We start from the raw sequence: 288,358 nt of genomic DNA on the forward strand, positions 1-288,358 counted from the left end.
TCCCTAGATACAAACCTTCACTAATCCTACGAGGAGAAGGATCCAGTCGTTACCTACATCCACACAAAAGCATTCAGTTAGAACTGGCTATGCTTGTGCATATTATAGGTGTCAAAATTGGGTCTCGTTTTTATCCATGTTACACCTGCATGATTAGTTTATAGCCTACCCTACGGACTATAATTTATTTTCAACCATATACCAAAGTCAAATTACGTCGAATGTATCAATAAATCCAACTAGTGCCCCCTTTTTTCAAAATAAATTGGACAACATTTTTTTTGTATTACAAAGAAAATGTCAAAAAAATTCTAGTACTTGCCATCTCTTTGGAGACCCTCATAGGAGGATTAAGGATTTTAAACAAAATTGAGAACATTAAATAGTCATGTACTCATAAGAAGTCTGCATTATTTTTTAACTTATTTAACTTCATTCACCATGCAAGATATATGAGAAAAATTACCCAATCACCCTGTAAGAAATCTAAGTAAAAGCTAAGTGTGTAGCTTTTGATTTAAAATCCATTGATTTAAAGAATTAGTCAAGCAAAACTACAAAAGGTTGGAGAGCATTTGGTGGGCAAATAGAGTAGGTTTCAAAACCTTATGTAGATAGTGTAACCACACATATCGAGTGGTATGAACCCTGATGTCCACAAGCAATTTAATTTGATATAGAGGAAGACCTATACCTTACTGGTAAGTCGAACACATTCTAGAGTCCAAGAGTACACAAAGTTAAACTATATGTGTAAAGTACTAATGCAAACTTTCTACATTAAGTCAAAAACTGCTTAGAGGTATAAATTGGTTCACAATCAATCAAAAAAGGTTCAAATTATGACAATTATACTAACAATTGGTGATAATGTTTCACAAAATGTTTTTGAAAAAAGAGATACATTACTACTAGAATATTTGAGCAGCCTCTTGTTTAATTTATTGATACTGTTTCCACAACAAATTGTAATCAAATCCCACTTGATTATGTTCATCCAAGAGATCAATTATCCTTACCTTCCCTACTCATCTGGTACCCCACATTCAAAGGCGGACAACAATTATTTAGGTTAGACTTTCAAAGTTTCTTGCCATTTCCAGTAGTGATCACACCTCCCATCCAATACCATGTTGGTATGTTGAATCAATTTCAAGAATCCAAGAGTGTACAGAGATGAACTTTATGTGTAAGGTATAAATGAAAAATTCCTACCTTAAGCCACATTGTATACAGGTATAAATTGGCTTGCAATCAATCAAAAAAGTCTTCAATTTGAAAAATATGTTAACAATGAGGAAGATATAGATCCTAATATTGCCTATGGAATGGATGCGCTTGAAGAAAGTCAACAATACTACATGAGGACTATTGGGGACAAGTCAAACATGTCTATCAAGTAGCTGCTCTTACTGCAAGAGGCCAAAACATCAATTACACTGCTAAGAGACCACCTCTTCAATGCTATGAGTGTGGAGGTCCACATCGTGTGGCCGAGTGTCCTATTAGGTGTTAACTGAGCCGACATCATTTAACAGGAGCTGCTAAAGATCAAAGCCTTATGAATGCACATCGAAGATAAATATGAAGAAGCAGTGAATATTGAGCCGACATCAATTAATAGGAGCTGCTAAAGCTCAAAGCCTTATGAATGCACATCGAAGATGAATATGAAGAAGCAGTGAAGATTGGAGTTACACACTTTTCACATTTTTCCAAAATGGCCATGTATTGTAATTTCCTGATTTATTTAGCCATTGTGATAATTGTAACATGTTATGGGTTCAATAAGAGTTCCAAGATGTAGATCATAGGTCACTTAGTGTACCTGGGTTATAGATACAATAAGTGTGGAGCCTCAAAGGTCTTGGGCGTCAGACATTACACATTTTAGACCTTGGCTAAAGTATAAAAGCCAAATTTGTAAAGTTTTACTCAAGTTTTCGATAATGAAGTACACAGTGTGAGCTAATGGCGCTCACTCCTCTCTTTCTCGCGCTTCCTACTCCCTTCCCAATTGTCACATTGCAGTCGCATTTGTTGCATTGCAACCGCAAGTAAGAGCTCTGCGCATTGACGTAAGCAGTTCACAGTATTTCGTAGCTTTTGGCGTAGCCAACCCGCGGCCTAATTTCATCATAACTAGGAATTTAGACTTTCAAATCAAAAAGCAAGGATAGACGAGGTATTGGGGCATCATTGCTAAGCATTTAGATGCATTCTGGGTTGAAAACGACTAGGTCAAAAATCAACTGTTGTTAATAATCGCGATTTTGGAACTTGACCTAAAGTGGGGTTTGAAACCATAAGCATGTGTGCTTAGGTCTTATAAACATGTCCTAGAAGTTTTGTTACGTTTGGATGTCATTTGATACTGTAACGGATGTGATTTGTTTGACGATGAGCGATTGGCTTTTGGTGATTTGAGTCACTTGAGTGTAGCTTGAGTTAGATGTCAGTTGCTAGTTGTTTTCTGAGAGATTAACAACCTCTTGTAGCCTCTATGCACTAGTCAAGTCAGCTTCGTCCCATGGATTGACAATTTAATCGTGGTTCTCGCTAATATTGCAATAAGATAGTATGGTGAGGCTAGACATGCGTCCCACATTTGGCGCCATTGCCGGGAACGAATAAACCTAAAGTAGGGAATACACGAGCGTCTTGTATAGTTGTCCATTAACTTCGTCTAGGTTCACCTAGAGTTAAACTTTCTACTAGAAACCGCATAGCTTCAGATTGTCGTCTTTTGCTGTGTAGAGGTAGCTTATCGTACTTGCTGAGTGCCTTTAGGATTGTAGGATTGTAGATTTAGATTAGGATTTCGAGAATGATTGAAAGGCGAAACAAGTCTTAAGATCAAGGCTCTAAAAACTGTAAAAAAACAAGAAAACAAGTATTTGTGGACTCTTTCCACAACCCCATCGCATGAGAACTTGGGAGTAGGGTAAGTAGGATCCGAGGTGGATTTCAGAACATTGCTCTCTCCGAAAGAATCATTGTGAGTTGTTTATGTGAAGTTGTAGAGTTTCAAGTCTATGGCTAGAAATAGCACGAAAAGACTCCAAACCACTCAGTCCAACTGGAGAGTAAAGCTAAAAGTTGTATGAACCAGTGGGTAAGCTCAAGGACACTTTGAGGTAAAAATTTCAAGAGTTGGCCAACACTCAGATTATTTACTTTTTCTTTACACTTTAGGCCAAATTAAGTTTTGACTTGATTGATAGGCTCAAAATAGATCATGAATAGACTATCCAGTGAAAAAGTTCAAAGAAGTGTCAGTTTTGGGCCAAAAGTTAATAATCGCGATTATTAACTTTCAGTTCAGATTTGACCAAGGTTCTTACCATTGACTCATTGCATGTGTACAAACAAATTTTGTAAAGGCACAAAAGATTTGGATCACCAAACTGGCAAAAAACTGGGTAAAAACTAAAGTTTGTACTGACTTTTTTAAACTTGAGTGTAAATTGGAGAAAACTTTGTCCAAACTTGTTGAAATTTGATTCATAGGCTTATATTGATGTGATAAACATGTGTACATGCTCAATTGACCAAAAAGATGCAAAAATTTGTTAGAAGTAAATAATTGCGATTATTTACATCTGTCCCATTTTTCAACTTTTTTGACCAAGTTCGCATACCATTAGCTTTACCATGTTGTAATAAGCCCACAAACCAAATTTGGTAAGATTTGGATCATTGGATTGAAAATTGTGACCAAATTTGCAAAGTTACTCCGTGGACAGAAAACGGATGACCATTTGACAAAAAATAGTCCAAACTTAATGAAACTTGGCTAGAGACCTAAAGTTGAGGTGCTTAACAGATTTGTGTCAAGATTGGGACAAAAACTTGTAAAAATTTAGCTGGAGTGAATAATCGCGATTATTTATATCTGCGTTAAAGATTGACAATCTTGCACATTTGAGTATACCACAAGGTCAAGCATACCAAGTAGACCACACAAATCACTTTTTATGAGATCCAAAATTTAGACTTAAGTCAGATTTTTTAAAACTGAGTGTGCAGACAAAAAACTGTTGATAACTTGAACAAATCTTGTTCAAATTAAGTGTTAAACTTGACTCAAAGGGTCAAAATAGATCATAAAAAGACTATCCACTAAAAAAGTTGAAAAAACTTTTCATTTTAGGTCAAAAGTAAATAATCTCAATTATTTACTTTTAGCTCAAAAATGACCAAGGTTGATACCATAGACTCTATGCATGATTACAAACACCTTTTGTGAAGGCTCATAGAGTTTGGATCACAAAACAGACCAAAAACTTGACAAAAACTGAAATATGTACTGATTGTTGAGAAATTGTGTCTGACTTGCTGAATCTTGTTCAAATTAAGTTTTGACTTGACTCACGGGCTTAAAACAGGTCATAAAAAGACTGTCTAGTGAAAAAGTTGAAAAAATTGTTCATTTTAGGTCAAAAGTTAATAATCACGATTATTTACTTTTGACTCAAAACTGATCAAGGTTGATACCAAAGACTCTATGCATGATTACAAACATCTTTTGTGAAGGCTCATAGAGTTTGGATCACAAAACAGATCAAAAACTTAACAAAAACTGAAATCTGTACTGATTGTCGAGAAATTCTATCTGACTTGATGAATCTTGTCCAAATTAAGTTTTGACTTGACTCACAGACTTAAAACAGGTCATAAAAAGACTATCTTGTGAAAAAGTTGAAAAAATTGTTCATTTTAGGTCAAAAGTTAATAATCGTGATTATTTGCTTTTGGCTCAAAACTGATCAAGGTTGATACCAGAGTCTCTAAGCATGATTGCAAACATCTTTTGTGAAGGCTCATGAAGTTTGGATCACAATTAAACAGACCAAAACCTTGATAAAAATTGAAATATGTACCGAATGTCAAGAACTTAAGTGTGACTTGGTAAATCTTATTCAAATTCAGTGAAACTTGACTCAAAGATTTATATTGATGTGTTAAACAAGTGTACATGCTCAGTTCACCAAAATCATGTAAAAATTACCAAAAGTAAATAATCAAGATTATTTACTTTTGAAAAAAAGTAAATAAATCCTTTTTTTAATCCTTTTTTTTTTAATCCTTTTTTTAAAAAAATCCCTGTAGTAAATAATTATGATTATTTACATTTGCTCCAGAATTGAGAAATTTTGCACATTTGAGTATACCATAGGGTCAAGCACATCAAGTAGACTCCACAAATCAAATTTGGTGAAATTTGGATCACAAAATTGAGACTTAAGCCACATTCTTTGGAATCAGAGTCTGCGGACACTAAACAGTTGATAACTTGGACAAAAAACTGAACCAAACTTGTCTAAAGACCCCAACAAGGTAATTACTTGGCAAACAAGCCTAAAAAGTGTAGAAACTGGAAAAAGTAAATAATCGGGATTATTTACTTTTGAGCCCCAGAAACAAGATTTTGGACTTTTGAGCTTGTACAGTGCTAGAACAACATAATACAAGGCCACTGGTCAATTTTGGGTTCCATCGGATCCAAATTGGTACCTGTTAACTCAAATTCAAGCTACAAATTAGTCCTTTAGCTCCTTGCACGGATAGAATTTGGAAATCTCATTGCTGACTCACTTAGTTCAGATTGAAGAACCAGGTTGCAGGCAAAGAATTGGGAGCTTGACAAGAGCGGAATTCAAGTCAAGTGGAAAAAATGGATAACAATCTAATCTGCAAGAGACGGTTTTTACAAAACCAGTCGACATGGACTCATCTCGAGATGAGCGTTCAAGTACAGCAGAGCAAGCTAGTAGCAGTGGTAACACAAGTACAAGTGCAACAGAGCAGATTTTACAACTATATGGCTACAATGGAGATAAAGTCTTATATGCAGATTCAGAAGGCCATAGATATCTAATGAGCAACAAAGCAGCACAGGGGCCAAGATCTTATTGATCAAAGTAAAGCCAGATTTAGAGAACTCCCAGATGTTCACAGACTTCAGTGGAGCCAGGTATTGCAAGCTCAAAGATGAAGTGCATATAGAAGTTCAGATAGTCAACCTAAGTGTTTATCCAAAAATCTGCACAAGCTAGCAAAACTTACAGTTAGTGCATATGCAATCAGGGTCATTGTACATGGACTACAGTGGTGAGATCTATAATCGAGGACCAGAAATGAAAGATCCAACAGATCAACCAATTGAAGCCAATCTAATTGGAGAACCGAGCCAAAGACGATACAAAGGTCAAGATGGAGCATTCTACAACTTGATGCTTAGTGTTTTAAAAGAAGATGCCAACAACTGGGCCAACATAGAAGCAAAAACTTCTCAACTAGAGCTTGACATGACAGAACCAAATGAAATACCACCAGTCATGGCCTATTCCCCAGATTGTGGACGAAAAGGTGGACATTTTTTTGAAAATTGTCCAAGAAATCCAGACAATGGGGACATATCAACTGCCAAGCAAGGTACAGAGAAAATTACAAATGTGAATCTCAATGTAAGTGCATTTAACTCGTCACTTTTAATGCAATCAGATGATTTTTCATTACCATTAGAAGCACTAGTAAAAGCAATGCAAATTCAAAATCAGCATAAAGATGCACAGGCACCTGAAAAGCTTAAAATTGATTCTTTGAACAACAAATTCTTGCATGAATTTAGTAAAGGTGTCGAGATATCACCAAAGGGTGAAAAGACTGTTAGGTTTGCAAATGATTCTACATCCACTGCCACAAGTGTGCAATCATTCACGAGTCTAAGGGATACATCAAACAAAATGATGTTAGCTTTGAATGGTACACATAATTCAAATGCACACTATGTAGACCATAAAGGAAAAATGTACAAAAACGATCAACCTGTGTTTGAACGGCCCACATACCAGCTCATAGAAGTGTGTCCAGTGATAGATCAGAAAGGATGGTTCATTTCAGTGGAAATAATATATTATAGCCCATCCTCTCTAGAGCTGAAGGATATTACCCGAGTGAACCCAAAAATCTGTTCAGAGCCAAATTCTCCTTCATCAAAAATCAAACTTCGATGTTGTGACCAAACGAGCACATACTTTGACCAAAACTATCGTAGATATAGACGAGAGTCTAGCATCTACGATGCCTTGGGTCCTGAAACCACATAAGCTCATATCATAGGAGACCCATGGGATAGAAAATATCAGGGCAAAGATAATGCTAGTTACAGTTTGACTTGGGGAATAATTTGTCATGTTTCACTGAGATACATAGGAAACTATGCAAAGGTTTACAGATGCCAAACATCAACAGTGCTACCCAAAGTGTACCTTCACAATCCCAAAAGGTGAGACTCAACCAAAGCCAAACAGTTTTGAGCTCTCACAATGAAGTAGGCTATAGTGATCACCCTAGGAAGGGGGGAGCTACAAATTCATCAAACTCAGCTCTAGTACCAAAACATGCTACACCAGTTAGAAGCCTAAGAACTTCTAGCCAGCAGACCCCGTCAGAGCAAAAACCATTGGAAGATCATATGGTTGTTGGAAGTTTTCCATTGACCTAGAAACCATCAAAATTTACGAAAAAATTCTTCTATGAAGATCATCAGGGACAAAAGTTTCAATTGATCTCCACGAGTCAAAGTCAAAAGCCAAAAAATCCCATAGTGTTCAAACAGCTGCATGAGACCAAGCTCGCATATGCATATCGAGATGCAAATGGCAATGATTCTCAGGAGGTTCATGACCTTGTACAAGCCCCTACGGATGCTAAACCTGAAGTCAAGGACTATCTAAAGATGATGCAAAGCCTCAAGCTGCCAAAACAGGTAACAGAAAAGTCAAAATCAATGAGAGCTAAAGTCCAAAAGGCTACACAAAGATCACCACCAAAATCTCCTCTGAAGAGACAGATTCTTCCAGAAAGTACAGTGGATCTTCTAAGATCAAAAGTTACTCAAATGCAGACGCACAATGCTCAACAATTGCAAGAAAAAGGAGCCAACATCAATTGAAGCAGGTGATCAAAGCAAAGAAGATGCAGATAAAGCTCAACCAAAGGACACTGCCACAACAAAAGCAGTCAATAAAGAAAGAAATCCTAAGACGATCAAGTGCAACATTGTAGGTGAGATTTAAGAAAAGTTGTCAAAAGAAGTAAAGCTAGATTTTCAACTAGATAAGAACCTCATGTCCTTTTGCACTTGGAAAAGATGTGGTCAACCACAACTAGAAGATGCTCCTGAATTTGTGAGCATATCAGGAAACAAATGAGTAGAATGCTGGGAAATCATTTCCACCACCATTGAAGTAAGTTCACACATCATCATAGTTCAATTTCATGTGATCATAGTAAAGGATATGCTAGACGACATCATAATAGGAATACCAATGGCTCAAAAGATGTTAGAGATACAAAATGAAAACATGATGGAGTTATCACAGAAAACAAAGAATAAAGACCAAGACTGGTCACCCATGGACGACATCACAAAGTCCTCAAGCACAATTCAAATAGAAACCGATGCCAAAGCAAATCTTATTGAAGATGATTCATCTCCATCGAGCAAAACATCAGAAGAGCTTAAAGCAAATCAGGCAATAGCAAGTTCAAATCAAATAGAGCAAAGAACAACCACGGAAGCTATTGAGCAAAGAATGCCATCAAAGCTAGAAGTTAAGAAGAGCGAGGTTGCAGACAACCAAGAAGCAACTAGAAGTCCAAAGATCAATAAAATGTTGCCAGCTAAATCAGCTAAAGAAAGTCAGATTGGAAAGTAGAGTCTCAAGCCACCCTCCATAGAGACACGGCAAGATCAAGATGAGACCATGACAAAAGCAGGACAAAAATCTTCAATAGAACCAACAATGAAAATAGTTGTAGTTATCAGTAATACAAAAGGAGCAAGTGTCAGATGCAATGCTCTACTGGATAAAGAAGCAAAGTGCAATATGGTTGTAAAAAAACATCCAGATAATTCTAGAGATTACTCAAGGCAAGCCAAACAACAGAAAAATCATGTGTAAGGCTAGAAGTCAAAAAGAAATGGGTGCTACCCTTAGCATCCAGAATCATGAAGAGTAGGTAAAGTTTCAAGTGAAGCCTTAAAAGGAAATGCTTGCAGATGTCATCATTGGACATCAGTGGTTAGACCAACACAAGGCCTACAAAGAAGATAAAATGCTAATCCTCTCTTTTCCAAGAGGTAGTCAGCAACAATTACAAGTACCATTAATCTACCATTAATGCTAGATTCAGAGTTGCAAAAGTCACAAGAATCAAAGACAAATCTTGCAGACAAAGGTAAAGGTAAAGTGGACCCTCCACCAATAAGCAAAGAAGATGTGACATCATATGCCTCTACATCAAAGAACCCTCATGGATCAGTTTCTTCAAGCAAGGCAGGCTTTCAAAACTTCAATCAATTGCTGACCCAAGTAAAACCTCTAAGGAGACACCCAAAAAAGCAAAGATATACCAGCCAAAGTACTTAAGAAAGCAAAGGAAAGTCAAGCAAGTGTTTGTTCCGAGTAGTTTAGTTAAAGTCAAGGATCCGGTTTGGATTAAACACGGGAAATCAACACAGAAAGACAAACACATGGGATGGATAGCATCACAATGGAGCTTAAAAGAACAAGAGTACTATAGAGGTAACAAACAGATATGGGTACCAAAACCACAGGTTAGAGCATGTGAGGTAACATCAAGTCCCTCTCAAGAAAGAAGGCCCACAAGGTATCAACCTCGACAATATCCTAGGATACTTAAGAAGCGGGTATACAACAAAAGAACAACGCGAGATGCTAAATTCTACCACAACTCTCAAGAGGATATAGAACAAAGACGAATCTCAAAGAATGTTCCTCTTGGATGGACAAGGATTCTACATAGGGTATACAAAGATTTGGCTACCCATCACCCACCAGCCAACTGCAACTACATCATACCTGCATGAAGATCTCAAGAGCTCAACAAGACCTAGAGCTCAACAAAGTCAACAAAGGAGATACAAAGGTCATCAAGAGATTTGGATTCCTAAGTCTTCCAATGCTCCTAGTCAAAAGTCAGATGCCGATAGCCAACAGAGGCCTACAACAACATCAAAGACTCCATCAATAGGCCTACTTGGAGAATCAAATGGATAATGGAGTCTTCACAGTCAAAGAAGGACAACCCAACCAACAAGAATGCAGATTCAAAGATGATAAAACAAATATGGCAAAAGAAACCTTCAATGACAACTTGGTCCTTCACTAAGATTTCCTCTTTTTGAGGATTCAATCTTACTTTTACATGAATAAATGTTTGTAGTAAGCACAAGAATGTAAAAATTCAAGTCGCCAGGGTGCAAAAAACACTCTTTGGCATAGTTAGAGTCGGGTTGTTGAGCCATAAAATGAGCAAAGCATTAGTCCCAAAGCTTTAAGTCATATTAAACTCTATGCTAAGAGTCATAGTTATTAGGCTTACGCTCAAGCTGGAAGGGTTGAGCATATCTAAAGTCATGTTGCTCATGCTGGATGAGATGAGCATAAGAGTCAAAGTCTATTAACTTACAATTGGTGGAGTGTCGTAGAGTCCAACACTCACGCACAATGCACAGTAAGATGAGAGCACATATCCTCGTCAACAAAAATCATTCTTAAAGGGGTGTCAGCTTGCAAAGCTATGTCATATGCTTTTATAGCTACACTATCCTTCTGCAGACCCCTCAAAATCCTTCTGGCATAGCATATTGTTTTCCATGCATTTTTGTGTATGCATAAATAGGATGTCCCACCATTGGACATATGCATTAGACACTCTTTTTTGCTTCCACCTTTGCACCTTGAGTGGACTACAACTGGCAACAAATGTTTCATCATGCTACCCTTTCATATTTGTTGTCTCTTTATTTCCATATCTTTCAGCAAACAATCCTTTGAGTACTTAATTAATATTACCTATGCTAATAAGTACTCCAATAATACGCATATCCCAAAGGTACTTTTTTCCCAATGGGTTTTTTCCCTTTGATCATCCAGGTATTAGACCCTAATTTAGAACCTCATCATTCTATTTCCCTTGTACATACTTTTCATAAATAAATAGAAGCCTCCTCATTATTTTGTTACAATGGAAAAATGCAACATCATCTCTCACATCAAACACATTCGGACCAATGAAGATGCTGCAGCAAAGTGAACCTCATCAACAAATTCAAAGACAAATGCAGACGATCAGCCCATTAACAACCACAAAACCTTCCACAGCCTCTACGGACACTTTTCAATAGTGCCGAGGACAGGCACTAAAATTGGAAGGGGGGAATGTTAACTGAGCCGACGTTAGTTAACAGGAGCTGCTAAAGATTAAAGCCTTATGAATGCACATCGAAGATAAATATGAAGAAGCAGTGAAGATTGAGCCGACGTCAGTTAATAGGAGCTGTTAAATATCAAAGCCTTATGAATGCAGATCGAAGATGAATATGAAGAAGCAGTGAAGATTGGAGTTACACACTTTTCACATTTCCAAAATGGCCATGTATTGTAATTTACCAATTTATTTAGCCATTGTGATAATTGTAACATGTTACGGGCTCAATAAGAGTTTCAAGATGTAGAGCATAGGTCACTTAGTGTACCTGGGTTGTGATACAATAAGTGTGGAGCCTCAAAGGTCTTGGGCGCCGAACATTACACATTTTAGACCTTGGCTAAAGTATAAAACCCAACTTTGTAAAGTTTTAATCAAGTTTTGGATAATGAAATGCACAGCCTGAGCTAACGGCGTTCACGCCTCTCCTTCTCACGCTTCCTACTCCCTCCTCGGTTGTCACATTGCAATCGCGTTTGTTGCATTGCAACCGCTGGTAAGAGCTCTACACATTGACATAAGCAGTTCGCAGTATTTTGTAGCTTTTGGCATCGCCGACCCGTGGCCTAATTTCATCATAACTAGGAATTTACACTTTCAAATCAAAAACTAAGCATAGGCAGGGTATTGGGGCATCATTGCTAAGCATTTAGATGCATTTTGGGTAAAAAACGACTAGGTCAAAAATCCACTGCTGTTAATAATCGCGATTTTGGAACTTGACCTAAAGTGGGGTTTGAAACCATAAGCATGTGTGTTTAGGTCTTACAAATGTGTCCTAAAAGTTTCATTATGTTTGGATGTCATTAGATACTGTAACGGTGTTTGCGGATGAGCGATTGGCTTTTGGTGATTTCAGTCACTTGAGTGTAGCTTGAGTTAGATGCAAGTTGTTAGTTGTTTTTTGAGAGATTGACAACCTCTTGTAGCCTGTATGCACTAGTCGAGTCAGCTTCATTCCATGGATTGACAATTTAATCGTGGTTCTTGCTAATACTGCAATAAGATAGAATGGTGAGGTTAGACATGCGTCCCACATTAGGCTACAAAAGAACGCCACACTAATGCAAACCAATCAAGCAAGCACGTCTACAATGCCGATACTCATGTGTAATCGATGTGGCATAGATCATTCGATTTCCGAATGTCCAAATAATCCAAATGCACCAAAGATCATGCCATTAAACTTGATTGAGGTTACCAAGGAGCCATCACAAAGTACACCTGTGGTACCAGTAAATGTACTTACACGATCGATGCTCCAAAAACAAAATTATATTCTTGAGAAAAGAGACGCGGAATCAATTGCCCAATCTTAGAAAAAGAAGAAAACACGAAGGAAGAGATCGCAAAAAACAGCGAAGTCAGACCCCAGTTCAAAGACCAACATAGGGACTGGTGACGACCCCGTATATATGAACGAGGCTGAAGAGGATTCTGATTCAGGAGAAACCATGGAGACCAAAACAACCACTAAGATAGAAACTAACAAGGAAGATCTTGCCACAATGGCCAGGATCCAAGAAGAAGATAGGAACTTATCCAAACCCTACAGAGGAGATTGAGGAAGTCAAGCAATTAAGGATTTTGGTAGAAAATACCCAAAGGGATCTAGAACCAGCACCTAGGCAAATCCAGATTACACACACGGTGTTCCCTACGCGACAACAACCTCACCAAGTCCATAGACCCTTAGCTATACCTAGTGTCATCCAAGAAGAAAGTGACTTAAAGTCATGGGAAAGTGGGCGTACTCACTTCTTGATGGAAAGAATGTTTACAGAGGAACTACCTGATCCTATTGAAGAAATGGAGATCCCATCTTCCCCACATCAAGGGACGAAAGCCCAAAAGGTGCCGTTAAACATTGCCAAATTGATGGATTTCATGTCTTCAAAAGTTAGAACCATCATCATGTCGAAACTATATAAAGACCCTGAGCTAGTCTCAGCTCTTCGAGCTTTCCTCCATGGAGAACTAAAGGTTGGGCTACCACAATTTGCACAGATGGATGGAGCTGGGGAGATGCCAATAGAGGAGGAACACTTAGATCCACAACCCAACCTAGATGAGAACCTTGTTGTAGAAATACCTGTTAACAAGTTGGGACAATATTTTGAGGGTGATGAATCCAATGACATACCAATCACTACTAAGGGATTAATTGTGAAGGGAATCCTTGATGGTGGCACTGGGTTAGCATTGTGACTAAAAATTGATGGGAAACTATGGGAAGACCTCACCTTGCGACCACAACCATAGTAGTGAACATGGCCAATGGGTCTATTGTTAAACCTATTGGGATGCTAGAAGATCTCACGATCAAGGTCTTTGGACATAAAATAAGAATTACCTTCATTGTTATGGATTTCTCCAAGCACAATATGGAATCGGAGATGATCTTAGGACGTCCTTTCATGAGGGAAGCAAAAATGGTGCATGACTGATCTAAAAACCATGTCTACTTGCAGTTCCAAGATTCTGTCATTCAAGTGGATCTTGTAACTGGTCGAGCACATCCCCTAGGAAACAGGTTTATAATTGATCATAGATCTGACACCACAATTCACTCGGCCCCATTGCAGTATTGTTACACGTGTAAAGCGGACACTAATGTTGGGGAAGATTTTCCTTATATGGATGTACTACCTGGGATGATTGAGTCAGACAATGTGGATTGGGTCCACCTAACAACGACCATAGACACTTGAGGAAACACGGGGATGACCTGGGTAACACCTGAGGGGGATGAAATGCCACCACTCATACCCTTAAATATGCTAGAAGCAATGCATATAGCTTCTGATGACCTACAAGATGAAGGTTTGATTGGCATTGGAACCAGTAGCGTCTCACAAGACTATTGCCCACATGATTTGGAGTCAGAATCATCAATTGAAATTGACTCTGACAACAAAGAATCTGAGATAAATCTTAGTGCAAATGTGGGGACAAACCATTCAGGGCCCAGTGGTACCCTAGATGACAATCTATCCAACGGAGCAGAAGACACAAGTACCGACACAAGTACCGATTCATAAATCATAGTCCATAGAACAACAGGACCCCACAGACTTACACCCTGCACCTGAACATTTCAAATCCTACACCACAGAGGAACGTAAGATTGTGTATACAAAGGCTCAAAGAAAACCTATTGATGGGAGCATTGGAGTTTATGACAGTCTAGTGATAGTTAAGGAAATAGAGTTAGCCCCGGGGCAGTCACTTATCAAAAGACCCCTATATCACGTGCGTTCAAGAGTTAATTAATAATACCCCAATATACATACTATACTTACACTGTGAGCCTATTTAAAAAACCCCCACCCCCCTTTGTATGTATACATTTTTATACATTTTAGTCTTTTAATAATCCTCTTCGGTTAACTCACGTGATATCATACACATTCTAAAAAGTGACCGCCCCGGGGAGTTAGCAGACCCAGGAGAAGAGTCCAACCTGTTTTCATTTCCCAAGATCTGAAAGCGACTGAGGAGTGTGTACTTATAGAACTTCTCAAGGAATTTAGGGATATATTTGCCTAGACATATCATGATATGAAAGGTGTTCCACCTTTTGTGGTGCAACACACAATCCCCATGAATAGCATGGCTAAACCAGATCAGCAACGACCCTACCCAATGAATCCTAAATATGCAAAGATCGTTCAAGAAGATACTGAAAAGCTTGTGAAATGTGGATTCATATACCCTATTGAGCACTCAGAATGGGCGTCTCCAATAGTGATTGTGCCAAAAAAGAATGGGAAACTTAGAGTGTGCGTGGATCTCAAGAAGGTCAATGCCGCCACTAGGAGGGACCAGTACCCGTTGCCATATTCAGAACATGTGCTTGAAAGAGTTGCACGAAAGGAAGCTTATAGCTTTTTAGATGGGTACTCTAGCTACAATCAAATCACAATTGCACTGGAGGACCAAGCTAAAACAGCCTTTATAACCAAATTTGGAGTGTTGACATTTCGTATTATGGATTTTAGCTTAACAAATGCCCCTACTACCTTTCAAAGATTAATAAACACTGCTTTTAGAGAATATTTGCGGGAGTTTTGTGAAGCTTTCTTAGATGACCTTTGTGTTTATTCCTCTTGGAAAGAATATCTATCATGCTTACGAAAAGTGTTTGAGAAGTGCAGATTGTATCGCATCTCCTTAAACCCTTTCAAATGCCAATTTTGGGTTAAACATGGAGTCATTTTAGGGCATATAGTTTCCAAAAATGGGATTTCCACAGATGAGAGCAAAATTAAAGCCATTGCTGAATTTCCACCACCTATAAACTATAAAGGAGTTCAAAGGTTCATGGGAAATGTTGGTTATTAACGACGGTTTATTTTAAACTTTTTAGAGATAGCTCGTCCTTTGTACAAGATTCTTATTGAGTTCCACTGGTGAGTTCCACTGGACCGTGGAGTGTGACCATGCTTATGAGTCATTGAAAAAGACCTTGACTAGCGCTGCTATTCTACGAGTGCCCGATTGGAATGTAATTTTCCATGTACATATTGATGCATCAAACTTTGCTATTGGGTGTGTTCTAGCTCAACCAGGAGAACATAAACGGGACTATCCCATTAGCTTTGCAAGTCGTCAATTGAATGATGCCGAGAGAAACTACACCACTACAGAGAGAAAAGTTTTAGATATGATTTATGCAGTTAAGAAATTTTGCTACTACCTTCTGGCCAACAAATTTGTGTTCTATGTTGATTGTCAAGCCTTGTTGTATCTAGTAAATAAACCTTGTTCCACGGGAAGAATTACACTATGGTTGTTAATTCTCCTTGAGTTTGATTTTACCGTTGTGGTGAGACATGGTAAAAGACATGTCATGGCAGATCATTTGTCTCGCATACCCAATGGTGAAGCCCCTATTGGAGTCGATGATGAGTTGTCCGATACTTCTCTATTCCTAGTCGAAACCATACCTGAATGGAGTGAGAAGATTGTGAAATTTCTAGTTAATGGTTTTCCACCCAAAGAGCTTCGTAGGGACATAGATTGAAAACTGTTAAAAGAATGTGAACCTTACTCTCTCACTGCAGGAACTCTCTACAGGCTAGGGAAGGATGATATTCTTAGACTTTGTGCCGGTGAGGATGAGTATTTATACATACTGCAAGAAGCCCACATGGTATAGCCGAAGGACATTTCTCAGGGAAGCTAACAGCTAGAAAGGTGTTGCAATCATGCTATTGGTGGTATACCTTATTCGAGGATGCATCACTTTTTGCAAAAGGATGTGATGAATGCCAACGTTACAAGATCACGCAACGAAAGGATAGGACGCCCTTACATCCTATTAAATTGACTCAACCATTTGAAAAATGGGGTTTGGACTTTGTAAGCCCAATTAGTCCGGCAACTCGTAGCACTCAATTTTGATATATTATCGTTGCCACTAACTATGTGACAAAGTGGGTGGAAGCCAGGGTGACATGTAAAGCTGATGCGAGGTTAGCTGCCAAGTTTCTCTTTGAGAACATTATTACAAGATTTGGTTGTCCCTTTGAGATTGTGAGTGACAATGGTACTCATTTTATAAATGGAGTAATAAAAGAACTCACTACCAACTTTATGATAGCTCACCATAAGTCCACACCTTATTATCCACAAGCAAATGGCCAAGCTGAGAGCACCAACAAGACCTTAATCTCTATCTTGACCAAAACGGTGGAAGCTAATCGCACAGATGGGATTTAAAGCTGACTTCAGCTTTATGGGCTTATCATACTGCGTACAAAGTTGCCATTAATTGCACACCGTTTAAGATGGTGAATAGCCAAGAAGCGGTTATGCCATGGGGTTTTGTCGTTCCTAGTCTTCGAGTAGCTTCTCAAGAAGGTTGGGATGGTAATCCCTTAGTTGAGCGATTAGATATCCTTGAAAGGCTATAGGAGGAATAAATGGTTTGACCGTCATCTAAACACAAAGATATCAATGTTGGTGATAAAGTCCTTATGTATGGAGTGCGTAACAAAAATAAAAAGTTAAAATATGCGAGAAAAGGACCATATAGAATCTGTGAGATCACCCCACAAGGAACCATTCGTGTGGAGACTCTTGATGGAGTTGAAACCATTGGATTCCTCAATGGGAGCAAATATAAAAGATACTATGATCCTTTAAGCCAAGAGAAGCTACGTGTCATCCATCAAAAAAAGGCAACCAAGGCACAAGTAGAATTGAAGAAGATACAAGCTCAAGTTGAGGCTAAGGAGCGACAACAACGCATAAGATGCCAACGAGAGGCTAACCTTGGAGTTACACATGCATTCCACGTTGAAACCGACGAACCTCTACGATACCCTATTGAGCTAAATAGCGCTTATGGAAAAATGCTATATAACGTCTTATTGGACACGGGTGTTAAATATAATCTGCTATCATATGGGGTGTGGTGTCAGTTAGGGAAGCCACCTCTATCTGAAAGTATTATCCAAGTCAAGGGTGTCAACAAGAAAAAAACTGCGGTTTTTGAAATCTGGCACACTTTTGTCAGTTATGATAATGGGGTTGTAGCTCAAGACTTTTTGGTCATGCCTGTTGGAACTATGGAGGGTAATATAAACCTAGGATGCACGTGGATGATAGCCGCCAAATGCACTATTGATTGGGGGACTGGGGGTGTCACAACGCAGAAATCAACTTTTAGCCGTGCCACTCAAGCCATAGTCCCTGAGATATTGTCTCTTGAGGAAATAAAACCCAAAACATTGCATGTCCAAGAGGTTGAACCATATGTCCCCATAGCAAAACTCTCTAGAGCTTCAACTGATGTAGTTGAAATAAAGCTTGAGACACACAAGACCCATCCCAATATAACAAAGAAAACATACAAGTGGGTCCCTAAAGCTTCTTTAGCGACCATAGCTAGTGCTAAAAGCCACGAGCCTGGTCAGAGACGTCCCACTCGCCCCAAGAAATGTAAAGAAACATTGCATTGTATTTCTAAAAAACTATTAGAAGCCCAAGGCTACTATGAAGGAAATGATCAAATCTAGGTGCTAAAATGTAAATTGTGCTCTTACTTGTCATCTGACCCATGTGAGCCCAATTCTGTGGCTCCAAAACCAAATGAAGATCGCAAAAAGGAAAAAATCACGGAATGCTACACACCCGCTCCAGAGCTAGTTTGGGTACCGATGAAAGAACGATTTGTTCCATTTAGCTTAAGAACAGGGAAGTCAAATAAAGCTTCTTGCTCTTCATGCAGTTCCTATACAAAAATAGAAGCTTTGACACAACCTCCACCCACCATTGTACATATCCATACAAACAAGGAAGAGTTTGCACCTCCCGTTGTAAGTTCACCACCTACAACAACATTGCAAATAAAATCATGAGAGAGTACATTACCACCCTTGCACCTAGATGAAACGCATAGGGCGGTTGAAAACTATTGGTTACAGCCTTCACCCATAACAACTTGGAACAATTGGTTTAAGAACGTGATGACATCATTCCAAAAGGTATGATCTACCCAAGGAAGGGGGGAGTGTTTACTGACATCCATCATTCACTTGCTTCCCTCTCAACCTTCCTCCGTGACCTCTCAATCTCCAATCCTAGGGAATGTATATATAAAGCCTTATACTCACAAAAACAAGATAAAAAAGTAAAAGAGCAAGAGCCACCAAACAATAATATGGAAACTTACAAGTTGTATACATAACACAAAATTATAAAAACACATTATGCACAAGAACATGACCCTTGTAATATTTGCACTCTAACCATCATCTATCTGTGTGTACAGATATGGCTAGTACGCTAGAGTCATCCACTCCTACCTTGGGTGAGAGGTACCCTCGTTACTTCTCACAAGTGTTTCACATGGTCTTTTTGGTACTTGCCTGTGAATGGGATTTGGTAGGTACGCTAGCATGTGAGAGGAATTTTGAGGAGTTAGAATGGCTGATACGTCTCTTGACCACGACTGATCATACTTAGTAGAGAGCGTTTCTCCCATTGCACAAGCCTACCCTTTTGACCAAGATGACTATAGGTGTCTAGTGACCTTCTTGGTAAACATTGGTGCCTCTGATGAAGAAGAAGATTTACATGATTACACGGATGGCACATATGGTCTCACGGATGATGAATTTGTTTTTGTCCACGACGAGGATAGGGGTTTAGCTTTAGAGTTCCCCCCCAATCTCTACAATATCCTATTCCCTTGACTCTCTAGGGGGAGTGCAAATAATTAGGTTAGGGTTCCTTATATTTTTTAGTTGTGTTCAATAAGTGTTGGTACCTTTTTCCACTGATGTGCCTCTGGAAGGTGGATGTTTGGCGGTGACTATTGTGCAGTTTGTGACTACATAAGGATGCTTTTGAAGGACAACGACAATGGATGTTTACATGTTACAATGGATGTTTTCCATTATATCAGATGTACTACTTCCTTTTATCTATGCTTCCACATTTACATGTTTGCATCTTGTCATTTGAATTCTAACAATGCATAAAATTTATGAAGTTGTGACATGGCCAATATAGATGCTATAATTTTTTCAAACTTCTAGTACCTTGTTCTTCTCTTTGAGTTTGGTCTATTAGTTGGCTTTAAGTAGGTATCAGGACCTTAGGCTAAACTAGGCCTCTTAATTGCTGACTTTAATTCCTAAATAGTCTATTAATCGTAGTAACTTTAGTAATGTTTTAGGCTATGAGGATATAGTTATTTCTAGTTTATTCCACCTAAGTGTGACTTTTCTTATGGAACCCCATATGTTAAGCTGGTATTTGAGACCTCGAGTCTCCCGGCTAGTTTATGCTCAAGCTGGTATTTGAGACCTTGAGTCTCCCAGCTGCTGGTATTTGAGACTTCAAGTCCCCCAACTACTTGTAGCAACTATGACAACAACAAAAAAGAAAACAAAGAAAAAGAGAAAAAAAAAAGAGAAAAAGAGAAAGCAAATAGCACAAACTTCCTTATATTTTATGTGGATCACATTTAAGTGGTATAAGTGATAAGACCATTAGTCCTTAGACCCCGACGAGCATTCCTAGGATTAACTACTCTTTAGTCGACATTTTTTAATTGACGTTGGTCAATCTAGTAAGTACTTTAGCCCTAGCTCTTGTGTACTTCTCTTAGAGTTGACCTAATAGACCCTAACTCAATTGCATTTTATTCAGGTACTACGCTTGTTCTAGTTGGCAATGTTACAATTCATGAATTTGTTTTTGCATTTCCTAGAATATCATGTATGCATCTCACTTATTGCACACATGCACATGCTGCCTTTGAGCTTTCACAATGTTGTTTTTCTTCTAACACAGGTACTTCTATCGTGGATCCCGATGCTGCACTGTTATATTCCGAGGACGGAATCTACATCAGGAAGGGGGGCATGTTAGCCACTGGCATCCACTCTAATAGTCATGGGCCGGGCTTGTCAGTCCAATAGGAAAAGGGTGAGAGTGATTGCGATGAGAGGTGCACTCTAACAGGAACATTCAAGGGTTAGTTGGCTAAGTATGGGCGCCCAAGTGTGAATGGGACAAGCTCATATAAAAGTCACCTAAACGTAAAAATCATTCATTCTCTCAATTGTGCAATTGAAGAGTACTCTTGCTCCATCTCCATCTTCTTCTTGTTCATCTCCTTTTGTGTGTGTGTGTGTGTGTGTGTGTGTGTATGCGTGAGTGAGAGAGAGAGTGTGTGTGTGTGTGTGTGTGCGATCGAGCATTGCGACGACGGCACGACGGCGGCGAGGCGGTTCAGCGCGGCACGGCGGTAGCTCCTTCTTCTTCGCGGCAAGGAATCCTCCATGAAGGTGAACGTAGGGCGGTGAGTGACACACCCTTGCTCTCTTGAGCTTGCTAGATTCGTCTAGTTGTGTGCTTGGAGCCATTTGTGGTTCGCACACAGTGTATCGGCAAGTCCCTTGCATTGACACGTGCGACAGACGCGCACACATACAATGGAGTGGATTAGATTTTACATATGGACAAGGGCAATGATATATGTACAAGGACATTGAAAGTATACCCAAAAGATAAGTTACATGTATATAACACCCTATCAAATGTTTATTTTAATAGTTTACATTAACCTAAACCTCTACTAAATGGAGAGATGTTTGATGTAGATCTTTCTTTCTTCAAGTATTACTATTGATATGATCCACTTTGAAGATATCCAGTCCCTAGATACAAACCTCCACTAATCCTACGAGGAGAAGGATCCAGTTGTTACCTACATCCATACAAAAGCATTCAGTTAGAACTGGCTATGCTTGTGTGTATTACAGGTGTCAAAATTGGGTCTTGTTTTTATCCATGTTACACCTGCATAATTAGTTTATAGCCTACCCTACGGACTATAATTTATTTTCAACCATATACCAAAGTCAAATTACGTCGAATGTATCAATAAATCCAACTAGTGCCCCCTTTTTTCAAAATAAATCGTACAACATCTTGTTTGTATTACAAAGAAAATGTCAAAAAATTTGTAGTACTTGCCATCTCTTTGGAGACCCTCATAGGAGGATTAAGGATTTTAAACAAAATTGAGAACATTAAATAGTCATGTACTCATAAGAAGTCTGCATTATTTTTTAACTTATTTAACTTCATTCACCATGCAAGATATATGAGAAAAATTACCCAATCACCCTGCAAGAAATCTAAGTAAAAGCTAAGTGTGTAGCTTTTGATTTAAAACCCATTCATTTAAAGAATTAGTCAAGCAAAACTACAAAAGGTTGGAGAGCATTTGGTGGGAAAGTAGAGTAGGTTTCAAAAAACCTTATGTAGATAGTGTAACCACAAATATCAAGTGGTATGAACCGTGATGTCCACAAGCAAGTTTATTTGATATAGAGGAAGACCTATACCTAACTGGTAACTCAAAACACATTCTAGAGTCCAAGAGCACAAAGTTAAACTATATGTGTAAAGTACTGATGCAAACTTTCTACATTAACTAAACTGCTTAGAGGTATAAACCTGTTCACAATCAATCAAAAAAAGTTCAAATTATGACAATTATACTAACATTTGGTGACAATGTTTCACAATGATTTAATGTTTTGAAAAAAGTCAAATAAATTAGTCCTAGAATATTTGAGCAGCATCTTGTTTGATTTATTGATGCGGTTTCCAAAACAAACTGTAATCAAATCCCACTGGATTATGTTCATCCAAGAGATCAATTATCCTTCCCTTCCCTACTCGTTTGGTACCCCGCATTCAAAGGGAGACAACAACTAATTAGGCTAGACTTTCAATGTTCTTGCCATTTCCAGTAGTGATCACACGTCCCATCCAATACCATGTTGGTATGTCGAACCAATTTCAAGAATCCAATAGTGTATAGAGATGAACTTTATGTGTAAGGTATGAATGCACAATTCCTACCTTAAGCCAAGTTGTCCATACGTATAAACTGGCTTGCAATCAATCCAAAAGGTCCAAGATTTGACAAATATACTAACACATCATCATATTATTTCACAATTTTATAAAGCTTTGGAAAAAAAATGTGAGACATACCAAAAAAAACGCTACATGCCAGCTGTAATCTACCCACATGTCATTGTCACCAATTTTGACTATCAGATTGTACTTAGATCTGTACAGTTTGGGAAACATAGCTTCTAAATTTTGAATAAGTTTTCAAAAAATTATATGCAATCCCCTAAAGAACCCTCTACAGGAGGACTTAATAACCATAGTCACCTTATTCAAAAATTCATTGTGTTTTACTTCAAAAACACCTTAAATTAAGACTAGGTTGGTAATGGGACACTTTTATGTCCTGTTAAGTGACCATTTTCCTTGAATTGTGTCAAGAGTTTCAAAATGGATTTTGAGGCGCTATCTATCTAGAAAGTTGTCTCATGAGCTGAAAAAAACTCGACATTTTTTTGGAATATCAATTCCATCTTTAACATTGTCCTTTTACAACATTTCACAACCTAAACTGTGTGAAAAAACGGGTCCTATTTTTGGTTTTTTTTCAACTTTTTGCAACTATACCACTCTAGAATTCATGTTTGTGAGGTCTATAATGCTAGAGAGCTATCTTTAGTAGTCCTCAACATGTCTTGATGCTTCTAGGGAGAAATAAATATTAAAGTTGTAAGTTATGACCAGATTACAAAAATTGTCAAATCCTGTTTTTTAGCCAATTTTAGCTCTTCTATGATTTTTTTGGTGGATTCATGATATCCAAATGCATTTTTGAGTTTCTATGTCACATATTGTAACATAAAGCTAACATTCCTTGAGTTTTGGGGCACCTAATACCCTATTTTTCATAGTACACAACAATGGTTGATTATTTCAATTATAGAAGAAAAAAAAAACATTCTAGTATATCAAGTATAGCTTTTTCAATATTGTTAGTTTCTTGTGACAACTACATGCATTTTGTAGGTAGTAACCATATCTAGTCATAAGGATCAAATTTGGCTAGATATTGAATAGTTTCTATGGGATTCTACAACTCATAATGTTGAACCCAGTTTTTTCATGTTTGTTGTATTTAACACTTCATCTTTGTCCCCAAGATTCCCCTTGGTAAGAGATGTATTATTCTTTTGACATGCTCCATGGCTCCTTATGAACATAAAGGACAATAGGGAACTAAGAAAACATGCATATATTATTTGTATTGAGCGTGGCTATAGAAACTTTGATGATATGTTTGCAGAATGGTAAAATTCAACTTTTTTGTACCTATTTATTTTGGCCAAAAAAAAAATTAGTGAGTGATAAGCAATCATATGTTCTGATCACCAACCCATTGAAGTTAACTAGGGAATTTATCTCAAGTCCTACAAAAATCTCTAATCTTATTTTTATGCAACAAAACGTAAGAAATGACTGTTTTGATGAAAATGCACTGGTCCATCAACTTTGGAGGCTTGGTGTGAACAAAGGATGAGAAATTTTACAAGTTTCTTATTTTTTCCATGTGTAGTAGGCCTTGAACTATAACCTCATGAAAGGATTTTACAAAATGAGTGGATCTACTATGGTTTTGGAGGTTTTTTTCAAAACCCTGAAAGGACACTTTTATGTCCTGTTAGGTTACCAACCTAGTGTTAAATATCTTGCAAAACCAAAACTGGCCAAATTCTAAGTAGGTGCACAAGTACCTACCTGTTGGTTATCTTAAAATGTCCATAGCCACGGAAGTTGATGGCTTCCATCATATAGCTCACGCCAGCATCCCGCCATCCAAAGGTGTATGTACAAAAGAGGTCGTTTGTAGGCTGCAAGAACCAACCAATGCAAATTGAGAAGTTGCTTCCTCACAGTTCCTTGCGTGAAGGGGGTGTGTTGTCACTACGTCGTGAATCATGTCTGTGTTGTTGATGCAGATAGGTTGACAGCAAGGCGGTATCTTAGTATCGAGGCCATGACAGGTACCATGTTTATTGTACATCATGACCTCCTATCGACATCATCATGTATGTGTGTGTGTGTGTGTGTGCACGTACGCATGTGTGTGTGTGTGTATGTGCACGTGTGTGCGTGTGTACATATGTGTGTGTGTGCGCGCGCATGTGGTGAGACGTATCACTAGTAACGCATCATGAGGGGGCTGCCCAGCAGAACTATTCCTCATAGGGAGGATGTACATGCACCATCGTGCGTGAAGGCGAAGAGATGGGATTGCAGCGAAAGGCCAATAGGGCATTGCAAAATGCTGTAGAGAACTAACATGCATGGTTAATTAAGTGTTTTTAGACTTCCTAAGTTAAGGAGATGATATTGCGCATTCAAGTCCCAAAATGTGAAGCAATCTGTCCTCAGATAACGTCGCTATCCCTTCATCAAGGGAGGGTCGGTTCATGCCAAGTTAGTGTATGGAGTCCATCTTGCCACGAGAGAATCATCTTATAAAGCCCGTTATGCTCATAACTAAGCCACTGTACAACACATTTATGGAGAAAAATGATGCTAAACGTGAAAAACTACAAATTGGTGTGGGAAATAAAGAGATAAGGAGAGGGAAAGGGTGACCAAACCTATAGGTTACCAGTGTATGGCTAGCAAGATAAAGAAAGTGTGTTTGAGAAGCATAGCTTGTGTTTTCGATTTGTTCACAATGTAGAGAAGGATAGACAGTAGAGAGAGATAGAAAGATCCAAACGGAAGAATTTGGTCAAGGGTAAGCCAAGTCATTGTCGTCAAGATATGTGTGTGTGTGTGTGTGTGTGTGTGTGTGTGTGTGTGTGTGTGTGTGTGTGTGTGTGTGTGTGTGTGTTTAAGTATGAAAATCCCCTCATAATTGAACCATACTTAGACAATTGTATTACATAATATATTAAATAACAATATTTTAAAACAAGATGTCATAAACCTCTATTATTATTTCATATACACCAATACAACCTTCTGTATCTAATGGATAATACAATCATTTAGATCAAAATTTGATCTTTGATCACTACAATATAATATCTTAGTGTTGTATCTCTATGTGCCCATCCTTTGGGAGGAGCTTCCACTACATCTACATGGAGAAGGATCCAGTTGGTACATTGGACGATCTTCTCTGATTGCTGCAGTTTTCGTTGTAATCCCAAGGAAAGAATCTCTTACCTGTCACCATCTAAGAAACACAAGCCCGTCAGAACTGGCATTACTTGGGAAGACAGGTGTCAACGACTCCCTCCCCTTGTTATTGGTGTCAAAAATTACAACAAAAACTAACAATATAACATAGATCAAATATTATATTTAAAAGACTGAGCAATTTATTTCCGATATTGTTTACATCTTTTAATTCTAGAAAAAATCGGACAGCGTCTCCTTTGTAAATTGGATCAATTCTCAAAAGTCCAGTCTAATGCCATCTCCTCTGAGACGCCCACTTGAGGATTAAGGCTCTTTAACAATGTTGGATTAATTTCAAAGAAAATTACAAACCTTTGTTTCAAAAATTATGCATGTATCCATCAAGAAAGGATAGCATCAAACAGCTCTGTGAATTCACCACTATATACTTACCTTCATCAAAAGTTAGCTCCTGCATAGAAGTACAATTTAAGAGAATTGGTTTTTTCTAGTATCTATAGTAAGTCGTATTGCATCCTTCTTCTACAATGTTTACAGCTATGCATCTGTTCTTGCTAGCCTTGAACACAAGATAAGTTAATTCCAAGCTAATAAAGCTGGGTAAGGTAGCTTTGAAATGATTCACTGCCTTCCCATCTCATAGTACATTATCCAATCCAAAAACCCCTTTCAGAAGATATATCATAATGTTATTTATCTTCCTATAACTAAGATACCAAAGGATAATACCAGTACCAATTACAAAGCCAGAAACCAATCCTTTCAATCTATGTAATTAATATGAATGTACAGTTGGACATAGGTTTCAGATTTTATTCATGTTTATGTACCATTCCATCATGTAGATTACCCATCTCTAAAAAGTAAAAATTTGGACAGCATCTCCTTTGTACAGCGGATAGATTTTCAAATTTCCTGTCAAAGACATCTCTATTGAGACCCTCACAGGAGGTTAATGGCCGTCACAAAAACAAGTTGAAAATCTATAATGTCCTTGTAGTTCTATTCTTCCAGAGTTAATAATCCTGCATTTGTTTCCATTACCAGTTTAACACTCATCTGAGTACATATTGTACTTTTTCTTGCCAAGAAAAGCCTGCAAACCAAATGTCTAAAATTCTATATTTGAAGTGCAAAAACTATGAAAGCCATCATGTATATGTCTATGGTGTAAAGCTATAGTACTCCAAAACAACCAGAACCAGTCAAAAACTAAGCAATCTTCATATCAAACAAAGTATTGAATAGGTGTCATTCACGGATTAAAGTATTTTTTGCCGTCAATTGGGAAATTGATATGCTTTATCATAAAGCAAGAATGAATATCGTGTCCTAAGTTCCGATTCTCGACATAACTTAGCAACCAAGCTGCTCCATATCAATATTCCCATCACTCGAAGTTACCTCAGTCCAATAGACCAACAACTTTAAACCAAAAAATACTAGTTATAATTACTCAAATGCTAAAAACTCCCAAAAAAGAATTTGGTAGCTTCATGCTTGCGTTTTAGGGGAATTTCCAAAACTCCAGCCAACAGGAAAAGTTTAAAAGACATCATTAGTAAAGAGGCCGACATTAAAGTCCATCTGTAGAGTCAGCATACGAAGCATACGGTTATATAAGAAATCACATAAAACGGAATTGGACAATTGACTAGTGGTCTTAACCATTACCACCTCGAGGGAATACCATACTATTATTATATTAATTAAAGTCAGTAATAAGTGTATGTAAAGAGGTGTTCTATAGTCTTCTACCATGCAACCATATGTGAGAAGGTGTTGCCAGCGGTTTTCAATACCTCATATTTATGTTTAAAGTATCCAACTACTACCATGCCACCAGAAAGTTGAAGCTTGATCTCACAAAAATTGAACAGCATTACGATCAGAGAACACCTTATCGATACAAAAAAGGGGCCAGCCTCTAATCTCAATGCATTGCCTCTAATTGGAAATATGTTACTTTGATAAAAACCAAAACCAGACTGAGTAGGTGCAACTGCACCTACCTGTATAAACATCCATCGGTAAGCATGTGTAAGAAGCCGAAAGTAGACTCCATAGTCCCAAATTGTGCTTTTGTCTATCTCTGCGCTGTAAGGATTATGTCGGGAAGCCCAACACTCTTTGATTGTATGTGTAATCCAAAAACTGAAATTCATGTGTTGTTGCATGTATGGGAGGTCTTCCGCATACGCCATCTCCCTGGTTTCAGGTGGGCTAGAGTAAGCAAAGGTGAAGCCATCACTAGGTATGCATGTGATCTCAACATGTTCAAAACATACCTCACAATTCCACAAGTTCCTGTGCCTGTGTGTGTGTGTGTGTGTGTGGGGGGGGGGGGGGGGGGGGGGGGGGGGTACTTGGCCATATGCATTGTACAATGATGAAAAAATATACTACTAACTATGCGTAAGAGAAAAATCTACGTTCTCTCTTTGCAGCAGGTGTAGGTGTAGGTGTAGGTGTGTGTGTGTGTGTGTGTGTGTGTGTGTGTGTGTGTGTGTGTGTGTGTGTGTGTGTGTGTGTGTGTGTGTGTGTGTGTGTGTGAGTGTGTATGAAAACACTTCACGAGGTATAATGTACTTGGATGTGCAGGTGTACTGTCAGTATGAAGGGTGAAGAACATCAAACGCATATGCAAGCAAAGGATCTTCGAAGGACATCGTATTTGGCCAATTCCGCAAGAGTATGTGTGTGAGTGTGGGCGGTGAAGCACCAGATCCATTAGATCGGGAGAGAGAAAAACTCCTTGATGAAATGCTGAGTAGGTGTGATGTTGTAGACAACCATCATCATAGTGCTACATAGATGGGAATGCGTTTCCTCTACAAGGCTCAGTGCAGACCTCTGTCGTGGGAGAACTTAGAGGAGATTCGTAGCATGCCCGAAGATGTATCAACATGAGTGTGTGTGCATGTGTGTGTGTGTGTGTGTGTGTGTGTGTGTGTGTGTGTGTGTGTGTGTGTGTGTGTGTGTGTGTGTGTGTGTGTGTGTGTGTGTGTGTGTGTGTGTGTGTGTGTGTGTGTGTGTGTGTGTATGTGTGTGTGTGTGTGTGTGTGTGTGTATGTGAACCGATTATGCAAGGCTGTCCAATCTTTTATTATAGGAGGCTCACCACCAAAGGTAGGCATCCCATCTTTAATTCTACCCATGTGCATGACAGGCTTCTCCTTCATTAAGTGATAGTCTGGATGTACCATAAATATCAACCAAAAGTCTCAACGACTGCGGTTTACTATCTTCCGATATCGTTGTACCTGCATCACCATATAGTTGCGTTAAACCCATTATGCTATATTTAATTTGGAAATTAACCGCACATAGTAGGCCAGCCAACATAGGAAAACCGAGCCCACAAGTATGGTAGGCATTAAGCTGGAGATTTCCACAAAGGTAAGATAGTTGAATAGCCACAGACTTTCAAGTAAGATACAAACCAAGTACAGAACCATAATTTAGGGATGTAATAAAAAACCATTTAATTTATTGGATTGGGCATCTACAACACTATTTACCAAGTAGGTGCAGATTTGCAAAGAAGTAACAGCTTCTCATGATATACCGTATCCCCGATCACGGTGATTGTCTGATTATATTTAACTGAGTTGCCTTTTATCAAACACAATTGGGTGTGTTGAAGCAGGTGTGTAGATGACTAATTATGAGTGGCTATATATTAGCTCACATAGATGACATCTAAGATTAGCTTCTGAGTAAATGTGTGTGCAGGTATAAGTCCGAAAGGTGAGGCTCTTTGTCCAAAACCAGACCCATTCTCTAAACCTTGAAGGTTATGTGTATAACAGAGGCCATTCTAAAAGATATAGGCATGAACCCATGTCCAAGACTGACATCGGCCTAAAGCACCAAAAAGGGAAGCTGTCAGCCACAAGGGTTAGCCAATGAATTGTTAGCTAGATAAGTGTGTGTGTGTGTGTGTGTGTGTGTGTGTGTGTGTGTGTGTTGTATTAAACTTAATACTTATACACAAAAGAACATAACTGCTCAAAAGACAGCTTGCTTTAGAAAAAAGGACAAAGATTAATTAAAATTGACTCAATCTTAGATTCATTTTTGTAAATTACGGTAAGAATGAAGCATCATTCTAGTATTTTTATACAATAAATAATTGAGTTCTAAAGGTTCTATAGGTAGAAGTAGCCAGGATTTTCAATATCAGATAGCACTTAAGCCAAAATACTATTAAGTAAAGATAGTATTCTCACATGCACCCTTATAAACAAGACAACACATTTGTTAGCCTTCAATAAGTATTACAAGTGTCAAACGAACCTATCACTTGTTATCCTTGTCCTATTTAAAATTAGTTTAACTTAACCTACTATCCAAAAAAGAAAATTATGTGTGTGGGATTTTTAATCATCAAAAGGCCATCACCCCTTCTGATTCAAGTGGCATAACAATAGGTAATTTACAGATTGTAATTCATTTATAGTCAAGTTTTCAAATTACTCATAAAGATTATCTTTCCTTTTGAAGTGATTGTATTATGTGTCTAGAAAATCTAGTTTATATTTAATTTTTAGGCAATAAAATTTTCTCAGTAGCTTGCCAAATCATCAATATTGAAAAGTATGTAATGATTTAGTAATACCCATGAGTCAGAAGCAAAATGGAAGCATCTTTTAAAGGATTAGTGTAAAGTTGCATGTAAATATGCTCATTTGTCATGAAATCCATAATCATAGAGGGTCACAACTCCCATCATGAAACCATCCAGTTATGATCTAGCACAAAGCATAAATTCGTCTTCTAATAATTCAAATTTTCTTGCTTTTCAAAGCAAAGCCTCATCTTGGAGATTCAAAGATTCTATCAAAAGATCAAGCTAGTCTACGATGTTAAAAAATACCATAATTGTCCCATATATATAGCAATACAATAGAAAAAGTATGATCCAGAGACTAGTATGTACTAAAATCTGTTTTTTGAAAACAAAAAAATGCAAAGAAGTATCACATTAGAGTAGCTTCAATAAGTTGTTCAAATTTTAGTTAATCATCAAAGATATAGCTATATTTGGTGTTCCTAGGCCCGAAAGCAAAGCAGTTTTCACACACTTCAAACCAATAAATAGAAAACCAATATCCTCAAAAAGAGAATTTTTTAAGACCATGATTTCCAGTAAGCATCAAACTAGGTGTACCATCATGGTAGCTATCCCCAAGTTACACGTTAAAGTTAATGTAGGTCGGGCATCACCAATAAATGTAGACCATCACTATTGCCCAAGACTTTAGATTCAATGAGAGCTAGGAGGTACTAGGGATATTCAACAATTTTTAGTAATATGTTCAGAGCTTAGAAAAAACAAGTCAAAGCTTCAGCAATATGATCAGAGGTTAGAAAACAACTTTGGGCTTCCTATGAAAAGTTTCACAAAAAATCCATCAAGGGGTATCAGTGACAAGAATGAGTGAGTGTGTGTGTGTGTGTGTGTGTGTGGGGGGGGGGGGGGGTGCACTATATAATAATGTTAATGTATATCGTGAGTTCGATAGGACGTATTTTAAAATGCAAAAATTTTAAGCAATTTAACAGAGATACATTAAAATAAGGGGTTTTATATTCAATTTTGGGGGGGGAAATCATGAAATAAGGGGTCATTTTATTCATTCAGACATGTTGAAAGAGGGGTCTTTTTAATACCCTATGAATGCATGTTATATAGGGGGTACTGAATGGTGAAGCCCCCAAGGTATGTGTGTGTGTGTGTGTGTGTGTGTGTGTGTGTGTGTGTGTGTGTGTGTGTGTGTGTGTGGCCACCCAATCCCAAGCACCATACTCAATGAGTTAACAGTAGGTCTATTGAGCATGGGCCTACTGCCTCATCAATTTGATGAGATTAGTGCGATTAAGTATTATGTGAAATGGCATGGGTAATGGTGTTTGATAGTTCTTTTCTTTTGAACCCATTTAGACAAAATTTAATAATAAGACAATTGATTTTTTCCCAAGCAATAAAGATGTTAGATAGAGAGTATAGGATCATTAGAGCAAGCTCATACAAGTATTAAAGGCGGCTTTAGCCAGCCTATTACTTTTCTTTTCAACAAACTCGACAGGGATGGTTTTTAACCTGTCTCTTTATCATATGAAATGGAGGTCAAAATTTCCTTTTTATAGGGGCTATGCAAAAAAAAAAAGAATAATTGTATAGAGGTAGAAAAGAAGCCAAAGGGAGTATCAAAACCAGGCCCCAAGTGTAGGTTCTATTTTAAGGAAGTTTGGATAGATGGATAAAGTTTCCTTTTGAAAGGATCTATTGTTGATACTATGAGGATCCTCTGTGTATCAGAAAGTGTGTGAAAAGAGGGTAAGCTTGTGAAGTGAAAAGAGGGTAAGCTTGTGAAGTGCTTGCTTGTCTGTGAAAAGAGGGTAAGCTTGTGAAGTGAAAAGAGGGTAAGCTTGTGAAGTGCTTGCTTGTCTGCCATGGTGTTTAAAAACCATTTGTATCCAAAATAGGTTACATATAGATTACACATTATTGGTGAACATGAAAAACCCATTGGAATTCCAAGACTTTGTTTAAAACATCGCCCACCAAATTGTCCAACACAATTTTCAAGTAACCATGAAATGATATTAGAAAGGTCATGTTCATTAGAGTGTGAAGGAGGTTTTAAAATAGGTTTTTTAATCCATCTGGGTTTATGAGATAATGAAATTTTTTAGAGTCCCCTTAACTTAGCATTATCAAATGTTAATTTGATAATTTCTCTTAAAAGGTTTTTAAGACCAAGGTGTTCATTGATGGGAATATTTTTAGAGCATTGAGTGATGTCAACAAAAAAAAAAAAAGATCTGGGAGATTATGCATGACCTCCATAAAGTTCTTGATGAGCGAAAACAGGCTGTAGTGGATTTTAAGAAAGTCTCTGCAAATTTTTTGTTTTTTAGCACAAACTAATTCAAACTCGATGAGGATGAGATCAAAACACGTGGTAATGTCTTTAGTAATCTTTGTGAAAACCTCATTAGAGGCATCAAAAATCCATTTGAATTAATGTTTTTGACTTTAATAAGTTGAAAACAAAACTAGCAATTTATTTGAATCTAAATAATATCGTATATTATCATAATGGTCTAAGATAATGGTGGTGACAACATTAGGGGATAAGTTGAGTAGAGTAAATTCATCACCAGTGAGTTGAATGTGGGCAACATTGTAGGGCTGTTAGAAGCCTTATCAAGCCCTACAATAAACCACCTTTGTGAAAGCATTTGTAGATATCGACTAATATCTGGGGTAATCTATGAATTAGAAGTGGATAACCATTTAGGTGACAGTAGAGAAATTTTTTGTAAGAACGATCTTTTACCAGATTGGTTAAGTCCTACTGGACTATCCTAGGAAAAAGTTGCTCAAGATGATTAAGAATGTACCAGATAGCATGGTCAAACCACATAATACTAAACTCACAAGCTGCCTTTGGGTCAAGAAATTGGCATACACACTTTAGGTAAGGTAAGTAGACATTCCAAATTGATTCAATGTAAAGTTAGGATTACTTTTGGAAAACTCCATGATCCCTTTTGTGCAAATATAGAGGCTTGCATTTGAATCACACTTAGCTTGATCAATGAAATTGAGGTTGAAGGGGGCCTTAATGACTTCCCCTTTATCCCAAAATTGCCCACCCTTTAGAATTTCAAGGCGTTAATCCTCAACTATGGATATAGGTAGGTTAGGAAGGTAAACCTAGGTTTCATTGAGTATGGGAGCTAAAACAAGCTTTATTGGGAAGAATCCAAAAGTTGATGGTCAAGATTTTACTTCAATTTGCCTTATTGGAAGGAAAGGGAACACTTAAAAGACTTTTGGGACCATTTCTAGCAGACTAGAATCATTGAGAGTACAAAGATTTCTTTGAAATTCTTTGATAGCTTCTAAAGTAGAATTATCTCTACAGAAGAGGCCACCTAGTTGTGGGAGAATGGGCATGGCTAGAGTGCTTATAATAGCTAGATTAAGTCCACAAATTCTTTTGAGAAATTTGGCAAGTTTAGCAACAGAAGAGGAAAAATGGGCCTATTTCTTATTATATTGTTGAGCCAAAATAGGGAGTTAGGAATCATAGCATTACCTCCTTTAAGTTCTCTGTCTAGAGCAGCAAGGATATTGACCTAGTCACTGAAAGAGAGCATGTGCAAAATAGAGGATCTCTTTTCTACTGATAAGGACGAGTGATATATAAGTTGTGAAGCATCCAAATTGCTAATACATCAAAGGACAAGAGAGATAGCAATAGAAAGAGGTTCAAAAGCCAATTCAAGCCCTTGGGAGAGGGTTAAGGCCTGTACCAAAAAAGCGAGGGCTTAGTTGTAAAGAGGTAATTAGTTATAATAAGGCTTAGTTGTAAAGAGGTAATTTGTTATAATAAGTCATGTTTTGGTTTTTGGCTTTTCTATCCAGAAAAGGCCTAGGGGGTTTATGTATAGGGTGATCCTTCAAATATTGTAACATATTTTCCATGATTTTTGTGTGTTTCTCAAGGCCATGGATAACCCTCATAGGAGCAATCCATTTATAAGGAGCATGCTTGTGAATTAAACAAGGTTAATCAAGGGTGAGTGAACTTGGATTAACGTGCAACCCTAAAACCAATAGAGCCAACTGACTACAATAGCCGTGAGAGCAGGAATCCAATTTGTAGTCAAAGAGACCACCTAAAACCTCTCAACCTAAGTTTCCATTAGCAACCCTCAAAATTTGTCTAGCCAGCTACAAATTGAATCCAGATTTTCGATTCAGTTGCTTGTCGATGAGGAATCGACTTGCTGATTGGCATTATGCTGCTTCCTCGATCCTCTCTCTATTTGCAAAAAAGATATAATGCTATTTGCAATCTTCTTGGATAAAGGACCATTATAATATGGTATGGAATATTAATAAAGGTATTGCATGGTGGCGCAACAAAGTCATGAAAGCGTAGCATGCTAAGCTTTCTTTGAAAGAGAGATTGTTTATGTGGAGATGTATCATTGGAGTTCTCCCAACTGTCAAATTTCTCTGATCTAGAGGACTGGTTCCTTCACGATGTGTTCGTTGTGATGCTAACACTGAGAATATTCCACAATTGTTGTGGTTTTGTTCTCAACGATTTGTAGATCACATCTCTACATGTCTTTGCACTTGTTTAGTGATTTGTAGATCACATCTCTACATGTCTTCGCACTTGTTCCCTTCGGATACCTTTTGGTCGATAGTTTTGGCCTTTTGGAATGATTTCGCCATTGTTACGATTGTATGAATACTTTTTGGACTTGGTCAGCTTCTCTGTGCCTTGGAGAGTTTGGAGAGCACGTAATTTTCTCATGTTTGGGCGGATTCAAGTGGATTATGCATGCTTCTTAAAACCTCTCTCTTCGAGAGTCTCTTAAATTTGCCGATGACTTGAATTAGCTCTCCTCGCTTCAGTACGAGCTCTAGTGCTGGACAAGGCGGTTCTAACAAGCTCTCCATTGCCGTATATTGAATCTAGTCGTCTCCAAATGTGGCTCCTCCACCTGTGTGAACTGAGGAGGAGGAGGGTGCCGTTAAGCAGTAGGCACTTCACACTCATACACAGGCACATCATACTACTTGCTCTGAAGCCCTTTGCCTGGCTTTGCCCTTTTCCAGGGTTTCCTTCTGCGAGCAAGAGGGCAATGTCGACTACTGTCATGGTAAGAAACGCTGTTTCTCTTGGGTTTTCTTTGTATGGCACACCGCGCACACACACACACACAGAGACAACTACTTTTTGAGCTTGATGATTAACCTGTAAGGGCCACTGTTTTCCTGTCCACAAGCGGCAAATCGCCTGACAAAAATATGAAAGATGCATTATCTGCTACACGAGTCAATCAAGGACAGGAAGAGCATGATGAAAAGTTGAAAGCAGCAAGTTTTTCTTTTATAACCGCACTAAAAGCCTGTTTGCGGAAGAAGGATTTGCACCACATCAGTAAGATACATGCTGACATTTGCAATAGTGGGCTACTTCCAAAGGACACTTACTTAGGAAACACGTTGATTAGTATGTATGCCAAATGTGGTGCCCTCTCGAAAGCACGAAAAGTTCTTCTTGAGATTCCTGTCCGGGATATCGTCTCTTGGAACGCATTGATTGCAGGATATGCCCAACATGACTGCGGCAAAGAAGCTCTGGGCTGTTTCCAGCAAATGTGAAGTGAAGGCCTTTCTCCAAATTCAATCACCTATACATGCACCTTGAAGGCCTCTGGCATTGCGAAAGACTCCAAGATGGGTGAGAGAATTCACCATGAGATTGCTAGCCAAGGGCTGTTGCAGAAACATGTCTTACTTGGTGGTGCTTTGGTCAACATGTATGCCAAATGTGGCATCCTCACAAAAGCACGAGAAGTTCTCAACGAGCTTCCTGACCGGAATGTTGTGTCTTGGAGCGCATTGATTGCAGGATATGCCAACATGGCTATGGCAAAGAAGCTCTGGGCTGTTTTCGGCAGATGCAACGTGATGGTATTTCACCAGATGCAATCACCTATGCATGCACCTTGAAGGCCTGTGGCATTGCCAAAGACGCCGACCTCGGTGAGAGAATTCACGATGCAATTGCTAGTCTGGGGCTGTGGCAGAAACATGTCTTACTTGGTGGTGCTTTGGTTGACATGTATGCCAAATGCGGCCTTCTCACAAAAGCACGAAAAGTTCTTGATGAGCTTCCTGTCCGGGACGTCATCTCTTGGAGCGCATTAATTGGAGGATATGCCCAACATGGTTATGGCAAGGAAGCTCTGGGCTGTTTTCAGCAGATGCGAAGTGAAGGCCTTTCTCCAGATGCAATCACCTATGCGTGCACCTTGAAGGCCTGTTGCATTGCGCAAGACATTCAGATGGGTGAGAGAATTCACGATGAGATTGGTAGACAAGGGACGTTACAGAAACATGTCTTGCTTGGCAATGCTCTAGTTGACATGTATGCCAAATGTGGCGTCCTCATGAAAGCACAAAATGTTGTGGATGAGCTTCGTGTCCGCGATGTCGTCACTTGGAGTACATTGATTGCAGGATATGCCCAACATGGCTGTGGCAAGGAAGCTCTGGAATGTTTTCAGCAGATGCAAAAGGAAGGCCTTTCTCCGAATGCAATCACCTATGCTTGCACCTTGAATGCTTGTGGCATTGTGGAAGACATTGACATGGGTGAGAGGATTCACGACGAGATTGCTAGGCAGGGGCTGTTGCAGAAAGATGTATTGCTTGGCGGTGCTTTGGTCGACATGTATGCCAAATGCAGTGCCCTTACGAAAGCACAAAAAGTTCTTGATGAGATTCCTGTCCGGGATGTTGTAACTTGGAGCGCGTTGATTGCAGGATATACCCAACATGGCTGTGGCAAGGAAGCTCTGGGCTGTTTTGAGCGGATGCAAAGTGAAGGGCTTTCTCCAAATGCAATCACCTATGCTTGTGCTTTGAACGCCTGTGGCATTGCGCAAGATGTTGACATGGGTGAGAGAATTCACGATGAGATTGCTAGTCAGGGGCTGTTGCAGAAAGATGTCTTGCTTGGCGGTGCTTTGGTCGACATGTATGCCAAATGTGGGGTCCTCATGAAAGCACAAATAGTTCTTGATGAGCTTCCCATCCAAAATGTCGTCCCTTGGAACGCACTGATTGCAGGATGTGCCCAACAAGGGCAATGCCTTCAAGCTCTGGGCTGTTTTCAGCGGATGCGAAGTGAGGGTTTTTCGCCAGACGAAGGCTCTTGGAATGCACTTATAGGAGGTTATGGCCAGCAAGGGCTGGCCAAGCAAGCTTTGGACTGTTTTTGTTGGATGCAACAAGAGGACACATCTCCAACTGCAGTCACATTTGCTAGTGTCCTAAGTGCATGTAGTCACTCAGGTCTAGTGGATGAGGGGCAAATGCTTTTTGATAGCATGAGGGATAAATATGGCATTATACCTGATGAGGAGCACTACACTTGCATGGTTGATCTTTTTGGGCGTGCAAGGCACTTTGGCAAAGCTATGGGAGTGATTAAGATGATGCCATCATCTAATTATCCTCCAGTTTGGCGTGCTCTTCTAGGTGCTTGTCGAAAATGGGGAAATGTGGAGCTTGGAAGATTGGCCTTCGAGTGTGCAGTAGAATTAGATAAATGGGATGCGGCAGCCTATGTTCTTATGGGTAACATCTATGCAGCTACTGGTATGCAGGAGGCTGCAGAAAACATTGAACGCTTGAGAATCAGGAATGGTGCTCTGAAGCAGCCAGGACGCAACTGTTAGACTTGATGCAAGTGGAATATTTGGGGATACTAGGCATCCGCAAAGCTGAGAATCCTGGGTCTCACGAAACATGTGCCTGCGCATTACAAAGAACTTGCGAGTATGCAGGGATTGCCATGCTGATACCTCACTAATACTGGGCAAAGATGCATATCGCCTGAACATTTTGAAGGTGGAAATGCTCTTGTAGTGATTATCAGTGAGGAAACTTTTGCGAAATCTCAATTTTGAGAACATCTCTCTCTCTCTCTCTCTCTCTCTCTCTCTCTCTCTCTCTCTCTCACACACACACACACACACCTATTTCAGATTAGTGTGATTGTTGCAGGCCAACTACACTCATGGATTTTATTTTGACGTAATGGGTCGACTCTCCCCATTGGGAGTAGTACTTCAACATAATTATGAGGGTGCTGTATCATCATCATTATATAATGGTGGGTGGGAGGTACTGAACTTTTAGCTTGCTTAAACCCTACTTTACCTTGCTTAAACCCTTTAATAAAAGGAGTATTTGGAGACTGTATTGTTCGGCTCTAATCATCTCAAAACGTATCAACTATGGCCCTCAACCAGAACCCAAGCATCCATCGTCGTGTCTATACACACATGCTTGCTACTTTTTTCCTTGCAATTCTTGCCCACCGTCATTTTGCTCTATTATGGCACCAACATTCTATCCCCACTTTGCTTCATTCTACATGCACTTAACGACTTCTCGGTGTTCCCTTTTGCAGCCTGATGTCACTACTTGATCAATGCAACAATTTGCAATAGGCCCATTGCTACTGATACAATCCGGGATTCCTATGGTCAACCTTGTGCTCATTCCTTTTTTTGGCTGACACTCGAATTGCACATTATCTCTCACACATTTCTTTTGCCGGGTGATTTTCCAATGTAAGCCTCTACAATGTCACCAGGATACTCTCTTCAGCAACAATGGACTTCCATCGCCGACACCGCGTCTGATCATTTTTCTAAGTTCTTCTACTAGTCTATGCAGGATCCAATTCCTCTTCTAGTATATTGTTTTGTTGCATGGAAGAGATTCTACAGATGATGATCAATGTTCAACAAGGTTTAGTAGATTGTGTACTTGTTTCCTCCTAATTAACCAATGGCCTAACGGATCGTCTAAAATAGTTATGGACCTCCATAATTGCTACACGACATGGATGGAAGTTGCTCAAAAGGGCTAACAACACCCTCGCAATGGGCCCACAAAGTCATCATATCCCAAATAAAACCCATCCTCTTTTGTAATACCTTACCAAAAGAGGCAGCGACCAACATCAAAACACTAATAGACTCATTTTGTGCCAATGGCTTTGAAAGGGCAAAGTTATGGAGAATAGTTCGGAGATCCCTACTAGAGGCTACCACGTCCCCTCATACATGTGACCATCACCTTGTCTTGGACCTTCTGAGAAATGGTGAGCACTAGGACCCCAATTTAGGGGGACCTAGTGCCCCCTAAAAACGGGATACCACATTCCTAGTGTGGGAAGCTCCCCCTCTCTCTCTCTCTCTCTCTCTCTCTCTCTCTCTCCCTTTAAAATAAGTGCCCCTAAGAAAAATCTTTTTGCCTAAAGGAAGACCACAAAATTAAAAGCCTTATGATGGGACCCTCCTAAGGCAAAAAGCGTGACAATTTGGAAGCATGAAAGGGAATCACACCCAACATGGCACCCTCTCATATGTAACTCCCAAAAGAGTAGAGGCACGGGGTACCCCACCACTCCCCACCTCCCATGAACCGGATACTTTCTTGGGCAAGGAAGTGATGAAAAGGGACTACTATAAAAGAAAACCAAAAGAAGACAAGGGATCCACTTTTTGAGATTGCAGGACTACTTGAAGGATACCTCACCAACCTTCTTCCTCTCTAGCATGGAGTCTTCTACTCAGGTAGGAGTTCAATATTTGTTGTAGAAATTAGAATGACATTGATAACAAATAGACAAATCTTATGACACCTGTCTTCCACTTTTCAAAGACTAACATTCTCATGTTGTTTTTGTCGTGATGGTGACAGGTAACAGGACTTGTCTCTTCCTAATTTACACAATCATGTTACCTCCTCTTCCATCTCCCCTTTGTAAAAAGCTCTGGTCAACAACACACATGGTTAATGAGTCTAATTTGATGCTGCTGTTTTGACTGGTCCAATCGGGCTTGGCGCCTCTTACTTTGAACTTGTCCAACTCTGTTATTATTTTTTGGTAGTAATCCTTTTAAGTAGCCTACTCTGTCTCTAGTGGCTACAGTGGTCTCTATTTAATAATAGGGAGCACCTCTAGCCTGTAAAACCATGGATACCTACTACCTCTCTGTTTTTCTAGAGGGACTACCCTCAGGGCTTTAAGACCCTACTTTTAATAATAGGCATCATTTTTGTCATTTTTTCTAAAGATGGGCACCAGGAACGATACAGGCTAGCTATGATGGGGAAAGAAACACCACCCTCGTGGTAGGGCTAGTTTTTAAAAAAAATAATAAGGGGAAGGCTTCTTTTTGTCAAAAGCATGTGTGCATTTTTTAATTTTAGAAAGCACATTCGAGTGGTGCATCTCTGTGCAATTTTTATGAGGCCCAAATGGAAAAGGCTGCAACACATGGGGAGTCGGGACCACATACCAAGTGGAGGAGTGTGTGTTTTTTTCGAAAGGATAAGTATGGGTGAAAGCGCGCCCAGGTCTGAAGGAAAGGGATCACTTTAACCCAGCGGACTTGTGTGTACAGGTTACCTTCGAAGGGTGGGCCAACGAGCTCGTGCAGAAAGGCTATGCAGCGGTAGCGGCAGCACCTCCCTCTGTGGCGCAGGGGCTACTGCTTTGCGTCGCGGACCAGAGCTTCCACCATACCTTGCTGGAACTAGATGGTGCCGCACTGCAGGCCGCGGAGGAGGAGCATGCGCTACTGAATGAGCTGGATATCTCCGCATGGTTCATGTTGTACGCAACCGCCAGAGCAAGCCCAAGCGCTGCCTGTAGTAGGCTCCGAGACCTGGCTGCAAGCATTCATACCATCACAGAAGCAGACAAGCGCGAATCCAAAGAATGGCTGGAAGCGGCACCGGGCATCATGAGAAGGTTCATGGAATCACATGGCAAAAGGCTCCGGAACGACCCCATAATCTGGCAAAGAAAAACGCAGCTGCTAAGCGGTTTTTCAAAGGTAACACTCTCCCTGCCTATGGCCACGGATAGTCTCCTCCTACCAGCTGAATTAGATGATGAAGAGCTTGTCATCACAAGCCAAAACTTCTCTGTCACCAGCCCTTGCAAGAGCCTGTAAAAAAAAAACCGTATGAAACTTATACGGACCCCTTCATCCCGACCCGACTACTCGAGGTGTACCTCAATGATGCGGGGCATAAGCCTTGGGCTTTTGGTAACTTCACTCTCCTTGCTCCCCTTACAGAAAGCTTACTACTAACTCTCCTTAATGATGTAGATAAAGCTGCCACCAAACTTGGTCTACAACAGGTTATGGAAACTAATTCCTCCACCCTCATTGAGAATATCCTAATGGCCACCCCCTTCTCAATGTCCTTTTTTGAGAGCAAAAGATGTAATGCTTCTTTTGGCTGTGTGGTAGGGGTGAAAGGCATCATCTCAACCTCCAACAGGGATACTAACTACACTACACAAGTCTGGAATGTCCACCGACCCTTCTTGAAGTGCGGTTGCGAACACATCGGACAACGGGATCATTGCCGGGACAACAACGTCTTATGGTTTGACCATGCCTTATGGCTTGTCCTTCATCATCTCCCCCTCTTCTTCCCAAGATCCTCCCTCAAGAAGTCAACCATTGCATTCCTCGCTTGGATTGCCAAAGAAGCCTAGGAAGCTCTAAAAGCTACACTCGTTCACCTGCTCTACCGACAAAAGCTCAAGGATGCGGTAACGCATGCCACTCTCTTTAACCAACCCCCTCCCTCTTTCACGGCAAAATCGGAGGTGGAAAACTACATTAGACAAGCTATTGCCCCACTTCGGGAGCCTAATCATGATCCCCGACAACCCAAAAGAGCGCGCAATGAACCCAATTGAGCACCAAAGGGTAGAGGTAGAGCCTACACACCACAACGGGCTGCCACTACCCCCCCTCAACCACCACGTTGGCCCCCTCAATACCCTGCCGACTCGTCAGGCAGCAGCCGCACCCCTCAACCAACCTCCAACTTTCCCCCATACCTCGCTCAACCCTCCCCCCACCCCCCTAGAATCCGCCCCATGTTCTCTCCGGATTGTATGGCTAGTGCTAAATCCCTTTTATATGATTGACAGGTGTGTACGGACCTACATGGAAGATCTCGCCTCGCCCCTAAGCAACCGAAGAGCGGAATTTTTATCCCTCTTCATTTTGTCAACCCCCTTATGGATATCACATGTTGGAAGTCCTTCTTTAACTTATTTTTCTTCAGCTTGAACATCATGGATGAATGCATATTTACTTGGTCTTTTGACCCACCTTTGAAAGTAAAGTTGTGTAACGCTAGGGACATTTTCACCTCAATTGAATCCCTCTTATGTACTTGTCACCTCACACCTCGACTAACTAACCCCACACATGGGCATATAGTGTCTACTAGCCTGGAACACTTCTTACCACCAATGCTCACACTTACATGTAAGCAGGGGCTTGGACATATCCCAACCAAACCACCTAACATAATACATGCCTACAATGAGCTATACCGAGTACTAATGGATTTGGCTCAGAGAGAATACATAACCCTCCCCCACACCCTAAATGAAGGTCAAATTGCATCACTCCTGTTTAACTATTGCCTTGTCAACTTACCAAAGAAAAGGCAACACAAACCTCATACGGTGATCTCAGGGGACATAGATACAACCCGAAGCAGATTTTTTATAACATGCTTAGACAAAGCACCAAATAATGTTGTACTTACATGCAAGCTTACATCTTAAATGAAGCCAGGAAACGCCTTCTAGGAGCTGACTTTATGATATGGGAACAAAACATTAAGGATACAACACAACACATTACCACATTCTTACAACCCTTTATCACCCCAATACATCATAACATACCCTATTTAGCGGCTACTTACAAAAGTCACAAACTCACATTCAGATGGATTACTTGTGGTGCCTCTTGCTGCTATTCGGAGATCTCCTTACTCATGGCATGTATTTTGAAAACATGTATTCCTTCACTTAAGACCCATGCTAGAAAGCTCAACCAGAAGGCATTACTATGTCACAACTTCCACTTACAATCATGGTGGATAATAGACTCCATCTATGACTGTATTCTCAACCTCCCCAATAAGGCCACACACCTTTTTTCAGGGGACATCAAGAGATGCTACGAAAATATCCCACACCTAGGAACACAAGGCCTCATCTTTCATATCAACAACCTCCTAGAATATGCATTCTCCGCTGCAGAAGGCAACTACATTTCTTTCCGAAGCTTCCCTACTAATTGTACGGAAGGAAGATGGTCTTTACACACATACAAATCGGGACTATCTTTTAATCTTGATAAGGTGATTTCACTCAACTCTTGGCTAATCAACAACATGTTCGTCCAATGGCAACAAGTGGTATATAGACAAGTCAATGGAATTCCAATGGGACTATCATGCTCCCCCCTCTGGTGCAATTTATACCTACATTCCCTTGAATTCAACTTCCTTACACAAACTCTCAATAAACCCAACCCCATCCCAATATTGAGAAAGACTGGAGCCCCGTTTAGATACTTTGATGATATTCTGCTCATAGATACACCAGATTATCCACATCTTATGGAAGATCATAGTATCTACCCTAAATGCCTCACAATTGAGACCACATTTGGGGACAAGGTCGAATTCTTGAACCTTAACTTGCACATCCACAATGGGCAGCTAATCAGAACCCTGCGCAAAAAAGAAGAGAATCTCCCATACACACCCATCAAATACCTCAAAAGGGCTAGCAGCAAACCCTCGGAATGGGCCCACAAAGTCATCATATCCCAAATAAAACCCATCCTCTTTTGTAATACCTTACCAAAAGAGGCAACGACCAACATCAAAACACTAATAGACTCATTTTGTGCCAATGGCTTTGAAAGGGCAAAGTTATGGAGAATAGTTCGGAGATCCCTACTAGAGGCTACCACGTCCCCTCATACATGTGACCATCACCTTGTCTTGGACCTTCTGAGAAATGGTGAGCTCTAGGACCCCAATTTAGGGGGACCTAGTGCCCCCTAAAAACGGGATACCACATTCCTAGTGTGGGAAGCTCCCTCTCTCTCTCTCTCTCTCTCTCTCTCTCTCTCTCTCTCTCTCTCTCTCTCCCTTTAAAATAAGTGCCCCTAAGAAAAATCTTTTTGCCTAAAGGAAGACCACAAAATTAAAAGCCTTATGATGGGACCCTCCTAAGGCAAAAAGAGTGACAATTTGGAAGCATGAAAGGGAATCACACCCAACATGGCACCCTCTCATATGTAACTCCCAAAAGAGTAGAGGCATGGGGTACCCCACCACTCCCCCACCTCCCATGAACCGGATACTTTCTTGGGCAAGGAAGTTTTGACTGGTCCAATCAGGCTTGGCGCCTCTTACTTTGAACTTGTCCAACTTTGTTATTATTTTTTGGTAGTAATCTTTTTAAGTAGCCTACTCTCTCTCTCTCTCTCTCTCTCTCTCTCTCTCTCTCTCTCTCTCACACACACACACACACACACACACACACACACACACACACGCACACACACACACAGATATGTTGGTTGCTCTTGCTACTCGACTACTACGCATAGATGGTGCACAAAATCTACATGAAGGGCAAGCGGCCAATAAACATAGATCATGGTTGGATGATTAGAGTTGCAAATAGCTCATCAGGAGATCTGTACACGGCTTGTCCACATGTGCAGGTGATCATTGGGAAAGTCAAGGATGAGCAAAACTTCTTTGTGCAGGAGATCTCTACTTATTCTCTTATCCTTGAGTAGCCATACATCAGAGCCATTCGCATGAAAACAAGGGTCTTGGATGATGGTTCTTCTTATGCAAGGATAAAGAATAGAGATGAAAAGCGAGCTCTACAATTCTTAATTGTGTGTGAGAATCATGAAAGGAACCATGATAGCTTTCGTGGGTATCCTCTACCAAAGGCAAACAAGGCATTCAAAAACTACAAGGAGATAAAGGGTTTTGGCCATGTACCATTGTAAAGTGGGATTGCAGTGGTATAAGAAGAAAAAGATTCTCACTTGACCCAAAGTGAGAAGAAGCTTTTTCTACAAGTTTGCAAGGGTTAACAGAGCATTGGTCAATATGATTTATGAATCTTGATGATACAAAAAGAAGTTCAGGGCAATATGTATATATTGTATAGAAAAACATGAGAAAGAATGGTTTCATAGAGGATAGTGAATGTATTTCATGTTTCTTTGAACAAGTTTCTCATGTAGATACCATGTATGAGCTTGAGACTATAATGGATTCTAACATGCAAGTTGGAATCCAAGTTGTGGAAGTGTGTCCTATGAAAATGTAGAAAGTGATTGAGGCTTTTGAAAATCGGGAGGATTTTAATGTCAACAAAGGACCGAGAAAGTGGGTAGAGACCAAATACAAAACTGTCGCAAAGAAAAACTAGTGGCCTTACCTCTACCACCACATTGTTGAGAGAAGCTAGAACAAGCTTCTTTGCAGCCAAATCTCGGGGATCTAACAAGAACAAGTTCACAATGGATTCTCTAAAAGAACTCAAAGTTGGTTGTGAGACATTTTTAACACAAGAAGAGACGAAGTGTTTTAAATAAATGCTTTCAAAGCATGGTAAGCTTTTGCGTTCAGCCACATGAGAGAAGGTGTGTTGATCCTAGTGTTGTTGCACCTATGGTGCTCTTCACTATCCCTCGTGTACCTTGGAATCCATGTCCAATCCCAATTCCAAAAGCACATTTACCAAAGCTGATAGATCTACTCAATAAGAAGATTAGCGTGGCTATTTTGGAGCTTTTTTGTGCTCCGTATTCAAATAGGTGGTTCATTGTGTTAGGAAATAAGACGTAGCTAAATAGATAATTGAATAGATTACTTAATGGAGAGAGACAGATTTATATACACGAGATTATAGAGTAGAGAGAGAGAGTACACACGATATACGTGGTTCACCCAATGTGGGCTACGTCCACGGGAAAGCAGCCACTCAATGGCTTTAGTACTTCAAAACAAAAAGTAGTTTACAAAGAGATTATACCCTTAATGGAGCTCCCGTCTTGCTTCACTCTCACCACCTCACACTCACCTTGTTGCATCAACTTCACACTATGAAATGTGTGTAGAAATGGCCTCCTTTTATAGGCCAAAAGGGCTGCCCTCTCTTATGAGAGACAGCCATGTGTAGCCGCCCTTGTGCGAATAAGTCCAAATCGGACCCTCCAATCCGCCCATGTGTGGCCGTCCTTGAGAAGACAAGTCCGCTTTTGAATTCGGCCACCGGCCATCGGCCATTGACTACCGGCCACCAGCCAACTAACCGGTTGTTTTCTGACCACTTTCCGGCCGCCGTCCGGCCATAATATTCCGGCGAAAAAAAAGTCTCGGGGGCCTCCGCCCCCGAGGCCTTTAAAGTTGCCCCTGATTCTTGTCCGTGAAAATTTTGGTTTCCGGTGAGTGATTTTCCTTCACGCACGATGGCTTCTCCTCATAATGGGGGCCTTACAAATGTGCGCTTTTACCAGAGAAAATTACAAGGGTAACTTAACAATCTCCCACTTGGAGACTGATCTCCAAACCAAACCTGTGACTGCTTTCCATTCTGGCTTCTTATCCTTGAATGCCGATTGAAGATGAGAAAAAGCTCAACTTCTCCTTGTTAACCACCTTTGTAAACATGTCTGCAGGATTTTCACTTGTATGCACCTTTCCTAGCTTTAGTTGTCCCTCTTCCAAAAGAGTGCGTATGAAGTGATATCTCACCTCAATGTGCTTTGTCCTTGAATGAAAGGCTGAGTTCTTCGCAAGATGGATAGCGCTTTGTCTATCACTGTACAAGACACAATTGTCTTGTTTGAATCCAATCTCTTCTAAGAATCTGTGAATCCACAGAATTTCTTTGCTTGCCTCCGTCATTGCTACATACTCTGCTTCCGTGGTAGAAAGTGAAACCACTTTCTGCAGCTTTGAAGCCCAGTTTACTGTTGTGCCTCCAACCGTGAACACGTAGCCAGTAGTGCTCCTTCGAGTATCTTTGTCACCTGCCATATCTGCATCAGCATACCCTTCTAGAAAAATATCAGTTCCTCCAAAATACAAAGCATTTGTTGTTGTCCCTTTTAGATACCTAAGTATCCACTTCACAACTTGCCAATGCTCTTTACATGGGTTGTCCATGAACCTACTCACAACTCCCACTGCATGTGCAATATCTGGCCTTGTCCAGACCATAGCATACATTAAAGAACCTACCGCTACAGCATATGGAACTTTAGACATATAGGCTATCTCCTCTTGTGTCTTTGGACACATATCCTTCGTTAGTTTAAAATGACCAGCCAAAGGTATAGAAACTGGTTTTGCATTTTGCATTGCAAACCTTTCTAGTACCTTCTTGATGTAATCTTCTTGAGATAGCTTTATTGTCTTCTTCGTCTTGTCCCTTGATATTTTCATACCAAGTATCCTCTTTGCAGCACCTAAATCTTTCATTGAAAAAGATTTGGATAGCTCCTCTTTTAGGTCTTTGATGTCCTGCATGTTAGCACTTGCAATCAACATGTCATCAACATACAACATTAGGATGATGAATTTCCCATCTCCCAAATTCTCCGTGTAGACGCAGTGATCCGAGTTGCATCTTGTGAATCCATGATCCAACATCCATCGATCAAACTTCAAGTACCATTGTCTTGATGCTTGCTTTAAACCATACAAGCTCTTCTTTAATCTGCAAACCATTTTCTCCTTACCTTTTACTTCATACCCCTTTGGTTGAAGCATGTAGATTTCCTCCTCTAAGTCACCATGAGGGAATGCCGTATTTACATCCATTTGCTCGAGATTTAGATCATGAGCAGCCACAAGGCTTAAGACAAGCCTAATTGAGTTCATTTTTACAACAGGAGAAAATATTTCATTGAAGTCAATACCTTTCTTTTGATAAAAACCTTTTACCACAAGCCTAGACTTGTACCTTTTCTTCCCACCTTCTTCTTCCTTTAGCTTGTACACCCATTTGTTTTGAAGTGCCCGCTTACCTTTAGGCAACTCAACCAACTCCCATGTCTGGTTGCGATGTAGTGAGTCCATCTCCACTTGCATGCTCTTCGTCCATTCTTCTTTGGATTCATGTTGCATAGCTTCTTCATATGATTCCGGCTCTCCAGAATCTGAGATCAAGAGATGGTTGAAGGAAGGAACAAACCTTTCTGGAGGTCTACTTGCTCTTGTAGATCTTCGGGGAATAGGTTGAGGCTCCTCATTTGGTTGACCTTGTTGCACATTGTCACCGTTTGCAGTCCTTGAGTCTTCACCGTCCTCAAGCTCCATGTACTCATCACCTTTTTCTTTTGTTTGTTTTCTTTCCAAGTAATCTTTGTACATATTTTGTTCATTAAAAATTACATCCCTACTCCTTAAGATTTTACCATCTTCAGGATTCCATAGGCGATACCCAAAGTCTCCTTCTCCATAGCCAATGAAGAAACACTTTTTGGACTTTGCATCTAACTTTGATCTTCGGCTTCTATCTATGTGCATGAAAGCCTCACACCCAAACACTTTGAGAAATGCATAATTCACCGGTTTACCTGTCCATGCCTCTTCTGGAACTCCCCCATCCAATGCCGTTGAGGGTGACCGATTGATTAAGTACACAGACGTACTTACAACTTCTGCCCAAAGCTCAAGCGGTAGGCCTGCATGTAGCCGCATGCTTCGTGCTCGTTCCATGATTGTCCTGTTCATCCTTTCCGAAATCCCATTTTGTTGAGGTGTCCTTGGGGTTGTCCTTTGCCTCCGAATGCCATTGCTAGCACAAAAGCTTGGCTGCAATATTCGCCTCCATTGTCAGATCTGAGGCATTTAACCTTGGTACCTGTTTCATTCTCCACAAAGGCTTTCCACCTTTGAAATATGGAAAATACATCGGATTTATTCTTCATGACATATACCCATGTTTTTCTAGTCGCATCGTCTATGAATGTTACATAGTACAATGAGCCACCAAGTGATGGTGTACTTGCAGGACCCCAAACATCAGAATGAACCAACTCAAGTTTTTTATTTTTTCTTTCATTTCCTGATTTTTGAAATTTTACCCTCTTTTGTTTACCATAAACACAATCTTCACAGAACTCTAAGTCCACTTCTTTCAAACCTGGTAGAAGCTTCTTTGTTTGAACGATTTGCATTCCTTTGGCACTCATATGCCCAAGTCGGTAGTGCCACACCGCACTGTCAACTTCTGTAGTTGCTGCACAAGCTGAAGGTTGCGTGTTAACAGTACACAAGAAAAGTGTACCGACTTTTTCACCCTTGGCAACCACCAAAGATCCCTTTGAGATCTTCCACCGTTTGTTTCCGAATGCAATGTTGTGACCTTCATCGTCCAATTGTCCTGTAGAGATCAATTTTTTGCGAAGAGAAGGAACATGCCTAACATCTTTAAGCTTCCATTCATTTCCGTTAGCAGTTTTGACAGAAACTGTACCTTTGCCGACAATCTCACAAGCTTCATCATCTCCCAAGTATACATACCCAAAATTACCTTTGGTGTAGTCTTGGAAATGTTGCTTGTGTGGTGTCGCATGGAATGAAGCCCCGGAATCGACTATCCAGGAATTAGACACGTTGTCTAATGAGAGAATTAGAGCATCTTGCTCTACTTTACCTGCCACATTGGCCTCCGATGTTGGCTTGTTGTCTTGAGACTCTGTCTCCTTCTTCTTCTTGGACCAGCAATCCTTCTTGACGTGGCCCTTCTTGCAGCAGTTCCAACATTCAAGAACTGACTTTTTGCGTGACTTGCTCCGCCTTGAGCGATCACGACCCTTTTGGTTTTTGAACCTCTCCTTAGGCCTCCCTCTTGTTTCCACTGATAGTGCAGCACTTGATGATTCTCCTGTGCTTCTCCTTCGCATTTCCTCGCTTAGGAGAACACCCACAACATCATCAAACTTAACAGTACTTGTGCCAGAGATAGAATTACTTACAGCCATCACAAGGCTATCCCAACTATCCGGTAGAGATGATAGTATAAGGAGAGCTCGCACTTCGTCATCGAAATTGATTTTCACTGATCGAAGTTGACTTATGTTTGTGTTAAAGTCATTTAAGTGTTCTGCAACTGAACCATTCTCTGCCATTGAGAGCGGATTTTTTGAGATGGGGCTCAACTCAAGGCTCCCACCAGACAACCACTCCGTGAGACCCTACACACGCATATTTCTTAGGGGCACCACCCTCTTTTATGGACAAAGAAGGAAACCAAAAACAAACCATATACCACACACACACACACACACTCACACCTTCCTTATGTGCTTCAACACAAAATGCCCTTCAACCATTCAACACACACTCCTTAAGCAATCCCTTTGAACACTGCACAAACTCACATGCAAAGATTGACCTTCACCATATTAGTGCTCATATACTTCTAAGAAAAGCAAGCACAAAACCTCAAAGCTCAAAACACCATAATGCACAAATACTTGACAGCTCCTTTCCTTTCCCAAAAGAAGAGACTACTTACACACATAAGGCGGCATGCATAGAGAGCTCTTCTCCATCTATGCAGCCCCAAGACTTACTTACACACAACATAAGGAGAGAAGCCAACCAAATAGACACCATGGTGCACAAAAAAATTTCTCAACAAACAAGCAATCCAATGAGCACAAAATATGAGAAGCTACCAAGATATGCTTACCAATTTTACATGCATTTAGAGCAAAAGTGTGACGACGACACCCCAATTGCAACAATTTGTTGATCAAACCATGAGATAGATCATTGAACTTGATATCCTTGCTCTCATATAGAATCTATAATCCTTATTTAGGGATGAGTATGGTAAGAGAAATGTTTGCAAGAGAATGGTAGCAATAGCATATTGATGCTCTCTCTATGGTGCCGCTTATGATAGCGAGCTTAGGAAATGGATAGGGAGACAAGAGGAGAGAGAGATTAGGGCTTCCCTAACCTTAGAGGAGCTTATTTGCAGCAATGGAGTAGGTGTGTGTATTTTTGTGCTTGCCAAAGGGCCTTTTTATAGCTGTACAAGACCTTGGGTTAGGTTAAACTTGACTAGGGTAGGTAATTAACCATAGTTAGGTTCCCTTTTGACCATTCCTTCAATTATGCAAATAAGGGACTTATTTTTTCATTAAAAATAGCCTTTTAGGTCATGGAGGCTCCATAAGGGTTGATAATGTATGTGGGCCCCACCATGATGTCCCTCCAGTGGCTCCTGCAGAGTGTCCCCATCCTGTTTGTTGTGTCTCTGGAAGCATCTTGAGCCGACCCCTCCACATGCAAGTGGTTTTTAACTCCCCATTGGTATTTTAGAATGTTGGAGAAGTCAAGAAAACTTTTCACCTTTGTGGTTTACCTGATTGTAACTTTGACCTGCAGTAACAGTGTCCGCAGCACCTTGTTTTCACCATAACTTTCAGCCTGTAACTCAGAATTGGGTGCTGTAAAAGGCAAAGTTGACCTTCTCAAAGTGTTTAAGCTGATTTTGGAGTGTTCCTCAAGTATACCCACGAGCTAAGGAGTTCAAGATGCATCCAAAACACCTTTTGAACCAAGTCTCCTTGTAGGGGGCCCTTTAGCATGCATCCAAGGTGTAGCATGCTTTTGTCAAAAGGGAATCCACCTTAAACAAATGAGGTAGGCTCCAATAAAGTTTGATTTATTGGGGATATACATTATATTTAAGATTTGTTGACCAACACAAGTAAATGATCCAAGACTTGGGTCACATAGTGGTGGGGAAGGGAAGGCCTACAAGGTTAACCCTACCCTTGAGAGAAGATGGGTAAGATAAGTGCCCATAAATTATTTATTTACAAATTATGGAATGTAGATAGGTATTTAAATTAGTAAAGGTAATTAGTTAAAAGAATATGCAGTAAAAAAACTAGGAGAGTAGAATTAAGTTTACTATTTACATTCAGCATGAAGAGAGAAATATGATGTAAATGCATAAAGATCTAATAAGGGTAAGGTGTTTGTATGGAAAAAGGCTATTACGGAAAGAGAGAATGAACACTAGGTTAAAACTTTGATAAAAAATATATACATTTGAGTAGAAATGTAGTGCAAATGCAAGGTTACCATTTAACGCTACTCATATTAGCCCTCCCTCTTCATCTAGGATCATTCATGCTCCTATATGAAACAAAAGAGTTTTTTCCTTTTTCTTTTCTTTCTTTTTTTGTCTTCTTTTTTTTTCTTTTTTTCTTCTTTTTCTAAAAAAAGGAGGAGTGATATACACTCTTTTACTCCATTAGATCTGCTTTTCATTACCTCAATCCCATAAATCGGAGATGGGAGGGTTGCCTTGGGTATGTTGAGATTCCAAGGCTGGTTCTTCTTTGCACATCAAAGCTTTAAAAATAGGTGGAGCATTTGCCAAGCCGAAGGGAGCCATGCCAATTTGGAGCTTATACGATGTAGGTAGATGACTTCCTATCAACGGATTGATACGTTGAAAGTAGGGCTTTAATCTCCATCCATTGAGTTTGGTCTTGTGGAGTTTTTCTGATAAATCTGCTAATCTATAACTACCATTCCCAAACTTTTTTTTAATCATGAAAGGTCCCTCCCATCTTTGCAAAAACTTTTTTGTCAAGTCGAGTATCAAGTCGGTTATCATAGCGAAGAACCAACATACCTTCCTTCAATCCTTTCCCCTTGAGCTTCTTGTTGATTTTGTCCCTTTGGCTTGTGGCTTGGGCAATGTAATAGTCGATGGACTCTTCTCTATCAAGTTCAAGTCGTTGAAGATCTAAAATTCTTTCCTGCAAAGCTTCTTTTGGCTTCTTTGCTCCCCGTGAGAGAATGCGTAGGCTTGCAATCTCCACCTCAATAGGAAGGAGTGCCTCCTGTCCATATACCAAATGAAAAGGAGTGAATTGAGTGGATACCTTGAAAGATGTTCTGTATGCCCATAGAGCTGCGGTCAAATGGCAATCCCAGTCGTTTGGTCAATCTGCAACCTGCTTAAAAATGATTTTACATATCATTCCATTCACCTTTTCAACCAACCCATTGCACTGAGGGTAGTAAGGTGTAGAATGCAAATGTTTGACTTTTAACTTTGTCAAAAGATTATCTAGGAGCTCTGCTCTAAACCCTGGACCACGATATGACAAAATCTCTAATGGTGTGCCGAGTCTACTGCATATGTGATCAAAGATAAATTTTGATACCTCCTCGGCTGTAATTCGTGTTGTACTTGCTGCCTCCGCCCATCGTGTCATGTAATCTACTCCCACAATGATGAAGACCTTCCCGGTAGATGTGCGAGGTAAGGGGCCTATTGCATCCACACCCCACTTCTCAAAAGGACTATACGAAATTATTGGAACTCGAGGTTCGTAAGTGAGTCGTCGATTTCCAGCAATCTGACAACCTTTGCATGACTTACACCAATGCTGGACATCACGGTGTAGACTTGGCCAAACAAACCTTGCTTGCAAAATCTTCCTGTTTGTAATATCATGAGAAAAATGACCCCCACAGACATCATCATGGCATGAAAAGAGGATTCTCTCTATTTCTTGAACAGAGGGCACCCTTCTTAGCACCAAATCTTTTCCTTTATGATACAGATCATCTCCTATGAGTTGGTAAGGAGTTGCCTTTTTTACCAACCTATGCCTTTGCACTTTATCCAAGTGTTTAGGGCACTCACCAGTTTGGAGGAAAAATATGATGTCCTTCAATTCCTCTTGGCCTTGGTACTTTGGTTCGTAGAGCTTCACACCTCCCACCATGATCTGAAGTTTCTCATTGGCGAGATAATCTGCTTCCTTGTTGAGGGTTCTCACAACATGTTGTACCTGTGTAGCTTCAAATTTCTTTATCAAAGCCTTCACCTGTCTAAGCCACTCCACTAGAGTAGGGTTCTTGCACTTCCATATCCCTTGGATTTGCCTAATAACTAGTAAGGAATCACCTCTTATTATAAGTCTTTCGATGCCAAGTTTTCTGCATTCTTCAAGCCCCAACTTTAAGGTGACATACTCAGCCTCATTATTAGAATGAACATTTTCCAAGGTGATACCTTTCTTAACAAGAACTTCCCTTTGTGGACTTAGAATAAGAACCCCCCCTGCTGCCTGATCGTGTTGTCGTCGGTAAGCTCCATCAAAGCACAAAATGTGTGCATTGTCCATCTCCTCCTCATTATTTTGTGGTGTAGCTTTGTCTCCTGCCTTTGGTGACTCTTTCCTTTCTCTCACTTTGTATGTGAGAATGTCTGGAAGACCTGCCCTTGTGCTATCTTCCACAAGAAAAGTGTATTCGAACTCTTGAAGTTCTAGAACCCATTTGGCTATCCTAGATGAGAGGCTCATGTGTTGCACAACATATGGTAAATTGTTTTCCATGGTGAGAATGACAAATGGTGCAGGTAAGAGATATGATCGGAACTTCCTTACCGCAAACATAATTGTGAATACCACCTTCTCCATATCGGTGTAGCCCTTCTCTGCAGCGGTCATGACTTTGCTTGCAAAGTATACTAGCCTCATGTAGCATGTTTTTGGGTCTTTTTGCATGAGAACTACACCGATGGCCTCCATTCCTACACTTGGCGTGATGTAATATGTATCCTTTGGATTTGGTGGCATTATTGTTGGAAGAGAGTTGAGAATACCCTTTACTTCATTAAAGCATAATTCGTGTTCCTCTCTCCATTCAAATGTGGGTTTGTTTGCTAGCTTGTGCAAAGGTGCAATAGCTTCCGCTAGAAGATGAATGAAATGAGACATGTACCTTACTTTGTGGTTGAAAGTCATGAGCTCTTTGGTTGTCGTTGGTGGTTGTAGTGACAAGAGAGCATTTACTTTTGATGGATCCACTTGAATCCCTTGCAAAGAAACCACATGACCTAGCAATACCACTTGTGACTCTGCAATGTGACACTTCTCAGGATTAAGCTGTCCCCCAAATTGATGAAGCCTCCTAAGCCCCTCCTCAACTTTTTGGCAATGAAGTCTTTGGCTACTATAGATACAGAAGTCATCCATAAAAACCCTAATTGACTTTCCAAAGAAGGGCTGAAAGACAAGAGTTGTAAACCTTATAAAGGTACTAGGAGCATTTGTGAGCCCAAATGGCATCACTCTATAGGCAAAGCAACCCCAAGGTGTGATGAAAGTGGTTTTTAACTGATCTTCTTCTGCTATTCTGATTTGAAAATACCCTGAATACCCATCACACACTGTGTAACATTCATAGCCGGCTACTTCGTTTAAGATTTCATCTTGGAAAGGAAGAGGAAAATGATCCCTCTTTGTTGCAGCATTGAGCGGTTTGTAGTCAACACAGACCCTCCATTTTCCGTTCTTTTTAGGGGTTACTACAATTGGGGACACCCACTCAGAGTTAGACACAGGGTAAATGAAACCAGCTTTGAGGAGTCGGTTAACCTCTGTCAAAAGTGCCTCTTGTTGTATTTTTCCTAGGCGCCTTAGCTTTTGAGCCACAGGTTTAGTACCTGGTTTTAATTCTATGCCATGCTCTATAACATCCACACCTCTAATTTGTGAGTAATCAGTGATAAACAAATTGGGATACCTCTTGAGAATATCGATGTAGGACCGCTTCTCCTCAGGGGTAAGATCTTTTGCAAGCATCCTCTCAAAGTCTTCAAAGTGCTTGTGGTCACCTTTGTCATCCTTTGTTTGCTCCTTTGTTGGGTCAACCTCTATTGATGGAGTTTTTGATGTGTTGAAGATGATTCCCATTACCTCCAAAGATGATTCTTCTTCGCTATTGGATGTAGTGGTTGAACTTTCCTCGTCGCTTGAGCCAAAACTCTCTTCACTTTCTTCATCAGCTGTGGTCTCATAGTTGATGTCGAGTTGCTTTCCTTCATGCCAATCGTATACTACATGTTGCCCCTTTTTGAGAATCAATTGTCCTCGTCCCCATTTTTGATCTACATTCACAGCAATGAGCCAAGGCCTCCCTAGGATGATGGGATAGCCCTCCCCCTTGGCTGGCATAACATACATGTCCACACGTGCATCTATATTACATACAGAAACTTTTACATTCTCGATGATCCCTAGGCACTTCACACTTGCATTGTTGGCCAGCCTAGCTTGACAATTAGAGGATTTAGTGATTTCAAGCCCTAATTTATTCATGGCTCTTTCCGTGATCACACACATTTGTGCTCCACCATCAACATACACATTGGATACCTTCCTACCCCTTACATAAGCATCTACAATAGGTTCCACATCTTGTTGTGGCTTTGAAGTCAATGCCTTTACTGTCACCTTTTCTTTCTTTCTTGGGAGTCTTGTGCTTACAAGTTTGGACTAGTGCTTTCTCACCTTGGGTGATAGATGTAGGAGTTGAGGCCAAGAAATATTGGGCTTTTGAGTTTGCAAATCTTCTAAGATGTTGTAGGGTTCCATATTCTTTCCTAATGGAAAATCGTTGATGCCGATCTCCCTTCGCCTTGACCTCTGCTTCTTGCCTCCTTCCTCCTTCTTTGACTTTTTCTTCCTCTCCTTCCTTGCAGGTTCTGACTCTTCATTCCTTGTGTCTTCATCCTTGTTGTGTGCTCTTGTGCGCTTGTCTGCTGGCATAACATCAAAATGTATAGGGCTCACCTCTATCTCCTCTTCCAGCTTTATGACATTTACTCCCCTCTCTTCCTCCACTGGTGGGACAGGAGGGATGTTTGCCACTGGAGGTGGTGGTGGTCGACGAAGAATTTGCGGGGCTTGAGCATGCTCTTGCTGCACCATGAGCGGAGGGGGTCTAGGAGGGTATATGTCCCCTGGAAGCCTTCGAGGGTGAGGGCAATTATACATGCCATGACCAACTTCGTTACAATTCCAGCATCTCAACTCTTGTGCTTGACGTCGTTGATTGCGATTCCCTTCTCTTGGTTGTCGTTGTTGGGGTAGGCCCTGCACTAGATTCAAGGTGAGACTCTCTAGTTGTTGAGTTAATCTTTGCAAGATCTCTTGTTGTGATCCTTCCCCTATTTGTGAAGTTTGGGCAAGAGAGCCCCTAACTTGTGCTCCCATGCTTGGTGAAGAATCCCTCTCAATGACTTCATTTAGGTCCCTTGTTCTATGTGCTTGAAAATTTAACTTCTTGAATTTGACCATGGCCACCTCATGTGCTTCCTCAAATGTTGATGGGAATTTTAACTCTACCTTGGTCTTCAAAATTGGATACAAGCCAGCCATGAACCTATCTTTCTTTAGAAAGTTTGGTGCACCACCTTGGTTTTGTAAGGTAGCCTCCCATCTATCCCATAGGTTAAGGAAAACGGCCTCATAAGATGGGTAGTCTTCAAGGAATACCTGTTTATGTTGAAGTAGACACTTCCAAAGACCCTCTGGAGTATCTCCTTGCCCAAATTTGGCAAGAAAAATTGCACGTAGCCTCTCCCAATTGGTTTTGTTTTGAGGTTGCAAGGCCTCGTACCATGCCTTAGCCTCCCCTTTGAGAACGAGTGGAAAAGCACGCAACTTTACCTCTTCTTGATCTCTCCCAGAGATGAGGTGTGCCATCTCCAAATTATCCAGAAATTCTTGTGCATCCTCACCATTTTTAGAATGAAAGGTAGGAAAAGTGCTTGACATTTTTACAATACAAGGAGGCTTGTGTACCACAAAGTTTTGACTACGATGAGTGATCACATCAAAATGAAAATATATACATCAAGTGTTAGTTCATAATTTATCATAGGCAAAATAAAAGGGTTGATTGAGGCATTAATTTCATTAAGGCGAGTGGGTCCAAAAATTCTCCTATTGGTTGCTTGAAATCTAAATTTTGTAGCAATTATGATGTGCACAGATTGACGAGCTATGGGTGTAAAAGGAGAAGCAGCTCCAGGTTGGTTCATGTGACAATGTGTTCTCCTTTTTCTTTCTCTTGAAGAAAGTTTCCTTTGAGTGGATCGCTATCTAAGCGCCTCTTGTCCCTGCCTCAAAACAAAATAAAAACATGGACATCAAATGAATCATCATAATTAATGAATGAAAGAATGATGGGATTTGGAGATGCCAAGATTTCACCAAGTCTTTCTGCTCCAAACATAAAAACAATGCGTTGTTGGTAAAAAAAATTGCGATCTACACAAATGTTAATTCTGATGCGTTGTGAAAAATGAAAAGCATATGGTGCAACTCTATTGTTCATGAGGAGAATAGAAGGCAATTAGGAAAGCTCCTCCGTGGGGGCACCACTTTTATGAGAGCGGATTTTTTGAGATGGGGCTCAACTCAAGGCTCCCACCAGACAACCACTCCGTGAGACCCTACACACGCATATTTCTTAGGGGCACCACCCTCTTTTATGGACAAAGAAGGAAACCAAAAACAAACCATATACAACACACACACACACACACACACACTCACACCTTCCTTATGTGCTTCAACACAAAATGCCCTTCAACCATTCAACACACACTCCTTAAGCAATCCCTTTGAACACTTCACAAACTCACATGCAAAGATTGACCTTCACCATATTAGTGCTCATATACTTCTAAGAAAAGCAAGCACAAAACCTCAAAACTCAAAACACCATAATGCACAAATACTTGACAACTCCTTTTCTTTCCCAAAAGAAGAGACTACTTACACACATAAGGCGGCATGCATAGAGAGCTCTTCTCCATCTATGCAGCCCCAAGACTTACTTACACACAACATAAGGAGAGAAGCCAAGCAAATAGACACCATGGTGCACAAAAAACTTTCTCAACAAACAAGCAACCCAATGAGCACAAAATATGAGAAGCTGCCAAGATATGCTTACCAATTTTACATGCGTTTAGAGCAAAAGTGTGACGACGACACCCCAATTGCAACAATTTGTTGATCAAACCATGAGATAGATCATTGAACTTGATATCTTTGCTCTCATATAGAATCTATAATCCTTATTTAGGGATGAGTATGGTAAGAGAAATGTTTGCAAGAGAATGGTAGCAATAGCATATTGATGCTCTCTCTATGGTGCCGCTTATGATAGCGAGCTTAGGAAATGGATAGGGAGACAAGAGGAGAGAGAGATTAGGGCTTCCCTAACCTTAGAGGAGCTTATTTTCAGCAATGGAGTAGGTGTGTGTATTTTTGTGCTTGCCAAAGGGCCTTTTTATAGTTGTACAAGACCTTGGGTTAGGTTAAACTTGACTAGGGTAGGTAATTAACCATAGTTAGGTTCCCTTTTGACCATTCCTTCAATTATGCAAATAAGGGACTTATTTTTTCATTAAAAATAGCCTTTTAGGTCGTGGAGGCTCCATAAGGGTTGATAATGTATGTGGGCCCCACCATGATGTCCCTCCAGTGGCTCCTGCAGAGTGTTCCCATCCTGTTTGTTGTGTCTCTGGAAGCATCTTGAGCCGACCCCTCCACATGCAAGTAGTTTTTAACTCCCCATTGGTATTTTAGAATGTTGGAGAAGTCAAGAAAACTTTTCACCTTTGTGGTTTACCTGATTGTAACTTTGACCTACAGTAACAGTGTCCGCAGCACCTTGTTTTCACCATAACTTTCAGCCTGTAACTTAGAATTGGGTGATGTAAAAGGCAAAGTTGACCTTCTCAAAGTGTTTAAGCTGATTTTGGAGTGTTCCTCAAGTATACCCACGAGCTAAGGAGTTCAAGATGCATCCAAAACACCTTTTGAACCAAGTCTCCTTGTATGGGGCCCTTTAGCATGCATCCAAGGTGTAGCATGCTTTTTTCAAAAGGGAATCCACCTTAAACAAATGAGGTAGGCTCCAATAAAGTTTGATTTATTGGGGATATACATTATATTTAAGATTTGTTGACCAACACAAGTAAATGATCCAAGACTTGGGTCACATAGTGGTGGGGAAGGGAAGGCCTACAAGGTTAACCCTACCCTTGAGAGAAGATGGGTAAGATAAGTGCCCATAAATTATTTATTTACAAATTATGGGAGGTAGATAGGTATTTAAATTAGTAAAGGTAATTAGTTAAAAGAATATGCAGTAAAAAAACTAGGAGAATAGAATTAAGTTTACTATTTACATTCAGCATGAAGAGAGAAATATGATGTAAATGCATAAAGATCTAATAAGGGTAAGGTGTTTGTATGGAAAAAGGCTATTACGGAAAGAGAGAATGAACACTAGGTTAAAACTTTGATAAAAAATATATACATTTGAGTAGAAATGTAGTGCAAATGCAAGGTTACCATTTAACGCTACTCACCATCTTTAGATTGAACAAGCGCTTCATAAGAAATACCTTATTGGATGCCGATGGTTTCTCGTAGAAGTCGTCAAGTGACTTCATCAAGTCCTCCGTGGTCTTCATCTCTGAAACATTGAAGGCCACCATTGACGCCAAGCTTAACCGGATTGTTCCCAGTGCCTTTCGATCAAGGACAATCCATGCTTCATCTGTCATTGTTGCGGGCTTCTTCGCAAGATCGCCTAGTGGCAAATAGAGGTCCTTCTGGTAGAGATAGTCTTCAATGTGCATCTTCCAATGTTGGTAGTTTTTGCCGTTGAACTTCTCAATCTTGAGCTTCCCTTCCTCCGCTATAACTCCCACTCAATTCAAGGAATCCTTTTCTTGAGATAATTTAGCTACGAGCAAACCTTGCTCTGATACCAGTTGTTAGGAAATAAGACGTAGCTAAATAGGTAATTGAGTAGATTACTTAATGGAGAGAGACAAATTTATATACACAAAATTATAGAGTAGAGAGAGAGAGAGTACACACGATATACGTGGTTCACCCAATGTGGGCTACGTCCATGGGAAGCAGCCACTCAATGGCTTTAGTACTTCAAAACAAGAAGTAGTTTACAGAGGGATTATACCCTTAATGGAGCTCCCGCCTTGCTTCACTCTCACCACCTCACACTCACCTTGTTGCATCAACTTCACACTATGAAATGTGTGTAGAAATGGCCTCCTTTTATAGGCCAAAAGGGCTGCCCTCTCTTATGAGAGACAGCCATGTGTAGCCGCCCTTGTGCGAATAAATCCAAATCGGACCCTCCAATCCGCCCATGTGTGGCCGCCCTTGAGAAGACAAGTCCGCTTTTGAATTCGGCCACCAGCCATTGAATTCGGCCACCGGCCACCGGCCATTGACTTCCGACCACCGGCCATCGGCCATTGACTACCAGCCATCGGCCAACTGACCGGTTGTTTTCCGACCACTTTCCGGCCGCCGTCCGGCCATAATATTCCGGCGAAAAAAGAATATTCCGGTGGAAAAAAAAGTCTCGGGGGCCTCCGCCCGCGAGGCCTTTAAAGTTGCCCCTAATTCTTGTCCGTGAAAATTTTGATTTCCGGTGAGTGATTTTCCTTCACGCACGATGGCTTCTCCTCATAATGGGGGCCTTACAAATGTGCGCTTTTACCAGAGAAAATTACAAGGGTAAATCAGGCTCCATACTTAACACATTGTGCCTAAAAAGAATGGAGTTTTGCGTCTCATAGAAGATATGTAGCCTATAAACAAATTTATTATGAGGAATGTGGGTATAGGACCAATCGTGGATGAATTTACAGAGGCATTTGCAGGATGGTCAATTTACTCAATGGGAGATCTCTATTCAAAGTATGATTAGTCTCAACTAGATATCGAGAGTAAAGATTTGACAACCATGAAAATGTCTTTGGTATTGGTAAGGATGTGTACCTTACTAAGGGGGCAACAAACTCAGTTGCACATATAATGAATAGGATAACAAGGCTCTATGTGACTTCATACCTCAAATCAAAATGTCATTTCTTGATGATGTGCCTATCAAAGGATATGAAGGCAAAGATAAAGATGTAACTATGGATTCGATGGGTTGTCGTAACCATATTGAAGATTGTGAGAAGATTTTGTAAAGGTTATAAGAAGTCAATCTTACCTTGTCAAGGAAAAGTTTGTATTGAGAGTTAGTGAAGTGTTGATTGTGGGACAATGTAATCCTTTACTGTATGGATGCAATAAAAAAACATGAAGCAAACATGTACAACTATAATTGAAGTTCAAAGATTTCTAGGTGCTTGCCTCTTCCATCTTATTTGAAAACCACAGTATGCACATGTGGTAGGTCCCCTTATCAATTGTTGGGAAAGAGTAAAAAGTTGCAATGGAAAAAAGAGCACAAAAAAGGCATGAGAAAGTTAAAAAAGCTACTCCTTTCATCACCAACCTTGAGAAAGGTAGATTATGCAGGTGAAAGACCTATCATTTTGACAATGGATATAAGACCTACAACGATTGGATGGGTAGTACGGCAAGATTACAAAGAAGGAAAAATGTATGTGGTGAGATTTAGGGCTAAGGTTTTGAGCTCTCACCAATGAAATTATGCGTAATAAAGAGAGAATTGTGGAGAGTTGTTATTGTATTGAAGTGTGACAAGGAGAATTTGATAAGGATATCATTGGTTGTGGAAATTGATTGTTTGTCTCTTCTTGGAATGATTACAAATTGTTCCAACACTTTCCATTGCTATATTGCAATGAACAGCCTACATAAATTTCTTGAATCCCAAGTTCAAGCACATTGCAGGGAAGGACAATTTAACGATAGATATGCTATATAGGGCAATGTATGAAGATGAAGAGGACATGAGTGTTGGAGAATATTATATAAGTGCAAAGTTTTACATATTGCTCATGCAAAGAGTATTGTATCTTCACTTGATTCCATTTCAAAGGATTTATATGAGGGTGAATAGCTCCTTATGATAGGTTTCTACCTAAGTATCTTGCAAAAGCAAAATGATTGGACTGAGTAGACATTTAAAATTCTAAGAAGGAAATCATATGGATACTTATTGAGGAATGGCTGCTTATGGAAATATCCTAAAAAAAGAGATGGAACACCATTGGGGATAGTGTATGATAAAGCTACTCGATTGGAGATTATCAAGGAGTTCCATGAAAGTTTATGGACATGACATCAAGGTGTATGGGCAAAATTTTCCAAAGTAAAAGAAAAAGGTATTGGTGGAAAGGGATAAAAAAGGATGTAGCTGAGTTTGTGGAGTCTTGTGTGACATGCCAAATGTATTCAAATGTACATCACCATGATAAATTGTATCATTCTTATCCATTGGCCTACATTCTAAATAAGTTGTGGACATGGTCACAGTGCTTTTTGGACTTTGGAAAATGAGGTATTTGGTGATTGCAAGAGAGGATTTGTCTAATCAAGTTGAATGTCATGAATTAAGGACAAAGAATATGGAACCTGTATATAAATTGCTTCTTGAAGATGTCATTTTTTGCTATGGATGTATTAAGAAGAAGTTGATTGCAGATAGAAGAGAATAGGATGTTGAAGAAGCAAAGGGATTATTTTCTAGGATGGGCATCAAACTAGCCTTAACGTGTGTTTATAACCCAAAAGGCAATGGAAAAAGTGATAAGAGGGCATCCTCCAATGATTAGGTAAGGATCATGAAGGTATACTTGGAGGGTGGGCAAGTTTATTGCCTTTTGCATTATGGGTTGACCATATTTTAGTCAGTACTTATATGCTTGTTGAATTGATATATGGTCAAAACCCTATGATACCAGTTGAAGATGTGGTTCTTACATGGAATGTATTGCCATGGGAAGATGAAATGAGTAGAGAAGACATTCTTGTATTGCATAGAAGGAAATTGGCAAGAAGACTTAAAGACATTAATCTTACAAAAGCTTGATTGAAGGATGTAAAGCTGAAAAACATAGACAGATATTATAAGAGATATTAGTTCATACCAAAATCTATTGAGGAAAGTGATTGGGTGTTGAAGTATCAGTATTAGAAGAGCCTGCTAGCATTTAGGTCACATCCTCTCTTTAGTATTTTTGACTTTGTGTTTGCCCTCTCTTTTGTGTCACACACCAGAGGATGTGTAAGCTTAAAGGGGGTGGATGTTGTGTTGTGCCATGTACACAATGTGCAATAAAAAAATTCACCTCACTTTTTCTTATTTTTGTTGCATGGGAATAAAAGCAAAAATATACCTATTTTGACATATGCAAAAGCGGATAATGCGGTTGCAAGGAGATTTCTATCATGTACATACCTATCTAAGATGTTGTGGCTCTGTGTGTGGCAGTGTTGTGTGTTTTCACACTTTAAAACGTGCCTAACTTGGTTTAAGAATGTACATATATCAAAGTGTTTCATGGTGGCATAGTCATCTCGGCTACAAAGTTTGATCCGAGCAAAAACTATAAAAAACAACTAGCAGGCACAGCTATCACAGATGTTTCAAGAGGTTATGGAAAGTGGAAATTTGATGTATAGCGTGAAATTTATGTTGAGAGGCTGTAAGAAGAAATCTTCTATCTTCTATCTTTTGGTATCATCCTTGAGGAGCTTGCTTCATGCCATAGAGAGCCTTTCGCAACCTGTAAACCTTATTGTATGATCCTAAAATTGTGAATCCTAAAGGTTTCTTGAGAATCAACATACACATCCTCCTCAAAGTCACCATTGAGAAAATCCGACTTGACATCCATCTGAAACAGGGGCTATCAATGATAAGCTACTATAATCAAGTTGTGCATGCATAGTCTTCTTTCACTTAAGTGCCTCCTCAACTATAAGAGGTTCTTTGTCCTTTTCCATTGAGCGTATCACAACATAGTTCACCTACAAAAAAGGATCCATCTATCACAACATAGTTCACCCATAAAAAAAGCTCCATCTCTCTCAACTTATTGCAACCATCAAGACCGCTTCATGGTATCTGCAACACGCAATACAATGAAAAATTGATAGATGTAGCATCTCACATTGACATATCCTACAACCACTTTGGTAACTTGACAAGTTTTCCCGTGCTCTCAAGAGCTACTAGTACCTCCTCCTCCTCATATGCATTGTCATGAGAAACCTCATCCATTACATCATCTTGACACCATGTGTCACTTTTTCGAGCCTAAGGGATAGGACCCGGAGAAGAGGATTCATCACCCGTAGGAGAGAAATCATGATCAAGATCACCAAGAAATCTTGGTAGAACGTGGAAGACTTGGGATTGGAAGACCCCTGTAAAGGAATATGCTCATCAAAAACCACATTTTGACTTGCAACAATCTCCGTCTTGTCTAGATAAAAAAGTTGAGAGCCCTTGGAAAGAGTATTGGAGCATATAATAATCATTCGATTGGAATTGGAACCAAACTTCCCCCATTGCTTCTTCAAAACACAAATGTAGACATCACTCCCAAGAATCCTAGAATAGAAGACATCACGCTTTTATCCAAAGCTTGCCTCAAATGGAGTCTATCAAGAGAACAGAGTCATAGGAGACCACCTAAGGGTATGAACCGTTTTCACAACAACCTCGACCCACAAGGTCTTTGGTAGAGCTTGACGCACAAGCATTGTTTGCACTATCTCCCCCAGAGTCCTATTCTTTCACTCCAATACTCTATTCTCTAAGGGTGGTCTAGTATTTGCAACTTCTTGCTTGATGCCATGGTCTGCACATAATTGTGCACATAATTGCTTGATGCCATGGTCTGCACATAATTGTGCAAAAACATTGGAAGTAAACTCTCCACCCTTGTCTGCACAAATAGTCTTCAATTGCTTGTTGGACTCCTTCTCCATAAGTGTACACTAATTCTTGAAGATTTTTAAATCCTCACCATTGTGCTTGAGCAGTATGTCCAAGGAAAGTGGTTGAAATCATTCACTAGCAACATAAGTATAGAGCTCCGCCTAAGGATGAAGTCTACATAGGTCCACAAATGTCGGTGTGAACCACTTCCAAAACCATTGTAACATGTTGAGTGCTTTGGAATAGCTTCTCTATGCTACTTTCCAAGAATGCACTTTCACCTAATGATGAATGTGCATAGGGCCACAAAGGTTGGTGTGAACCACTTCCAAAATCATTGTAGCATTGTGGAGTGCTTTGGAATAGCCTCTCTATGCTACTTTCCAAGAATGCACAAATTGTATTCTTGGGAAGTAGCCCATAGAGAATGCCATATAAAGTGTATGGGTTGCCTTACTTTTTTTCTGCTAGAGGGTGGAGTATAACGATGGAAATCTGCCCGATGATATAATATATTCTATGGACTACAAGAGAGATGTGCGGTTGAGATAGAACTGACAAGAGGAGAGATACAGAGGGATGGTTCAAAAAATTGTGGCAAAGTAAACATTGGACACTGCCAGGGTTCATAAGGCGTAACAACCAGAAACTAAATTTAACATTGGAGATGGAAACCAAAACTAGTGGAGGAAGAATAAAATAGAGGGTTATGATTCAGGGCATCCTCTAAAAGAATGAACGCCAGGGGGCCAAAGTGGTAATGCAGTTTAAGGATGAGAAAGATTGCATGAAAAGAGTGAAGTAACAAATGGAACAGATCTAGACGTTAGTCGAACTGAAAAAAGATACAGATTCAATTAACACATAGCAGAATGTTTAAAGAAAGAACACGCTTCGTCCGTTGTACAGAACATGAATCAATTGAAGAACTCGTGGACAAAAGATGGACACTGTTTGACATTGACAGTTGGTCAAAGAGGAAGGTGAGGCAAGAAATGTGAGGAAGATAATGGATAAAAGTGAGCTGGATAGGTTGACAGGTTGGTAGGGAGCACAATGCTCTGGCTAAGGCCAGACTGAAATGTGTATGGTATACTTCTTTGTTTTTTTTTTATATCGAGCTTGATAAAGCAGCACTAGTGATCCTTGCATTATTTTAGGCTTATGGAGATGATGGTCATGCCATGATTTGCAACAAAGTTGCTCTGCTTGCAGAGCCTAGGAAGCCAATTTGCGGCTCTTGTCCAATAGGGAGAGGCGAGAGACATAGGTAGATTCCATGCCCCAATCGGCATGCAAACTGCCTACTCGAGGAGATCCTGAGTTGAATTCAAACGGAGCTATGGCTTCCAATCCAAAGGCTAGTTGAAATGGTGTGTGACTGGTTGTGGCTTTGAAAGAAGTGTGGTATGCCCAGAGGGTGTCGGGATAGCTTGAGCCCATGACGCCGGATGGAGATGACATGGTTTCCGTAGAAGGGCAATTAGAACCTTGTTTGTGCTTTTGGCCTTCCCATTGGCTCTAGGGTAATAGGCACAAGATTTGTGATGAAAAATCTTATATTTGGCCAGCAAAGTTGAAATCATCTCATTAACAAAGTGGCTACCTCAATCACTGGTGATCTCCAGGGGACATCCAAACCTACACAATATGTTTTCATAGAAAAACTTGGCTACAGTATTGCCAATGCAATCAGTTGTCACCAATACCTCTATCCACTTGGTGGCATAATCTATAGTCACCAACAGATACTTCCATTTACCTAGTTGAGCCGAGGGAGAAATTGGACCCACAAATTCTAAGCCCCATCTCTCAAAGGGTAACCATGCCATGGAGACCTACAGAGGACGGTTGGACTGCTTACTTGGTTTTGGTCCATAGCACTGACAAACATCACAAACTTTGACATGTGCTATTGCCTTTCAAAAAACATAGGGCCACCAAAGACCACTCTTGTAGAATTTTTTGGGCGATAATGTGACCAGCGTAATGGCCACCCGTTGGACTATTGTGGGAATCCTCAATAATATGCTCAATTTCATGGGGGGAGACGCACCACCTCAGAATGCCATCAGGTCCCGACTTGTAGAGTTGGCCTACAATCATTGAATGGTCTAGACTTCAACAGTAACCTTCTCTTCTGCAGTGGAGATGCAAATTTCTCCGAGTATAGGCTAGAAGATAGCAAATGGAAGACATTGTTGTACCATTCCGGAGTTGTATCCACCTTAAAGAGACTGTTATCTAGAAATTCATCTAAAATCCCCATAGATTCTTCACCTATTTGAATGCGAGAGGTGGTCAACCATGGCATGATGCTTTCCGAGACGGAGGACCATCTCAAAATCAAACTCCTGAAATAGAAGTAGCCATCGCCACACTCGACCTGCAACTTGCGGCTTATTAAGTAGATAGCGCAACGCATGGTGATTAGTAATAATTGTGAAGTGCATCCCTAATAAATAGTGATGAAATTTTTGTAGAGCATAAACAATATCCAAACCTTCCCTTTCTATTGTGCTATAGTTGCGTTCTGCTTTAGAGAGCAGTCGACTTGCATAGTGAATAGGCCGTTCCAAGTTGAACCCCTTGCTAGGTTGAGTTAGCACAACACCCACAGCTAGTTGACTGGCATCCATATGCACATGAAATGGGAGAGACCAATATAGATCAAGTAGAATAAGTGCTTCAATTAGACGTTTTTTGAGGTATGCAAATGCTTCAGCCTCGAGCTTTGACCATTGAAAGGGTACAATAGCATCAGTGAGCCGGGTCAATGGTTGGGCTACCTGTGCATACATCTCGATGAACCTGCGATGATAGCATGTGTGGCCTACAAATCTCTGAACACCTTTGGGATTGATGGGAGTTGGAAACGTCAAGATCGTGAATATCTTCTTTGGATCAAGCAATAAACCTTCAATAGACACCACATGGCCTAACAATGCACCTTCAATGACCAAAAAATGGCCTTTTTTTGGGTTGAGCTTCAGACATGCCTCTCTGCACCTGAGGAAGACGGCCAAGAGCTGAGTGAGGTGCTTCTCTAGATTCTCCACTGGGGTTGAACATTGAGCACCCAAGAAGGTTGAAAATTTGTCCATAAATATGCGAAGATGATCCGTGAGCAAAGGACAAAAGATGAGATATAGTGTGCGATTGAAAGAAGGCGAAGCATTTTTCAGCCCAAAGATGTTCTAGTGTAAATGAAAATACCCCATGGAGTCACAAATGCCATTTTGAGTAGATCACTTGGATGGATGCCCAACTGATTATAGCCACTAAAGCCATCCATAAACCGTAAAGTACGTGCCTTGCCACATCTTCAAGCACACGCTCAGGGAAAGGTGCGGGGAGATCGTCTGGGATAGTTACCTTGTTTAGAGCACGGTAGTCGATGCACACACAGATTTTATTGGATTGCTTCTTAGGTGCTATGACCATAGGTGATATCCATTCAGAGTGCTCCACTAGTACAATAATCCGTGCTTCTTGCATTTTTTGAGCTTTGTCTTGACACCCTCTGCATACTTGGGGTTGAGCTTGTAAGCTTGGCCTCCTCTGACAAGCTTAGCCCCTTCTACCAGAGGGATAGTATGGACACCCAATTCTGGTGCTCTTCTAATGGGATTCCTTCCAAATCTTTGTAAGACCAGGAATAACATCTTTAAAGGAGTGCTTAAAAGAGACTACCTAATTGAGTAGTGCGGGATGATCCCACAACAAAGCGGCTAAGAGGATGTGTTGAGGGTCGTCGATGAGGTTGACTTCTCCAATCAGGTCAGGAGGTGTAGTTGGTGAGGGTGCATCAGAAGATGAAGATTGAGCCGCTTCTTGATGAGACATCATGGGCTGGTGTCTGATTGATGTGAAAATCAACAAACTCTTCTTGTAACCATCCTGGTGGAAGCTCCTCAAAGGGTAAGTCCTCAGACACAGCAGAGTGTTTTTGCATGGGAGGGGAGTCGAACAGAGAGAAGGCTAAGGGGAGAGGTGAAACATTGGTGAACTCATGCAAAGGAGGTTTCTTCCTCCTTCTATGATGTGTTATAGGTTCCCTGAGGCCGATGGCTTCCATCAAGGGGGCAACAGAAGTATGGTCCTCAGTGACTATCACACTTGCTTCAGGATGATGTGGCTCACTGGTCTCAATTGGAGGAGCAGGGAAAGAGGGTGGATCCTTAACACTAGGTTGGTAACCTAACAGGACATAAAAGTGTCCTTTCAGGGTTTTGGAGAAAACCTCCAAAACCATAGTAGATCCACTCATTTTGTAAAATCCTTTCATGAGGTTATAGTTCAAGGCCTACTACACATGTTAAAAATAAGAAACTTGTAAAATTTCTCATCTTTTGGTCACACCAAGCCTCCAAAGTTGATGGACCAGTACATTTTCATCAAAACACGCATTTCTTATGTTTTGTTGCATAAAAATAAGATTAGGGATTTTTGTAGGACTTCAGATAAATTCCCTAGTTAACTTCAATGGGTTGGTGATCAGAACATATGATTGCTTCTCACTCACTATTTTTTGTTTTGCCAAAAGAAATAGCTACAAAAAATTTGAATTTTTACCATTCTGCAAACCTATCATCAAAGTTTCTATAGCCACGCTCAATACAAATAATATATGCATGTTTTTTTAGTTCCCTTTTGTCCTTTAGGTTCATAAGGAGACATGGAGCATGTCAAAAGAATAATACATTTCTTACCAAGGGGAATCTTGGGGACAAAGATGAAGTGCTAAATACAGTAAACATGAAAAAACTGGGTTCAACATTATGAGTTGTAGAATCCCATAGAAACTGTTCAATATCTAGCCAAATTCGATCCTTATGACTAGATATAGTTACTACCTACAAAATGCATATAGTTGTCACAAGAAACTAGCCATATTGAAAAAGCTATACTTGATATACTAGAATGTTTCATTTTCTTCTATAATTGAAAAAATCAACCATCGTTGTGTACTATGCAAAATAGGGTATTAGGTGCCCCAAAACTCAAGGAATATTAGCTTTATGTTACAATATGCGACATAGAAAATCAAAATTGCATTTCGATATCATGAAAGCCACCAAAAAAATAATAGAAGAGCTTAAATTGGCTAAAAAACAGGATTTGACAATTTTTGTAATTTGGTCATAACTTACAACTTTAACATTTATTTTTCCCTACAAGCATTAGGACATGTTGAGGACTACTAAAGATAGTTCTCTAGCATTATAGACCTCACAAACATGAATTCTAGAGTGGTATAGTAGCAAAAAGTTGAAAAAAGCCAAAAACAAGACCCGTTTTTTCACACAGTTTAGGTTGTGAAATGTTGTGCAAGGACAAGGTTAAAGATGGAATTGATATTCCAAAAAAATGTCGAGTTTTTTTCAGCTCATGAGACAAATTTCTAGATAGATAGCACCTCAAAAAAAAAAAATGAAACTCTTGACATAATTCAAGGAAAATGGTCACTTAATAGGACATAAAAGTGTCCCAGGACATAAAAGTGTCCCATTACCAACCTAGTGTTAAGCAAGGGCCCGACAAGGGTTGAATGTTACCATATACATGTGGTAGTGATGTGTGTGAACACACTAGGACCGCCGAGACATTTTTTTCCCTCTTTAGGAGGTTTTTTCCCCCATGCATTGTATATACGCCCATCACTCTAGGGCTATCTATCTTTTCATTGCACACTAAGTAATACACTCTCTATTGTGTTCCTTGAGCTTGCTTTGTCTTGTCCAAGTTGTGTGTGTTTTCTTGCAACCCTAATTCCAACAATTGGTATCAGAGCAGGTTGCGTCCTCTAGGGCTTAGTCGCCAGCAGCTCCAGCACACACCTGCTCACTTCTCCGATTTCAGTGAGGTTTGGTGAGCGTTCGCAGGTCAACAAAAATTTCAGACAAGCTCATAGAGCTTAGTCTGCTTAGATTTTTTATTCGGGCTCATTTCGGCCTCCGTTTCCACTACAGGCAGTACTGCACAGGCTATTTTGTCATTTTGTGCAAAATTTCTATCAGTGTCGTTTTTTGCATAACAGGTGCCTTAAAGTCTTCTATGATTTGTGCTATATAGCACGTATTGTTCCCGCTTCCTTTCTCCTCTTTTTGGGCAAGTTTCACATCAAGTGCAACATTTACCATGGCTGACAACAACACAGATGTGTTCAAGATGTTTGTTGTTGAGGACAGATTGGACGGGGACAATTACCCTATGTGGGCTTACATTATGCAACATGTTCTTGTGTCAAAGAGCGTCTGGAATATTGTGTAGGGCATTGATGTACGTCCTGGTTTTGAGGATGTAGGCGATGTTGAGGATGTTGCAAGTCTTGCTGCAAGGATTGTTGTTGTGAGAGTTGTTTTGCCTATGGTAGAACACGCTTGTTGGGATGTAAAGGATGTGCAGGCTCATGCATTGATTGTGTTGTCTGTGAAGCGCAATAGTATTGCTCACATTCGTTCAACAAAATTTGCAAAACAGGCTTGGGATATTCTGGCTAGTCTTTATGCAAGCCGCAATGAGGCTAAAATTGCTTTGTTGCGTAGAGAGCTGGAATCGAAGATTATGCATGACAAAGATAATATGGATACTTTCCTTGCTGGTGTCAAGGATATCAATGAGCAACTTATTTCTGCAGATGAAGTCATTCCAAACAGTTCCCTTGTGCAGACTGTTCTTGATGCCTTGCCAGACTCTTACCAGACTTTTGCTAGTACTTGGAGACTTATGACCCAAGGAAATCTTGAAGTTGTCAAGTTTGATGCATTGTGCACATTGCTATTGCAAGAGTCACTTTCCAAAAAAAACAGGACTAGACAGCGTGCAGTTGAACAGGCTTTTATCGTTGCTCAAAGAAAGGGTGGTAACAACAATGCAGCCACTTCTTATGGTTCTTCTGCGAGTGGAAAATCATCTGTTCCCAATGCTTCTACTGGCAGCAATTCGTCTAGAAATTTTGGTGATAAGGGCAAAAAGAAGATGTGTTGCCATTATTGTAGAGCTAGTGATCATTTAATCGAGTAGTGTCCTAAGTTGAAGACCAAAGAGGCTAAGAAGAAAGAGGGTGGTTCCACTGCAAATGTTGGTTCCACTACAATTGCAGCCATTGTTGAGTCTCCTGTGAAAGGACTCTGTGATGTTGATGTTGATGCAAAATGGGCTTTTAGTGCAGAGTGCACTTACAATCCTGTTGTCCATGATGCATGCATGTCAGTTGTTGCAAATTCACATGTGTGGTATTTTGACAGTGGTGCTACAAAGCACATTACCTCACATCGTGAATTGTTCACCTCTCTCAAGTCTGTCCCTCATGGGAATTCAGCCACTTGTGCCAACAATGCCTCTTATCTGGTTCAAGGGGTTGGAAAGATTGTGCTTACTACTGCAAATGGCAGTTCTTTCGCACTTGTTGATGCACTTTATGTACCTGGGATCAAGAAGAATCTTTTGTCTGTATCTGCACTTGCTAGACTTGGTCTTGTAGTCAAACTTGTGGATGACAGATGTACTGTACATGATCTCAATTTTGGTGATAAAATTATTGCATTTGGCATTTTATACCGTGGGTTGTATAAGCTCACTTTGTATAACAAGTGTGGGCAGAATTTTGCAAATTTAGTTTTGAATTCAAAGGCTATTTCAGATGCAAAACTTTGGCATGCACGCTTTGGCCATCTGAATTTTGCCACATTGTAGCGTTTGAAGAAATCTGATATGCTTGCTTCTTTGCCGCCTCTTGAAGCCCCTGTCAAACATATTTGTGAAGGCTATATTTTGGGTAAGATGCAGTGTTCAAAGTTTCCAAAGGATGGTTCAGTTAGGGCGACATGCAGGTTGTAGCTTGTGCATAGTGATGTTTGTGGGCCCATGCAAACTCCATCCTTGGGCAATTACCTGAAGCACATAATTCAGAAAATTGGATGGCTGCCATGCAATTGGTACAAGTTGAAACCCAAGCCGTATGGTGAGATTGATCACCATAAGGCTCGACTTGTTGCAAAGGGTTATGCACAACAAAAAGACATAGACTATGAAGAGACTTTTACTCCCACTTGTTGTATGACTACTATGCATTTTCTATGTGCATTGGCAGCTCATTTTGGTTGGGATGTACATCAATCAGACATTGTTACTGCTTTCTTGAATGGTGACATTTTTTAGGAAGTTTATGTAACGCAGCCTCGTGGTTTTGTCAAGAAAGGACAAGAGGACAAAGTGTGCAGATGTAATAAGGCATTGTATGGGTTGAAGCAATCTCCTCATGCATGGGATGAGAAATATAACACTCATTTGGTCAAACGAGGCTTTCGTAATGGTCCAACAGAAAGCACGTTGTATGTAAAGCGTGAGGGTGATGTACTTCTCATTGTAGTTCTTTATGTCAATGATTTGTTGATCACTGGACCAAATGAGAGACATATTGCTGAATTTAAGGTTGATTTGAATGCTACTTTCAAGATGAAAGATTTGGGGCTGTTGCATCATTACTTGGGTTTACAGTTTAAGCAATGTGATGGTGGTTTGCCTTGTGTCAGAAATGTTACATAGAGACATTGCTATGTAAGGTTAGACTTGAGGATTGTAAACCTATTGCCACTCCCATGGAAACAAGTTTGAAATTGAGTCTTCATGATGTTGGTGATCCTGTAGATGTCACTCTTTACCAAAATGTTGTTGGATGCCTCATTTATGTATGCAACACGAGGCCGGATATTCAGTTTGCAGTCTCACAAGTCAGCAGATTTATGCATAGCCCAGGGTCTAAGCATTGGCTAGCTGTCAAGAGGATTTTCTGCTACCTTAGTGGCACTTTACATCTTGGCTTGTTTTATCCCAAGGGGGGATCATTGCTGCTAGACTTACATGCTTTTTCGGACTCACATTGGACTGGTTGTTTTGACATGCGAGTGTCCACAAGTGGTTTTTGTTCATGCTTGGCAGTTCATGTATATCATGGTTGAGCAAGAAGAAACCTATTGTGGCCACTTCTAGTTGTGAGGCTGAGTACAGGGCAGTCTTCACAGCTATATTTGAGTGTGTATGGCTCGGATGCCTTATGGCTGATTTGGGTGTTGGACAGGACACTGCCAATGCTATCTACACTGACAGTCAGAGCGCATTGGCAGTTGCAAGGAACCCAATTTTTCATGCTCGCACAAAGCACATTAAGGTGCATTACCACTATGTCAGGGAGAAGCTCTCAGCTTGGCTTATGTGCCAACACAAGACAACCTTACATATATTTTCACAAAGGCATTGTCTCATGAGAAGCTTGGAGCTTTCCGTAAAGCTTTGGGCTTACTCCCCTTTGTGGACTGATCATGTCCTCAGGGCATGGTACTTCCCTTTACTCATGTGCCAGCTCTCGTTCACCGCATCACTCGAGGGGGAATTTTTAGATTATCAGATTGAGACAAATGTTGATTACAAAAAAACTATGTTTGTGTCTAAGCTTCACCGAACAAGAGATAATCCAAATGTCCCCCATGTTTTGTAATAAATCAATTTTATTCCTAGGGGTTCTAAAAAATGACCTTGAGGCATAGTTCCCATGGGTATTACACAATTATATAATAAACTTGAGAGCTTCTTGTATATTTACAATCTAATTATAATGAGGTTAAAAATGACTAAAAGAGGTATCCATCATTGGCATCTGCAAACAATGCATAGTAGCATTCTTCTTGGATTTCACATTTACTTTTGGACTCTTCTTTTTTGTTGTTGCTTTGATTGAAGATCCTTCGGGTGTTCAAACAAGTGATAAGAGGTATTCCTTTGTTGCTTTTAAGGGAACCCATATGTTTTTATTCTCCTAGAAATATCCTTGTGATTGCAATGATTTTCTTGACATGATTCATCCTATAGGTCTAACTTCAAGCTCTGATTGCTCTATTGGTACCTAAACTAGATTTGCAACTTGAATATCAGGCAAGGAAACCAACACTTTGTTCTTTTTTATCCTTTCCAATCCTTTTGAAAGATGGATACTTTGGTTGATAGATTGACTTTTTGCTTAATACATATGGCCTAAACATAGATTTTGTAGGAGAGGATGATCTTGTAAACATGGTGCTAGCTTCAAAAAATATACTCATCTCCACAAGGATCTCTCTTAGTGTTGAGATTACAAGTGGAGGTATTGATTCAACTTCCTCCCTCACTGGAAAGGTCTCTTCATAGATGTTTCCTTGGTCATCTTCAATGACATCTACTCCACATTCCAAGCCCTTGTCAAATTGACTTATACCTCCATAGCAAGCTACTCTTGCAAAGTAAAAATCATTTGATAGTATGTGTTGTCTTGCCCTAGAAAGATGATTGATATACATAGCCATGATCTTCTCAGATGGATCTAGACCTATTATATCCATATTCACATCAAGTTTATTAAGGCTCCTTGTTTGTTGACATGACCTAAAAGAATCATTCCTTGTATCCATGAGCTCTAATATCGAAGAACTCATAGCCCTGATATCCATGATCTTCTAAGATGGATCTATGCCTATTATAGCCATCTTCACCTCAAGTTGATAAAGGCTCCTTGTTTGTTGATAATACCTAAAATAATCATTCATTGTATTTATGAGCCCTAATATCAAAGAACTCATAGCCCCTTGATAAAAACACTATCCATCAACCTTGACATTAGCTATTTGTACTTTTATTCTCCTTTTTCCTTCAAGTTGCGGGGCATGATTTTGTGGGAATTGATTGTTGGACATGGCTATAGCTCCTCCCTTCCTAGAGGATTATGCACGTTGGGTATGATTGCTTGATTCCTATAGTGTACTTTGGAAGTGTTCCCCCTTCCTAGAGAATGTTGTAGGTTGTATATGATTGCTTGATTCCTCGAGTATACTTTGGAAGTGTCCCGTGTTCCTGCAAGGTTCGTCATGTGAATGCATTTCTAAACCTTTCTCAACCATATCTTAAAATCCATACGGGTCTTGTACTTCTCGAGTGTTGATTGAGCTAAAATTTGAAAATCCTTGTTTCCTCCTTGTTTTGGATATTTTAATGGAGCACTTGTACTAGCCCCAAATGTAACATATTCATCACTTGGAAGCATCTTGTAGATGGATCTATCTTGGTAACCTACCAAAACTTTATCGAGGGCTACCAAGTATCTTGACACCCTATTCATCACTTGGAAGCATCTTGTAGATGGACCTATCTTGGTAACCTACCAAAACTTTATCGAGGGCTACCAAGTATCTTGACACCCTCCTAATCTTCATAAATCTCCAGTCCAAGTTTTGTAAACCAATGACAAAAACATTTTGAACCCTAGCCATGGACATCAATAGAGAGTAGCTCTATTGTCATTGAATAGATTATGCGTGTTGTATTTGGTTGAAGTTGTTTCTCCACCATAAAATGTCTCTTTGGATGATCCTACTTTAGATACCTTCATGCCAAATATCATCCACTTTAATTTTGTGCTGGAATGTTTTAACATTCAATCCTAGCAATTTTTTCGGTGAATGGAATGAATAGAGTTTCACACGCATGCTAGAAGTGAACTTCTTGGTTAGCCAAAATTCACATGTACATTCTGCTTTTTCATGCACGGTCTTCCAAGAAAAACTAGTTTTCTTGCAAGCAACACAATGCAATCACTAACATTGACCTTAAGCATTAGTGATTGAAGAACACAAGTGCTTTCTCCAAAAAAGGTGACATCTAACTTTTTTTTGTTTGACAATTAGTTTTCCTAGTTTAATCCATGTCTCAAAGCTAATGGAATTTAAAGAACTTCCCCCATCAATTTAGAAAGAAAAATGGACTTATCATGTCCCAAGCCTACTTGCATGTAGGGCTCCATGTTTGTTTTGTCATCTTAATCTTAAAAATGCTTGGTTCCTCCTTGTAGTTGGATTTTGTGATGGAGCTCTTGTACCAGCCCCAAATACATCATGTTCATCACTCGGAGGCATCTTGTAGATGCATCTATCTTATAACATACATTATTGATATGGATTATGATGAGGGTTCATCTACGACCACTGCCATTACAGGCATTATGTCATATCCTTCTTCATCATCATAAAATTTAGATGGTGAAAATTGATTAATACACACATTTATTGTTGGAGCCCATTCAAATGGCTCAAATAGGTGCTCTAGAAAAAGCTTTGATATATATGCATCATCATCTACATCCTTATCTAGGATACAATATTCTTTTATAAACTACCATTTCTAATGTTTCACATTTTTAAAGATATGTTTTACATTCAACCAAGATGACAACTTAGTATCTATAGTAGATAATGAGTCAAATTGTTTTATTGGGGTTCATGACACATCCCTCTATGAATGGTCTTCCAAATTAATCCACGTAATTGATCCAACTTGTTTGAGGTATATGTAATTATATCCCCAATCCTAGATCAATATGTTTAGTTGTCTCATGAAAAGATGCCCCACCCAAAGTCTACTAGTGCAAATGTGTGCTAATAATTAATACCACATGATTTGACTACTATTCTCTCCAATGGTCCCAATAGTCACTTTATATGTCCATAAGCAAGCTAAAGTTTCACACTTGTTTCCTTATTGAAGGTTTTTCCCAAGATTTTTTAACTTCTTTTGTGGTAAGAGCTATACCATCCCCACTATCAATCATTACAAGAGATTTTCCATGTTAAGATTGTATATACACCTTCATGGGTGGATGATTCATACACAACTCTGAGAATGGATCAGAATCTAAGGTCTGACTTCCATCATTTGCATCTCTTACCACATCCCAAAATGATGTGGTCACTCCTCCACCATCGACAAAGTCTAGTAAAACCATCCTCCATATCAAGCACAATAACAGTTAGTTCTCTTATCGATTCTTGGTAGTTTTCAACTTGTTACTCCACTTTTTCACTAGTGTTTAGCTTCTCTTCTTGGTTTTAACTAGCAATTTTGGGTCTTTGTTTTCACATCTGTAGAAGCTTTTGCATATCTTCACTAGCTTTTGGTATGCTTCAAGTTTTTTTGTTAGGGGTTGCATAATGTTTCCATTTGTTCTCCATGTTTTCCCTACTTGATATACTTCCAAAGTAGCGTTTATCGGCTCAAACGCTTAATTTACTAAGACAAATCCTCCAAATTTCACAATCAATTTCTCAATATTGATTGAAGTTGATTTGGCTCTCTTTTCTATAAGTTCTTTTGCCCTTTCCTCAATTTATGCTTTCTACTTCCACTTTCTCCATGCGGTTCTATCATTCGGGTTCTCCTCAATTGAGACGACTCCTTGTTTTCATTAGAACTCTTGGCCTCATTTTGTTTCTAGAGCTTTGCTTGAGTAGTGATCACAAATTTCACTAGCACTATTGGTTCTCCTCAAATGAGGTTGATGGAATTGCATCTACCATGTTTACTGTTGTTTTGCTTTTCCTGTTTGGATTTCTTGGGCGATCCTCTGGAAAATGATTCCCTTTTTTAGTGTAATCCTGAAAATATACATTAGGAGGTACCAAGTTTTGATATGGCTTGGAACACTCATTCTTACAACAACAATCATGGGTTTCAAAATTATGAAAATCCTCTAACCTCTGTTTTGGTTGAGGCATATTTTCACCAAAGTAAATTGGATCCACTTTCATTAATTGGCATGAAAGAACTACTTACTCCATAGGACATGATAGGAATCATGGCTTGTTTATCCATTTTCTCCCTTGGTTGAATCCATTCAAGGTACCTTTTTGCCTTTGTACCATGCTTATGTTCTCCTAGAAACCTAGGATATGATGTTTTTTTTGGTCACATTGTCTCTGTGTCCTTGGATTGTATTAATTCATCACACCACTAGCACATGGGAGCTGACCCTAGTGAAGGGTCAATTGTCTCATGTGCACTGAGAACGAGGCCTTATTTTCAAACCCAAAGCCAAACATGTTTTCACAAGTCAACTTGGGTGGCACAAGGTGTTACTCAATGCTATTTGTACGTTTGTCCCATATCTACGTTCTAATGGGTTTGTAACGCATCGATCATCAACATCAAGGCTCATCTCTAAGCTCAATTATACATCATCATGAGAGCAACACAAATGGAACCCACAATACATTTATTAGTTTAACAATGTTTATTCTCTACATGATTAGATGCTTTCTTATGTTTAATGGTTTCGTCTTCAACCTCAACCTCATCTTTCACATTATTAGTTCAACCATGTTTGTCCTCTATATGACTTGGGATGCATTCTTATGTTAAATGTTTTGTCTTCAACCTTGATCAACAACTGGCTTCTACTTGTTAACCGATCACTAAAAATCTTATGCATCCAGGAGAGTAGTAACAAGTGAGCCTTTTTTCGTAAATGGATATCTTAGTGGATGCTTCCCTTCTTTCTTTCTTGCCATGCTTCATGGCTTTTAGTTTTGGTCGTTATAGTGAGCTTTTTTAATCGCGTGCATGAGATAGACATTCATCTCATGCACCTTAAACACTCCCTTTATGTTGCCATTCTCTTTTAACACCCAATGAAGTTTCTTGAATTTTGAACAACTATTCGTGAGACAACTACTAGTAGGGTTAACTGCGTTTGCATGTAAGTGTAATCTATTAAGCATGGAGTTTGATTTACCCTTGTAATTCTCATTCTAAGAAATACACATTTGTAAGGCCCATGTTATGAGAAGTAGACATCGTACATGAGAAAAATCACTCGCTGGAAAACCAAAAATTCATACTTGACTCATTAAAATATTCCCTTTCACTGGAATATATTGGCCAGACAGTGGTGGCAGGCAAATACATGGACGGAGGTTGGTGGTCTATGGACGATGGGAAATGGGCCCTAGTCAATGGCCGATGGCTAGTGGCCAGCAGTGGGCGGCTTTCAACGGCCAATGGCCGATTTTGATTGGATGCATCAACACATGGATGGCTGCCTCTCATGTGAGAGGGCAACCCATAGAGAGTCCTTTGCATCTATAAAAGGAGGCCTCTTTTACACATGAAATCGAAGCAAAAAGTGCAAGGTAGAGAGAGAATCAAGCGGGACCGTTAAGGGTTTCTAAGCCCTCTTGTAAATTACTTCAAGTTTGAAGTGTAAAGCCATTGAATGACTGCTTTTCTCTGGACGTAGCTCGCACTTGGGTGAACCACATATTTTTTGTCTATGCTCTCTCTCTCTCTCTCATGTATTATCTCTTTCGTGTAACCACGTATATCTTGTGTATGCTCTCTCTCTCTCTCTTGTGTATGTTTTATCTCTCTCGTACCACTCTAGTCGCTTCTTAATAACTCATTAATCCTAACATGTTCAGCTCTCACATTGGATTCTTTGACACGGTGAGAGTTTAGAATTGGGTTCAATTTCTCTTTGTGTGTGTGTGTGTGTGTGTGTGTAAGTGTGGTCTTGCCGCCTCGTTTACAACCTCTTTGATCTAAGCTCTTGGAAGACATGAAAAGACTTGGAATTCGATGTTGGCATGGTGACTGGTCGTCTTGGTGGACAAATTAATAAGTCTGGCACACTTTGTATGGACGTGGCATAGGCAAATGTGAGCTAAAATGAGCCAGTTCGCGCGCTAAGGAAAAGAGGCGCGCGTTCTTCATTCAAAACACGTAAGGAAGAGAGCCCTTTCACTTTAATCTCTTGTTCACACAAATACAATCAAAAGCCAACCAGCATGGCCTTCGCATCGCCATCATCATCCTGCGCCTCCCAACACCACATCTGAGCTGAATTAGGTTTTGAAGCGAAGCTTGGACCCCCATCTCAATGTCTGCCTCTCTGTGGATCCGAGATTTCCTGCAGTCTCCAGGCTTTTTTTCGGAAAGTTCAATCATTTGACTCGCGCGCAGGATTCCTTGCCCAGCAAAGGTGTTTTGTGCTTCATCAAGCGTGGTTCTGTGCCGGGTATCCATTCATCAAGCTGGCTCATCCCATCTTGCAGCTCTAGCTTTTCCAAAGTGAGGAACTCTTCTTCAACCCTACATGTCATGTTGGCTAATGTATTTGGTCTAGGGCTCAGTATGATCCGCAAAGACTGGGTTTCGGGTTCTCTTCTGTCAATTCATATGGTTCACATAGCGTAACGGCAGGCATATGCGAATGGTATCTCAGCTTGGTCTCAATTATGGTGGACATTGCCACAGGAGATAACAGCATTGAATTACATTCGTTAGAAGCCAAGTCCATGCCCATAAGAGGGACCATTTCTTCCACCTCTAGTAACAAACAAATTTTACAGCAACAGTTTTCCTCACCAAGGTCTTTCAACCCATTCACATCATCAAGGCCAGCATTTGCCCTTCCTGGTGATTACCACCATTTTGTAGAGCCAGAAGCTTCTTCTGAGGTGATCTGCAGGATCAGCCAGTCTCATATTCACAAGGATGACCGGCGCATTAATAATATCCAAGTAAGCGCAAATTACATGTTTTCCTTTTAGAAGATTTATGAGAACATGAGCTTTAATTCCTCTTTCCCTTTTCCTTTAGCCATCACGAACACCAGGCACAATAGTGATAGATTGCAGATGAGAAGCTACATAAGATATTAAGAGTCGTTTAAGGGCACCCATCATATTATCTTTCTTTAGAGAAAATGAAAGATTAACCATTATAAGAACTTGGGATCAAATTTAAACAAGTAGGAAACGTATAAAAAGAATTGTGCAAGTAGCTTAAATGTTACAGTAATTTCTTATATTGATGAGTAATTTGTTATGATTGTTGTTCAAGCCCTCTCCATAATATTAAAACATGGAGAGAAAGCTCCAGAGCGTCAAGATAAGAAGATATTCCTACCTGATGCAGCAAAACTTCAACTTATTTCATAAGGTATTAGTAAAAAGTGAGAAAAGACAAGGCTTTGTGTGCATGGAGGTATATATTTTATTATGAGGAGTTTCATTTATGGTGCGTAGGTTGCTTTGTTACATTGATGTAACCTACTTGAGTTCAAAGTAGTCTCTAGTCCAGATATCAAGTTAAAAACACTTTGTCCAGATAATCCAGAAATCTTTAATACCTTTTGACAATTGAAGGAGGCAATCATAGACTTTCTATTTACCGGCATTTTCCATGGTAGTATAGCTTCGGAATATATTTATAACAGGAAAGTGACAACCCTTTCTTTAGTAATTCATGGTCTAGACATTTTCACCGAAAAGCTATTTGCCTGGCTTGCCATAATAGTACCCTCAAAACATGGCGAAAATTGTGATGCGATTTTCGGGTGCCATGTCAGCTTGTTTGTACTGTTGTGCCATGTCATCGGTTGGACTCTCTTTCTCTTCCTTTGTCTGGTCGGTGTAGCCACGCCATATGTAGCTATTTATTTTATGTAATCTCAAGCTTGACTTGTCAATCTCTCTCTCTCTCTCTCTCTCACACACACACACACACACACACTCACACACACACACACACACACACACACACACACACACACACACACACTAGTGTCATTGTGCTATTTTAACAAATTCGATTTGCACTTTTGGAATAGTGGTAGCGAAACCAAACCGCTCAATGTAAAGCTCGAGTACCAAGGCCTCCTCCTACATTCACTTCGCATCAATAGCAAGTTAGTTCGTGGACTTGACTTGTTTCGGACCAGCTTACCCTTCACTTTTTCTCTCCTTGTGTGTTAGGATCTGCTCGGGTATAAAAATCTCCTTAGTTTCTTCTACCTGTGGTTGCTCCTCTCACTCCTTGTCCTTTGGTACTTCACCCTTGCAAGGTCTCAATAGACTCACATGAAATGCATTGTGAATCTTCCAAGTACACTGCAACTTCAGTTGGGAGATTACATCGTTGATTTTTTTTGAAATCTGGAAGGTTCCATAGTATCGCATACTTAGCTTTGGGAAAAGCTTCTCCTTACTCTTTTTCTTTCTTAAGCGTGTCTTCTCCTTACTCTTTTTCTCTAATGGGGAATGTGCCGCGGTAACTCTTCAAAATGAAGCACCTCTGGGGCTGATTTGATGCACCTTTGGATGTGTCTTGATGTGGGATTATTGATGGCCACCAAGGGGTAGATTTGGGGCTGATTTGCGCTTCTGATGTGAGAGGAATGAAGGGGTGAAGACGTAAATCTTGATGATGCCGATGATGGACAGCAATGGGAGCACTCGATGCTGCGAGGGAATGGCCGAGAGGCTCAATGGAATGCGGAAGTACCGGACCGCAACGGAAAGCTAGCAAAGGCAAATCCAAGCCGTTTTCGGCGGGGAAGATGGGCTGAAATGTGAAAACGCTGGCTACAGTGCTGAAATTTGCAAGCGCTAGGGCTGATCTAGCGAGTTGGACCAAAAATGCTAAGGCTGATTGTTGTTGTAGAAAACGCTAGGATGAGGGAGCGCTACCTGTGTGAACGAATGAATGAAATCGCTATCTAGGGGTATGCCTTTATAGGATAAAGTGAAACTCAAGCCAGAACAACAATGTTTTTCAGCCATCAAATCAGCGTTTTCAGTCAGCAAACATAGCGTCGTCGTTGGCCTCGTCGCCGTCATCGTCATCGAACTAGATCCTCATTGCATCCTTGCATCAAGAACTTGCATCAACACCTTGTATCAGATTTGTGCAATCAATAGCATAGACTTCTCTCGCCATCGAGAGAGGGGCCCTTGGAGGAGGGATTTGACAAATTTTCTGGTGTCGTATTCTTCTCTCTCTATCTCTCAGTCTCAGTACCTTCATGCACAGTGTTTACCCACTTTGTTTGTGATCATATTGCACTCTCTCACTAAAGTAACGAAAGGCTCTCCCTTCCGTAAGCAAAAGGAACCCCTTCAGCACAATTCGGAGCACTTAACCAAAGTTCAACATTCATTTCCGCTGTACCTTACATTGGCATTAGAGCTTTGGCAGTGTTCTGTATCACTCAAGGAAAGAACTATAAGAATTTTTTTGCTTGTTGCGGTCGCACGTAACCCAAGCCCACTAGGGCATGTCGATTCCTAATCGTGTTTTTGAAGAGTGACCTTAACAACCCAAGAACCTCAAGAACCCAAGAACCACAAGAACCTAAGTTGCTCGTGTGCTTAAGAACTCAAGACTTCAGTGTATGGTCATCACCCGAAGCGGAATGGATACTTTGCATAGAGGTGATGAGCATAGAGGTGGCGAAGAAGAATTTTCCCCAACAGGAGGTTTTTCTGACCCCCCCCTCCCACCTCTCTCCCCATCTACGCCAAGGATTGCACCAAATCCTATGGAGGCTTTGGTCCAGACGATGATGGACATGATGTTACAACATGAAGCGCAACGCGCTGTCTTGGAGCGCGAGCGCGAAGAAAGAAAGGCAATCTTGGATCGCGAGCGTGAAGAAAGAAAAGCAGCATTGGATCGCGAACGCAAAGAAAGAAAGGCCGACTTGAAGCGTGAGCGCGAGCAAGCGCGCTTGGCGGCCGAAGAAAAAAGGGTAGCCTTGGAGTTAGAGCGTGAGGCGCTGAGAGACCAACGCATGTAAGAGTTGGTTCTACAAGTCCTCACCTCGAAACCCGAGCCGGCCAAAGATGTTGATGGTTCATTAAGTGGTGCAAGCCGAGATTCAGACTCCAACAACCCCGTCACCGAGAAGTTGACATTTAGTAAGTATGACGGTAAGATGGATGCTAGTGTTATTCATTCTTGGTTGCATCAATTTAATGCTTATTTTGCGACAACTAAGAAGACAGGGAATAGCAAGGTTTTAACGACAGCCATGTACCTTGCCGGTGATGCCATTAATTCGTACCAAGCATGGCAAGAGGCACAGTTCACTGCGCACCTAACGGAGACGCGCTCCTTTCCTTCAATTGAGCCGACTTCCAAGACAAGGTCAAGGCGCGTTTTATGCCTCCTTAATACCTAGGGCAGCTGAAAGAAGATTGACGCAATCTCAAGCAGAATGGTATGCTAGTCATGTCTTTTTCTAACCGTGTTTTGCAGCTCGGCACCCAATTACGCAAATCGGATGATGAGCGCAAAGAAGCTTTCCTTTTTGGGTTTGGACGAATATATCAAGTTTGATGTAGAAGTCTTCGACCCCGCGGATCTCAACAAGGCGGTAGCAATTGCTCTCTCCCAAGAGATGAAGCACAACAAAGGAAAGCCTAAGGAGAACAAGTCGTCTCAAAGTACCTCTCAAACTTCTCAGAACCCTCAGAATGGTACAAACGGTAAGAATGGTAAGAACGGTAACTCTTCTACCTCTAATCTTTCGGAAAAAAACTCACAAAATGAATCTAAGGGTAAAGCTAAAACACTTGCTAAACCTAAGCTAACCCCGGATGAAAAAGCCGCAAAAGGAATTATAGGAGGATACATAACGGCAGAAGAACAAGTCATTTATGCTAAGGAAGGTCGTTGTTATCAATGTCACGTTGTTGGGCGCATTTCTGACACCCCGTTTTTTGTAAATTTGTACATATGGACATGACGCCCGATGTCAAAAGGGCGTGTGGGTTTTCTTTTTGTGAGTTTTTTAGCTTGCTTTAGCAAGCACATGTACATGCACTGCAAGTTGCTAGTCTAGTGACAGTTGTCGGGCTACTGTAAGTGTCCGTGAGTGAGTTTTTTGAAGTGAGCCTTGTATATAACTAAAACTCATGTACAAACTAAAAAAAGTTCATCCAAACATAAGAAATTTGCAGGTTTTAGCTCGTTCTGTTTCCTTGGTGCTCTTGGATGCAGTTTTTTGCCCCGACTAGCCTTCTCTACGTGTAGTCGTGTTGGGACAGCTCTCTGTTCGCGTCAATTTTGCTCATGGGGGCGTATGGAATCAATTTTAGTCATCTTCAGCTTTCTCGCCAATCATTTTTCAAGCTTTCTCTCAAGCTTTAAAGTGCCCCAATTGGAGTTGTGCTCATCAGGTTACGACTAGTTCTCTGCAGGGTTATGGCTATGGCAGCCTAGTGGAAAATTGTGTGTAGACAGATTCGGAGGGCATGTATCTATGAATTGTGGAATTGATGTTGAAGTTGTGGGTTTGTGATGTTTGATTGTGAAAGGAGAGGCTCTTGTCTTCATATGCATTGGTCGGCGTGTGCTGTAAATCCATGCTTTGGCAGGGTTTTGCTCCTATGTGACATAGTCTCTTGGGTGGGCGACAGCTAGTAAATTCCCAAGGGTCTACTCCTATTGGACTTGTGGTGTTTCAGAAGGATTTGGCAAAGCTTTTTGTGTCTTGTAGTTCTCTTTCAATGCTCTTGGGTGACATCACTATAGAGGTGTTTCGGTTTGCTTGTTTCCCAACAGTGTTTTGGTGCCTGCCACCGAGGAATCGCTTCAAGTTACCTTCAGTTTACAGGTTTTGAAGACATGGCGTTTAATTTTCCGGAGTCTAGTGGGAAATCAAATGAAAGTTCCAAAGCTTTCATTGAGAGAATGGAGTTTGCTTGCCTTCTTGCTGACAAGCAAGACCCAGCGTTGGTGCTACGAATCTTCTACTTCTGTTTGAAGGGAGATGCTAGGGAATGGTTGGAAGGCTACGAAAAGGATCTACAATCAGCCCAACCTCCTCAAGTTATGACTTATGAAATGGTAAGGCATGCTTTTCTTACACACTTTCAACAGGTGGAAGACCCACAAAAGGTATGGCAGTCTATTCAAGGCTTAGTACAAGATGAAGGCCAAACCATAGAAGACTTTGTCAAGGCATTCAATGCGTTATGGGCAAAGTGGTGTACATCTTTGGGGGCTGAAATTCCTCCAGCCATGTTGAAGAAGGACAGGTTTCTTGCAAGCTTGAGGAGTAACCTACGTCTGAAGGTAGAGATTAAGCAGCCAAGGACCTTTGAGGAGGCAGTTGAAATTGCAAAGAATAAAGAGTGGAAAGCAGAGCGTCTTCATCAACTTGGAATCAACGTCGAGCCAAAGCTTGAAGTGAAAGCGGTAGAGCAACCAAGGGTCCTCATCAGGGAGCCAAATTATGATCAACAAGCTTCTCATGATGCGAATGCCTTTCGCAAGGAGATGCAAGAGGTTGTAGGTCTTATGAAGAATCTTAGTGTGCATATGATGGGAGGTGGAAGAGGTCAGAGTTATGGATATGGACGTGGTTATGAAAGCAATGAGGGTTATACAGGTGGTAGAGGAAGAGGCATGGCTGGAAGAGGGGATATGTTTCAATGCTACAATTGTGGTGAATGGGGTCATAAAAGCCCTCAATGTGACAAGCCAAAGAGGATGGGTGGCGACATGTTTCCTCTTCCTCCACAAATTCCTTCTCGAGCTCAAGATTATGGTATTGAGATTAAAGGGGAAGCAGGACCAAGTGGATTGACAGCAGAAGAGAAGGGCAAAACAAAAGTGGTAAGCATAATCCGTTTGGAGAAGAAAGAGGATGATTTGGGAGCTATGGTTATGCCTGTAGGTAAGAGGGTTACAAGAGATCATGACATGAGTGATGCAAGTCCCAGCCATAAAAGAGGGAAATAGGTTGAAACAGGTACAGGTAAAGAGAAGAAGAAGAGAAAGCCCAGGAAACATTACAATGCATCCGACTTTCCTTTGGGAGAAGGGCAACCAAATTATAGTTTAAGGGCTGATTTGGTGGGTAGAAAGGCTGATGTTACCTTTGGGCAACTCATGGAGATGTGTCCCAAGTTAAAGAGGCAATGGAAGCACGTAGTCAATCCCATCAAGAAGGAGCCTACAAGGGGGTCAGTGAGAGTTCTATCTTTGAATGAGCTACCTGATATATGTCCTACTATGAATGCATGGGATAAGAGGAAGTGCATTGGAGAGGCTTATATTGATGGAGGTGCACAGGTATGTGTTATTACTCAAGCTTGTGTATCAAAGTTGGGACTCAACATGGTGAAGAATTCAGGTTTTCGCATAAAGCTTGCCAACCAATCAAGGGTGAGGTGCTTGGGAGTTGTAAAGGATTTGGAGGTGGATGTATTTGATGTTAAATTGCTGGTCAATTGCCATGTTATGTCCGCAGGTATTGGTGCTTTCCCTCTCATCCTTGGAAGACCATGGTTACAGGCAACCAAAGCTATACAGGATTGGGGACATGGTACCATCACTCTCTACAATAGAAGGGGTGATAGGAAGAGGTTTGACATGGCTAGCAAGCAATCTTTGGATGCTGATTTTGATGAGAAAAGTGATGAAGAAGAGTACTCAAGTGAAGAAGAAGACAATGGGGATGAGGGCAGTGAAGTGGAAGATAGCAGCAATAGTGATCTAGATGTTTCCTCCTTGTTTCTTGAAGAAGAGCATGATGAGAAACAAAGATTTCTTGGCCTTATGGAGAATGAGGATATCTCTGGTCCTTATGAGCAAATTGAAGAGCTGATGCAACCCAAAGTTCAACCTAATGTCAAACAGGAGCTGATACAAGGTATGTTGTCTCCCGACTTGACTAATCATGAGAAGAGTGAGTACCTACATACGATACAACAATTTCCCCATTTATTCATCACTTCTTATGAGGAAATTAGAGGCTTTAAGGGAGAGGAATCCACATATTAATCAAGGAAGGAGCTCAGCCCGTACGACAAAAGCTAAGGAGAATGGGACAGGTACAACTTAATGCTTTAAAGGAAGAGGTAGACAAGCTTCTTGAAGCAGGTTTCATATGTCCCGTGGGCACTGCAGAATGGGTGAGTTCTGTTGTTGTCACACCCAAGAAGGATGGAAAGTGGAGGATATGTGTTGATTTTAAGCCTCTAAACGCAGCCATGAAGAGGGATCCATACCCTCTTCCTTTCATAGATGACATACTTGATTCTATTGCAGGGCATGAGAGGTATAGCGTATGTGATGGATTCTCTGGATATTTTCAGCTCACCTTGGCTTTGGAAGATCGAAAGAAGACCACATTTATCACGCCATGGGGATGCTTTTGTTATTGTGTACTTCCTTTTGGTCTTATGAATGGCTGTGCGTGGTATCAAAAGCGCGTCAACAAGGTGTTCTCTCCCTTTCTTGGCAAGTTTGTGAAGGATCTTATTGATGACTTTTGTGTTTATAGCTCTGGAAAGGATCATTGTGCAAAGCTTGGGATGGCATTGAAGCAATATGATGAAAGTGGAGGTCAACTCAACCCAAAGAAATGTCATCTTGCTCAACCAAGAGTGAAGTTTTTGGGGCATATGATCTCAGAGAATGGGATTGAAGCGGATCCTGACAAAGTGAAGGCTTTGGTGCTCCTCCCATCACCTAAAGATACAAAGCAACTTTCTACTTTTATTCAAAAGGTGAAGTATATGGCAAGGTTCATTCCTTTGTCCTCTCAACTTCTTTATCCTCTACAACAAGTAGCAAGGTTGGATCCTCTACAATGGACAAATGAATGTGAAGAGGTTTTTCAAGGTATCAAAGAGGTTCTTGGTTCTCTTCCTGCTATGCAAGCTCCTAATTGGGATAAGGAGTTTTATATGAATCCATCAGTAGGTGAGGATGCTATTGGAGCTATGCTTCTTCAACGAGGTAACAATTCCCACTACATGAAGCCTATCTATTGTGCTAGCAGGGTGAAGCTAGAGGTGGAGAGAGGCTATACTGAGGTGGAGCTCATTATGGTGAGTGTGATTTATGGATGTAGAAGGTTTAAGCACTACCTTCTCCCTAAACCATTCACATTCCTCACTAGCTACACTCTTCTACCTCAATTGGTGAATAGGCCTACTTTGTCAAAGAGGCTCATGAAGTGGATTGTGGAGCTACAGGAATTCCAAATTCTCTTTTCTTGTTGAGGAGAGTAAAAGGGCTACATTGGCTGATTTGCTTACTTATAAGGAAAGCCCTCTTCTTCTTAAGGAGGATGCAGTGAAGAAGCAACACATGGAAGCTCCTGACATAGACAATGCCTATCTATTGTTTTTTGATGGCTCTTACAGGAAAGCGCATGGTGAAGCTTCAGGAGGTGTGGTAGTTTATGATCCTCAAGGTGCTTTGGTAACTAAAAGGAGTTTGAAGCTTACAACACAAAGCAACAATGAAGCTGAGTATGCTACTTTGGAGAAAGGTCTCAACCTTTGCCTTGAGCTTGGCATCCGTCGTGTGAGGGTAAGAGGTGATGCTCTTTTGGTAGTGAAGCAAGTACTTGGGGTGTGGCAAAGTAAGAATCCAAGGCTGAAAAATATGTGTTTTCAAGTGAAGAATCTGCTTAAGCATTTTGAAGCTTGGAGTTTAAGGCATGTGGACAGGTCTCAAAATGAAGAAGCACATGGTGCAGCGCAAGCTTCAATTGGGCAATTGTATGTGATAAGGGCTGATTCTCCTCTTTATTTGGGAAGGGAAGCTTTAGAGAAGGAGGAAGAGTTTCTACAAACAGGTATGCTTCCATCAGAGTTGGAAAAGCCAAAAAAGTACGCCTTCCTACGTCGTGCCAAAAGGTATGTGCTACTTGGTGATGCCTTGTATATGAAGGGGACTGATCTTGTGATGAGAAAAGTGCCTTGGAAAGAGGAAATTTACAAAATTTTAGAGGAGAATCATGAGGGTTCTTATGGTGGTCACTTTGCATCAAAGATCACTTTGCATAAAGTCTTGCAGGAGGGTTATGTGTGGCCAAGTGTTCAACGTGATGTTCATCATTGGTGCAAGTCTTGTAAAGAGTGTCAAAGCATGGCAAATAGGGTTCTCAAATCAGAAATTAGAGGCACCATTGTGGCTTATGATGTGTTTGAGAAGTGGGGTATTGATGCAATAGGTCCTCTACCTATGACAGCTAGAGGCAAATGTTACATACTTACTGTTGTTGACTATCTATCCAGGTGGGCCGAAGCCAAAGCTGTTAAGCACATCACGAGTAAAGATGTTTCCTTATTTATATATGAAGATATTTGTTGCAAATTTGGCATGCCATTGGAGTTACTTTCTGACAAGGGTCCAGGTTTCAGGGGAGAGTTGGTGGATTATCTATATGAAAAGCTTCATGTGCATCGCAGGTTTACTACTCCATAATATCCCCAATGCAATGGCATGAATGAAAGGTTTAATGGAGAGCTCATAAGGATGCTTACAAAGATGACAAGAAACAATGTGAAGACTTGGGATTTAGAGCTACCTTGTGCTCTATGGGCTTATAGGACTGCCATCAAATCAGGTATTGGTTTTTCTCCCTTCCATCTAGTTTTTGGCAAAGAGGCTTTACTTCCTATTGAGGTGGAGATACCATCCTTGAAGATGATGCTAAAGCTTGAAGAAGAGCCCAAGGGTGCATTCAAAGAAAGACTTTTATATTTGCAATGTGTACAATTGGATAGGGTGTTAGCTTTTGAGCATTATGAGCAGGTCTTGAAGAAGAATCACGCAAAGGCAAATGAGAAGGTAAAGAACAAGGACATCAAGAAGGGTGACATGGTGCTTCGTTACAATAGTAAGCTTGATAGCACTTTTCAAAAGAAATTTCAAATCAAGTGGCAAGGTCCTTTCTTGGTCTTAAACAGGTTTCCAAATGGCACATATCAGCTTGCTGACTTGGATGGTACCCCACATAAAGCACGTGTGAATGGCTACAGGTTGAAGAAATATATTGCAAGGTTGATGACTGTGATTGAGGATGAGCCTTCTTTTGAAGAATTTTCTGATCATGTGGTTAATGATGAAGATGAGGTGAAGACTCCCTCATGTGGTTTACAGGATCTCTTTTGTGCTGCTGATCATGAATGATCTAGCAGGTTGGGGTGTGGCAAACTATGTCGGGCGTATTTCTGACACTCCGTTTTTTGTAAATTTGTACATATGGATATGACGCCCGATGTCAAAAGGGCGTGTGGGCTTTCTTTTTGTGGGTTTTTTAGCTTGCTTTAGCAAGCACATGTACATGCACTGCAAATCGCTAGTCTAGTGACAGCTGTCGGGCTACTGTAAGTGCCCGTGAGTGAGTTTTTGAAGTGAGCCTTGTATATAACTAAAACTCATGTACAAACTAAAAAAAGTTCATCCAAACATCAGAAATTTGCAGGTTTTAGCTCGTTCTGTCTCCTTGGTGCTCTTGGATGCAGTTTTTTGCCCCGACTAGCCTTCTCTACGTGTAGTCGTGTTGGGACAGCTCTCTGTTTGCGTCAATTTTGCTCATGGGGACGTATGGAATCAATTTTAGTCATCTTCAGCTTTCTCGCTAGTCATTTTTCAAAGCTTTCTCTCAAGCTTTAAAGTGCCCCAATTGGAGTTGTGCTCATCAGGTTACGACTAGTTCTCTGCAGGGTTATGGCTATGGCAGCCTAGTGGCAAATTGTGTGTAGACAGATTCGGAGGGCATGTATCTATGAATTGTGGAATTGATGTTGAAGTTGTGGGTTTGTGATGTTTGATTGTGAAAGGAGAGGCTCTTGTCTTCATATGCATTGGTCGGCGTGTGCTGTAAATCCATGCTTTGGCAGGGTTTTGCTCCTATGTGACATAGTCTCTTGGGTGGGCGACGGCTAGTAAATTCCCAAGGGTCTACTCCTATTGGACTTGTGATGTTTCAGAAGGATTTGGCAAAGCTTTTTGCGTCTTGTAGTTCTCTTTCAACGCTCTTGGGTGACATCACTATAGAGGTGTTTCAGTTTGCTTGTTTCCCAACAACGTCAAGGGTCACATTAAAGCGGCTTGTCCTAAGACAACCCCACCTAAAGAACCCAAGGCACCCGCAACAACCACAAGCACTTTAATGAACCAAGCTGAATCTTCTCATGTCTCTGACACACACATTGATGAGTCTGTAAGGTGCAGCGGATGTGAATGTTGAACTTTGCTCAAGATGAGTGCTGCGAACTGTGCTCATGGGTTTGTTTTAATCATGGAAGAGAGAGCCTTCCGTTCCTTTAGTGAGAGAGTGCAAATGATCACAAACAAAGTGGTAAACACTGTGAATGAAGGTGCTGAGACTGAGAGATAGAGAGAGAAGAATACGACACCAGAATGTTGTCAAACCCTCCTCCAAAGGCCCCACTCTTTATGGCGAGAGCGGCCTACTATTGATTGTACAAATCTTTACAATGCAATGGACTTGTTGGATGTCGACGACAATGAGGACGACGACGAGACAGGCTGAAATCTGAAAACGCTAATGGCTGAAACCTGCAAATTTTGTATCTGCTGAATTCTGACTCTATGTCGGTGATGACTGCGATGATGACGATGCAACGACGACGCGCTGAAAACGCAGATGCTGAAATCTGTGTTTTCCGGGCTGAATCGGCAAACTTTGGCTGATCTAACCGTGCGACGAGGATCTGTTGCAGGAAGGTGAGATCTGCGAGGTTTGGGACTTGCGGTGCGGAGTCTATACGCTGAAAACTGAAAACGCTGATGCCTATGCTGGTTCTGTCGCGGCGAATCTGCAAAACGCTATGTTGTTCTGCTGATCCAAAAACGCTAGGGTTGAATCTATGTTTGATGCAAAAATGCTAGTGATCTGATGTGGAAACCTGCAAACCGCCAGGGCTGATCTGCAATTGCAAACTGCCAAGGCTGAGTCTTGAAGCAAAAACGCTATGGTATCTGCTGGGGGGTCTTGTTGAGAAGGTGCATTGTCGGATGTCTGGTCCCTATTGCCTCTCCTGCCAGAAAGTGCTAGCGCTAGGTTTCCTTATATATTGACTTGCAAAGTTTGCCCTACCTAGTTTCCGAACAAAAGTCACTTAATAATAAGAATTGAAAAATGGCTAAAATAGGGAAAATAGGTTCTGTGCATTGTAAAATGCTCCTGATGTCACGTGACACATCCCAACCCTATGTGTCCGTGGACAAGCTACACCACAGCAGGGTTCAGTCAATCCAGTCAAGTTTAGATTAGCAGTGATCTGGCACTTTTGTGAGTCTATTCGTAGACCGTGCATGCCCAGTCACTTAGCATAGATGCATATCCTCTGGTTGCACACAGCATGATCATCGGAATTCCCATCAGAATCCATTAGCATCAGTTAGGGGAATTTTCCAGTGCATTCAGCCTATTTTCCTATTTTTGGTTATTTTCACTCATTATTTTTAAGCGACTTTCCAACAAAAGTAGGTAGGGCAAGTTTGCTAAGTTAATATATAAGCAAACCCAAGTTAGCACTTTCTAGCTGAAGACGCAGTAGGAGCTTCCCGCTCCACAGGCAACTTCTCAGCAGTACCCCCCACTCAGCAGTAGACCCTCGCCATCCACTCCTTTCCTTTTTCGTTTCCTCCCAGCAAGCCATCGCCTACAAGTCCTCTTGCCTGGCGTTTTCCAACCTCAGCAGATACATCTCAGTCAGCGTTTTTCAGCCTTGACAAAAACTCCAGCATCACTTGCAAATTCAGCGTTTTTTCAGCCTTGCCAAAAACGCCAGCTCAGCAGTAGCAAAAACGCAGAATTCAGTAGTTGGATTCTCGCAGTTTTCAGCCTATGACACAGTAGCAGATCAGCCCTACACGGTTGCAGATGTTCCCTCCATTTTCAGCCATAAAAACGCAGCTGAAACAGTCATTTTCAGCCACCGAAACAGTCCCAGAATTCAACGATTAGAAGATCTCAGATTTCAGCCATCAAGTCCTCGTGGTCATCTCCGTCGTTGTCATCGGCATAGTCCCATTGCATCAGTTCATTGCATATGCATTGTACACCTTTGTGCAATCAAAGTAGACAACTCTTGCCGACGAGAGTGGGGCCTTCGTAGGAGGGTTTTACAACCTCTCGAGTGTCGTATCTCTTCTCTCTCCTTCTCTCAGTCTGATTCACTTGCACGCACAATATCCACTCACTTTGTTCGTGATCATAGCATTCTCCATAAGACGGAAATCTCTCTCTTTCCCTAAGAACTAAAAGGAACCTTGAGCAATAAAGATCACTAATCTTGAGAAAATACAACATTCATTCCGCTGCACCTAACATTGGTGTCAGAGCTTTGGAAGTGTTCTGCAGTACTCAAGGAAAGAACCACAAGAACCCCAAGAAATTGATCGCACGAACCCAAGTTTACTTGGTCGTGGCGATTCCTAATCGTGTTTTGTTGAAGAGTGACAGGAATCCCAAGAAAGAAGGGCTTGTCTAGCCTCCCCTTGTGTCTCTTTTCACTCATTGAGAGCGGACCGTGCACTTAGCGGCCGGCCAATCGACGTGAGGTGGGAAAAAGTAACCTTGGTGTGAGCGCAAGGCCGCCAAGGGGTATGCCTGCAGAAAAGGGTAGAACTCGGGTGAAGAGAAGATCCTTCTCAATGCGATTTGCAAGCGAAAGAAAACCTCAAGAACCTCAAGAACCCAAGATTCTCACGAGTCAAGGACCTCAAGAACCTCAAGACCCCCAAGAACCCAAGTTCCTTGTGAACTTAAGAACCCACGACCACAAGAACCCACAAGAACCCACGACTTCACAATGATCATCACTCGAAGCGGAAGGATACTTCGCTTGGAGGTGATGAGCATGAAAGAGGCGACGAAGAATTTTCTCCACCAAGAGGTTTTTCTGACCCTCCCCCTTTCCCATCTACGACAAGGATTGCACTAACTCCTATGGAGGCTTTCGACAAGAGGATGATGGACAAGAAGTTAGAAGACAAAGCAAGAGATGCAGAAAGAAAAGCCTACAAAGAAGACGTGGCAGCCATCGAGCGTAAGTACCAAGAAAGAATGGTAGCCATAGCGCGTGAAAGCGAGCAAGCACGCTTGGAAGCCAAAGAACGACGAGCCAAATTGGATCATGAATTCAAAGAAAGACAAGCAGAAATGGTATGCAGACAACCAGAGAACCAAGCAAGACAAGCAGAATTTTATCGCAAGATCAAAGCACGACTGCAAGAGATGTTGCGACTCTTTTCTCAAGTACAAGCACCGATGCAAGAGATTCGGGAAAAGAAGACTCTCTCAGTCTATTCTTCTCAAAAGCATGACACACAGGAATTGCATGATTGTGTGAAGCATGATGATTTGGATGACAAAGATAAGCATGATGATTTGAATGATATTGCTAAGCATGATGATTTGGATGCCAATGACAAGCATGATCAAGATATGATTTCTCACGAGCATGATGAGTTGCATGAAGAAGATGTGATTGTTCACCAGGATGATGTGTTAGTGGACGCTTTTTCTAGCGAAGCTAACCTCGTTGTAGATTCGATCAATCACTAAGAATCGATCTTGGCTTTCGAGTCGAGGTCCATAGATCCCCCACAAGAAGATTCGATAGATCCCGAAGAAGCGATCTTGGCTCTCAAGCCTTGGTCCAAAGAACCATCACAGGAAGTATTATGTGTTCGCATGATTGATACGCACGCATTGTTCGAGTGTTTCATTCGTGAAGGTTTTCTGTATTTTCGTCAACATCGTTATGTGATCCCTTTTCCTAGGCATGACATATTGTATGTTGAGCACGTTTCTCTCATGGATGAACACGAATGTATGCGGATTGTTCATGAAAAGCTGAAAAGTTTGTATGTTAAGGAAGTCGCATTCCATGTCTCTTCCTTGGCATGACACAGTTTCCGAAAGAGCACATGACTGTATGAGCACCAAGCATGGGCATTTCCATAGTGATTTGCCACAGTTGATTGATTTCGATCAAACAGAAAAGATTCGAACGCATTGTTTGCATGTGTTTGATGAACGGGTTGTCACTCCGTCTCTATGTTCATCTACATTGCATGCACAGTCTTCAGCGAAGACAAGATTTTTTTCCTTCACTTTACATGGAATGGGTATGTTCATGGTTTTGTGTTGGAGATGGTTTCGGGAATTTTCAGCCATGGAGATTCTTGAAGACGAAAGAAGCAGGTCTCTAGACGAAGTTGAAGCAAGGAAGGAGCCAAAGAAGACTTTGTGTCGCTTTCGGCGGGGCCCAAAGAAGCAAGCGTTGCAGACCTTTATGAAGTTTAAGTACCGCACGACCCACACATCAGAGTGTGCCGGCGAAGAGTCCCTTCCAGGATTCCGGATGCTGTTGGCGATCTCCCTCGACGCCATACAGTTCGGTATCAGTACCTCACTTTGAAAAGGAGGGGATGTCACGTGACACATCCCAACCCTATGTGTCCGTGGACAAGCTACCAGTGTTACCGGGGAACGCCTATATGGGGCCTTGGAACGCCGGAACGGCGTTCCGGACGGTCAAAAATTCAGGGAACGCGTCGGAACGGACTGCCGTTCCGATAGGCAGGCCATCACCGGAACGGACCGGCTGGAACGGGGCGGAACGGGCCGGAACGGCAGCAACAGCAGAAACGTGCAGTTTTTCCAACTTTAAAATATAGCTGTTTGGGAGATTTGGGCAGCCAACGGCCATTTAAATTTTACAGGCCCTAGATAAATCCCCCCCTTCCCCCATCTTCACCAAAGCATCAAGGAAGTTTGAAGGGGCCATCTTCTCCCTGCTCTCAACTCTCGTTCTCACTCTCAACCATAGGGGCTAGCCTCTAGCTCTCAAGCCATAACCTCTCTCTCTCTTGGCTAACCCTCAAGGCTCAAGGTCAAACTCTCTCTCTCGGTCTCAACTTCCAAGAGGTGAGCCTCTCTCCTCGAGTCTCAAGCTTTCTATCTCAACTTCTCATTGCTCAAGCCTCAAGCAAGAACGGAATCAAGCCTCTCTCTCTCTCAAGCCCTCTCTCAAGCTATCTCTCTCTCTCAAATCCTCAAAGATCAAGCTCTCTCTCTTTCACGGATAATCCATGGCCTCTTCTTCTCGTTCAACCCCCTCCGTTCATGCGGGCAACACTCAAAAGGCGAAGGAATGGTCGTGGTGGGATGAAGTGACCTCGGAGGGCACCTTGTCGGCGGCGGGAGGTTCTCGTGCATGGGGATGCAAGCTATGCTCTTACACACGGAAAGGGGGGCATGACAAAGTGAGGGCACACTTTCTTCGAGTGCCGGGACATGAGGTGAAATTTTGTGCCGGGACATGAGCATTGTGTATGTACTATGGAAATTGTGTTTGCTCATCGTTGTTCATCTGGCTATGTACTCTGGGCGCCTCACATCCCAATCAAGTCATAATAAGGTTAAATGGTCTTCGAATCGTGTTTTTTGTGGGTATTAGAGTCAAAGGCCTCTAATACTACTTGTATTCAAACACATAACGCTAAAAAAAATAATATTTGGGTGTTTTTTTAGCCTGCCGTTCCGCGCCGTTCCCGTTCCCGTTCCGGGCCCATTCCCGTTCCCCCGTTCCGCAGGGAGGCCCGTCGCCGTTCCCGTTCCCGTTCCGCGTTCCAGGTAACTCTGCAAGCTACACCACAGCAGGGTTCAGTCAGTCCAGTCAAGTTTAGATTAGCAGTGATTTGGCACTTTTGTGAGTCTATTCGTAGACCGTGCATGCCCAGTCACTTAGCATAGATGCATATCCTCCGGTTGCACATAGCACGATCATCGGAATTCCCATCAGAATCCATTATCATCAGTTATGGGAATTTTCCAGTGCATTTAGCCTATTTTCCTATTTTTGGTTATTTTCACATATTATTTTTAAGTGACTTTCCAACAAAAGTAGGTAGGGCAATTTTGCTAAGTTAATATATAAGCAAACCCAAGTTAGCACTTTCTGGCAGAAGAGGCAGCAGGAGCTTCCCGCTCAACAGGCAACTTCTCAGCAGTACCCCCCTCAGCAGTAGACCCTCGCCATCCACTCCTTTCCTTTGGCGTTTCCTCCCAGCAAGCCATCGCCTATAAGTTCTCTTGCATGGCATTTTCCAACCTCAGCAGATACATCCCAGCCATAGTTTTTCAGCCTTGACAAAAACGCCAGCATCACTTACAGATTCAGTGTTTTTTCAGCCTTGTAAAAAACGCAAGCTCAGCAGTAGCAAAAACGCAGAATTCAGCAGTTGGATTCTCGCAGTTTTCAGCCTATGACATAGGAGCAGATTAGTCCTAGACGGTTGCAGATGTTCCCCCCATTTTCAGCCATAAAAACGCAGCTGAAACAGTCATTTTCAGCCACCGAAACAGTCCCAGAATTCAACGATTAGAAGATCTCAGATTTCAGCCATCAAGTCGTCGTCGTCATCTCCGTCGTTGTCATCGGCATAGTCCCATTGCATCAGTCCATTGCATATGCATTGTACACCTTTGTGCAATCAAAGTAGACAACTCTCGCCGACGAGAGTGGGGCCTTCGTAGGAGGGTTTTACAACCTCTCGGGTGTCGTATCTCTTCTCTCTCCTTCTCTCAGTCTGATTCACTTGCACGCACAATATCCACTCACTTTGTTCGTGATCATAGCATTCTCCATAAGACGGAAAGCTCTCTCTTTCCCTAAGAACTAAAAGGAACCTTGAGCAATAAAGATCACTAATCTTGAGAAAATACAACATTCATTCCGCTGCACCTAACATTGGTGTCAGAGCTTTGAAAGTGTTCTGCATTACTCAAGGAAAGAACCACAAGAACCCCAAGAAATTTTTTTGTTTGTTGCGATAGCACGAACCCAAGTTTACTTGGGCGTGGCGATTCCTAATCGTGTTTTGTTGAAGAGTGACAGGAATCCCAAGAAAGAAGGGCTTGTCCAGCCTCCCCTTGTGTCTCTTTTCACTCATTGAGAGCGGACCGTGTACTTAGCGGCCGGCCAATCGACGTGAGGTGGGAAAAAGTAACCTTGGTGTGAGCGCAAGGCCGCCAAGGAGTACGCCTGCAGAAAAGGGTAGAACTAGGGTGAAGAGAAGATCCTTCTCAACGCGATTTGCAAGCGAAAGAAAACCTCAAGAACCTCAAGAACACAAGATTCTCACGTATCAAGGACCTCAAGAACCTCAAGACCCCCAAGAACCCAAGTTCCTCGTGAACTTAAGAACCCACGACCACAAGAACCCACAAGAACCCACGACTTCACAATGATCATCACTCGAAGCGGAATTGATACTTCGCTTGGAGGCGATGAGCATGAAAGAGGCGACGAAGAATTTTCCCCACCAGGAGGTTTTTCTGACCCTCCCCTTTCCCATCTACGACAAGGATTGCACTAACTGCTATGGAGGCTTTCGACAAGAGGATGATGGACAAGAAGTTAGAAGACAAAGCAAGAGATGCAGAAAGAAAAGCCTACAAAGAAGACATGGCAGCCATCGAGCGTAAGTACGAAGAAAGAATGGTAGCCATAGCGCGTGAGAGCGAGCAAGCACGCTTGGAAGTCAAAGAACGACAAGCCAAATTGGATCACGAATTCAAAGAAAGACAAGCATAAATGGTATGCAGACAACCAGAGAACCAAGCAAGACAAGCAGAATTTTATCGCGAGAACAAAGCACGACTGCAAGTGATGTTGCAACTCTTTTCTCAAGTACAGGCACCGATGCAAGAGATTCGGGAAAAGAAGACTCTCTCAGTCTCTTCTTCTCCAAAGCATGACACACAGGATTTGCATGATTGTGTGAAGCATGATGATTTGAATGACAAGCATGATGATTTGGATGACAAAGATAAGCATGATGATTTGAATGATATATCTAAGCATGATGATTTGGATGCCGATGACAAGCATGATCAAGATGTGATTTCTCACAAGCATCATGAGTTGCATGAAGAAGATGTGATTGTTCACCAGGATGATGTGTTAGTGGACGCTTTTTCTAGTGAAGCTAACATTGTTGTAGATTCGATCAATCACCAAGAATCGATCTTGGCTTTCGAGTCGAGGTCCATAGATCCCCCACAAGAAGATTCGATAGATCCCGAAGAAGCGATCTTGGCTCTCAAGCATTGGTCCAAAGAACCATCATAGGATGTATTATGTGTTCGCATGATTGATACGCACACATTGTTCGAGTGTTTCATTTGTGAAGGTTTCCTGTATTTTCGTCAACATCGTTATGTGATCCCTTTTCCTAGGCATGACATATTGTATGTTGAGCACGTTTCTCTCATGGATGAACACGAATGTATGCGGATTGTTCATGAAAAGCTGAAAAGTTTGTATGTAAAGGAAGTCGCATTCCATGTCTCTTTCTTGACATGACACAGTTTCCGAAAGAGCACATGATTGTATGAGCACCAAGCATGGGCATTTCCATTGTGATTTGCCACAATTGATTGATTTTGATCAAACAGAAAAGATTCGAACGCATTGTTTGCATGTGTTTGATGAACGGGTTGTCACTCCGTCTCTATGTTCATCTACATTGCATACATAGTGTTCAGCGAAGACAAGATTTTTTTCCTTCACTTTACATGCAATGGGTATGTTCATGGTTTTGTGTTGGAGATGGTTTTAGGAATTTTCAGCCATGGAGATTCTTGAAGACGAAAGAAGCAGGTCTCTAGACGAAGTTGAAGCAATGAAGGAGCCAAAGAAGACTTTGTGTCGCTTTCGGCGCGGCCCAAAGAAGCAAGTGTTGCAGACCTTTATGAAGTTCAAGTTTCGCACGACCCACACATCAAATTGGGCCGGCGAAGAGTCCCTTCCAGGATTCCAGATGCTGTTGGCGATCTCCCTCGACGCCATACAGTTCGGTACCAGTACCTCACTTTGAAAAGGAGGGGATGTCACGTGACACATCCCAACCCTATGTGTCCGTGGACAAGCTACACCACAGCAGGGTTCAGTCAGTCCAATCAAGTTTAGATTAGCAGTGATTTGGCACTTTTGTGAGTCTATTCGTAGACCGTGCATGCCCAGTCACTTAGCATAGATGCATATCCTCCGGTTGCACATAGCGCGATCATCGGAATTCCCATCAAAATCCATTATCATCAGTTAGGGGAATTTTCCAGTGCATTTAGCCTATTTTCCTATTTTTGGTTATTTTCACTTATTATTTTTAAGGGACTTTCCAACAAAAGTAGGTAGGGCAATTTTGCTAAGTTAATATATAAGCAAACCCAAGTTAGCACTTTTTGGCAGAAGAGGCAGCAGGAGCTTCCCGCTCAACAGGCAACTTCTCAGCAGTACCCCCCTCAGCAGTAGACCCTCGCCATCCACTCCTTTCCTTTGGTGTTTCCTCCCAACAAGCCATCGCCTATAAGTTCTCTTGCATGGCATTTTCCAACCTCAGCAGATGCATCCCAGCCATCGTTTTTCAGCCTTGACAAAAACGCCAGCATCACTTACAGATTCAACGTTTTTTCAGCCTTGTCAAAAACGCCAGCTCAGCAGTAGCAAAAACGCAGAATTCTGCAGTTGGATTCTCGCAGTTTTAAGCCTATGACACAGTAGCAGATTAGCCCTAGACGGTTGCAGATGTTCCTCCCATTTTCAGCCATAAAAACGCAGCCAAAACAGTCATTTTCAGTCACCGAAACAGTCCCAGAATTCAACGATTAGAAGATCTCAGATTTCAGCCATCAAGTCGTCGTCGTCATCTCCGTCGTCGTCATCGGCATAGTCCCATTGCATCAGTCCATTGCATACGCATTGTACACCTTTGTGCAATCAAAGTAGACCACTCTCGTCGACGAGAGTGGGGCCTTCGGAGGAGGGTTTTACAACCTCTTGGATGTCGTATCTCTTCTCTCTCCTTCTCTCAGTCTCATTCACTTGCACGCGCAATATCCACTCACTTTGTTCGTGATCATAGCATTCTCCATAAGACGGAAAGCTCTCTCTTTCCCTAAGAACTAAAAGGAACCTTGAGCAATAAAGATCACTAATCTTGAGAAAATACAACATTCATTCCGCTGCACCTAACACCTGATGGATTCTGATGGTAATGTTGATGATCGTGCTGTGTGCAACTAGAGGATTTGCATCTACTTCAAGTGCCTGGATATGCACGATGTGCGAACAAACTCACAAAAGTGCCAGAACACTTCCTAAGCTAGGCTAACTGAACTGAACTGAACCCATGTCATGAAGTAGCTTGTCCACGCACACATAGGGTTAGATGTGCACGTGATATCCCCTCCTTTTCAAAGTGAGGTACTGGTACCGAACTGAATGGCATCGAGGGAGATTGCCAACAATGTTTGGAATCTTGGAAAGGACTCTTCGCCGACCCACTTTGATACGTGGGTCATGCGATACTTGAATTTCATAAAGGTATACAACGCTTGCTTCTTTGGGCCGCCTTGAAAGCAACACAAAGTCATCTGGGCTCCTTCAATGCTTCAACTTCGTCTAAAGTCATGCGTCTACCTTCTTCAAGAATCTCCGAGGATGAAAATTCCTGAAACCACTTCCAACACAAAAACATGAACATACCTATTCCATGTAAAGTGACTGGAAAAATTCTAGTGTTCTTTAAAGACTGTGCATGCAATGTAGATGAACTTATAAACGGAGTGTCAAACTGTTCATCAAACACACGCAAACAATGGAATCGAAACTTGGCTTTCTGATCTAAATCTATCAACTGTGGCAAATCACAATGGAAATGCCGATGCTTGATGCTCAATCCTTCTTGTGCTCTTTCGGATACTGTGTCATGCCGAGGAAGAGACATGGAATGTGAATTCCTTGGGTGCAAACATTTCAGCTTGTAATCCATATACATCCGTGCTCATTCATGAGTGAATTGTGTTCATCGTATCATATGGCATGCCTATGAAAAGGGATCACATAAGGACGGTGACTAAAATACAAGAAACGATCACGAATGAAATACTCGAACATGCGTACTGACTAATCATGCACATAGACAATACTTCCTGTGGCGGTTTTTTGGACCTCGACTCAAGCCAAAATCGGTTCTTTGTGATTGACCGAGTCTGCAATGAGGTTAGCTTCACTAGAAAAAGTATCAATTAAACCATCATCCTTGTGAACAATCACATCTTAATCATGCAAATCATCATGCTTATCATTGTCATGCAATTCATTGTGCTTATCATTATTGTGCAATTCATCATGCTCGTGAATAATCACATCTTGATCATACAAATCATATGTGTCGTGCTTTGGAGAAGAAAGGAATGAGAGAGTCTCCTTCTCCTGATTCTTTTCAATCTGCGACTACACATTAGAAAATAGTAGGACCAACTCTTGCATGTGTTGGTCTCTCTGTGCTTGTCTATCTGTGGCCACCAAGCGCGCTTGCTCACGCTCGCGCTCCAAGGCTACCCTTCTATCTTCGGTCTCCTTCTCTAACACAGATTGCAAGCTAAAGAAGAACCTCAAGACACTCACGAGCCTCAAGACACTCAAGACCCACAAGAACTCAAGGACCTCAAGAACCTTAAGAACTCAAGACCCCCAAGAACCAAGAACCACAAGACCCCAAGTTTCTCGCGAACTTAAGAACCCAGGACTTTAGTATATAGTCATCACTTGAAGCGGAATGGATACTTCGCATGGAAGTGATGAGCATGGAGGTGGCGAAGAAGAATTTCCCCACCAAGAGGTTTTTCCGACCGTCCCCCTTCCCCATCTACGCCAAGGATTGTACTAAATCCGATGGAGGCTTTGGTCAAGATGATGATGGTCAAGATGAAGAGACAACAAGAAGCGTGGCACGAAGAAAGAAAAGCATAATTGGATCGCGAGCACAAAGAGAGAAAAGCCGAATTGGATCGCGAGCGCGAAGAAAGACGGTTAGCCTTTGAACGTGAGCGCGAACAAGCGCGCTTCTTCTCTTACCCAAGCTCTGCAGGCGCACCCCTTGGCGGCCTTGCGCTCACACCAAGGTTGCTTTTTCCCACCTCACGTCGATTGGCCGGCCGCTAAGTGCATGATCCGCTCTCAATAAGTGAAAAGAGAAACAAGGGGAGAGTGGACAAGCCCATCTTTCTTGGGTTTCCTGTCACTCTTCAAAAACACGATTAGGAATCGACACGCCCAAGTGGACTTGGAATGTTTAAGCATCTCTTTTTTGTAGGATGATCTTCCACCCCATCTCTCCCCCGAGCGGCTGGAGGACCATCGCATCGAGCTTACGGAGGGGCACAGCCTGTCAGTAAGGCTCTCTATCGTTTGAACAAGACACAGGAAGAAGAGTTAGAGCGGCAACTCACAGAGTTGGTGGCTAGAGGATTCATACGTCCAAGTGTAAGTCCTTTTGCTGCTCCTATTTTGTTTGTCCACAAGAAGGATGATTCATCTCGTTTGTGTGTTGATTACAGGACATTGAACAAGATGACCGTCAAGAACAAGTTTCCGATGCCTTGCAGTGAGTATATCCTTGATAGGCTCAATGGGGCAAAGGCTTTCACTAAGGTTGATCTCAAGAGTGGATACCATTAGGTAAGGGTATTCAAAGGTGAGATCTTCAAGACCGCTTTTCGCATAGAGCGAGGGCAATGGGAGTATGTTGTTATGCCTTTTGGATTGACAGGTGCGGTGGGTACATTTAACCGTCTTATGGTAGGCTGTTTTGGCGATATGGTTGGTGTATGTGTGTTCATCTTTCTTGATGATATTCTCATTTTTTTTGCATCGTGGGAACAACATGAAAAGGATGTAGAAAGGGTACTAACACGTTTGGATGAGTGTCAGCTGTACATTGCAGCTAAGAAATCTGAGTTTTTTCTCACTAAAGTTACTTATCTGGGTTACATCATTTCTGCAGAAGGCGTCAAACTAGACCCTGTGAAGGTGGAACAGGTACGTAATTGGGATTTGCCCAAAAGTGCATATGATGTGCGTTTTATGTCAAGCATATAGTTCGCACATAGAGAATTTTGCACGCATTGTCTCACCTATGACCGATGTTTTGAAAGGGGTAAAGACTCGCCGACAGCGCGTGGATTTACCCGAGGCAGCCATTGAGACTTTCACAGCTCTCATGGTTGCGGTGACACTCTTCGTCGGCCCACTCTGATGTGTGGGTCGTGCGATACTTGAACTTCATAAATGTCTGCAATGCCTTCTTCTTTGGGCCGCGCCGAAAGTGACACAAAATCTTCCGAGTCTTCTTCGATGCGTCAACTTTGTCTATGGACGTAGGTCCACCTTCTTCAAGAATCTCCAAGACTGAAAATTCTTGAAACCACTTCCAACACAAAAACATGAACATACCCATTCCATGTAAAGTGAGTGGAAAAATACTATTCCTTCGAAAAACTGTGCATGCAATTAGATGAACAAAGAGACGAAGTGCCAACCCGTTCACCACACACGCAAACAATGAGATCGAATCTTGTGTTTTTGATCTAAATAAATCAACTGCGGCAAAACACAATGGAAATGCTTATGCTTGATGCTCAATCCTTCTTGTGCTCTTGTTGATACTGTGTCATGCCAAAGAAGAGACATGTAATGTAAATCCCTTGAATGCAAACATTTTATTTTCTTATGAATCATCCGCATACATCCGTGCTCATCCATGAGTGAATCGTGCTCAACGTACAATATGTCATGCCTAGGAAAAGGGATCACATAAAGACGCTGACTAAACTACAGGAAAGGATCACAAATGAAACACTCGTACATTGCGTGCTGACTAATCATTCGAACACATAATACTCCTTGTGGGGGTTCTTTGGACCTAGGCTCGAGAGCCAAGATCGGTTCTTCGTGATCGATCAAATCTTCCTGTGGGGGTTCTGTGGACCTCGACTCGAGAGCCAAGATCGGTTCTTCGTGATTGATCGAATCTACAATGAGGTTAGCTTCACTAGAGAAAGTATCAACTAACACATCATCCTTGTAAACAATCACTTCGTAGTCATACAAATCATCATGCTTGTGAAAACTCACATCTTGATCATGCAAATTATCATGCTTGTCCTTATCATCCAAATCATCATGCTCATCATTATCATGCAATTCATCATGCTTATCATCATGCTTTGGAAAAGAAGAGAATGAGAGAGTCTCCTTCTCCCTTTGCAATCTGTGCGTGCACATTAGAAAAGAGTCTCAACAACTCTTCGCGATCACGTGCTATGGCTGCCATTCTTTCGTTGTATGTACGCTCTATGGATGCCATTCTTTCTGTGTGTTCTGCCTTTCTTTCTGCTTCTCTTGCTTCGTGTTCTAACTTCCTATCCATCATCATCTTGTCGAAAGCCTCCATAGGAGTTAGTGCAATCCTTGGTGTTGATGGGGAAAGGGGAGGGCCGTAAAAACTTCCTGATGGGGAAAATTCTTCTTCACCACCCTCATGCTCATCACCTCCATGCGAAGTATCCATTCCACTTCGGGTGATGACCATCCATTGAAGTCTTGGGTTCTTAAGTTCATGAGGAACTTGGGTTCTTGTGAGTCTTGGGTTCTTGAGTTCTTGAGTTCTTGAGGTTCTTCTTTTGCTTGCAATCTGTGTTAGAGAAGGATCTTCTCTTCACCCGAGTTCTGCTCTTTTCCGCTTGTGCACCCCTTGGCGGCCTTGCGCTCACACCAAGGTTGCTTTTTCCTACCTCACGTCGATTGGCCAGCCGCTAAGTGCACGGTCCGCTCTCAATGAGTGAAAAGAGGCACAAGGGGAGGCTGGACAAGCCCTTCTTTCTTGGGTATCCTGTCACTCTTCAAAAACACGATTAGGAATCGACACGTCCAAGAGGACTTGGGTTACGTGGGACCGCAACAAGCAATTTTTTTTTTGTGGTTCTTGTGGTTCTTTCCTTGAGTGATACAGAACACTGCCAAACCTCTGATACCAATGTAAGGTGCAGCGGAAGTGAATGTTGAACTATGCTCAAGATGAGTGCTCCGAACTGTGCTCAAGGTTCCTTTTACTTAGGGAAGGGGAGAGCCTTCTGTGCTTTAATGAGAGAGTGCAAGTGATCACAAACAAAGTGGATAAACATTGTGAATGAAGGTGCATGAGTTTGAGAGATAGAGAGAGAAGAGAATACAACACCAGACAAGTTGTCAAACCCTCCTTCGAAGGCCCTTCTTCCGATGGCGAGAGAAGTCTATGCAATTGATTGCACAAAATGGTACAAGATGCTGATGCAAACTTGCAAAGGCTATGATGCAATGGGTGGAGACGACGGTGATGAAAATACTAAGTTCTAACTGTTGGGGGTGCGAGATCTGCTGCTGTTCATGCTGCTGAAAATGCTGATGTCATGCTGCTGAAAACGCTGGTTCTTGTTGTCTAAAAACGTTGTTCTTGTTGGTTGTAAAACGCTACTGCTATTGGCTTGAAAAACGCTGAAATGATGTCTATGAAATGCTTGACTTGCTGGTTCTGCAAAACGCTAATCTGAGGGGTTCTTAGGTCTTCAAAAACGCCGGCTTCATTGCTGAAAACACTGGTTTTTACTGCTGAAAACGCCAGGCCTTGTAGGGTTCTTGCTTGAGAGAGCGGGGGAGATGCCTGTTGCAAGTCTGTTGCCTGTGCACTTCCTCCACTTCTCCCAGGTAGTGCTAGCGTTGGTTTTCTTATATATTGCCTTATGCAAATTGCCCTACCCAGTTTCCCAAGAAAAGTTATTTAAATTAATAAGTGAAAAATGTCAAAAATAGGGAAAATAGGTTTTCTGCATTGGAAAATGCTCCTGATGGATACTGATGGTAATGCTGATGATCATGCTGTGTGCAACCAGAGGATATGCATCTAATTTAAGTGTCTAGACATGCACGGTTTGCGAACAGACTCACAAAAGTGCCAGATCACTTCCTATTCTAGACTGATCTGACTGAAGTGAACCCTGGTCATACTGTAGCTTGTCCACGGATACATAGGGTTAGATGTGTCACGTGACATCACTTCCTATTCTAGACTGACTCGACTGAACTGAACCCTGGTCATGCTGTAGCTTGTCCACGGACATATAGGGTTGGATGTGTCACGTGACATCCCCTCCTTTTCAAAGCGAGGTATTGGTACCGAACTGTGTGGCGCCGAGGGAGATCGCTAATAGCATCCGGAATCCTGGAAAGGACTCTTCACCGGCCCACTCTGATGCGTGGGTCGTGCGATACTTGAACTTCATAAAGGTCTGCAATGCCTTCTTCTTTGGGCCACGCCAAAAGCGACACAAAATCTTCTGAGTCTTCTTCGATGCGTCAACTTTGTCTATGGACGTAGGTCCACCTTCTTCAAGAATCTTCAAGGCTGAAAATTCTTGAAACCACTTCCAACACAAAAACATGAACATACCCATTCCATGTAAAGTGAGTGGAAATATACTATTCCTTCGAAAAAACTGTGCATGCAATGTAGATGAACATAGAGACGGAGTGCCAACCCGTTTACCACACACGCAAACAATGAGATCGAATCTTGTGTTTCTGATCTAAATCAATCAACTGCGGCAAAACACAATGGAAATGCCTATGCTTGATGCTCAATCTTTCTTGTGCTCTTTCTGATACTGTGTCATGCCAAGGAAGAGACATGCAATGTAAATCCCTTGAATGTAAACATTTCATTTTTTTATGAATCATCCGCATACATCCGTGCTCATCCATGAGTGAATCGTGCTCAACGTACAATATGTCATGCCTAGACAAAGGGATCATATAAAGACGGTGACTAAAATACAGGAAACGATCACAAATGAAACACTTGTACAATGCGTGCTAACTAATCATTCGAACACATAATATTTGCTGTGGGGATTCTTTGGACCTAAGCTCAAGAGCCAAGATCGGTTCTTCGTGATCGATCCAATCTTCCTGTGGGGGTTCTGTGGACCTCGTCTCGAGAGCCAAGATCGGTTCTTCGTGATTGATCGAATCTGCAAAGAGGTTAGCTTCACTAGAGAAAGTATCAACTAACACATCATCCTTGTGAACAATCACTTCGTGGTCATACAAATCATCATGCTTGTGAAAAATCACATCTTGATCATGCAAAATCATCATGCTTGTCCTTATCATCTAAATCATCATGCCCATCATTATCATGCAATTCATCATGCTTTGGAAAAGAAGAGACTGAGAGAGTCTCCTTCTCCCAATCCTTTGCAATCTGTGCCTACACATTAGAAAAGAGTCGCAACAACTCTTCGCGGTCACATGCTATGGTTGCCATTCTTTCGTTGTATGTATGCTCTATGGCTGCCATTCTTTCTGTGTGTTCTGCCTTTCTTTCTGCTTCTCTTGCTTCGTGTTCTAACTTCCTGTCCATCATCATCTTGTCGAAAGCCTCCATAGGAGTTAGTGCAATCCTTGGCGTAGATGGGGAAAGGGGAGGGTCGGAAAAACTTTTTGGTGGGGAAAATTCTTCTTCACCACCCTCATGCTCATCACCTCCATGCGAAGTATCCATTCCGCTTCGGGTGATGACCATCCACTGAAGTCTTGGGTTCTTAAGTTCACGAGGAGCTTGGGTTCTTGTGGGTCTTGGGTTCTTGAGTTCTCGAGGTTCTTCTTTTGCTTGCAATCTGTGTTAGAGAAGGATCTTCTCTTCACCCGAGTTCTGCTCTTTTCTGCGGACGCACCCCTTGGCAGCCTTGCGCTCACACCAAGGTTGCTTTTTCCTACCTCACGTCGATTGGCCAGTCGCTAAGTGCACGGTCCTCTCTCAATGAGTGAAAAGAGGCACAAGGGGAGGCTGGACAAGCCCTTCTTTCTTGGGTTTCTTGTCACATTTCAAAAACACGATTAGGAATCAACACGTCCAAGAGGACTTGGGTTACGGGAGACCGCAACAAGCAAAAAAAATTCTCTAGTTCTTGTGGTTCTTTCCTTGAGTGATACAGAACACTGTCAAAGCTCTGATACCAATGTAAGGTGCAGCGGAAGTGAATGTTGAACTTTGCTCAAGATAAGTGCTCCGAACTGTGCTCAAGGTTCCTTTTACTTAGGGAAGGGAGAGCCTTCCGTTCTTTAATGAGAGAGTGCAAGTGATCACAAACAAAGTGGATAAACATTGTGAATGAAGATGCACGAGTCTGAAGATAGAGAGAGAAGAGAATACGACACCAGACAAGTTGTCAAACCCTCCTCCGAAGGCCCTTCTCTCGATGGCAAGAGAAGTCTATGCTATTGATTGCACAAACTGGTACAAGATGCTGATGCAAACTTGCAAAGGCTATGATGCAATGGGTGGAGACGACGGTGACGACGAGGCCGAAAATACTAACTGTTGGGGGTGGGAGATTTGCTGCTGTTCATGCTGCTGAAAACGCTGATGTCATGTGCTGAAAACGCTGGTTTTTGTTGTCTAAAAATGTTGGGCCTTGCTGGTTGTAAAATGTTGCTGGTGTTGGCTTGAAAAACGCTGAAATGCTGTTTATGAAATGCTGGACTTGCTGGTTCTGCAAAACGCTAATCGGAGGGGTTCTTAGGTCTTTAGGCCTTGAAGGGTTCTTACTTGAGAGAGTGGGGGAGATGCCTGTTGCAAGTCTATTGCCTGTGCAATTCCTCCACTTCTCCTAGATAGTGCTAGCGCTGGTATTCTTATATATTGCCTTATGCAAATTGCCCTACCCAGTTTCCCAACAAAAGTCACTTAAATTAATAGGTGAAAAATGTCACTTAAATTAATAAGTGAAAAATGTCAGAAATAGAAAAAATAGGTTTTCTGCAGTGGAAAATGCTCCTGATGGATTCTGATGGTAATGTATATGATCATGCTGTGTGCAACCAAAGGATATACATCTAAACTAAGCGTCTGGACATTCACGGTCTGCGAACAGACTCACAAAAGTTCCAGATCACTTCCTATTCTAGACTGACTTGACTGAACTGAACCCTGGTTATGCTGTAGCTTGTCCACGGACACATAGGGTTAGATGTGTCACGTGACATTGGAAGCATTTCCTTTATGGTAGAGAGTTTATAGTTTGTACAGATCACCAAGCCCTCAAGTGGCTCCAGTCTATGCCTAGTGCACATTGAAGTGATCGCCAAGCACGGTGCTCACAATTTTTTGAACAATTTGGAGGTTTGATTGAGTAAGTGCCTGGAAAAGCTAACCCTGTTGTAGATGCGTTAAGTCGCAAAGAACAGATTTTTGCTCTTGAGTCAAGATCCACAGTTTCTCTGCAGGGTGTGTCTTTCGACCGTATGAAGAACCAATATGCGGATTCTGAGTTTGGTAAGCAATGGTTGCAGGCTCTTGCTTCCCAAGGGCCAAGCAACTATCTCATTCGTGATGGTTTGTTGTATTTTCGTCAACGTCTATGTGTGTTGTCCTCTCTCGGGACAACCATATTGCATGATGCACATGACTCTCTTACAGGTGGACACAAGGGAATGAACACCACTATGGAAAAAATAGAAAGATTCTTTTATCGGCCTAAAATGTGAAAAGATGTGTTTCGTTATGTCACACATTGCACTGTTTGTCAAAAGGTAAAAGCTCCTCGGGGTAAGTAGCAAGGCCTCTTGCTTCCGTTGCATATTCTCGATGGACCTTTTCAAGATATTTCCATGGATTTTGTGGCTAACTTTCTACCTAGTTTGCATTCAAGGAACACTCAATGTTTGACAATTGTTGATCGTTTCAACAAGTTTTGTATGTTGATTCCTTTTAAGGTCACAGTCACCGCACAGGATGTGGCACGGTTGTTCATAAATCATTGTTACCTCCTCTGTGGTTTGCCAAAATCGATTGTTTTAGATAGGGATGTTAAGTTCACGTCCAATTTTTGGTACGCACTCTTTGAAAATTTTGGCACTAAGTTGAATTTTTCATCCGTTTTTCATCCACAGTCAAATGGTCTGACAGAGATTTACAATCAGTTTGCTTTTGATGTTTTAAAGTCATATGTGCATAATCAACAGTCTCATTGGGAGCTCTATCTCCCATTGGTTCAAGCTATTTTGAATGACTCTTTTTTCTCTGCCATTGGTCGAACTCCATATGAGGCAGCTTTTCGCCGTCCGTTCCAGTCACTTTTGACTCGCTCAGTCAGTCAAATGCCTGATGCCAATGCTGAAAGTCAGTCGTTGGATGAGATTTCTGAGAGTGTGAAGCTTTGGCTAAGCAAGGCTCAGGAGTCTTACTCCCGGTAAGCTAATGAGCATCGTCAGGATGTTTCGATCGAGGAAGGGGATTGGGTGTATTTAAGAATCATGAAGCAACGTCTTAAGCAAGTTGGAAAGAAATGTCCTAAGTTGTCTTTTCGAATGTATGGTCCATTTCCTTTCATTAAAAGATAAATGAGGTTTCAATGAAATTGCAATTGCCTAACTCATGGTTAATGCACAACGTTTTCCATGTTTCTTAGTTGAAAGTGTTTCAGGGAACACCTCCAAAGGACATCTCAGAAGAAGAACTGGCGATCATCGATGAAGCTGAAGTCATGGAGCTGGAGCAAGTGTTGCTGCATTGGTTTCGTCATGGTTCAAAGAAGCAAGTGAAACAGTACTTTTTGAAGTTCAAGGATCGAGGCACCCACGAGGCAGTGCGAGTTGATGAAGAGTTTTTCAAAGATTATCTTGAATTGTTGGCAGCCTACAAGGAAGCCCTGCAGATTGGTACTAGTATCTCACTTTAAAAAGGAGGGGATGTCACGTGTGAACCCTATGTCCGTGTGGACAAGCTACTTCATGACAAGGGTTCAATTAGCTTAGCTTAGGAAGTTTTCTGGCACTTTTGTGAGTTTGTTTGTAGACCGTGCATGTCCAGACACTTAGAATAGATGAATATCCTTCGGTTGCACACAACATGATCATCAGCATTACCATCATAATCCATCAAGAGCATTTTACAGTGCACAGAACCTATTTTCCCTATTTTAGCCATTTTTCACTTATTATTAATAAGTGACTTTGTTGGGAAATTGGGTAGGGCAAATTTGCTAAGTTAATATAAAAGAAACCTGGCAATCACTCAATAGAGCAGAAGAAGCAAAGAGAGCACAGACAATCCTCTTGCAGCAGGCGCTCTAGCTTCCCTACTCAAGCAAGAACCTAGATTCAGCCCTAGCGTTTTTGCATTCCAGCAGATCTGCTAGCGTTTTCAGAATTCAGCCATTAGCCTCTACGAACTGCTCGATCCCGTAGCAGATCCTTGCATCGAGAGTTTGCCGTAGCCGGGTTTACAGTTTTCAGCCACTACGACGATCATTCAATTTCAGATTTAGACTTCAGATCTGCCAGCGTTTTCAAGCTTGATCTGTTGGCGTTTTTACATTAGCAGCCACAATGATTTTAGCATAGCAACCTGGCGTTTTTCAGCATAGCAACTCAGCGTTTTTAAGCCCTGCTGTACCAACGTTTTGCACCTGCTGTACCAGCGTTTTTCAGCAGAGAACCAGCAGTTTCAGCAATGAAACTCAAGCCAGAACAGCAACGTTTTTCAGCCATCAAATCAGTGTTTTCAGTCAGCAAACATAGCGTTGTCGTCGCCCTCGTCGTTGCTGTCGTCATCGACCTAGATCCTCATTGCATCCTTGCATCAAGAACTTGCATCGGCACCTTGTATCAGATTTGTGCAATCAATAGCATAGACTTCTCTCGCCATTGAGAGAGTGGCCCTTGGAGGAGGGGTTTGACAACTTTTTTGATGTCGTATTCTTCTCTCTCTATCTCTCAGTCTCAGTACCTTCATACACAGTGTTTACCCACTATCATATTGCACTCACTCACTAAAGGAACGGAAGGCTCTCCCTTCCGTAAGTGAAAGGAACCCCTTGAGCACAGTTCGGAGCACTCATCTTGAGCAAAGTTCAACATTCATTTCCGCTGCACCTTACACAACTACTTTTGAGAGGCTCTTCGGGTGATGTGGAAATGTCCAAAAGACAGGGATGGTGATGACACATCTACTTGCAAACACTAGAGTGCCTCCTGGATCAACGATTCCCTTGTTGGTTACCGGCTAGCCTTTGCTGCCTCAACTCGGATGGTGTGAATCAAACTGAAAACCAGATGGATGCTCGTAGAGCGAATGGCTGGATATGCAGACGTTGATGCCACGAAGGTTACTGGCTAGCCTATGCTATCCCTATGCGGAAAGATGGATGTCTTTTGGAATGCTTAATAACTCCTCAAAGATAGAGGCTTCTCTTGGGGCTTCGACTAGATTGCCGTATGATGGAAGCTCTAGATGAATCCTCGTCTCTACAATGGATGTGGCCGCGAATATAGTCTCACAATGCTTGCTAGCGTGGTGTTTGCCTCGGATTGGAACCCTTTGGCTCCGGATTGATGGTCGCCGATTGCTAAGAAGATGCAGATGGTGTGGACTCGATGTATTGCTAAAGACGTGTACAGATCAATGACGATGTAATGCCTCTTCTGGAATGAAGATGGGAGAGATGGTTGTATAAACAATGCCAAGACTCCAAAGCTAATAGGTTGATCTGGATGGTGCCTTCCTTTGTCGTCATAGGCCACTAGGAAATCTTGATACTCGCAATCAACATCTTCATGTTTCTAATGCATGTCTTCAATCATGTGATCTTTCATGTTGAAGAAGTTATGACTTCAATATCCATGCTAGGATTTCTTTATGTCGAGGTGGTTGAGCGCGTACACTAGGTCAACTACTTTCTCGTAGGCACACCACAATTGTAACCCTAGGTATATAGTGTTTGCATTTCCTACGCTCAAGGCACATGGTCCTATACGCAATGGTAGGTCCTACAATTCCCTAAGTGAGAGAAGCATCCATGGGTGAAACCCTGCAACCCACACTAAAACACTCAAGAGAAAAAAAAATAAAATTCAAAGATTAGCAGATTAGTGCAAAATCACAAATCTCTGATACCAATGTCACGTGGAGCGGAATTAAAATGGTGAAGATCTAGACTTTACACTTCCAAAAATCTTTACTTTTCTCCTTGGGTTAGTGTGCTACTTAGCACGAGAGATGGCTCCTTCTATTTCTGTGAAGAGAGGGAATGAGAGAGAGGTAGAGATGTGCAGAGAGAGAGAGAGAGAGAGAGAGAGAGAGAGAGAGAGAGAGAGAGAGAGAGAGAGAGAGAGAGAGAGAGAGAGAGACCCGATGGGGGTCCCAACCAACCCTCTTAAGGGCCTCCCACACTATTGCCAATGTGGTATTTGCTTTTGATTGCGGAAATGGAATGTACACGCATGCAATACCTCAAATGCGGACTCTACAGACTCAAGTGGAGAATGTCGCCACGGTAACTCTTCAAAATGAAGCACCTCTAGGGCTGCTTTCATGCACTTTTGGATCCGTCTTGATGTGGGATTGCTGACTGTCACCAAGGGCTAGATCTGGGGCTGATTTACGCTCCCAATGTGAGAGGAACGAAGGGGTAAAAACGTAGATCTCGATGATGTTGATGATTCTCAGCAATGGGAGCACTCCATGCGGTGAAGGAATGGCCGAGGAGAGGCTCAATGGGCTGCTTAAGTACCAGATTGTGGATTATGGATGACAAAGGGGGATCCCTTCCCTTCTTGAAGCAGAGGATGTTCTATGATTTTCCATTGTCCATCTAAGGATGGAAGTTTTAGTTCGGCTTCAGGTGACTCTTGTTTATCCAATATGCAAGAGTTCAAGTGCATACTATAGTGCATGTGTTGGAGTTGGCCTTGATAGGCAGAGGGGGATACTTCTATCTCCAGAACCACTTCTTGTTTGATCATCCGACTTCCTTGGATGAGGTTTAGAGGTGGAGCATGTGGTACCAGATCCTTAGCCAACAATGACAACAGTTTGAGGATACAATGCATGTGTTGGAGTTGGCTTTGACAGGTAGAGGGGGATACTTCGATCTCTAGAACCACTTCTTGTTTGATCATCCGACTTCTTTGGATGAGGTTTAGAGGTGGAGCATGTGGTGCCAGACCCTTAGTCAACAATGACAACAGTTTGAGGAGGCCTTGATGGAGTGTGGACTTCTCCTATCTCCCTGTCGCTCCTTCCCTGGTGGTAGTGTGGCCCTACAGATTTGGTCACTTCTTTGCTCTCTTGTGAGCTTGTCAGTACCAGTTGGGACAGGTTTGCAACCTTCTATGGGCAGTTTTCTTGATGATCGACAACAGATTTGTTGAGATCTCTCGGATGACAGGTTTGCAGGCAGTGTCGATAGGTTGCTGGGGACATCTAGTTCCTACTCAGCAACATTCGGATGCTTCTTCCATACATCCCTTTGGAGAGCTCCAACCTTGGGGGTAGTCCTCTTCGGGTGCAGATTTGGCCATGGTTGGCTAGTATAGCTGGTTCTTCCCTTGCAGTCTTTTGCCCATCTTTCTGGCATGTTACAAGTCAGTCTCAGTGTGTCACAATCTTGGTCACCTCCAAGACGAGAATCCAACACGACATACGAGAAAATCACACAAAAAATTTACAACTTTAAAATCACAGTTCACTTTGGTCGACACGGTCCGACATAGTTTCGTGCCCAAAGAGATTGGACCCAAAGATTGGCTCCCCTTTCGGTATTTCTTTTATATTAATGCTTGATCAAAGTACAACTCTGGCAGGTCCTCGACTCTCAGACTCTGCGTCCAGATGCCTTGAAGAGTGAGGCCCGTGGGCCCTTTTTATTCTGGTGATGCTGTGCAAGATTGGGGCAAGGACACAATCTGTGTGTATGGCAGGAAGGGTGAAAAAAGGGTGTTTGATATGACTACCAAGCAACCTCTTGCACTAGAAGATGTGAGTGAGAATGATGACTTTGAAGTTACCAGTGAAAACAATTCTGAAGATTCAGAAAGTAGCTCTACTTCCAGTTTCAGTGATGAGGGTGAAGTGTCATTCTTGTTGTTGGATGAGGAGAAGAGGGAAGTGGGTGAAATGTTGCAAGTGTAAGGGAATATAAATGCTTCAAGCCGTTTAGAGCAACTTGAGGAGTTGATGCAACCTAAACAGGAATTGCCAGTGAAGAAAGAATTGATTCAAAACATGCTAAGTGCCGATCTGACACAAGGAGAAAGAAGGGTGTACTTAATAATGTTGGACAGGTTTCCAGATCTTTTCATCAATTCATACCAGGAAATGAGGGGTTTTGTTGGGAATCCTGTAAAGATCGAGTTGGTTGAAGGGACAAAGCCAATACGATAGAAATTAAGAAGGATGGGTAAGGAGCAAATGAATGCTTTAAAGAAAGAAGTGGATAAACTTTTGAATGCAGGGTTCATTGTGCCAGTTGATAATGCTGAATGGGTGAGTCCTGTAGTGGTCACTCCAAAGAAAGATGGACGTTGGAGAGTTTGTGTTGATTACAAGCGCCATTAAATGCAGTGACTAAGAAAGATCCTCATCCTTTGCCTTTCATTGATCAACTTTTAGACGCAGTGGTTGGCTTTGAAAGATACAATGTCTGTGATGGTTATTCAGGATATTTTCAGCTTATCCTTGCTCTTGAAGACCGGAAAAAGACTACTTTTATTAAGCCATGGGGTTGTTTCTGCTTTTGCTGCCTTCCTTTTGGGTTGACAAATGGGCCTGGAGCTTTTGAAAGAAAAGTGGATTGGGTCCTTATCCCATTCCTTGGGAAGTTTGTCAAAGGATTCATAGATGATTTCTGTGTATACAATTCAAAGAAAGAGCAGGTTCAAAAGCTTGAAATGACTTTTGCAAGGTATGATGAATGCGGGGGTCAGTTGAACCCTAAGAAATGTCATTTGGCGCAATCAAGGGTAAAGCTTTTTGGACATGTGATTTTAGAAAATGGGATTGAAGCAGATCCAGAGAAAGTGGAGTCCCTGCTGTTGGTGCCATCTCCAAAAGATACCAGACAGTTGGCCACTTTCATACAGAAAGTTAAATATATGTCTCGTTTTATACCTTTGGCATCACAACTATTGTATCCATTGCAACAAGCAGTTAAGAATGATTCCTTGGAGTGGTCTCGTGATTGTGACGATGTTTTTGACAAGGTTAAAGAGGTTTTGAGTACACTACCCATTATGCAAGCTCCTGACTGGGAAAATGAGTTTTATGTTAACCCATTAGTGAGAGATGATGCTATTGGGGCTATGTTGTTGCAAAACGGGAAGGAATCTTAGTATATGAAGCCTGTCCATCATGCTAGCAGAGTGAAAACTCCTCATGAAAGAGATTTCTCTGAAATTGAATTGGTGATGACCAATATGGTTTATGCTTGTAGACGATTCAGACACTACTTACTGCAAATGCCATTCACTTTTCTCACCAGTCATTCATTGCTTCCCCAGCTGTTCAATAATTCAAATATATCAAAAACAGTGATGAGATGGGTTATTGAACTTGTGGAGTTTCAATTCACTTTTTTGATGGAAGACAGAACTCGGGCTACCCTGGCAGATTTACTCACTTATAAAGACACTCTTGTTTTGAAGAGGTGGTGCGAAAGAAGAAAGTCGAGACTATTGCCATCTCTGATGCTTCACTATTATACTTTGATGGTTCTTATCGAAGAAGTCATGATGCTGCTTCAGGAGGCATTGTCATTTATGATGCACAAGGAAAGCTTGTAAGGAAGCAAGGGCTGAAACTTGATGCAAAAAGTAACAATGAAGTAGAGTACATGGCTTTTGAAGGTGGTTTCCACATTTGTTTACAATTGGGAATTAAACACTTGCAGATCAAAGGAGATGCCTTGTTGGTCGTGAAACAAGTAATGGGAGTATGGAAGAATAAGAATCCTAAACTAAAGAATTTATGCTTCAAGGTGAAATCGTTGCTCAAAAAGTTTGAAGTATGGATGTTGCAGCATATTGAGAGGTCTCAAAATAAAGAAGTTCATGATGCTGTCCAAGAAATGATCACTTGTGTGTTTGTGCTGAAGACAAATGTCCCTTTATATCATGGGAGAGAAGTGTTATCAAAGGAGATCGATTTTCTGTTGACATGCATCCTACGTGAAGGTTTACCATCCTCCAAAAAGAATGCGTTTATAAGAAAAGCCAGGAAATACAAAATGCTTGATGATGTGCTTTACATGAAAGGAAGTGATTTGGTTTTGCGTTGTGTACCCTGGAAAGAGGAAATCTACAAGATTTTGGAAGAAAATAATGAGGGATCTTGTGGAGGTCATTTTGCCATGAAGATCATGTTGCGCAAAATTTTGCAAGAAGGCTATATATGGCCAAGCGTTCAGCAGGATAACTATTGGTGCAAGTCGTGTCTGCCTTGCCAGAAGATGGGAAAGAGAATTTTGAAACCGGAATTACGAAAGACAATTCTAGCTTTTGATGTTTGAAAAATGGGGTCTTGATGCTATTGGACCCTTACCTATGACTAGCAAAAGAAATGCTTACATTTTGACAGCAGTGGATTACTTGTCACGATGGGCAGAATGTAAAGCTGTCAAACAGATTACCAGTAAGGAAATGGGGAAGTTTGTTTATGAGCATATATATTACAAGTTTGGTGTGCCCCTAGAGCTACTTTCTGATAGAGGACCTGGATTTAGAGCAGAACTGTTTGATTTCTTATGCGAGAAGCTCAATATACAACATAGATACAGTTCTCCTTATTATCCACAATGCAATGGTCTTAATGAGAGGTTCAATGGAGAGTTGGTGAAGATCATTTAGAGCAGAACTGTTTGATTTCTTATGCGAGAAGCTCAATATACAACATAGATACAGTTCTCCTTATTATCCACAATGCAATGGTCTTAATGAGAGGTTCAATGGAGAGTTGGTGAAGATCTTAACAAAGATGCCTCAAACACATGGAAAGACTTGGGATTCAGAGTTACCTTGTGCATTATGGGCCTACAAAACTGTTATCAAAATGAGCACATGATTTTCTCCTTATCACTTGATTTACGGCAAGGAAGCTTTATTGCCAATTGAAGTGGAGATTCTTGCATTGAAACTGTTGTCATTGGCAGATGAAGAGCAAGCAAATGCTTGGCAGAAAAGGTTGTTGGATTTACAATGTTTACAATTGGACAGAATTTTAGCTTTGAGCTACTATGAAGAAGTGACAAAGAAGGCTCAACTAAAGGCAAATGCTTGGCAGAAAAGGTTGTTGGATTTACAATGTTTACAATTGGACAGAATTTTAGCTTTGAGCTACTATGAAGAAGTGACAAAGAAGGCTCAACTAAAGGCTAATGAATGCGTACAGGATAAGGGAATTGAAAAGGTGATCTGATGTTGCGATACAATAGTAAGTTGGACAATACCTTTCAGAAAAGTTTCAAATCAAGTGGGAATTTCCTTTTACTGTTGTGAACAAATTTGAGCTCGTCTTGATGTCCTTTGTTTTTCCTGATTTCGAGTGTGTTCTATGCTTTAAGGGTTTTTCATAAATCTCTACAGGTGTTTACCTCAGGTGTTTTCGGCCTTGCAATAGTTCTTCCTTCCGACGGTGTGGCTCGTGCAAGGCTTAGGGGCATTCATTTTCCTTCTCATTTGCACGCTAACAACGGCATGTTGAGTCTCTTGCTGTAGCATCATCTCCATCATCGTCTTGACCAAAGCCTCCATAGGATTTGGTTCAATCCGTGGCGTAGATGGGGATGGGGGAGGACCGAGGAACAATCCTCCTGATGTAGTAACTTCCTCTTCTCCAACTTCACTCTCATCACCTTCACACAAAGTATCCATTTCGCTTTGGATGATGACCATGCACTGAGTTCTTGGGTACTTGGGGTTCTTGAGGTCTTGAGTTATTCAGGTTCTTGGCTTGCAATCTACGTTTAAGAAGGCTTTTCTCTTACCCAAGCTCAACTCCTATCTACGGGTGCACCCCTAGGTGGCCTTGCGCTCACAACAAGGTTGCTTTTTCCCATCTCACGTCGATTGGCCTGCCGCTAAGTGCAAGGTCCGCTCTCAATGAGTGGAAAAGAGGAATGAGGGGAGGTTGGACAAGCCCTTCTTTCTTGGGTTACCTGCCACTGTCCAAAATTACAAATTAGGGATCGACACGCCCAAGTGGTCTTGGGTTACGTGCGACCTCAACAAGCAATTTTTTTTTCTTGTGGTTCTTGTGCTTCTTTCCTTGAGTGATGATACCGAACACTTCCAAAGAGCTGAGCGTTGATACCAATGTAATGTGCAGTGGAAGTGAATGATGGTGTATGGCTCAGGATGAGTGAACAGTAAGTGCTCAAGGTTCCTTTTACAGACGGAAGGGAGAGCCTTTCTTGACTTAATGAGAGAATGTGTAATGACTCCACGAGAGTGGACTACAAACTGTGAGTGAGCGTGCAAGAAAGTGCGAGAGAGAGAGAGAGAGAGAGAGAGAGAGAGAGAGAGAGAGAGAGAGAGAGAGAGAGAGAGAGAGAGAGAGAGAGACGACACTAGATGGGGTGCCAAAATCCCCTCCAAGGGCCCCCCTCTCTATTGCTAGAGAAGTATTTGCTTTAGATTGCACAAAGTCTGGTACAATGCTTCTAGATGTTGTGGTATTGATGATGACTATGTCGACGACGACGACGACGACGACAAAGGTGTTGTCGTCAAGTCCGGGATCTGCGATAATGGCGACGAAGGTGTCGTCGTCAAGATAGGGATCTGCAATGACGATGACGATGTCGACGATGGTGCCGACGACGACGGCGTCAAGGCTGAAAACTGAAAACACTAGATGCTCTGCTACTGTGGCTGTACGGTGGCTTAGATCTGCAACCGCCGAGTCGCACTTGGGGTGTGTTTCCCATCAAATCAAGAGAGAGCTAGAAGAGCTTAGGTCTCAATAGGAGACTAAGGCTATGGTATGGTGTAGCTCATGCCGCTCTCCAGGACACCCTCCACAGGATTGTTCCCCTTCGCGCTTATTACCACTTCAGCGAAAAATTTGGACATGAAGACAAGGATTGCTACTATATCAAGGTGTTGAAGGAGTCGATTTGCAGGGAGCTATCGGGATGAAAAAAAAAATAGGCGGGTGGGGGGGGGGGGGGGGGGGGGGGGGGGGGACAGCGGGCGGGGGCGGCTAAGGCGGGAACGCTGGCAGCAGCGGGTGTGGACGGCGGGGGCGGGGGCAGCGGGGCCAGGCAAGGGCAGCGCGGGCAGACAGCGCGGGTAGGCAGGGCAGCGAGGGCAGCGGGGGCAGGCAGGGCAGCGGGGGGGGGGGGAGAGCGGTGGCACAGCGAGGGGGTAACAGCAGCAGCGAGCGGGAATTCGGTCTGATGAAAAGAAAATCTGAACATCATAGATATATCATTATTATCATGTTTCCTTTCGGATACACCTATCCTTGGTGATCCAATTGGAGAGTTACGACAGTTTTCCATGGTTTGGGTGTTCTCCCTTCAGAGGAGGATATGGAGCCAGCTTGGGAGTCGGTTTCCGCGGATTACTTCCTTTCAGTTCTGGTGGTTCCATGTGCAGCAGACAGGATTGACAGTCTATTTGGTTGCTTTCTATAACACCCTGTTCTTCTCTTGCAGAGCTTGGGAGTAGGATCTTCCTTTGATCTTGCCGCGTCAGCTGCAGTCTCAGTATTGATGTGTGTTTCCATTCTGTTGGATGTTTTTTCCTCGATTCTGAGAGTGGGGTGATATTCTCTCGGGTGGTGTTCCAGACAGATGAGTTACAATTTCACTCTTAGTTTCGATGAAGTTCCTTTAGATATAGTTTGCAGATCATCATTCTATATGGTGGTTGGTACAGTTCTTTGGTTCCTCATCATCGGACATATAGTTCCATAATAGCCTCGGATTGTTCCCTTCCTTGGACTTCCGTCGCAACTTGGAGTTTTTTTTTCTGGCATGTGGTATATGACCGGAGGTGCAAATTTCCGTCTCTTTTCTCGAGGGTGAAGTACTTTAGAGTTGGGTAATAATCGGGATAGCATTCTTTTTAATGCCTTTTACCCTCAGTTTGGATGTATACTCTTGGAGCGGTCAGTAGTAGTACCTTCTGTAGATGCTGGTTGTGCGACTTTTGAGTCGGTTGGCTTGAGGAGATTCTTCATAGAGCTGGATTCACTTTCAGCAGACAACATTATACTTCCCAGACGTCTTTCGGGAGTAGCGGTTGGATGGTATACTAGCCAGGTCCTATTCAACCTCGGAGTTCTGTAGCAGATATCCTGGTCCACGAAACCCTCTCTTTACAGTTGCAGATTGCTCACTCCAGCTCTTTGGATCCATTTCTCGTCAAGGATCTGAGAGGGGGTGTTAGAGTTCATATTCCCGATCGGTGGTAGCTTCGGTATCTCCCAGGAGTAGATTAAAGAGTGAGGGCTGTTTTGTGGTTGTGCCAGGCCAGTGTGAGGTTGTTCTCTCATGTCGGGTCATGTCTAGCCATGTTTAGCTCGGGTTTTGGCTTGGTCCCATGGTGTCTCCAGTTGTCCTGCAAGCTGTGAATAGCATTCCCCAGCCCCTGTATATTTTCCCCCCTGAGCCTATGTGCATCCAATGCCCTCTATACACCTATTCCCTATTTTCTTCATTTACCAAGGTCTGAGGGCTGAGGGCTGGGTCGGGCAGTTTGTGGATGACCCTATATAGGGAGCAGGGGGGAGTCACTTCTAGGTAGAGTGTGTTGGGCCCTGGGGGCAGGAGGGTGCCCCTAGAGGGCAGCCCTAACACGGGTGATGGGTAGGAGGGGCAGATATGCCCAACGTTTTTTGCTTGCAGCCTTGGCGTTTCTTCTATAGAGCAGCCCAACGTTTTGTTGCAGATCAGCCAGCGTTTTTGGCTTGGATCAGCCTGGCGCTTTCCCGCACATCAGTTCAGCCCTAGCGTTTTCCTTGGGCAGCACATCATGGACAACAAGCATTACTTCCTAGCATTTTCCCCTCAGGGCATCCCTATGGTGGATGATCTCATGCAGAGGCAATGCATCTCTGATGCTGGCCTAGAAGAGCAAAGGATTTCGTCTCCCTCTAGAGGGCAGCCATACGACGTTAGCCTTGAGCCTTGATTCCTCTCTCTCCAGATCCATCCTGTTGCCGGGAGGAGATGCAACTCAATGCAGCCCATGCGGAGACCGTGTCAATGGTCTCGTGTGCATGAGCAGTTGGCAGTGTCAATAGCATGCGCAGTTGTGTGTGTCCTCGGGTCTATCCATTGGCATGTCAGTTCTATGTTGGAACACCCTTGGTCACTTGTATGAGCAGATTGTTATCAGCATGGAGAGCCTTTCCCAGATCTCTCTCTCTCTCTCTCTCTCTCTCTCTCTCTCTCTCTCTCTCTCATTCTCAGATGTCCTGTCTCATTCTACCTATGTGATCTCTCTTCTCCACAGGTGTGCCTTGTTCATGTGTTTGGCGTTGCAGGTGTTCTAGAATGGAGTCGAGGTACCCACTGGATCACGAGCCAAGTCTTGTCCTCATTGCATCTTCCGCTACCACTTTTGACATATACGCATGTATGCACAGGTGGCTCAACCATTGACCCAGCTCACCAGTGCTATTTTACCCTTCCAATGGTCAAAACCCGAGGCTGAAGCATTTGCATACCTCAAAAAACGCCTCACTGAAGTACCTATTCTAGTTGTCCCCGATTGGTCTCTCTCTTTTCATGTGCATACGGATGCCAGTCAACTGGCTGTGGATGCTGTGCTGACTCAGCCTAGTAAGGAGTTCAACCTGGATCGCCCTGTTCACTATGCAAGCCGTTTGCTCACCAAAGTAGAGCGCAACTATAGCATGACAGGAAGGGAAGGTTTGGCTATTGTGTATGCTCTACAAAAATTTTGTCGCTATTTATTAGGGGTCCACTTCACAATTATTACTGATCACCATGTCCTGCGCTATCTGCTTAATGAGACGCAAGTTGTAGGTCGAGTATGGCGGTGGCTACTCTTATTTCAAGAGTTTGATTTCGAAGTGGTACTCTGGCCCGACAACCATCATGTCATTGTTGACCACCTCTCTCGCATTCAAACAGGTGAAAGCCGCCGTTTGACTTCTGAGGCTCTTGAAGGAGAGCAACTTCGTCCCAAGGTGTGGCATGATCTGCCATCTCTGAAAGCCAAAAAATCATGCAAGGCTCACTGGTGCTACTTCATCAAGCTCGATATCAGAAAGAAGCAAAGAATTTGGTCCCAGCTTGGCAAGGACCATTCATAGTACAGGAGATTTCACCACAGGGGACAATACAATTAGTGACTCTGGAAGGTGTTCCCTTGCCGTTGGTAAATGGCTCCAGGATTAAATGCTACTACCATCACCATAAGTCATAAGTTGTGCTCTCTCCCACTAGTACTTTAACCTGTAGGGCCACCAATGTGCCTTCTCCTTCTTTCAGGCAGGCGTTGTGCTCTCTATCAACCTGCCACCTATTTAGCTCACTTCTATCATTTGCCTTATCACAGTCTTTCCTCACCTTCATCTTTGTCCCACTCTTAAACACTGTTCTTTTGGCCTATGTCTGTTTTCTATCCCCCAACTTTTTTTTCAATGGATTCCTGCTCTGTCTAATGAATGAAGTGTATTCTTTCATCAAACATTCTCCTATTTGATTAATTGCATCAGTCTCTTTATTGAGTTACACTGAGGTCTCGATCTGTCCAATTGGGTATTTCTCTCTTTTTCATGGAGCTTTCTCTTGAAGCTTTCTCATCTTAATTGCATTGCCCACTTTCCCTCCTTGGTGTCCTTTTTTCAAAGTATGCCTAGCTGTTGTATTACTCTTCTTTTCCTAATTGCGATATTCATCTCACATGTGGAATTAAGGTTCTTTTGGTTAGCCATCGTGAACATAACAGTCTATCCTTCCTTTGCCAAGGTTGTGCAAAACCATCTCTTCCCCTAGTAAGTTCTACCCTACCTACACCCTCAGCAGCACAGCCTTGGGTGCCTGAAAGTGATCTCTTTTTGTTGCCTCATTTAGTTGGCGGTAATCCACACACACCCTCCAAATCTCCTCTCCATGAAAGTGATATCATCATTGCTTTGCATGCGTAAGGCGATGTTGTGTAATATGCAGCCTTTCCTTTCCTTCTTATTGGATTCTCTTCACAAGCACTTAAGATCGAAATAGAGAGGGATTCTTCTGCAGTTCGCAGAGTTTGTGTGTGTAATTCACAACTATTGGGGTTGAGAAAAGTTTTGATGCTGCAACCTTCGAATTTACGTTTCTAAGGCAATGCGGTTTTATGTGTTTTTCATAGCCTACAGTTGTAAAATCCCCTTGCCACTCCCTACCCTCTCTCGTCCCCATCAAATCTCTCTTGACCTTACCCAATCCCCCTCGCCCCTCCCTACCATCTCTCGCCCTTACCCAATCCCCTTGCCCCTGCCTACCCTCTTTCGCCCCTATCCAATCCCTTACCCAGTTCCCCTCACCCCTCCCTACCTTCTCGTCCCTATCTTATTCACTTGCCCCTCGCTACCCTCTTTCGCAGCTACCCTCTCCTCTAACTCCCATCCAATCCCCCTCGCCCCTCCCTACCCTCTCTCGCCGATACCCTACCCCTCTCGCCCTTACCCTCAACCTCTAGCCCCTATCCAATCCCCTTCGCCCCTCCCTACCCTCTTTTGCCCATAACCTACCCCTCTCGCCCCTACCCTCAACCCTCGCCCCTATCCTGTACTTTAATCTACCCTTGTCGGTACCCTACCCCTCTAGCCCCTACCCTCAACCCTCGCCCCTATCTGAACTTCAACCTACCCTCGCCCCTATCCTGTAATTCCCTCTCCCCTACCCCACTCTCCTCGCCAATACTCTCTAATTCTCGTCTGTCTGTCCTCAGCTTCCCTCTGTCTCAACCTATCGAGTGCAGTCATACGTTCGTCTGCGTTGTGCATTCTCCACACGCTCTTCAACAACGCTCTTTGTGTTCAACAGCTCTCTGTGTGAATGTACACTTTTGTGGTTGCAGTCCTATATGTAAGTTTCTGAGGATATAGAGACACACAGAGTACTTGGCGTTCATGGCAACTCCTATGGTTGGTACAAGCAAGCAATCTTGTAAAAAGACCATGTTGCAACAGAGGCCCTCGTTTGATAAATCTAGAAGTTCTGTTGAGGAAGATGTTGAAAACTCTAGCCATGGCCTCATAGATCTGTCCTCCTTTGATCACAGTGATGAGAGTTACAAAGCTTCTCTGAAGTCCTTTTCAGAGTCAAACTCTGGCTCTGGCTCTGACTCAGAGTCTTCTAGCCAACATGAAGAATATGTGAAAGACAAAAAGAAGGCCAACACTCAGGTGCTCAGCCATCCAATCACTAGGCTTCCTTCGTCGAAAAGTCAAACCAGATTCACTTTGAATTTCACCTGCAACCACCCTATCCTTCCCTTCGAGAAGTTTTATTAAGAGATCAGCTACAAACGCTAGGTCTGACAACATTGGCAGAGGCAAATCTCCCTATTGATGTTCCCGTGGATATGGTCCATGAGATTCTCAAGCTTTTCCCAAAAGTATGAGGTCACACACTGACTTCTACACGCATTGGTCATGCTTTGGGGATGACAAGCTTTCCTTCATTAAAACCGGCTACGAGAACCTACTCAACTTTCTAAAGATGCGACCATTCAGGCATGCTAGGAGCTACTTAGTGTTGATCATGCTGACAATGCAAAGAATAAAAAGCTCTAGGCCATTTTCAAGTATTACTTCCTAGTCAGAGCTGCTAAAGTAGGTAAGTGCAGATGTGATGTGCCTACTGTGTTCTCTCACTGCGATGGCCTATAGTGCTTTGCAGCTTCTATGTTGGCTTGGGTCATTAAGATACATGTTAGCCCCATGGATGTGGATGCTGATATGCGGCGTAGGAACTCAACCGCAAAAGGGAAATCTATTGAACCGGCGACGGATCTACCTGAGAAGAAGAAGAAGAAGAGGGCTAGAGTGGTGAAGGACACTGTAGAATCTTTAATATCGTTGCCAGTATCTGAAAGCCAGCAGCTTCCAGTATCTGAAAGCCAGCAGCTTCGGGTGAAGCACCCTGTACGACGCTCCTCGTATACTCCCGCTACTTGTTTTGTGGTATGCTCTGGTGTTTCGGATCACACTATGCATGTTTCAGCTGTGGCTTCTACAATGTGTGTCCCTCTCTCTACTGCTGTCATTTTCACTCCTACCACAATGACAAGCCCGCGTCCCGCTTGCAGCTGCCTCTTCTCCTATACCTATCCCTGTTGCAGCCACTCCACCCGTCTCTACACATCAGAGAGGCATGCTTCTAGTCCACCACCAGCAGTGCCACTTGCCAACCTCTCCTACCTCACACTCTACCACCTGACACTACTGCGGGATCTTCCAAAGTTTCGGACTCTACATCACTTTTTTGGCTATCTGAGGACATATTGCAGGAGTCTAGGCAGGCCATTGCTACCATTGAGATTGGGGCGGAGCTGTTGGCAACTACTCACTAGTGCCACTCGCTACATACGCAGCTATGGAGGACTCTCTGCGTGTCGCAAAGAGCGCAATTGCGGATAGAGACGCTACTATTTTTTGCTTTGTGACACGCATTGCAAGAAAAGTCTAAAATCATTGACGAACTCTGAGCTCAGATGGAGGGACTTCAGGAAGTGCTACTCCACAATGATATGGGATTTCAGGCTCCAGTGAGTAGAGGATATGGCTGGACAGGGCAGGGGATACAGGTACAGACTCTTGTTGGGTATATACAACTAGGTAGCTCTGCTCATTTCATTGGACCCTCTACACACACTTGTGTCGGATACGGCCAATCTCAGCACTTTACCTACTATCCTCAGGGGCTTCAGCCATCGGCTTCCTTATTAAATATACAGTTGATACATGGCCTTGCAGGTGCACATCGACATGGCTATGCTAGTCAATGCCCTGAGTACACTTCAAGCAAGGTGCTTCCATCAGCTGCGCAGTAAGTGACAGAGCAGCAGAGCTCATCAGTAGCAGCCTCCCACCATCGATTTGATGGCTCCTCCCCCAGAGGCGGATACTTCAGGTGCAACAGTGGCGACTCTTTCTCTCGGGTGACAAGACCGCACTGCACTGCTCAGTCTTCTTTTGTACATTTAGTGACTTCTCGGTTCTCTTTGCAGCATAGTGTTCCTCTCACCGAGACGGTGAGTGGTTTTGTGGCGGGCAACCTGTAGCAGGGCTATAGTGTCACAGGCACTGGACAGACAGTTAGTTGCAGTTGGGTTGGGGTTCACACTGGACGGACTTTTTCCTGGGTAGTGACACGTGGTAGGCATACGGGTGGTGGTCTAGCCAACGCGGGCCAGACCACCACAACGTCACCATGAAACACGTTTCGACAGGTTAGGACAAGCGAAACGTTTCGGGCCTTGAAACGTTTCGCTCACCAAGTGAAACACAAGCCGTTTCACTAACAACAAGTTACCATAATTTTAGTTTCAAGTCGCTAAACGCACGTTTCGCCCTCACGTTTCATTGTGCTCTCATTTTGGACTGAAACGTTTCGTGGTGAAACACCGCGTTTCAGGGTGAAACGTTTTGGCCTTAAAACGTTTCGCGGTTACGCTGGACCACCATGACCACAGTTTGGAGATAGTCTTAGGTGGATTGGATAGTTGTGAGCCATTGGTGGCTCTTTATGGTTGTATATATCCGTAGCCGTTTTGGGGTTACGATATCATCTACTTTGTGTGGTCAGTAGTCTAGAGTCTATTATCTTGAGTTATGCACAGCACGTCGGCACCATCACGGCACAGTTGAGCCTCGACACCCCATTGTACCTATGAGTTCTTGGTTGGAGCTGAGTGTGTTGCCATTGCCATAGTTTGTACTAGTTTCTTTTGAGTTAGTCGAGTCCCATATGTTCAGGTTCTATTGTTGAGTCATTGTGTTTGCTTGCTCTGTTATCCATTGTTTCAATGTTTTCGTTCTGTTGGAGTGAGATGTCGTGCACATTGCATTGAGGAGCACCCACTGTAGAGAGCAGGGCACATTATCTCCGCTACACTCTGCTCCTCTGCTCCTCGGCAATTGGGATGCCAGAGAGTGAGCCCTTGGCACGTATTTAAAAGGCCCCCGGCCTTTAAAAGCACTACACATGGAAAGCTACACATCTAAAAGCTTCATGTCCAAAAAGCCAAAGCCCAAGAGGCTGTAGCATAAAACACGAAAATTTGTACACCTGCCAATGCGAATCGCAGAGCTGTCCGTATAGTGCAAAGTGGCAATCTGTGTAAAATCCGAACGTCTTGTTAGTTGCCACGTCAGCAAGTGTCCACACAATACTTTAGGAAAGAGGATCTTGCTTTATTTTATGTTTAGGGTCCCATCAGACGGGTCCCATAAGTTAGTTGGGGGTTAAGGTTTTAAATCCCAACCCTTTAGAAATTGAGCCACTCGGCGAGGATGTGTAAGTTGGTAAAGACTTTTTCTTCTTTCGCTTTTGCTAGGGTTTAGGCCCCTCGGTCGGGATTTGCAGGTTGGCTAGGGTTAGGCTCGCGGAGCCCTAGCCCATTAGGTCTTCAATGTGTTGACACGTAGCGATGCACTAAAAGTACATATCCAGGCAATCTCACCTGATAAGGACTATTCAGTGGTTGACACATCACAATGCAACACAAATGCTCACATATGCATGTTACAAGACACAACAAGAGTGCCTTTGAGCAGTCCTCTCAGACAGACGGTCTTAGGCATGAAGCTACTGAACGACTACCTCCTTACTCCCCTCGCAACAAGAGTGCCTTTGAGCAGTCCTCCCAGACAGACGGTCTTAGGCATGAAGCTACTGAACGACTACCTCCTTACTCCCCTCGCAAATAACCTATAAAGGTCCGGGCCATGATCTTAGAGGACTGGTACAACCAAACGCTCCCCATATGGTAGCCTGCGTCGCCTAGAAGTTTCGAGCATACAACTAAACGCTCCCCAAACACCCAATTTGCGTAGTTTAGAGGTTTTCTAGCATACAACCAAACGCTCCCCAGACACCCGGTTTGCATTGTTCAAAGGTTTCCAACAATTAAGAACACTCCTTCCAGGAGCATCAAAACCAGAATTAAACAATTGTCAAATCGGCACTAAGACTCGGTTAAACAAATAAAATCCATTTCAAACAAATTCCAAACAATACTTTCTCAAACAAAGTTTAAAAAGTATCTAGATACAAAGCAATTAGAAAATTCATTCGGGCTGTTGTTTGGACAATCGAACTTTGAGGACGACTAGCTTGTCCTTCTGCATCAATGTGATCGTACGATTTCAGATCTGGAGTGGCATGGAAATCACTGCATGCCAATCATGCCAATCATCTAAATAGCGGTCTCAATGTTCGCCATGCGAATAGCAATCCTTCTATGAACTCCTTACTCCTAACCAATCAATTTTGCATCATTCAGGATAGCCTTTGACTAGTGAAGCAAAGGCAAGGTAGGGCTGGTATCCCATCTAGTCCAGTTTATATGAGTCCTCTCTCCTAACTGATGGCCATCCCTATCTCTGACATGCATTGCAAACCAAGGGCTATCTCCTAATGTCCTCCACATATCTTGCCTGTTGACGAATTATGCCTTTCGGCATATCCAACCACATACCCACCAGGGATTGCATGTAAGAAGATGCCAGAGCTGTACATCAAGGAGCATCAGAGAAAATAAAGCTGAGAGTCCACCTCCATGGGTCATCCGTGTCCATAGAATCCAATCTCGGTCGCACTGCTGAAAGGTATAGCTATAATTTGCTTCCAGGGCTCAGCCTCATGCAAAAGACCTCGGACAAGGAGCTTGGAAAGCAAAGTACAACTCTGCATCCCTGGATCAATTATACCCAATTCTCCATCCTCCCAAGGCTTAATGAATCATGGTGGTATGCCATGTTACTGGTGGATGGGTGTCTCTAGTGTCATCACAACCTCCCCATAGAAAGTTGTAGGCTAGTATAAGGCTTCTACAAGTATCTTACTCAGCAAGTGTGTTCAAATATTAGCATAAGTCTTGCCCTAGCTACTTATGATATGTTGTGACTATGTTTGATGCCTTGTATTGTGGAACATAGGATTTCTCAAATGCATTTCGTTTCCAAAATTCTTTTTTCATTTAACAGATTTTTCTAATAGTATAGGTTTACGTTCTTTATTTTATCTGTGTGAACAAAGTCTGATGACATTCTTCCTGTTGTCATATGTCTATGTTTTGAGCGATTTGATTTAGTGTGTTTTGGTGAGTTTATATATGTACTCAAGGATTTTTCTGGTGCTAATAGGTGAAAAATAATCAGGATCATGACATGGAGCAGGGTAGTTGGCCATCTAGCCAACCTTCTGCTGCTGTTGAACCTTATGGGAGCCCTTTACAAGCACTTCAGTCTAGACAGGCTGGTAAAAGAATGAACTGTGCTAAAGTGAGTAAAAATACGAACTTGGGGCCTCAAACACCAAGCTCAAATACAGGTGAGGCTTCTTTGCTTTTTTCAAGCGTAAGTGCTTGTAGTGCATATCATCTGCTTTCTAACCAGTAAGTGAGTTTCAGGGTCACCCACTTGCTTTGTTCGGAGGACCCCTGCAAGCTCTTGTCGTTATGATAGCTCTCTTGGTAATGGTCATGTGTTTGTTGATAACACTTCTTCAATTTCTGCTCTTATCATTGTCTTTGTCTCAGAGTTGGTATTCATATTATAGGTTTGCTTACCAAGAAATTTATAAACCTACTCAAGGAAGCCGATGATGGAGTCCTGGATCTGAATAAAGCTGCCGATACATTACATGTAGGACTTAGTCGTCTTATAACTCTGTCTCTTTTTCCTTTACTTTCTGAAGTCAAAGGCTTGAAGGGGTCTTAAATGATATTTGAAAGGTATCAATGGGCTCTGAAGTAATCTGCGAGTGTTAAGTATCATTTGACTAGTTGAGTTGTATTATTCTTTTGACCCAAATTTTGGGCGTTGCCTTATCCACAAATCCCTTCACAAAAATCAGGGTCCACCACTTTAGGTCAAGCTGAAGGCCCTCGTGTGAAACCGCCCGAATGAGGAGCCAACGATCGCCAAGTCTGCTGGACGTGGCTGACGGCCGCCGTAGTGCCGTATTGTGGGCACGATGAGAACCCCAATCATCAAGACATTTAATGCAATTTTGCCAAACTAAGTGCACACCGTTGCAAATGATCAGTCAGATCAGTTTTACACTGGAAACAGAGCTAAAAAGGTGGGGTTTGATTACGTGATCATGCCCGTTTTTCCGGGCGCCAATCGGGTCCAGAATGGGGCTGATACGACGTAATTAGCTCAAGTTTATGGGGGTTTTACGGCTTTCAGCAAATTGTCGATGTACAGAAACCTAATGTAAGTTGTAACGAAAGGATTTGCGGTTTGGAATCGGGTTTCTGAATGCGGAGGTTGAGAATGGGGTTTAGATGGGTTCTATAGGAGCTGAATTGGGTCAAAATTGAACAACATATGGCCAAAATGCTCTCTTTTGGTTGTTTTTGTACATAATTCACGGGGCTTTTGGATCTCCGGTGGGAGAGTTTGCAATTCAAGTTGACGATTAGAACGAAGAGGATTGGTTTGGGAACTTGCCGGGCCTTTCAGAGCCTCATTTGGGCACTTGAAGTGATTTGTTTGGACAGAAATATATTGGAGGAAGTGTTTTATGTGCCCTTTGTGAAGGATTAGAGCTTCAAAGGAGGGGAGGGGGGGGAGATTTACCAAGGAGCTGCCACGTGGTAGCGTGGGTAATCCCACATGCTATCCTTCATCAATGAAGTTTGGGGTATAAGTAAAACTTGGGGGCTCCCCAATGGTCATTAGAAAGGCGTGAGGCTGTGAGAGGGGGGCTCCCCTTAAAGTGGCTATAGTGGTTTGACCATGCAGGCGCATGGAGACGGTGGTGGTGCTGTTGTGCTGCATGTTGTCACGAAGTTGTGCGTGCTAGCCGGGGAGACACAAGGTCCTTGGCTTTGAGAGCTCTTACATTGAGACTCGAGAGTCTTGACAAAAACCGCATAGACAGATTTAACTTATGCTCCTAGAGAGAATTTCACCCTTCTTCATTCTACTCTCGGAGTGGATTAGATTAGAAGTGGGAAAGTCTCTTGTCCCTCACATCACTTCAGCTCCCCAACCACTCCTCCTTGGCTTGAAGAAACCACAACTGGTATACATCAGAATTGGCACGAGGTAGTAGTCGAGTCCACCAGGTGCAACCTGAGCTGTCCTAATCGATTGGTGGAAAGCACTATAAGCTTGGACACCCCCACCCAAGCTCCTTTCACCAAAATGAAATCCAAAGAAGAACGGATCTTTCTGTATGAAACTTCACTCTTGCTTGCTGGCCATAAGCATCTGGCTTTGCAAGCTCCTGATTCTGATCACGAATGCCTTTTTTTTTTTGACCACCTTAGCGAGAAAATCAAGTAGATCTTTATCCTTCAAGAAAGGAGGAGCTGCCATATCGATATTTAATGATAGCAACCCCCTTTTGAGCTGGCCTGTCTTCCCGCTCCCATCCTTGCTCCTTATCCTAGCATAAGCTGATCCATCATCGGTCACCTTTGTTTCCATATGAGTAGCAATTGTAGCGGAGATAATGTGTCGTGCTCTCTATAGTGGGTGCTCCTCAGTGCAATGTGCGTGAGATCTCACTCCACAGAATGAAAACACAGAATACAATGAATAACAGAGCAACAACAGCAAGACTCAGCAGTGAAACCTGCACAGTATGAACATGGACTAACTCAAAGAAACCAATACACTTTGGCACGGAAGCACACTCAGCTCCAGCCCAGAACTCATGGGTACAATGGGGGTGTCGAGGCTCAGCTATGCAGGGATGGTGAAGACGTGCTATGCATGAACTCAAGATACTAGACTCCAGAACTCACAACCATACCAAGAAGATAATGATAGTGTACACGACTTGGAACCAACCACTCATATCTAAGGAGCCACAAGCGGCTAGCAGATATCCCAATCCAGCTAAGCCCATCTCCAAACTGAGGTGGTAGTGATCTAGCCTCGGTGTCTACTAGACCACCATCCGTACCACTTGCCACGTGTCACTGCCCAGCGAGAGTTCGTCCAGTGTGAACTCCAGCCCAACTACAACTAACTGCTTGTCCTGTGCCAATGACATTGTAGCCCTGCTACAGGTTGCCGCCACAAGACCACTCACCGTCTCGGTGAGATAGGATACTGGACTGCGAAAAGAAACTGCTACAGTACTAATACACTGAAAAGAAGGGACGGCATATATAGAACACAAAAATGAAGCTCGTTGTTACCCAATAGAAAGTAGAAAGTGTTGTTGCCACTGCCCTCATAACCTAGGCATGTTGCAGTAAGAGTTTGGTATCTCTACGTGTCTGCATAACTTTGTAGAGAAGCACTTTACCAAGTCCTCAACAAGAGCTTAAGACACATGAGGCCCACGCCATAGCTGGCAGAGACTGCTTACCATCCCAATAACACAGAGAACTGGCCTTCATCAAATGACACACCCCCTAATCCTGCACTGCGGCGTTATACAAGTAGAAAGAAAAATTGAGAAGGGTTCGAAAAATCCTCTGATTTTGGGGCTATGAGCATTGCTACTGCCCCAAGCACTGAAAGTGGAAGAACTGGAAGCTCACCATCCTGCACACTCAAAGCAGTGCGATACAAGTGCGACACAATGGCTGAGTACGCATCCAAAACGACCTCAATTTTGCCAACATCTGACCACCAGCCGGTGCTACAGGAAAGGGCATTCCATCGCCTCCTTTGACCATGAATTCTGATTACTGCAGCTCTGTTAACCTTGTAATTCGTTCAGCCCAAGGTACTGCAAACTCGGAACCATAGGGGTGAGAGCAAGAGGGGAGGGGGTGGAGAGGGGCGAGGTGGGGGTGAACAGGGGCGAGGGCAATTGGGTAGGGGTGAGGGGGTTGGATAGGGACGAGGGGGAGGGTAGGGGCGAGGGGGCTAGATAGGGACGAGGGTAGGGGCGAGAGCAAGTGGGGAGGGGGTGGATAGGAGCGAGTGAGTTGAGGGTAGGGGCGAGAGAGAGGGGGTAGGGATGAGTGCTAGTGGGGAGGGGTTGGATAGGGGCGAGTTTGGGGAAGGTAGGAGCGAGTGCAAGTGGGGAGGGGTTGGATAGGGGTGAGTGTGGGGAGGGTAGGGGCGAGAGGGGGTGTGTAGGGGCGAGTGAGAGAGGGTAGGGCGAGTGAGGGTCAGAGGGGGTAGGGAGGGGCGAGGAGGGGGGTGAGGAACAAGGAGAGAGGGGATGGAGGTAGGTGGCGAGGGGGTAAATAGGGCTGGTGAAACTGAGAAAGAGGGGGAGGGAGGGTCCCAACTGCTATAGCTCAATGTGCAACCAGCCACTGGAACAAGGTGACTCGTCTCGGTTGTCTGGACTCCCACAACCTCTCCCAAAAAGCTGCCAAGAACTTAGCTGTGAGACCCTCCTCCTGCCAATGAGGTGCTGCAGTAGGACGAGCCTCTCTGTGCGCTGCCAGTATGTGATGTCCCAATCGAACAGTGTACTGAAAGAAAGGGACACTTCTCCAGGATCCCAATGTACTTGTGCCAGTGGACAGCTCTCCCAAGCCCATAGTCTCCAGTGGCCAGTCTCAAGTGCTGCTGGGTCGGGATCTATGACGCAAGTCCTCCCACAGATGCCCACCATACGGATCCTTTGTAAACAACACTCTGCCACCTGTGGGGCCTCTACTGCAACTCGGTGTAAGCGTCCCTCACCCTGTAGCTCGAAAAATAGGGAGGGTATAGTCTCTAAGCAAGCCCGAATTGAGATGAGAACCTCCAATCGCGTGAAGGCCCCCACCCATATGGGCGTTGCTAACTCGAGAGGTGTGAGCCACTCAGTTGGTACTGTTCTCTAAGATGTCCTGACACATGCTTTGCACTTGTAGCTAAATGCCTTGAAGCTCCTTTGACAAGCCTGAAAACTGTAGCCTGTCACCTAAAGTGCGTGCTGGACCCTCGGCCATGGGACCCCAGGAAACATGAGGCCGACTACCAACCAAGTGGCCTCTCTGAGTGCTAACCATGGGGTTCCAAACAAGGGGCTGTCTAAGGCTGACGCTGCTCCAGGCCTCTCCGCAGTTGCTCCCAAGATCGGAGCAGACTCGCAGCAAAGCGGTCCTCCAGTCTCCTGCTCAAGCCAGCTCTGCGCATCTCTGTGAAAATCCATCTAGTCGAGGGTTGCCAGCGGCCTCCAGCCTGAGGCACCCTAGTACTAAGCCGCTGAAGCAACAACTCCTTCTAGGGCTCCTCACCTGGAAGAAGTCCTCTGACGATAACCTTCTCAAGAAGGGCTCTACTCTGCTGTGTTGGGTCTATGATCCCCAATCCTCCCTAAGAACAAGGAAGAATGATGACCTGCCATGCCACTTTGGCCCGGGCTATCTGAGTGTCACGCCCTGACCAAAGGAATTTCTTGATCAGTCTCTCTACGTGGCTGATACAAGAACTCAAAAAGATCCAACAAGAAGTGATGTACCACATAGTAGCCAACAACACCTGGTTGGCCACTACAACTCTGCCTGCCAGAGAAAGCCATGTGGAGCTCCAATGTAACAGCTTCCTCTTGATAGACAGGAGGAAGGGAGCAATGCTGCTCGCGAGACAAGTCCAAACCAACCTGACAGCCCAAGTACCGAACTGTAGTCCCTGGGGGAATCCAGTTGAAACCCTCACCTGGCATCCAATCAGGCGTAGGAGCACTACCAACCAAGAAAGCCACTGTCTTTCTCCAGTTGATCAGTGCGCTTGATGCACAAAAAAAAGTCTCGAGAGCCTGCTCACACATGTGAAGGTTGGCCTCCTGGCCATCCAAGTACAAGGCTGAGTCGTTTGCAAACTCAGTGTCCAGTAACTCATTTCCCCAAATAGGGAGCGCTGGAGAGGGGGAATGGGGAACACACCCGACACACAAACAACTGCCCCTATATAGCTCAGGGTATTCACAGCACCCTTGTCCTCTCGAAAACACCTTCAAAAAAGACGATTTACACTAACAGGGCCTCGCCTGCACTTCGCCCAATGCACACACGCTTTGCACAATCCTCAGAAAAGCGATCACACCGATCTTACTCGCTTCTAGCTCTTCCACAACTCAACACCTCTCTCTCTTTCTCTCTCACACACAGAGGGGGCCGGGGAGACGCACACGCTCACACACACAGGCACCACACAATCCTGGAGACGAGCAAAGAAGAAAAGGGGGGGAAGGGGGGAAAGACGACACCAAAAATCGGCAACGACAACTTCTCCTTCCAAGAAAAAACACCATATACAAACTCCATAAACCGTGCTCTTGGTCGCAACAAGGCCATCACCTGCTTCATATAGAGGGGCACACACCTCCCTCCAAACTCGACTACGTCGGCACACACATCGACGAGAAAAATTCGTCACTCGCTTCGCATTGGCGACAACTCCTCCTCTGGGTAGCCTTCGTTGGCTACTTCCTCTGCCAGGCCCTCGCCCTTTCGGTCGTTTCATGGACAAACCCTGCGTGCTGGCTTCGATCGTCGAGCGCACGAAAACCTCTCCCCTTTCTTGTTCTCAATTCTCCTTTCTTCCCAAAAGAAAAGCCCTCCCTCTTCTTTTTGAAAACCCGCTGCCCTCTTCTTTTTTCCCTCACCTCCTAGCTTCCACAAGCAAAAGGAAAAAAAACTTTCTTTTTTAAGCCCTGGCGTAGGGCGCCACTGCCTCTAGGCTTTCTTTTGTGAATTCTTTTCGTTTTGCTTTTGAGCAAACTCCACCAAAGCTAAGGGGTCACCCTTTTCCCTTTGAACTTATAGCCAAAGACTTTAATCACCAAGCCTCCCTTTCGCATGCGATGCATCGGTGCTCAAGACCACACATCCTCATCAGGTTTTTGTTCAGCCCTGTCATATCGGATTTTGTCTTGTTGAATTTATATCCCAAGAGCCTCACCACATTTCAGTCATCCCACATCCTCGAACATCAAGTCGCGAAAGCGGGAAAAAACTGATTCGCCTCCGTTCCGATTGTCTGCCAACCTAAATTGGGTGTACCATGATGCGTTCGACTCCGATCGGCGAGCCTCAGATTTTGGCTAACTCCCCACATCGCATACCATTTTCCAAAATCTTGGGGAGCTCAAAAATATCCTTGTCAGCATACCTATCAACGCGGTCCGGTGAGCATGTATCCAACCCCCTGCAAATATTCCACAGGCCATAACTTGTCCGTCTGAGCTCCGAATGGCAATCCGAAAAGACCGGCATGCTCCACAACTTGAGCTTTACACGTGTATCCACTGATCCCAGTTTCGGCCGCCTGACTGTATCTGCCTTGTCCGTCGAGATCTGCAAAGCCTTCTAACTTCGGACTGGCATATCTTTCACACTGTGGCCCCGTTTGATGAGCCGTCTAGATGGGCTTCTAGAGCACCTCGAACACCTCATTCTAGGACACATTCCCGCACTTTGGACACCTTGACCTGCCATCTCAATTATCCCAATTGGGAGGCCCCCTTGGCCTAAAAAACCACTTTAAGCATACATTTCCACATCCACTCTCCTGCCCAGGGTCTTCATACCTGCTTTAGCCCTTTGCCATGCGCATGCTAGCACCCTTTGCACTGCATAGCACACTTTTCATTGCGGACCAACTTTGGTTGCACCAGCGCTAAGCCACGTAAACCAACTTGTTGTGAAACCAAAAACTTGCTCATTGCCTTAGCATAGAACAGAAAGAGGAAGGGGGCAAGAGGGCAGCCCTGTCTGATCGAACGCGTGAGCATGAAACGATCACCTCTATCTCCTGACAAAAGTAGCTGATTGTGTGCCCGTCTGTAGAAAGCTGACACCCCCCTGATCCAAGCATCTAAGAAGCCCATCCTGTGTAGAGTGCCCTCCAAAAAGTTCCAGTCAACTCTGTCGTAGGCCTTCTAAATCTAGAAGAAGAGTCACCAGATTCTCACCACGGAGCTTCGCGAGGGCAGAAGCCTCCCAAAAAGTAAAGATGTTGTCAAGGATACTACGCTCCTTGACAAAACCTGTCTGTGTCCCATGTATAATGCTCTCTAGAAGTGGCTGAATCCTCAAACTCAGAGCCTTGGCAAGAATTTTGTAGGCTGAGTTGAGGATGGTGATGGGGCGCCACTGTCACAAACGGGAGCGCATAGCAATATAAAATATACTCGGATAAATAAAATTTATCACTTAATATTGAAGCTAGAGGATATAGAGAGAAATAGATAGAGAGAGAGAGAGAGAGATAAAGTAAAAAGATCGACACAGTACTGGGGACCAGAAGATGGGCTGGTCCCCCCCCGTAATAGTATCTTTATTACTGAGGAGAAGTCTATACAAGCACTTGAACCGAACGTATTACCACGTTCGTTCTAGAATAAGACTTGATGGTTCTTGGAAGCCTTAGCTTCCGATTCCTAGGGCAAAACCTGTTGGGCTATAAAGCCCAATGTGGTCGCCCAGGTAAGTGGGCGGGCCGCCAGGTATGTACACATATTCTTTTGTAAAAACCTAATAAGAACTCACTATGCTCTACACATTACAGTAGAGCGAGTTCACCATATCGTCGTACTCTTCTTCTTGCACTCTCTCTCGCGTCGCACTTCCGCTCGTACTCCTTCAACTGGTATCAGAGCTCAGATCGAGGCTCGAGGCAGCACTGCAGGAGGCTAGAGTCACCAGCTCAGATTGGAGTGAAATTCGACAGGCGAAGACACGGCCCCAAATCTTGTGGGAAAGCCCTTAGGGCTTGGTGTGCTCAGAATTTCATTCTGAGGTCATCTCGGTCACCGTTCGGCTTCGACAAAGTTCTGCGCAGGCCATTTTCGACTACGTGGTCTCAGCGGGTGCAGATCCGACTCTGCAAATTTGGGGTTTTCGGCCTACGACTGCAGGTGCTGAGGATATCGACACTCCCAGAGTGCTGATTTGTGGTTGTCTACACATCGAAGGACAGCTCACAGTTCTTGGAGGCGTCACATACGACACGGGCGCATCTACACACAGACTATAGGCGACATTCACTAGTTCATCAGGTAGCTTGTGTTTGCTGCTTGATATTCCAGATTTCATCCTGACATTGCAGGTACTTCCACATGGGATGTATTGTCAGAGATGATGTATGTCTGTTGAGGGTTTGTTGGCTGTGAGTCACACAGCAAACAACCGCCGCAGCGATTACAATATACAGTGGGAAATTTGTGGATGTATGACTTTGTGGGAAGTCTATGTACTGTCAGATTTACTGCAGCCTTTGTTGAGGGTCGAGTGAGGTTTTATTGAGCTGGGGGATTCTCGAATATTGAGATCCTTTCGGTGATACAGGTCTTGGAGCGATCCCTCGAGCACCTTTAGATAGGCAGCTAGGATGTATTGACTGTGAGTTAGACAGTTGGGATTGCATCTTTGCTTTACTGCCGTTGAGGCATTGTCACAATCTATGCTTACAGGACAGTGACAGGACAGTGAGAGACAGTACAGGTGCAGGACAGGTTTACCCGCAGCTTACAGTGTCAGAGAGACAGTGTTTTTTGAGTTGTTTTTGGTCTGTTTTTGAGTATACCAGAGCCATTTTACAAAGGAGACTCTGCCAAACTTTCTGCAGAATCTGAAGCTTTCTTGGTTTATTTGACAGGTTGATATTGGTTCAGAGGTCAGTTTACAGGGGAAACTCTGCCGAATTTTTCCCAGGAAAGTAAACTACTGTGAATCGTAGCTATGTCTGGATCACAGGACACTGCTCTTTACAATATCAAGAAGATGGATGGAACCAATTTCCCATTGTGGAAGCAACAGATTTGGCACGTGTTGGTACAAAAGAAGCAGATAAAACCTTTAAAGCTCAAGGGGATAAAACCAGAAGATATGGACGAAGATGAATGGAGCGAAATGGATGAATTGACACTTTCTACCATTATGCTGACTTTAGCAGAAAGCGTTTACTTCAATGTAGCAGACGAGATGTCGGCTTATCAAGCATGGTTAAAGCTGAGTGATCTTTATGAGAAGCAGAGTGCAGCTTCACAGGTATACTGGCTTAAGAAGCTTGTTGACTTGAAGATGAAAGAAGGGACACCTATGTCCAATCATCTGAATGAATTCAACACAATCTATAGTCAGTTGTCAGCTCAAGGTGTCAAGTTTGATGAACCTGTTAGAGCTATGTTCTTGTTGATCACATTGCCGAAAAGTTGGGACACTTTTCGCACAGCTTTGAGTAATTCTGCACCTCCAGATGGTTTGAACATAGCAGGTGTAGAAGGAAGTCTGCTTACTGAAGAAACCAATAGAAAGACAATGGACAAAGGCAAAGGAACAGCCTTAGTTGTCAGGGGAAGGACCAAAGAAAAGTACAAAGGTGTTGAAAGAGGAATCAGTCTCGTAGCAAGTCCCGCAGTGCTAAAGGCAAGAGTGACATAGAATGCTACCATTGTGGCAAGAAGGGTCACATGAAAAGAGACTGCAGAGAATGGAAAGCAGAAAAAGGCAAAGAGAAAGCTGAAGACCATGGTGAGAAGAACAAGTCCTCAGTGAAGATTCAAGAAATAAATGTGACAAACACTGTTGCAGAGAATGACAGTCTAGTGTCAGGAGACATCTACTTCTTGAAGAATACAATGGACTCAGCTCTTCTTACAGCATCTGATGGAAATGCACTGAGTGACTGGATTATAGACTTAGGGGCATCACTTCATGTGTCTCCAAACAAGGAGTGGTTTACCTCTTATGTGACCACTAAAGATCATGTTTGGCTAGGCAATGGGCAGACATGTGAGATCTTAGGTGTTGGAGATGTTCAATTGAAGTTTCAGAATGGCTCTTCTTTCACGCTGAAGAATGTGAGACATGTTCCCGCAATTACAAAGAGCTTGATCAACACAGGTTTACTTGATGATGTTGGCTACGTCACCATTTTTGGACAAAACATGTGGAAGATATCCAAGGGTTCTATGACAGTAGCACATGGAGTAAAGTCTGGAGGACTTTACATGATTTATGTATCAAATGTCTCTAAAAATGTAATCAATGTAACCGAGTAGCCGAACGTTTCTTTGTGGCATAGCCGGTTAGGACATATGTCCAAGAAGGGAATGGAAATCTTGTCTCGTTCTGGTTATTTGCCTGGCTTTTCATTTAATGATTTTGAATTCTGTGAACATTGTCTGTATGGTAAGCAAACACAGCAGCCACATAAGCATAGAAGCAATAGAAGAGATACACAGTTGTCTGTATGGTAAGCAAACACAGCAGCCACATAAGCATAGAAGCAATAGAAGAGATACACAGTTGGCACTTGTTCATAGTGATTTGTGTGGACCTATGCCTAACCTATCTCTAGGGGGAGCTTCTTACTTTATGACGTTTATAGATGATTACTCGAGGAAAGTATGGGTTTACTTTCTCAAGCACAAGGATGAAGCGTTTAGTGTTTTCAAAACGTTTGTGACACTTGTGGAGAATCAGAGTGGCAAGAAGCTTAAATGCTTACGCACTGACAATGGTGGAGAGTATGTTTCAAAGCCCGTTCAGGACTTTTGTGAGTCAAAAGGTATAAAACGTGAACTTACTGCTCCTTACAATCCTCCTCAAAATGGTGTTGCTGAGAGGATGAATAGGACCATACAAGAGAAGGTCAGAAGTATGTTGTCTAATGCATAGCTGCCAAATGGGTTTTGGGCTGAAGCTGTATCAACAGCTGCTCATCTTGTAAATAGATCTCCTAGCAAGGTTTTGCAAAAGGATTCAGTGCCAGAGATGGTATGGTCAGGCAAGGTGCCCTCATACAAGCATCTCAGAGTCTATGGCTGTGAGGCATATACTCACGTTGCAAAGGAATTTAGGAACAAACTTGAGCCAAAGAGTAGAAAGTGCATCTTTCTAGGCTATGGTAATTCTGGTGAGATGGGGTACAGACTTTGGGATCCCGAATCCAGAAAGGGTGTCCGCAGCAATGATGTTCACTTTAATGAATCCAAATATCATTCTAAACCAGAGAGGGTTGAGGAGATTAGAAGAGTTGTCTTCCAAGAAGATGGACCTGCACGTGCAAGACAAAATGTCAGGGCTCAAGAGGAGCAAGGACATGATAGAGTGGAACCACAGGTTGTGGCTGAGCCTGAGCCACCTATTGTGCGTAGATCTGGACGTGTCACGCGACCTCCTGATAGGTTTGTTCCATCTATGAACTATGTCATGTTGACTGATTGCAATGAGCCTTCATGTTACAAGGAAGCAGTGCAAATGAAGGACTCCGGGAATTGGCAATTGGCTATGCAGTTAGAGATGATAGCTCTGCATAAAAACCAGACATGGAAGCTAGTTAAATTACCACGGGGCAAAAAGGCTCTACCCTGTAAATGGGTTTACAGGTATAAGATCACCGCTCATGATAGTCAGCCAAAGTACAAAGCAAGGCTTGTTGCCAAGGGCTTTAAGCAAGAACAAGGCATTGACTTTGATGAAGTCTTCTCTCCGGTGGTCAAGATGACTACATTGAGATGCTTTCTTGCATTGGTTGCCATATTAGATTTGGTGTTGCACCAAATGGATGTCAAGACAGCGTTCTTGCATGGTGATTTAGATGTGGAAATTTACATGCAGCAGCCAGAAGGGTTTGTTGAGAAAGGCAAGGAAGATTGGGTATGCCAGTTGTTAAAGAGTCTTTATGGCTTAAAACAATCACCGAGGGCATGGTACCATAAATTCCACAAGTTTATGCTTTCTCAAGGCTACAAACGTAGTGAGTTCGAACACTGTCTATATACAAAGAAGGCTAAGGATGGCAGTTGGTTGATCCTTATTTTGTATGTGGATGACATGTTGATTGCTGGCAAGCACTTGGAAGAAATTTCAGCTTTGAAGTCAAAGATGGCAAAATCGTTTGACATGAAAGACATGGGTGAGGCAAGTCATATACTTGGTATGCGCATTGAGAGAGACAGATCAAAGAAGTTGATTTGGTTATCTCAAACAGAGTATATTGACAAGGTTTTGCAACGTTTCAATATGGAGAAGGGAAAGGCACTGAGTGTTCCATTGCCACCATATGTGAAACTTAGCAAACAAGATTGTCCTGTGTCTGAGGAAGAACAGGCTGAAATGGATAAGATTCCATATGCGTCTGCAGTGGGTAGTTTGATGTATGCAATGATTGCTACTCGCCCAGACATTGCATTTGCAGTGGGAGTAGTAAGTCGACATGTCAAACCCAGGCAAGAAACATTGGGAGGCAGTGAAAGGAATATTGCGATACCTGAAAGCTACAAAGAGTATGCGTATATGCTATGGGAGTCAGGAGCTAAGTGTAAAGGGTTTTACAGACTCAGATTATGTAGGTGACTTAGACAACCGAAGGTCTACGTCAGGGTATGTCTTTACATTGGCTGGTGGAGCAGTATCATGGCGTTCTAGATTACAAGATTGTGTTACTCAGTCTACTACAGAGGCTGAATATGTTGCAGCATCAGAGGCATGCAAAGAATCAATTTGGCTTAATCGACTAGTAACAGATTTGGGAATCAAAGAAGAGATGCCTGTGTTATATTGTGATAGTCAAAGTGCTATACAATTGGCTCGCAATCCAGTTTATCACTCAAAGACAAAGCATGTGGATGTGAAGTATCATTTCATCAGGGAAATGCTCGAGGATAAGCAACTTCAGCTTGTCAAAGTTCACACCACAGAAAATCCTACTGATCTACTTACAAATAGACTTCCCTCAGAGAGCTTTGCGCATTTTCCCAAGCAGTTAGGTGTAGGGTAGTACATCATTTCTCTACATCTCTTGTATATTAGCTTGTATAGTAGCTTCTCTCACACTTAAAGTACCACATTGGACTTTAAGTGGGAGGTTGTTGGGGTATAAAGCCCAATGTGGTCGCCTAGGTAAGTGGGCGGGCCGCCAGGTATGTACACATATTCTTTTGTAAAAACCTAATAAGAACTCACAATGCTCTACACATTACAGTAGAGCGAGTTCACCATATCGTCGTGCTCTTCTTCTCGCACTCTCTCTCGCGTCGCACTTCCGCTCATACTCCTTCAAAACCCTATTCCAAGGAACTTGCGTTCCTTATTCCAAATCCTTGAGAACCAAGGTTGTCGCCTTTGGATCTCACCTTCCAGACTCAGGGGATGACATCCCTGTAACTCTTTTCTAACTCTGTTTCCATAGTCCTCTTCGTGCAGATTAACTCCGCTTTCCTGGACACGAAGTCCTTCCCTTGGGAATTTCAACTTCTGGATCACATCTCGAGAGTCTACCTCTCTTCGATCCATGGATTTGCTTCCCAAACTTGGGTACGAAACCCTTGGGCTGATCTGGCTCTAGTTCCTCAGAGCGCTTTTCTCGTGCAGAGGCTCATGCCTTCCTCTGCTCCTACTCCCTCACGAAGAGGAAGTACACCTGCAATCAAATACTCAGAGATCATAACATGAAAATCGTTACCTTCAAAGTCTCGATGCTCGAAACGCAACTCGGTTCTCGAAAAATAATTCCCCGGAAGAGATCTCTACATAGAAAATCCTCTCTTCCAATCTTACACACTGAAGAGGTGTGTTCTCGGGTTCCTTCTCTTAAATCAGCCCCGTCTACGACGTTTATGGGCTGAAAACAGAGAAAAACAGCAACTTCTCGCGATGGAAACACGCTCCGTAGGCACTTCTTCGCGAGGGAACTCGTGCATTGAGTCTTGGTGACATCTGGTACACTTGGGGCAGCCATGGGCATCACCGGCAACGTCTTCTTTACGGCTGAAATTTGCAGCAGCATCTCCTCCTTGCAAAGATTGGTCTTCCTCTCTGAGTAAGGGCATGTGATGCTTTTATAGCTCCTAGCCACGGGCACGAATAGCTGCTCGCGAAGAGATCGCGTCCATTTTTTTGTTTTTAATTTATTTTTTTAATTTAATAAATAATATTTTTTTTGTTTTTTTTTTTCCGTTGCTTTGCCAGAAAAAGAGAGAGGGAAAACGCTGGCGGATCTGTTGCCTTATTTATCAGATGGCTGCCCACTTATTAAGTGGGCGGTCAGTCACCTTTAAAAATGGTCTGAATCTGTCCAAAAACTCAATAAAACCTTATAAGTTAAAAACAATGCTTTCACAGCACTTCCCAGGCGTCCCTGGATGCAATCACATGCACAGTTGCAATGCAGACATAGACTTCCTCGTGAGAAAGCATCTGCTTTCCCGAAAGGCAATCCCGCTTTCTCAAAAAGCATCTGTTTTTCCTCAAAGTTTCCTATGAACCCATCTTCATTCAAGTGCTTGCTTTTTCCTTGTGCACAATTCTAACACAGTTCGGAATTTCCTCCCGACTATGGATATTCCCTTTCCGATGCACCCGTCACCCACCTTGTGACGCATCAAGAATACCCATCACCTAGTCCTTTCCTACCGAACTTACGGTACGATCTCCTTCACGACGCTCTATGTCACCCAATCTATGACGCATCAGAGATGTCCATTCCCGGATGGTCGGATACTTCTTTCCGATGCTCCCTGTCACCCATCCGATGTGACGCAGAAGTACCCGTTCCTAGTGGCCTTACAAATATTCCCTTTCACAGTGCTCCCGTCATTACTCTGAATGACGCACTAGGAATATTTTGTACTCGGATGTCTCCAGTGAGAAAAACCTTCTCACTTAAAATTCCAATAATTCATTTAGAATTATTTTTCCTTGGTGTTCCAAGCGAGAAAACCCTCTCACTTATAAATCCAATAATTCATTTAGAATTATTTTTCTGTCAGATAAAGCCAATTTGGCAACATCCCTCTCACTTATAAACAATTGTCCTCAATTGTAGAGGTCCAACTGAACTGCCAAGGAGAAATCGGAAAAATTCCAAATCTTGCTCAATGGTGAGTTGAGCTAGTCCTTTCTCAAAAGAGAACTTAAAAATTAAATTAAACAAAAATTCAAAAATCCAATAATTGAATACTTGGCTTACCGGTTCATGTCCTTCCTCTAGTACCTCGAGGATATCCTTCACCAATCATCAAACTTACGAGCCATGTAAGAACTCGTCATTCACATCTTTCCAACAGAACATAAGTTTTCCTTATCCGAGAATCTGTTAGCTCAAGCAGATGCTTAATGCTCTTTTGGGTTGCATTAGAGGGTATCTCAAGCAGATGCTCAATCCTGAGAAGAATAATTCCTCCTAGAAATCAATCTAGGTCTATGTCCTTGCGCATAACCTTGCGCTATTAGTCTTGAGGATATTAAACCTCTTCTGTCCTCCCGCATAGGGCATGTCGAGAGCATTAAGCTCCTGTGAATCTTCCTGTGGCAGACAAAGTGTGTCATCTTACCAAAGTAAGTTCTTATTCGGGGCCTTTGCTTTGGGTAGGCCAATTGTTTCGAGAAGAATAATCTTCCTAGAAATCAATCTAGGTATTTGTCCTTGCGCATAATCTTGCGCTGTTAGTCCAAAGGGTATTAAACCTCTTGTGTCCTCCCACATAGGGAATGCCCAAATGATAAGAGTATTAATCTTAATGTCTTCCTTCACAAACAAAGTGTGTGATCACCTTAAAGAAGGTTCTTGTTTCGGGCCGTCGCTCAACATAGGCGGACGGTTCCAATCCGAAGATTCGTTGTGCACGGCGCACTTCCTTCCAATCTTTTCCTCCTTGCAAGCATCAATGACGCCTTGCAAAATCTCAGGCAGATAGGATTCTAGCCATAGCATTTTCTGAACGTACGTTCAAACCTAGTTCACAATAGAGCGAACCCTCTTTGATTCTCAGGGATGTTCTCCCATATGTAATTCTTACCATTTTGAAACGGTTGGCGAATTATATTCTTACGAACAGAATAGTTCGAACTTATTCCAGCAGCGTGTAATGCTACTTGACTTGCTCATGGAGAAACATATACCGCAACCAAAAGTTGCTACTGTAATGGTAAAAGCACATAGCGTACTCAATGATCAACGACCATCAGAAAACCTCTTCTCCGTAGAGAAACTCGAATTCCTTCTACCGAACACATCTCAAATAGAGATTCTCGTGTCGGAATATCCTTGCACGTAAAAAGGCGTTCAAGAGAGTATAACAAACTCCCGTCCAGTTCCTGAAAAGGAAGTTGGTTCATCTCATTCCGTTCAGCAGAAAAAAAATCAACTGGTAGATGACCCACCTTGGCATAGGTCTGCATCTTTGTGTGTTATCCATGTACCCAAAGGTGTACATAATTCTTAAGCTGTGTTAAGAGTTTTTATGAACCTGGGAAATTACCTTCCCTTCATAAGATCCTTAGAGCGAAGACGCTCAACTTGACGATCCCTTGGCCCGAGCGGACCTGCTCATTAAACAAACTAGGATTTCAATCCTTGGATTCTCGAGCACAGTCCGTAGTCGTCGCTTGTTCCTTCCCTCATAAAAGAGTGTTCATTCACTTGTGCGAAAAGCACTACCATGTTCTCCCTTACCGGGTAGAGGGTGTTGGTTCATAAGGTACTCAAGCTTAGTGAAAGCTGTTCTTGGTTGAAATCTCGGAATGGTTCCTTCTTTCTGCCGTCCTACCCGCAATAGCAGGTAATTTGTTGGTGAACTACCGGATACGAGATCAATAGTTGACCTTCCGGATATTTGAGCAAACCAATCCATCGCATAAAGCAATGTTTCAACTCAATTCTACTCTCATAAACACTCGAGAGTGATTGTCCTGGTTAGACACATGCATATCTCGTGCATAAAAGCAATACGCAGTTTATGAGTTCCTCAAAGATTTAACTTTGATCAAAGACCTGCCCTCTCACTTAAAATTTGAGGGTCTTCTATTCAAAAACTTAGGAGTTAGATTGAATTCCCTTACTCCAAACATTCTCTGGATAGCAACGTATCCTTCGAGGAGAGGTAACAAAAATTCATTGTTTCTGTGTTCAATGGTTCCCGTCCCACTGCGGGGATTAAAGTCTATGTACACTAAGGTGTACACTTTCGGCTTTTATAGCTGACTCCACCATCTACTGCAAAGTATGCAGATGCGTCTACAAAATTTGGGCAAAAGTCCTTCGTTAAATTTCTTCATCTTTCCTTCCTCAGAGAGGATCAAGAGTGGAGCTACCTTGGCAAGAGTGAACCACTACTTGCTTGGACGCCGTATTTCTATTGGGCAAACCGATCCCAATCTTCTTGGATGCCTTCCTCAAAGTGTAGAGGGAAAAAATTTGTCGGAAAATTCAGCCTTGAATTGAATCCCAGTCTTGTTGTAAGTTCCTTGCAAAGCTTTGGTATACCACCAAGTACTTGCAATCCCCTTGAGGTGTTTGGTCACAATACCTCACCTTCGACGCTTCTCAAAAATTGCCGTTTGCAAAGGCAACTTCAAACTGTCGAATGAAAGCAGTAGCTTTCAGGACATCTTCCCTTCCGTCAAAAGTATCAAGCTTGACCAGAGTGTTCTGAGGTCTAAAGACCTTCTTCATATCCTTGCCGAAATGACGGGATTTCTTGGCTATGGATTTGGATTGATGTTCATGGATATTTTCTAGATTTTGAAGGATCTTGAGCATTCCGCTCCTTGGATTCTCTAGGATCTTGAGCATCATGCTCTTGTCGCCTTCTCAGAGAATCCAAAGTCTTGTGTCGACTTCTTGCAGAGAGAATTTTTTTTTTTCCAACTGTGCGAGCTTTTCTTGCAGGGCTTAGGATTCCGCCTGCTTGCTTCTCTCTTGGCTTGTCATGGCTTCTTCCCGTATCTTCCCAGAGTCGTCCTCCTTTACAGAGAAAGAGAGGAGACCATGCTCTGATACCACTGTCACAAACGGGAGCGCATAGCAATATAAAATATACTCGGATAAATAAAATTTATCACTTAATATTGAAGCCAGAGGATATATATATATATAGAGAGAGAGAGAGAGAGAGAGAGAGAGAGAGAGAGAGAGAGAGAGAGAGAGAGAGAGAGAGAGAGAGATAAAGTGAGAAGACAACACAGTACTGGGGACCAGAAGATGGGCTGGTCCCCCCCCCGTAATAGTATCTTTATTACTGAGGAGAAGTCTATACAAGCACTTGAACCGAACGTATTACCACGTTCGTTCTAGAATAAGACTTGATGGTTCTTGGAAGCCTTAGCTTCCGATTCCTAGGGCAAAACCCTATTCCAAGGAACTTCCGTTCCTTATTCCAACTCCTTGAGAACCAAGGTTGTCGCCTTTGGATCTCACCTTCCAGACTCAGGGGATGACATCCCTGTAACTCTTTTCTAACTCTGTTTCCAGAGTCCTCTTCCTGCAGATTAACTCCGCTTTCCTGGACACGAAGTCCTTCCCTTGGGAATTTCAACTTCTGGATCACATCTCGAGAGTCTACCTCTCTTCGATCCGTGGATCTGCTTCCCAAACTTGGGTACGAAACCCTTGGGCTGATCTGGCTCTAGTTCCTCAGAGCGCTTTTCTCGTGCAGAGGCTCATGCCCTCCTCTGCTCCTACTCCCTCACGAAGAGGAAGTACACCTGCAATCAAATACTCAGAGATCATAACATGAAAATCGTTACCTTCAAAGTCTCGATGCTCGAAACGCAACTCGGTTCTCGAAAAACAATTCCCCGGAAGTGATCTCTACATAGAAAATCCTCTCTTCCAATCTTACACACAGAAGAGGTGTGTTCTCGGGTTCCTTCTCGTAAATCAGCCCCGTCTACGGCGTTTATGGGCTGAAAACAGAGAAAAACAGCAACTTCTCGCGATGGAAACACGCTCCGTAGGCACTTCTTCGCGAGGGAACTCGCGCATTGAGTCTTGGCGACATCTGGTACACTTGGGGCAGCCATGGGCATCACCGGCAACGTCTTCTTTACAGCTGAAATCTGCAGCAGCATCTCCTCCTTGCAAAGATTGGTCTTCCTCTCTGAGTAAGGGCATGTGATGCTTTTATAGCTCCTAGCCATGGGCACGAATAGCTGCTCGCGTAGAGATCGCGGCTGTTTTTTTTTGTTTTTTTTTAAATTAATAAATTTAATAAATAATAATTTTTTTTCGTTTTTTTTTTTTTCGTTGCTCTGCCAGAAAAAGAGAGAGGGAAAACGCTGGCGGATCTGTTGCCTTATTTATCAGATGGTTGCCCACTTATTAAGTGGGCGGTCGGTCACCTTTAAAAATGGTATGAATCTGTCCAAAAACTCAATAAAACCTTCTAAGTTAAAAACAATGCTTTCACATCACTTCCCAGGCGTCCTTGGATGCAATCACATGCACAGTTGCAATGCAGACATAGACTTCCTCGTGAGAAAGCATCTGCTTTCTCGAAAGGCAATCCCGCTTTCTCAAAAAGCATCTGTTTTTCCTCGAAGTTTCCTATGAACCCATCTTCATTCAAGTGCTTGCTTTTTCCTTGTGCACAATTCTAACACAATTCGGAATTTCCTCCCGACTATGGATATTCCCTTTCCGATGCACCCGTCACCCACCTTGTGACGCATCAGGAATACCCATCACCTAGTCCTTTCCTACCAAACTTACGGTACAATCTCCTTCACGATGCTCTATGTCACCCATCTTATGACGCATCAGAGATGTCCGTTCCCGGATGGTCGGATACTTCTTTCCGATGCTCCCTGTCACCCATTCGATGTGACGTATCAGAAGTACCCGTTCCTGGTGGCCTTACAAATATTCCCTTTCACAGTGCTCCCGTCATTACTCTGAATGACGCACTAGGAATATTCTGTACTTGGATGTCTATAGTGAGAAAAATCCTCTCACTTAAAATTCCAATAATTCATTTAGAATTATTTTTCCTTGGTGTTCCCAATGAGAAAACCCTCTCACTTATAAATCCAATAATTCATTTAGAATTATTTTTCTGTCAGATAAAGTCAATTTGGCAACAGTAGCTCCTCTAGTTGAAGAGGTAGCTCAAGCCTTTGGTGCATCTTCTCAGTCACAAGATAAGGCATCTGTGCCTACACCTGCTCTCTGCATGTATCTTGACGCTCTGACTGAGGCTCTACAGGCAATAGATCACGGTAGAAGTCAGTAGCAACTGCACGCATGTCCTCTGGCTCTAAAGCAACTGACCTGTCGGGTCTCCTCAATTGGCTGACCTTGGCATGCGTATGCCGGGGTTCCACTGCCTCAAAGAAAGCGTCTGTCACTGTGTCACCCACCTAGGTCCACTGAGATGCCTGTCGATGGAAAGCAAACTCATGGCGCCTCTCCTCTGTGCTGACGAGCTCTTGGCGAGCGCCGTAACTGCTCTTCCAACCAAGGACTGTCTGGATGCTGCTCCTGCATCCTCTGCAAGGGAGCAAAGCCCCGTCGGAGACGTTGGTACACCAAGAAAATGTCGACCCAAGGAGAATCCATCGGCACCTGTGTTAAAGTTAGCTGGTAGATGACGCAGTACTTGTGCAGCTGTTTGATGCAGGGTATGGCCAGCACAGTCGGGAAGTGTATGCAAAATGTGTCTTTTAGCAGACTAAAGAGGGTTTTCAAGCTTCTCTAACAAAGGGAACTTACCTATGCTACCATCGGTGGACGTCTCGAGAAGCATTGGTTTGAGTGCAGGTTATGTTTAGCTATGGTCTGTTGCGGCCGTGGGTTCATCGGCACCATGAGACATGCTCCTTATTATAAAGTTTCATGCAGGGCAGAGTTTTTTCGACCTTCAATGGTTTTTGGCGTGTGCAAGGGGGCCAGCCCGAAGCTGTTTAAAGCTATTAACATTAAAAAAAAACGGCAGGGCCCGTTCCGGCCGTTTCATGTCACTCTGCCGGCAGAGATAGCTCGCCAGCCAAAAAAGGGTTGGCATGAGGTTGTGTTGGCACGAGGTTGGCGGCCGCCGTCGATAGGCTTAAGCTTCTCGCCATGGTGGCCGCCTGTTGCTCCCCCCAGGAGTGGGTCCCTACGGGGAACCGCTTTGGCCCCCTATAGCAGTAGACCGATATCGACTCTCCCATCTCCTCACCAGCGCAAGAGGAGTCCCCGCCACCCCCCCCCCCCCCCCCCCCCCCCCCCCCCCCCCCCCCCCCTTCGCTGCCTCCCCCTCCACCAACGCCCCATCCTCCTTCCGACTCCCCTCCAAATGCCACCCCATCTCCCCCCACAGTCTCCTCACCTCCTCCTCGTGCTCCCCCCTCTCCACCGCATCCTCATCCCTCTCCTCCTGCTTCTGTTGGGTTTGTGAGCTCATGCTGCCCGTTGCTGCTTGGGTAGCACCTTCGCTTCGAGTCTCGAGCCAGCCTTTTCTCCAACCTCCTCTTCTGGTGGAGACCTCGGCCTTTGCGGCTGTAACAAGTGGGCCTCTCTAGCTTCGACATTAGTAGACGCTAGGACCTCTGCAACTATGATTTGACCCGCTTCTTGGGTGAATCCCATGCTGACCTAGAGGCGGCCTGTTTTCGAGTACATGTTCAGTTCCTAGCAGCACGTGGTACAGACGTGGTGGATTTTGCAATGGGATACTCTTTTCCACTGTGCGGTCATGACGAGTAGGACTAGACTCTGGATTTAGTGCTTGGCTGGCTTCAAACTCAGGCCATGGAGTTCTCCCACCACACAAGTGAGCTTGGGCCACAGATCTTGTACGGACTTTGTGGCCTTTGGCCAAGTTCACAGTGACCTTGTTAGATGCCACAGGATGCAGGCACATTGTGGTTCACTTCTTTGCAGATGCACAACTACCTCCCTGCTACGTATATACCCATGAGGATTCTGTGCAGAGGATGTGGCCCAGAGGACTGCACGAGCCTCTTGGGCATGCGTTTGACACGAGTTGCAGATTGGCTTATCTGGAGGACTTTTGAATGCGGACTACTCCCCATCCAAACCAGCCTCAAATATAGCGCGCGTGGCTGCGGCAACATCAGTTTTCTCCCATTAATCCCATGAGAATAGACTCATGGAACATATAGGGCCTTGGAGGACCTCAATTTGTTCGCTAGCGTGGCCGTTTGAGACGGGAGTTGTAGCAATGCTTAGTGGGTGGTCCCATTGATATTCTTATGCTACAGGAGCACCATCTTTGAGAGAGCCATATTCTGCGTTGTGGATAGATTTTGCGTGGCCGCTATGAGACCTTTTGGTCAGCTGCCTTTGGGCCTGGTGGTATCCAAGGAGGAGTATGTATAACCATTGCGGATTCATGGCAGCAGGCCATTGTGATGCCAGGCAGGGCCTAGTGGGTCACCGTGCAGGTTCAGGATAGCCTGGTAGGCTTCTTGAACATCTATGCGCCCAACCAGGTGAGTGCACGGGCTGACTTGTGGTCGCTTCTTGTGGAGGTTTTTCCCCATGCTGAGAAGTGGTGCATTGGGGGGGACTTCAACATGTTGGAGGACCCTTCAGACAAAATTGGAGGCAATCACGCTACTATTCATGGGACAAAGTTAGCTGCTTGGAAGCGCCTATGTGTGACTTTGAGGATTATAGATGCATGGCAGCATGCAGGCTTTGCACGGCCCTCAGACAGCCTCTCCTTCTCACGGTCAGATTGGAGTGGGAAGCGTGAATCTATCCAAGATAGATCGCTTCTATGCTAGTGACCACATTTGTGACATGGGTGGCTTAGTTGGCATACTGGAAGGGACCACCTTTTCAGATCATGCACCAGTGATTCCCACAATGGCAGACAGACAGAGGAGTGGCACTGTCATGCTTTGCATCCCGGATAGGATTTTGTTGGATACAGAGCTCAGAGAGCAGGTTGTGACATTGTGGGCAGATAGCTTGGTTTTGTTAGGGAGCGTAGTATCCTTGAAAACAACTCCACCTTATGAGGCGTCAGCACTAGCTCGTCTCAAAGGAGAGGATCTTGTGATAGATCTTCTCGTTTTTGAGAAGGCGTATGACAGAGTCGACTGGGACTTTCTTGAGGGCACTTTACGGCGGATGGGGTTCTCAGATGCATGAATCAAGGGAGTATCAACTCTTTAAAGACGGACACACAGTCACGTGCTCTTGGCAGAGGCGAGAGGGGAGCGTTTTTTGCTCTCATGTTTGGTTAGCAAGGGTTGCTCTCTTGCCCCATTCCTTTTTCTCTTCTATGCTGAGGCAATGAGCCGATTTCTGACATCACAGGAGACTGGTCAATGCGGTTTGCAGCTGTCGATTCAGAGCGAGGAGCTCTTGGACGTTGAGTTTGCCGATGACTCAGGTTTGTTTTTTGGAGGGCCGAGAGGCCAACTTGCACAAGTGTGAGCAGGCTCTTGAGGTGTTTTGTTGTGCATCAAGAGCATTGATCAACTGGAGAAGGACAATGGCTTTTTTGGGTTGGCAATGCTCTTGTGCCTGAGTGGTTGCCTGGCGAGGGCTTTCGGTGGATCCCCCGGATCCCTCCAGGTACTGCTGTACGATACTTGGGTTGCCAGGTTGGTTTGGATCTCTCACCAGAGCAGTAGATAGCCCCCCTTCTCCTCTCCATTAGGAGGAAGCTACTTCATTGGAGTTCAGCTTGGCTTTCTCTTGCAGGTAGGGTTGTAGTGGTTAACCAGATGTTGTTGGCCACTATGTGGTACATCACGTCTTTCTGGATCTTTTCGAGTTCTTGCATCAGCCAACTGGAGTGGCTGATCAGGAACTTCTTGTGGACAGGATAGGACAGACAAACAGCTCGAGCCAAGGTTTCTTGGCAGGTCATTACTTTACCCTGCTCTCAGGGAGGGTTGGGGATCATAGACTCGGCACGACAGAGCAGAGCCCTCCTTGGGAAGCTGGTGGTCAAAGGTCTTCTCCTAGGGGCAGAGCCGTGGAAGGAGTTGTTGCTTCACAGGATTCAGGCAAGGGTCCCTCAGACAGGCAGCCCCTGGAGGCCCTCTACCCGCTGGATCTTTACAGAGTTACGTAGAGTAGGCCCGAGCAGAAGATGGGAGGATCTGTTTATGCTGAGCTTGCTTTGAGCCTGGGAGCAGCTACGGGGGGGCCTTGATTAGCATCAGCCCACATGCATTTAGGAGCGGTTGAGGCAGCCACTTGTTTGAAACCCCTTGGTCAGTACATAGCGAGGTCACTTGGTTGGTAGTAGGCCTCACGTCTCTTGGGGTCCATGGCAGAGGGTCCAACCCATACTTTTGGAGAATGGCAGAAGTTCTCAATTCTTCCCGAGGAGATGCAAGACATTCAACTGCGTGGCATGAGGGGAGCGTAGAGCATGTAGCAGGACATTACAGAGGCTATCCCTGCAGAGTGGCGCCCTGCTGGATGGGGGCCTTCACGCGACTGGAGGTCCTTATCTCAGTCTGAGCATGTAAAGCCATAGGGTCTTGCAGTTTCTTTGAGATACAGGGAGAGGGCAGACTTCAAAGCATCTCTACCGAGGCACCAAAGGTAGCTGAGTGCTACTTTCAGAGGATTCGAGTAGTGGGCATCTGTGGGAGGACCTGTGTCATTGATCTTGACCGTGCTGATCTTGAGATTGGCCACTGGCGCCTTTGGGCGCTTGGGAGAGCTGTCCTTTGGCTCGTGTGCAATGGGATCCAAGGGAGTGCTTTTGGCAGGACCCCTTTGCCTCTGCGGACCACCTAGGGACTCCCTTCTTTCGATACACATTGCACAACTCGGTTGGGTTGTCACATACTGACAACTTGGAGAGAGGCTCGTCCTGCTGCAGCGACCCACTGGCAGGAGGAGGGTCTCATGACAGTTTTTGACAGGATTTTGGGAGCGGTTGTGGGAAAGCCGACAACCAAGGAGAGTGACCTTGTTTCAGTGGTCAATGGCACACAGAGCTACGACAATTGGGAGTTGGCTGGTACATAGTGGCCTATTGGCAGCATGTGCAGCTTGTGGCCATTCACCAACGACATTTTCTGTGGGATTGTCCATAGCATAGCAGGTGTGGCTTCGGATCTTGCGATTGATACCTGCGCTTTCTCTAACCTGACAATACACTTGGGGTGCTGTTGCCTGGTCCACCCTTACGGGCCCAACACTTCGTTTCGAGTTGGCTTCAGTTAGCAGGATGATTGTGATACAGGATGGTAGGCCTTCACTTCAGCTAGCCACAGAGACTATCCCTCAGGAGGGGAGCAGTGATAGAGAGAGGTGTTGGGAGCCTATTTGCGGCGTGGCACTTTGGTTCATTTGCAGAGCCCGTTGCTTTCGCATCTTCGAGGCTCACCTTGTCCCGCCGGCGGAGACTGTTCGTGACTTCTGGCTAGAGTTGGCCCACACACTTGGGGGCCGGTTCGAGCGTCTCCAGGGTAGCTCTGACTGCTTGCGAGAGCACCGGGAGGCTATTCTGAGATTGTGGCGGCCTGAACCTTTCTTCACCATGGTTCAAGGTGTGTCCCAATGGCAGTACCGACCACCAGTGTGGCTGTTCCCCCCACCTATCTCTTGATTTAGCCATCTTTGTACATATTTTGTTTTTCATTGGGAGAGTCTCCCTATTTGTTGATGTAGCCCTCTGTTTGTTGGAATTAGGGTTGTAGAGAAACGCACACAGCTTGGAGAAGACGAAGGAAGCTCAAGGTACACAACTGAGAGTGTATTACTTAGTGTGCAATGGAAAGATAGATAGCCCTAGAATGATGGGTGTATATACAATGCACGGGGGAAAAAACCTCTTAAAGAGGGAAAAAAATGCCCCGGCGGTCCTAGTGTGTTCACACACATCACTACCACATGTATATGGTAACATATCCCCCCTGGAGTGATGCGGTGAACGAGAGCTGGCACATGAGTAAAGGGAAGTGCCATGCCCTGAGGACATGATCAGTCCACAAAGGGGAGTAAGCCCAAAGCTTTGCGGAAAGCTTCGAGCTTCTCACGAGACAATGCCTTTGTGAAAAGATCTGCAAGGTTGTCCTGTGTTGGCACATAAGCCAAGCTGATCTCTCCTGCTGAGAGCCTCACCCTGACATAGTGGTAATGCACCTCAATGTGCTTTGTGCAAGCATGAAAAACTGGGTTCCTCGCAACTGCCAATGCGCTCTGACTGTCAGTGTAGATAGTGTTGGCAGTGTCCTGTCCAACACCCAAATCAGCCATAAGGCATATGAGCCATACACACTCACCCGTAGCTGTGAAGACTGCCCTGTACTTACCCTCACAACTCGAAGTGGCCACAATAGGTTGCTTCTTGCTCAACCATGATATACATGAATTACCAAGCATGAAACAAAAACCACTTGTGGACACTCGCGTGTCAAAACAACCAACCCAATCTGGGTCCGAAAAAGCATGTAAGTCTAGCGGCAATGATCCCCCCTTGGGATAAAACAAGCCAAGATGTAAATTCTCTTAACAGCCTGCCAATGCTTAGACCTTGGGCTATGCATAAATCTACTGACCTGTGAGACTGCAAACTGAATATCCGGCCTCGTGTTGCATACATAAATGAGGCATCCAACAACTGTTTGGTAAAGAGTGACATCAACAAGAGCACCAACGTCATGAAGACTCAATTTCAAACTTGTTTCCATGGGAGTGGCAATAGGTTTGCAATCCTCAAGTCGAAACTTACATAGCAATGTCTCTATGTAACTTTTCTGACACAAGGCAATACCACCATCACACTGCTTAAACTGTATACCCAAGTAATGATGTAACAACCCCAAATCTTTCATCTTGAAAGTAGCATTCAAATCCATAGTTACCAGGGAACGGACATTTCGGGCCTTGGAACGCCGGAACGGCGTTCCGGCCTTTTGGGATTTTCTGGAACGCGTCGGAATGGAACGGCGTTCCGGCTGGAGACTGTCACCGGAACGGGACGACCGGAACGGGCTGGAACGGGACGGAACGGCCCCAACGGCCATAAACGGTAGTTTTTGAAATTGAAAAAAATGACTGTTAGGCAGCCAACGGCCATTTTCAGCAGTCAAAAAAGTATATAATGTCCCCCTCCTCCCCCATTCTTCACACACTCATCAAGCCTCAAGGCCCATTCTCCCTTGCTTGAGCCTTGCTCTCAACTCTCAAGCCAAGCTCATTCTCCCTAGCTTGCTCTCAACTCTCAAGCCATAGTGTGGCGCCGCGGCATGCCTCAAGGCTCAAGCTCTCAACCTCTCTCTCTCTTGGGCTAACTTCTAAGTTCTAACCCTCAACTTTCAAGGCTCAAGGCTCAAGCTCTCACGGAATCAAGCGGCAAGCCTCTCTCTCTCAATCCCTCTCTCTCTCTCTCTCTCTCAAAGTTCAAGATCAAGCTCTCTCTTTCACGGATAATCCATCATCCATGGCCTCTTCTTCTCGTTCAACCCCCTCCGTTCATGCGGGCAACACTCAAAAGGCGAAGGAATGGTCGTGGTGGGATGAAGTGACCTCGGAGGGCACCTTGTCGGCGGCGGGAGGTTCTCGTGCATGGGGATGCAAGCTATGCTCTTACACGCGGAAAGGGGGGCATGACAAAGTGAGGGCACACTTTCTTCGAGTGCCGGGACATGAGGTGAAATTTTGTGCCAACGTAACCATCGAGAAGAGGAAGGAGCTCGAGGAAAAGGATCGGCAATTCAACCATAAAGCCAAGCCGGCACGCAAAGGTATTGATCCAAAGACCCTCATTTTCCCTTCTTCCTCTCTACCCGGTGTAGGTGTTGGTGCATCTTCAAAAGGTCCAATTCGTCGCCAAAAGACCCTTACCACCTCTTGGGACCCAAAGAAGAAAGAAGAGGTGGATGCGGCCGTGGCCCGATTCTTCTATCACGACCATATCCCATTTGTCGCAGCGAGGTATGTACATTGTTTTATGATTCATCAATCTTCTCTCTCATTTCTTCCGTTATCGTCGTTTCCACTTTTTTGATACTAACCTCTTCTATGTTTGATCGAAATAGGTCGGAGTATTGGAAAGTCATGGTGCAACAGATAGGAGAGTATGGCACCGGCTATGTGCCGCCATCTTCAGAGGCTCTCCGAACCACCTTGCTCGATCGAGAGAAGGCTATCGTGGAGCAAGCAACCCTCAACATTCAGCGTCTTTGGGCAAAACATGGCGTTTCCCTCATTGCTGACGGGTGGAGCGATACAAGGAAGAGATCTATCCATGGTCTCGTCGCATACTCCAGTGGAGAGATGTACTTTGTGCACTCTCATGATGCCACTGAGAGTGGCAAGTCCGCCGATGTCCTCTCTGCAGAGTGGACAGCGGCCATAGAAACCATCGGTGAGCAACACGTGGTGGCCTTTGTCACAGATGGGGAGGCATCAAACAGGGCAGCAGCAGCTATCATAGAGGGCCACTATCCGCATGTGACAGTGTGCTTTTGCATGGCACACTGCTTGAACAACCTTCTGAAAGACATCGGCAAGCTAGACTGGATTGCTCCAGTCATTGCTGATGCAGTGAAGATGGCTACTTTCATCAACAATCACAACTTGGTTCGGAGTGAGTACCTCAAGAGGTCGGGCGGCAAAGTGCTTCTAAAGTATTCAGATACCCGCTTCGCATTCAACTTTCTTCTTGTACGCAGGCTGTCTGAATGTCAAAATGCGGTCCGACAGGTCTTCATCAGTGATGAGTTCACCACCTCCCCCTATGCAAAGACAGTTGCAGGGATTTTGTGCAAGGATAAGGCAGAGGATCTTGAGTTCTGGAAGGAGCTCAAGAGTCTAGATGCACATGTAAAACCGGTGGTTCATTTGCTTCGAGTTCTGGATGGCATGGATCCTTGCATTGGCAAGATTTATGAGGCAATGGACCGCATGATTGAGCAGCTTGCACAGCTTGAGCCGAACGCAGAGCGATATGAGGAGATCCATGCGCTTTGCAGCTCGAGGTGGAATTCATATGCCTCTCCTTTACACGGGGCAGCGTACATGGTGGATCCAGAGTTCCAAGGTGCAGGGCAAGAGATAGATAGGGAAGTCATGAACCAATTTACAGAGATCTTAAACAAGATGGTTCTAGACAGAGATGGGCGACGCATTGTCAGAGATCAGCTGAGACAATACAGAGAGATGCGAGGGTCATTTGGCAGTCCAGATGCTCAGATTGATCGCAGGAAAATAGGTTCAGTGCTTTGGTGGGAGGACTATGGCTATGATGGCCCTGAGCTTCAGAGATTGGCGATCCGTATTCTCAGCCAGTCAGTTAGTACCTCATGCTTGGAGCAATTGCGGAGTACCTTTAGCCACATTGCTTCCAAGAAGAGGAATCGGCTTGGAGTGGAGAAGGCTAATGATCTTGTCTTCGTCAGCGCAAATTTGAAAATGCTTTGCAAGAGTACAGACAAACAGACAGATCCGTTTACACAGTGGGAGATGGAGCAAGAGGCTTCTCAGGCGGGTGGAGATGCACATCCACCAACACCAGGTACTTCATCTGTGGCTGAGATCGAGCCGGACCTAGACCTCGATGATGAGGAATGGGAGGATGTGCATGATTTACAGCCGGCTACTACGGATTGGGAGGCCTCTCAGGCTAGTGGCTCTTGAGTCTTGAGTCTTTGCCATTTATCCACCTTTTTGTATGGTTGCTTGAGCCTTGCCCTCTTTGCCATTTGTAGCTACTAGCATCTTTATGGTATTTGTCACCTTCAGTCTTTTGGTATTGTGGTCACTGAAGTCTGGTTTGAACTTTGCCCCCCTTTGGTTTTCTTGTAGCACCTTGGCCGCTGGCGGCCCTTGAGGCTTGTTACTATGTTAGCCATAATTAATTCCAAAGTGTTATCTCTGACTACTACTCTTGCAATTATTTGAGAGCATTGTGTATGTACTATGGGCATTGTGTTTGCTCATTGTTGTTCATCTGGCTATGTACTCTGGGCGCCTCACATCCCAATCAAGTCATAATAAGGTTAAATGGTCTTCGAATCGTGTTTTTTGTGGGTATTAGAGTCAAAGGACTCTAATACTACTTGTATTCAAACACATAACGCTAAAAAAAATAATATTTGGGTGTTTTTTTAGCCTGCCGTTCCGCGCCGTTCCCGTTCCGGGCCCATTTCCGTTCCCCCGTTCCGCAGGGAGGCTCGTCGCCGTTCCCGTTCCGCGTTTCGGGTAACTCTGTTCAAATCAGCCTTAAATTCAGCAATATGTGTCTCATTGGGACCAGTGATCAGCAAATCATCTACATAAAGAATCACAATGAGAAGTACATCACTCTCACGCTTTACATACAATGTGCTTTCTGTTGGATTGTTACGAAAACCTCGTTTGACCAAATGAGTGTCAGCTTTCTCATACCAAGCACGTGGAGATTGCTTCAACTCATACAAAGCCTTCTTACATCTGCATTCTTTGTCCTCTTGTCCTTTCTTGACAAAATCGCGAGGCTGTTTACATAGACTTCCTCAAATATGTCACCATTCAAGAAAGTAGTAACAATGTCTGATTGATGTACATCCCAACCAAAATGAGCTACCAATGCACATAGTAAACGCACAGTAGTCATACAAACAAGTGGGAGCAAGAGTTTCTTCATAGTCTATGCCTTTCTGTTGTGCATAGCCTTTTGCAACAAGTCGAGCCTTATGGCGATCAATCTCACCATCCAGCTTGCGTTTCAACTTGTAAACCCACTTCGTACCAATGGCCTTTTTGCCAAGAGGCAAATCACATAAAGTCCACGTGTCATTTTCTATAAGTGCATCATATTTTGATTGCAGGGCAGCCATCCAATTTTCTAAATTCTGTGCTTCATCAAAAGACAGAGGTTTCTCAACATCATGTAGGCTAGACACAGCCAAAGCATAACAATCTGATGCATAAGATGCATGGCCAGAGCCTGAACAAGTACAACTAGACAAAGGTGCATCCAATTTACTGTCACGCAATTTATGCACCAGCCATTTTGGCATACCTCTAGCGTGCTCATTTTCAACCCTTTCCTCATCAAGTACATCATTTACATCTGCATCAGTAATAGGCTGATCCGTAACATTTTCGGAAACCCCCATAGGTTGTACATTTGCGTCATTGGAATTTACATTCGAACTTCCAACACTGAAAAGAGGCAACAAAGTGTCATAAATGTCTTGTGAGCTTATATTATTGTCTCTAGTACATGACAGCAGGGGCTGCACAGAATCTTCCACAAATACTATATCCGGTGAAACCAAAATACGCTTTGTTTGTGGATGATACAACCTGTAACCTTTGCTTTCATCACTATAACCAACAAAAACACATTTGATAGCCTTATCATCCAATTTTCCGCGCTGTGTTTGTGGCACCAAAGCATATTCCAAAGAGCCAAAAACATGCATGTGTTCAATAGAAGGATTTCTATCATGCCATGCTGAGTAATAGACTGCAAAGCTTTCGTAGGACACCTGTTAAGTACATAAGTGGCACACATGATGGCCTCAAACCAAAAAAAATGCGGCAAAACTTGACTTTTGACCATACATCGTGCCATTTCCGTAAGGGACCTGTTTTTCCTCTCAGCAACACCATTTTGCTGAGGTGTATAAGGCACTGTACATTGGTGTTTTATCCCACGACTAGCCAGAAATGCATTAAATTCATGAGACATATACTCCCCCCCTCGATCAGAATGGAGGGTGTCCATAGTACATTACGATACATTTTCAGCCATACCACGTCCCCGATAGAGGGTTGCCAATGGCCAAAAGCAAAAGTAACAACATGTTGATCGAGGAATGCAAACATCAGAGTCCAAGGCTGAATTTGTTGCACAAGAGTAGGCAACAACATAGCTTTCCTGACAAGCACATGCCTGTGCAAATCCAAGATATTAAGTCCACCAAGACGTTTAGGAGTGCAAAGCTTCTCCATCGACATCAAGCGTAAGCCTTTTTTCAGAGCATGAGTCTGCCACAAATGGGACATAATGTCCAACATAAGAGAATCAAGACATCGGCGAGGCCAATGCATCAGTGGCAAAAAGAACTGAACATATGCCAACAGGATACTCTGAACAATTTGCAGATGAACATGCAAGGGCCAAGTAGATAACTTCCAGTAATGCAATTTGACATTCAAACGTTGCATAACCCAATTGACTTTCTGAGAGTGAGTAACATTCCATCTAATTGGATAACCCAAATGCCTAATGATCACATTTGAAGACACAATCTCACCTGGCCACAACAGACTATGCCAATCACAAGAACGAAGAGGCAGAAGTATCGATTTACAAAAGTTGACTCTAAGCCCAGCCGCAATGCCAAAAAGTTCTAAGGCTTTCATAATCACCTTGACATCCGCCTGTTGATTACGAGGCATAAACAACGAATCATCAGCGTAAGCCTGGCCAAGTAAGCCTGGCCAACTGGGATTTACATGCGGCTCGTCGTATTTCTTTTTTCATGTGGATGATTGCACATGCAGGACTTCCAGTTGGGACTTGGCTAGCTACTATGGGTCATGATCCGGTATGTACTCGCTGTCCTTTGCGACTACTTGAGTCACCTGCACACTGTCTTTGGTCATGCTCAACTTCTCATGTAGTGTGGCTAGCAGTTTGCTTTTTACACAGCAGAGCGGGTGTTCAGCATGGATTTCTCACTTGGGGATCTGTCTCATGGTTGATGCCGATGCCCGGACCGCATCTTTTCTATGAGGGCTCAGACACAGATCCAGCTCTTATGCTTACCTCGATTGGTTATCGGCGAGGGACTTTGGCTATGTTACCACAGATTGCTTGGCAAGGGGATCCTCAGACACGTGATGAAGTTTTCTCAGTCATCACTAGCATTACACTATGGAATGTTTGGCGAGCTCGTTGTCTTCACATTCTCAGTGCGGCTCCACAGCTCCTTCAGGATACCCTCACTACCATTTGGCTGGACATCATTCACACCTTGATTTGGCAGTGGGATTCTTCCTCAGGTACATCTCAAGCAGCTAAGGCTCGTTGCTTTGCCTTCCTTCGGCGTTGGGCCTGATCCCCACTCTTCTTCACACTTACAGGTAGCGAGATTACATGGTATTATGCCCCCCCTCGGTGGTTTCTCCTCCACTCATCACACAGACCACCATGAGATTATTCTAGTCGAGTTGTCACTATAGTGGCTCTCACCCATACATTCAGCTTGTACACCCCACGTGATAGGCTATTTTGGCATCTGCTGGGGATTATATTGTACTTAGTAATATACAACCCTGACTTTTCCCAAAAAAAAAAAAAAAAAAAAAAAGCTTGGCCAAAGAATGTACGACCCGAAGGTAACCGCAGACTATGAAGACGCTCAACAGAGGTCAAGTGATCAAGATAAGTCAACAGCGGGTGAGTAGCAATAGCATACAACAGAGCACTAAGGGGGTAGCCCTACCTAACCAAACAACCAAGAGGCCAAGATTCAATTAATTCACCTTCTAATATCTCTGAAGACGTGCTACCTGCATACAAAAAATGAACCACATTGGCGAATTTAGGACCAAACCTCAGGCACCTCATCGTGGCGGCAATCAAGTCCCACTGTACAGTGTCCAAGGCCTTTTCAATGTCAACTTGCGTAACCAACACATCCTGTTGAGTGTACTTAGCATACTCCATGTCAATCAAAACATTAGCCAAATTATCCATAATCTGGCGACGTGGAATGAAACCATATTGAGCTTGATGGAGTCCTACAAAAAGATGGTCCTTAATGCGGTGCACCAGCATCTTAGCCAATATCTTATAAACCACCGGCATCAAAGTAATTGGGCGCCAATGAGAGAATCGCTCACAAAGCGCTTGCTTAGGCAACAATTTAAGTAAACCTTCTTTCCAAGATAGTGGAAAATCTTGTTTCTTCCATGCCGCATTAATCATGAAAAGCAGTGGATGCTCAAGAGCCTCCCAGAAGGAGAGGAAAAATTCCACAGTAAGCCCATCCCAGCCGGGAGACCGCTATCGGCCCAAAGCAAGCAATGCACTACGCAATTCTGAAGCAGTGAAGGGGTCCTCAAGGCCACATGCATCTTGCGGGGATATGATCGGAGTAACAAAGGAAAGCATCAATAGACGTGCATGGCAAGCAGCCGAAGATGCCTGAGAAGGAGCAGCAAACACCTGTCGATAATGCAAAACCATGGCATCCGCAAGTTCTTGCTTTGAAGAAGTCCAAACACTCGAGGAAAGCATAACCCGCTTGATTGCCTGTGAGAGTCTTGAATGATGTAAACGCTTAAAGAATTTCTTCGAAGCATAGCCTTTGTCCATGAAAGCTTGTTGACGAGCATGCATCTGCCTTTTAGCAAGCTTTTGCTTGTCATTCCGCTGAATACACAGAGGCTTCACATAACTTCTACATCTCAGAATTAGACAGAGGCCGCAAATCAGCCAACTCTTGCAGTCGTTGACAAGCATGCTTCGCATCTTTGACATCCCCTCGAGTGCACTGCATGTAATGCTTGCCATAGTCACAAATAACACTTTGCACCGTCATAACAAAGCGATACCAGGCGGCATCAAGATCAAGATGCATATGGGCAAGCAGAGGGGGAATAACCTCATAAATCATGTCCCAAAAAACCTCATGTGTATGTGTGAGATAAGCATTATTAACAAGTAGGAGATGTTTCTTGGGAAGAGCCCAATCACAACGAGTCTGCCCAAAACTCACATCCAGCAAAACAGTGTAATGATCCGCTAACTGCAAGGTGTAATCGATGTTGACCTCACATACAAACTCCTCATATTGTTGCAAATTAAGCAAATACCATCTATCCAACCGCGCTCGATAAGAAGAGTGGGCAACATGCTGAAAAGTAAAACCAGAGGCATTTGGATGTAAATTCTGCCATATATCAGTCATCTAAGTAGCAGCAAAGAGATTATCCCATTCTTGCCTTTCCACAAACAACATATGTGAATTGCGAGTGGTACTATCATCCATCTCAGGGTATTATTAAAATCATCGCAAAGGAATGCACTCGAGGTCCATGAGCGAGAAGAGATGTCTCCCCATAGAGCAGTCCTTTGTCCAGATGATGTATAGCATAAATGCCTACAAATTCATACACCTAAACACACACACACACACACACACACACACACACACACACACACACACAAGAGTTTAGAGTTGATATTGGTTGTTTCTTATAGTGATGATTTCATGGCTGAAGTTTTGGTCTTTTTGATAGCTTCAAAGGTTTTACGAATCAACTTTTTCTTCGAACCCTCACAGCCAAAGGCCCGGCGCTTTCCTAGCTGCATTGTGCACTTCTTGACATCGTTGGATTTTCTCAAAGATGCGTAGACTAGGCTTGAGCAAGAGGTGGGAGGATCGCTTTGCAGTGCCGTGCTTCGGTCTTGGGAGTAGCTGCGGGGTGGCCTTGAGCAACACCAGCCCACATGCAGATGAGTGGTTGAGGCAGCCACTAGTTTGGAACCCTTTGGTCACCATGTAGCGAGGATACATGGTTGGTAGCAGACCTCATGTCTCTTGGGGTCCATGGCAAAGGGTCCCACCTGTTCCTTTGGGGACCAGTTGGAATTTATGTCACATTCTGAGGAGCTATAGGACACTCAACTGCGAGACTTGAAGGGGGCGCAGAGCATGGTTCAGCATATTGTAGAGGCTATACGTGTTGAGTGGCACACCCCTTTGAAGCCGGCAACTCCCTACTGAATGGAAGCTTTCATGCGACTCGAGGTCCTCATCTCAGTGTGAGCTTGCTCAGTCACAGGCTCTTGCAGTTCCTTTGATGTTTAGAGAGAAGGCTGCCTCCACAACGTGACTGACGAGGCACTAGAGGTGGCTGAGTGTTGCTTTCAGAGCATTAGAGTTGTGGGCATCAGTGGGAGGACTTGTGTCATAGACCTTGACCTATCAGATCTTGAGTCAGGTCATTGGTGGCTTTGAGTCGCCCTCTGGTGAGAGTGCAACGGGACCCGGGGGAGTGGTTTTGGCGAGATCCCTTTACTCTAGCCGATCACCCAAGGATCCCCTTATTCCATACACAGCTCGGCTTGGCCAACGAGGAGAGGCTCGTCATGCTCACTGGCAGGAGGGTCTCACTTCTGATTTTTTGGCAGGATTTTGGGAGCGATCGTGGGACAGCAGGCAGCCTAGGCATGTCACCATGTTTCAGTCAATGTAACAGGGAACGGGGGGAACACGGCCCAAATGTTGTGAAACGGGTTCCGGACGAGTCTCGTTCCCGAAACGGAGATGGGAATGGAATGCCGTTCCGGAATGGGGTATAACCGGAACGGTGTTCCGGAATGGGGGGAACGAGGCGGAACGGCGAAATGCGGGGCGGAACAGGCAAAAGTAGGCATTTGGGGGAAAAAAGTGGGCTTTTGGGGGTAGATTTGGGGCTGATCGGGGAACATATTTGGTGCAGTTTGAGGGCAGGTTAGGGGGCAAATTGGGGGCAGTTTTGGGGTTGTTTAGGAGTTTATTTGGGACTAAGCTGAATGGAGGTAATTCAAGACTTACTTTAGGTGGATAGTTCTGGCCCCGTTCCCCCCCCCCCCCCCCCTCCTCGTTCCCGTCCCGTTCCGGACCCTCCCGTTCCCATTCCGGGTAACTATGGTTTCAGTGGCTAGCTACACATCAATCTACTTCAGTCGGGAGTTGGTTGGTGCACAATGGCATATTGGCAATATCTGCCACTTGTGACCACCCACGTGAGACCCAACGGCATTGCCTGTGGGATTGCACCATGGCACAATAGGTTTGGCTTCTTATTCTTCGGCTGATGTTGCGCTTTCTACAGCCAGCCGGTACACTTGTGGTGCAGCTTGGTCCACACTCACGGTCCTGCAATTCGTTTCGAGATGGCCTCAATCAGCAGGATGATTGTGATAGAGGAGGGCTGGCCTACACTCCAACTAGCCACCGAGTTAGTCCCTTGTAGCAGGCTACAGTGTCACTTTCACAGGACACACAGTTAGTACAGTTGGTATGGTCTGGTCTGGTTCACATTGGACGGACTCTCTGGGCTGGGCAGTGACACGTGGCAAGGATACGGACGGTGGTCTATTGGACATCGTGGCCAGGTCACCCCACCACTCAGTTTGGAGATAGACTTAGATGGCTGACAATTATGAGCCGTTGGTGGCTCTTTATGGTGGTACATGTGAGTAGTAGCTGTTTGGTCAAGATTATCATCTTCTTCATATATGGTCTAGCGTCGTTGTCTAGAGTAGCGAGTCTATACACAGCACGTTTGGACCATCCCTGCACCCGTGAGTTCTAGGCTGGAGCTGAGTGTGGTGCCACGCCAGAGTCTGTATCGGTTCTTTGAGATAGTCGAGTCCATATGTTCTGGTCTGCTGTTGTGTCTCTGTGTTGATCATCTATTATCTATTGTTTCCTTTGTTTTCATTCTATTTTGAGTGTCACGCACATTGCATTGAGGAGCACCCACTGCAGAGAGCACAACACACTATCCGCGCTGGAGGTGCTCTCATTTTTGGCACGCCCGGTGGGACCTCAACTGAAGTCTCACTCTTTGTGGAGGTGCAAATCGAGGAGCTAGTTGGGTTTAACCTAGCCTGCTTGCTTCGCCTTGCCGAGTGCAACCTGCTGGTCTGGTCACTCTAGACAGCTTACTCTTGCTGACCTAGTCTCTCGCCCTGTTGGTCTAGTCCTCTCTCGTCTTGGTCCAACCAAGCTCTCGTCCCGGTCTAGTCCTTCCTCGTCCCTGGTCGAGGCCTTCCTCGTCTCTGGTCCAGCCAGGTGGTCTAGTCACTTGCCTGGTCTAGTAGAGTCTAGACCTATTTTCAGCCAGTTAAAGGTCTTCTTGCCCAAAGCTTGGTTGGGTTTGTGGTCACTGCATGACACATACAAGGCGATCATTAGAGCATCAAAGCGCACTACTGAGTCCTCTGAAGTAGTACAACAGAAGACGTCAATCCTTGGTACCTAGTAGAAGTCCACCAACCTCATCACCCATACCTCCATCTGGTTGTACGTCTTCCAGGTCACCTTCCCTAGTAAAGCTCTCTTCCATTTTGTTACAACAAGCTATTGAGCAACGGACTCCTGAGCAAGCTGCCATGGAGGCGTTGATCAATGTTTAGGCCAAGGTAAACATCAAGTTTCCTACTTTCAAGGGACTCTCCTCAGAAGATGCAGACGACCATGCAAGGAGGTTTGTATCTCTCTGTAGAGGTCGTGATCTTAATAGAGAAGATGCTTATTTGGTGTTGTTTTCATCAACCTTGGATGGTTTAGCAGACAAGTGGTACAGTCAATTTGCAGAGAACCACTTTGCAACTTGGGTCACTTTACGACAACAGTTTTGTGAAGCTTTCAGACCAGGGGACTTCTAGGAGAAGATCCTGGATGAGTTGGCAAACCTGATGCTCCAGCCAAATGAGACTTTTGCAGAGCTCATGACCAGAACAAAGTCTTTAGTGGCCAAGCTTCCTCAACCACCAGGTGAGTTCATGGTCAAGAAATGGGTAGAGAAGGCTCTTCCCAAAACTTCCTAGCAAAACTTCCGAGTGAGTCTCCGACCTGACGCCACTTTGGAGGAATTTGTCGCGGTTGCTACTAGGAAAGAGGGAGCTAGGAAGTTGTTCACCAACTCCCCTCAGGTAGAGACCCCCTCGTGTTTTCAGAAAGTCCTTCTGATCCGTTAACTTCTTTACGCAATGAACTGGAAGCCCTAAAGCTACAGCGAGCTCTTCAAGAGGAGAGGTCCTTCTCTCTTAGACAGGAGAAGACTCCACATCACGAGGCATTGGAACAGATCGAGAGCGAGCTAGAAGAGCTCAAGTCTCAACAGGAGACTAAGGCTATGGTTTGGTGTAGCTCATGTCGCTCTCCAGGGCACCCTCCACAGGAATGCCCCCTTCGGGTTTACTGCCACTTCTGTGAAAAGTCTGGACATGAGGACAAGGACTGCTACTACCTCAAGGGATTGCGACAAATACAACAAAGTCTTGGTCCTACTCTTCAACAAGGGCCAGCACCTGCATCCAACATGGTTTCTCCTTGTGGCCATCCACACCATATGCCACCTTTGCTGACAGTCCCTCCTATGCAAGGTATGCAGAGCACTTTTCCCTCTCAGAGCTTTTATCATACCCATGCTCCCTCATCACCTCAAAGCTTCTATGCCTCCACCTCCAACTCCGTGCACCAGGAGCAAGGACCGCCTCGCCCTTCGACTCGCCCATTGAATCGGCTCATTTTGTGCTACAGATGCGGGGAATATGGTCATTACCAAAGCAAATGCCCTCTGCTCGAAGGGTCCCCTCCCTGTCGTCATTGCCCTGAAACGAAGGATCACTACAGTAAGGATTGCCCTAAACTTCGTGCATCCACGGCTTCAAACCCAAGTCAAAGCCAAAATGAGTTTATCTTTCCCAAGCTCAATCTGATAGCAGTTAGCACCGTTCCTCAGCCGCCCCCTTCTACCCACGTGGTTACCCCTCAAAATAAGTTGTAGTTGGTAGAGGAGCCATCAGGTGTCCTCACTCGGGCTCAGAGAGCCGCTCTCGGTCTTAGCATTCCAGCAAGTTCAACTCCCCCACATATTCTCACAACATTGGATACCCTGCCTTCAGCTGTTGACAAGCCATCCCCCGTGTCAAGAAAGAATCCAAATCTTTGCTCTCCGATAGTGATGAAGCTTTCTTGGAAGGAGTTTCCGACATAGTTACCCGGAACGCGGAACGGGAACGGTAACGGGATCCCCGCGGAACGAGGGAACGGCTAGGGGTCCGGAACGGGAACGTCGCGGAACGGGAGGTATAAAAAACACCCAAATAGTGCAATTTTTAGCTCCTTGTGTTTAAATACAAGGAGTATTAGAGTGCTTTCACTCTAATACTCACAAAAAACTCGTTTTGAAGACCATTCAACCTTGCTATGACTAGATGATGAGAGAGAGAGAGAGAGAGAGAGAGAGAGAGAGAGAGAGAGAGAGAGAGAGAGAGAGGGAGAGATTTGAGAGAGTGGGAGGGAGAGGAAGAGAGCTTGAAGGCTTGAAGCCTTGAGCCTTGAGAGAGTGAGTCTTGAGAGGGAGAGATCTTGAGAGTGAGAGGGAGAGAGCTTGAGCCTTGAGGATTAGCTTGTGAAGAGAAAGGGGGAGGGGGGTGCATTTTATGAGTCCTTGAGGCCTTGCACACTTTCAAAAGAAGCCCAAACATTTACTTCAATTTTTTCAATTTTTGCCAAATTTGTTTGTAGCCGTTGGCCGTTCTAGGGGCATTCCGGAACGGTCCGGGGGCGTTTCGGAACGTTTCGGAACAGCCGTTCCGGTTTGCATTGGCCAACCGGAACATCAGACATTCCGGGACGTTCCGGAACGTTCGGGAAGGGAACTGCCCCCCGGAACGTCGGAACGGGGGCTAGGGGGCGTTCCCCGGTAATGGTTTCCGATCTATAGAAGATAAAGGAACCAGAGAAACCACTGGTAGAACAAGAAAAGCTTACAGTAGAGACAGCGTTGAAGAACACCTTCCAACAAGTGTCCCTCTATGACATGCTACGGCTAGATGCGAGTTTTCGAAGTGACACCCTTGCTGTTATTCAGTCACTTTACCCCGGAGCAGGTCCTAGTGGCGGGCACCTCCCAGTGCAACCATTCGAGTCCTATATGATATCCCATCACGTTGCTCCCCTCACGGATTATAGAAGCCCTCGTCTCACCGTGTCCGTCTTGGGGCAACAATTTGCAAGAGTAATTGTGGATGGTGGATCTGGCATCAATATGATGCCTGAATTCACTATGATGGCTTTAGGCCTGCAGCCTACTCAACTTGCCACCTTCATAGTAACATTGGCTGACCAGAGGACAATATACCCTGTGGGCATAGTGGAAAAGGTGCCTCTGCAAGTACAAGATTTCACTTTTAGTTTGGATTTTGTTGTGATTCGTCTTCCACAGGTGGAGGGCGGATTTCCCTTGCTCATCGATAGACCATGGCTGCGACACACTAAAGCACTTCATGATTGGGGAAACGATGCCATGTGGATACATACTCCTGGCTCCCCGATGCAACCAATTCGCCTAGGAGGCATGGATCCCGTCGTGCAACATAGTTCTTTGTCCCTAGCAACCAACCTTCAATTGGAACAGCCTACTCCACCTGACAGGTCAGACGAGGATCTGTTGGAGTGGTTGGATGCTACCAAATCTATGCCCTATTATGGAGTCTCTATTCACTCTTTGCGTGGAGGTACACCCTCTTCCAATGTTTCCACAGTAACTAAGCATAATAGGCCACCAGAGCCAGTACAAAAGGTTGAGGTTAAGGAAGCTACTCCCCGTGCGCCCTTGGTGGTAGCCTTTGGAGTTGGTGAACCTATGAAGAATCATGGAAAGAAATCTTCTGTACAGGAGTTCACCCCCCTTCACCATCAGCCCCAGTGTCTGCTTCTCCGACTAAGACAAAGCTCTCCTCTGTGTCTAGCAAACTCCCTTCACAAAGCTGCCTCAAGACGATATACAACAAAAACAATGTTGATCTCAGGCTTGGTGAATTCCCTGATCGTGATCATGTTATCTCTTTGCTTGAGTGCCATCTCCTCCACTACTCCTCCCTCCCTCCCTCCTCGCCCTTACCCACCCCCCAACTCGTTCCCTCTTCCAAATCTGCCCCCTCACCAACTCGTCCCCCTTTCTCAAATTGGTCCCTCTCCCCCAACTCGCCCCTTTCCCCTCCCCAACTCTCTCCCCCCTCCCCCCCCCCCACAACTCCCCCCCTATCCCTCCACTGCTCTCGCCCCCCCTCACCAGCCCTTGTCCCCCTACTTACCCCTCGTCCCCTCTCTCTCACTCGTCCCCCCTACCCACCCCTCGCCCCCATAGTTACAGGGGACGGGGGGGCTGCCCTAGGGCCGGGGAACGGCCGTAACCGGGCCGGGAACGGCTGGGAACGCCGAGGGACGGAAGGAAAACGGGCCGGACGAGCGGGTCGCAGGGGTATCTTCTTCATGAACCCGGTCACGAGGTGAAGTTTTGCCCTCATGTAGCTCCCGAGAAGAGGTTGGATCTTCTTGAGAAACTCACGGTGTATGAGGTTGCGGAAGTGGCCAAGAGGGGCCGTTTTGTTGCCGTTGATCCCTCCGCCACGGCGACACCGCGAGAGCAAAGGGAAGCCAACCTTGACGACATCTCTCGAACCTTCAAGAGCCATGGATCTACACTGTCCTCTTCCCTTCCGCATCGCCAAACCACTCTCAACGAAAATTGGAATCCTAAATTGAAGGAAGAGGTAGATAGGTCGGTTGCCCGATTCTTCTTCCACGACCACATTGCCTTCCATGCTTCGCGGTGAGTTTCCCTTGGCATATGCACATTGCAATCTTCCATTTTGTATTCATAATGGGTTATAATTTCTCGACTCTCCATACTAACGCAACATGCTCTATTTTGTGTGGATAGGTCTCCATACTTTCGAACCATGGTTACGAAAATAGGGGAATATGGCTCCTCTTATGTGCCACCTTCATCGGAGAGGCTTCGCACCACCCTTCTTGACAAAGAGAAGCTTGCCGTGGAGCAAGCGGCCCAAGCAACAAAGGATTTGTGGGAGACCAATGGCGTCTCTCTTCTTGTAGATGGATGGAGCGACACCCGCAAGCGGTCCATCCACGGGGTGGTGGCCTACTCTCGGGGGGAGATGTACTTTGTGGAGTCACATGATGCATCCGATAGTGGCAAGGCCGCCGAGATGCTTGCTGCGGAGTGGACAAGCACCATAGAGATCACCGGCCCGGAGAATGTCCTTTGTATGGTTGCAGATGGAGAGGCGTCAAATAGGGCAGCCGGAGCTATCATTGAGGGCATGTATCCCAGCATCCATGTCACATTTTGCATGGCGCATTGCCTCAATAACCTCCTCAAGGACATAGGGAACTTGTCATGGATTTCACCCACCATTGGTGACGCCTCTCGAATTGTCTCCTTTGTGCTCAACCATCAAAAAGTGCGCCATGAATTCTCAAAGAGGAGCCAGTTGTCTTTGCTCAAATATTTAGAGACAAGATTTGCATTCAATTGGCTTATGCTAGGCCGCTTGTCTACATGTGGCGGAGCCTTAAGGGGCCTCTTTCTCAGTGATGAGTTCCAGGCCATGCCGGAGTCTACATCAGCAGTAGGATTGAAATGCCGAGAATGGGCCGACGACGCCGCTTGGTGGGAGGAGGTGAAGACTCTTGACGCCATGGTCAAGCCTATTCTACACCTACTTCGAGTGGTGGATGGCTTGCAGCCATGCATTGGCAAAGTCTACGAAGCCATGGATCGGATGATAGAGGCACTTGAGAGGCACAATAGAGGCACTTGAGAAGCTTGTGCTTGACCCTGTTCAGTATGCGGAGATTCATGGCTTGTGTGAGTCGAGGTGGAATGGATACTACTCTCCACTTCATGCGGCAACTTCATGCGGCAGCTTATGTGCTTGACCCTGAGTTTCAAGGAAGGCGTCAAGAGACCGATAAGGAGGTGAGCAAAGGATGGCGGCTTGCATTGGAGCGCCTTGAGCCTAGCAGTGACATTAGGCACAAGATTAGAGACGAGCTACTCAACTACAGGCAAAAGAAGGGCTCCTATGGATGTGTAGATGCACAGCTTGATCGCAACAAGATTGGCTCGGTTTTGTGGTGGGAGGACTATGGAGGAGATGGCCCACATTTGCAGCGCTTGGCTGTTCGTGTCCTTAGCCAAGCATGTACCACTAGTTGCTTGGAGCAACTATGGAGTGTGTACAGCCACATTGCCTCTAAGAAGAGGAATCGCCTTGGCGTTCAGAGGGCCAATGATTTGGTGTTTGTGAGCGCTAACTTGCGCATGCTTGCCAAGAGCATCACACACAAGGCAGATCCTTTCACTGAGTGGGAGATGGCACAAGAGAATCCATCTATGGCCGATACTCTTTTGGAGGAGCTAGAGGAGGATTTCGAGCCTCAATGCGAGCCTCCCGAGCCGGAGCCCTCATACGTTGCTGACGACCTCGACTACGACGACGATGTGGAGATTCAGCAGGCGAGCACTTCTTGAGTTTGATGATCATTGATCACTCGACTCTCGAGTCTAGACTCTTGAGTCTACGACTCTACCTACTACATAGCCCTTTGTACTTTTTGTTATCCTTGAGGCCTCAGGCTTGTCCTAAGTCCTTTAGGCTTTTTGACTCTTGAGCCCTTGTGGCATGCACTTCTCATTTTGTATCCATCGATCATCGATGTTTTATTAGCACATTTCAGCCTATATGACTCCTGTTCTTTGGTCTATTTAGTGTAAATTTATGGTCAAAGTGATGCTTTATGTGTGTAGGTCAAAAAATGCCAAAAAAACTCTCTTTTTTTTTTGGCCGTTCCGACCCTCGTCCCCGTTTCCTGACTTTTGCCGTCCAGACCCCGACCCGCCGTCCCATGTAACTATGCTCGCCCCTCCTCTCTTACTTAGCCCTCGCCTCTCCCCCTCCATCACCCTTGCCCCCTACCCACCCCTCGCCCCCTCTCTCTCCCTCGTCCCCTCCTACCCACCCCCTCACACCCTCTCGGCCCTACCCAGCCCCTCCCTTGCCCTCGCCCCTAGTTCCCCTACCCACCCCTCGCCCCTAGTCCCCCTACCCACCCCTCGCTCCCCTACTCACCCCTTGCCCCTACCCACCCCTCGGCCCTCCCTACTCACCTCTCGGCCCTATACTGCACTAGCCCCTACCCCCTACTCACCCCTCGCCCCTACCCACCCCCTTCCACCCCTCGCCCCTATCTAGGCCCCCTCGTCCCTACCCACCCAATCTCCCCCTCTCGCCCCTATCTAGCCCCCCTCACCCCTATCTAGCCCTACCCACCCTTCCTCTCTAAAAAAGAAAATGGAGAAAAAAGAAAGCAGAGTGTACATCATGCCAGGGCTGCTAGCTTTTGGAGTTTTTGAAGCAGGTCTTTTGGTGTTTCACAACAGACGAGAGCCTTTTGGCTGTTTCCTTGTGGCTTTCAAGCATTCACCTGGTTGCCATCCCGTTGCTATTAATGCTTTTCGTTCGGCCATCACGATGGAGCTTAACCTTATTTGCGGTGTTACTCCACCTTATGGTCATCCCTCTTTTTGAGAAGAGTGTTGTGCAAAAAGTGTTGCAAGAGGTTCATCTGCAAGCATGGACGAGGTCATTTTCCTCTCACTATGGTTATGGAGGATAAAGATGCGCTGGATCCAAACCGAGCATATCTCTTTGTTGTGGCTCATTCTGTTTTGCCAATTGGAATTCTTGGACTATGCAATCATATTGGGTTCCGGCCTATTCAAAGGCTTAAGCGTTTGCAAGCAGTGCAATGTTTTTAACTCCACTTTTGAGACATGTAAGGTCATGGTTGGGCCTAGCACCTGCTTCACGAAAGATGTATGGATGCGGTACCTAGTGGTTTTCTTTTACAGTTTTTCAGTATTCTTCTCACCGAGACGATGAGCGGTCTTGTGGCGGGCAACCTGTAGCAGGCTACAATGTCACTTCCACAGTGTCACTTCCACAGTGTCACTTTCACAGGACACACAATTAGTACAATTGGTCTGGTTTGGTTTGGTTCACACTGGATGGACTCTCTGGGCTGGGCAGTGACGTGGCAGGGATATGGACGGTGGTCTATTGGACATCGTGGCCAAGTCACCCCACCACTCAGTTTGGAAATAGACTTAGATGGCTGACATTTATGAGCCGTTGGTGGTTCTTTATGGTGGTACATGTGAGTAGTAGCTGCTGGGTCAGGATTATCATCTTCTTTATATATGGTCCAGCATCGTTGTCTAGAGTAGCGAGTCTATACACACAGCACGTCTGCACCATCTCTGCACATTTGAGCCTCGACACCCCCAGTGTACCCGTGAGTTCTCGGCTGGACTTGAGTTTGCTGCCACGCCAGAGTCTGTATCGGTTCTTTGAGATAGTCGAGTCCATATGTTCTGGTCTGCTGTTGTGTCTCTGTGTTGATCAGCTGTTATCTATTGTTTCCTTTGTTTTCATTCTGTTTTGAGTGAGATGTCACGCACATTGCACTGAGGAGCACCCAATGTAGAGAGCACGACACACTATCCACTCTACATCCCTTATGTGTGGAGCAAAGATAGAGAGTGGTATTGGGAGCTCATCTGTGACCTGACACTGTGGTTCATTTGGTGAGCTGGCTGCTTCCGCCTCTTTGAGGCTCGACTTGTCCCAATGGCAGAGACTATCCGTGACATTTGGCTGGAGCTGATCCACACACTCAGGTACTAGTTTGAGAGACTCCGGACTGCATGTGGGAGCGTTGTGAGGCCTTCTTGCGACTTTGGCGCCCAGGCCATTCTTCACCATAGTTCATGGCGAGCCTAGATGGCAGTACCATCCACTAGTGTGGTTGTTTCCTCCTCCCATCTCTTGATTTAGCCATCATTGTACATATCTTGTTTTTCATTGGGAGAGTCTCCCCACATGTTGTAGACCTCTCGAACAAGGCCCATTGTAGCCCATTGTCAGTTTTCTTAACTAATGGAAGGATCTTTTTCTTTGGGGAAAAAAAACGTACCGCAAGGGGTGCCCGTTGGAGGGGCCAATATCTCTCAATGGGGAGGTACGGTCCCATTGTGTCTTGTCTCAAGTGTTATCTTTTAGTTCAAGTTTTCTCTTTTCCATCAGTTTTGGTATTGTTATATTGTTTTTCCACCTTGTCAAGTGACTTGCTGACTTTAGTGGTATCAAAGCACCAGCCAATTCTTCTCCAAGAAAGAGTTTGCAGCAATTGACTACGGAAAAAACCATAGTTACCCGGAACGCGGAACGGGAACGGCAACGGGATCCCCGCGGAACGGGGGAACGGCTAGGGGTCCGGAATGAGAACGTCGCGGAACGGGAGGTATAAAAAACACCCAAATAGTGCAATTTTTAGCTCCTTGTGTTTAAATACAAGGAGTATTAGAGTGCTTTGACTCTAATACTCACAAAAAACTCGTTTTGAAGACCATTCAACCTTGCTATGACTAGATGATGTGAGAGAGAGAGGGAGAGATTTGAGAGAGTGGGAGGGAGAGGAAGAGAGCTTGAAGGCTTGAAGCCTTGAGCCTTGAGAGAGTGAGTCTTGAGAGGGAGAGATCTTGAGAGTGAGGGAGAGCTTGAGCCTTGAGGATTAGCTTGTGAAGAGAAAGGAGAAGGGGGGTGCATTTTATGAGTCCTTGAGGCCTTGCACACTTTCAAAAGAAGCCCAAACATTTACTTCAATTTTTTCAATTTTTGCCAAATTTGTTTGTAGCCGTTGGCCGTTCCAGGGGCATTCCGGAACGGTCCGGGGGCGTTTCGGAACGTTCCGGAACGGCCGTTCCGGTTTGCACTGGCCACCCGGAATGTCAGACATTCCGGGACGTTCCGGAACGTTCGGGAAGAGAACTGCCCCCTGGAACGCCGGAACGGGGGCTAGGGGGCGTTCCCCGGTAACTATGGAAAAAACACCTCCTAGTCAGTCGTGATTTCTTCATGGGGAGTCGGTCCCTATAGAGTAAGTGGTGTTGGCCCTATGGCATACACGCACGTTGTCAAGAAATATACAATGCGGCTAGGAAAGCGTTGGTGAGCCTAAGACTGTGAGGGTTCGTAGGAAGATCAAGCGAATTCAGATGATTTGAAGCAAAAGACACTTAAAATGAACAAAAATCCAGCCATGAAAACTTCACTCTAGAAAAAAGCCAAGATCAACTCAAAACTTGTGTATGGTGATTTCATGTAGCCTCAACCCCAATTACACACATACAATGCCTATTTGCCATGTGGTAAAGCCTATCTTCTTCCTTCTTCTTTGTCGAGGCCATTTCATGGAAGCTTGGGCACTTCCATAAACAAGCCCACATACCATAGAAGAAGCATGTGTCTCCCTTCTCCAAGAGGCTTAGAGTGTTAATATTCCTCTTCAAACAAGATCCCCACTTGCTCAGAGTCACGGCACCATAAATGATGTGGCATTTTGAGCCATATTTTGTCAACAATGGGTATTTTTAAATCATTTTATGACCTTTTTTTGCCATTTTTACCCAAAAAATGATCCATGTTGGCCATAAAAAGTCTAAACGAGCTTGAAAATATCCTCTAGTCTGTCATTGCCCATATAATGCTAAAAGTGCTGTTGTCGTTTGATGAATGCATTGGGTCTTTTTTTGTGTCACAATGAGACTTGGGGTCATTTTTTTTTCACGTCGATTCTTCCTTCTGTGCCGTAACCATCTTTAGTAAACTATTTTGAATGCTAGTATTGTAAATTTACCTAGTCCAAATCCAACAACCATCCCAAATGGCCTCAGAAATTCTCACTGCAGTAAAAGAGCTCCAGATGTCCACTCAAGCTCATTGGATGCCATTGCAAGGCATCATACTCAGTGGACTGATGGTAATGTATGTTGAACATGGACAATTATGTTAACCCATTTGAAATCCCTCACAGACCGCCTTATAGAACAGACTAATGAACGCTAATGAGTCACAAGGATGTTTGAAATGTTCTGCCTCCACTCCTACAACTTGCCAATTGTAGCCTATAACTTCAGAGTTATAAAAGCGTTGTTCATTTTCTATACTAACCAGGGATTCGCTAAGATTATGCTTCATTTTCCAAGAGATTTTATGATGAGAGATCATCATCGATTATACTTGTTCAGGTCTCATGAGCCATTTTGGCCTTCAAGAGACGTTAATAAATCTTTTCTTATTAGGTAATTATGCTGCTTGAAGGACTACAAGCATCTCCTGCTTAAAGGGCTTGCAATTCCAAGCTTAATGAAAAATTTGGAATAATCTGATTGTTTCTTGCTTGATTTTCACAGGTACAAAAGCGTAGGATATATGACATAACAAACGTCTTGGAAGGTGTAGGATTGATTGAGAAGAAACTGAAGAATAGGATACGATGGAAGTAAGTACTTGCGAGGTTATATTTGGTTTTCTTGAGTGTGGACCCAAGCAAACAAAAGATATTATACAAATATTTATTTTGGTGGTGCTTTTGTTTGTTATGTTTCGTTTCTCCATCAGAGGTCTTGATGTGACAAACTGTGTGGAAATGAATGAAATTGCTTCTGTTCAGGTAAGAATTTTCCGGAGGTGCAAATTAAGTATTTGGTTCAATTTAGGATAGTAGTTGCGGACTATCAAAAGGCTTTGCAGTGCCACCGTTGCGAGATTGCCGACATGCTTACTCATTGCCTTCCTATTTTTTGTAGAGAGAATTGGAGAGCTCTTTTATGGAGGAAAATCTTCTTGATGACCATATTAGGTAGTTCTATGCTCAATCTTGGTTACTTTGTAAATTGAAGATAGACATTTCTGACTTTTTACAACTCAATTTGTTGCAGGGAGGCTCAAGAGAGACTCAGAATCTTGAGTGAGAACGAAAGCAATAAGCAGTATCCTTCTAAAACCAAAGGCTATTGATGCTTATGTTCCGTAATTTATGTGACAGACAGTATTTTCACAATTTGGGACTTCATTAGCTTCTCCTACCCCTTCTCATTCCTTAGTAGGCTAGTACAAAATTGGATTGGCACAATATCATAGGCTTCCTTATTAGAGAATTTGGTTGGGCTAGCCTTGTTGACACAGGTCAAATGTGGCAAGAATGTGGGTTCACATTTATGGCTCAAATTCATACCTAAGAGGGCTCTGCAACATTTAACTAATCCTGTCTGACCCCTCCAAAATGCAGTCCTTTATAGATTCTTATACTCTGATGGTCCACACACGCATGTGTGTTTTAGCACTGACCCAAAGTGGTAAGTTGGTTTTGGTTGTGGTAGCTCAATCAAACTCCTCAATTAGGGCCTTGAGACAAATCTAGGTAGAAGTAATTTGGTTGCTACTCTTGTTGGACTTGATATATTTTTTACAGATGGCTTTACATTACAGAAGATGACATAAAAACTCTGCCTTGCTTTCAGGTGATTTCTAGCTTGAAACCTCATGCAAATAAAACAGTAGCTTAGTAGAGAACTTGAGCCACCTGAATCTCTGAATCAGATATGCATAGACTAATTCTTAGAATTGGCATATGACTATATTCAGATAGCATTTTTCTTTACCCATGGGCTTTTGTGCTGTTTGCTGTCCTTAGACTATAAGTCTTGTTGCTTGCTAATAGGCTGATTTAGCATTCTGTCCAGCAATCGATGTGCTCTACACAATTAGTCAAACTAGAAAGCATTAAGATTCTAAAGATCTCTCTATCCTTATATATACAAACAGCGGTGGGTTTATCATCAAGCATCCCTCCTGGACACCCTTTGATGGGCACCGAAACTTTTGGAAAACTCTTGGCATAGCTTTTGCCCAATAAATCATCATCTAAGCATGAGGTTTCACTATTATGTAGAAGTTATAGAACAAGAGGTTTGCCTCAAACAAGCTGTTGACTTGGTTTGCTGCTTATGCTTCAGAATGAAACCTTGATTGCAATTAAAGCCCCTCATGGCACTACTTTGGAAGTTCCTGATCCTGATGAGGTGCAATTTGTAAATGAATGGTTATTGCTGTTTACTCTCTGGCTATTGATTCTATCACTTATATATGCATGCTAATTGAATTATGATTGAATGACAACATTTTTAGGCCATTGAATATCCTCAAAGGCACTATCAAATTCTCTTGCAGAGTGCGACAGGACCCATTGATGTTTATCTTGTGAGGTAGATACTATTTCATCTTCCTATCAGGAGTTTTGCCTCTACCAGAGATTTGAATAATGCTTCTTTTTCGGAGGGCATGCAGCCGCTTTGAAGAGAAGTTCGAAGAAATGGGTGCAACGGGAGCGCCTCAAGTTGGAGATGGCTCAACAAATGAAACTTCGAGTGATATGTTACCCTTTGTTTCAGCTAATGTGAACAGTTGTGAAGAACATGAAACCCTTGTTGTGCAGTCATCGTCTTCCAATTTCGCTTCCAGTCAAGAGGCCATTGGAATTATGAAAATTCTTCCATCAGATGTGAATGTAAGTTAGTGGAAGATACCGATCCTGTGGGCATAGTTTAGAAACAAAATAAGTTACAGTATTACATGTAGTAGTATGTATGTACACACGTATAGGTATGTATGTACTCTTTATTTTTATACATATTTGTTGTGTGTTCAATATGTGTTTGTACATATGTACGTACATGCATCCATCTATATGTGTTTATAACTACACACTTGCAAACATGCATGTGTGCAAACATCTACATATGTATAAAGAAACATTTGCACACATGCATGTGTAAATGTGCATGTGTGCAAACATCTACATTATATATATGTGTGTGTGAGCACGTGTGTGCGTGTATCTCTACGATTGTACATACAAGTGTGTACACAAGTATGGTATGTGCACATATATATGTGATTACATAGACATACATGCACCCATATTAGCATACACATGCCATTTGCATTTGCCACTAATTGCCACTTATTGCCACTTCTGTTCATTTTCAGACTGATGCAGACTACTGGCTTCTATCTGAAGAAGGTGTTGGGCTTACTGATATGTGGAGGAGTGATTGTATCCTCTTCTAGTGTTTTTCCATGCGTACTCATAACGCTCTTCTTTTTTAGCAAAACCTTGACCAATCAAAGCTTTTGTTTGGGAGGATGATGTGAAGCTTAGTGCAGTTGATTTTGAGCTTGAGAATGAAGTGGAGCCTCAATCCCCAGGTGTTGTCGGATCAGAATAGGCGTCATATACAATCCAGCCTATTTGCAGCTTATGGATTCCAAGGACCATGTTGGAGAATGAAGATTCTCAAGTTGAGGTCAGAGCAGGACTTGTGCCTTGGGTTATAGCAGAGGTGAAAAGGATTTTGGCTGTCCATTCTCACACAGTATCAAACAAGTGGCTTCGTACTACATTAAACCTCTTATTTATTATGCTGAGCACAATTGACATAAAAGGGTGAGGCACACCTTGTGGGTTCATTGCCAAGACAGAGCTGCCTCATGTGCTCTGCCTCTTCTTGTGCTCCACCTAAACCGGAAGAAGTGGATATGCCGTTGCGGTCGCTGGAACCACCTGCTCAAAAGCGCAATACCATGTTCCAGCTTCAGGCAATATCTGCTGCAGGATTTCCTTTTTCTGCCTCCATTGAATCTCTCATTAAAGAGTTATATGTTTGCTAACGCATTCATTACTTGCAGAAAGCTTGCATTTGAATGTTATGATATATGAATTGTTTGTAAGCGCACAGGCAAAGAAAATTAAACCATACTTCTCTTTAATGAAAATAGCCTTTATGAGAGCATGCATGATCTTATCATTAAATTTTCCAATAACTAATATATTTATCTTGTCATTAGATTATCTTATCTTGGATGCCGACATGTGGGGTTGGCTATTTATACCCATCATATTTAAACAAGGTGAAATTTCACTTTGGCAGGCTAAAACAAATATAATGAAAGGAAAGTCAAGTCATGTAAGGTCGAGAAGAGAAGGACTGAGCCAGCTTAGTACTACCGAACATAGCTTTTTGTAACTAGGCCGAGTTTGACACAATTGCACTAAGGGACGTTTGTAATACATTTAATGCGGACAGCTTTCAAAGGAATTAATGTTCTCTCTCGATCCTCTTTCTTCTATACCTACTAGCAAAGGTAATATCTTCCATGTAGCTTTTGTTTACTGCCACATGTAGGTAATCGTTAATAATTGTGCTCGCGCGTGATCGTGACCATGGCTCAATTATCATTTATTCAATGTGCAAGAGGCTTAGTAGCTTCAGTTGCCCAAACGGATAATTGAGCCCTCGAGTGACCATAGCCTAAGGGACCCATTGACCGTGACCATGGCTCAGTTATCATTCATTATTTGTGCAAGAGGCTCAGCTACCCAAACAATTAATTGAGTCCTCGTGTGACTAGCCTAAGGGACCCATTGACAAACTAGAAACCAACAAGAAAATTTCAATGTTTAATCAACGTAAAAAATATTAAAATTTCAAATGTACACCTAGCTCTCGTCTCCTGAAATGCTTGTTTTACAAAGCCTAAAGACTAGTGTATTTGTGGCAAAAATAGTCATTGAAAAACTAAAAACAAATAAGCATTGAATGATTAAAATCTTCTTTGGTAAGAGCCTCACATGGACTCTTTTGTTTTGTTTTTTTCCAAAAGCCAATGTGACCCTTAACATTCTTTAATAGTTCTCTTTAAACACTAGGGTCCACATTTTCGGCTAGACATTAGTTTGAGTGCAGGTGAAAAAACCCATAAAATAGGGCTACTCTTTTTGGACTTTATAAAGTTGGGAGTCATCCCATTGGCAAAGTAGAGTGTCCATGTATATAGGCTTTTATGGCACAAAAGATACGCTCAATTTAGTAGGTGGAACCACAAGACAAGCCAAAGTTGGCCGAAGTTTGAAAACTTAGCGGAGGTTTCACAGTTGGCCTTGTTTGATGTCAAAGACCTTTGACACAATAAACTTCATCAAGAAACTCAGCTTTGTTGAAGCCTCTAATTCTTTCTTGGATCTCAAGTTTCATGAAGGCTTTCTGTCAACATCCTCAGAAATGCAAAGTGACTCTGAAGGCCTTTTCTCTACATATCTTGCTTAATACCTTTTTTCTTTTTTACTTTTAAAGGATAGGATTATGTTAGTTTCTTCCCCTTTTCATGACATTAGATAGTTTTAAAGTACTAATGTAGGTTAACATAAAGGCCATTCATGTCTTTTCTTTTACAGAGTAAGATGCTATGTGAGGTAATGTCCTCTTATAAAAAGACAAAGAATCACACCCACTATGCTTAGTGATTGACATTTTTTGTACCTTAAAGACTCTTTTCATGTCCCAACTTTCAAGTTAACTTGGTTCTTTTTTAGCAAATATTAAAATTTCCACTTTATCAATAAGAATACTCTTGGCTTGATTTCACAAAATTATCAACAAGAAAATCTTACAACATTAAAAAAAAAATCAAGTGATGAATCCGAAGTTGCTTTAATAATTAACAATCACATGTTACATTTAGTGGTGAGAAAATATTAATTCAAGCCAAGCCATATTTGATTAGTTCAATGTGGGCAAGTTCATGGGCAACCATTTGTGTATGTGGCTCAGCTTGTATGGCTATTTTGGACAAATGTATATATTCTGACACCTTTCCTAGGGTGCATGGATGTAATTTTTATTTTTCTTTAATATATTCCCCTTGTGTATATGGTTTATAAAAAATCATCGGGGTACTATTTTTTGCTACGTTGGAATATGACCTTATAGTGTTCACATATCCCTTTTTGTAGGTGAAAGTTGAAAAACTGGGTTGAATAAAATTGGACATTTTAGTTATAAATCTTGGCCAATGCTCTAAATTTATTGATGGATAACATGTTATGATTTGCAAAGCCGCGAAGAGAAAGTAAATGTGCGTGTAAACCATGTATGGTTTGCTTTGTGCTATGCGATTTGTGAATTCTCCACGTGTACAAATTGGACTATTTGCGATTTGAACTTCATGGCATAAATTTCGGTTGTAGGACTAGTTTGCCCTCACAAAACATGGCTAACAAAATGGTTTTTAACGAGCAGTGCGACCTTAGCTTGAATTTATTATTTCTTGTCGTGACATGTAACTTGCGAAAGGGTCCATTGTTAGTCCAATCCAAGCTTTGGAAACCGGGATTTGTGTACTATTAGTAGCAAAAAAATTGAGCATGAAGCCTAAGTGCTTTCACGCTAGGATAGTGCATATATATACCACTATAAGGGGGACTCGAGCACTGATGTGACAAAAGCACTGATGGGGTTAGGTTTATAAGTATTCAAAACTTTGATAAAGAAAGGGTTGATTTTATTTTAAGCATTTGGGAAGAAACAAAGCTTGTCTGTTGACCAGCTTTAGACAAAGCTTTGTGTCGTAGTACATTATTACGGCACCTGCTGAGATTCTCTCTCTCTCTCTCCCCTCAACCAATGCTTTAAACTTGGAAAGACTCTCTCTCTCTCTCTCACTCTCACACACACACACACACACACACTTACGTGTGCGCGCAGCACAATCTCTCTCTCTCTCTCTCTCTCTCTCTCTCTCTCTCTCTCTCTCTCTCTCACACACACACACACACACACACACACACACACACACACGTACGTGTGCGCGCAGCATAATCGCCAAGGGTGGAGTTGCCTACCGCAGCAGTCGCAGGTACGCTGCATCTTTGTCGTTTCGTTTCATGCTCTAATAATACGCCATTGAATCTTTGGTTGAGCATTGCGAGATTTAAAGTCATCAGGGGGAGAGGGGGGCGGGGGAGGCAGAGAAGAAGTCTAGAGGGTTTCATGTCCCAGGAACAGTCCCAACAGAGGTGTTTTAAACGCCGTAGGTGGTGCTTAGAGCCATTTCACATTGCCTCAAGGTTGTGTGCAACCGGCAACCAGCAACACTCTTAGCCTGCGCACATGCGAAGGGTCTTGGTGGCTTGCCGATCGAGTCATGAACTTCACCACCCGTCAGTACTATGCGCACATGCTCCAACCACGGCCGTAATTACGATGCAGATCACAAAAGTCAACTCTCTCAGTCGCGCGAGTGTCATCTGTCGCAGCCAATAAAACATTTTCCCTCTAGGCAAACGGCTCTCGCTGTGGGTGACTGTTAAGGCAACATGGGTGAAGTTCCGATGGCGACGGTGAGAGTCACGGTGGCTGGGTGTAGGAGATTGGCGGGCCTATGATGGGCATAGAGCACTTTTTGGCCGGGAGAAGCCACCGTTGGTAGGCATGTGCGCATGCTATCTAGCTCACATGAAGAGCGGCCAATTTGGAAAATGCATTAAGAAAAGCTTCATCAAATTGTGGAAGGTGAATCGACCCCAAGAGAGTGGCTGAAGAGTATAAACAACATTTGGGAAGTAAAATGGCCACACTCAATGAAGATATTCACTCGGATGGTGTTGTGGGGGCCACATGCACTAGTTCTGGGTGGAAAGTAGCTTCAGAGGATCCCTTGCATTTATTCAAAGACCGTTCTTCCTCGCGGGGTCTTACTGTCAAAATATGCAAATGGGTGCAAAGGACATGGAAGGTCCTCTTCTTTAAGGATGACTTGGTTATGGGAGGAAGAAACTTTTAGAACAAAGCAATTCTCGTTTGCACACAAGTAACCAGATATTGCTATGTGAAGCAGAGTTGAAAGCTCAGAACCTTCGAGTCTTTGAGAGAAGCTTTGTGAGGAGAGGCTCATCAACCAGGGATGACATGCAAGACTTCTCTATCATCACCGATGGATGATTGGTCACTAGTGCTAGTAATACAATGAATTTCTTCAAGATTTTCCCCCTCCCTTAGAAGATTAGATAGCATCTAACAAATAACTTCCCTAGATTTTGAGTAACTCAATCCGATGTCAGCATCTTAGTACTAACAGGTTGTTGTTAAGTAGATTTAACATGATTTTGAGTAATCACATACTCCAGGACCTTTCTCCAAAAAGTATCTTCATATTACCATTCATTGGTATGTTTCCTCGAGTTGGAATCCTCACAAGTTATTGCCATCCGATGAACTCAAGTTACTTCTACAAAGTAATCACAACAACTGACCTCTTTTTCATGCATGTCAACATAATTTTGGTAAGTTTTGATGGACATCCATATCATATGATCTGAACTAGTTTAGAGATCTTTTGGAGTCTTAGTTGACCTTATGACAATATCAATGGCTTTAAACATAGCGTCAGGGTCTAAATTTGCTACCGCTACACTTAACCCTCACAAGAGGATTTATAAATTTTCTCATGTAGGAAAAGGGAGCCTTTTTCAGTGTTTTTCATACAATACATAACATCACGAGCTTCTGCTCGGGAGGCACCGCATAGGCAGTAGACCACCGCCCCCCCCACCGGGCCGGCGGTCCCTTGCCCCCAATCGTACCTAGCTAGGTATGCCGTGCCTCCCTCACAGAAGCTCATGATGTTGAGGTAAGTCATAATGTGGGAATTATTGTGAGAATCTGTCCAAAACTTCTTGTGCCTATGGAAAGCCATAGTATCACAACTGAATGATTTCTTACCATTTTTAAGGCTTACTTGTCTACACTTCCTTAGCTCTGTATGTGGTTATATACATATATGTATATATTTATTCAATTTGGATGAGTTCTGAGACAAAAACTTGCTTCTTGTTGCTAAGGTTTCTCAAATTTCATGCGCTTTGCAAGCGTAAGTTCACTAAGAAATTGGGTTTCAAGTATCACTCTCTACATCTACATAGGTTTGTTTGCATTACACATGCACACGCACGGGGACGCGCACGTGCACACACACACACACACACATGGCATAGACTCAAGTACTTTTATGCAAGCGTATGTGTGTGCGTTTAGTGTGCACACATATGGATCACATATAAACACACGCGTGTGTGTGTTGATATGTGTGTGCACACCCACATGAGCACACATGTGTACGCAAGCGCATGCGTTCACATGCACACATGCGCACATGTGCGTGCACGCGCACACACACACACACACACACACACACACACACACACACACACACACATGTTCATGTGCATGTAATCTCCTTCTTTCACAATTTATTTGTTTTGGTGTGCCATAGACAATTCAATGATGGAAGCTACCACATCCTTATGCAAATCAAACATTTCCAAGTATGCAAATGTATGTGCACGGATCATCCTAAACAACTAAGCTCTTAAAGCGTATGCTCTTCCCATAAATAACACCCATTTTCTTCTTTTTGTCCTTGTAAGTTGTCTAATGCCAGTAGTATGTCGGAACAATTCTGCCACCATTTATTTAGTGAGAATCAACCAACGGTCTTGGCATACTCTTCATTTTTTTTTTTGGCAAAACTCACAAATGTGAGTGTATTATATTAGTTTAACCAAAAAATTACAAATTCTAATCGTGCTCGACCTGAGCCATGGCGTCTCTTAACACCCATAGGTACAACGGCTCAGAGGAGAGCCACGCCACTACACTTTGAGAAGGACCTCTACTTAAGCAAGGACCCAAATAACTATCTAGACATTGTTGCATCAATTGCCCTATTCCACTCATTAGAGTTCATTCGTTTCCCTATGGGGACAAATGCTTCCCTACTTTCTTGTAGAATCTCTGTGAACCTGGCTGTTTCCAATGTGTTCTTGAATACTTGACAATTCGTGGCCTTCCATACATGTTTAAAGTGGAAGAATCTGACAATTTGTGTGCCGATAAGTAGCACTTGGCTCTTGAAAACCATCTCGCCTATGAAGAGGTCGTTGAATTGTTAAAACAAGCCCTCACCAGTGTTCGAAAATACCCGGGATACAATTTATTTTAACCAGCTAAAATCATAAAATCCTGGTTAGATTTTGAGCTTGCCTTGAAGAAAACCGGTAAATTTACACAAGTTTCAGTGTAAATATCGGCAAAACCTTCGAATTTTGACCTAAAAACCGGTAGAATTTCAAGTTTTCCCTTATTTTCTTCGGTTAGGAAAAATGTATATTTTTCTAGCCCTAGCCCTCACATAAAATTGTTCTTTTTTTTGTGACATTGTTGAATTTTTTGCGGTAAGCAAAACGAGTATACATCATTACAGCCTTTGCCCCGTGGGTAGGCCGAAGAACCAAAATTATGTGTCTATAAATGGAGTTGCTTGTTTTTGACATTTAAGAAAAAAACTTCCAATGCAAGAAGACAACAATTTCAAAGTTTGAAGAATCAAAATTATGTTTTAAAAAATGGAGTCAAATTTTTGATATTTGTTTTTGCTTTTCAATGCAAGAGGGCAACAATTCCAAAGCTGAGATGGCAACAACATCATACAGAAACTCCAAAGAATTTGTTGAAGAGCAAGGTTTCATGGATGATGTAGAATGTTGTTTCTCATCAAAGGCGTGTGTGAAGTGCCTTGTCTACATATTTGTTGTGATGATAGTTCTTGGAATCATCTTTGCAGTTATTGCATGCTCAAGCAATGTATCTCATGGACGGTGTCACTTCTAACTTGAGTGTAGTTTTTCACCCTTTTCAACCTTTTTTAAAAGTTCCACAAAAAATTGAATGTTTTATTAAAGAATCTTGTTAGAATAGACAAAACATGAATGCTTCTTTTGATTAACAAGGTTGCACGTTAATAGTACATATGTAAATTATCCTTGGCCCCCCCCCCCCCCCCCCCCCCCCCCAACACACACACACAAATGGACATAATATTTTATATATCAAATCGTAAAGGAGATAATAAATATCCGATATGCTTTTATTCAAGCTCATTAATCTCTCTCTCTCTCTCTCTCTCTCTCTCTCTCTCTCTCTCTCTCTCTAGCCTTCAATACAATTTTTGAGCTACATGGTTGCTCAAAAGCTTATGTTTGAGAAAATGCAAACATCATGAACCATTTATTAATAACATTGCTATGTCCAACAAATTAAAAAATTGGACCGTCATTAGAAAGTGGTTAAGAAGGGCTCAAATAAATAAACACCACGTGCACATACATTGCTATTTTCTCTATCTTAGATAGTATATCATTGATTTTTTTTGTTGGAAATATTGCTCCAAGCATGCACTGAAAGATGGAGTAGATGAAGGTGAAGCTCAACAACACACAAGACAGGAGGTAGTATTACTGTGTGTGCTAACACAAAGATAAACTTTACTCTAAGGGTGTATATACAAGCTAGGGGATAGAACCCTCCTAGTGAGGAAAAACATGCCTTAGTGGTCCCAAGTGCTTTCGCATACATCACTATCATAATATGCTAACAAATTTCCTATTGGAGGGACACAATGAACATCAAATGGCACTCATGTATAGGGAAGTGTTCAACCCTACACGTGATCAATCCACAAAGGGAAGTACGCCCAAAACTTTGTGAAAACCTTCAAATTTTTGATAAGGAAGAGCCTTTGTGAAAAGATCAACATGGTTGTCCTACATAGGCACATAAGACAAGGTGACATCTCTTATAGAGAGTCTCTACTTGACATAGTGATGATGCACATTGATGTGCTTTGCGCGAGCATGGAGCATTAGGTCTCGCAATTGTCAATGAGCTTTTGACTTTTAGTAAAGATAGGATTACTAGATTGTTGTTTCGTACCCAAGTCAATCATAAGGCCTCAATTGAATCAGCTATGTCCCATGGATTGACAATTCTATTTGTGGTTCTCACTATGCCTATAATAAGATAGAGTGAGCCAAACACATTCATTAGTAGCTATGAAATCTATCGTGTACTTAAACTCACAACTAGTGTATGCCAATGTAGGTTGATTTCTTTCTCAACCAAGACATGCATGAGCTCTCAAGCATGAAGCAAAAACCACTAGTGGACCCTCCCATGCCATATAGTTGTATAGGCAGGGTAAGGATCAACAACTTCCCTTGCGTGCTAGTGAAAATAAACACATTCCTTAATTAGAGCAAGCACATACTAGATTAGCAAGATGACATTTCTCAACCGGCACTACAATAATATCAAAATGGTTGGGAGTTTGGTGTCCTACTCTACTCTTAGATGCCAAATAGTACATTTTACGATGTGATGCTTGCTAAAGGAAAAAAAAAATCCGCAGAGAAAAGTTAGTATGCCATTGAGACTATGATGGGAGCAGGAGCATTTTTCGGATGGGGTCTCGTCTTCATAGGAGTAGCAATAGGTTTGAAATTTTCATGGCCAAACCTATAGAGCAATATCTCAATGTACTTGGGGTAACACAAAATGATACCTCATACCCAAATAATAATCTAAAAGAGCCAAGTTTAACATTTCATAAGAGGATTTCAAATCAACCTTAAAAGCACAAATATAACCCCCATTTGGTCCAATAAGCAACATTTCATCAACATAGATCAGAATGATACCAAATACATTATCCGCACATGAGTGCATTTGCGAGATTTTATTTTTGTGCTTTAATATTTGTACCATTTTTTTGAGATTTTTTGTCATCATTTTGGTGTACATTTACATTCTGGTGTAAATGTATTGCAATTGCCCTATCTCAATCTCTCACTAGCACCACCAAAACACCAATTCATATGAGGACACCTTTCTATGAAAGCACCAAAACACCTTTTATATAAAAGCGCCAATACACCTTTTACATGAAAGCACCGAGATACCTTCTCATACTCAAATCAATTGCACAATACTATCATAGACTAGAATATAATGATGGAGAATATTACAAAAGGATTTTGTACACAACTATAATTACAAACTATTCAAGCTATATCACACAACAGTAATAGGTTCTTATAAAAACATTCTACGACCGGAAAATTTTGGTTTGGGTTAAAAGGGTGGACAATGTGAACTTGGCTAAGCATCAAGGAAACATACATGGGAGTAAGTATAGGATTGTGTACTACCTACCATATGTTCCTTAGGATGCAACCCCAAAATGTACATGTGCACATAGTACAAATGCTTACAGGCATTAAATGACTTTTGTGCCATTTCTCTTTTTTGTGTGTAACTTGGATCTCCTTTAATGTGGAAATCACGACTTATCTCAAATAGTAAACGGAAAAAAACATGTTGCTTAGGAGTCTTAGTAACCTCATACAAGAAGATTGCAGCCATCTCATAAGCCACCTCCAACTTTTTTTCATCGTATTTTTGAAATGCCACGCCTCCACTACTATCGCTTGATGCTAGAAGCACCTTCTCTAGTATGCGATCCATAATTTTTTTAAAATTTGGTATTGCAATATTGAAAACTTGAAACCTTCCCAATCTAAGACTCGAAAACTCTTTCCTAGAAACTTTTTTTCCCTCTGCAATACTGCAACATAGGGACAATAGGTATCTCCCTCACTTTCTTCTTCACTACCTTTGTTTATTCCACATCATGATTGCAAAACCATAGTCACTATGCTTTGGTTTTTTCTTTGTAGAATATTTCAAACAAATATCATGATGCAACCAGACTTGCTATGCAGCTTTGATGAGTGTTATTGCAAGTTTTTCTACCCACTATACCAAAGCACTTCCTCACACAATGAGTAGGAATCCTTTACAAGGTCCATATAAATATTGTGGATTAATGGAGGGAGTTTTGGTAAATTGTTGTGGACAACCAACACACCTTCAAGATCGTGGATTTTGGAAAGAAATCTAGCTATGATATCATATTGGGGTGACCATTTATGCGACAATTGTAGATGACTTAAGACTAGAGATATAATGACATATATAATATAATCCAACTTACATATACCTCATGTAAGTTGGATCAACTACAAGGAGTAATGTGGAGGACCATTCTTTTAGGGATGTGTCAAACATCCCAATAGAATAATTTGATTCAATATCTAATGTAAATGCAAAATTGCCATCATGGTTAAATGTAAAAACATATCTTTGGATGTGTGGAGTTTTCGAGAAAGGTAGATTTCACAATAAGAAGATTGTATTTTAAATAGAGATGATGAGGATGACGTATACATTCTTTAGCCATTTTTTGAGAACTTATTTGAACACTTTGAATGGACTCAATTTTTGGTGACAAAGCATGTATGTATCAATTAGAACTCCTAAAAAATTTCACAAGAAGGAAAGATATGACATAGTCTCTCTAAAAATGATGTCCATAGTGAGTGGGAATGGTAAAGATTTGAATGAATATTCTAAGGACTTAAAAACTATTTGTCTTAAAACTTCAAATATCATGGATGTCCAAGTCAAAAGTAAGGGATGGAATCCTTACATGACTAGCCTCTATAAGTATATTATGGCAAGAATGTGAACAGACTCACAAGGCCACTAGGGAAACATTATCCCTTGCTAGGAAGTTTTTCTCCCCCTGCTTGTATATACATCCATCACTTTAGGGAAAGCCTTATCTTTGTATTGGCACAATCATACGACTCCTTGTGTTGTGTGCTCCTGAACTTCTCTTTCATGTTTTCCACTTTTTTGTGTATTCTTGCAATCATAGTTCCAATGATTGGCATTAGATTACGCTTCCACGTCCACCATAGTGTTGCTAAAAAATTGCTAGCTCAAGTTCTTTGATTGAGGTGATTATGATGAGCATTGATAGGGAGATATAACCTTCAAGACATATCTCTAATCTCGAGGTTGGTAGAATTTTGATTCGGGTTCATTTTGGCTTTCATTGCTACGACTGATAGTACTCTATAGTCAGTAAGTCATCCCTTTTTGTAGGTTTTCTGATAGTGCATTTTTCATGCAAAGTAGACACTTTATAGTTTGTTGTGGGTTGTACTATATAGCATTGGTTGGTATTGTGATTTTTTCTTTGATACAAACAATTCTTGCATCATGTGCAATCAGTGGCCATGGCTGACAACAATGATGTTTTCCACATGATATTTCCTAAGGACCAAGTGGATAGGAGAACCTGACCACTTTGGACATAAATGATGCAATATCTCCTCGTTACAAAGGGCATTTGGAACATTATGTGGAGCTATGTTGTAAGACCTAGATGTATGGATATATGCTCTATTTATGATGGAGAAGGTTAGCAGTTCTGCTATTAGAGTTATTTTGCCTATTGCTATGAAGGCACATTGGAATGCTAGGGATCTTTAGGCTCATGCATTGATTACACTTTTCATTAAGATTTTTATTAATCCACATATTCACTTAACACAAAAAAAACATGCACGAGATACGCTAGCTTCTTTTTATGTAAGCACAACTTTGGCAAAAGTTACTTACCTACATAAGGAGCTAGAGTCCAAGGTTATGCACGAGAAGGATGATATGGATGTATTTATTATGGGGTTGAAAGATCTCAATGGGTAGTTAATTGCAATTGGTGAGATCATTTTTTACAATACTCTTATGCATATGTTCTTTATGCTTTGTCTAGATTATTATTAGCCTTTTGCCTCTATCTTTGGGCTTGTTAGAGTAAACTTGATGTAGTGAATTTTGATGGTCTTCCCTTGGTATTGCTAAGTGGCACAATCCAAAAAAAAAAAGTTGATTTTTGAATAGGAATTTGTGGCTGCATAACAAAAGAAGAATGTCCTTTTGCCCACTTGCAATGCTTCTGTAGGTAGCATGCATGGTCCCATAAATTTTTCTTCTTGAAACATAGGTATGAGAAATTTGGTGATAAAGGCAAGAAGAAGTTTAAATGTCATTATTGTAGGGAAAATGATCAATCTCATCAAGTAATGCCCTAAGATGAAGGTTAAAGAGGCTCAAAAGAAAGCAGGAAAGAAAGTGGGAAATGCAGCCACTGAAGATGCATCTTCTATGGAACTTTGAAAAATGTTGTGCATGATGCAGTATAGGCTTCTAGTATGCAATGCCAATACGACCCATTTGCTCATGGTGCATACATTACAAAATATGTGGATCATGTGTAGTACTTTGATAGTGGTGCAACTAAGACTTAGGGAGTCACTCGATCTGCAATGTCAATATGACCCATTTGTTCATGATGCATGTATTACAGAATATATGCATAATGTGTAGTGCTTTGATAGTGGTGCAACTAAGACTTAGGGGAGTCGCTAGATGTAAGACCTATATATCGTGTGCATTCAAGGACTATTTATAAAATCCCTTAGCTATGAAATTTTTACCGATAAAAGGAATCTTTTTCCTATTATTCAATCCGTAAAATTTTTTAAAAGATAAATTTTTCAACACCCTTTTGTGTGTGAAAATGTGAAAAAATATAGAGCAAAATAATCTCCACTATTGAACCCACATAATAGAAATGCGCCCCCCCCCCCCTCCTCCGGATTGTGCTTATTGTTGTAAGTGGTAGTTCTTTAACACTTTTGGGTTCTTTGTGTGTACTTGGGATAAGGAAGAACCCTTTTTCTATATCTTCATGGTCTCGCAATCAAGTTTGTGATTGACAAATATACAATGCATGATCTCAATCTTGGTGATACTATTGCAGCCTATGACACTCTTTTTTGTGGGTTGTATAAGTTTATTGTCTACAAGAAATGTGTGAAAGTATAACATGTGTAGTTTTTGATTTGAATTCTATTTTAGAAGAAAAACTTTGGTATGCATATTTTGGTCATCTAAATTATGTCAGTTTGCTGTATTAGAGAAATTCGATAGTTGCTTTGTAACCTCATCATGACTAGCATTGAAACATCTTTGATAAGGTTGTATTATGGAAGAAATGTAGCATTCAAAATTTCCAAGGGATGGTTGTTTGTGAGCTACTCTCTTGTTCATAGTGACATTTGTGGTACAATACATACTGCATCTTTTGGGAATTGTTTGTACATGAATTTCATTGGTGCCACATGGTCTGTGTGTGACTTGCTTCCTGACAAAAAATCCATTTATACTAAGTGGGGTTTCATACTAAAATGTAAAGGCTGATTTGAATGCCTCTTTTGAAATATCAGATTTGGGGATTTTGTATCATTATTTGGGCATATAGCTTAAGAAAATTCATGGATGTATTGCTTTGTGTCAGACAAAGTATATTGAAACTTTGTTTCATAGATTTCGCCTTGAGGATAAAAAGCCTATTGCTACTCCTGTAGTGACATGTGTGAAGCTTATCCTTCATGATGCTAGCTAGAGACTACTTTGATGTCACTCTTGTTAAGAGATAGAGAAGAAGAGAGCTTGAGCTCTTGCAAGTGCAAGTGCGGGTGTGTTTGTGCGTGCACACACACACACACACACACACACACACACACACACACACACACACACACACACACAAAGAGAGGAAAACCTTATACTTCTTCTTATTCACTAACTCAAGATAAGAAGTCTTCAAAGCACAATGCAAAATACAACCTAAAGAGAAACTAGTACAATGGTCTAGTGTGAATCACTAGTGAGTGAGATGGATGGATAAGTGTGCCGTCACTTTGGTAGGTAGACCAAGTTAGTGTAGTCAAGATATAGCATCACTAGCTAAGATATTCCTATCCACCACCAAGGTGTGCTAGTGATGATGACTATTGGTGATAGTAATCCAGAAGTAGTACATGTTGAGTTTGACATCTCAACACTCTCCCTCAAGACCAATGCCACCTCTTGTATGCCAATCATTGCTCAAAATTTTTGTAGCTTTTTACATTATGAGCTTCAAATTTAACAAGTGTTTACCTTTATACATATCTTGGGGGCCACATCCTTCTTTTACACATTGAGTAATGAATTTTTGACATATATGTAACCATTCTTACATAAGGAGATCACTCTTGAAGTGTATTTGTACACGGAGCTCAAACATTTCCATGGGGAAGACTACTCCACACATGCACTACCATGGGGAAGGGTGACTTATGCAAATTTTATGACGTAGGGTTTCACACCTAGCAGGTGAAACTAAAAGGGTATTTAATGAGGAAGGGAGGGTCTTTGGAGAGTAGTAAAACCATTAGCACAAGGAGAGCGCGTACAAACTAGAGCATCCATAACATAATTTCAAAGCAATGATGAGCAAGTACTTGGGGTAATTCTCATTTTAGTTGATGATAATTTTGTGCACTACTTGGATGGAGCTACAAGTGCACTCAATTCTTGGCAAACAGTGGTGCGTATGTTTGGTACTAAATCAAAACACTCTAAAATCTCACTCAAAATGCAATTGTATGGTTCAATGATGAAAGAGGGAGAGAATCTCTCTAGCCTAATCAATAGGATAAAGAGAATTTGCACTCAATTTTTCTATATTGAATCATCGATAAATGAAGAAGACAAGATAGTAGTTCTTTTAAAGGCTCTCCCCAAAGAGTTCAATCAAATAGTGATTGCCCTCAAAGAAAAATAACATATACCAGGTTTGAAAGAATCATCAATTCACTTCAAGAAGAGGCCTTGAAAAACAACAAAAGCAGTGAAGAAACCTCTAATGGAGCATATGTAGTCACCAATAGAAAAAAGAAGTGGTGCCAACACTATGGAAGAAGCAACTAATTGTCAAAGGATTGCTACAAGATCAACCAATGCAGCATATGTGGAAGGAATAGACACTTATCAAATTTTGTTTCTACAAAGACAAAGAAGTTGGTACAAGTCATTTTCATTCGAGGTTAGACTATTAACATAATCACAACTTCCATTGCATGTGAAATATCTGGCCTTGTCCAAATCATAGCATACATGAGAGAACCTACCATTACAACATATATAACTTTAGACATATAGGCTATCTCCTCTTGTGTCTTTGGACACATATCCTTGGTTAGTTTAAAGTAACTAGCCAAAGGTGTAGAAACCGATTTTGCATCTTGCATTGTAAACCTTTCTAGTACCTTCTTGATGTAATACTCTTGAGATAGCTTTACTGTCTGTTTCATCCTATCCCTTGATATCTTCATACCAAGTATCTGCTTTGCAGCACCTAAATATTTCATTGAAAAAGAACTAGACAACTCCTCTTTTAGGTCTTTGATATCCTGCATGTTAGCACTTGCAATCAGCATTTCATCAACATGCAACATTAGGATGATGAACTTCCCATCTCCCAAATTCTTTGTGTAGATACAATGATATGAGTTGCATCTTTTGAATTCATGATCCAACATCCATCGATCGAACTTCAAGTACCATTTTCTTGATGCTTTCTTTAGACCATAAAAGCTCTTCTTTAATCTGCAAACCACTTTCTACTTACCCTTTACTTCATACCCCTTTGGTTGAAGCATGTAAATTTCCTCCTCCAAGTCACCATGAGGGAATGCTGTATTTACATCCATTTGCTCAAGATTCAAGTCATGAGAAGCCACAAGGCTTAACACAAGCCTAATTGAGTTCATTTTACAACATGAGAAAATATTTCATTGAAGTCAATACCTTTCTTTTGAGGAGGCCCTTTTACCACAAGCTTGGACTTGTACCTTTTTTCTTCCCATCTTCTTCTTCCTTTATCTTGTACACCCATTTGTTTTGCAGTGCTCGCTTACCTTTAGGCAACTCAACCAACTCCCATGTTTGGTTGTGATGATGTAATGAGTCCATCTCCACTTGCATGCTCTTCATTCTTTCTTCTTTGGACTTGTGTTGCATAACTTCTTCATATGAATCCGGCTTTCTAAATATTTTACCATTTTCAAGATTCCATAGGCGACACCCAATGTCATCTTCTCCATAGACAATGAAGAAACAATTTCTGGACTTTGCATCTAGCTTTGACCTTAGGCTTCTATCTATGTGCATAAAAGCCTCACACCCACACACTTAAAAGAAATGCATAATTCATGAGTTTATTTGTCCATGCCTCTTCTAGAACTTTCCCATCAAATGCCGTTGAGGGTGACCGGTTGATTAAGTACACATACGTACTTATACTGCTTTTGCCCAAAGCTCAAGTGGTAGGCTTGCATGTAGCCGCATGCTTCGTGCTTGTTCCATAATTATTTTGCTCATCCTTTCCAAAATTCCATTTTGTTGAGGTGTCCTTGGGGTTGTCCTTTGCCTCCAAATTCCATTGCTAGCACATAAGCTTTCAAAAGCTTGGCTATAAATATTTGCCTCCATTATCGGATCTGAGGTCTTTAAGCTTGGTACTTGATTCATTCTCCACAAAGGCTTTCCACCTTTGAAATATAAAAAACACATCCAATTTATTATTCACTATATAAACCCATATTTTCCTTGTTGCATCGTCTATGAATGCTACATAGTACAACGAGCCACCAAGGGATGGTGTACTTGCAGGACCCCAAAAAATAGAATAAACTAATTCAAGTTTTTTATTTTTTGTTTCATTTCCTAATGTTTGAAATTTTACCCTCTTTTGTTTATCGTAAACACAATCTTCACAAAACTCTAAGTCCACTTCTTTCAAACCTGGTAGAAGATTCTTTGACTGAGGGATTTGTATTCCTTTGGCACTCATATGTCCAAGCCAACAGTGGTACAGTGCATTGTCGACTTCTATAGCTATTGCACAAGTTGAAGATTGCATGATGCTGACAGTACACAAGTAAAGTATACCAACCTTTTCTCCTTTGGAAACCATTGTTGACTTCTGTAGCTATTGCACATGTTGAAGATTACATGCTGATAGTACACAAGTAAGGTGTACCAACCTTTTCTCCTTTGGAAACCACCAAAGATCCTTTTGGATTCTTTCAATGTTTGTTCCAAATGCAATGTTGTCGTCCAATTGTTCTATAGAGATCAAATTTTTTCAAAGAGAAGGAACATGCTTAACATCTTTAAGCTTCCTTTCATTTCTATTACCATTTTTAACACAATCTGTACCTTTGCCAACAATTTCACAAGTTTCATCATCTCCCAAGTATACATACCCAAAATTGCCTTTGGTGTAATCTTGGAGATGTTGCTTGTGCGGTGTCGCATGGAATGAAGCCCCGGAATCTACTATCCAAGAATTAGACACATTGTCTAATGAGAGAATTAGAGCATCTTGTTCTACTTACCTGCCACATTGGTCTTTGATGTAGGCTTGTTGTCTTGAGACTCCCACTCCTTCTTCTTCATGCACAGGATTTTATTGATTTGGTTGAAGCATCTGCAAGAGCTGAAAGAAGATATGGCAGTAAGGTAGAACTAAAGGAGAAGAAGAAGAAGAAGACTGAGGATTCAGACTCAGAGTCAGAAGAGTTAGAGTCAGGAACTGATGATTCAAATCACGATACTGAAGTTGACACTGAAAGTGATGAGGAGGAAGATTGGTCAGAAAAGAAGAAGAAAAAGAAGAAGAACTAGAAGAAAGATAAGGGTAAACACAAGAATAAAAAGAAGCAGGGAAAGGAAGCAGTAACTGCAGATGCAGTCAACAAAATCATTCAGGATAAATTGCAGACAATTGAAATGAATCAGTTTGGAATGTCAGGAAAACCATATTGTCAGGTGTGTCAAAGATTTGGTCATGAATATGAAAATTGTTTCTATAATCCAAATTTCAGGGAAAGAAGACTTGAATATATTACTCAAAAAATGAGGGAGGCAGCTACAAATGTGGTGGCTCCTCAGGGTGCTAACAGGAGATATCAGGGACCTGCACCTCAGAGGAGGTTCTAGAATCCCAATAATTGGGGATATCAAGATAGGAATAAGAACAATATGCAACAGTCACCATGCATTTATTGTGGGGTCATGGAACACAGGCAAGGACCTGATTGTGAACTCTGGTGTAGCCACCAAAATGATAGGGGAATCCCTATTATTAGGTACAACAATAATTAATAATAATCCACCTATAGAAGAAAATCATCCACTTCCACCACTACATCAACAAAGACCTCTAGGTCATGCTAACTTAGTGATTTTGGAAGAATGGATTGAAGAAGCATGGACTAAGGAAGAATGGATTGAGAAAAAGGTAGAGTTTCCCAAAGAGAAACAACAAACTGATCAGTAGGTGCAGGAGAACAACCCGACTCAGGAAACACCTAGGCATTATAATTGTGACTGCACAGCTTGTATCCTAATTGAGGATTTTCCAGAACCCAATGGATGTACTGATGCCATGGTGGTCACTAGGGCAAAGGCCAAGGTTGGAAAATCCACCTTGGAAGAAGTGGACAACCCGGACAGTTTGAACTGGAAAGATCAAAAAGCAGTAAGGACAGGGGCACTCAAGGAAGTGCAAGACTCTCAGAGAGGGGGTGTACCACCTGAGGATTGAAATTTTGTTATAATGTCATTGGATGATTAGGGAAGAAGAACTTTAGAACACAGTCCAACTGTACTGCAAGAATAGGTTGGTGGTGATGAATTTTATGATGCTTTGTTGACAACTCCAATAACAATTACAGTAAAGCAAATGTTGAGGCTGGTACCTACATTTTCACAACAACTAATAAAAAGACTTACTAAGGAAGTAGCAGGAAAGAACCAGGAAACAAGGATGTATACTCAGGAAATTGATTGTGGGGAAGCTTGTGAAGTTCACCCTTTAGATGTCGATTACAAGGTATGAGTAGTAGGGGCTTCTAATGGAAAGGTGTTTTTCCCTGGTGTAGTCTTGGATGGGGGATCAGGAGTTAATATCCTCCCGGAGTCAACTTGCAAACGTTTGAATCTCCTACAGTGGGATCCAGCTCCTTTTCAGGTGAAAATGGCAGACCAGAGGCGAGTTCAACCTTTGGTAATTCTGAGGAATTTGCAGATCTTTGTTGGGGGACTGCAATTTGTAGCCAAATTTGTAGTACTCATGTTGGAAGAATCTATTCATTCTTACCCAATAATGCTGGGAAGACCATGATAAAGAGAAGCAAGAGTAAAGTAGTTATGGGGAGCAGACTCCATTATGATCAAAAGAGGAAAGAAGAAAGTCAAAATGCAAATGGGTGCCAGAAAGGTAATACCATTAGGTTTCAGGGCACTACATGCAAAGGGATTGAACATGGTAGAAGAAAATGGAGAGGATGTAGAAGAAGAATTTTTGAGAACCAATTCATCAGTGGTACCTATTTTTGAAGTGGATGTGCAAAAGATAACAACTAAGTATGTTTTGTAGCATCAAGATAATGGGTTGAATTCTTTGACTCAAGAATCACTGATTGCTTAGGTTAAGCAATCAACTACCAAATTGGGTAATGAGTTGTTGAAACATTTACAGATTGGAAATAAAGAGTAATTGGAAGTTATTGAAGCAGAAAAGCAGGCAGAAAGAGCTTTTGAATATCATATGGAAATAACTGCTAGGGTCACTCAGGATGAACTGCAGGAACTGAACCTGAACACTCAGGAGGAACCACAAACAGTGAGGGTGTCAGCATAACTAGATGAGGAGTTTAAGGAGAAACTAAATGATTTGTTGTTGAAATTCAAAGATGTTTTTGCATGGAAATATACATATATGAAGGGAGTAGATGCTAGCTTTTGTCAACGCAAAATTAGCTTGAAAGCAAATGCAGTTCCAGTTATACAACAAAGATACAGGATGAATCCTAACTATGCCAAGCAGCTTAAAGAGGAGATTGATAAACTGTCGGTTGTGCGTTTCATTTACCCAGTGGATGAGGCTACTTGGTTTTCACCAATTGTTGTAGTTCCCAAGAAGAATGGAAAGATCAAGGTGTGTGTAGATTACAGAAAACTGAATGCTGCAACAGTGAGACTAATCCATTTCCATTCCCGAGGGATTCACCATGGAAAACTTACCGCACCACGTAAGTGCAGGGGAGGGGGTTTTTTTACAAGTGAAGTAAGTGTATAAGTTAGGGGCACACCCCCAATAATTTATCTCTCAAGATTAAAAATAAGGGAGGCGGTATCATATTTATGTGGGGGGGGGGGGGAAGAAGTGAGAAAAGGAAAAAATGAGAGGACGTTTTTGTGTTTCAAAATCATGTCTTCCCAAAAGAGTCTTCCCTTGAACTTGTGAGTCAATACTACAAGGATACATGCAAGATCTAACATTGCTTTATATCAACTGCTTGTTTTGTGATTATGGTTCATTCGTTGAGGGATGAAAGCTATAAAGAGTTTGCATAGATGCAAGTTTACATAGAGACCTAACACAACTTTATAACCATGTCTTTTGAGTAATTGAGATGGTTCAGAATTGGACGAGTAGCAGAGTGCACGTTGATCGGACACATAGTTTGAAACTCAAACTAAGATACATTGATGGTACATCTAGTTATCATAAGAAGTGGTTCCTTAGTACGTTGCCATTCACTATGCTACACACTCTTTGACTAGTTTTAATTAGTTAGATCATGTGAGAACTAAATTTTATATGTAAGATAGGGGTATGATAGTTTTCTTCATTGATTGTCGTATAAGCGTAGAAAGGGGGGTCATATTCCCTAATATGAGTCGTATATAGGGGTTTTATCAAGGTTGTCCGCTCACAGGTGGCGTCCCGTTTTATATATAGAGGGAATCCCCCGGGTTTCCATTACCTTTTTGTGATACACTATTGGATGAGATAGTTGGACATGAGCTCTATAGTTTTCTGGATGGTTTTAGTGGATAGAACCAGATCTTAATGACACTTGAAGACAGGGAGAAAATTTTTTTTTGTCAATTAGTGGGGAGTTTATGCTAGCAATGTGATGGCATTTGGCTTAAAGAATGCTCCACCAACAGTGTGTGTTTGTTGAATTCCTTACAACATTTATGAGGGTTTTTTGGATGATTTTAGTGTTTTTGGAAAGAAGCAGGAACATCTTGAGCGCTTGAGGTTGTGTTTTCAGAAATGCAGGGAATTCAGATTGTCATTGAACCCAACCAAGTGTGCATTTGCAGTTAAGAGGATTTCTCTTGAGACGTGTAATTTCTGAAGAAGGAGTTTAAGGAATTGAGTAGATTTTTGGGTTAGGTGAATTGGCATAACCTAATTTTGAGATTTTTTAGCACATGTTTGTACACCACTAACGAAGCTTACAAAGAAGGATGCAGTATTTGAATGGGGAGAAGAGCAGGGAAGAGCATTCAGGATTCTAAAGAAGGTGTTTAAATGTAGAACCAATTTTAATTATTCTTGATTGGAATTTACCATTCCATATTTTTGTGGATGCATCTCATGTGGCAGTAGGTGCAGCATTGATGCAAGAAACCAGACGAGGTTGGTTTAGACCAATTTACTATGGAAGCAGAGTACTGACACCTGCAAAAAAGAATTACACAGTTACAGAGAGGGAATGATCTATGCATTGTAGAAATTTAGACATTACCTTTTAGCCAATAGGGTCATCTTCGACGTAGATCATCAGGCTCTTATCTATTTGGTGAACAAACTACATTTATTAGGAAGGTTAGCAAGATGGATATTGCTCTTGCAGGAATTTGAATATGTGGTAATACATACTCCTGGGAGACTTCATGTTTTGGCTGACTATCTAAGTAAATTGGAAACAGGTGAGATTGATTCCTCAGAAGTACCTGATCAATTACCTGATGCAGAGTTGTTTTTAGTTCAAGTGATAGAGTAGTCAGGGGATTGGTATGAAGACATGCTTCAATTTTTTATTGGAGGGGTGTTACGTGAAGCAATGACTAAGGATCAAAGAAAAAGATTAGCATTAAGAAGCAAACCTTACACTACTACAAGGAAAATATTTCAAGTAGGACTTTGGTGGTCAACTGTTATAAAAGATGCTCAAGAATTTAGTAAGAACTGTTTGTTGTGTCAGAGAGAGGGCAGGCCACTGAATGTAGATAGGATGCTCTTGCAATCTATATTACCTTTGGAACCATTTCAAAAGTGGGGATTAGATTTTGTTGGTCCAATCAAGCCACCAACAAGGTTTACACAGAACAGGTGCATATTGGTTGCAACTAATTATTGCACAAAATGGGTATACGCGTTGGCTTTGAGAGATAACACAGTAGGGAGTGTGGTAAATTTTTTGTATAAAAACTTTTGACCAGGTTTGGATGCCCTATTGAGTTGGTTTCTAATCAGGGAGGACATTTCATTAACAAAGTGATCAATAAATTGATTGAGTTGCATATGATCCTGCATAAGAAATCAACTGTGTACTATCCTCAGGCAAATGGACAAGCAGAGAATACGAATAAGATTTTGATCAGGATAATCAAGAAATTGGTCAATCAGTACAAAACAGACTGGGATGAAAAGTTGGATTCAACACTTTGGGCTTTTAGAACTGCATTTAAAGTGACAACAGGCATGACACCATTCAAGTTTGTGTATGGGTTGGAAGCAGTAGTTCCTATGGAATTTTTAGTACCAAGTTTAAGGGTTGCAGTTCATCAGAAATTGTCACCTGAAGAGTCAATAAACTGCAGAAAGGAAGCATTACTGAAGATGGAGGAATACTGAGTTCAAAGCATGTATATTTTAGAGGTTATCAAGCAAAGAAGGCAAGCATGGATCAACAGGAACATAAAGTTTAAAATTTTCTTTGAAGGAGATTGGGTGATGGTTTACCATAACAAGCTAGGACACAGACCTGGCAAATTGAAACTAAGATATGTGGGTCCATTTCAGAGAGCTAAAATTGTAGGGCCTAATACTTTTGTTTCAACTAATGAGTCAGGGCAGCTCATTGCCAAACCAGTTAATGGTTTTCGATTAAATCCATTTTTTGGAGAAATAAACGGGACTCGAATGGAGCATATGTTTAATGATGATGTTGGGATAGTGACAACTTATTCATGTGACATGGCTAATGAGGTGACTATTAGCAAGAGCGCTATGAGTTTCAATTCTTTGCATTTTTCTACTACGCTGAGATCTTCTCCTTGCTACAATATGTCAAGCCATCGCAATACTTCTAGGGGAGCAGGGTCCGATTCTCGTTTGGAGGATGATGAACCTCTTGTCATGGTAAGGACTTTGCATAAAGCCAAAAATCAATGGGCCGTCATCCGTGACTCCAGTTCTGAAGATGAACACAAGATGCTAACACCTCTCAAGGCTATGCCAATTGCAAAGGAGTATACTTTTTTGGATTTCAAATATGATTTTGTAGCCAATGATGACAATGTAACATGGTTGAGGATCATAGGGATATTGGATTTTGCAAGACTGCCATGGGTGAGTTGGAGGCAGAATCAGATGCCCATGGTTTACTTGAAGTATCTACAGGCAAATGATGGGCATATTTTTTCTCGGGATTATATAATTGAAGCCCTGATTGCCCAAGTGTTTGATGTGCCCACTGTTGAGGACAATGAAGTCAGTAAAGCCACAAAAAATGATATGTCAAAATCTTTTGTGCCATCTCAGGGTGACAGGCACTATTATCAATTGTCATGTATAAAAAATCGGGTCAGGCAGCAACAGGTCAGGTGGTTGATTGAAAGAGTGTTTTAATTGGTTAAATCAGAATACATAAGCAGGGAAAATTATGGAATATTGCTAGCAGCTGAAGGAGGTAGACAAATTGGATGGACCAATATTCTCTTTGAGAGGATTAAATTTGAGATTTATACCAAACAGAGAAGGAAGGACAAAACAACCAAGGTGTGTCCATACTTAGCAGCAATTTTTCATTATGTCAATAACAAAAGTATATTGCAGGGGAAGAGCTTTCTATCACCAGAAAAAATGATTGAAGACTCAGGGTCTGCTCAAAGAAAGGAGAAAAGGCAAAAACTACAACATGACAGGAAACCCCTCCAGATGACAAAGGATATGGACATACTGATGGTTGTAGGTTACTCAAAGAAAGAATCTATAGATGCAGTAAAAGTCAAGTTAGATGAGGAATTTGGAGATTTATTCTTCTTCTTGAGTCTATAGTTCAAAAGCCCTGTGAAAGAAATGCAATCCCTGTGACAATAAAAATAGGTATCAAACTCAGAAAACTGCAGGGGAAACTTACAGGAGAGGATGTTGTACTTGCAGTTGAGGATTCTACAGTTCAAAATACGGGCATGTCTAAAGCAATTTTTCCAAATGTATCTTTAAATGAGGTGCAAACTACATTGGGTGTAGTAAGGGAGTATGTGGATCAACAAACCATGGATTTTACCTTGTTGAGCAGGGAAAATGAAGGATTACACAATGAGTTGAAGCAAATCAGAGATGGTGCACAAAAGGAAAAGAAGACTCAGTCTGAAATGAAGGTTTTGCAGAAGCAGGTCAAGGAATTGACTGTCAGCCAAGAGCTGAAACAAGATTTGGCATCTTATAAGCAGCTAGCAGTATATAGAGAAAAGACTTCACAAAGAATTGCTCAATGGAAAGATGAGTGGTTGGGTGTGCTACAGGGACAGTTGACTCAAATGAAAACTTTGAATGCAACACTTGAAAGCAGTAATAGAGTTCTATTGAACAGAGTTAAAGCATGCAGAAGAGTGGAAGAAAAGATCAGAGAGATGGCACAAGAAGATCTAGATGTAGAAGGTTGATATTTAGCTTCAGCTGATGTGGACAAAATGAAAATTGAGTTAATGGAGTACATGAAAGGAGTGTGGGAGCAGACAAAGCTCAGAATGTATGATGTGGTTAGCAAACCATATCAAATTTTTGCAGAGGAAGAAGCCAAGGAGGAATTTTTTTTTGTGCAGAGACAATTTGATGAACTAAAGAAGGAACATGAAGAATTAAAATTGCAACTGGATCAACAGGGAACACATCAACTTGAACAAGTGATTACTCAGAGAGATATTGTAATACTTGAGCAAACTGAAACTGAAATTCAGGAACAGTTAACTAAAGGTATAGTCACAGTTCCACATTTGCTAATGGGGGTCTCCTTGCTACTGCACTTTTGAACTCCTTTTTGAGTCCCTTATAAAAATAGTATCCCAATTGCTCCACAGAATGTTGTTGTGCTGCTTCCAACCTATTATTTAAGTTTCTAAACTTTTGTGCATAATCTTCAACCAACAAATCTTTCTGCTTCAATTTCCTCAACTTCTTCAAAATGTCTTCATGTGTTTTATCCTCCCTGAACCTTAATAAAAATCTTTGCTTCAAATCATTATATTTAGCAAAAGCTGCCATGCCATACTACAAGAACCAGTCCATGGCCTTATCCTGCAGTGTTGCTGCAAAATGCTCTTTCTTCACTACATTCGGATGTAGCACCTCATAACCACTTGCAGACCACCTTGTTTGAAACTGACCAACATGGCTATGAGCATCTTGGGACTTTTTCCCACTGAACTTTCCGCCCTCACTTTGGGATTTGGTGCAGCCATTGGAGATGTCGGAAGTGTTTTGAGTACTCTTACCGGGAGTGGATTAAAAGGTAAAGTACCTGTTCTTGATGGTACAAACTGCAATCATCTTCTTGTCCTTAGGATTGACTGAGTCAGCAGTACATTAACCAATTGTCCCAAAAGTGGGTTTACTATGGGAGGAGTTGTCTGTTGGCCTTCTTGGTTTGCAGGTGGGGTCTTCTCTAGCATGTGTTTAGGTTCTTGTAGTTCAGTCCCCACCTCAATAGTTTCCTCTCCTGAAACAAGCCCCCTTACAGGTTCTTCTTTGTCATCACTACTCGACTCTTCTTCCTATTTCCACTTGCAGCAAACTCTCTTCTCATTCTAAACCTTGTGCCATATGAGTGTTGTGGTAAATTGGACCCTTATCCTGACCAACTCATACATGATTTCTTCTTTTATGTCTTAAATACTATACCAACACTTTACTTTCATACAGACCTGTAACATGAAGGTAAATTGCATGCCCCAAAAGGTAAAAATGAAGTAACTACCTTGTCAGCCACCACTGCCATTTTGATCGATCAAAGTTGACTTATGTTGGTGTTAAATTTGTTTATGTGTTCTGCAATTGAACCATTCGCTACCATTTTTAGATTGAACAAGCACTTCATGAGAAATACCTTATTGGATTGCCAATGGTTTCTCGTAGAGGTTGTCAAGTAACTTCATCAAGTCCTTCGTGGTGATCGATCAAAGTTGACTTATGTTGGTGTTAAATTTGTTTATGTGTTCTGCAATTGAACCATTCTCTACTATTTTAGATTGAACAAGCACTTCATGAGAAATACCTTATTGGATTGCCGATGGTTTCTCGTAGAGGTTGTCAAGTAACTCCATGAAGTCCTCCGTGGTCTTCATCTTCAAAATGTTGAAGGCCAAGATTATCCGGATTGTTCCTAATGCCTTTTGGTCAAGGACGATCCATGCTTCATCTACCATCATTGTGGGATTCTTTTCAAGACCGCCTAGTTGCAAATAAAGGTCCTTTTGGTAGAGATAGTCTTCAATCTGCATCTTCTAGTGTTGGTAGTTTTTGTCGTTAAAATTCTTGATCTTGAGATTACCTTCCTCCACCATTACTCCCACTCAAGTCAAGGAATCCTTTCCTTGAGATACTTTAGCTACAAGAAAACCTTACTCTGATACCAATTGTTAGAAAATAGGGCATAGCTAAGTAGATATTAGAGTAATTTACTTTATGGAGAGAGATAATTTCACACACCATAGATGAGAGAGAGAGAGAGAGAGAGAGAGAGAGAGAGAGAGAGAGAGAGAGAGAGAGAGAGCACAATATACATGGTTCACCCAAAGTGGGCTACATCCACGGGAAAGAAGCCACTTGAAATGGCTTTAGTACTTCAAACTAGAAGTAGGTTACAAAGGGATTATACCCTTAATGGAGCTCGTGCTTTGATTCACTCTCACCACCTCACATACACCTTGTTTCATTAACTTCACAATGCAAAATGTGTGTAGAAAAGGCCTCCTTTTATAGGCCAAAAGAGCTACCCTCTCTCATGAGAGGCAATCATGTGTAGCCGCCCTTGTGTAGACAAGTTGCTACGTCCTCACACTTCATGCTCACAGAGTGACAATGATGCCTCGGGATATCAATTCTCTGTTCCAAGACAGCTACATCCTCACAGCTCATGCTCCAAGACGTAGCTGTTCCAAGACAACTACGTAGTTGACCAAGCTAACAATGAGACCCTAAGTTTCCTCAGCTCAGCTTTCAATGTAGCACATTTTGTTTGGGGCCAGATCTTGTATTTTTGTTTCGGCCCTCATGAGATAGATGTTTTTCAAAATAGTGTGAGGGAGCTTACGGACCAAATTTTAAATTTTGGCCTTTGGTATGTTATATTATTTTTGCAAATGTATTTATTTGATTATAGATTATTGGAGATCCTCATCAATTTATTTGATCAATTTGTAGCATGCTAGTTTCGAACATTGCGTGAAATCAACAAGCCAAGGTATTCGTTTTGGATGCATAGCTGTCAGTCGTGCTTACCGCGGAGTCCACTTCCCTAATATAAGTTGTTGATTGGTTTCAACGAGTCAACATGGACACGACAAAAGTTTTACTTTTAGCTTACAACAAAAGTAAGTGTTTTTAATCTCATTATTATTCAATATTTTGTATACTATGAATAGCAAACTAATTCCTTATTTTGTGCAATCAATTCACATTGGACTAAAAATTGAGTGCAAGTGTTGCTACCTTGCAAATTCTGCTAATGGTTTTCATGGGAATGTCCGAAGGTACATAGTTACTTGTTCTTGATTTTGCAATTTTGATGCAACCTATGGTCACCATATGCTATGTCTTGCAGGTCTATTCAAAAACTTGTTGCTACATGGGAAGCATTGACCTAAGAAAATGTTTGGGAAGATATGATGATTTTGAGTTGCAAGGTCCAAAAAAAGACGACGGGCATTCTTGTGGATGGAGAGTTCTTACAAATATGGAGCTTCTTCTGGAACGCATTTATGCTGAGGAGCATGTTTTGCTTTTGTAATCCTTTCACACATTATTTCTTTGAATTACATATAAAAGCTAGGGAATTCATTTGCACACAAGGAACTTGGCAGATTATTCGAACGTGCATGTGGAGGCATTCAAGACGACGATGATCCACAATATGATCAATCTTTTGTAGACACGTCCTCCAGGAGCCATCGATGCATTTGTCCCGCCATTGATACGACCATAAACTTGGCCTCCACCTTGGAGGTACAAGGCAGCGCCTCAACCAACGACACACCAAGTGCCTGGACCTGCCTCCCCTCGTGTTTCTGGCCACTCATCCTCTACTCTTTTTGGGATACCTGATTTTACCGAGGAAGACGAGGCCACTGCACAATCTTTTCCTCAACCCCAATCCCATCACCCAACCCCCAAATTGTCTCTTGAGCATGACCCGGCACCATCAGTACCTGAAGCTCTCGAGGCTGCTCATTCACCTCCTTGCTCATCTTCCATTCCTACTATCTCAATGTGTTAAACCCAATGTAAAGACAACTTGAGTCAAATTTGAAAAGATATTTGTTCTCAAACTTATTTGCAAGAAATTCCTTAACAATTCATTTTTGCATGAATATAGATTACAAGCTTGCTATCAACAGCTTTCTTTAATATTTGCAATTCAAAGCAATGTGATATATTGTGTGAGCCGCCTTCTTCAATCAAGAGTTGCATTGCACTAGAAATAGTCGGTCGTCCTCTATCTCTGCGCACAATGTCTTCTTCTCCTTTCATTGAGGAACCTGTACGATAGTTAATCGAACAGTTAGATTAGACCAATATTTTAGGATGATAACCAATAGGGAAATAATGAACGCAACATTAATATTTACATACAAAACATACTACCTTTCGCATGTTGCACTGGAAAAGAAATTTTGGAGGCAGCAACCTCATTCTCCAAATCCTCGCGCACTTGTCGTAGTGTCACATTGTCTTGAATGCTAAGAACAGTTAGCAGATTAGGTCCACACCATACCTCAAGCATTCTCAAAGGATTGTTCAGGTCATCAGTTAAATCTTGGTCCAAAGCTACTAGATGACCATTCACTCGATGCCACCTTATGTAGTGGAAGGAAGCTATGAAATTTTGAGAAGCTATCATGCACTTACACACAATAGAATTCTTATTTACCTTGCATAAGATGCCATCGGAATCATGGACATCCCAAGAGTCATCCAAAAAATCAAGGCATTTCTTTGTCTTGCAGAGTAGCATAGTTCCAGTCTTCCTAATCTCTTCATCATGGAAAAAGTCGATGAATACAAGCATGGGCATGAAGATTGAAACACGTACCAGTTGAGTAGCAATATTTGGTCTTAAGCACTTTTGTATTTCTTGATGGAGACTTAGTCTGAAACACTCAGAGGTGTCAGATGAAGGGATTGGCCACTCTGGACTGTCCTTCAAAGGAAGCGAGAGATATTCTAGAGTGCCAAAGCCAAGCGCAGAATGCGGAGCATTATAAAAGTGGTCAAAGAAGAAAACCCCCCTTTCAGCCAACAGTCTTCTGGTGCTAATGTTATAGAGTATCTCTCCCACAGTTGCATGGAATGCATAAAAAATGCCAACAATGCAATCCACTAGTTGCCGGTCTTCTTAGTCGGAAGGATAAATATATGCAACTGGCAGGTTAAACACACAATACACGAGTGAGGAGTAAAATATATTGTGGATATAAGAAAACTTACAATTTGGTCGGTTTGTTGAAAATCCTATTGTGGCGTTGTTCGTAGACGCAACTTTGAGTGTATATGCGTGTTTAATGAGAACCTCTTTGACTGTTTTTCCCGTTTGTGACAAGCAAAAGTTTCTCACTCTACCTTTATAACTGTTCACAAACTCGTTTCCTGTGCACTTTTTCTTCCTTGTTGGAAAGGGGGAAGGGGGAACAAACCCAGCACACTCCAAACTTGCCTTTGTATAGCCCAGGGATTAACCCACACCCCTAACCACACAGAATCACACACACAGACACACACTTTTCTCACAAGTATACCCAAATCAATGCGCACACACTCGCGCAGACCACAATCTACCTCACACCCATAGACACATCAATTTCTTGTTTTCCTTGCACACAATCACCTCTCTCTCTCTCTCTCTCTCTCTCTCTCTCTCTCTCTCTCTCTCTCTCTCTCTCTCTCTCTCTCTCTCTCTCTCTCTCTCTCTCTCTCTCTCTCTCTCTTTGCACATCACACCCTTGGGGGGACACACCTGCCTACACACACCCGAAAACACCGCACAACAGAGCAGAAGAGAAGAGAGGAGAGGGGGAACAACATCAAAAGCAACACAACCAGAGATTTCTTCGTCTTCAATTGATGGGCTATGGTGGATCATACAACAAACATAGCTCTCTCCCTCTTTGTTATGTCTGTCGTCCTCCTTAACACAGTAGAGCACGGAAAGTTAAATATCTACTAATTGGTGCAGAATTTGCCTATGTGCGTGAGACGCAAAAATGCTCAAAACACCCTTTCCTTCTCTTTGACCGTCACTTTTTTTCAAAAAACTAGTTTTGCAAAGTATTTATAGAATGAGACTTTTTCAGTCTCCCTCATGCACAGGTATGAAGTCTCTCCCACACTTTCCTTTCTTCCACTGACCACATGTCTTCCTCTACCCAAGTTGCCTTGCATGTCCTAAGAGCCTTTTCACATGTAAAAACCTTTTCTTCAAGCATCGAATCTCCACGCTTAGGCCTTCATAACCACATAAAACATACCCTTTCTGGATCTCCCTGCTTCTTATGGGCCTTGATACTTGCTTTACCACCCATGCCTGCACCTGTGAGCATATACATCATTGTATGTGCCTTCTATTAGGGTCAACACACTTTGGCTGCACCATCGTCTCCAGGAGAACCCAACTTCCAACTATAATGGTGGTGAAAAGCCATCGACCATTGTCCAAATCAAAGCTGTTGAAAAATTTAACAGACTTAATACTTGCAGATGGTTGTCGAGGTCTTCTGTTCTCCATTAGTGATTCTTCTATGGCAAGATGCACAGTAAAAATGTGAGAGGGGGAGTGTTTCTGAGCGCAAACACAATACAGTCAAATGCGAGCAGAATAATTAGTTGAGCACAAATGACTGAGAATGAGTGGGAATACTATGAAGTCTCTCCTATCAAAAAAGTTCACACAACTGCATTGAGTGTGAGTTATGGTACATTTGTCATATATTTAATCCTGACAAGAAATATTCGAGCAAATCACAACGTATATTATTGTTAAGGTTTTTTATGAAACTAGAAACTGTTTTTTGAAAATGCTAAAATTTGAGATAAAAACAAGGAAAATCCAAGCTATCATTACAATAGCCGCCATCCATTGGTCGCATTGCATTCTCTCTCTAGCACTAAAAGGACCAAATTTGAGTCCAAAAACTTTCCCTAAATGAGAGGGTGATGAGATTGATTCATACTAGATAAGTCTAGCAGATTTTTGAGTTCTCCTTGAGGTGCAACAAGCGGATCACTGGATTCAACAAGCTATTGATTGCTTGATATATTTGAGTGACACTATACATCTTGGGTTGTTTTATCCCAAGGGGGGACCATTGCCTCCAAATTCAAATGCTTTTTTGCGAGCTAGTCTCTATGAAATGCAAGTATCCACTAGTAATTTTTGTTTCATGCTCGACAATTCATGTATATCTTGGTTGAGCAAGAAGTCTACAATGTCCACTGCTAGTTGCAGAATGTTTACTCTAAATATAAATGTTCACTGATATTCATGCTCGACAATTCATGTATATCTTGGTTGAGCAAGAAGTCTACAATGTCCACTGCTAGTTGCAAAATGTTTACTTTAAATATAAATGTGTTCGAGGTAAATGGTGCCATAAGAGTTGTCACAAAGTTTGAGATATGGCATAATATATTGGTCATGTAAACTTGCAAAGGTTGAAGAAGATGCAAACTAAAGATATGGTTACATGTTTTCCAATCTTTAACAATGCTAAAATGAAAAAAAATTGTGAGGCTTGTCAGTTTAGGAAGCAAGCAAAAGTATCATTTCCTCATGACACGAATGTAAGCAAAAATGCATTGAATTTAGTACCTACATATGTATGGGGTCCAACAAAGACTGCATCTATGGGTAGATGTAGGTTCTATTTAGGCTTCATTGATGACCATACAAGGAGTATATGAGTCTATTTCATGAAGTAGAAAGTGAGATGTTTATGCATTTTTAAAATTTCAAGGCTTTGGTCAAAAAATAGACTAGGAAACATGTTAGGTGCCTGAGGTCAGATGGTAGGAGAGAATAATTCTCCAATGAATTTAATGGTTTTTGGAAAAAACATGGAATTTAGAGGCAATTTTCATGCAAGTATACTCCATAGCAAAACGGTGTTGCTCAGTAGAAGAAAAGCACATAGTAGAAGTCAATATATAGTTGATGAATGAGAATAACATTACTCATTGTTACTGGGCTGAGATTGTTGCTATAGGTGATTACATTATGAACACAAACCCTGAGTACCAATGCGGTACATTATATGACACCAAAATAGAATTTTGTGGTGAAAAACCGGATGTATTAGACTGTAAAGTGTTCTAACGTATTGCTTATGTGCATGTGCTGGATGAGCTGAGATATAAGCTTGATCCAAAAATAGAAAAATGTTTGTTCATTGGATATTATCTTGAGCAAAAAGGGTATAAATGTTACAATTTTATTACAAGTAAAGTTAGGGTGAGCAAAGATGTTGTTTTTGATGAAATGTTGAGATGGTATTTTTGATGTGAAGGATGATGTAGGGGTTGATGTAAGAGATAATGTGGCAATAAAAAATATAGGTGTGGCGTCGACAAAAAATTTGGGTGAGCTCGTAAAGTGTAGTATGCTCAGATTTTTGATTAGGACTCATTTCGGCCTCCGTTTTGCACAGGCTATTTCGTCATTTTGTGCAAAATTTTTGTTAGTGCCGTTTTTTGCATAATAGGTCCCTTACATTCTTCTACAATTTGTGCTATATAGCACGTGTTGTTCTCGCTTCGTTTATCCTCTTCTTGGGTAGTTTTCACATCAAGTGCAACATTTACCATGGCTGACAACAACACATATGTGTTCAAGATGTTTGCTGCTGAGGACACATTGGATGGGGACAATTACCCTATGTGGGATTACATGTTCTTGTGTCAAAGGGCGTCTAGAATATTATGCAGGGCATTGATGTACGTCCTGGTTCTAAGGGTATAGGCGATGTTGAAGATGTTGTAGGTCTTGCTGCAAGGATTGCTGCTGTTAGAGTTTTTTTACCTACTATAGAACAAGCTCGTTGGGATGTAAAGGATGTGCAGGCTCATGTGCTGATTGTGTTGTCTGTGAACCACACCATTACTCCCCACATTCATTCATCGAAATCCGCAAAACAGGCTTGGGATATTTTGGTTGCTCTTCATGCAAGCCACAATGAGAAAAAAATCGCATTGCTGCGTAAAGAGCTGGAGTCAAAGATTATGCATGAGGAAGATAATATGGACACTTTCCGTGTTGGTGTCATGGATATCAATGAGCAACTTATTTCTGTAGGTAAAGTCATTTCAGACAGTTCCCTTGTGCAAGCCGTTCTTGATGCCTTACTAGATTCTTACCAGACTTTTGCTAGTACTTGGAGACTTATGACCCAAGAAAATCCTGAAGTTGTCAATTTTGATGCATTATGCACATTGCTGTTGCAAGAGTCACCTTCCATAAAAAACAAGACTAGACAGCGTCGTGCAGTTGAACATGCTTCTATTGTTGCTCAAAGAAAGGGTGGTAGCAACAATGCAACCACTTCTTATGGTTCTTCTGCGAGTGGAAAATCACCTATTCCTAATGCTTTTTCTGGCAGAAATTCATATGGAAATTTTGGTGATAAGAGTAAAAAGAAGATGCATTGCCATTATTGTAAAGCTAATGATCACTTGATCAAGCAGTGTCCTAAGGTGAAGGAAAAAGAGGCTACAAAGAAAGAGGGTGGTTCCACTGCAAATGCTGGTTCCACTACAAATGCATCTATTGTTGAGTCTTCTGTGAAAGGAGACTATGATGTTGATGTTGATGAAGAATGGGCTTTTAGTGTAGAGTGTACCTATAATCCTATTGTCCATGATGCATGCATGTCAGTTGTTGCTGCAGATTCACATGTGTGGTATTTTGACAGTGGTGCTACAAAGCACATTACCTCACATCGAAATTTGTTCACCTCTCTTGAGTCTATCCCTCATGGTAATTTAATTACTTGTGCCAACAATGCCTCTTATCCAGTTCAGGGAGTTGGAAAGATTGTGCTTACTGCTCCAAATGGCAGTTCTTTCACACTTGTTGATGCACTTTATGTACCTGGGATCAAGAAGAATCTTTTGTCTATATTTGCACTTGCTAGACTTAGTCTTGTAGTCAAATTTGTCGATGACAGATATACAATACATGATCTCAGTTTTGATGATGAAATTGTTGCATCTGGCATTTTATGCCGTGGGCTGTATAAGTTCACTTTGTATGACAAGTGTGGGCAGAATTTTGCAAATGCAATATTGGATTCAAAGGCTATTTCAGATGCAAAACGTTCATGCAAAACTTTTGCATGAACGTTTTGATCATCTAAATTTTTCTAGCTTGCTGTGTTTGTAGAAATCTGATCTGGTAGCTTCTTTACCACCTCTTGAAGCACCTGTGAAACATGATTGTGAAGGCTGTATTTTGGGTTAGATGCAGTGTTCTAAGTTTCCAAAGGATGGTTCAGCTAGGGCTACATATAGGTTGCAGCTTGTGTGCATAGTGATGTTTGTGGACCCATGCAAACCCCGTCCTTGGGAAATTACCTTTACTTCGTGACTTTCATTGATGATTACTCGAGGTATGCATGGATATTTCCACTTAAAGCAAAGTTTGAAGTTTTTATGTACTTCAAACAATTTTTGGCTATGGTTGAAAATGTCTCCTAGCAAAAATGCCATTGGTACGAAGTGGGTTTACAAGTTGAAACGCAATTCGGATGGTGAGATTGATCGCTATAAGGCTTGCCGTGTTGCAAAGGGTTATGCACAGCAAAAAGGCATAGATTATAAAGAGACTTTTTCTCCCACTTGTTGTATGACTACTGTGCGTTTTCTATGTGCATGGGCAACTCATTTTGGTTGGGATGTATGTCAATCAGACATTGTTACTACTTTCTTGAATGGTGACATATTTGAGGAAGTTTATGTAACGCATCCTAGCGGTTTTGTCAAGAAAGGACAAGAGGATAAGGTGTGCAAATGTAACAAAGGTTTGTATGGGTTGAAGCAATCTCCTCATGCTTGGTATGAGAAGAATTACACTGATTTGGTCAAACGAGGCTTTTGTAACAGTCCAACAGAAAGCACATTGTATGTAAAGCGTGAGGGTGATGCACTTCTCATTGTGGTTCTTTATGTAGATGATTTGCTAATCACTGGACCAAATGAGAGATATATTTCTGAATTTAAGGCTGATGTGAATGCTACTTTCAAGATGAAAGATTTGGGGTTGTCGTATCATTACCTAGGTATACAATCTAAGCAGTGCACGATGGTGGTATTGCCTTGTGTTAGAAAAGTTACATAGAGACATTGCTCTGTAAGTTTGGACTTGAGGATTGAAAACCTATTGCCACTCCCATGGAAACAAGTTTGAAGTTGAGTCTACATGATGCCAGTGATCCTGCTGATGTCACTCTTTACCAAACTGCTGTTGGTTTCCTCATTTATGTATGCAACACAAGGCCATATATTCAGTTTGCAGTCTCATAGGTGAGCAAATTTATGCATAGCCTAGGGGTTGAGCATCTCAACCTCAGTGACTAGAAGTGGCAACAGTAGGTTGCTTCTTGCTCAACCATGATATACATGAGCTGTCAAGCATGAAACAAAAACCACTTGTGGACACTTGCATGTCAAAACAAATAGCCCAATCTGAGTCCAAAAAAACATGTAAGTCTGGCGGCGACAATGATATCCCCTTGGGATAAAATAGGACACTATCTACATTGATAGTCATAGCGCATTGGCTGATTTGAGTGTTGGACAGGACACTTCCAACACTATCTACACCGACAGTCAGAGCGCATTGGCAACTGGGAGGAACCCATTTTTTCATGCTTGCACAAAGCACATTGAGGTGCATTACCACTGTGTGAGGGAGAGGCTCTCAACAGGAGAGATCATCTTGGCTTATGTGCCAACACAGGACAACCTTGCATATCTTTTCACAAAGGCGTTGTCTCGTGAGAAGTTCAAAGCTTTCTGTAAAGCTTTGGGCTTACTCTCCTTTGTGGACTGATCATGTCCTCAGGGCGTGGCACTTCCCTTTACTCATATGCTAGATCTCGTTCACTGCATCACTCCAGGGGGGATTTGTTACCATTTACATGTGGTAGTGATGTGTGTGAACACACACATCACTACCACACTTAGGTCCTAAGTGTGAACACACTTAGGTCCTAAGTGTGAGCACACTTAGGACTACCGCGTCATTTTTACCCTCTCTAGGAGGTTTTCCCCCGTGCATTGATACATTAGGAAATTTCGGACGTCTTTTGGAGGCCTTTTAGAAGAGAGAGAAAAAAGCGTTCCTCCAATGAAAGAAGAGCTTACGTTATGTAGAAAAATAGATTGATATTAAGAAAAATATAAAAAAGGTGTCAGTGGTCCTTGAAAACGGACGCCTTTTCATTCAATGCGAATGTCTTTTTCATGAGGTAGGCGACACTCATTTGATATGGCTTTTGTCATCATTGAAATTTTAAAAAATCACAAAACTATCAATTGATGTTGGAGTTTGAAGCTTTTGACACCGCCAATGTGTCTGGAATGTCCAAAAACCTAAAAAACGCCTATCTACTTGCGTCAATCTGACACCCGGACCCGAAGAGGGAGAAATCGCCAAAAAACCCTAAAAAGGGGATTTTGGATCATGACGCGCGAGGGACCATCTGGAGAATCCTAGATGACCCTCTGCGCGCCGTGGTCCACTTTTTTTATTTTGTGCCTCATGGCGCACGGAGGGCCATTTGAAGTTTTCCAGATGGTCCCCGACACGCCCTGATCCACTTTTTTTATTTTGTGCCTCACGGCGCGCGGAGGGCCATTTGGAATTTTCCAGATGGTCCCCCGCGTGCTGTGATCCAATTTTTTTAATTTTGTGCCTCACGGTGCATGGAGGGCCAATTGGATTTTTCTAGATGGTCCCCCGCGTGCCGTGAGACAAAATCTCCTTTTTAGGGATATTTTGACAATTTCTCCCTCTGTGTGACTGTCAGATTGAGGCAAGTAGATAGACATTTTCTAAGTTTTTGGTCATTTTGGACGCATTGGCGGTATCAAAAATTTTAAATTCTAACACCAACTAATAATGTTGCGATTTTTTTAATTTCAATGACGACGAAAGCTATATTGAATGAGCGTTGTGTACTTCATGAAAACGATACACGCATTGAATGAAAAAGTGACCGTTTCAAAGATTTTTGAAAAGTTAGGTTCACATTTCAGAGTGTTCAGATGTACTTTTGGATGTACGCAACAAGTGCAAGTATATTTTAGGAACATTTTCTGGAGAGAGAAATAGCATTTCTTAGAAGGCCCTCCAAATGACCTCCGAAATCTCCTAATGTACACCCATTATTCTAGGGCCATCTATCTTTCCATTGCACACTAAGTAATATACTCTCTGTTGTGTGCCTTGAGCTTCCTTCATCTTCTCCAGGTGGGCATTTTTTCCATCTCTAGGAGGTTTTGCCCCCCGTGCATTGTATATACGCCCATCATTCTATGGCCATCTATCTTTTCATTGCACACTAAGTAATATACTCTTTGTTGTGTGCCTTGAGCTTCCTTCGTCTTCTCCAAGCTGTGTGTGTTTTCTTGCAACCCTAATTCCAACATGCAGTCAAAATTTTGAGTGACCTGCAAGAATAATCTTGTGCAAGCTATGGTGAGAATCCATGGAGTGGTAGGTTGCATGAAAGGACAAGTTCTATTAGCTTGTTAAATGTATCAAAAAAGGGAAGGAAAAAGTTGATGGTGCCCATAAGCTTCCAAATTTGAGTGCTGGTAATAATGATGGTGACAATAATGGTTTTGAGTAGAGTTTATATGAGGAGTTTGACATACCCTCTACGAGGACTTTGAGTGCAAGAAGGATGCTAGCAGGGAATAAGGCACCTAGAAGTGATCCTAGACATATGTCTGAGAGAGTAAGAAATTGTGTGTAGTGGTTTACTTATGGTAGTTATGTGGCTCGTCATTGTGCTTATATGGAAAGGATTACACAAGAAGGGGAATCCATTTGTTTTGAATATTATAACCCGCTTGTTTTGAAGATGTTGTTGAAATTGAGAAATGGTATCAAGATATGGATGAGGAGATGGCTAACCTTGATGCAAATGGAACATGGGAGATGGTGTCATACCAAAAGGAAAGAAGTAAATTGGATGCAAATGGTTTTACAAGATAAAGCACAATGATGGCAGTGTGAATAGGTACAAGGCAAGTCTTGTGGCCAAGAGTTATGCACAAAAATATGGGATTGATTATGGAGAGACATTCAGCCTTGAAGCCAAGATACCTACTATTTGGGGGTTTAATGTAGTGATTGTAGCATTAGAATGGGTGTCAAAATAGATGGATATAAAGAATGATTTCTTGAATGAGGACTTGGAGGAAGTTGTGTATATGATGCAACCACAAGGTTATGTGAATATGATTCTGTGTGACCTTGTATGCAAGTTACAAAAAGCACTATATGGGCTAAAGCAAGCACCTAGGGCTTGGTGTGAGAGGATTTTGGAATTCCTCAAGTCTTTGGGTTTTGAGATGTTTGATGCAAATAGATGACTTGATTTTTGGAGGTGATAATGTGGCTAAAGCAGAGGGTGTGCAAGCTCTACTTATGAAAGAGATTGAGATGAAATCTTGGGAGTTGCAGTATTTCTTGGGCATTGAAATTTTTTGCACAAAAGAGGGTGTATGGTTGTCATAAAGATAATATGCCTTGGACATGCTAAAAAAAAATGCTATGGCTAATTGTAAGCTGATTGCAATGCCCTTAGATAAAAATTTGAAGTTGGATAATGATCTATATCAAATGCTTGAGAATTCTACCATATATAAGAAGATGGTTGGTAGCTTAATCTACTTGGCTATCTCACATCAACCTTAAGCTACATAGGTGGACTGGTGAGTCAATTTATGCTATCTCTAAGGAAACCAAACTTGGATGTAGTGGTTGTACATTGTGCTATGTGAGTGCTACTATGGATTATGCACTCTTTCATAAGGATGATGCTGATTTGTAGCTCTATGATCACACATATGTAGATTGGGTTGGTAAACCATATGATCATAGGTCTACTAGTGGATTCATTTGTTCACTTGGGATTGTTGCTATCAAATGGAGAAGCGAGAAGCAATCTATGTTCTGCTCTATCAAGTAAAGAGGCATAGTACAAGGGTTTTTCAAAGGTAGCATGTGAAGTAGCATGGCTAGGATTGCTACTTCAGAACTTTGGAGTACAGGTATAGAGGCCAGTTTTCATCTACTATGACAACCTTAGTAACATAAAATTGGCTTGGAACCCACTGTCTCATGTGAGGATGAAGCACATTGAGGTTTATTACCACTTCATCAGAGAGAGGGTATTGGAAAAGTGACATCGACCTTGAGTACGAACCGTCAGATGACGAGGTTGTAGATATCTTCACCAAGGCCCTTGGTGCATAGAAGGTGTTGGTTGTGTGCATTGGTCATTAATTGAAAAATGTGTCAAAGTTTTAGTGTTTAATCATTCTAAGTGCTACAATCATCAAGTTCAACAAGGTCAGAGTGCCAAATACAAAAATTGTGGTCTTGGGCAAAGTTTGGGAATCAAAATAAGTTTTTGAACTTGTGGTAACTCAAGAAATGCCTTAAAGTGCTTGAGAAATGAGTCAAACTTGTCAAAGGGCCTGTAGGGTCCAACAAACAAACTCCAAATCGGATGGAATTCAATATATTGCTAGGATTGGGGTTTTTTTTCCACTCCAAATCATTAGAAGATTCAAATGCCAAATAGATTAATCAAAATCAAGGATCAAAATCGCCAACCAAAACCAAATATAGCAAAGGATTGTGATCCATGTACCCCTGAAGGCTTTCCGAGAAAAAACACTAGTCTTAGTCTCCAAATGTCAAAGAAGACCTAATCTTAGAATTTCAAATTGTTTAAACTTTAGAAGCCTTGTCAAAATTCCAAAAATCTCTAAGTCTAAGAAAATTTCCAACAATTGGCATAGATCTCAAACCAATAATCCAAATTCCAAAAGGAGTGAATCATAGCTTCCCCAAAGCATACTTTACTAGATGGTATCACCAGAAGTTCAAATTTTGTTTCAATATGGATTGCGATCCATGACCCCCTGAGTCACAATTGATGTGTAACCACATGACCTAGTGCATGTAGTTGTCCTAGATGCATTGGTGAAGTTTGGTCAAGTTATGACTTGTTTTGGTCAAGTTATGCTCATTTTTCAATGGGGCGGTTATGGAGCGAGCTCAACGAAGCGAGTTTTTTTTTTTTCATCCCACCGCCACTACCTCCCATTGCTGCCCCTTAGCACCCATTGCCACCATCCCACCACTTGCTCCTCCTCCTCCAACATCCTCCACCTCCTCTGTCCATCTACTCCTATAACTACCTTCCCTTCCTCCATCTTGTCCTCCAGCAATCCGCCTCCCTTCCGCAAGGTCCTCCACTCCCTTCTTCCTCTCTCTTTTCCTATCACTCTATACTCATGCCTCTGCCCCCCGCTCCGCCCCCCCCTCTGTGTGTGTGTGTGTGTGTGTGTGTCCATCTACTCCTATAACTACCTTCCCTTCCTCCATCTTGTCCTCCAGCAACCCGCCTCCCTTCCACAAGGTCCTCCACTCCCTTCTTCCTCTCTCTTTTCCTATCACTCTATACTCATGCCTTTGCCCCCCCCCTCTTCTCTCTCTCTCTCTCTCTCTCTCTCTCTCTCTCTCTCTCTCTCTCTCTGTCCCACACCTCTTCTCTCTCTCTCTCTCTCTTGTGTGTGTGTGCGTGCGTGCATGCTAATAGAAAGAGGAAAATGGTGTAACCTTTCTATCACCCAAGTGTGGTAGATTAGTTATCGCATTTCTCTCTTGAATAACAGGCCTTGAGTTTAACTCTTGTATCTTTGAGGTCTCTTGGGAAAGTTTCCTACGATTAAAATCCTCTTCTTCTCGGTGTGTGTGTGTGTTAATAAAAAGAGGAAAACGGTATAAGCTTTCTATCAGCCAAGTGTGGTAGATTGGTTATGACATTTCCCTCTTGACTTGAGTTCAACTCCCGTCGTTGAGGTCTCTTGGGATAGTTTCCTACGATGTTTAAATCCTCTTCTTCTTCTTCTTCTACTTCTTTCCCTCCCTCCATATCTTCCCTCTCCCTCTCTTTGCCACCTCTCTCTCTCTCTCTCTCTCTCTCTGTGTGTGTGTGTGTGTGTGTGTGTGTGTGTGACATGGATAGATTACCCCCTTTCCATGTGACTGGACACACCCTCCTTGTCTCTCACATGGATCGAGATCACTCAACTCATCAGAGATGACTTGATTCAGTTAGACACTAGGAGGACATGGATATAGCCTATGGTTGTGCATGGCACAAAGAGGGCTTTCTACAGAGAGCATCTCCTTGAGCTTACAGAGGATGGTTTTGTGACCAGATTCCATGGATTACGATGTGTTATTGGATAGATGAACACATCATCACATCAGTTAGAGATTGAGGCTGGCAAATTTAGAGGAGTACCATCAAAGGCTAGGGTTGAGAGTGAGCGAGGTGTGTTGGGGGGGTAGAAATTGTGAGGGGGGCTATTTCTTGGGCTTGGGTTTTTTTTCTTTTTTTCCTAGAGCACCCCTTACCCCCACGCTTTCCCTGTTTTAAAGAAGAAGAAAAAAGAAGGCATTCCCCCCCTGCCCTCTCTCCCTCTCACAATTTCTACCCCCCACCCCCCCCCCCCCCCCCCGCAATCTCTCAATCTCTCTCTCTCTCTCTCTCTCTCTCTCTGTGTGTGTGTGTGTGTGTGTGTGTGTGTGTGTGTGTGTGTGTGTGTGTCTCTCTCTCCCCCCCCCCCCTGCCACACCTCGCTCTCTCTCAACCCTAGCCTTTGTTGGTACTCCTCTAAATCTACCAGCCTCAATCTCTATTGATGCGATGATGCGCGCATCTGTCCAATAACACATAGTAATCCATGGGATAGATGAGTGTTCATGTAGGCTCTCCCCCCCGCTATCTCTGTCTCTCTCTCTCTCTCTCTCTCTCTCTCTCACACACACACACACACACACACACACACACACAACCCTAACCTTTGATGGTACTCTAAATCTTCTAGCCACAATCTCTAAGTGATGTGATGATGTGTGCATCTTTTGAATAACACATCGTAATCCATGGGATAGATGAGTGTTCATGTAGACAGGTCTGATCACAAAATCATCCTTTGTAAGCTCAAGGAGATGCTCTCTGTAGAAAGTCATCTTCGTGCCAAGCACACGCATAGGCTCTATCCATGTCCTCCTAGTGTTTAACTGAATCAAGTCGTGTCTAATGAGCTGTGTGATCTCGGTTTATGTGAGAGACAAGGAGGGTGCGTCTAGTGTATAATTGGAAGGTAGGTAATCTATCCATGTCAAAGGGGGGAGAGAGGGAGAGAGAGAGAGAGAGAGAGAGAGAGGGGGGGGGGGGGGGGGGGGGGGGGGGGGGGGGGGAGAGGGGTGACAAGGGGTGTACACACACACAAAGGGTGAGGGGAGGTGGTGGCGGAGAGAGAGAGAGAGAGAGAGAGAGAGAGAGAGAGAGAGAGAGAGAGAGAGGGGGAGAGGGGTGACAAGGGGTGTACACACACACACAAAGGGTGAGGGGAGGTGGTGGCGGAGAGAGAGAGAGAGAGAAGAGAGAGAGAGAGAGAGAGAGAGAGAGAGAGAGAGAGAGAGAGAGAGAGAGAGAGAGAGAGAGAGAGGGGGGGGGGGGGGGGGGGGGGGGGGGGGGGGGAGGCATGAGTATAGAGTGATAGGAAAAGAGAGAGGAAGAAGGGAGTGAAGGACCTTGTGGAAGGGAGGCGGGTTGTTGGAGGACAAGATGGAGGAAGGGAAGGCAGTTATAGGAGTAGATGGAGAGAGGATGTTGGAGGAGGAGCAAGGGAAGGGAGGAAGCACATGGGTGGTAGGAGGAGGAAGGGGAGGTAGGGACGGCGGTCCTAGAAAAAAAAAAAGCTTGCTTCTAAGCTTGCTCCATGGAGCGAGCTCGAAGACCTAACTCATTTTTCATTTTATGGTCAGGTTTACGTTTTACGGACTTTTCTTGAAAACTTTCTGTCTAACTACTTGAATTCATGATCACAAAATGCCTCACAGATGGCCAAGGAAGCAATGGTAAGCCCCCCCCCCCGAAGTGGTGGATATCTCCTCAAATGAGAAAGCTTACATATCAAAGGAGGAGCTAGCTAAGATACCGGGGTCAATATCTTTATTGGTGGGAGATTCAAAGTCGTGGATGGAAAAAAAGTAAAGACTACCATCTTTCCCAAGGAACTTTGGACGTTGCATCAACAATGGGAAGTCATTGAAGGATCCAGGTGTCTACAGATGGACACTTTCTTTCGTCGACTACAACCATGGGGGACCAATTTTTAGAGAGCACATGAGCTCATTTCCTCAATTCAATACAACGGTGAGGCTACTTTGACAGACAAAGATGGCGAGGCAATGAAAGTTTGGATCACCTCTAACATGATCAACCAAGCACTACATTTACCACCTCAAAATCATAACTTGTTGCTCAAGACTAAAGCCATAGATAATGATAAAGCATTTGTTAAGTAGCAAGGGTACAAATTCACTTACAAGGACTTGGTATACTCAGAGACAAAGTTTCCACTACGACTAATATCCCAACATCTCAAGGTCCAAAAATGCCCAAGGTACACCGAGCCAAACCTGCACAATGCAGTTGTAATGGCCATAGGTATTTCAGAGCAAAGAATGATTCATTTTGTGAATTGGGAACGTACTTGAAAATCTAGTTGAATCCAACCTCAAAAGTAGCAAAAAGAACAAAATCTACATGAACAGAGGGCCTATGCTAACCAAAATTTCCTACCGAGCACTTGGGATGATTGACCAATTGCCACAAGCTAAGTCGCAGCTCAACCTCCTACAGAAATTAGAGCATGCAGACAGACCAATGGTGGGACCCTCAATGGATCAAGGAGAAAAGAAGTCAAGAGGATAAAGTTCTCAAAGAAAATTATCTGATAGTGAAGAAACACAGTCAGATATCCACCTCAGTGGAGAAGTTAAACCAACAAATAGAGACACGCTTTCAAAATTTTAGACCTTTGAGGATGAAGAAGATGACAAAGAGGAGGAAGAGTTTACTCTCCATCAAGTGCAGATCAAACAAAAGTTAGCAGAACAGAGAGAACAAATACCTATTTCTCAAATGAAAACATCCATCGAAGTAGCTCAGATGCTAAGAACTACAAAAAAAGGCAGCCGAGGAGAAGAAAAGGCTAGAAGAAGATGCAGACAATGAAGGGAGATGATGATCAAGATAGACCATTGGAGCAACAAAAGGAAGAAAGTCTAGAAAAAATAAAGCAGTACAAGAGGAGGACATACATGGTTAATGTGGAGTTCGTCAACACCATGCGGCAACGCATCCACAATGAGCTTAAGTGAAAAGCTAAAGAACGAGCTTAGGAGGAGTCAAAGAAGCAAAAAATCAATGAACTCGAATCATCGAATGACTCCTCTTAGTCTAAGAACAAGTACATGGGCAATAAAAACAACCAAGGGAGAAGACGGGTGTGGAAGCCTTTGAAATTCAAATGGAAACTATACCACCCCTCTCCATCAAGCCAAGAACCCCTCCTCGTGCTCAAGAATCCACTGACAAAGCATGAGAGAAAAACACATAGCCTAAGAAATTGCCATAGGTGCAACCCACTGCCAAAGATAAAGAAAAGAAAACTAAGGTAGAAGAATTATAAAAGATAGAGTATACTCCTCCTACAAATCAAAATCAAGAGCATGAAAAGACTAGGGAAGTGCCTCTAGAAGCTGGCACCTCCAACAGACCGGATATTACATAGAAAAGAATACCAATTTCTCCTTGCACAAGGGCAATAATCTTGGATGGAAATAATCTCATCCACTCTTTTGACATTGATGAACATTTAGAGTATATCAAGCTACAATAACAATGTCAAAAGGCTATTAATAACCGTCAATAGTTGGATTTGGAAGAGGCCAAAGCGGAAGATACAAAAGCAAAAGGAGCAAGTCAAGAATTACAACACCAAATTCAAGAGATTCAAGGTAGATAGTCGGAGCTACATGTCAAGCTAGACCACGAAAAACAAAATGTTGCCTACTATTACAAAGAAACTCAAAATTTCAACGAGGTGAACAACCGACATCAACAACGGCTAGAAGAGGAACTCAAAAGAGAATGCAAAAAAGATGTAGAGATTGGGGAGTCACAATGTGATAAAAAACACCCTAACATACCTTTTGGCAATGCAAGACACACCAACTCCCATTTCTACTTCATCAACTTTGGCATCAACATTGCAAGAGCTGAAAAAACTCAAGGGGGAACTAACCCAAGAAAGGAATGACCATCAGATCCTAAATGCCAGACGTCGGGCCATTCAAAGCCAAAAAGACAAAGAAATCAGGCAGCTAAAGGAGCATTTGGCCAAAGCACACGAAGAGTTGGCCACCCCAACAACATCACATGCCATAAAACTACAAAAGAAGGATATGGCCATAAGTTCCATCCAAGCTCATACAGTAGTAGCAACTATTCCACCACCTACAACAAAGAAAGAGAACACAATCATGGACGTTCCCCCGATAGATCTGCCAAGCACTTCTATGGAGGGTAAGTTTACATGATTTTGAAGCCCCAGAAGACAACATAGATGCACGGGATGAGATACAAAGGTGGATTTCAAAAGTGCAAGACCCATCACACACATATTACATGCAAAATATGAGCTTAAATTGATGGGATCAGTAGCCCTTCTGATGATAATTCCAGACGAAGTAGTTTAGATGATTGATCTCCTATTAATGAAGCAAGAAGCTCTCCTATGGAAGAGGAAGATTCTACCCACACAATCTTAAAATAAATTACAGGGACGTACCTGTCACAAAATGGCAAAGCGAATGACCTACAATGTTGAATTATCCTATCCTCACCAAGCTGGCAAACAACTTCCCACCCTCAAAAAATTACATGGTGAACACCTTATAAGGGGTCATCACCTAGATGAGGGATGTCCTAGATTTGACACGACATTGTCAGATGCTGGTGAAGATTGCAAGAATGCTCATAACCTGCATCACAGCATTTGAAGACATTGAATCAATGGGACACCCGTGGAAAGTGTTCTTGGAAGGTACCATAGGCTTGTGTTGGAACTTTGAGATAGAGATTCCCAACAACAACGTGATCATGGGGATGTACACTTGAGTCATGTTCCTGCCCTCTCAATACATGAAGACCTTTGAGGAGGCGTTCATAATAGGGTTCTTCGAGATCAATTGTACAATTTTCAACCCCATGACCAAAAATTTGCATGCCCGCCATGTAGCCCATCAAAGCACATTATGGAATAATCCTTTCAGAGAACTAGCAAAAAAGGTGGAAATCAAAGAAAGGGATGAAAACTTCAATTTACTCACCCAAACACTCGAGAAATGCACATTGGATTACTAAGAATTCCCACATTCACAATGACAACAAGCCAAAAATAAGGACATCATGAAGACAATCAAGATGCAAGCCAAGCACTATTTGCATGAGTGCGTGCAAAGAATAGGAAGGGGGGAATGTTGGCAATTGAACCTTGGCACTCAAACTAGAAGGGCGCCCTCCTAGTCGACCCCTTCTTCATGCTCTCTAAAATTTTGAATATCCATCATCAATTTTTCGAGAAGCCTTGTAATTATGAAAAAACCTCTAATTTTAATCAGATATTTGACGAGTTTGTATATGAAAATTTGAGTTGTAAAGTCTATCGTTTGGTCTAAGCCTTGTAAAGCTGGCCATTGGCCAAGAAGCCCTAGGTATAAAGTTTATTTTTTAAAGTGGGATAAGGGGGACTTATCATTATCACAAGTTTTAAGTTTTGGAGCATACTATTGAGAGTGACTTCATGCACTTTGTAATCAACATATCTTCAGCTCTGGTAATCACATTTTGATTTTGAAACTTGCAATGTGTTCCTTGTCTATTTCTCTTTCATTCAAGTATAGTCATTGTTGATTCTGTTGTGGTTTATGACTACACGTTCTTGGGAAACAAACAAACTGAAACACCCCTATAGCGATGTCACCCAAGAGCGTTGAAAGAGAACTATAAGAACACCAAAAGCTTTGGAAAATCCCTTTGAAACACCACAAGTCCAACAAGAGTATTCCCCTTGGGAATTTACTAGCCGTCGCCCACCCAAGAGACTATGTCACATAGGAGCAAAACCCTGCCAAAGCATGGATTTACAGCACATGCCGACCAATGCATATGAAGACAAGAGCCTCTCCTTTCACAATTAAACATCACAAACCCACAACTTCAACATCAATTCCACAATTCATACATACATGCCCTCCAATTCTGTCAGCACACAATTTGCCACTAGGCTTCCATAGCCATAACCCTGAAGAGAACTAGTCGTAACCTGAAGAGGAAAACTCCAATTGGGGCACTTTAAAGCTTGAGAAAAAGCTTGAAAAATGACTGGTGAGAAAGCTGAAGATGACCAAAATTGATTCCATACTCCGCCATGAGCAAAATTGACGCGAACAGAAAGATGTCCAAGCACAACTACACGTAGAGAAGGCTAGTCAAGGCAAAAAACTGCATCCAAAAGCATCAAGAAGCCACAACGACCCAAAACCTGCAAATTTCTGATGTTTGGCTGAAATTTTTAAAGTTTGTACATGAGTTTAAGTTATATACAAGGCTCACTTCAAAAAACTCACTCACGGGCACTTACAGTAGCCCGACAGTTGTCACTAGACTAGCGACTTGCAGTGCATGTCCATGTGCTTGCTAAAGCAAGCTATAAAACCCACAAAAAGAAATCCCACACGCCCTTTTGACATCCGGCATCATGTCCATATGTACAAATTTACAAAAAATGGGGTTCTCAAAATGCGCGCAACATAGTTTGCCAACCCCCTAGTCTGCTAGAGCATTCATGCTCAGCAGTAGCATAAGCATATTGTCCACCCGGATCAAAAGGCCATACAACATAAGCACAAAATGCATGAAGAAACACCAGCCATATCAATTGCGTCACTCCCAATATCAAAGCATGAACCATATGTAGAGTCCAAATCCTATTTAGGCATAAAGTACTCTCAACAAATACAACAGAGAAAGACCCTTTCATCATTATAGCATGCAAGGAAGCCTTTAACATCTCATCCAAAAAGTCTTCAACTTTTATCTCAGCCATTTTTATATCCTCATACATATCCATTTCATTCTCCCCACTCTTTATTAAGCCTCTAACCAATTCAACTATATCATGCTTGATAGGGAAGACATCTTCTACACATAACTTCCTATGCTCATCATAAGGATCAAGCAAGGAAGCATCAACCATCTCATCATTAGGCATCCATATTAAATTTTTATGGCTTTCCACATGCTCAAAAACCTCCAAATTCTCCTTCTTGATCAAGGCATGGCTACATACATCATCATAGATGCAAACACTAGAGTCCTCATGGAAAATCTCCTCATTAGCAAGGTCCACAACATGCTCAATAGCATCATCATTTATTGAAAAAGACTCAACAATAGCATGCATTTGAGAGAGCTCTTCATTAACATCATTCACTTGCACAAAAGTATCCTCATTAACTTGCAAATCATCCTCAACCACTTCACATAAAGGAGAGGGACACTCAACATCCACTTTAACATCACCCAAGTGCTCATCTTTCACATGGGACACATCAACAACGGCACCTACAGCTTGATTCTCATCTTGATCATTCTTTAAGACTTCACTAGTTGCATCCTTTTCCTTCTTATTAACTTTCACATTGGTAGAAACATAATCTTTTGCATGTGAAACACCATTGAGAGGCATAAACAGTAAGGATGGCATCATATGTACATTCTTCTCAATATATTTCTCCTCATTAAATGCTTTTTGCTCTTTCCCAAGAGAACCATCATGATACGATATTACATTAGAGGCTTTCTTTGTATCCACATCAATCCATATAGTAACATTTGGCTCCATATCACCTTCCAATCCAAACTGCCTCACTCTCTCTAGCTTCCATTCCGTATGCTTTGCAATCGATACTGCATCCTCAAATGTAAGTGGCATCTTAAGCTCAACCTTTACCTTCAAATCAGCCCTCAAACTTTGCATAAACATACACTTTTTAAGCATAAGAGGAGGAGCATCACTTCCCAAAAAACACACCATCTTCTCCACAAGGCATTGAACTCCTTGACAAAGGCATTTACACTTTGACCATCGCACTGCACAAGTCTTTCAATGGAGTGCCATACATCCGTTGGGTCCTCTACCTTCTTGAAATTCTCAAAAAAATCCTTCTTTAATGCATCATAAGTCATCACCAATGGAGGTTCAGATGATTTCAGCCAAAACTCATACTCATCATACCATATTCTTGCATCCTCTTTCAAGCAAAAGAACAAAATCTTGAGCATAATCATTGGATCTTCCTTATTTGCGATCAAACAAGCAAACTCAAATTTCTCAATGAAGTCCTTAATATCTTCATCTACATGACCATAAAACTTTGGAAAATTTGCCATCACGCCAATCAAACCTGTAAATTGAAGGTCACTTGAAGCGATTCCTCGGTGGGGGGCACCAAAACACTCTTGGGAAACAAACAAACTGAAACACCCCTATAGCGATGTCACCCAAGAGCGTTGAAAGAGAACTATAAGAACACCAAAAGCTTTGGAAAATACCTTTGAAACACCACAATTCCAACAAGAGTAATCCCCTTGGGAATTTACTAGCCGTCGCCCACCCAAGAGACTATGTCACATAGGAGCAAAACCCTGCCAAAGCATGGATTTACAGCACACGCCGACCAATGCATATGAAGACAAGAGACTCTCCTTTCAAAATTAAACATCACAAACCCACAACTTCAAGATCAATTCCACAATTCATACATACATGCCCTCCAATTCTGTCAGCACACAATTTGCCTCTAGGCTGCCATAGCCATAACCCTGCAGAGAACTAGTCGTAACCTGAAGAGAAAAACTCCAATTGGGGCACTTTAAAGCTTGAGAAAAATCTTGAAAAATGAATGGCAAGAAAGCTGAAGATGACCAAAATTGATTCCATACGCCGCCATGAGCAAAATTGACGCGAACAGAAAGCTGTCCCACCACGCCTACACGTCGAGAAGGCTAGTCGGGGCAAAAAACTGCATCCAAAAGCATCAAGAAGCCACAACGACCCAAAACCTGCAAATTTCTGATGTTTGGCTGAAATTTTTTAAGTTTGTACATGAGTTTAAGTTATATACAAGGATCACTTCAAAAAACTTACTCACGGGCACTTACAGTAGCCCGACAGCTGTCACTAGACTAGCGACTTGCAGTGCATGTACATGTGCTTGCTAAAGCAAGCTAAAACACCCACAAAAAGAAAGCCCACACGCCCTTTTGACATCCGGCGTCATGTCCATATGTACAAATTTACAAAAAACGGGGTTCTCAAAATGCGCGCAACAACGTTGTCATGCATTTTTTGGGTGGAAATGAAGTTGCTAATCCATGCTAAAAAGCTTGCTCACTAGCCCCGAGTACATAGATGTACATAATGCTTTGAGTTTTTGGAGTGCTCTTGTAAAATTTATGTACAAAGGCTTGGTTTTGGTCAAGCTGTTGGTTGAGTTTTGGGTTGGTCGAGGTTTCAAAAAATAGTTTTTAATGAGCATTCCTAGCCGTGCTTGATAGCTTGCAAATCGAACTCCGACATCATCAGTTACATGCACTCGAAGTGGATGGTTTTTCACTTAAAAAGTGGCGGCGGATGCACGTGGGAAGACGGCAAGTGGGCCGACTTGATGGTTTTTTCTAGCAATGGTATGTTTAGAAATTTTTGGAGTTAGTCGGGGTAATAAGCTCCAAGCCATGCTTTACGGCGCTATATTTGGTGGTCGGGGTCACCCGTTACGCCTCCGAGAAAATGGCTCAGGTTGGGGGCAAAACAGAAATTTCAGGTTTGGACATGGGGAAGTTGGGGAGAGCATGCCAAGTGGAAATGGAATAACCCCACATGGGGGGGAGCATGTGAAAATTGGAGGGTATAAGGGGGGGAATGGGTACCCCCTAAGGGTGTATCAAAGGAGTTAATGGAGATTCTTGGTCTTGCTTGAGAGGGCTCGTGGGCTTTGGGGAGAGGAGGGGGCACCCAATTTGTGTTCCCACTGCCTAGATAGGCGCCCTGCCCATTTTTTGGTCCCCGGACACTGTCCCCCTTACTTGCCCTGGTCAAAAAGTGGCCTACAACCCATTTTTTACCCAAAAAAGGCTCAAAATGGACCAATAAAAAGGTGCCTAAAGGGGGAAATGAAGCCGGCTAAGAGGAGAGAGAAAATACCTTGGGATAAGAGCCAAAAAATCCCCCTTTAATAGCTGCATTTATCTGCACACCTACAGACACTTTCCAGAGACCTCTTTTTTGGAGCTTTTTGAAAACCCCAGAACTTCAAATGCTTGTAATTTGCTCTTTCCTTATCGGAATCAAGCATATGGATGCTCTACGGACATCTATGCAAGACAATCTATACACACATGTTCTCTAATTCTTCTAATTCCAAGTGTGGTTTCTATTAGAGCTGTTCTTCTCCAAGCTTGACAAGTGTTTAACACAAGTGAATTCGACGATGCAGCTGTTGTTCTTTCCGACGGTGTGATCGGTGCAAGGCTATAGAGGCATTCATTTTCATTGTCGTTTGCACTCCACAATGTTGCACTCCACAATGTGAGTCGACTACATCTACTGTTTTGAGTACGTTAATGATTGTTTTTTGATGTTTCAACCATAGGAGAGTGTTCCTAGACCATAGGGCGACCTTTTTGGTATGTTTTGTTTGCAGTTTCTAAGACCTTGATCATGATGGATTGTGATTTTGATACCTCATTGGATTGCGACCCAACTTGGTAGGTTAATGCCCCTAAGTGTCTTGGACCTCCTCCCAAAGTTTCGTAACATTTGGATTTTGTTTGAGTGCCAAATTGGTGCACGATGATTGGTTGCAGTGACATAGGATATAGGCAAGTTGCCAGATCCAAGAGTAATAGATTTGCTAGTGCTAGAGATATTGTCACTCTATAGGTTCACTTCTTGAGGTTGACACCCTCAAAGAGTCTCGTGCCCCATCCAAGTCGCTTCCTTGAGTATTGACATTATGTTAGTGCCAAGTAGCCATGCTATAGACGTCCGTTGCAGCAACCCGCTAACACCCTATTTCCCTCTTGAAGCACTTCCAACTAGCCTTCCTTTGCTACTCAAGCTACACCTCACACTCCAAGAGCTGTGGGTAAGACAAAAACTTCCAAATTTTTGAAGCAAGTTTTAGAATTAGGGAAGGTTTCCATATCCTAACAAGCTATTGGAAAATATGCTTCCAAAGATTTAAAGAAGAAATTAATCACGAGATCTTGTATGAAAATGTTGATAGAGGTGCCTACGATACCTATAGATATGTCTATAATATAGAAAATGGTGGATGCCTTGGAGGTAGAAATAGCTTGTATTACCATCAATGATCAAGAGATACTTCTCACTGCTACTCTGATTACACAATGTGGAGGCTTCCCTATCACAAGAAGCCCAAGGTTTCCATAAATGAATAAAATAGCACGTTTTTGAAAGAAACAAGCTCAAACACAAGGCAACCTATATGTTTTCAGTAGAAGCTTTGAGCCTGAAGGAAATTTGACATTTGTGCCTAAAAAGGTGTTCAGTGTGTTGCTGGATAGAGCTTTGAATAAGAGTTTCCCCACTGGTTTGAGCACCAAATAGGTAAAGTAAAAACCCAGCATCTGTTTAAAGCATGGTATGTGTGGCAATTTCTCTACTAGAAAACCTGTGTAACTACCTATCTTAGGGTCACAACATTAGCATGAAAGATGAATGGACCAGAAGGCTAGTCTGAGCATTCCAAACTAACCAAGAAGAAATGTCTTTCAACTGACCAAGAAGGACCATATAAACCTTCAACAAAGAAACATAAGGTTTCAATTGATCATAAGGATGGAATATTGTTTAGTGATTTGGCTAGTAACATATTTAAAAGGCTTTCAAAATCATAAGTTAGATTATTCTTCAAATCGATGGCCTTAGCAGCAAATTTACTTGACATTGTTTGTTCGGGGCGAACCGTTCTTCGAGCAAGAAAAACCGAGCAACACATCTTCTCGAGCAAAAGTTCTTAAAAACTAACAAAGAAATTCATAATTACTCAAGCTATATATTCGATGACAAAATGTAGCTATCTTTTTTCAAGCTAGCAGTGAAGTCAACCTTGGTGGCAGAAAACTCTGCCAGGCTGAAGATTTTGTTAGTTCTTTAAGTGAAATGAGCACTATATGCAAAATGGAATAAATCTCAAGTCATCATGGATTGAACCAACTAGATTCTCAAGGGAACAATATTATGTTGAAACTCTAGCCCATCCTAGCCCCTGGAATAGCTCTACTTTTGTTACTGCGGCCTAATGCATAGAGTCTAATCCAAGGACACGAAAGAACAGAAAATACATGTGTTTGCATGGCACATACGTGAGGCATTGGGTGTCTCTTTTTAGGAAGTCCTCACAAGTACATCGATGAAAGTTTGCAATGGTCACTGCATAAGTCATACCCTTTTGAGTTGAACCATCAGTGCTAATGTGAAAAACATGCGATGCATTTTTTGGCACCAATATTACCTCCCGCACAAACTTTGCTTGCATGCTTCTTCCCAATTCAATCCAGTCATGGAACTCCTTGGTTAGTTTTGACCTCCATCTCACTTGTTTTCCATCTCTAAACTTTGCATGAAAAGAAGTAGGCTGCAGCCCATTCTTCCTTGAAGGGTGGTTTCTCATAGATGTGCATACCTTACCACCTTGCAAAACAAATCCATTCCCTTGAAGCATCTCAACCTCCAAAGGCAGAAGGAAAGTTCCCTCATCCACACTCCACGTTCTACGGGCAGGTCCAGAAGGTCCAATAATCATGTCATCAATATTCCAAGCATGACTGTTGCTACTGTTGCAAAACCAAACAAATCCCTCAACAACCCCTCCTGGTTTAGGGCCTGCACTAGGATATCTCCTCCTTCCCCAAAAATACGGTGCTAGAACTCTAGTTTTAATGTTGCTTGAAGTATCATTTATAAATCTACCACAACGTGCTATCTTACCAAGCAAAACACCGAAACATGTCATTTTCCTGCTAGGCTCTGTTCGTCGAATTGCCCAAACTGTTCTTGGTAGCCTTTGCTCTGGCCACATCTTTGATGTCGTAAAATTGACCGACTTGTTTTGTGCTCTACAATTGACTAGTGTGGTAACTGTAACAAACTCAGGTCTATGGCTATCCTCCTTGAGAGTTTCATCAGGTTCAATAAAGATAGGTCTAGTTTTTCCCACACTCTTTTCCCATATTGAATCTCTATTTATCTCCGGGCTTGGAATTTGCATTTCAAGAACTGCTAATGATGTTGCATCTACAAGTTTTCTACCAGAGCCACTCCAAATTGATTGCTCATAAATCTTGTAGCAATATCTACAATGATTGGTCCTGTGGACGCCTGTACACCCTTCAAGTAAGCATTGTAACGCACACTTTGTAAAACTACCAAAGACAAATCTGCACATGTGGCTTCATAAAGACCTATGTTCGATTTGTAACCAATTGAAGCTCGCATACTTGCATGTTTCACCTCTGATAGATTTGTTCTTGGAACGAAAGCTCCTATTTTGTCTTCTGCAATAAATATGTCCCCCCAATGAGACACTCTAACATCCCACCACATGATAGCCAAGTTTCCAGAGCAGGAATCTCTCCTACAATTGCATGTCCTGCTCTCCAAAACTGTCTGAGCTCCTCCATACATACTTTTGCCTAGTGTTTAGATGTAGCATGCAACCATTTTGGACACAATAATTTATGCTCTTCTTGAAAAGATGGACGTATACACTTCACAGTGTGCTTAATCATGCTTTGTTCCCAGTGAAAAACACAAGATCTCTCCTTGTTTGGCATCCTTTTCTTAGCTCCACCAAAGTAAAAAATGCGTACTGCAATACAATTTGCATTGGCGTCATCTGCCATGAACCCTCTAAATTCAGGCTTATCATTATCAACCACAACTTTATTGAGATGTTCCAAAACTCTATTCGAGCGTGTTTATTCTCCACATTGAACTCACAAATTGCCAAAGTCAATCGTTCTCTAACACATGGGTCATAAACGTGTGCTGACATTGTAGGCCAATCCTCCACACGATGCACATGATAGAAGTGCACCCACATGTCTTGTAAGTTTCCTCCCAAGCGCATGCAATTTACAAGGTCAACACCACTTCCTGGACCCATAGTAGATATCTTAAATACATGTGGCTATTGCCCTAGTCCTAGCTGTCTTGGAAAGAGAGCACTATGAATAAAAGGATACCTTGACTTTGCTTTTAGACTCAAGATGGACTCAAGGCCAACAAATGTAATGCCCTTTGCTCTTTTAGTAGACTCCAAGCTCCTTTGTACTCGACGCTTATCTGACAAAGGTGTGACAACATCGAGAAACCTAGAGAACTCCTTATCACCCATTGAAGTATCAACATCACATGTTTGCAAGATAAGCTTATCCATAATAATTTCTTAAGTAGTGGCTCTTTCTAGTTGTTTTGCAGTTGTCATGGGCTCAAAGACTGCCCTATGCAATAGAGCATCTGATATTGCTTGGTCGGCACTTCTTCTCTTCCCTTTAGCAACATGATGTTTATGAAAACCAAGGTTTATAGCACATCTAGAAATGCTAATCTTTTCAACAGGAATGCAATAATAAATTACCGCCGGGCAAGTTCCAATGCACTCAAGCATTTGACGACAATGAACATCAAAATGATGTTTCAAGGCTTGTACTATGATGGTTTGATATCAAATGTCGAAGACAAGAACTAACTTCTATCCCCGAGAAGGGCCGAAGATGGTGAAATGGCGACTCATTTCCTCAGACCTGTTTCTTGCAGAGAAAGCTGCAACACAAAAAACGAGAGAAAATATTTCTAACAAAATAAGGACTATTCTTGAAAAGGGCAACCTAGCAGCACGTGCCAGGGCAAGTCGACAGGGGATTTTTTTAATGTGAAGTAATTAAGGTCTCTCTCTCTCTCTCTCTCTCTCTCTCTCCTGAATAACAGGTTATCAGTTCAACTCTCCTTGTTGGCTAGATTTTCAAGATCTCTTGGGATAGTTTTAATGCAAAGTAAAGTAATTAAGATCTCTCTCTCTCTCTCTCTCCCCCCCCCCCCCCCCCCCCTGAATAACAGGTATTGAGTTCAACTCTCCTCGTCAGCTAGATATTTAAAATCTCTTGGGATTTTTTTAATGTAAAGTAATTAAGGTTTCTCTCTCTCTCTCTCTCTCTCTCTCTCTCTCTCTCTCTCTCTCTCTCTCTCTCTCTCTCTCTCTCTCTCTCTCTCTCTCTCTCTCTCTCTCTCTCTCTCTCATAACAGGTATTGAGTTCAACTCTCCTCGACGGCTAGATCTTCAAGATCTCTTGGGATAGTTTTAATGCAAAGTAAAGTAATTAAGATCTCTCTCTCTCTCTCTCTCTCTCTCTCTCTCTCTCTCTCTCTCTCTCTCCTCCTTGAATAACAGGTATTGAGTTCAACTCTTCTCGTCGGCTAGATCTTTAAGATATCTTCTTCTTCTTCTTCTACTCTCTCTCTCTTCTTGTGCCCCTCACAATCGGAGATATTTTGGGAGTTTTGAAAAATTTTGATGCCTAGGTTATTATTCAACAGAACAGATACGGCTCAGGCAGAGAGTAGCATGTGCACGCACACACACACACACACACACACACACACAGAAAAGTGCCCGGTTCCTGCTCTACTCACTCAATGAGAGCCACACCTGTCCCAGCTCAACATCGACATGTGCTACTGCTCAACATTTGATCCTACATGCTACCCGAAATGCCTCCCAAACGGTTAATAGCATTGCCCAAAATGCCTCCCTGTGATACTGCTCGAAAGTATGCCCTGTCAACGCGGGATGGTTTCAAGAAAAATCTCATGTGCCCTGCTACCCCTTTTCACTGTTTGAGTTTTTGGTTGCAGAGATGCAGTTTTTGCCTATGATGCGTGGTTTGGTCCGCAAAAATGTTCGGTATTTGGGCATGCAATGGAGGACATTGAAACCAGCCTATGAAAACTGCCTATTTGATTTACTTGCCCATCTTCGGGCCCAAGAAACTCGGGGTTATAAGATCAAATGTGTAATCGATGGCAATGCGTTTTACGATAGCTGTGTAATTGATGGCAATGTGTTAATGCATCAATCTGCATAGACTCATACAAATCAAGGCAAATTAGGGAAATGCGTTAATCTCAGCAAATCAAGGCGATGTGTTAATGTGTTAATGCGTTAATGCATTAATCGGAGAGGGTTGGGCAGTGCGTTAATGTGCGCAAATCAAGGCAATGATCATATGATCAAACACCTCCATTTTACCTTTTTATAACAGGGGATACATGTGGACAAACATTCTTTGCCTGCACATTTTTTGTCCTAAGCATATCAGACTGTGAAAATAGTGAGATCGTTTTGAGTGGGCATTGCTTGTGTTGAGTGTGGAGTCGTCACGAAGCAAATTCAAATGCACTTGTCAGTGCATCGATGGCCCTTCTCCTTAGTATGGCTTGTATGTCTCATAGATCTTTTCTTTGCTTAACAATGTAAATACTAATAGTACATTCTTTCAAGTGAAGGTTTGAGAGTTAATTGAGCCTTGTTGTACTACTTTTGTACATGATTAGTACTAAGAGGCTTCATTTCGTTTGATTGTTGCTGATGCACGAGATTTTAGCAAAACATTTTCCCTTGCAAAGTCTTTTGTTATGAAAAGATAGGCTTTTTTCATTCTAAATGTTAAGTATTGTCATTAAAGCATTTTTCTTTGAATTTATGAGGACAATGGGGAAGAACTTGGTCTTCCGTATCTAAGAGCACCTTACTAATTGTCAAATGTTTGTCCCCAAAACACTTATTTTCTATTGTATGAGTCTTTGCCCAGTTTTTCTGTCCGAAGCTGACGCGGTATAGTTTTGGGTAGAAAATCTGTCATTCTTATCTCGAATGTTGTCAAGATGGAAGCATAAGAGGACTTCAAAAATAACACCAAGATGATTAGTTTTTTCCTCACTTTACATGTTAATGTGAGTATTCAAGACGACAATAATTAGGTATCTCACATTGGCTTATTATGTGTAAGCCTTGTGCGCTGATTATAATTGCTGGAAACTAGCTGAGGCTCCTCTTTGAATGATAAACTAGTCATGACAACGGATTAGTAGCTTTAATTCCCCAAACCATACCGTGTCTACGCGGTATAGTTTGGAGCAGAAAACTATTAACTGTGTGACTTGCCAATTGTTAAATTAGTAGAACAATTGGTCAAAAATCTTTACGAAATCAAAGCTTTTTGTGTATGCAGTACTTCTTCTTCTAGAGAAGACGTCGTCGAGGTGCATCTACACCATTACCAATGTGCAGTGACCAGGTTATTTCGGTTGCAGAGACGCAGCTTCATGAAAACAGTGATAGCCAAGATCTAGGTCTAGGATCTTTGCATGAGATAGATCAAGAGGAAGCAACAGTTGAAGCCTCACTACAGATAGTACCTTTTGAAATGTGACCAGAGATCCAACCAGTTGTTATTGATGATGACAACAGCTCACTGCATTTAGATAGAGGGGAGGATATCCTTTCAAAAACTCGAATTTTCAGCTTTTTGAGTATCCTACCGTGCCATTATGTCGTCTCATTCTGCATGCCAATGTTCGAGGCTTGAGATCAAATGTCAGTGGTTTAAAGTCAGTATTTGCTAGAGAATGATACATCAAGGAGAAGGGCGCATTTAGTGTATCCTTGACCACATGCCAAAAAGAGGAAGCTTATGTGACAGGTATTTTTTGTTGGCTACTCTTGCTTTTTACTTTAAAAAGAAAATTGCAACAATCTTTTTTTAGTTATGTTAGTTTTGTTTTCTACTTAAGATGCTATTATCGAGGAGTGGGATCCTTTATGGAGACAAATTAATATGGAGTATGAAGAAGAGCTTGCTGCTCAACCAAAATTTGAATCTCTTTGTTGTCAAAAGATCTTTTTTGTGTGGGAAGGAAATCATAGAACTGTGGCGTGGTAGGCTGCCATCAAAGAAATGTACTCCACCAACAAAGATAAGAATTGCCATGTTTTGTGCACTGTTATTGATGCTACAAAGGTGTCGGAGATAGCTTTGTTGACGAGTTTGCAAAGAATGAATTTGTGAGTTCATAGCTTAATTTTGCAAACTTTTATCTGCTTATAATTCTATTGTACACAAACTCAAATTTTGTGTGGCTTTCTCTAGTATGAGCACACATGCTTTGGTGTCCTCTCACTTGAGAGATGATCTTGTGAACTGCGAAAACATATGTGCAGCCGATTATGAGGTTTATCTTCATGCATTTCCCGAAGCAGATCAAAAACTCATTGAGAAACTTTGTAGAAGAGGCATGAAAGGAGAAGAACCATGGTATCTATTGACCAGGAGATATCTAGCACGTCTACTGTTTGATGTAAGTACTTTTTTATATTTAGAATTTCATTTTCGTAAAGTATTTTATATTTGGTTTTTCTAATTATAGATAGATGTCATTTTTATGGTCTTTTTAAATATATATGAAAAGGTTCAAATGTCCAAAGAGCTTCATAGTAGATTGGATAATAGCAAGAAGGATATCCTCTCTCCGGATGATCTTAAGAAGGAAGAGAAACACATAATTGGTGAGTTATACAGCAAATATGGAGATCGTGTTGTAAAGGTATGTTTCTTGTTTGTTTTAGGCATTAATAATAGTCTCTATGTTTTATAAGTTTTTGCATAATTTTAAACTCTATGTTTCATATTCTAAATTTAGTAGACCCTCGCCTTGGAAAAGAGTTATATAATAAAGTGCTAAGTTTAAAATGAGATAATGATAGTTGGGCTACACTAGAAAAACTAAACCTCATAGCATTACATGGCGCAAAGATAGAGAATGAAGTTCTTTGGCTATCTTTGTTGGAGGCTAGCAAGATTACTCAAGCCTCATGTGGTTTGTCCAAAGGTGACTACAAATTTTGTAGGTGAGTCCAAAGAGTTAACATTTTTGCCTCTTGTACTTTTTTAGTGATCATTTACATTAAAATCTGTGTCAAACATGTGTGTGTATAGTTGGCTCAAGAGAGAGGGATCCATTCAAAGAGTCCTCGATGGTGCTAGTGCGCTCTTCATAGACTACGTTGATGTGCTGGGAGGACTCATTATCCCACCAGACTCCATGCTAGATCTTTACTATGGGGAGATTGTTGTGGAGGCAAGGAAATTTCTATTTCCTATTGAGGTGCCCCTAGAGAGCAGAAATAGTGAGGTGGAGTTGCAAACACTAAAAAAGACTGACTAATATCGTTTGTCATCTCAGAGGCTTCTCTATAGGTGGAGTTTATCACTATTAAACTTCTTTGACATTGTTAGCAAGCATTTGGTTCTTTTCTTACTTTTGCTTTCTAAATGTTCTATATATGCGGCATATTGTGGCCATTCCTCTGCTAGCACGATCATGGGCTCAGCTTGATAGTGGAGAGGGATGCATGTATCCTTCAACTATGCATAGTCATCCACAATGGGAACTAGATCATTGCCCATGGTGGATAGACATGGAGCAAGGATATGTTATTGTGCGAGAGAGAGAGAGAGAGAGAGAGAGAGAGAGAGAGAGAGAGAGAGAGAGAGAGAGAGAGAGAGAGAGAGAGAGAGAGAGAGAGAGAGAGAGCTACACTCTGCACAGATGAGAGCAGATTGCATGAGAAACGATGACATAGCACCTGGCACACATGGAGTAGATCCTTAAGAGACTCAACAAAATGTTAGGTCTAGTCATACTAGTGAGTATTTTATAAATGATTTTAATGAATTTGGATGACAAATGGGGTGTTTTTCTTAATCAATATCTCTAAGACTGGGGTTGTGTATATGAAACAGTATCGCTTCCCAAGGATAAGGGAAAGCAGCATGACATGGAGGCTGAGCCTAACATGGCAGGTGCTAGCCTAAAATATCTCTCTTGTATGTCCATACTGTATAACAAAAAATATTGAAGTTGTCCTTGCTTCATAGCTATTGGTGCCACACGAACCTTGCAGTGTTCATTGTGATTTGTTTCTCCTGGTGAGGAGCCTATTCTACATGCATTCACCAGTCATAGATGCTTAGCTCTATCCGGAGATTACATTTCTATTGCTGGTGAGTTTTGTTTGGGTGTGAAATCACCAACTTGGATGCCGCTTCATGGGCATATGGCGAGAGTACGATCTACAGATTTTATTTACAGAAAGGGTGGTCGACTCGTTCCTTGGGCAGCAGAATTTATTTTTTTATATTTTCCTTTTGGAGGAGTTTTGTACTCTTCTCCATTGCAGCCACCATGGGATGCATTCACTGAGGAGCATATGAGAGCTGCTATCCATTTGACACATAGTACATTGGCAGATTCTGGATGTCTTGTTGTCTTGGATTCTATTGCAAGTGAAAAACTTTTTGCTTGTAGTTTGTGTATTGATTGTTGTGTTTTTGGTCTTTGTCTAACACATTGTGCTTTTTTTTAAAGGTGACAACCTATTTTGGATAGAGAAGGTGTGTAGAGCATCTGACTTACTTATTCATCGATGTGTGGTAGTTATGCACCACTCTCCTTACGAATATGTTGAGGTTGGCGAAGATCATCATGAGGTTGTGGCTCTAGTATATGATTTATGTATGCATTTAAGGTTAAATAATACTATTCTTCCTATTTTATGCTTTTTGTTTTTGTAGTGCAACAGTTCAATGTTTTTCTTTGTTCACAGGCGCAGAGTTTTGTCGCCTGTTTACATTGCTGAGAGTACACCCATTTTTAATGCAGTAGGTATGACTCCTAAAGATACCATCATGCGGCACTACATGCGAGAGACAGCATATGCAATGATGGATTCCGGTCTACCTTGGCGTGGGTCTATGCAACATTGTTCTTCATTTATTTCTTCCTTGGTGGAGCTCCTTTGTTGGCCTAAGGGCATATGCTTTAAGTTTGGTTGTGGGACTGCTCCAGTTCTTCTGGCATGTTTATGCTTTGTTCGTGCATGTGCATCCTTGGATAGTGATGCGGTTTTGATTTCAATGCATGTGCTGCCTATACTTCAGTCTCAGTCTAGTGGGCGAGAGAGACGGGAGGCATCGACATCTGTAGATGTGGTGGATGAGGGAGATATACCATTGGGTGGAAACCCATTTGATGACTTGTGAGCATTTTATCTTGTCATTGATTCTTATGCACACGGACATACTTCATACTACATACATGTGTTTTCCTAATTTTTATCTCTTGACATACATTTGGGTTTTAGGAGACTTGTATATTTACCTACCATGTTATGACATCATAGTAGGTTGTTGATATAGTTATGTGTATTTTTGTGGTCATTTCTATTGAGTTGATCTTTGATGAATTAATTTTTGTTTCATTGAAGTGCCTTGCCGGTATACATTGAGGCATAAGCAAGAAGGATGTTGCGAGATCCAAGATATGATATGCATCCTCTCGACAAGCCACATAAAACACATGTCTTAATTGATGATGAGTGTGATTCATCATCATAAAAGTTTTTTGAAATGAAGAGACAATATTTTTGTTGAAATGACGTTTTGTTATGTTCGTGGTAGAATTCTTGTATTGTCCTTATTTTTGGAAATTTCATGCGTGCAGAAATTGTTTACAACCTTCTCACTCTTTCTCTTGTTTTAATACAATAGTGTTCTTAAGAAATGATGTTACTTTTTTTTTCATTGTAGCTATCTTGTAGGTTCCTTATTTTTTCCTTATCTTGTACAAAAATTGTTTAGAACTCTCTCTCTCTCTCTCTCTCTCTCTCTCTCTCTCTCTCTCTCACACACACACACACACACACACACACACACACACACACACACACATTATTTTTAAGTAAGTCTCGCTCGGTTTTGTAGTTAGCTCGGTAAAGTTCGCTCGATGTATGGTAAGACTCGTTTTTTCCAACATTGATATATGAATCCCTTGGCTGCCTACCTTCCTCTTCTTTCTAGATTCACGTGTTTCATTCAAGAAATTGGTGATTTTGTCCTATGTGCTAGGGTTGGCTTTTTGATTGATGGGTAAGTTGAGAATGTGAGAGATGACTACAACATTCAACTAAATCTACCTTCCATTTATTGTGACTATAGCTATGTCTCCATTGAGGGTTTCTACTACTTGCTTGACGATATCCATGTCAATTGGTAATCTTGTTGCCTCTATGATAACTAACATACCCCAATTTTGGAGCAGCTCTTCCTCACTATCCTTGAAGTCATATTTGCCTATATATTGATAAAAAATAGATGTTTGTTTCTCTTTTGCTATGCTCTATGTGATTGCTTCTACTTCTCACTATTGTTCATTTGAGATGGTATGCATCACCTTGGAAGATACAACATCTCGTTTCCCCCATCTTTGTTTTCTGAGAAAGGGCTTGCATCAAGAAGGAGAACTTCTTGGAATATCTTGGTGATGGAAACTAAGTAATGGAATGGTTTTAGGATTGCACATACTTTGCATAGTCACTCTAATCCAAGCCGTAAATGCTCCAATATTTGTGCACCTTGCGCTCGAGGGGGGGGAGGGGGTTCACTATGTATAAATTGTGTATATCACGTGCATTCAAGAACTATTTTTTAAAATCTTTATCTGTGATTTTTTTACAAATAAAATACACCATTTTCTTATTCAATCTGTAAAAAAAATTTCCACTTTTATTTTATGGTACCCTTCTGTATGTGAAAATGTGAGAAAAAATTAAGTTTAATAACCCCCTCTATTGCACTCATGTGATAGTCACATAATTATCAAGTGAACCTCCCTAAGACCTTGGAAAAATAGAATTTGTGATTGATTCACTGATCATGCATTGGCCCTTCTCTATAATGATTAATGGTCGGATATCCAAAAAGATACATGCAATAATTCCTTGTCAATGATGGTTACTTACTTCATATCTCATCTATATATCTGGCATCTAAATCCGGACTCTGGTGACCTGCATATCATTATTTGGTTGAATAGTATAGTTGACTATGACCACTTCAGACCTTACTAGAAATAATTCTAGTGGAGGGTTTTGAGTCAGGTGATTCGGCTACGTCAGAGACTTGTATTGGAGGCTTTGTTGGAGCTAAATAATATAGCTTAATTTTTGACCCATTATAGACCCCAAGCAACATCCATTCTTTTAGAAGTCCTTCAATGGGACTATATCATCAGAGAAAACCCAATCAACCTCATAAGGTTTTGACCACGCTATCTTCTAATTTGGTTTCTTTGGGCCTGACTTTGATTGGTACTACAAAACTAGATCTCCTTTTTTGAATTCCCATACTTTCAGTTTTCTATCATGCCGATATTTTCATCATTGTTGAACCACTTCCTGTTTTAACATTGTTCTTTGTCTATTTTGATCTAGCGGCCCCTTGCTTGACATAAGCTATAAATAGGCACTAATTTCTCACATATTTACACATTGTGTTGGGAATACTCTACTTTACTTGATATTTTTACTTCTCCCAAGAGAAGGGCATCCATAAGGCACTTAGTGATAAAAAACTCAAGTGGTTTTACAAGGTAACCATGTGTTATTATGCTAGTTTTCCTTTAGAATCTCTATGAAATTATGCTAAGTCATTCTCCATGCTAAAATCTCTATTGATTACTCTCCTTGTTTGCTTAAATAAGAGTGATTATGCTAATCATGCTTAGATATTACTCTATGCAATTATACTAAGTATTTCTACATGCTAGAACCTCTATTGATTACTCACTGTGTTTGCCTAAACAATAGTGATTATGCTATTCATGCTTACTATATTGTGCATGATTAATCTTAATTAAGGAATTGTAATTATGATCTCATTAAATGTAAAACATCATTAATTTATCATAAACATTATATATATACTTATAATTAGGAAAAGTATTGATGAGCCTAATTTTTATAGTAAAATTAGCTAAAATCAGCCTAGTTAGGAAAATTTAAGTTTGAATTAGATTCTCTATTGAATGCTAAAGAGATCTTTCTTATCAATTTTTATCATTTTTTAGCCACACACCTAGTTTTTGGCTTATTAAAATAGAGGTGAAATTATTTTTGTGAAAAATTAAGCTGAATATAGTTTTTTTAGACCTGGAGGATATTGAAAAGGGAAATGGTACCAATATGTTGTCTGATTTTTTACATTTTTTAATTTTTTGATTAGTTATAAAAATGCTCATTTATAGAAACCTACATTAATTATATATATGGCCTTTGGAATTGAAAACCTAAAGTCGAAACATGTATTTTGACCTTAGTATTTTTTTGTTTCTTGCTAAAACAAAAGCTAGATATTATTAATTATGGTCATTTTTAACCAAGGCACTACTAAAATTAGGCCTAAAAATTAGAAACATATCTAGTAAAAATACCAATAATTTATATCTAGTGTAAAGTACTCACATGTGGATCAGAATGAGTGTATCCCACCCCACAAGTGGACACCTCTATTTATCTTGTAGTTGCTTACATCATAGGTTCACACCATAGAGTGTCTGGGGGGCGAGCTCATGTCTTACACACCACAACTTTTCCCTTAGGTAGAAAAAGATGCACATCTTGTTTATGAATGTTTTGGATTGAAAGTGACTGATGACTCAACAAGAGGGATCAACTTCGATGCCTCGTATAGGGGGAGTGATCATGCAACGGTGTAGGGACTAGGGATTAACTTAGGGGCTAGACTTGAAAAGACATGGACAAACATCTCGACATATGCATGAAATCATGTCGTTGTCCCAATGCAAATTGCTACATGAGGAACGACTATATGGGTTGCACCAAATTGGCATGGAAACAATCTTTTTTTGCAAAATACATCAATCTCCATAGAGGGGCTTGGTAAGTGTGAGGGTGGTTAATTCAACAAGGACGAACACTAAAATACTAGACTAGGGAGAGTAATGAGCAATGACTTGAGGAGATGAGAAATATGGGTTTCATTAAGATCTACACCTCGGGAATTTCTCTCACCAAAAATAGGCACCTCTACAAGAATGTTGCAGCAGCAACTCCATTTGTTGCAATGGTTCAATGTGATTGTGAGAAATAAAACTAATATTAGAAAACGCTGAGTAACGTTACAAAGAAATAAAATACCCTCGGTAAATATTGTACGGTTTGACAAAGAAGGCTAGGGAAAATATTGCTAGTGCAAAATGTTACGAGAAAAATAACAACATTGCATGGTCATTGTTGAGCATCATGAGAGCAGTGAGCTGGCCATTGTATTTTGTACATGGAACTGCTCATTGGTAGGATTGATGTTGTCTCCATCATCAATGGTATGGTTGAACGCTTGTAATAAGGTACAAAATGACACCATGTTGGCCTTAGTATTTTTGTGTCTTGAGGTAGGTTGTGATACTCTAAACGTAGAAATTCCTGGCAAAGTATTTGAATTAGGCAAGCATTTTGACATAGGGCTGATTGTATTGCACTAAGATCGCCAAGTTAATTGACTTGGCAACATTGAGCTGGAGTAGACATGGCAACGTCTGCAAAAACCCCCATTGTGAGATTAAAGACTAATGTCAACAAGCAAATTGAGGAGCTTTATGAATAGTACTTGCCCATCAGGGCAAGAAGTTGGAGAAGAATAGAAACTGAGAGAGCCTTAGCAAGGTATTCAACAATATCATGAGATTTCAAGAAACAATGTATGCCTTGATGGTTGCATGCCACCTTCATGCATCGTTTTGAGAATAGCTTCAATAATTTTCGTGATGCTGGGATAATACAACGAGGGCTATAGTGATTGTTGGCTCTTGAATCTAAATACACAAAGAATTTGTGCAAGACACCCAAGCCACTAGAACACAAAATATTGCAACACCCTGGATACAAGGGATTTCTCTAGAGTGAAGCAAAAATCTAGTAGTGTCTAGTGATGATGGTGTAGTTTGCTAGCTTGGAGATTCCTAATCAATCTCTAGGCTTAATTCCATGCGTGCTATGACAAGAAACCCCCAAAAAACGAACGGAAGTACCAAGAAACAAGAGATTATGCCTATCTCCTCCACCAATGTAAAGTGATCACATGTGAACCAGAATGCAAAGTCCCACCCCACGAGTAGGCACCTCTAATTATCGTGTAGTTGGTTACATCATAGGTTCACACCATAGAGTGTTTGGGAAAGCTTACACCTTACACACCACACTAGTAATTCTCTTTTAGAATAACTAGAGATAATGAGAAAAGTCCTGAAGGAAAATTCTTATTTTCATACAAAAATTGGGTAGGAAAATTACAAGTTTATTTTAGTCAATCTTAGATAATTACATAGCTATATCTAACTTCCTACCCAATTTTCATACAAAAATTGGGTAGGAAAATTACAAGTTTATTTTAGTCAATCTTAGATAATTACTTAGCTGTATCTAACTTGATTTATTCTTAGAGCTTATTTAACTCATAAGAATCTATAAATTAGATATTTATGATAAAGCTAGCTATAAATTAAGAAATTAAACAGAGAAAATTACCTAAGGTTTACTAAAGTGCATCTAATAGCCGTAGTGCATTCTTGCTACCCTTAGAAAATAAAAGAGACTAAAGAAGTAATCTAAGTGTAGTAGTTGTGGAACCTTGCAAAAGAGTTTGAGATCAGGTAGCAAATGATCATGAGTCTGGTCCCAACAACTTGGTGGCACTAGTAGAGCACGAAGAGGTGATACTGACTATACCTGCCATGAATGTTACACACGTTAGCAACGGCCATTCAAGTTATGCATGAATTGCATACGTGACCATAGAGAATCGATAAAAAACCCATCTTAAGAAAGCACTCACCAAAACATAGGGTTTATCCTTAAGAATATGGCATTTGTTCATAAACTAGAAAAGAAATATTTGGGATAAACTGATTGAATAGGAAAGAATGTTTTTTGAACCCTGTGTTATGGTTTCTCTTAGACTCTCTACTCACTAGCATTGATATTTGGTGGTAATTTCTCTCGCATGAGATGACACCCATGGTTCCCCAATGTCACTTTGATGAGAGTACATCCAAGTTCGCCTGACAAAATACTATGGACTTCTTGTTTTGCAGTGTCATGAGATGTCATCCAGATTGGCACCACTATTGTTGTGGAGAGAGTATGTATAGGTTGGCTCAATGAGTTACTTGTTGAGCCATATGGGATGCTCAAGAATGGCAAGAGTTTTTTTGGATAATGTATATACATATTTTTTGTGATTTTGAAAGTCAAATTTCTAAGAGAAACCTATTCCAAGAGTGTCTTGGAGAAATTCAATCTACTCCTTTGTTTTTAAAGAATGTCTTTAGTATTTTTTGGCTAATGGAGATAACATGTGAGATAAACTAATGAATAAATTGAATGTATTTCACATCATGGTCATAATTAGGAAACAAAAAAGCAAAGTGGTGTAAATAAGATGTGAAAGTGGAAGAATGAAGACATGACGATAACATTCTATGGATGGGTTGACCCAATCAATTAAATAGCTTTTAAAATAATTTTTTCCTTTTTGCTAGCCTAGCATGTGTTATGCCTTAAGAACTAGTGAAACGTGACAATTGTGCCTTTCAAACTTATGGGTTAAAAAGCATAAGGCTAGCTATCCTTGACTATGCACTTTCTAGGTTGGCTTCTCTTTAGATGTGTAGCTTCATAGACTATAGTAAAGTTGAATAGTTAGTGACTCTTTCTTAAGGATTTGTGATGTTGCAACTCACAAACCTATGGTATCCATGTAGTTTAAAGATGTAGAACACTATTGTTGGCTTATATTTTTCCTTAGCTTTTGCAATGCCATATGACATAACCCTTCACTAGTAGTTCATGCCTAAAGCTACAAGTATAGCAAGGGGAACGTCCCCTGGTTCTCTCTCAATCTATGGAAATAGGGTTGGAGACTTATCAAAACTTACCCCATACTTTATATTGATTGTGTGGGGACCTCACACTAGTATAGAGCATGGTTTAGTAATCTTAGGAAAATGAACTATTTTCTTGTAGTAGGGAAGGAATGTTTGATATTAAGTTGGCTTAGAAATAGTGTTTTCTATGCTGCATAGGCTTACAGTTAGATTTTTTCCAATGCAAGGAGATACTCATGTGGATTACCAAAACTTTATTACATTCTCCATCATGTATGAGGCTGCTTGTTGATCACCAAAATGTGTCTTTCAAAAGATGATAATGAAGACTCTTAACAAGTTGTTTGTACAACCTACCTCAAGGATTCAAAGAGGATCATTAGGGAAAATTTGTACTCTCAAAGGGGCCCTATAAAAAGGTTTGACTTTGCCTCTCTTGTCCAAAGTGGGCAACCCGGTGAAGTACATAAACACTTTGTCAAAACCCTATCAACCAACATATCATTCGAAAGAACTAAGAGAGTAGGTTCTAAATCCCCAAACTCTGACGAATTTGGAGGTGATTTGTCGAAGTTATGGCCTCCCTAGTGAAGCTAAAATGGGGGGTGATTTCATTTATAAGACGGAGTTGTCACATCAAAAAATGGAATCTTCTAGAATATAAGGAATCTGGTGGCATGCTATATATCAATGGATATATCTTGATAATACTTTCTAAATCCAAAAGCTCTGACAAGTTTTGATTTCATTTGTAAAAAAAATACCGTGCGTCCGTTTTGGACAAGGGAGAGAAAGTCAAAGTCCTTATAGGGCCCATTTGAGAGTCCAAAATTTCCCTAATGGGAGAATTGAACATTAAGAGAAAGTTGGACTCAATTTTGGGCCCTTAAGAAATGCCAACTCATCATAGAGAGAGGTAATCCCAAAACATACAAAAGTAGTCTTTTGGAATTCTATTGCTCATAGTACATACATAAAAGTTTGCTTGCTTACTTAAATGCATGCTCGTACAAAATGCTTTTCGAGAGACCAGCTTAAGTGTGCACAAAAATCCATGTTTGTGAATCTTATTGAGTGATGTGATGTGAGATGAGAGAAAACACATAAGAGATGCTTTCAAAGTACAAAAAGAACACCATGAATGCATCCAAAACGTCAAAAAACCTTAGGATAGCACTTTAAAACACTAAAATCCGACATCTCTAGCTCAATATACAACCTTTTTAAGTCTAGGGCCTCCTAAGGTCAGTACCGAGTGAGTAGAGGACCAAGAGACCCCTCATGGGCCTGTATTCGCTTGGTTCGGACCTCTTCATAGTCTTAAATATGACTGAGGGCGGAAAAAAGAGCAGAGCAATCGGGTGGCCTCTGTACTCGTGCACACTCCACAAACCACGCCTCATGCAAACAAGCAAAGAACAAACAAAGGGGGCACCACCCTAAATTAAGAGGTTTAGGGACCTCACACATAGTGCACATAGGCAAGTGAGACTTCTGGCATTATGATGGCATCAAAACATATGGCAAAACACATAGAAACGAAGCTTAGGGACCTTATGTAGCATATATATACACAAGACATCAGCTTAACAATACAACGGCATCTGATCATACATAACAAGGATATAGAGAAGCAAGCCAAGGATGGCATAATCCCTTGTCAAAAACAATCAACCCAGCAAGTAGATATGATCCTACTAGCAACACATCAATACCTTAGAGAATGATGGCGAGGATGGTGGCCATGGAGCATGAGAGAAGACTCCTTATTTAGGTTTTAGGGCTAGTAATGTAGCATACTAGAGGGGGAGAGAGAGAGGGAGAGAGAGTAGAGCTCCATCCATAGCTCCTCGTTGTGAGCAATGTCGTCATAGCTTCATTGCTTGGTGAAGTGGGTGAAGTGTTGTGTTTTTGAGTGAGAGAAGGCCTCCTTATATAGGTTTCTGAGAGGGTTTAGGATTAGGGATAAACATGCTTAAATCCGCTGATTGGGGTTACTTTTTGCTTAGGGTGGTCAACAGATTGAGGTCACCTGATATGTCACCATCAAGATATTCTTTAGAGTGATGTGAGAGGGGAGGGTAAATGCTGATTTTTTTGATTGTGACACATGGGGATAAGGCCTTGACCAGCATTTAAGAGCAGGTAGGTGGCTGTTGAAACTGGAGGTTCTGCACATGTCAGGGGGGGACCTACTGGGTCCTCTTGAATATCAAATTCTCAAAAAATCCTCAACCATGGCTTCTTTTGACATGTGTTCTTTGAAAAAATCAGCATGTCTCTTTTCAACTCAAAAGTCTTTATCCCTGTTGACTCACCTTTACCATAAGATTTTCCCCTTTTCTCCTCCTGTAACTGCATTGTTGATGCCCAATCACTGCTTCTAGTAACAGTGAACTGTTACCTACCAAATACTTATGGTGCAGTAAAAAATATTTACCATGGGTAAAAAAAGTTACTGTAGGTAAAAAGTGATTTGTATTTACCATGTAGGTGAAAAATATTTACTGTAGGTGAAAAATATTTACTGTCGGTAAAAAAGTGAAAACGGAGTATGCTGTGCTGTGAGTCCACACGAACATCCTCGTGTAAATTTCACTAGAAATTCACACCTAGAATGGGCTATTCTGTAAGATATAGGTTGTAGGCATGCATAAGAGCTCGTTCCCACGTATCTTCAGTCCATGGCACTTTTTACTCTTTGGTGCTTGTGAAGTAGATTTTTCTTCTCTTTCGAGATCCCTTGGACTAGAGTATCCTCATCTCCCCAACAACTGACTGTGCCTTTATTGCATCTTCAGAAGGGGTCCTAAAAACCATGCATCAATGACCTATCAATAGCTATCAAGTACGTCCCATTCGAATTTGAATTGTGAGTACCTCACAAAAAGGTGATTGATGCTTGTGCAAGATAGCAACATTGGGTCATAAAAAGGCGCTTGGTGCTTGTGCAAGATGTCACTATCAAGCGCCTTACTTTTTTGGTGAAGATGACAATTTCACCAAAATGATTTTCATGGACATTTTCAAAAATGAAAAAAAAAAGGCTTTTCTATGTAACATTAGCTTTCTTCCTATTGGCTAAGGGGCATTCTCTCACTAGAGCTAAAAGGCCCAAAAATGAGTCCATTTATTTGCTAATGTGGATGCCATCTAGTGGCATTAGCTAGATTGAAGTTGATAGACTAGAATGCATGGCCAATAACTTGAAGAAGCTTTGTTGGACTAAAGAATTAAAGGTCATTAAAGTCTACTTCTTCATTGGTACCAAAAGAACTAACACAACATCACGATTGATGGAAGAAAAATCACTCAGAGCTAATGAGTTTATGATCAAATCAATAGAATCATTCCTAGTGATAGAATTAGACCCCCGTGTGTATCTCCCAATATTTGGGGATCACACGGTGTTGTATTTCTTGATCCTATAGAAGAACCTCTAGCATTTTGTAGACTCATGATGTAAAGCGATCATGGGACAAGTTGATTGTGTATATGAAATTCATTGTAAGGAAACTCATGTAAAGAAATATACATGTGAATAAAAGTAAGCTCATTGATCTCTCTTGTTTTCAATGTTGTTTGAATGTGTCTTAAGTAAATTGAAAAATTAGTTAAGTCTATAAGGCTAAGCTAGTATATATTATAAAGGATGCAATCTGTACATCTCTTCAAGATAAGAAACGTCTTCTTAAACAAGTTCAACCAGCCTATTTTAAAGGGGAAGGAACTCAAGTTGAATGTCACGCCAAAGTATGGCTTGAAGAAATGGATTATTGTAATGCTAGAACTTTCACTGAGAAGAAAGCTATGTTAGGCATGTTCCATTTTATTGGTGATGCTAAGCTTTGATGGGAGCAACATTGCAAAATAATGGTGTGGCACAAGGAAACCAAACTTAAGAAGACATTACAGCTATTGTAAAAGGACATTATCTTCCACCTACTCATGAGTCTCATAAGATGAACGAGCTATTCAAAAAATGAAGGTAGAATTAGCAAATGAGAAGGAAGTCACATCTCAATTCTATATGGGTAATATAAAATTTGATTAAGGGGGACGTACTTCTTTAGCTACCTTTAAAACCCTTCCGGAATACATTTATGATGGAATTCTTAGGATGTAATGGTTAACTAGTCATCATCATGCACATATCCATTGTGCACAAGGAAGCCTATCATTCATCAAAAACCAAGGTCAAGAAGTATTATTTCAAGGAATGAATGGACGACCAAAGGCTCATTTGGTTAAAGAAAATTGTCTTTTGAAAGGTCTTCACAAAGGACAATAGATTTTTGTGGTCAAACTCAACAAGGTAAAATGGAAATCTTCTGGCCCTAAACTATTGTGGCTACAAGAATATTTTGATGTCTTTCTTGAAGAGCTAACCAAACTTCCGCCACCTAGAGAAGTGCAACATGAGATCAAGACCATTTGTGGGTGCAAACCGGTCACTCTAAAAGCGATAGATCTTGAGAAGCAACTTCAACAGCTTATTAAGGAAGGATTCATTAGACCTAGTACATCTTCTTGGGGTGCACCTATTCTCTTTCTAAAGAAGAAAGATGGACTGTTTTGGCTATGCATTGATTATCAAGGTCTTAACCAAGTAACAATGAAGATTAAGTATCATGTGGATGAGATGATTGATCCTCTACATGGAGCCAAGATGTTCACAAGCTTTGCTTAAAATATCATCAAATCCGAATTCAACATATTGACATCCCCAAGGCTTCATTTAACACTCATTTTGGCCACTATGAATTCATAGTCATGGCTTTTGGTCTTATGAATGCTCTTGCAACTTTTAATTGCTTGATTCAAGATATATACTAAGAATTCTTGGATGACTTTGTCTTTGTATTCTTTGATGATATCTTGGTCTACTCCAAATCAAAAGAAGAGTACAAAGATCATGCTTGAAAATTATTAGAGATCCTAGACCAACACAAGATTTTTGCAAAAAGAAGTAAGTGTACATTTTTTTAGTTCTAAAGTCACTTGTTAGGCTTTTTCATTTCACCTAAAGGGGTGCCAATTGATCCAGAGAAAATCAAATATAATGTGGAGTGGCCATGATACACCTCACAAAGAAAAGTTAAAGGATTTTTAGGAATCAAAGTCCCGGGGAGGTCACCTAATAAAAATGTAACCTATCACGTGAGTTCAACAGAAGGGTATTTAAAGTTCTTGAAACTTACAAAAATATATATACATAAGGGCATTATTTTTTCAAACTTGAAAAGAACTTACAGATTTTAAAAGAGAAGGGTACATTATATTCTTAACAAAATTCACAGATAAGGGGTTTTACAAACATGTCTTGAACGCACGTGATATGGTAGTTTTACACATAGTGAACCCCCCGAGATCAAAGTATTGTAAGGGACTTTTGTAAGAGATTGTGCTCTCAAAGTAGCACCATTGATTGATCTTCTAAAGAAGAATTCCAACATTGATTGGCAAGATGATCTTGAAGCTTATTTTAAACAACGTAAAGAATATTTGATATCAAGTTCTATTCTCAAACTTGTTGATTTCACCCCAAGAGTTTGAGGTAGTAATGAATGCCAGTAACCTTGCCTTAGGAGATGTTTTGATGCAAGAAGTACAACCTATTGCTTATACTTCTTGAAAGACTAGGATACATGAGATTAATTATGTCAGTAACCTTGCCTTAGGAGGTGTTTTGATGCAAATGCTTCCACTATAGCTGCTAGGTTGGGCCTTCACACTAGTAGGTCATACATGAGATGCCCGAATGCTAACAAAATTTGCACAAACCTGGCTATCCTAGCCTCCCCTATGCTATCTGCATGCACTACATCATCAAGACTACTCATCGTGTATGAATGTGTCATGGTCAACACTGGGATGGCTACACATAGGTAGAACCATGCATCCTAGCATCGACTCATTAGCCTCTAGCATGAGCATATCAAAGGAACTCTATGTCTATCATCTCTGCCTATGTCTCTAGGGAGAAAATCTGCTCTACCTCTATCTGCATAGACTCTAATGACACTTTCTATGTCTCACTAGAGCAGTGTCGCTCTACCTCTATCTCTACAAAGTTTAATAGATCATGTCTTGCATAGCTGAATGATATGCCGCGTGATCATGGTGGAGCTCACCTGCGAAGGAGGCACAGATCGTCTCTTGCTCAATGCATGCCAGGAACAAAATAAAAACTATGTTATCTCATACCTCAAATACATGCATATGATTTATCAAGCCACTATGGGCTCCTTGGCAATCAGTAATCATCCACAATGCATCTAGAAAGAGTTATCTCTAAGTAGTGTTTGACACCCAAAATCTACTAATTGTCATTGAGATCAAGTTCTATCTCATTCGAGGACCATAGCACACATGTCATAGCGTATAAGATGCACCACTAGGTGCTAATAAACAAACATCTCCTGCACGTGCAATGTCAAACCCTAAACCTTCAACCAAGTGTAGACAACCAAAGCTCCCACTAGAGAAGGTGCTAAACCACTCATGATGTGGTGTGACATGGAAAATTGCATCCCCATCTAGTAGCCAACAAGGAGAATTGTCACTTCTAGGAGACATGTAAGCTAGAGGAACGCTAAAGGCAAACGCGACTTTACCATCACTAGCATATGAAGCCATTTCTCTAGCATGTGTCAAAACCTCATTTTCATCATGCATATATCTTTGTTTCTGCCTCATACATCTGAAACAACGGCACCACAATGCTAACATTGCATAGATCGATGACTACAAAATCGCCATCTCTCATGAGTCATGTTTGTAGATTCTAAACTGTCACACATGTATGCTATATGGATGCCAAGAAACTATGGAGAGAAAAAATGGGAGAAATTTCAATTATAAACCATTTCAAACTAGCAACAAAGTGGTATATCACTTGACCACTACACAATCATAAAAACCATGATCAATTGCACCAAAATTGATGCTTGCATATGCATAGAATTAACTCCACAATCTGTAATCTGCATGTACACAATCTGGGATAAACAGGTAAACTGAGCATAAAGTGCATAACCATGTATGCAAGTAGTGAGAAAACAAACTCAAAATGCATCCCACAAGAAAATTCCTTGCAAAATCTCCAAAAAGTCTATGAAACTTATACCTATAATTTGTAGCCACACGAGCATAATGTCTCAATTGGATATCAAAGATAAGAGACTCCCTTAAGGGAGCTCCCTCATGGGGGTGGCTATGGTGGTTGTCTGTGCTGGTAGTCCTTGTGCATGATTACATCGATTCCATGTAATCAATTGAAGAAAAGTATCTAGAGATTACATCGATTCCATGTGCTACCCACACTTTGAATCTACTCTTGAAGGAATTTGAAAAAGTTCCTTCTATTAAGCAAACTCTTCTAGATGTAAAATACTTGGTGAAGTTTATAAGAGATCATTCATTTTCTTACACTCTGTTTAGAACAAAGTCCCTGAAAAAAAATTTATAGATTTTTTGTGTGATTCATTTTTCAACAACGTATTACGTTCTCGCTACACTATAACAGGTTAAAGCATCCTTGTTGAAACAATGGCAGATAGAAGATGGGACATTTGGCTTGATAAATATCCCAAGTATGAACTTGCTGCTTCCAAATGCTATCAACTTGTAAACTCTCCTATTTTTAAAGAACTGTAGACAAAATTGTTACTGTTGCTGCAGGCAAAGTGTGTCAACCATAGAAAGTGGTACTTCCAATAGAATTAAGGTATGCTGTAATCATTTATTATTAGTTTCATGAGTACATGCTAGAAGCAGCTAAAGGGCTAGTCCTATACACACTAGGGACTTCACTTCTTCAAAATCTACACAATACACCAGTATCCAACACAATTGAAACCTTACTCAACCCTTCAAAAGGTAAGGAACAATTAAAGAAGATCACACACATACCAAGCAGCATGGCGTCAACAAGTAAGAAACCAAGGTAGTTCAGAGGATCTTAGGACTACAGAGATACTCCCAAGGAATATTCAAATTTTGAAGACCAGGTATGCTCACTTATTACAAGAAATAATGGTTTGCTACATCTTGAACGCAATATTCGGATGCATGGACGATTTATTCACATTTTGTTTTGTAACAAATATATGGACTATCAACCCTAAAGTACTTTTTCAAACAATGACTAATGATTTTCACATCAATAAGGATATATCTAAAATGAGGATTTGTTTTGGTTGGAAATATACCAATAACCTGAACCATACTCTTTACAAACCAAACTCGGTATTTGCAAAGAGTTTGATGAAACACAACCATGTGGATGCTTAACTCATAAACAATTCGCTAGTTTTTTAGTTAACTTAGAACCCTTCGAAAAGCATGTAATTACCACAGACTCTAACATAGCTAGACATAAAATTTTCCAAGAATTTATCAAGAAGGATTAAACCATATTCCATTGGTACCTGTAAACCTTACCACAATAGTAAGAGAACTTGGCAAAGTATGGAAGACTTTATGTACCCTCTTGGGATGTGAGGATAGTAAAGCTCATCACAATTATATCCATGGTTTAGTTAATGAGACCTTTGCCCAAAAATTCCCTTATCATAGGCAAAACCAAACTTCATGGTACAAAAACACAGACTTAATGGATGAAATTCAATATATTTAGTACAATACTTATTTATTTGCGGACTGGATAAATTAGCACAAACTTTAGTATTCATATGTAAAAAACTCATTCAACTAGCAGCAAGAAGAAGATTAGAAACCCCTGAATTCCGTCTTCTCTCCTCAAATGAAGAAGAAATTTGTCAAGCTATAGGGTCTTATACCCAAGAAATTGGGCTAGAAACACCATTGGAGTACTCACTCCCATATCTTATGGGAAATTTTAAATTTCACAAATGGACTTTAGATGGATCATCAATGCACATAACTGTGTATTTACTCCTGCTACAACTATAAACACTAAATTACTCAAAGGATTAATACAAGGATTTATAAAGTACACCGAAATCATACATAAAAAGCTACACACTTTTTCTGGGACACAAACTAACAGGTATTGGATGATTAATAATCAATATTATTTTTTGATTAATCTACCAAAACGTATCACAAACATTCATTCCTTTGACGTAACATCCCGTTATGAAGCTATCCATCATAAAGGCACGCATGGATTACTTGAGGTACTTGACAACATTATTAAACTCATAAAAACTATGAAATATCTTGGATTTAAGAAATACCGCAAGCAGATTGTGCTTATCAAAAGGAAAAGTGAAGTAGTCTAGATATTTGAATACTTACACAACATCAATGAATTTGTTCTTGACAATTGCTTTACAAAATTCAGTAAGCATATTTATCGTCAAGAAAAAGGTATACCAATGGGTTATAATTGCTCACCGGTATGGTGTAATTTGTATTTGGCATGGTTTGAAATTGAATACATAAAAAAGTTATCTTGGCTTACATGATATCATATAATGAAAGCGTTCTTATATTCATGTAGATATATGGATGATTTGCTATTTTCTAATAATCCCTTTATTTCGCAATGTGTAGACCACCAAAAACCATTGTCCCAAGAGGACCCCTTTACAATTTACCCTTTGGACATTATTGGGATCAAAGCTACACATCAGGAAAACCAGGCTACATATTTAAATATACATATCCAATTATGTGAACCAATGAAAGGGGCGTATGTCCCTTTATAATACTTAAGCTAAAGGTCAATAGGGACTAATCCCACTAGAAAGCCCTAGTACATTGCACACAATGATGTCTAAATCGGATTAAGAACCTAAAGTAACCATTGATTATTAGGAAGGCATTTCTCATGGTATTAAGAGAAGATCTCCAACGCCTAACTTGGTCAAACTAGCTTAGTCAGACTGTTTGATTCTTAAACATAGACAAGGGATTATGACAGAGAAAAAATGGTGTGTCACTCACCGCTCAATGCTTCCGTCGTAAAGGTGTTTGTGCTACAAATAAGAAGGAGTTGCTATCGATGCCACGGCAATGCTCGATCACTCTCTCTCTCTCTCTGTCTCTCTCTCTCTCTCTCTCTCTCTCTCTCTCTCTCTCTCTCTCTCTCTCTCTCTCTCTCTCTCTCTCTCAAGCGCGCGCGCACACACACACACACACACGTTGTCAGGAGTTTTTTGGAGCAAGGGATTGCGCATATGTACATACACATGCATGGTGCATCAAATAAAGAATTGCCCATTTTTCAGAGCCAGGTGGTTACGTGGGGCCCACGTGTGTACAGGTAGGACAGGGTGTACATAGTGCAGCGATTTTCACTATTATCAGTACCAGTGTGTTTTTTCTACAATAAGGAGGAGTTGCTAGAGCGTAAAACTTCTCGAGGAAGCTATCCGCGGGCCGACGACATGAGGTAAGCAAGTGCGTCAAATGGCATCTAGTGGCGTCAGGAGGCCGAACGGGGTCAATATTTGCACGTGGATGAATACGGACACAACGTGGGTGTTTTCTCGTGAGAATTATGTAGAAAGGTCATCATTAGGACCACTTTTTGGGGCCACTTCACGTGGTGGCGGGATGCATTATTGGAAAAAGCTGAGTGACAGGTGTGCGTATAGATGCAAAAAGGTGACATCTATGCACTACGAGGTCAATTTTTGGCCTATTCGGGGTCCGTTTGAGGTCATCTAAAAGGCCAAGGGTGCCCAACTAATAAAGATAAGTGTGGGAACTGAAAAAACAGAGAGAAGACCAGAAAAAACGTGGAGAAGAGAGGAGGAACAGCCGCAGGTGTGTTTTTGCTCATTTTGGAGCCTGTTTTGGCCGTAAACTGCTCATCCGAGGTCGGATTTGAGCACTTTGACATTGTAGACTGGGGTTTTGGGCCGTTCCGGACGCGATGGCGCTGTCCATTTTGCCAAATTCTTCACTCTTTTCCTACTGTTTTTCTGTGTAAGTTTCTCCTATGAGCGAAGTTTCTGCTCTAGTTTGTGATTGTATCTGGTATCTTTTACCCATATTGTGTGAGCTGTTTGCCCCATTGGTGTTGGCCCAAGCTCATTTGTATCTAAACATCAGAAATTCTCCTCTTTTGAGCTGATTTTTTTGGGTGTGTGTGTGTGTGTGTGTGTGTGTGGAGTGGGCAACTGGATAGTCTCTCTCCTCTCACTCCAGAGGTGTGTTCCCTGTCTCGGCCAGGTGTGTCGTGTAAGCCGAGTGGTGCCCCATAGTGTGTGTGTGTGTATCTTCCCAAGAGTGTGTGTCGGGTCGTTATAGAGGCGCTGTGTGTGTTTTCATCCCGCTCACATTCTTTTGGTGCCCCCACGGAGGATCTTCTTCGAGTACCTTCTGCTTCGAGCTTCAAGCTTCGAGATTGGGGATTACAGGTTGCAGGTTGCAGATTACAGGTTACAGGTTACAGGTTACAGGAACAGGTGGCTGGAGTACAGTGATGTCACTTGCAGTTGTTGTGAGTATGCATCACTTGGCGCCTGTTTGAGCGCATTGTCTGCTAGATTGTACGTTACTTGTGGAAACTGCCATTGTACACCTTTGTGGAGCCATACTTGGTTTTATTTGGCAGTCCCAGCCATTTCTGAGACTTGGTTTGGAAGATAGTCATTTCTGAGACTTGACTATATGCGATTTGCATTAGCCTTCGTGTGAGGGTCGATAGCGTGAGGTTTTTATTGAGCTGGGGGATTCTCAAATGTGGAGATCCTTTCGGTGATACAGGTAGCTGGAGCACCCTTTTCGTGACCTCGTCATAGGCTATGTACTAGTGAGTCCTACTTGATGCTCGGGTTCTATTGTTGACAGTTTATGCATACATAGACAGTCTATATTTTGGGTTCCTACTGCTCTACTTCTGGGGAAACTCTGTCGAAATTTTCCCAAGTTATGATGGCTGGTTTTTTGGTATTTTGAGCCATTTATGCTGTTATGCTACTGAAATTTTGGCAAAATCAGAGGTTGAGTCAGGTGTGCCTTCTTGGGAGCTTCATGGTTGGCTTTCATGGATGATCAAAATGGCCCTCAGTTCACTCCTTTTCATTTAACTCAAAGAATTCAGATTAATGTTCATGTGTCCAGGAAGGTCTTTTTCCAGCAGCGCATAGTCTTTATGTTTGGGCCAAGAAGATTGAGAGAGATCCTGGAATGTCCTTTGCCTGTTGTAATTCCAATGATCAACTATGAAAACTCATTTGATGTGCATGTGTTTGTCCTTATCTAAAGCTGAGCTCCATTGAAGTTTCTAGGGATTGGGTAGTGAAAAGTTTTGGGTTCTTGCACGTGTGTTCGAAGGGGTTCTCAAAGTATAGTAGCTTGGGTAGCCATGGCTTTCTCTTATCCGGAATTTCATGGAAGAAGTGGTGAAGATGCGGAAGACTTTCTGGAGCAAGTCGAGGTGGCATGCATAAGCAACAATATGTGTGATGAGGAGAAGATTTTGAGACTATTTGGATTGCTTTTGAAAGATGAGGCCTATGTTTGGTTCATGGATTTGGAAGCTAAAGAAGCAGTGGCTTCTTCTTATGGTTTGAGTCTTGACAAGTTTATAGAAGCTTTTTTAGAGCGTTTCCAAGTTTTTGAAGATACAAATGCAGTATGGAATAAGCTCAATGCTCTTAAGCAAGGTTCTTGTCAAGGTGTTGATGCCTATGTACACGGTTTTACAGATTTATGGACTCGTTGGTGTGTTGCTCTTAAGGATGAGACCCCCCCTTGTTCATTGAAGAAAAGTTTTTTTGTTGATGGTTTGTCACCTTGGTTGCGGTTCGAGGTTGAGTTGAAGAGGCCCGAGTCTTTTGAAGATGCGGTATGCATTGCAAAGCACAAGGAATGGAAGTTTAAGCATCTTGAGGAACATGGTATCAGTACAGGTATGCACGTGCAAGATGGATTTGACATGGAAGATGAAGTTAAGCCTAAGCAGGTGAAAAGTAGCCTATCCTATGATGTTTCTCGTTTCTTCCCAAGGTCTATTGTGAAGCATAAAGAGGTCTTGCAGGTTGACAGGTTTATGGAAGAGCCTAAAGAGGTGAGTAATGCTTTGGATACAGGATTGAAAATTCTTGAAGAGGATGCATTGGCTACTTGTGTACCTTGTGATTCTGGGTGTGAGTGTGAGATGGAGGTTATTGATGATGAGCACGTATCTTTGGATACTAGTTCCTTGGAAATTAGGGAAGAGGGCAAGGTTGAGAGCCATTTTGTGGATTTGTTGGATGTGAAGTCTGTTTTGAAGCCATATTTTGATGTATGTGCAGTGATTGAGCCGATTTGTGAGCATGATTGTGGTTTAGAGCAGGGATCTGTATTCTTGGAGACTGATGAACCCATGCTAGAAGCTATGGATCGTGGTGCTAGCCATGATTATGATGTGGATAAAGTTATGTGTGATGATGAGTATGCTTATGATGATGAGAAGGGGTTTGGCATATATGAGTCCAATCTCAGCTATGTGGATGCCTATGCTAGGGATATGTGTGCTGCGGGGATACTTTTGTGCTTTGGATATCAACAACTTTACCTTCACACAATGCTTTTAGCTACTTGGGTGCATGATTTGCAGGTTGTTGCTATGGCTGGTGAAGCCAAGATGCCAGGTGATGAGTCACTTGAGTTGTCTCTATCGGTTGGGTTGAATGTGGCATGCAATATTTATGCTTTTGGAACTCCAAACAGGGCGGAGGTGTTAGTTGGATATGCCTATGGTGCATTTTGGTTGATTGTTGACAAATGTAGGTGTGGTGTTATGATGCTTCTTGTGAATCAGGCGATATGCCTTTGGCCTTTTGATCCAGGTGGAATGAGCATCTACTAGTGTTGCTGCTGAGCATGAATGCTCTAGCAGGCTACGGGGTGGGCAAATTATGTCAGGAGCTTTTTGGAGCAAGGGATTGCGCATATGTACATACAAATGCATGGTGCATCAAATAAAGAATTGCCCATTTTTCAGAGCCAGGTGGTTACGTGGGGCCCACGTGTGTACAGGTAGGACAGGGTGTACATAGTGCAACGATTTTCACTATTATCAGTACCAGTGTGTTTTTTCTACAATAAGGAGGAGTTGGTAGCGCGTAAAACTTCTCGAGGAAGCTATCCGCGGGCCGACGACATGAGGTAAGCAAGTGCGTCAAATGGCATCTAGTGGCGTCAGGAGGCCGAACGGGGTCAATATTTGCACGTGGATGAATACGGACACAAAGTGGGTGTTTTCTTGTGAGAATTATGTAGAAAGGTCATCATTAGGACCACTTTTTGGGGCCACTTCACGTGGTGGCGGGACGCATTATTGGAAAAAGCTGAGTGACAGGTGTGCGTATAGATGCAAAAAGGTGACAACTATGAATTACGAGGTCAGTTTTTGGCCTGTTCGGGGTCCGTTTGAGGTCATCTAAAAGGCCAAGGGTGCCCAACTAATAAAGATAAGTGTGGGAACTGAAAAAACAGAGAGAAGACCAGAAAAAACGTGGAGAAGAGAGGAGGAACAGCCGCAGGTGTGTTTTTGCTCATTTTGGAGCCTGTTTTGGCCGTAAACTGCTCATCCGAGGTCGGATTTGAGCACTTTGACATTGTAGACTGGGGTTTTGGGCCGTTCCAGACGCGATGGCGCTGTCCATTTTGCCAAATTCTTCACTCTTTTCCTACTGTTTTTCTGTGTAAGTTTCTCCTATGAGCGAAGTTTCTGCTCTAGTTTGTGATTGTATCTGGTATCTTTTACCCATATTGTGTGAGCTGTTTGCCCCATTGGTGTTGGCCCAAGCTCATTTGTATCTAAACATCAGAAATTCTCCTCTTTTGAGCTGATTTTTTTGGGTGTGTGTGTGTGTGTGTGTGTGTGTGTGTGTGTGTGTGGAGTGGGCAACTGGATAGTCTCTCTCCTCTCACTCCAGAGGTGTGTTCCCTGTCTCGGCCAGGTGTGTCGTGTAAGCCGAGTGGTGCCCCATAGTGTGTGTGTGTATCTTCCCAAGAGTGTGTGTCGGGTCGTTATAGAGGCGCTGTGTGTGTTTTCATCCCGCTCACAACGTAAGCACACAAAGGAGGAGGAGACAGAGGTAGAGCAAGAGAACTTCTTAGCTTGCACCTCAAAGAATGAGGAATTTTTGGTCAGATGGACCTTTTATAAGAGTTTGACACATTCACACATGGCCACCCACAGTGGTCGGTTGTTACAAAACTACTGTAAAAATAAGATAAGTGGTGCACCTCTCACCGGCGATCACCTACATACCTATTGGACCAACAAGCCCAGTCCTTGACTCAATCAAATAAATAATGAGGCATCCGTCGAAGGTGATAGGGTGTCCGTGAGGGTTAACACAGAGATTCTTGGACATTCGAACATGTTGTTTGCTGTATCAACTTCTCAGTTTTGTTGACGACAACATTCACATATTTCTCACCAACCTCCTGGAGACGACTTCTTAATCATCTCCACATTTGGCCTCTCCATTTCAATAGTGCACTTCTTCTTAGAAGACAAGAAGCTCTGAAGGGTCACCCCAATGGGAGACTCTTTGTCATCACATGGTATCGACTACTCAATGCCATCGACCACAACATCCAAATCTTTCTCACCAACCTCCATGTTGCTCTTATCAAAGCCATTGCTAGCTGGCAGGCTTGATGCTTCACTTGCACTAAAACCTTGCACTCAAGGACTGCTTGTGGTGCCACTGGGGCTCACACCTTGCACTTTGGGAATGCTCTTAAAACGCTGTGTGCCGAAAATATTCAGTGATGAACCAACTTGTGAGCCTTCAAGACCACCTGCACAATGTATAAAAAAGACTTGGAACACTCTATTGGTGGTTTCTAACACTGTGTAGGTGGTTTCTAGCATTGTATTAGTGGTTTTTACCATTATATTGAGGGTTTCCACCAGTGTATTGGTGGTTTCAACCACTATATTGATGGATTCCACCACCACAAAATGAAATACCAATTCGAGAAATCTTATAACCTAGCTACTTTTGACCAATTTCAGTAGGTTTCCATCACTGTATAGGTGGTTTCTAGATTTGTATTGGTGGTTTTAATCACTATAATTAGGGTTTCCACCATTTTCTTGGTGGTTTCAACCACTATATTGGTGAATTCTACCACCATACAATGAAGTACCCAACGAGAAATATTAAAACCCAGCTACTTTTGACCAGTTTCAATAGGTTTTCACCACTATATAGGTGGTTTCCAACATTGTATTGGTAGTTTTTGCCACTATATCGAGGGTTTCCACCATTAAATTGGTGGTTTCAACCACTATATTGTGAATTCCACCACCACGGAATGAAGTACCCACCAAGAAATCTTAAAACCCAGCTACTTTTGACCAGTTTCGATGGGTTTCCACCACTGTATTGGTGGTTTCAACCATTATTTTTTAGGTTTCCACCATTCGTACTCATGGTTTGAAACGCTGTATTGGTGGTTTCAACCACCCAGGACTAAGGTACCCAATAAGAAATCTTAGAATCTAGCGTCAATAGGTTTCTAAGAAGTCAATGGTTTTCACCATTCCTTTACTGGTTTAAAGTGCAACCAATTCTGGTTTCTAGTAGGTCTACTTGTGCTTTCTACTCATCCCAGGCATATGGTTTTACCATTGTTCATTTGCTTTCAAGAAGTTCATAATGATTTCATTCAGCAATTGGGTTTCTACCATGTCTAAAATGGTTTATATTGGTGCCTACCATTGCACTATTAGAAACAATGTCCTAGTATGGTTCCTAGACTAGTTTCTACTGTTACCATATACATGTGGTAGTGATGTGTGTGAACACACTAGGACCGCCGGGGCATTTTTTCCCTCTTTAGGAGATTTTTTCCCCCAAGCATTATATATACGCCCATCACTCTAGGGCTATCTATCTTTCCATTGCATACTAAGTAACACACGCTCTATTGTGTGCCTTGAGCTTCCTTTGTCTTCTCCAAGCTGTGTACGTTTCTCTGCAACCCTAATTCCAACAATTGGTATCAGAGCAGGTTATGTCCTCACGGGCTTAGTCGCCAGCTGCTCCAGCACACGCCTGCTCACTTTCTTCGATTACAGTGAGGTTTGGCAAGCGTTCCCAGGTCGATAAACATTTCAAATAAGCTCATAGAGCTTAGTCTACTCAGATTTTTGATTCAGGCTCATTTCGGCCTCCGTTTCCACTACAAGTAGTACTGCACAGGCTATTTCGCCATTTTGTGCAGAATTTCTGTCAGTACCGTTTTCTGCATACAGGTGCCTCATAGTCTTCTAAGGTTTGTGCTATATAGCACGTGTTGTTCCCACTCCGTTTCTCCTATTTTTGGGCAGTTTTCACATCAGGTGCAGCATTTACCATGGCTGACAACAACACAGATGTGTTCAAGATGCTTGCTCTGCTGAGGACAGGTTGGATGGGGACAACTACCCTATGTGGGCTTATATGATGCAACATGTTCTTGTGTCAAAGGGCATCTGGAACATTGTGCAGGGCAGTGATGTACGTCCTGATTCTGAGGATGTAGGCGATGTTGAGGATGTTGCAGGTCTTGCTGCAAGGATTGCTGCTATTAGAGTTGTTTTGCCTATGACAGAACCAGCTCATTGGGATGTAAAGGATGCGTAGGCTCATGAATTAATTGCGTTGTCTGTGAAGCGCACCATTGTTTCTCACATTCGTTCAGCAAAATCTGCAAAACAGGCTTGGGATATTCTAGCAGGTCTTTATGCAAGCCGCAATGAGGCTAAAATTGCTTTGCTGCATAAAGAGCTGGAGTCAAAGATTATGCATGAGGAAGATGATATGGACAATTTTCTTGCTAGTGTCAAGGATATCAATGAGAAACTTATTTCTATAGGTGAAGTCATTTCAAACAGTTCCCTTGTGTAGACTGTTCTTGATGCCTTACCAAATTCCTACCAGACTTTTGCCAGTACTTGGAGACTGATGACCCAAGGAAATCCTGAAGTTGTCAAGTTTGATGCATTATGCACATTGCTGTTGCAAGACTCACTTTCCAAAAAAACAGAACTAGGCAGTGTGCAGTTGAACAGGCTTTTATTGCTTCTCAAAGAAAGGGTGGTAATAGCAATGTGGCCACTTCTTATGGTTTTGCTACGAGTGGAAAAACTTCTTTTCCTAATGCTTCTGCTCGCAGCAATTTATCTGGAAATTCTGGTGATAAGGGCAAAAAGAAGATGCGTTGCCATTATTGTAAAGCTAATGATCACTTGATCAAGTCGTGTCCTAAGTTGAAGGCCAAAGAGGCTCGGAAGAAAGAGGGTGGTTCCACTACAAATGCTGGTTCCACTACAAATGCAACCATTGTTGAGTCTTCTGTGAAAGGAGACTGTGTTGCTGATGTTGATGTAGAATGGGCTTTTAGTGCAAAGTGCACTTATAATCTTGTTGTCCATGATGCATGCTTGTCAAATGCTACAGATTCACATGTGTGGTATTTCGAGAGTGGTGCTACAAAGCATATTACCTCACATCGTGAATTGTTTACCTCTCTCGAGTCTGTTCCTCATGGGAATTCAGTCACTTCTGCCAACAATGCCTCTTATCCGGTTCAAGGAGTTGGAAAGATTGTGCTTACTGCTGCAAATGGCAGTTCCTTCACACTTGTTGATGCACTTTATGTACCTCGGATCAAGAAGAATCTCTTGTCTGTATCCGCACTTGCTAGACTTGGACTTGTAGTCAAATTTGTGGATGACAGATGTATAGTTCATGATCTCAGTTTTTGTGATGAAATTGCTGCATCTGGCCTTTTGTGCCGTGGGCTATATAAGCTCACTTTGTATGACAAGTGTGGACAAAATTTTGCAAATGTTGTTGCAGATTCAAGGGCTATTTCAGATGAAAAACTTTGGCATGCACGTTTTGGTCATCTGAATTTTGCCAGTTTGTTGCGTTTGCAGAAATCTAATATGGTTTCTTCTTTGCCGCCTCTTAAAGCACTTGTCAAACATGTTTGTGAAGGTTGTATTTTGGGTAAGATGCATTGTTCTAAGTTTTCAAAGGATGGTTCAGTTCGGGCCACATGCAGGTTGCAACTTGTGCATAGTGATGTTTGTGAGCCCATGCAAACTCCGTCCTTGGGCAATTACCTGTACTTAAAGAGAAGTTTGAAGTTTTTATGTGCTTCAAACAATTTCTGGCTATGGTTGAAAATGTCTCAAAATGTACTATGCGCACCCTCCGTTTCGATCGAGGGGGGGGGGTAATATATCTCATGAATTTAATGCATTTCTGGCTAGTCGTGGGATAAAACACCAATGTACATTGCCTTATACACCTCAACAAAATGGTGTTGCTGAGAGGAAAAACAGGTCACTGACGAAAATGGCATGATGTATGGTCAAAAGTCAAGCTTTGCCGCATTCCTTTTGGCTTGAGGCCATCATGTGTGCCACTTATGTACTTAACAGGTGTCCTACGAAATCTTTGTATTCTATTACTCCATATGAACCATGGCATGATAGAAAGCCTTCTATTGAGCACATACGTGTTTTTGGCTGTTTAGCATATGCTTTGGTGCCACAAACACAGTGCATAAAATTGGATGATAAGGCTACCAAAAGCATTTTTGTTGGTTATAGTGCTGAAAGAAAAGGTTATAGGTTATATCATCCGCGAACAAAGCATATTCTGTAGTGTTTGTGGAAGATTTTGTTCAGCCCTTGCTGTCATGTACTAGAGACAGTAATGTAAGCTCACAGGACATTTATGACACTTTGTTGCCTCTTTTCAGTGGTGGAAATACGAATGTAATTTCCAATGAGGCAAATGTACAGCCTATGGGGGTTTCTAAAAATGTTACAGATCAGCCTATTACTGATGTAGATGTACATGATGTACTTGATGAGGAAAGGGCTGAAAATGAGCAGGCTAGAGGTATGCCAAAATGGCTGGTGCACACTTCACGTGATAATAAATTGGATGCACCTTTGTCTAGTCGTACTCATTCAGGCTCTGGTCATGCATCTTATGGATCAGATTGTTATGCTTTGGCTGTGTCTAGCTTACATGATGCTGAGGAGCATCTGTCTTTTGATGAAGCACAGAATTAAAAAAATTAGATGGCTACCATGCAATCAGAATATGATGCACTTATAGAAAATGACACATGGACTTTATGTGATTTGCCTCCTGGAAAAAAGGCCATTGGTACGAAGTGGGTTTACAAGTTGAAACGCAAGCCGGATGGTGAGATCGATCGCCATAAGGCTCGACTTGTTGCAAAGGGTTATGCACAACAAAAAGGCATAGATTATGAAGAGACTTTTGCTCCCACTTGTCGTATGACTACTGTGTGTTTTCTATGTGCATTGGCAGATCATTTTGGTTGGGATGTACATCAATCAGACATTGTTACTGCTTTCTTGAATGGTGACATATTTGAGGAAGTTTATGTAACGTAGCCTCGCGGTTTTGTCATAAAAGGACAAGAGGACAAAGTGTGCAGATGTAAGAAGGCTTTGTATGGGTTGAAGCAATCTCCTCGTGCTTGGTATGAGAAAGCGACACTCATTTGGTTAAATGAGGCTTTCGTAATAGTCCAATAGAAAGCACATTGTATGTAAAGCATGAGGGTGATGTACTTCTCATTGTGGTTCTTTATGTCGATGATTTGTTGATCACTAGACCAAATGAGAGACATATTGCTGAATTTCAGGCTGATTTGAATGCTACTTTCAAGATGAAAGATTTGGGGATGTTGCATCATTACTTGGGTATACAGTTTAAGCAGTGTGATGGTGGTATTGCCTTGTGTCAGAAAATTTCCATAGAGACATTGCTATGTAAGTTTGGACTTGAGGATTGCAAACCTATTGCCACTCCCATGGAAACAGGTTTGAAGTTGAGTCTACATGATGCTGGCAATCATGCTGATGTCACTCTTTACCAAACTGTTGTTGGCTACCTCATTTATGTATGCAACACGAGGCCATATATTGAGTTTGCAGTCTCACAGGTCAACAGATTTATGCATAGCCCAGGGTCTAAGCATTGGCAGGCTGTCAAGAGGATTTTCCGCTACCTTAGTGGCACTTTACATCTTGGCTTGTTTTATCCCAAGGGATCATTGCCACCAGACTTACATGCTTTTTCGGACTCAAATTGGGCTGGTTGTTTTGACATGCGAGTGTCCACAAGTGGTTTTTATTTCATGCTTGGTTGTTCATGTATATCATGGTTGAGCAAGAAGCAACCTACTGTGGCCACTTCGAGTTGTGAGGTTTAGTACAGGGCAGTCTTCATAGCTACGGTTGAGTGTGTATGGCTCAGACGCCTTATGGCTGATTTGGGTGTTGGACAGGACACTGCCAACACTATCTACACTGATAGTCAGAGTGCATTGGCAGTTGCGAGGAACCCAGTTTTTCATGCTCACACAAAGCACATTGAGGTGCATTACCACTATGTCAGGGAGAGGCTCTCAGCAGGAGAGATCAGCTTGGCTTATGTGCCAACACATTACAACCTTGTAGATCTTTTCACAAAGACATTGTCTCGTGAGAAGCTTTAAGCTTTCCACAAAGCTTTGGGCTTACTCCCCTTTGTGGACTGATCATGTCCTCAGGGCATGGCACTTCCCTTCACTCATGTGCCAGCTCTCGTTCACTGCATCACTCCAGGAGAGATTTGTTACCATATACATGTGGTAGTGATGTGTGTGAACACACTAGGACGGTCGGGGCATTTTTTCCCTCTTTAGAAGGTTTTTTTCCCCGAGCATTATATATACGCTCATCACTCTACGGCTATCTATCTTTCCATTGCATACTAAGTAACACACTCTCTATTGTGCGCCTTGAGCTTCCTTCGTCTTCTCCAAGCTGTGTGCGTTTCTCTGCAACCCTAATTCCAACATCTACCAGGTCTTTGTTTTTCACCCTTGCCTTCATTGCTTTATAGTGCAGGCAATTATGGTTTCTAGAAGGCCTGTTGGTGCTTTATACTTATCCCAAGATTATGGTTTATCATTCCAATGATCATTTCTAGCCGGTCCAAAGTGGATGCCACCAATACCATAATGGTTTCTACCACTCCATGGGTGGTTTCTACCAATTATAAGATCATTTCTATTGCACTAGGTTCTCCCCCCACCAATGTCTAGGTGCAATCTATTGGGTTCTACTATAATAGTGGTAGAAACAATGTCCGAGTGTGCTTCCTAGACTAGTTTCTACCAGGTCAATGGTTTTTACATGGGCCTTCACTGCTTTATAGTGTAGGCAATTGTGGTTTCTAGCAGGTCTATTGGTGCTTTCTACTTATCCCAAGCTTATGGTTTATCATTCCAAGGATCATTTCTAGTAGGTCCAATGTGGATTCCATCAGTACCAGAATGGTTTCTACCACTCTATGGGAGGTTTCTACCAATTATAAGATCATTTCTATGGCACTAGGTGCTCCCCCCACCAATGTCTAGGTGCAGTGTATTGGTTTCCACCATAATAGTGGTAGAAACAATGTCCTGGTGCACTTATTAGTTTTTAATGGGCCTTCGTTGCTTTATAGTGCAGGAAATTGTGGTTTCTAGCAGGTCTACTGACGCTTTCTACTTATCCCAAGCTTATAATTTATCATTCCAAGGATCATTTTAGCAGGTCCAATGGGGATTCCACCAGTACCATAATGGTTTCTACCACTCTATGGGGGGTGTCTACCAACTATAAGATCATTTGTATGTCACTAGGTGCTCCCCCCACCAATGTCCAGGTGCAATCTACTACGCATTAAAGCGAGCCAGGTTTGCAAATGAACACATGATTTTGCTCCAACATGTTAAGTATGTCTTTGCAGAACTCCAACTTGTGAGCATCTTGGTCAAGAAATTCTTGGACCCTATCCCTCTCTACCTGGAAAGTTGTCGCACACTTCTCATAGTCAGGCATCTTTGAATCTCCTAGAAGCTGTAAAACTTTCTTTGCAACTTTAATGTCAGCACGGAGTTGTATGATTTCCTCTGTGTTTGTAGTTTCACCCGCTGCCTCTATTGCTTCCAATTGGCATTGAGAATCTGCCAGCTTCTTTCAAAATACAGCTATGCCATCCAAGAGACCTTCCTGTCTGTGCATGTCTACCTTTGTTGCCTCCAAGTCTACATTCATTCTCTACAATTGCTCTTTCTTCTCATGAACCCTATCATTGAAGGTGCTAACCATTTTCTTTGCTGCCAATATATGGTCTTGTAAATCCACATTTACAGTGGCTGTTTCTTCTACCTCATGCTTCCATTCAAGCTTCACATTGAGTAGAGGTGATGCCGCAACTTGTGTGGCCCCATTGGCCTCTCTCCACCTGTCAACGTTTTGGGCATAAGTGCCTTTTTTAAGGACAATGGCCACAACTTCTTCAACGAACACGGCCCAAGAAATAGGTTTTCTCTCCTAGTCTTTCTTCTTTGTTCAGCTCTTCTGAGTTGTGCTACCAGCTTCGCAATTTTCTAAAACAAATGCACGGGCAATATGCAATAGAAAAAGTGTAATTTATGGGAGGCTCTTGGTATACCTTATGGTGCTGCATCATGAATGACAAAAAACTCTGGCTTCACTATTTTACAATGTACCTTTCGAATTCCTCTTTGGGGCTCTTTGAACATTGTGATCCACATGCCTTCAGGCACATCATTGTTGCTCAATTGTCGTGGACTCTCACCCACAAGGCTAAGACCATATTCCTGATGGAACTCCTCCTTACTACAATAGAACTTTCCTTGATGTGGATATTTAATTTTGGGGGCATGCCAACGACCACCTGCTTCACACACAAAATACCTCACATGCAACCCATAAACCTGCACCGCAAAGTCAAAATGAGTCAAGTACATGTCGGTGCAATGCTCTTATTTCCCATGGCAGGGGAATGCACTCAATTCTAAACCTTGTCTCCCTTGCTATTCAAGGTCCTACTCCTCTGTGCCCCTTGGCGCCTAATTCTTTTGGCAGTGTGCTTCTCAGCGTCCATGGTGCTTTTGTCCTTGTGAGAGCTGTCTTTTTTGAGCTTCTACTCTTTGGTTCTCTCTCTCTCTCTCTCTCTCTCTCTCTCTCTCTCTCTCTCTCTCAACATAGCTCTAAACATTTGATTGCATGACTAATACAACACACTAAAATAAACATAACCCAAGAGTTTCTACATAAAACTATGATCCTCTATATCCTGCAAATGCACTCTCAAAGAAACTTTCTCCTTTATCTTCTCAGGATATGGGCCACCTTGCTTTGCTCCTTATCAATTAATATCTTTGAACTAACACCAAATCGGAACCTATTTTCAATCGATATAGATGGAGAATTCTCTCTTCTAAGGTATGACCCTGCTTAGTCCAAACCTTTAGCGTTGACGGACCCTTCTTCTCTTCATGTGGCCCTCATGCTCTAATCACTCCACTATGCTTGTATGCTACTCGGCTCCAGGTGTTGTTTTTGGAAACCTCCTTCTTCTCAGCCCATGTGCTCCCAAGCCTCTCTTGCAACTTGTCTCCCGTCTTGTAATGCTATAAGAGCCCCCCTTCTAAACCTCTCTTTGCCTCTGAGCACGTACATACCTTCTGCAGCTCTTATTTTGCTCTCTCTCTCTCTCTCTCTCTCTCTCTCTCTCTCTCTCTCTCAATGGTCTCCCTTGCCCCTTGAAATTGGTACCCCTTCTTAAAATGATCATCGACGTTGGATCCCAATCTCCCTCTCATCTAGTAGACGCCCCTTTGATGGTCACCCCCGTCTCCTCTCTGGTCAATTTGCCTTGCCTGCCCAATATGGATCTCTTGTGAGTTTGCTACAAAGCTCCCCCTGCTCAGCGGTTGGCCACCACTCCTTCAATTGATCACCGCCAGGCTGCCTATGAGCTTATGGCATCTTTGAGACTTCTTTTCTCTACCGGCCTCCCCCCTCTTTGCTTTAGAATACATGCCCCCTTTGTGCCCTTCTTTTTTGTGAGCTAGTGGATTTCAGAGGCTTCTCCTGACCCGTGGCATTCGATGCTCATCTCTCACTTTACCTTGGTGGTGTCTACGTGCAATGCCATGCTCACCATGATTGCATGCAACTCAAAAAAAACCTCTGCATTACCTTTTATTTTCAAGCAAGGGGTTGATTCCCACCATATCTTTAGCGAGTCTCTGGCTACTAAAATGCTCATACTTCACCGCCTTTTTTGATGGTGACTTGTGAACATCTATGTTTATATCAACTGGTTGAATATTGACAAGAATATCTTAGGCTTCAAAATGTGGCGATCCTTGAGCAGTCTGCCGGATCCAATGAGCTCGACTCCCAAAGCTTCTGCTTACATACACACCCAAACATGCTTCAGTACTTGCATAGATATTCCCTAGGTGGTTGACCATAGGACTGTCAGACTCTTAGATGCACCGACTAGGAGTAACTTGGAATCCATCATCTTTGCCCAACCCCTTAGTTGAGCATTCATGCTCAACTTTAACATTATTGGACTACTTCAAATCTGTATCAACCAGTATATACAATATGCACAAATTTCTCAAAACGAGTAAATGAGCTTGCCCAACACATCATATCATCTGCATCGATTGCTTCAACTCTCCAAAAAGCTCATGCATAGAGCTCCACTTGGATCAAATGGGAATTGGATGGTTTCCCAATGGTTGGAGAGACTTCCTCCTTAGTCATAGGACACAAAACCCCAAAACAAGAGCAAAAATTTGCATCCAGCTAGATCCCAGATAGTAGACAAGCCCTTTCTAATAATCCAACCATAGAGAAAAGGCTTGCAACAAATGTATGTAAGCAAAGAAGACGTGCCCTTCACCACAACTTCAAAACCTATAGGAAAATTAGGAACAAGATTTTCAATAGCATAGCAACTATCCTTGCAAGTATTGTGCATGTGAAAAAGATCCAACTCATAGCTTGATGCTGGGATCCCTTTGCACATTGAGTTGCTCTCTTCCAACTTTTGTTGGCCTTGGGAGATTCCTCTCATAGCTTTGATTTGCAACAATGCTTTATCCACAAAAACTTGCATACCGGTGTCCAAAATTGTCACGATAGGCTCCTGAAAGCCCCAATCATCCAATTCAAGTTCGTTGTCAAGGCAAAATGTAGATGTAAACATGGAATCATTTTTTGATAGCTCCCTTAGAGACCCATTGGGAGAATAAGTTAGCATATAATCCCATCTATCACGCTCCTCATTGCTAAGATTTCTAGAATCAAAGTCGTTAATTGTATCCTTGGCTCCAAGAAATTTAGCATCATCCACTCCCTTTAACTCTTCAACAAGAGTCTCTCGATCTTGGAAACAAGCCATTAGTGGTACTTGTTGGGTTAAAGGCCCGTGTGCCCGGCTGCCCGTTGTTCAGCCGCCCATGTACAGCCATTCATTTACTCATTCATAATAACTATACTCATAACTACACTTTGTAGTGTGAGTACCGCCCCGCCATACACTGTGTCTATCTCCTTCTTCGTGTTGGCTCTCTGTGTGTGTGCTCTCCGATCCCAACAAGTGGTATCAGAGCTTGGTAGTGAGAGCATTGAGAGCTTCATCATCATTGTTGAGTGTGTTGAAACTTGCTGCTGTTTCATTGCCGTTTTTCGGTTTCGCGCACGCGCGCATTTCTAAAGAGCAGAAGGTTTTTCTGAGCTTGGCATTGGAAGGTTCAGCACTCCGCGAGTATTTTTAGCAGGTGTCCTGAAGTTTAACCCCCCTTTCGGAGCCATTCGTGCCATTAGAAATCCCATCCGAGCTACAGACTAGGAGCTACGTTCTTCATCTCTCTTTGGTAGTTTTCTGCTGCCAGAGCTTCCATAGCCATTACAGGTGCCATTGTTGTAGTGTCTTCCACTTACGTGAGCCCACAGCTCATTTGAGAGTGTGTAGCCTCTTCTTGGAGTGGCCTCATACACACAGATAGAGTGGGAGTTTGGCGACATTGTCTTCTTCGACTACAGGTACAGGTACAGGTGCAGGTACAGGTACAGGTACGGGTACAGGTTACAGGTTACAGGGAGCTTTGGATACAGGTCTCTTCTGTGGTTACAAAACATGTATTTTGACTGTGGGACAGCCATGTATATGGTTGTGGTTTGAGTGGGAGCTTCTACTCTTCTCGGCAGTCTGTTTATGCGTGTTCTTGAGCTACAGGTTGACATCATCTATGTATGTTGATGGATGTAGATATGGCAGTTTGACAGACACTCTTTATGCATGATATTGTGGAGATTTGGTTCACTTATACATAGAGCGGGTTTGCTCTTGCTTGCAGTGTTGCGGTTTGAGTACGGACAGGTACTCGGTTGACAGTAGAGATTGGACTTCGCTGAGCTTGTGCATTGGTTATATGCTCACTTGGATCCATTTATGCTCACGGATTTGTGTAAGCTTGGTCAGCTTATGTCTCTATTGTGGTTATTCAGACATGGAGTATGTTTATGCCTCTATGACAGCTCATTGTTGATGCATTTTGTGGCACGGTTTGCCTAGGCCGGTTGAGTTACAGGTGTCACGGGTTTATGCATTTGTTTGTGGATTTCTACGTACGTTTTTTTGACCATATTATGGGCTGATTTATACTCTATGCGTTTGCTCTTTGATTGAGCAGCAGGTGTTGTCAGATTTGCAACACTACTTTGTTGTGGCAGTTTGTTGGTTGGTTACAGGTTTCTCATTGTTGCATTCTTGTTGTAATGGGCACTAAAGAGGACACAGTTTTCAATATTGAGAAGTTGGATGGTGCTAACTTCTCATATTGGAAAGATCAGATTTGGGATGTCTTGGTGCAGAAGAAACAGATTCGACCTCTAAAGTTGGAGGGAGTTAAGCCAGATCGAGGGATGATTGGGAGGAGTTGGATGAGATGTGCAGGTCTACCATTAGGCTTTCCCTTTCAAAGTCTGTTTATTACAATGTGAAAGATGCACAGGGTGGAGCTTATGAGCTATGGCAGCGGATTTGCGATATGTATGATAAGCATTCGGCTGCTTCTATGGTGTATTGGATTAAAAAGCTTATTGATTTGCGAATGGAGGAAGGTGCTTCCATGAATGCGCATTTGAATGAGTTCAATACAATTTTCAGCCAACTTGCTACGCAGGAAATTACGTTTGAGGAAAATGTAAAAGCTATGTTTTTACTTGTCACATTGCCTGAGTCATGGGACACATTTAGGACAGCCATAAGTAACTCGGTTCCTGCGAATGAGTTGACAAGTACTAATGTGGACTCTAGTCTTCTCACGGAAGAGATTAATCGAAAGAATAATGCAGGTAGTAAGTCTTCTAGTGCAATGGTTGTCAGAGGCAGAACTATGGACAAGTATAAGTCCAACAGGGGTAAATCTAGAAGCAAGTCCCGTGCAGGCACAAGTAAAAAGGATGTGGAATGTTTTCATTGTGGTAGAAAAGGCCATTTCAAAAAGGATTGTTACAAGTGGAAAAGGAAAAATGGAGATGGTAAGAAGAAAGACCATGATGCTAAGGACAAGCCTAAATCCAATGTCAAGATTGAGGAGTTAAATGCAACACAGGGAGAGTGTAGCTCTCAAGATGACCATGTATGTGCTCCGACTAGTGCTACTAGTGAAGAGCTTGGTGATGTGTTGCTTGCATCCTATTTTGATGACGCTTTTCTTCTCACTCATGAGCGTAGTATGCCTATGGATTGGGTCATTGACAGTGGTGCTTCTTTTCACGTTACGCCTCATAGGTCGTGGTTTCATGACTATGATGCTTCGAGCACAGGTACTGTCAGGATTGCCGATGGGCGTTCTATGCAGATTCATGGCATTGGGGATATTCATTTGGCTATGCCAAACTCTACTATGTTTGTCTTGCAGCGTGTGCGTCATGTGCCGGCTCTTGCAAAAAGCTTGATTAGTGTGGGTCAGTTGGATTCACTTGGTTTCAATGTATCTTTTGGTGATGGAGGTTGGAAGATCACTAAGGGCAGCTTTGTTTTGGTTAAAGGTGCTAAGAGGAATACGTTGTATTCCCTTTGTGTAGCTAGTGTGGCTGATCACATTGTGGGGATCACTGAGCAACCTCCTGCTTCTTTATGGCATCAACGTTTGGGGCATATGTCACTAAAAGGTTTGAAGTTGTTGGCATGTGCGGATTACATTCCCGTTTCAGATTTTGGTGGTTTTGAGTTTTGTGAGCATTGCCTTTATGGTCGACATGCTCGGTCTTCTCATAAGAAAAGTGTTCCACACAGATCTTTGGAAAAGCTAGCTTTGGTGCATAGTGATGTATGTGGGCCGATGCCGAATGCTTCTCTTGGAGGTGCTATGTACTTTGTTACGCTCATTGATGATGCTAGCAGGAAGGTATGGGCATACCCCATTCGTAAGAAGGATATGGTGTTTGATATATTTAAGCAATGGTTGACTCTTGTTGAGAACCAATCAGGTTGTAAGTTGAAGTGCTTACGTACGGACAATGGGGGTGAATTTATGTCTCATGCTTTCACAACATTATGTGTTGAGAAGGGTATACGGCGCGAGCTTAGTGCTCCCTATACACCTCCTCAAAATGGTGTGGCAGAGCGCATGAACAGGACTATACAGGAAAAAGTCCGTAGTATGCTTTCTATGGCTGGTTTGTCAAATGGATTTTGGGCTGAAGCTGTTGCCACTTCTGTGCATTTGATAAATCGTTCACCTAGTGTTCCTTTGGGCTTCAAAGTGCCTGAAGAGGTATGGACAGGTTTGCCACCTTCGTATGGTCACCTTCGTGTTTTTGGCTGTGAAGCTTATGTACATGTACCTAAGGCAAAACGCAGCAAATTGGATCCAAAGAGCAAGAGATGTATCTTCTTGGGTTATGGTAGCTCTGGTGAGATGGGTTATCGATTGTGGGATCCTATTGACAGGAAGATTGTGCGCAGCCATGATGTTGTTTTTCATGAGGACTCTATGTATAGAGCATCACCGCGAACGGTTGAGGTTCGGCGTGTGATATTTGAGGAGGATGGACATCGGTATGATGGTCCCATGGCTGCTCGTGGGCAGCCCATTGACCCTCAAGTGGGAGATCAGCCCTTGTTGGGAGATCATGTAGATGTGGGACAGCCAGATGCACCTCCTGCACAGTCTTTGAGGCGTTCAGAGCGGCGTGCAAGACAGCCTCAGCGTTTTGTGCCTTCTATGGATTATGTATTGTTGACTGATTGCGGGGAGCCATCATGTTATGATGAGGCCATGTCTAGTGTTGACAAGCTCAAGTGGGAGCAGGCTATGCAGTCAGAGATGGATTCGTTGATCCAAAATGAAACGTGGGAGCTTACTCCTTTGCCAAAGGGTAAGAAGGCACTACCATGCAAGTGGGTTTACAAGATAAAACTGTGTTCAATGGATGCAAAGCCTAGGTACAAAGCAAGGCTTGTGGCTAAAGGATTCAAGCAACAGAAGGGCATTGATTTTGACGAGATCTTCTCCCCAGTGGTGAAGATGTCTACTTTGCGTATGTTGTTTGCTTTGGTAGATACAGAAGACATGGAGTTGAAGCAAATGGATGTAAAAACAGCTTTCTTACATCCGGACTTGCACGAGGATTTGTACATGGAGCAACCAAGTGGGTTTGTTATTCATGGTTCAAAGAAGATGGTATGCCGGCTTCTTAAGACCTTGTATGGGCTGAAGCAATCATCTCGTGAATGGTATCGTAAGTTTGATGCATTCATGAGTTCATTGGGCTATGTACGCAGTTATGAGGACCCATGCCTCTATACTAGCAAGGCTGCAGATGGTAGTCTTATTGTTTTGGTTTTGTATGTGGATGACATGCTGATCGCAGGGAAGTGTATTTCTAATGTGGATGCCTTGAAACATAGGCTACATGAGACCTTTTCCATGAAGGATCTTGGGGATGCCAGTCATATTTTGGGTATGCGGATCACTCGTGATCGTTCTCGCAAGATGCTCTTTCTTAGTCAGAAAGAGTACATTGACAGGGTGCTTGAACGTTTTCATATGGAAGGGGGGAAGGCCATTAGTACCCCGTTGCCTCCATATGTAAAACTCAGCCATGATGACTGCCCTCAGACAGATTTGGAGACTACAGAGATGTCTCAGATTCCCTATGCGTCAGCTGTTGGTTCCTTGATGTATGCCATGGTGGCTACGCGTCCAGATCTTGCTCATGCAGTTGGTGTGGTTAGCAGGTACATGTCTAACCCGGGCAAGCGTCATTGGGATGCAGTGAGAGGTATTCTCAGATACTTGAGAGGGACTTCAGAGTTGTCCCTATGTTATGGTGAGAAGGATATGTCTGTTTGCGGATATACAGATTCAGACTATGCAGGGTCAGTGGACTCGAGGAAGTCTACTAGCGGCTATGTGTTCACAGTTGCAGGTGGACCGGTTTCGTGGGCATCACGTTTACAGCCATGCGTTGCTTTGAGCACTACAGAGGCTGAATATATGGCTGCCACTGAGGCTGCCAAGGAGGCCGTATGGCTCTCACGACTAGTGGGAGATCTTGGTATGGCTGGTGATGCTCCGATTCTACATTGTGATAGCCAGAGTGCCATAGCGTTGGCACGGAATCCTGTCTTCCATGCGAAGACAAAGCACATTGAGGTGAGGTATCACTTCATACGAGAGGTGCTAGAGGACAAGCGCATAGAGCTTGTCAAGGTACACACTGACGATAACCCTGCTGATCTACTCACGAAGTCGTTAGCCTCACAGCGGTTTGCACATTGTAGATCGCTGATGGGTATGGCTTGACTTCTTTTGTTGTACTTTGGCCACTTTAAAGGCACACTGCCTTTAAGTGGGAGATTGTTGGGTTAAAGGCCCGTGTGCCCGGCTGCCCGTTGTTCAGCCGCCCATGTACAGCCATTCATTTAATCATTCATAATAACTATACTCATAACTACACTTTGTAGTGTGAGTACCGCCCCGCCATACACTGTGTCTATCTCCTTCTTCGTGTTGGCTCTCTGTGTGTGTGCTCTCCGATCCCAACAGTACTTGGATCTTGCCCTCTTTAGTTGGCATTGAAATTTATTTATTTGCAGTGTTTGGTGTTTCTTGTTGACCCTAACCATCTGCTAAGCTGTCCAAAGCACCAAAAATATAACCCAATAAAAGAAGTATGCATATGGCCGAAGTAGCATCAAAAGCACTCCAAATATCCAGAAGTATCAAAGATCAAATTGTACCCCAGTACAACAAATGCGAAGACATGTAGAGATGTAATCCACAAACCACTATGTGTGAGAACATAACCACGGAATATCCTCATTACCTGCACCACATCGAACGTATCTTCAGGAGGCCACTCCTCTCAAGGAAAGAAATTTACCAATTGGGAGAACCCCAATAATACATCTCCTCAAAAACAATCACTCTTTCAATGGAAGTTTCGCATGCCATGTGTTTTTGTAATGTATTTCAAGACCAAATGTATGAGCCACTTGTTGAAATGAGAGTGCATCCCCATCATCATCTACAACATTCAATATCACATCAATGCCTTTCTGGGAGAGAAAGTATGCCTGTCTTGGGGACCTTTGAATAAGGTTCCAATCAAAAACCAAACTCCAATTCAAACTCTCAAGTCTAAGCGAATTTCCATTCTTAGCATCCCTACCATGCCATGACAAGTGCTTCGTAACCTGTTTCCAATCTGCTACCCGACTGGAAGCAAGGGGGCAACCTGCAATCGTAGCTACAAATTTTCTAAAAATGACGTCGCAGTAAGAAGGATTATAGCGGCCAAAGGTAAGTGGTGTAGAAATCCCATGAGAGCACAAAAAAGAAAGCATCAATGTCCAAGGCTGCGTTTGTTCTATCAGCACCAACAATAACAATGTGGTCTTCCTTGCAATAACATGTGAACACAAATGTAGAATATCATGCCACCACACTTATTTGGAGTACATAATTTATCCATAGCAAGCAACTAAAACCCTTTTTTATGAGAGGAAATAGGCAAAAAAAGATCCAAAATCTGAGATATCAATGCACGAAGTTGTTAAGCCGTCCAATGCAACAATGGTAAGAAGGACTGCAAATATAGTATCAAGATGGATTGAGCTATTCTAAGTTGCACGTGTAACGGCCAGGTAGACAACTTCCAATGATGTAGTTTAGATATAATCTTGTGCTCACATGAAGACCAACAACCAACCCAT

General features: G+C 42.1%; 2 protein-coding genes and 1 pseudogene across 4 annotated transcripts; all 3 read left to right on the top strand.

The window, feature by feature from the left end:
- Positions 1–35,169: 35,169 nt before the first annotated feature.
- LOC147439495 (pentatricopeptide repeat-containing protein At5g39350-like) lies at positions 35,170–38,391 on the top strand (annotated as a pseudogene). The gene is made up of 2 exons (XR_015184602.1): positions 35,170–35,568; positions 35,695–38,391. The product of XR_015184602.1 is annotated as a pentatricopeptide repeat-containing protein At5g39350-like (transcript).
- Positions 38,392–81,449: 43,058 nt separating this feature from the next.
- LOC147439496 (transcription factor E2FB-like) lies at positions 81,450–186,121 on the top strand. Its single transcript, XM_086485328.1, has 16 exons — positions 81,450–82,299; positions 133,406–133,592; positions 133,672–133,734; positions 133,821–133,906; positions 182,681–182,769; positions 182,889–182,940; positions 183,077–183,129; positions 183,209–183,259; positions 183,742–183,790; positions 184,286–184,351; positions 184,458–184,534; positions 184,617–184,836; positions 185,319–185,385; positions 185,460–185,537; positions 185,622–185,671; positions 185,775–186,121. The coding sequence occupies exons 1-16, from the start codon at positions 82,015–82,017 to the stop codon at positions 185,997–185,999; spliced, it is 1,698 nt and encodes a 565-aa protein (XP_086341454.1). The 5' UTR covers positions 81,450–82,014; the 3' UTR covers positions 186,000–186,121.
- A 1,155-nt stretch (positions 186,122–187,276) lies between these two features.
- Positions 187,277–192,853, top strand: LOC147439497 (uncharacterized). Of its 2 annotated transcripts, none has more exons than XM_086485329.1 (3): positions 187,277–187,397; positions 189,015–189,023; positions 192,615–192,853. In XM_086485329.1, the coding sequence occupies exons 1-3, from the start codon at positions 187,277–187,279 to the stop codon at positions 192,833–192,835; spliced, it is 351 nt and encodes a 116-aa protein (XP_086341455.1). In that variant the 3' UTR covers positions 192,836–192,853. The 2 variants fall into 2 exon arrangements, 1 of the variants encoding a protein (XP_086341455.1); XR_015184603.1 differs by lacking the exon at positions 187,277–187,397 and adding an exon at positions 191,439–191,541 and having other exon boundaries at positions 188,712–189,023; positions 192,615–192,648.
- Positions 192,854–288,358: the final 95,505 nt, after the last annotated feature.

Source organism: Adiantum capillus-veneris, chromosome 16, assembly GCF_014529385.1.
Source record: "Adiantum capillus-veneris isolate H3 chromosome 16, ASM1452938v2, whole genome shotgun sequence".
Classification (NCBI taxonomy): Eukaryota; Viridiplantae; Streptophyta; class Polypodiopsida; order Polypodiales; family Pteridaceae; genus Adiantum; species Adiantum capillus-veneris.

Coding starts and splice junctions, on each gene's coding strand:
- LOC147439496 (XM_086485328.1), top strand. CDS start 82,015: ATGGTGGACATTGCCACAGGAGATAACAGCATTGAATTACATTCGTTA. Junction 183,130..183,208: donor CTTCTTGATGACCATATTAG/GTAGTTCTATGC, acceptor AATTTGTTGCAG/GGAGGCTCAAGAGAGACTCA. Junction 184,352..184,457: donor AAGTTCCTGATCCTGATGAG/GTGCAATTTGTA, acceptor CAACATTTTTAG/GCCATTGAATATCCTCAAAG.
- LOC147439497 (XM_086485329.1), top strand. CDS start 187,277: ATGTCAAAGACCTTTGACACAATAAACTTCATCAAGAAACTCAGCTTT.